Source organism: Hippopotamus amphibius, chromosome 2 (assembly GCF_030028045.1).
Source record: "Hippopotamus amphibius kiboko isolate mHipAmp2 chromosome 2, mHipAmp2.hap2, whole genome shotgun sequence".
NCBI lineage: Eukaryota > Metazoa > Chordata > Mammalia > Artiodactyla > Hippopotamidae > Hippopotamus > Hippopotamus amphibius.
The window spans coordinates 13,881,793-14,139,433 of NC_080187.1; the positions used below are offsets into that span (position 1 = coordinate 13,881,793).

The window sequence follows — 257,641 nt, forward strand, 5'->3', positions numbered from 1 at the left end:
GTGCATTTGGGAATTATGACACTGCACCCTGGAGGAACTCTGTTTCCATCCATTGTGCTGGATGTATTCCATCCTGAACACTTGAGTTCTTCCTTCACTCTGGAAAATATGATTTTATGATTGCTTTGATCATTTTCTCCTTTCCTTTTCTTTTCCCTCCTTTAGGAATTCCTAGTAGTTGGATGTTGGATATTCCAGATTGAGCTTCTCAATTTTTTCCCTGTCACTCCCATTTTTTTTTAATTTATTTTATTGAAGTACAGTTGATTTATAATTTGTGTTAATTTCTACTGTACAGCAAAGTGATCCAGTTATACACACACACACATATTCTTTTTCATATTCTTTTCCATTGTGGGTTTTTTTTTTTTAATGTGGTATTATCTTTAAGTACAAAGACTATTCCAATCAGGTCACCAAGAGATCATTTTATTCACTTCTCTGTTTGGTGGCCAGTCTTTTGTCTTTCTCCTCAGCAATGGTAAGGTGGATACCCTTTCCATGGGGAAGAGAGATCCATGGTTTTTTGCCTTTGCCAATAACAAAAATGTTGGAGAGCTGGGTGGCAAAGCTGTTGCCATTGGCATCTTTCATATGAACAACATCAAAGGAACCAGGATGTCTCTCCCAGTTGGTGATCACACCAATTCTTCCCAGGTTAGCACCTCCAGTCACCATGCACAGGTTACCAGTGTCAACTTTGATGAAATCAGTCATCTTGTCAGTCTCCAAATCAATTTGAATGGTGTCACTCACTTTGATGAGGGGATCAGTGTAGCCAATGGTGCAAGCATCATGGGTTACCAGACCAGGGATTCCTTTTGTCCCCACAAAAATCTTTCTCACTTTGCACAACTTTTACTTGGCCTCCTCAGGTGTAATATGATGAAGAGCAAAGCAACCTTTGGTGTCATAGATCAGATGAAAATTCTCTCTAGTCTTGTCAATGCTGATGACATCCATAAAACCAGCAGGATAGGTTCTATCAGTGTGGACCTTGTCATCAATCTTAATGAAACGCTGCATGCAGATCTTCTTTACTTCATCTCCTTGTTAGGGCATACTTAAGTCTGTTCCTTAGGAAAATGATTAGTGGGAGACATTCCCTCAGCTTGGGGGGACAAGTAGATGGACGAGGAGCAAACACACCAGTTTATCCAGCATGCAATGCTTTGGAGCTGCTACACACTTCAGCTGCTTCTTGGGACCATGAGACATGGCTGCACTGGGCACAAAAAGAGCTCCATTGTGGTTTATCACAGGATATTGAATATAGTTCCCTGTACTATACAGTAGGACCTTGTTTATCCATTCTATATATAATAGTTTGCATCTGCCTATCCCAAACTCCCAATTTATCCCTCTCCCACCCCACCCTCCCCATTGGCAACCACAAGTCTGTTCTTTACATCTGTGAATCTGTTTCTGTTTTGTAGATAAGTTCATTTTGTGTCGTATTTTAGATTCCACATATAAGTGATATATGGTATTTGTCTTTCTCTCTCTGACATCATGTAGTATGAAAATCTCCAGGTCCATCCATGTTGCTGCAGATGGCATTATTTCACTCTTCTTTATGGCTGAGTAGTATTACATTTTATATATGTACCACATCTTTATCCTTTCATGATGGCCATTTTGACCAGTGTGAGGTGGTTCCTCATTTTAGCTTTGATTTGCATTTCTCTAATAATTAATGATGTTGAGAATATTTGCACATGCCTGTTGGCCATCTGTGTGTCTTCTCTGGAGAAATATCTATTCGGGTCTTTTGCCCATTTTCCGATTGGGTTGTTTTTTTGTTATTGAGTTGTATGGGCTGTTTGTGTGTTTTGGAAACTAAGCCCTTCTCAGTTGCATCATTTGCAAATATTTTCTCCCAGTCCACAGGCTGTCTTTTCATTTTGTTTATGGTTTCCTTTGCTACACAAAAGCTTGTAAGTTTGATTAGGTCCTGTTTATTTTTGCTTTTATTTCTATTGCCTTGGGAGACTAAGAAAACATTTGTATGATTTATGTCAGAGAATGTTTTGCCCATATTCTAAGACTTTTATGGTGTCTCGTCTTAAATACTTAAAGCTTTAAGCCATTTTGAGTTTATTTTTGTGTATGGTGTGGGGGTGTGTTCTAACTTTATTGATTTACATGTGGCTGTCCAACTTTACCACCAGTTTGCTGAAGACACTGTCTTTTCTCCATTGTATATTCTTGTCTCCTTTGTCAAAGATTAATTGACCATAGGTATATGGGTTTACTTCTAGGCTCTTTATTATGTTCCATTGATCCCTATGTCTGTTTTTGTGCCGATACCATGCTATTTTGATTACTGTAGCTTTGTAGTATTGTCTGAAGTCTGAGTCTTACTCCTATTTTCTATTTCTAGAAGAATGTCTCAACTTTGTATTCCATAAATCCTATTGGATATTTTATTTTTGTCAGTAGCCCTTTTGTGATCTAGGTTTTTTTTCATAGCATCCTATTCTTGTTTTATTTCCATGGGGATATTATAGTTTGGGGAGGGGTTTGTTTTTTAATGTTCTCTTTCCTGCATTGTCTCTGTTTCCTGTTTCCTTTCTTGGGCTGGTTGATTTGGCCTCTCCTTTGAAACTTTCTTTTCTTCTTCTTTTTTTCTTTTTTTGAGCTGTTATATTTGAAAATGGGCTTTGTTAGCATTAGCAAAGCAAAGGCCCGGAGAAATTCCTATCTAGTTTCTTTTATTTGTTGGACACTTTCCTAACTGTCAGAGGGGTCCTGGCCATCTGTGCTATTTGTGTGTGTGTGTGTGTGTGTGTGTGTGTGTGTGTGTGTGTGTGTGTATGCATGCGCCCACAACACACTGATCAGTGAGTGTTGTTATAGGATGTTGGGACAGTGATGCAGTCTTTGCATTGAGAAGTATCTGGAGGTCTTTTCTCCGAAGCCAGTTTTTCCAAATAAGAATGTTCCAGTCAGCTACCTGGGGGACAGCCTGGCCTTTGGCATTCTGGGAGCCATGAAGATGCTTGGGGGCTGGGCACTTGTGGGCAGACACTCACTTCACCCCTCCCCCCGCTTTCAGACCTGTACCTCACAGAGCCCTCTGCTCTGCCTGGTGTCCCCATGTCCAGAGTCTACCTGGCTCAATTCCTCCAGGGAATAAATGTCCAGTTCCTTACAAGATGAGGCTGTAAAGAGGGGTTTCCTGGCTGTGCAGAACAGAGGGAGGAGGCTGGGGCCTGGTTTTGTTTCCAACCTGGTACCCTTGCTTGGCCTCCCATCATGCTGGGACCCCATAGGGTTGATCAGCTCATTTCCGGCTCATCTCTCCCTCTGCTAATTTAGTCAACACTCTTTCATCAACCTCCATCTGCCAAAGCTTTTCAAATTCTCTTATATACTGCTATCTCCTCCCACATTAATTCTGTCCTTATGAGTGATAATCTTTTCAGCCCTTTCCTGTCAGTATAGTGGTGCTTAGAAAGGAAGAGAGATAAATGCATGTCATCAATATACATTGTTTAATAAGAAGACTATTTCTTTTAAAAACCTAATCCTACTGAGTCAATATTGTTTAAACTTTCTGACAGAAGAAAAACTAAGTAAACATTTTTTAGTGATCTCTAGTTTTACTGCTCCAAGGCACAGGATGTGGCCCAAACTGTTTCTTTGGCCAGCTTTCTGAGGTTTTCATTTCTCGATATATGCAGTCAGCTTTGGGTAATGTTCCAAGCACACTCGAAAGAAGGTATGTTCTCTCTCGGGTGAAAGCTTGATGTATCCCTGCTTATTAAACCATATTAATTATTAAAATCCTCTGGGTTCTTATCATCTCCTTGATCTGTCATAAACTAATACTGGTGGTGTGTTAGTCTCAAATGCAATTGTATTTTTGTCGATTTTTCCTTTTGCATTTCCAGCAGGTTTTGCTTTCTGCTTGATGCGCCTTAGTCTCTACGTGGAGGTTCGTGGCGTTGACACCTTCGTTATAAATGCCTCTGTCAGCATGAAATGACTTTTCTTTGAATTCTATGTTTACAGAGCATCACCCCAGCAGAGGGGCCAGCTTGGGGACCAGGGTCAGTGGTACGGAAGCACGGAGATGGCCCACGGGTTTGGCAATGAGGCAATGGAGGTGTGAAAGGCGAGTCAAGTTACAGAGGACTGGGGAAAAGGCAGGAGGCTGGAGGCAGAGGAGATGGCAGGTCCCTGCAGGCAGTAAGTATACTTTAAAAAATGTTGTCTAAAGGGAAGAAAACCCAGCCTGGAGCAGGTGAGGAGCAGGTGGAGACCTGGTATTTTAAATGTTGTGCAAAACAGTGGTAGGGGCTGAAGAGGGGGCCAGGGGCTGCCTCGGGAAGGAAGGGGGTCCCCTCCTCTCCTGCGGCTGCTGCAGGGAAGGAAGCAAGGGTGAGGGCCGGGGCACCTGGCTGGCAGTGAGTCAGGGCAGGGTCAGAGGGTCACTGCCGGTGTCTTCCCGCAGTGGGCTAGGAGGATGGCTCTAGCAGGGGAAGCGTCTGGCAGGGAGGTCTGAGAAGAGGTACAGGTTTGGCTGAACTGCAGTGAAGAATGAGGCAGGGAGGCCTCGCTGAGAGGTGAGACGGGAACCCATAAGGGCGCGGTCTGAAATGGTGTTTTTTTCTTTCTCCTGCAGTGCTCACCTGTCCCCTGTGCAGGGTGCAGCCGGAAGGGGCTCGGGCACTGGCTTGTTCCCAACAAAGGCCCTGGGTTCAGCTTGGCAGGTGTGTCTGGGCCACGTGTCGGGGCTTCTCAAGTATCAAGAGGCTTGGGTTTAAGTCTAGCTCAGCCACAGTGGGCTGATGACCCTGGGGAAACCTCTCTTCCCTCCTGGAGTCAGACTTCAGGGGCTGGGGAAGCAGAGTCTGGCAGGAGCTGGTGTCTGCTGCAGGGAAACACAGGCGCCGCACTCTGGGAGACTAAAAAGTCAGAGCCAGAGGTAGGGGAGACCCTAGCCTGGAAGAAGACGGGGCAATACCAGGTCACCTGGGGTCTCCTCTGCCCACAGCTGCCAACAGGTGCTGCACCAAGTGCTGGGGTCCCCTGGTCAAGAACAGTATGAGCCCACAGTGCAAGTCCCCCCTGGAAAAGCTCTTGTGGCACAGCTGGATGGAGAGGTGAGGCAGGCTTAAAATAGCTAAATAAATCTTTAATATTTCTAATTGCAAATGTACAGAAATTGCACAGCCACACAGTCTTAACACCAACAACTTTCTCTGTACATTATTACATAGTTAGAGTCACAGCTGGAGGGAGGCACTCCGGCCAAGACTCCAACGTTTGCATTTTTTCTTTTTCACATACTTACAAAAGGGGGGGCAGGGAGGTGGAGTGGGGGCTGGGGGCGGCTTGGGGGAGTGTGTAGAAAAGAGGGGCTGTTTCCCTGGACGGCCTGCCTTCTGCAGACGGACGGGGTGGGAGGAGGAGAGGTGTACCCCGGGGCAGATGCTCTGCAGGGTGGAGGGCACCTGGAGCTCTGGCCCTGGTTCCCCACCCCCCTTCTGGGCGGTTGGAAAGAGTCTTCACTTATAGGAAGTTTGGCAGTTTCCTTCACCCTAAACATAAAAGTTAAGCAAAAAAAGTCAGGCCTCTCTGTGTTGGTAGGAGAGGGGCAGGGAGCACCTTCTCCAGCAGGGCTGGGCCTGGGTCTCCCCGAGCAGGGACTGCCTTCCCTGACCCCTCCCTCCAGGGTGCGGGTTCAGTGTTGACCCAGGAGGGGCGCGTCCCCACCACCCGCCAAGCACGCTGCACAGCCGACAAAGTGCCACAAGCAGGGGAAACCCCAACACCCAAATCCCCGGCCTCTGCCTCCTGCCCAATACTGTTCTCTAGATTACAAATAAAATAAAAACCATCGGAGAGCAGCAGTCCCGGGCAGCCCTCGGCAGCACCAGGACTAAAGGACTATGTACAACCGTTAGGTGAAATAGTTACATTACAGTCAAACACCAAGAACATTTACAAAAATCGTCAGACTTGCAATTCAGATAAAAATCTGTGAAGAGTCTGTACACTTTTACAGTTTTTGCACTAGGTAAATAAGGCTCTCGGCCTGAGAGCTCCCAACCCAGGCCCAGGGCCGCCAGCACCGGCCACCACTGGCCTCCTGAGCCCGGCGGTCCAGGCCCTGGGAACCTCCCCCGTATTGCTAAGAGGCGCTCAGTCCGAGGTCGCCCAACGAGGCATCGGTGAGAGGGGGTGGGGGAGAGGAGGGGAGGGCTCCCTGGGCAGTGGTGGTGGGCTGGGGGGCGGGGGGTGAGACAGAACCAGAGGAAGCCATCCCCAGGGCCAGCAGAGGAGTGGGGCAGGGCCTCAGCCCCCAGGGCCTGCCTTCCTGAGGTCTCCGACCCTTGGGGGTCCCGCCCTCTCCCCACAAGCAGGTCTCTGGGCTGACTGAGCTGGTCTCACCCCAGGACCAGGTGCAGTGTGGTCTGAGCCCCCCGCTGTGCTCCCCTTCCTGGGGGGGCTCTGGGGCAACCCAGGCCCTGGCAGTGTCTCCAGCCCCAGAGGCAGGAAGGCGTCGCCCCAGCCTCCCACGGCTGAGGCAGCGGGGTGGCTCCTGGCTGTGGGGCGAACGCCCCAGCTCTCGCCCGAGATTCCCCAGGGCCAGGGGTGGGAACAGGGAGGGACGAGAGAGACCCACGCTCCTGCCCACCTATGTCCCGCACTGGGGGGCGGGGAGGGCTGATAAGCTACAGGACAGCCTAGAGCTGAGGGAAACCGGCCCCAGCCGTGGGCGAGCCCCTCCCCTGTCTGCAGTGCCCGGGTCCTCGGCTGGGCCCGGGAGGGGTGAGGAGAGGCCGGCTGCACGCACGGGCGGGTGCGGGCTGCTGCTGTCTTGGAGAGGGAGCAAGTCTAACATCCTCCAGGGCCGCTATTTCCCATGCAGTGCGCACGCTCAATTTAAAAGGCCCCTGTGTTCCAGCAAGCGAGCAAGCGGGCTTTTGTTTCTAATGCATACTGTGAAAGGAAAAAAAATCACAGTTATCCACCTTCTCAGGGCCTGGGGGCATTAGAATTTTTTTTTAACCATCCATCAGGAACGCTCAGCCTGTCTCTTAGGGGGAGCACCCCCGGGCCACTCCCGGCAGGGCCACCGTGCCCGGGTGCGCTAGCTCCGGGAGAAGGGCTGGCACCACACCGTGACGCCTGGGCCAGCTCCGCCCAGATCTTTGGCTTCAGGGGCCCCAGAGCATCAGCCTGGGCCCACGCGGCAAGTGAGGGAGGCTCTGGGTCTTCCCACAGGTACGAGGGCCCAGAAGGAAGAGCGGCGGTCCTCACTGGGTCCATCTGACAGAGCAAGGGAGGGAGGGAGGGCGCAGAGTCTGGGGACAGGCGTGGGGGCGCGTCCTCAGGTCCTCACGGGCAGGACGGGTCCCCACATGCGCAGCGGCAGGTGCTCAGGGTGGAGGCGGCTGGGGGACCCAGCACTCTGACAGCTCCATCCTCCCCACCCCCTCCCTGCCTGCGGACCGCCCTGGCAGCTCCTGGAGCTCAGGGGCAGGTCGCACAGGGCAGGGCCCGGCCGTCCTGGGGAGGGGAGGCCACGGGAGCAGCCCCTGGCTCTCCGACCCTCCACCTCTCCGGGCAGCAGCCTCCCTGGGGAGGGTGCAGGGGTACGTGCCCTCGGCCAGGTCAAGGAGGAAAGGTGACGCACACCACATTCCACACCCAACAGAAAACTGCGGCAGGCCCCGCCCGCGCCAGGCTGTGCCCACGCCCCAGCCCGCAGTCTCTCTGGCCTGCACGGAACACGCTTCTCGGGAGCGGGCTGCTGTCCCCGCTCACGCTGCGTCAGTCTCTCGCGGCTCCCTCTGTGGCCGCCTCCTGGACCGCGGGTGGAGGGGGAGGCGAGCCTCGGCCTCGGGCCCCCGGTGCTGGGGCTGCTCCTCCCCAGGCTGAGACCCCGCCCTGGGCCACCACAGTCCTCCCTCCTCGGGCAGGTTAACAATTGCTGCTGTTTCTGAACTCGCCGTTCTCAGTAATCTGCAATTTGGTGGGGTTGGTGGGGGAGATGCCGTTACGGGCTTGCATGCTGTACCTCTCTTTCAGCTGCGTCAGGGCGCTCATGAGGCGGGCGTTGGCAGCGTCCAGGGAGGCGATGCGCTTCTCCTGTGGACAGAGAGGGCGTCAGCTGGGGGCGTGGAATGGGCTCTTGGGCCAAAGACGGTCCGTGTTGGGAAAGGGATCTCCCTGGAGCTGTGTCCACCTACAAGAAGCGCTGGGAGAGGGGAGGTGGCCTGGGGGACACCACGTGTGAAGGATGGGAAAAGCACCGAGGCGGCAGTGGTCCTGCTGGGGAGGAGGCAGCCTCGCCATCGTGGACCAAGACCTCCTAGAGCCTGCCTTCCTCGTGTCTCTACTTCATCACCTGCTTCTCACCCAAACGGAGCAGCCCCAATGGTGTCATGCACCAGCTCGTTCATGTGTGTGTGCATGTGTGTGTGTGTGTGTAACACAGAGGTCACAGCTCCCTGTCAGCCTGTGCAGTTTCCAAACTGAGCAAAGCCTGGCCCTGGAGAGAAAAAGGGCGCAGACCTGGGTGAAGGAGACTGGAAGCCAGAGTCTCTTAACTGTCTCCCCTCTCACTGCAACTGGGAAGCCACAACCCTGAACAAGAGCTCCCCTGCTCCCTTTCCCCAGACTGATGTCACCCCCAACCTTCCCCATTCCCTTCCCAATAGCTTCCACTCTTTGGTCAGAATCCCTGGTGAAAGGCAATACCCACCAAGCTGCCCCTGCAGGGGAGGAGTTGCCCCACCCTTTTCATAGCCTGTCTTAGTGAGCTTGTGGTCCACTGAGACCCTCAAGTCTGACTTCTTGGAGCAGAGATCCTGATTTCCTATCCTCCTTAGCTTTCGCAGTGGGGTATGACTGAGGATGTGAAGAAGCCGGTCACCCCCTCCTTATCCCAGATCCTTTAACACCTGTGGCTGAGCAAAAGGCCAGAGCCCCACACCTGGGCATCAATGATCTTCTGTTTGGAGTCTACAGCTGCTTGCATCTCTGCGTGGTCCTTCTTCAGCTCCTCCTCCACTGACATCAACCTGTTACCAGAGACAAGGACAGTCAGGCTGGCATTTGAGGGTGCAAGTGAGGAGGTGGGTGTGGGGCTGGTGAGAACAAGCCATCATACTGCACAGAGGGGACATAGTGGAGAGCCCCTCCTCGGGCCGCAGACTCACCTCCCGCACTTGCCTGGGACAGAGCCCTTCCAGCTGGCCCCCAACAATGGACACAGGCTGAGCATCCTCCTTCCTTACACTTCACTGACCCCTGATTTGTTCCCAAATCCCCAGAAGTCCCTGGGGCTGCCCCTTTCTTGATGTTTTTCCAGGAGACAAGAGGGTGGGAGTGGGTGTTAGATCCTCATCAGTCACACCCCGGAGCCAGGAAGGTGGTGTAACATCATAAGACCTGTGGTTTGAGTGGGAAACAAAGGCCCTGAAAGGCTCTAGAGCCTTCTCCACCCGCTCTGTATTTGCTGAGCCTACGCTGGGCACTCGACATGCCAAGGTGAAGTCACAGGACAGTAGGGACATGGGCAGGGAGACAGTAGCCACACTCTGCATAGGAAGCTCGGGGCCACGGGAACAGAGAAGAGGAGGTAGCTAACTGTCCTGGAGGGTAGGCTGGGGGTGCACATATTGAACTGGACAGCTGAAGGACAAGCAAGGTCTGCCGGCTGGGTAATGAGCAGGGAGGACATGAGGAACACCATCTACGGGAACTCAGAATTAGGGCCAGTGTGGGCCTGTCACCAGCTGCTCCTTCCCTGAGACCCTTTCTGGCCTCACCCTGCTTGTCTCTCACGCACCTGCCACTCACTGTGGATCACTCCCACTTTCCTTCTCTCTTCCTTCAGCTGTCAGACCCCACACTCCCTGGGTTTGCATCCTAGCTCCCAGGCCACTGCACCGCAGATACCTTGTCCTATCTGCCCCCAGGACGTCAGGGCTCCACAGGGCTCTGCCTCAGCCAGCCATTCTTCTTGCTCTACACTCTTCTCAGATGAGTTCACCTAATGCTTTACTTCTGTCTCTACCCGCACAACTTCTCCAGCCCAACAGAGCATCTAACCCCCAGGCGAGCACTTAGTCCATTTCACAGCAGATGCACAGGGAGGTCAACAGTGCTGGGGCAGGTACCACACAGGGCCGTCATAAAAAGCCAGTGAGATCGGGGTGAGGAGGAAGGGGTGTGGGATCATGCCAAGGGGGGTTCTTTGTCACAGGAAGGTAAGACATTGAACACAGCCTGTAAGAAAGGGGGGTGGGAGGGACGGAGAAAGGGGGAGAGACTTCTGCTCCCAGCTGTGGTGAAATAACACGCACTGGATTTAACCTCCTGCCATAAAAAAAATCAAACTAGAAAACTGGACAAAATATAAGAAACAAAGGTTTCCAGACACTGAAAAACAGGCAGTCCAGTCCAGTCCAGTGACTGCTAAGAGAAGGGAACACAGGAGGTAAGCCCCGCCCACTGCTGGGAGTGTCCAGGCCAGCAAAGGAGGGATGTGATCACATGGAGTCAAGGAGACCCTGGGAGGACAGAGGGGTTGGAGAGGGAGGGGGGGCACCAAAGCTTTTTCGGGGCAATGCCAGAGAGGAGGAAATGCAGAGAGGACTCTGCCTGTCTCCTGAGCGGTCCCCTGGGGCTTTGGCTGAGGACTGGTCTGCAGGCTTGTGAGAAAACAGCCAGGCCAGGGCACGCGCCACTGGAAAGGAGTACACAAAACAACCCCAAGAACAGTTTCTGATCCTTCTAGGCAGTGTGGAAAAACATACTAACACAGGAGGCACCAAGTAAAATCCCCAGAAAGAAACGGCCTCAACAGCGGAGCCAGATTAGGCCTAAAGACTGTCCAGGACCCACCCCAACAAAGCTTAAAAGTAAGCCTCAAAAGAATCGAATTGATTCTTTTAACCTCATTGTGTCCCAGAACAAAGCCCCCAAATATTTAAAGGAACACAAAACATCCAGGAGCTACACAAAAATCACAATGTCTGGCATCCAACCAAAAATCACCAAGCACACAGAGAAGGAGGAAAACCCAAAATCAGAAAGAAGAGCAATGAAAACAGACTCAGGAATGTCAGATGACAGAATTGGTACATGAGGACATTAATACAATGTTATAAACATGTTCTACATGTTCAAGAAAATGGAGAGTGGTGTGAGCATGATGAGAAGTGGATGGAATTTAAACAAAACTGAAAGCTTAGAGGCAAAAATACAACATCTGAAATGAAAAAATACTGGACAGGATTAACAGCGGATGAGACACAGAGGAAGAAATGATTAGTGAACTTGGAAACACTGTAATAACCTAAGATAAAATGCAGAAAAAAATTAAAAAAAAGAAAACAACAGAGCATCAGTGAGATGTGGGACAATATAAAGCAGTCTAACGTATGTGCAAAGTCCCAGAAAACAGACTAAGGAGGCTGAACTCTCCACCCATAGATCCAAGAGCTCAACAAACCCAAGAAACACGAAGAAAACACATCAAGACACTTCATAACTAAATGGCTGGCAATCGATGACAAAGAAAAAAAACTTTAAATTAGCCAGAGGAAAAAAGATACTATCAGAGGCCCTACTAGTATAGCCCAGGTAAGGGCAAAGTCGGGCCCACTGCTAGTTTTGGTAAATAGCCACACCACGTGCATACTTCTGCTAAAACAGCAGAGTTATGTAGTTGTGATAGACACCACATGGCTTGCAAAGCCTAAATATTTATTATTATTTCTGCCCCTTTATGGAACTTTCCAATCCCTGCCCTAAAGCAACAACAAGACACAGCTAAATATGCCAATAAAGGAGATAAAATAGAATCATAAAAAATACTCAGTTGGGACTTCCCTGGTGGTGCAGTGGTTAAGAATCCACCTGCCATTGCAGGGGACGTGGGTTTGATCCCTGGTCCGGGAAGATCCCACATGCTGCAGAGCAACTAAGCCCATGTGCCACAACTACTGAACCCACGTGCCAAAACTACTGAAGCCTGCTCGCCTAGAGCCTGTGCTCTGCAACAAGAGAAGCCACTACAATGAGGAGCCCGTGCACCACCACTAAGAGCAGCCCCCACTCACCACAACTAGAGAAAGCCCCGCGCATTAACGAAGACCCAATGCTGCCAATAAATAAATAAATAATTTTATTTTCAAAAGTACTCAATCTAAAAGAGGGCAGGAAAAGGAACAAAACAGATGGTACAAATAGAAAACAAGCAGCAAGATAACAGGTTTAAATGTAATTATACTGACAATTACATTAAATGTAAATAGTCTAAACATTCTAATTAAAAGGCAGAAACTGTCAGATGAGATAAAAAGCAAGAACAATAAGGTGTCTGTAACAAACTCACTTTATATAGAGGGACATAGTTGGATTAAAAGTATAAGGATGAAAAAGGATATACCAGGCTAATACCAATCAAAAGAAAGGTAGGGCAGCTGTCCTAACATCAAACAAAGTAGATTTCAGAGCAAGGAATTTTACAAGGGATACAGAAGGTGATTTTATAATGATAAAGAGGTCAGCTCATCAACAGCACGTAACAAGCCGTAATGTGTATGCATCTAAGAATAGAGTTTCAGTGAACATAAAGTAAAAACCAACAGAAATGAAAGGAGAAACAGACAAATCCATAATTATGATTAGAAACTTCATTATCCTTTTCTCAATAATTGACAGAAGAACAGTAAGCAAGTACACAGAAAAACCAGTAAGGATACAGGAGACTCGAACAACGCTATCGACCAAATTGACCTGACTGACGTTTGCAGGAGGGAGGAAACACCAGGCTTGGTTAGTAGAAATAAATGTGTTAAGCAAGCCACTGAGTTCAGGAAAGCATGCACCTCTGAGAGAAGAGATAAGATGAGAAGGTGGTTAAGCTGAACAGTGTTTCTTTCTTGGAACCACACACATGAGGTGAGCCAAGAGCAGAGCTGGCAGTTAGGTGAACAGTGAGCTTCTAGTCACCCTGATGATAGGCGCTCTGCTCGTGCTAACCATTTTATAAAGAAGAAACCCACAGGTAAATCCATCAAATAATCAGGAGCAGAGAAACAGGTGGTCTAAATAGGAGGCATTAAGAAAGGATTTTTACAGTGGACAAAGCATGAGGCCAGGTGGGAAACATCCCAGCTACTACACACCTGCTAAATCTATCCTGATGACAGGCTCTTGTACCATGTAAACAAACAAGCTGAAAATCCACACTGTCTCCTCTTACACCTGGTATTACTGTCATAAGAAAGTAAGCTCCACGACTGGGACCCTGTGGGCTGGTCTGAGTGCTACACGTTGCTTGCAGACATGCAAGAGGGTGTATCCATTTTACCCGTGGCCAGAGCAGGAGAGAGAGGCGAATCAACACAGAAATAAAGATAAGCCATCAAGGGACTTCCCTGGTGGTGCAGTGGTTAAGAATCCACTTGCCAAAGCAGGGGACACGGGCTCCATCCCTGGTCTGGGAAGATTCCACATGTCGCGGAACAACTAAGCCCGTGCACAACAACTACTGAGCCTGCGCTCTAGAGCCCATGAGCCACAAACTACTGAAGCCCACGTGCCTAGAGCCTATGGTCTGCAACAAGAGAAGCCACCACAATGAGAAGCCCGAGCACCACAACTAAGAGTAGCCCCTACTAGCAGCAAGTAGAGGAAGCCCACGCTCGAGACAAAGATCTGACGCAGCCAAAAACAAATTAATTAAAAAAAAGATAAGCCATCAATAAAGATGAGAGCACTAAAGTCAATGGTCCACCTGGAAATCTTCCTGCATAACCCTCAGGCGGCTTAAAACTCAACATATCTAAAACTGGCATCACCTTCTCTCCCTCCCCATCCAAACTGCTCTTCTTCCAAAAGTCCCCATCTCAGTAACTGGCACCATGACACAGCCCAAATGCTCTTGGTTAAAAATGTGGGGGTCATTCTGGCTACTTCTTCCCTCTCACCTCCCACCCTCACCCACTGCATGTAACTGACATTCATTCCTCCTTTACCTGCCCCGGATTGGGCCCTCATCTTCTTTCCTGGCAACCCCCATCCAGCTTCTAAACTCCCCTGTGAGGGCTCACCAAGAAAACGTGACTCCCTGCAGGGACCCCCAGCCCTCTGCAGCTGCCTTGGCAGACCTCACCTGGGAGAGGCCAACTTTACATTCCACCATCAGCACACAATGTACCGCGTGGGCCCCACACTGAGGGCTACCTCCTGCCTCCAGGCCTGTGCCTTGCTGACCCCACCACCTCGGCCACTACTTCTCTCTCCACCCAGCTCCTCCTGCAGCTGAGCGGCCACGCCCTTGGATCCAGGGCCTCCCAGAGGGCAGAGGAGGGTTGCCCCACCCCCGTGCATGCGTGCCTGCAGGGCCCGAGCTGGGCCCAAGCTGGGCCGGAGCAGGCGCAGGCTGGTGCACTCACCTGCTGATGATGCCCTTCATCTGGATGTCCTTGTCCTCCTGCTGCCGTCGCAGCCGCTCCTCGCCCTCCTCCAGCCGTGCCTGATATTCCAGCACCAGCTTCTGGGTTGTCTCCTCCTGGCACTTGAACAGGGTCTCGTACTCCTCCAGCTTCTTGGTGGAGATGCGTAACTTGTCCTGCAGCACCGCCAGGTCCTGCCAGGAGGGCAGCGTGCCACGGGCACAGCACCCAGGACAGAAAGCACAGCCTCGTGAGCCCGGGCAGGGGCACAGGGTGGGAGACAGCCCGGCTTGGAAGGCCCTAGGGCCCATCACCACCCCAGCCCACTTCACATAGCGCGGAGACACCCAGGGAGCCCAGCCAGACAGGCCGGGGTGAGGCTTGACACCTGGCCCCTGTGTGAGGCTCTTCCACCCCCCAGCCTGCCCTACAGCTACAGATCAAACCAGATCTCAGAAGAGAGGGTCTTGAGCTTTTCATAATAAGCCTCCTGGGTACATTAAGGAGACCTGACAGTGCTCTGAGAGGTGGAGGCTCTACAGGAGGGAAATTGAGGCCCAAAAGGCCAGTGACCCAATCACATGGGGAGTAGAGTGACTGACTGATGGGGTGAGACGCTAGCTTTCCAGACTCAATTTGACCCTAAAGCTGTGGCAAGTCGCATGGGAAGTTGGGGGAAGAGATTAAAGGCGAAGTGGCCCAGGGTGCCCTGGACCTGACTCAGCCCAGCACTCAGCCTTTGGGAAAGAGGAGGGATGCGCAAAGCAGCAAGAGAAGCAGTGAGCTGGGAGCCTGTGCGAGCTGAACAGAGGGTGAGGTAGGGTCAACACCTGAATCAAGGGGCTGCAGGCTGGGGGCGGGGGGCGTGAGAATACAGGGAATGGGGGAGGCAGTAAGAGCCTCGGGCAATGGGAGCCCAATTCAGTCATCAGCAAAGGACTGCCAAAGGTCAGGAGGCAGCAAATCTAACTCCTGAAGCAAAGCTGGCCCCAGCGGAGAGCCCAGCTCTGGGAGAAACAGCCCCATCCTGGGTCTTCTGCTCGGCTGGTCGGAGCAGGGTTGGGAGGGCCCTCCCTGACAGAGGCAGGACCAGGTATCCAAGGAGCTCGAGGGAACTCCAGGATTTGCCTGCGAGGGTTAATGGCAAAGAAAGTGAGAGAAACAGTAGCTCACTGGGCCAAAGAACAAGGAAAGAGAACACTCCAGCTGCAGCCTGACCCTTGACATCATTCAGGCAATCCTTGTAATTCACAGAGGGAAGGTAGCCTCAGAAAGGCACAGAGCCTGGCCCCAGACTCACACAGGGAGACTGGGGTGAGGCTGGCCCTCCTTGCTCCCGAGCCAAACTCTGGCTCTTGGAGGACGGTGCCTCATGTCCCCTGGCCCCCTTCACGTAATAATGGTGAAAGCGGGTGGATGCAGTGGACCAAGGGGATGGTGGAGGCGGCGGGATGCAGCATGGACATGGACCTGGCCCCAGGCCAGTGAGAGGGAGAACAGACACCCTGCCCTCGCTGCCCTTGCCTGAGAGGCTGCTGCAGACTTTCCTGGGGCCAAGAGGGGCGAGGGCACCCACGGTGAGTCAGGGAAGTGGCTGCTGTTTGAGGGGGGTCTTGCACTGGTCTTGTGTCAACCTGGGCTTTGGCCTCCAGGAGGAGGCGAAAATCAGCCTGGACCCAGGGCAGCTGCCACAGTAACTAAAAGAATTTTGGAGAACTGAAGCTCCTCACTGCCCGCCAAATGCTAGATGTATGTTGGAGGTGGGACTTGGATATTTTAGGACCAATATATTTCCCCTCGGAGGTAAAAACATCTCCGTAGCAATCTGACATCACCCCTCCCTGGCTTTCTCTCCCAGACCCTGGTGGAGATAGGGACTGGGAGAGAGCCAGGCCGCAGGCAGGCACCATCCCGGAGTGGAGGCGCCTGGCTGGGGGGCCTCTACCCGCTGTCTCCAGGACCTGTGCCTCTGCCTCTTCATGCGTGAGGCTCCCCCCAAGGGTCTCCATGCACCTCTTTGGCACCCTGGACCCCCACGTTCTGGATCCTCCTCAAGTCCCAGATGCTCAGAAGCTTGGCTGCCCAGTCACTTAGGGAAGGTGCCTCCTGGAGGCTGGATTCAATACAATTCCTGGGTTTGTCTCACATGCAGCCCATATAGAAAACCTCATGTTTAAGCTAAATTCTCCAAATTCCACTGCCTGCTGTCCTCCCATGGGACAGGGCTGGAGGGGAGAATTCTGCCAGCCGCCGCGGGGAGGCGGGCAGCCCGCGCTGCCAGGGTCCGGCTTTACCTTTTCTGCTTGGCTGAGCTCCTCCTTACTCCTTAGCCTATCCCTGTGGGGGGGGTCTGGGCCCAGGCCCTCGTCTTCTAACAACTGCGCGTTCATGGTCAAGAGCCAGGCGGCCGTGCGGTCCAGGGCATTGGGGCTCACGGGTGAAGGGCCCTGCGATGAAACACAGCTGTGAGGGCTGGAGGGAGGGGGTGGGGTGGCCTGGCGTGAGCCACGGGGACGGAACGGGTGGGCACCTCGGATGCAGCCCCCGGCCCAGGGAACTCCAGGCAGCCTGAGGCAGAGTCAAGACCCCAGGTGGCCTCCCGAGCGTGGCTCTCTGCTGCCCGGGTGAGAGCGAGTGGGCTGGGCCTGGCAGGTCAGTGTCCAGCCCAAAGTATATCTGTTACCCGTACTGCATGCAGAGCCCCAGAGGCCAGCTCAGAGCGGGGGGCCTGAGGGCCACGTCAACTCCTACCCTGGGTCGGGCTTTAACTGGCTTGGAACTAGAGACAGGTGGACCCGTCCCTCTTTCTCCCTGACCCCAGCTGTCTCTCAGGGAACTGGCAGAGGGACCCCCAGGCCGCAGTGTCCCTGGTTCACAGGACTTCGGCAGCGGCCAGTGGGGCCGGGGTGGGGTGTGAGGGGCAGGCTGGTGGAATGGGGCCGAGTGTGACATCATTCAGCATGGGATGGCAGCTGGGTGCGGGCTGAGATGACATGACCCGGAGGAGCAGCATGACATGGGGTCAGACCACCCCCCTGCCCCCCAGCCCCGGGCGCCGGAGCCCGGCCTGCCCGCCCCCCGGCAGCACTGACCTGCTTGTGCACAGCGCGAGGCTTCAGCTCGGGGCTGTCGCCCTTGGAGGAGGAGGACTGTTGCCGCAGCCGGGCTCCGGGGCCAGCCCAGTCGGGCGAGGCGGACGCCAGGGTCCCGCTCGAGGGCCGCGGGTACTGCAGGGTGCTGAGCAGGGAGGGCGGCGTCCGGCCGCGGGGGGCGGGCGGGGGCGGCGGGGGTGGCGGCGGGGGCTGGTCGATCCTGCGCTGGGGGCCGGCGCTGTTCTGCCGCGGCGCCGTGGGCTGCCCGCCCTTCTCAGTCAGCGACACCTGCCGCCGCGCCAGCTCCCCGGGGCGCCGCCCGCCCTCCTCGGCGGCGCTGCTGAAGCTTCCCAGCTTGGCGGCCGCCGCCAGCTCCTCGCTGTTGCTGTGGGAGCTCAGGGAGCTGTGGCCCTCGGAGCCTGAGTCACCGAGGCCGCGGGGAGACAGCGGCAGGCCGGCCGCCATCTGGTACACAGGGTTCTGGAAGGAGAGCGGTGCCAACAGCTGGGGCCGGCCCGGCGCGCCCTCCGAGGTGCCCGGCGTGCTCGGTGTCTGGCCTGCCCGCCGCACCGTGGCCAGCCCTGCCAGGCTCACTGGGGCCGCCCGGGCCGGCCATCCGGCCAACAGCTGAGCGGCGGGCGCCTGGCCTTCGGCGGCGAGGGCGTCGGGACCCGCCGGGGAGCCCGCCTCCCCGTCCAGCGCGCGCGCGTCCTGGAGGTCCACCATGGACAGGCTCTTGCCGCCGTTGGCCATCTGAAGGTCAGGCTCGTTGGCTTCTGAGTAACTCGAGCTGCGGGCAGGTGAGGGCTGGACCCCGGAGGACCTTGTGACAAAAAACAAGTCCTTGTTTTCGGGGGTTGGAGACGGTAACCGGGTGAAATCTATCAGACTGCAGGGAGACAAGCACACACAGGAAAGAAGGGGGAAGAGAAGAGCTGTGAATGCGGCCAAGGCGGGTCCCCACCGACAGCCCCGCCAACCTGCCACCCGGAGGCCTGAGCCAGGGTGGGGTGCGGGGTGGGGAGAAAGGGGAGGACAGGGAAGGCAGGGGAGGGGAGGTGCGGGGACAGTGAGAGTGGGAGAGCCCCGGGGCCCAGCGGCCCAGCTGCACAACCAGACCACAGCCCGAGCAGCCAACCCTGGCAGAAGCCACCACGAGGGTGAGGGGCTGACCACTGCTCCTGCCGAAACCCCTGTGCTAGGGGCCGCCCGTGCTCCCAGTGCCAGGCCAGGCTGCCTGGCAGCCCCTTTCCCTGCTCAGCTGCATCTTGGGACAGTGGGTTCTGGGGCCTGGAGTGTTCTGGAAAATTCCCCTGAGCTAAATCCAAACCCACGATGCAGTGCCTCTCTGCCATCCAAGGGTCCTGCCCCGAGAACTACGACTTCAAAGCTACGGGGGCTCTTCTGCCTCCTCCCTCTTGTTCCTAGTCAGACTGATAACTAAGTGGGGGCCTGCGCTGAGAGAAGCCTCCACCTGCAGCCCCCTGCTGCCACCCGTGTCTGACTGGCAGGCGGGGGCTGGTGCTTCCGGCAAAAAACAAGATATCAGAGGAGGATCTTCAAGGCATGACTCAGGCGGGAGGGTCTGCACCTGCAGTGGCAGGTCGTACCCCCCATCCCCCACTCCAGTCTCCCAGCCTCTCCCTGGCCCTTCCTGGAAGCCAGCCCCTTGGAAGGAGGCTCAAAGCCAGGTGGGCTTTGGAGGGAAGGATCTGGGCGATGGGAACAGGGCTCTGAGTGGGCTGGAGGCAGCAAGAACTTGGGGGTTTGATATGGGCTTAGAAAGGAGCTGGCTTAGCCTGGGATGGGGAGGAAGTGCCAAGTTCCAGGTGATGGACTCGGGCAAGGCAGCCTGTGGCCACTGAGGCCACTCCCCACCTGAACTCTTGCTTTCCCTCACTTGGCAGGTTGTATGAACAGCCCCTCAAGACTCAGAAGGACCCGAGAAGTGGCCTCAAGGTCTCTGCAACTCCGGCCTCCTCCTGGGCCTCCAGTCCCTCGCACCACATCCTCAGGTCCTTGATCTCAACGCCCTTGCCTGCTAAAAGGCTGCCTCCGCTGCTGCCACCATCTCAGAACCAGACCACTCCCAACTCTGCTGCTCCAGCCTCATCCTCACTGGCTGGTCCAAGAAGGCCCAGTAGAGGAGGGGAGTGTACAAACGTGACATAAACAGTTCACTGTAAATGCCAAGGTCCTCGTTTTGACGTCAGCACTCGAGAACATTCTGCCTCCCCCTGCACCATGTGTGTGGTTTATTTATGAGGCACTCGTCCCAGGGCTGGGGGCTCAGAGCGAGGGCTGGGCCTCAGCGTCTTGCTAGTTTCCCGGGCTCCCAGCCTCTGAGCCTTGCAGAGTCACCTGAGCTTCTCCTGAAAACACACACCCTGAACGCCACTTCTGGAGCCTCTGATTCAGGTCCAGGAAATACCAGGAAACACAACCCAGTGATGTGGAGGTGTTTGGGACCAGTCACTGTTCTTCAACAAAAGATGCTGTCTTTCTCCAGGTCTTTGTCTGTGCTAGTCCCTCTACCTAGAATGCCTTTTCCACCGATGGAAATATTACTTTTCCTAAGTTCAAAACTATGGCACTACCTCCCCCAGGAAGCCTTCCCTGGTTTTTCCCAAATAGAAGTTCACCACTTAGGGCCTGCAGAACACAGGGACTCTCGTTCAGCTTGTTTTATAAATACCAGTATAGGTATCCTCCTCCCCACATGAGACTACAGACGGGCTGTGCCTAGTTCACACATGCACCCCACAACACCCGGCACACCTGGCAGTTCTTACCCAGAGAGGTCGTTCTCGATCACCATCTTCTGCAGCCCAGCTGAGATGCTGCTGCTGCCGGAGCCGGGCGTGGAGGCCAAGTCGTTGGTCCCTGCGAGCTGCCCACTGCCTGGGGTGCTCAGTGCTGTGTGGACGTCCCTCAGGATTCGAGGCAGAGGCCCCAGTTTGGATATAATGCTCTGCAAAGACACAGCAAGCAGCAGGTGTGACCCACTGGGGCCACCTGGGGAGGCCAGGTGCACTGCAGCCACTGTGTTCAAAACAGGTAAGGAGGCGGTTAGAAATGCAAGCCTGTCGTCCCCTGCAGTCAAGATCCAGCAGGTCTGGGAGAGGGTAGGGAGCCCAGAAATTGCAAATTACGTTTTTACCAGCTCCCCACATATTTCTGGGACAGGGTGCAAGGCCCACAGGGAGAAATGCTAACCTAGTCCAAGCCTGTCACCCCAGTCTGTCCTACCTTGTTGCCCCCCACAGAGAGGAAAGGCCCCAGGGAATCCTGGACCTTCCCCACCTACACCTCCTCATCTGAGAGGCTTCTCGGACGGCCCCCTCCCACATCACCTACTCCACAGGGTGGGCTGCAGCCTGACCCGCTTCAACACCTGAGCACCAGGGGCAACGGCCCAGGCACAGAGCAGGCTCCACTACACGCCTGTCAGACGAGTATCAAACAGCCGGTCAGGCACCGGGTGGCACCTGGGCTCACTGGACCTCGCTGTCCTGGTTTAGACCGATGGTGCTAAGGGTTCCAGGCCGGGGAAAAGGGACTCTGCCTTCACCTGGCTTATGCCCCAGCTTCCACCGAGGGCTTTGTACAAAAAGAAAGTGTGAAAACTCATGCAGTCAACAGAGAAGAGACAGTGGACATAAAGGAGCAGAGATGACTGCAATGGCATCTGTTTGTAGTGAAAAGCTGGAACTAATCTGAGTGCCCAGTGAACTAAATGGTACAGTCAGTCATATGACGGGACAGTTTGTGCCATTATAAAGGTCACAGCGGGGCAGCACGTACTGTTGTGGAAAGATGCCCACAACAGAGGAGTGAGAAACGCACGTGGCAGTGCACGCTAAGTTCTCACTTCAACAAAAAAGGGAAAGAACTCTGCCTGTGTGTGTACTTAACATAAACACAGATGTACCTAGAAGGCTGCACACCAGAGCGCCCTGAGTGGTCACCCCTAGGGACGGGACAGGACTAGGAAGGCCTTCCAGCCCTGGTTCGGCAGCTGCTACTTTTGTAAGATGATCTCTCAGAGCCCTGGAAAGCAGCAGATGTTCTGGAAGTGGATCCCGGCAGGCCCAGCCCTTGCTGCCAAGAACCTGCCCACTGTATGAGCCACCCAGGCCACGGTGGCTGCAGCAACGTCAGAGATGTCTAGGGAATAACCATTTCAACTAATGGTCAAGGGTAATTCTGGAAAGGTTTGCGACTTCCTGCCTGACACGTGGAGGTGCGGCATCTTCAGTCTGTCTTTTTCATATCAGTGGCCTTAAAACCCAGAGCAAAAACATTTTCAGAGAAGCAGCTAAACCTGATCACACTTCTGACCGGTAGGGAGCACACCTTCACCTGAGGACCCCATCCACTCAATGCCGAGTGTGTGGAGGCACAGCCGAAGCCCCGGAACAGAGCGGGCTCCCCCAGCAGGTGCCGGTGGGTGAACGTGGTGCTCCCCACCGAGGAGACGGGCCCGAGACCCCAGCGCGTGCTGACAGGGCCTGGGCTGGATCCCCGTGCTCTGGCGCCCAGCAGGGCTGCTGACCCGCACCGCACGGGCGAACACTGTGACCTCCGTGGTCACTCTGGGAGCAGGACTGGCCTGGAGCTCTGGCACCTTCGGCCCGCCCTCCGCCCCATCGCGGCCGGAGCGCACAGGCACCTGCTCCAGCTGGCTGACGGCCTCCCAGAGCAGCGAGTGCAGGCTGGAGAGCTCGCGGCCCAGGTCGATGTAGCCCTCGAAGCCGGCCGTGTTGGAAATGGTCTCGGGGTTGGAGATCTCCAGCAGGAAGCGCTGCATGTTGGTCCACTCGTGCTCCAGGAACTGGTTCATGAACGACATGTACTCCTCCTTGCTGCCAAACCTGGAGCCAAGCAGACGGGATGAGCACCCTGGGCCCCACCCAGGGCCCCCGTTCTCTGACACCCCCTCACCCCCTTGGCTCCCATCCCTCCTAGACCACCGTGGCTGCCTTCCACGCCACTTACTCCCCAGCCAACCAATCCGCTCTAGCTCAGGGTCCTTATGGCTAAGTCTAGAGACTCTTTCTAGACCTCCTCTCATAGGACCTGTAATGTCCTGAGGCCCTTGCTCCCCATTCACTACCAGTCACAATCTCCTTCCTCTTTTCCTCCAAACGTCAATGGCCTGGTGTGCAGATGACTCAGTCCACGCCCGGCAAGGTCTCTCTGCTGAGCTCTCAGACACGTTCCTCCATGGGCACCTCCCTTTGTCCCCAGCTTGGCCAGGTCTGTGGTCAGCTCTATCACCCCAAACCCGCACCCTCCTCTGGGGCTCCCTACCCCAAGTGGAGACGCCACCACTCAGCAGAGGGCGGAGCCAGGAGCCTGGCCGTGGTCACCTCCTTCCTCTGCCTCCCCCACAACAGGCAAGGCTGCTGACCTTACCTTCTAATCACCCCATGACCTCGCAGCCACTGCCTCCGGCAGCCCACCTCCCTGACCCACTACTTCCACCACTCTGTCTTTATCAGAACCGTAACTCTGCTCTCCTCCCAGCCTCTCAGCTGCCAGTCCTGCTCCCTCCACCCCTGGCCCCACTACTGCCAGGCTGACCTTGGCAGGACTTGGAACAGATGAGGGCCCCCCCTCCCTTGCTCAAAGCCTTCGGCGGCTCCCACTGCCCTGCCTGGCCTTCGAGTCCCTGCTGTCCTCCTGGGTCTCGTCTCCCACCTCCCCCAGCCTGGCACTTGTTGATGCAGGAACTGCACGGTCCCTCCCTGCCCCTCTGCTCCTGCTGCCCTACGTCGTGAATGCAGCTGGGGGAGCACGTCTTCTAGGAAGCCTCCCTCCCTCCTCTCCCAACAAGCGGAGGGCCCTCCTGCAAGGCCGTGCCCATGTCCAGCACACTCTCTCCCTGGCTGAAGGGCTGGCTCCAGGAGGGCGGAGACCAGGTGTGATTCAGGGCCCGGCAGAGAAGGCCCAGGGCGGGGCTCCATCCACACCACATGAGAGCAGGGCGACGGCCCAGCCCTTCCGTCGCCACCCACTGCTCTAAGCTACAGCCAGAAAACTGAAGTGCTTCACGAGCAGAGACGTCCTTGGCAGCCTTAGACAAGGACAGTCTGAAACAACCTGGGTGCCCGACCACAGGGGACGGATTCAGGAGACATGAGCCCTTCTCCCTGGAAGGTATGTTAGTCACTGATTTCAAAATGAAGCTTATGAATGTTAAGTACATGGGAGAATCCCTATGATAAAATGTTCAATCAAAGAAGCAGAAGGAAAAAATATCTCCTCTTCTCATCTTTGAATATTAAGGAAACATACCACAAAGGCATGTACATTTAGTCGGGGGAGCCTGGGGTGCAGAGAAAGGGAGGGGAAGGACTCAGGATGGCGGGGACTGGCCCATCGCACAGCCCAGCTCTGGGGCAGACCCTGTGCCCTGACTCTCCCATCAGGGGACATGGCACTCACTTGGCGAAGTTGGCCAGGTTCTGGGTAACCTTGGCAATGAGGGTGAGCGTGCGGGCAGTGCGGTCGTCGGGGTACTCCTGCAGCAGGTTGAAGAGCGAGGGCGACATGATGGCCGGGCAGAGGAAGCGCAGGAACAGGGAGGCACTGATGAGCCTCTCGCTGATGTCCGGCCGCCCGCGGCTGCTGCACTCTTGCCGCCACGAGGCGAACACCTCCTTCAGCTCCCGCGGGAAGACGCTGTGTGGAGACAGGGGAGGGCGGGCCAGTCATCAGGCAGGGCGCCGGGACCAGAGGGGGCAGCACAGGGACCTGGTTCTGGGTCCGATGGAACCGGGTTCCAGCCCCGCTCTACCGTGATGGCTGCAGGAGTGCACAGGGCAGGCACAGGAGCAGGGGTGCCCAGGCCGCATCGGGCGGGTCTCTCCCCAAGGGGCTGAGTGGGATGGGACACAGGCACCAGGAGCCGGCAGCCAGGGCCAGCGCCCACAGGGCTTCACCCCCTCCCTGAGTGGCCGGCCTCAGGGTCTAGGGGAGAGGGAGGAAAACAGCAGGAACAGACCACCGCTCCTTGGTTCCCACCCCCAGCTTTTGAGACTTACTCCCTGCACTCAAATAATGTTATAGAATTAGAGGTTTTCAGGAGAGCTCTGGGTGACCAAGAAGACGGAGGGATCCTAACCACAGGGTGAGGACACGGCTCCCCACTTTCTTGATGGCGAGGGAAAGGGAGGCAGTGACCTCCCCAGGCGGACCCAGTGAGTGTGGGCAGGGTTCCCAGCATCCGGCTGGGGGCTCTCTCCTCTGGGTGCCCCCACCCTACCACACAGAGGCCCCACCAGGCCAAGCTTTACGTGGCCTTCCTATCTTTTCACCCTAGAAGACGCGTGCTCCCTGAAGCCAGCCTACGCCTGGCTCTGTCACTTGCTCAGGGTGCTCTGACCCAGGACCTGGCCCTCCCTGGGCTTCAGTTTCCTCACTCTCGCGCTGAGAACAAGGCCTGCCCTGCCGAGCTCACAGAGCCAAATTAAGGCTGGGACCCCTAAGGCCTGAAGAGGCTTTGATCAGCTGGAGCAGCTTTTGCCCAACAAGCCCAGTGCCCACCCCAGTAGTGAATGTGGCTGAACCAACAAGGATGTGGCTAGAGAGAAGTGAGGGCAGGTGACCTCTGGTCCTGCCCTGTAAGTGCCTGGCCCAGCACTGGGCAGGGGGCAGGCACTGAGTGATAACATCTATCAACGGCCTTGTTCAGAACTGAGAGGTGCCTCCACAAGTGCCAGAAAGAGGAAATGGAAAATCTCTGTCCACGGACATGTTTCCCTGTGTCCCACACCCGGCCCGCCCTGGGAACGGGGGCAGAGCGTGAGAACGCAGCCTAGTCCGAGGGTGGGAAGCGTGCTCTCGAGCTCAGGCTCCCTGGCTGCCTTCCGCCCCTGGTTCCAGGCGCCACTTTCAGCTCAGCCCAAGGGGCCAGGCTGGCCCAGGCTGAGCACCTCGTGTAGCCCTGGGCCAGAGGAACCGGGCCAGCCGCGCCCACCCCACTGGCTCCGGCCACGCCCTCTGCTCCAACCCAAGGCTGTCGCTCACCTAGCAGGCCTGCCTCTGCCTGTCCTTCGGAAGCAGCAACACGTTCCTGGGCCCTCCTGTGTGCCCAGCCCTGAGCTGGTGAATGTGCCCGTCCCCAGGGTGCTCATGGTGCGTGCAGGAAACAGACTTGGACGCAAGCACAATCTCACTCTGATGGGAGCAGGGTGTGAGGGAGTCCAGGAAGGGGGAGCTGACTGTATCTGGTGACATGAAGGAAGGCCAGAGAGGGAAGCCAGGTATACAGGCAGGATGGGGAAGGACGTGCCCGAAGAAAGGAGAAGGTATGGCTGCGGGTGGGGGCTGGGCACGGGGTCAGCGGAGCGGCTGGAACGGGGAGGCAGATGCAGGTCCGGAGCTGGAGCAGCGACCGGGGAGAAAACCTGGGCAGCAACTCCAGCGTGAAAATGAACCCAGCTGCTCGGGGCTGGCAGCAGGGTCTCCCGACAGTCATGCAAGCCACCTGTGACAAGGCTATACTTAGCACCAGGTCAGCTGCCACCAGACACACGTGCCTGGGATGCTAGCCCTGGGAGGAGTGGTCCCGGGACTGATTCTGGCCCTGACCATGGTCCTGATGAGCAGCCCGCCCTGCACACCTCTGCTCCTTTCCGCGGCTGCCAGGAGCCCACAGACCTCGGTCTCGCTAAAGCGCAACCTTCCTCTTTTGTTCTCGACGGTCCTAGCAAGAGGCACCCACACAGGCCCCTGCTGGGCCCGATCACAAGCCTGTGACGTGAGCACCAGCTCCTATCGACACAGGAGGAGTCCCAGGTGAAGCCACCCACCCGCCCCAAGTGGATACCCTGAGCAGCCCCAGCACCTGCAACAGTGCCAGCGGGTGCCCACTGTTAAGCACGTGCAATGCACTGCAGGGTCCAAATCCTCGACGCTGCACAAACCATGTCTCCTAATGTCTGAGAGTCCAGAAAGGACCAGGACGGGGGCCTGGCAGCCCAGCAAGACTCAGCGGGGTCAGGCGGGGGGGGTTCCGATCCCAGAGCCCCCACTCTGAAGGCGTGTGAGGTACGGGCGCGCCACCTGCCCTCCCTTTATTAAACCTCAGCTCTCGGGTTTGTGGGTCGGGGATGATGGCGGAGAGCCCCTCGCCGAGCTGTCTGGATGGGACGAAGCACACACGTGCCAGCACAGCGCCTGGCACACTGCAGGCACCCCGCCTACACAGAGGGACGCGGGAGATGCTGGGGTGGGGAGCCCTGGGCAGTGGAGGCTGAGGAGGGCGTGGGGGCAGCACTGACCAGTAGGAATTGATGATCTTGCAGAAGGCCAGCTCGCAGCACATCTTGAGGTTGCCCTGGTGCTCGGGGAGGTCAGCAGCCGAGCACTTGCTGGGGTCTACTTCACAGTTCTCGTCCGACTCATACAGCGCTTTGATGAACTCCCCTGCAGCCGGGAGAGCAGGAGGGGGCGGTGAGGACCTGGAGGGCATGCCCCACCTCTGCCCTCTGCCGCCCGCCAGCCCACACCCCCTACCTAGTGCGTCCTGCAGATACTTCTGGCCCACCAGCTTCAGGTACTCCTCGATGGCCTTGGTGGCCAGTGTGTTCTCCCGGAAGATGAGGTGCTCGTTGTCCCCACAGCGGTCCACCTCTGACATCATCAGGTCGGTCAGGAAGTCCTGCAGGGCCAGGTGAGGACAGTGGACCTGAGCAGACCTGGCAGGCAGGACCCTAGGGTTCCAGACCCGCTCCCTGGCCAGGAGCCCCTGCTGCTAGAGGCTGCTCCATCACCAAGCTGCTGGTACCCACCCGTGGGGGCTGCCGGGGAGCGCGGGCAGGACAGCCTGGTAAGGGGAGACACCTAGCCATGGTAACATCAGAGCTGGGCCCATGCCGCACGGAGCCATGAGCCCCCGCATCACGGCCAGACCCGCAGGACTCACACCCCTGCTCAGCCCTGCCCAGCCCTCCTGGCAGCGTGACCGGAGCTGAACGCCCCCTCCCAGTGCCACCTGGGCCGAAGAGGACAGATGGGCTGCCCTCTCCCCCTTGTACGAGCAGCTGCCCCTGTCCACCTGCTACTCTGATGGGGTCTCCCATACCAGACATGAGCTCGTTCTGTGTAACCTCACAGGGAAGAACGAGAGAGGAAGAGGCGGTCCAGCTGCCCTGGAAGGCAGTGAGCCAGTACTCAGATGGAGAGAGCATGGACCTCGGCTTGGGCAGGAAGGCGGCCCAAGAGCCTCTCAGTTCCAGGCGCAGCTTCACAGGCAGACCCCAGGAGGAAGCCTGAGCCCACGCCTTCCCTCCTGACTGCAGGGAGGCGCCTGCTGTACCGACCCAGGTGGAAACTAACCCCCCCCCCCCTCACCTGCACCTCCTCACGCCCACAGCCAGCCTTGTGACTTGGGGGAGGGGAGGGGACAGGCAGGAGGCAGGAAGTCAGAGACCTGGGGGAGGGTGACAGTCAGAGCAGTGGTCGCCCAGCACAGATGCTGCAGTGGCCAGCGTGGGCCATGGCTTCTGGCGCTCTGGAAATTCCTCACTCCAAGTGTACAACTTTGGGGCCCTCTGAAACCCCAAGTGGACCTTGAAATACAGAACTGAACTCTGAACCCCAGAGACCCAACTGGCCAATGGAGAGACAAGATGGGCTGGGGGGAAGTGGCAGTTGGCCTCTGCAGGGACCACACAGCCTGAGGACCCCTTCCTGACCTCAGGTGACCTCTAGGGCCCCCTTCTCTGAACACAGGGTAGCAGAGGTAAGTACTGCATGCACTGCTGAACTCCTGGGGCAGGTGTGAGGCCCAGTAAGGGATGAAGGGCTCTCCTTACAGCCAGGACCCAAAAAGAGGGAACAGGCACAGAACAGGAAAGCGACCTGTCCAAGGCCACACAGCTACCTGGGCCACATCTAGTCCGAGTCTCTTGCTTCCCAGGCCCTGTTCCTCCTATGGCCCTGAGGGGAGAGGGGGACAGCAGGGAGAAGGTGTCTGATGCCCTCTCACACAGCCCTCTCCCAGGACTGCAGGGCCCTCGTCACGTGCTCTGGCATCTCTCCCATTAGTTCCCAAGTGGTCAGAGCTCAGATGTATGGCACCCCAGCAGCCTAGGGTATGAAGAGTTACTTCCTATCCTTCCATTCAACTGAGGGCCTGCTGGGGGGCTAGAGCCCTGGTTTCCACCTCCTTCCACAATGAGCAGCCTGATTCTCCTGTCTCAGCTGTAAGCCTGAGAGCAAAGTCCCCTCCAGGTCAGTCAGTGTCCCAGGCCGGCCCAGCCCTTGGGGTCCACTTACTGAAAGAACAGACACAGAGGCGGAAAGGGCGGTGCTCCCGCCCCTGCTGCCTTCCTGGCTCCCCGTCTGGGGCCAGGGCCTCCACTCACTCAGTTTCCAGCCCCCCTCTCACTGCTGACCAAGAAATTAACTAGCACAGCCAGCGATGGGCACACATGCAGCCTTGCCCAGGCAGGTCGGAAGGTGGGGGCAGGGGAAGGAGGTGCTCCAGCAACGCAGAGGAACGGAGTGCCCGCCTCCACGGGGCCCACGCGGGGAAACGCCTCTGCCTGGTCCCGCCCTGGTCACACACCATGAGCCCAACAGGCAGCAGCTCTGAAGGGCCCAAAGGAGCCCGGAGCCCTTCGGGAACAGGTACAGGATAGGGGCCCTGATGAGCTGTGCGCCCTGGGCTCTGCCTGGGGATCCAAGGCCCGGCCCCGCCCGCATCTCCTCCAAGCCCAGGCTGAGGGCTCAGGACCCTGACCAGGGCAGTCCCTCACTCCCACCACAGGCCGCAAACCACACCACGTCCGGAGGGCAGAGGCCCAGCTCCAGGGGCCAGCACGCAAGGCCGGTGCAGCGTGGACGTACCCCGCGTCCAGCCCTTCTCCACTGCACCCACTTTGGGCAGCTCTCCCAAGGGAGGGGGCGGGGTGGAGAGGAGGAGGTGTGCCCTTGAGGCCCACAGAACCACGCTCCACTGGGCTGGGCAGCTAGGCATGGGGAGCCTTCCAGAAGGAGCCTAGCTGGTGGGTGGGGCTGAGGCGTGGCCCAGCAGGGAGCAGCAGGTGAAAGGAGGTGAGGAGGAGAGTGGGGCCCCTCCAGGAGTAGGGCCTGCTGGAGGGCTTTCGAGGAGCTCTGTTCCTGGGGGCTCTGGGGTTGGGAGCAGCTGTAGCCGTGGAGGGCTGTCCATCAGACACACGGCTGCGACAGTGACCGTGTGTTCCGTGCGTGTGAACTGCGAGTGAGGGGGAGTCTGGGGCGCGGACAGGGGCTGCACCCTGGAGGCCACCTGCTGGGATGTGTGCCCAACTCAGCACCTCACTGCATGTGTGTCTGGGTCGCTGGGTCCCGTGTGCCGGCAGAGGTGGGCCTTGTGGCCTGCTCCCCTCGAGCCTCGGGGCGGGGTGGGGGGCAGCACTCTGGGGATGTGCGGGAGGCCCCTAAACCCACGTCCTCACTGCAAGACGCACTCCAGCCCATGGGCTCATACCCGCCTCTGCAGTCAGCTCCAACCACAGAGGAGGGGCGTGAAGCCCCCCCTCACCCCCCACCCCGCCATGTACAGCACTTGGGTTTAGGAAGCCTACCTAAACCCAGTATAACCCGTGCCCCCACCAGAGCTGAACTCCAGGACGTGGACATGGGGACTGGCAGGTAATCCGGAGCGTGTCACCCAGCCAGCCACGGGGCCACGTGAGGCAGGGCCCCGCCTGAGGCCCGCACACCTACCTTCACCTTGCCCGTGCTCTGCAGGATGTGCACCAGGGCCGACGCCATCTCCTCCTTGGTCTTGGCACTGAGGATGGGCTCCAGGGCGGCGCAGAGCCCCAGGTAGTGGTTGGTGATGTGCTCGGCAAACTCCTTGTACATCTCCATGGGCAGGATGGTGATGGTCTGGTAGCGCGCCTTGATGCGGATCATGGGCCCGGGGCCCTTGCCGCCCTTGGGGTTGGGCGTGACCACGGGGTACCACTTCTCCACAAACTGCCGCCCGGCCACCGAGGCGGCGGGCAGGCTCACCAGGCCCAGGTAGCTGTTGCGCTCCTTCTTCTTCTTCTTGTCAGTCTCACGGTACAGGTGGACGGTGACGGTGCGCAGGGGCGGCAGGTTGTGGAACTCGAAGTGCTCGCCCCAGAAGACGTTGTCGGTCTTGAGCTTGCCCGTGGTGCGCGCGTACAGCACGTCGTCCAGGCACAGCTCACACAGGTACTTCTTCTTGGCCGGCAGGTCCTTGGCCTCGATCACCCACAGCTTCAGGATGTGCTCCACGCGCCGGCTGTTATCCTGCACGCGCACAGGGGGCTGCAGTGACCGGGGGCCTGGCCACCTGCCCACCGCCCAGCCCGGAGCAGGCAAGAGCTCTCGGAACTAGGGGGGCCCCGGTCCTGGGCCAGGGACAGCTCTGGAGTCTGACAGACGCGGGGCTGCTATCTCTGCGTTGCCTCGCACTAGCTCACTGCCCTTGGGCAAGTGGCCATCTAAGCCTCAACTCCCTTTTCTATTCCCTCAAGAATAAAACCGAGCAGAGAGCAAGGAAGAGACTAGCACAGTGCCTGGCACAGCAGCCATTTACTGGGTCTTCTGCAGTTGGCTGGTCTGCAAAGTCACTTGGAGGTAACCACCGCGAAGGCCCTTAGTGATGTCACGCTAAGTCCTGGGTGATCAGGACTCAGTCCAGGCCAAGTCGGCCAGGGAGACAGACACATGAGCAGGTGATTACAGTCAGGGCCCCAGGAACCTGCTGCGGGAGGCCCAGTGGCAGTGGGAACACAGAGGAGGGTGCCAGCCTGGGCCAGTGGCGCTTGCCTGGAGGAGGGGACAGAGAGCTAAGCTGGACTCAGAGGGATGAGCAGGAATCAGCCAGGGTGGAGAGGGCACGAGAGTTCTCAGGACACCAGCACCCAAAAGCCCGACGCTCAGTTCTGTGGCCCAGCCTCAGTGTGCAGCTTCGAAGACAGAGGCCCCCAGCACGAGACAGCCTCTTTCAGAGCCCAGCACTACGGCCCGCTCGGGCCCTGCCTGCATGCAGGCCTCTGGTGTGGCCCGCACCCCTAGTCCCAGGCCACACCAGAGGCCCCTCCGTCTGCTCCCTCACGTCGGAGTCTGCACTCTGCTCTGGGTCTAGCCTCCACCCCCCACGCTCTGGGGACAGGGGACGCAGGCCCACCTTGTTGGGATGCACCGCTCGCCGCAGATTCTCCATCCACTTATCCCGCTCGGCCGCTGACCGGCAGGAGAAGCACTTGCTTCCCGATGATGTCGTCACCTGGGGGGGGGGGGGGGGGTGGCAGGCCAGCGTCACGGGGTGCTCCGGCTGCCAGGTCTCACTTCCCGGCCTCAGGGAGGAGGCAGAACAAGGCTCACGGCGACCCCTGTATTTCACGTTTGCAGGTGGTGCCCTGAGACCCAGGATCCCAGAGCAAGACAGTGACAGGAGGGTGGCCCAGCCCGGTGCCACCTGGCGCCTGGTCCTGGATCCTCACCCCTGCCTCAGTGCCCCCATCCATAGGACAGCATCTTTCTGACTCCAACCTCATTGTCCCGGAGATGGTGGAAGACAGAAGGCGCAGGCCCGCTGCACGAGCCAGAGCGCAAGGCCCCACCCGAGTCGCCTACTACCGGGGGAGCCACAGGCACCCGCAGACAACCGCGGGTCAGCACGAGGGTCACCTCAGTCCTCAGCTGACACCTGCTGAGGCTGCTTCTCTTGCCAGTGACAGTGACAGCAACGGCGGTCACAGAAGGCTCACCTATTTGGGGCCAGACTAGAGAACTGAGACCTGGGCTGTCTGGGCATGCTGGGCCATGGGGTCCTGCCTGGAACCTTCTCCCTCCCGTCCCTGTCGGGCTTACTCCTCCTCCAGTCTCCTCCAGGCGAGGGAGCCCAGCCCATGCCGCTCCTGCTCTGTTCCTGCCTTCCCCACACCACGCCGAGGGCTCCACAGGGGGGACCAGACTCTATCTAGTCATTCACGGGCCTGCAGAGGCCACAGCACCCCCTGCAATGGACGAGCGGGCAGGCACCATCGTTAGCCGGCCCCAGGCTGAGAAGCTGGAGGCCAGAGGAGCCTGGCTGGGCCAGGAGTCCTGAACCAGAAGCGGCACCCTGTGGGCACAGGGCCGGGGCACACGCCGGGCACCACTGCACCCCCCCTCCTGGAGCTGGCGGCACCAGGAGGCTGCCACATCAGTCCCAGGCTCAGGCCTCTATCAGAAAGCTCTCCTAATTATGCAAGATTCTTGGGGGTGGGAAGCCTCCCAGAGACAGAGGTGGGAAGAGAACATGAATAATGAGAGAAGCAATTAGGAACTCCCGGAACACCCGCGACATCAGTTACCCCGGTCCTGGCTTGGCCTCAGGCTTGTAGGGTGACCTCTGACATCATCTTGCCCTCTCTGGGCCTCAGGCTCCCCATCTACAGGGAGGCACTGGACAGGTGATCCCCAATAACAGCCCTGCCGGGTCAGGTGCCTGGCCCTCTGCTCTCAAACCTTGGGTCACACAATGCCAGGGCAGGAAAGATCCTGGCTTTCATCACGCAGAGGCAGGGACAGGGCAAGAAAAGGCGACATTCCCCCCGGCCCCACACTGCACTGGAGTGGTTTTGCAGGCGGAGTGAGCAGGCTCAAGACAGGCTCTCGGGCTTGAGCCACTCAACGTACGCCTCGACTCCCTTCCACCCACTCGGACCTCCTGGACTTGCCAGCGTGGGGGACGGTGCTGGTCTGTTTCCAAGAAGGCCACAGAGCAGGAATGAAGCCCCCATCTCCCAGCTCCACGTGGTCTCTTAGGAGCCAAAAGCTATGACAGTTTCTGGCCGCTGTCCCGAAGAGCCTGGCCCTGCGACCACTCCAGGAGGGTGTCTGGGAGAGACCTGGCCTCGCTGAGAAAGGAACTCACCTCGAAACAGTAGTCCTGGCCCAGGATGCTGCTGTGCACGGGCTTGATGACCACCTCCTCCTCCATGCTGAGGTCCAGCGCCTCCACCGCGCTGCTGGGGCTGAGCAGGGACTCGTGGGAGCGAGACTCCTTCAGCCTCGGCATCAGATGGGACCTGGGGGAGGGCAGCAGGATGTGTCAGGTCAGGCCTGCCCTGTCCCCTCCCTTCCCCTCTCCTCCAGGAAGCCTGCCCAGACCCCCCAGCTGGAGGCAATCACTCCCCTCAACTCCTACAGTCCTTTCTGTCGTAAGGCAGACAGGGGGGAGGGGCATCGTGGTGCTGGAGTCACAGAGACGAGCCCTTTGCCCCAAGGCAGGACTCTGGGTAAGGGACTCAGCCTCTAAGGAAGCAAGGGGCTAAGGATGAGGCCACCACTCAGGAGCTGAAAGTCAGCACTGGGTGCAGGGTAGGGTCGGGCCTGGCTTCTCAGCAGCCCGAGACCCACAGGGAAGAACAGACCCAACCCAGGCAGCCTTCCGAGGTCTGGTGCCTTCCCCACCCACCCCCTCCCCTCTGCTCCGGTCCCCATCCAAGACAGAAGCAGTTGTCCTGTCCCAACATTTGTCCAGGACATTACTGCCGACAGACGCCTCCCTCATACACCATCCCACTCCACCCGCCGGCCCCAGGCGACGCAGGAGCGCCGCGGGAACTCTGCTGCTCACTGCTCACGGACAAAGGCTTGTGAGGCTCGAAACAGAAGGGATGCAGCCGTCTCTGCACAGTGCCCGAGAGCTGAGACTCAGACAGTGTCCACAGGCTGGGGTCCGGGGTCCCAGCCAGGGTCAGGGGGCCCAGCACAGGCACAAAGAGCACAGGTAGCTGACTCCACCGGATGCCCAAATGGAGCCTGGACCAGGACTGGCTCTGACAGACCTGGCCTTGGACCTGGGCCCAGTGCTCACCTGTGATGTGGCCCTGGCCAAGTCACTTCCCCTCTCTGAGCCTGTCTCTTCTGCACGTCACATGGAAAGCACCTTAGATGGCACTTGCCCAGGTGCTTGGTAGAATCGACCTCAGAGAGGCAAATGTCCCTTTCCAGAGTCAACGGGACGCTGGGGCCCCCTCCCACAGCCAGGCACAGCAAAAGCCAGAGGACCAGCCAGGCCTTCAAAGACCATCTCAGGATGGAGGCTGGGCAGGCCTAGCCCCTACTCGCGTCCCCAGTCCAAACCCTGGGCTTAGCTCACCCAGACCTCTGGCCTCCGAGGGTCCAAGACTCAGGCCATCATCTCTCCCTGCCTCACGAAACAAAGACCCTCCCTCAGGTCAGTGAGGCCTGGCAGGACCACCACACACCTCCCAGCAGGGCACACACCCTGTCACCCATTTCCATAACCACGGGTAAGGAAGCCTAAGGCCCACTACGTGTGGACTCAGGGATCCAGAGGTGAGCCGAACAGACCCTGCCCAGAGGGCTTCACAGGCTGCAGCGGCCGCCCTTCAGCCCCTACACCTGTTCCTGACATGCAGTCCTGTGCTAGGCACTGCATGGGAGCTGGAGCTGGGACCCCAGCTCTTGGGGACCTCACAGCCCAAGACAAGAGACCCAGTCAGGCTCCCCCCAGCGGCTCCCCCGTGCCCAGCATGAAGCTCAGATCACTGGAGCCGAGTCAACGCCCTCAGGCAGGACTTCTGGAAGCTCCCAGGGGGATGGACCAGAGGGAAGCTGTGAGACAGGCTGAAGTCAGGGGAGAACCCACCCAAACCTCCCCAAGACCACTCGAGGCCCAATGCCACTGACGTGCACAGCTGGGGCGCCTCTGCTCCTCCAGCGCCCTCTCTGGGAGACAGCACTGCACACGCACGCACTGCGGCTGCCACACCACGCCAGGTGCTCACAGGCGTCTTCCCGGGACAAGCCTTCCAGGTCCCGCGCGCGTGACCCACCCTCCTTCGCGTCGCGGCGCTGACCAATGCCGTGGGTGGGTCTGCCATCCACTCAGCAGAGATTCCACCCTGGCCTCCCTCCATACCTCAGTGCAAGGGACGCCCTGCTCCGATGCTAGGATAATCACCCACCTCGGAAGGGCAGAGACCCAGAGCCCCCAGGCCCGCTGTCCAGGGCTGAAACCCAGCCCATCAGTCAAGATCAGGCTGCTTGCTGGCCCAGCCCGGAAACCCCTGCCAGGTAAGATGCTGGGAGCCGGGCGGGCAGGGCGGGACCCAGGAAGTACACAGGGAGGAGCTGGTAGGCTGGGCCCGCCTCCCGTCTGGGACACTTGAAGAGCCGGCTCGGGAGAGGAAAGGGAGGCACACTCAGCAGACTGGGCCTGCTCGGGGAGACCCAAGGGGGCCCTGGTTCTATAAGCCCAGGAACCCAGCAGGCCCCGGCCAGACCCCACAGCAGCCAGAGCCCGGAACCTGTGGCTGCAGAGCCCTCCTCTTCCTTCCCCACCTCCTGCCCCACAAACATGTCCCAACCGGCCCAGGCCTCACTGGGAAGGTTCCAGACTGAACAGAGGGCTGTGGGACGCTCACAGCTAAGGCATTCTGGCTGCAGCTGGGCAGCCCTGACCCCACCCACCCCTCATCCTCCCTAGGGATTCTCTCAGTGGGAGGACCTGAAGCAGGGCTGCACCCACCTCTGCAGTCCAAGCTCACTGGGAGGAGGAGGAAGGGGGTGGGGTGGGGTTCAGGGAGGCTCAGTGGCTACTTCTAGATTTCCCAGGTGCTTCTGGGAGAGGAGACGAGGGCCAGACTCTGACCACTGCCCTCTGATGGGCCTGTGCTCTGACTCAAAAGCAACTGCATATCCTTCCCGCTCAGCCTGGAGTCTACCTGCCCCCGAGCTCCCCACAAGGCTCGCAGGGGAGAGAAAGGGGCACCTATTCATCAGGCCCTGATATGCGTCTCTGGGCCCAGAGGGGAGCTGGTCTGCTGTGACCCTGCAGGGTGGGACCTCCTGGCAGAGGAGAGTGTGTCGGTGGCAGTGACTGATAAGATGACTGGGGCTCAGAGAGGGAAAATGGTCACTTGGTCACATCCTGGACCCAGCAGGCCCACCTCACCACCCAAGAACCACCTCTTCCAGGAAGCCAGCCAGCCCAGGCCCACAGCACAGCACCCCCTAACACTCCCCCTCAGGGACTCCTGCCCCATCAGTCACCCACCTCAACCTTGCCTGCCTCTGCTCCAGCCAGCACTGTTAGGCACTTCCTTTCTCACCTCCAGCCCCTGCCTTCCTAGGCTGGGCCAAAAGACCATCCTGGGAGGGAGGGAAGGAGCAGGGCACCACAGACTGCCAGGCTCCAAGGGGGCAGTGAGTGAGCACAGTGTCTCTACCCAGGAAGCTTGGTAAGAAAGTGAGCAGGTGGCAGCCTTTCCCTTGCTCCTGCCTTGGCCAGGGCACCTGGCTGGTTACTTTCAACTACACACAACCCTGCCAGGAACACTCATCTACCCACTTCACAGAAAGGTAAGATGGGCTCAGGGAGCAGCAGTCCTTGCATATGCCCAAGGCCCCATGCTGGAGGGGGGACCCAGGTTGGTCTGGGAGCCCCACCCATGGCTGCCCTGTGTGGTGTGGGGGTCTGAGGTCTGACGCCATCGTATGCAGGGCCTCTGTGTCCCCTACTCCTGGGTCAGGCCCTTCCCTGCTGCCCTGAGGCTGGGGTGGGAGAGAAGTTGGCCCAACATGCCCACTGTGTGGCCTCCCCCAGTGCTTAGCTCAGTCTGTGACATCGTCCCCCAGGGGCCTCCTGTGGTCTCTGGCGACCAGAGCCTCAGTCCTTAGTGAGATGGCACCAAGGAGGGCAAAGGCCTTCGCAGGGGGCCTCCTCCCGTGCAGGTTACAGCCACAGCCCGAGTCTGGGCTACTTCTCACAACAAGCCTGCCAGGGCCGCCACATGACCACACTGGGCCAGAGAGGCTGCAGAACCAGGTCTCACGGCAGGGCTGTGGGCTCCACGCACCCCACCCGCCAGGGGGGCCCTTTCCTTATCTGAAAGAGAAAGAAGGACTCTGCCTCAAATGGAAATAAACAGTAACAAAAGCACACGCTGGAGCCCTGGGTTTGCAGGGAGAGGCATTTCCTAGGCGCTGGAGCCATGAAGAGGGGGTTTCGCATCAAGACGACATGGGCTCAGCTGCAGCCTCGCTGGCCGGGGTCCATCTGCCTGCTCCCCTTCACCCTGGGCGCCTCTTCCCTGGGGGGTCACAGTTCCCTCGGGCAGGCCTCCAGGCACATGCAGTCCCCCTCTGCCCAGACATCCCTTTGTCCTATCCAACCTTCAATACTCAGCATCAGCACCTCTTCTTCCAGGAAGCCTTCCCAGACGACCCTGGCAGAGAGCGACCACAAACCCTAATGTCCATCAGGCTGTGCTGGGAAGGCCTGTCACAGAGCTGTCTCCTTGCCAGGCAGGGGGCTCCATATGGGAAGGGCTGGGTCTGGATCAGCGCTAAGATCCAAAGCCCCGAAGTTCCAGGATCAAAGCCCAGAGCCCCAGCGGCCACGGTCAGCTGAGCCTGGGGGAAGGGGAGGAGGTCAGCTGGGGTGAGGACAATCCTCCCGGAGCCCTCGGGTGCTGGCGAGTGAGAGAAGGCACAGAGCCACCCGAGCACTGGTCCTCAGGGCGGCCGCCTGCTCAAGGCCAGTTCCCAAGAGCAGCGCCCTGGTGCTCGCCCAGGAAACTTCTCAGAAACAGCGCTGCTCTTGCTTTATCCAGGGATGGGGATTGCCCTCCATCTCTCCCAAGGTCAGGGGCTCATCTCACCCCCCGCAGCTGCACCCTCCACCAGAGCCGCATCCCCCTGAGACCGTCCCAGACACAGCTGGTACTCTAGACTCTCGACAGCCCCCCAGCCACTGGAGGCCCCTGTGTCCCCTGCGGTCCCCCCGTCCCAAGCTGGGCCAGCTGCTCAGGAGGCCTTCCCCCGCATCCTCGGTGCCACGGAATCCTCCCACTTCCTGGGAAGGGGGTGGTGCCACGGTTCTTAGGTCACAGACAGGAGAGCCAAGACCACAGGCGAGGGAGGCCTTCCCTGACTGCCTCTGCCTCTGAGAGTTATCTCGGTCAGGGCCTGCGGGGCAGCGGAGGAGGGAGGAAGCCCCCTCCCACCGGATGGGCCCCTCTGTCCTCCCCTCACAGCCTATGGAGAATCACGTCGCGGTGCTTCAACCTGGGGTTGAGCCGTCCCCGAAACTCTACCCCCCACACCACACCCCAGCAAGTGACCTAGACTCTCCTCCCCATCGGGGCCCAGGCCAGCCGGAACTCCCTCCCTCTGGGGGGGCCTCTGCCCACGCTGTTTCCTGGACCTGTCCCACCTTCCCCTCCACTCTCCGCCCGACAACAGCCTTCTTTCTCAACCTTCAAAGCCCAGTCCAAATGCGGCTACCATCACGCGGTCCCCGGTATCTCCAGACAGACGAGAGCTCACACCCAGGTCAGGTGGCTGAGCCCCACTCCACACCTGTTTCCCACCTGTCTCCTTTAGCCAATTCTCACGAGAACCCGTCAGGACTGAGGTACCGCACCTCAGAAAGGCCAAGATCGCGAAGGTGGCAAATGGCCGGGGGGGATCTGAACCCCTTCCGCAGACTCCAAGCCTAATGCCATCTGCCCAAGCCTCGCCTTCCCATCTCCCCACAGGTGGCCACGCAGGGCCACAGGCAGCTGACCTGCTCACCGTGACCCACTCACTCCAGGTTGGGGAGGAAGAGCCGGGGGGCTGGCTGGGGTCAGGCAGCCCTGCCCAGGGCCCAGGAAACGTGGGCACGCCACAGGCGCGGGCGGAGCCGCTGGTGGAGATACAGCCAAGCCCCAGCAGCAGCCCACTGCGAGGGCGGGAGCGGGAACAAGGGGACACTGTCCCGGCTCCTGGGCCACAGCCTTATCTGATAGCCTTCCAGCCAACTCGCGAGCTGTTTTTCAACTCCATCCTTTTTTCTCTTAAAAGGTTAGTGACACAGTTGAGCAAATTCCCTATTATTTCAAGGAGGGAGGAGACCTGAAAATAAAACTTGTGATAATGAAAAGCCCTATGTGACATGGGGAGAACGTTCCTAGCTACTGGTGGGGTCAGTTGCGAGTGGGATTGGATAGCCTGGAAAGTAAGAGGCCCAGAATCTCCTTCCAAATCTCAAAGGGGCAGGGGGAGCTGCCGTGCATGCCCCCAGAGGGCGGGGCTGGGACCAGGAAAGGCCAATTCTAGCTCAGTTACACTGTCCCCAAACGGGCCAGCCTGGCTGGTTTTAGAGGAGTGGGCACCCTGTCTCTGGAGGCGTGCAAGCAGGAGCTGGGAGCCCTCTTTTAGATATGTCAAGGAGGGGTTGCCCGCGCGGCTGGGGGCCTGTTGGCGTACAGGCAGGCAGCGGAGTGAGCCCCACGGCACACATACCTGTGCTAGAACGGGCAGGAGGGCCTCGTGTCAAGGGTGTCTGGCTGTAGGAGCAAATCTAGTCTCCATTCCCTAAAAAACACACAACCTTGAGTACTTCTAACTCGTTCCACTCTCCAGGCCTCAGTTTCCCTGACTCTCAGTGGGGAGAACTCACACACCCTCCTCCCAGGGCTGCTGTGAGCGTCAACTGAGACAAGGCAGGGAGGCACTCGGGGGGCGGGGTCAACACCAGCGACCCCACCAGTCACTCATGCCAGTCCCTATCCTCTTTTGTCTGCTTTAGTCACTGCCTCATGCCAGACATCCCTGGAGGAGCGAGGGCACAGCTGTGAACAAGGCCGATAAAGGATTCCACGCCAGTATCAAGGCTGACGTTTCTAGGATAGATGACACTCCTGATGTTTGGGGTAACGAGACAGGGATTCTGCAGGCCATTCTCTTTTCCTTTCCTCCAACTACTCAAATCCCTTACCTTCTCCAGGCCTCAGTTTCCCCCATCTGCAAACAAATTACATCTACCCAAATGCTCTGGGATGCCTCCAAACAAAACAAAACAAAACAAAACAACAAAAACCAAAAAAACAAAACACTAAAAGCCCTTAATTTCCTAAAGTGAAAGGAAAGAAAGAGGGCGTCTGGGGGTGGGCAGGAGACCCCACTGAAGGCCCGCTTTAGTTCCTCTGCCTGTGACTCCGAGAGCAGAATCCCCCAATCCGACCTCTCACTTGCATGCCTGTGTGGTCTCACGCCACCGCCCACGGCCATGACCAGGCCTGGAAGGGGCAGAAACCCCGGACAAGGTTGGTCTCCACAGAGGAGGTGCCCACTCGAGGGCTGGCAGGACCGGTGGCCTCCGGAGTCAGGTCAGACATGCCAGCCATGTTTCCACCTGCCACAGCCAGGCAGGTCCAGGGAGCCAGGGCCACAGTGGAAGGAGCGGGTCCTGGGGCACAGTCACGGGGAGGGCGCTGACCGCCTGGGAACCAAGCAGCACGACACAAACAGGGCAGCACCCCCTGCAACCTCCCCCCCCCCCCCCCCCCCCCACTCAGAACATCCAGCAGAGCTATCTCTTCCCGAGGCCCGGCCCTGCCCGCCTGGGAACGGGCTGCTGAGGCCTGTGCTTACTCCTGGCCCAGCTGGGGTCCCAGGGGAGGGGAGAAGAATGCAGCCGCCTGGTGGCCCCCAGGGCCCTGGGGAGACGGAGTCTGTCCTTAAAAGGCAGGGAGGTTGGCTGCCCTGCCTGGGAAGGCTTCCTGGGATAACAGGGCCTAGAGGCGTGGGTCAGCCCAGGGTCCTCTCAGTCCAAGGCAAGGGGGCAGATCCCAGCAGTCACTAGAACCAGTGTGACCCCGTCCCCATACCCACACTGAGCCCAGGGCTGGGAGGCGCCCAGTCTCCGGCCTCACCCTACCCCTGGGATCGGATCCTGTGCCTTCCCGACACTGCAGGGCTGAGCTGGAAAGTGACCGTCCACAGCCTGGAGACCATGACAGGAGGACGGGATGGCTCGTCACACGCCTCGGCTACAGTGCAGCCCGAGGCCTGGCTCCAGGGGTGCCCTGTATACGCTGAATGATCGACCCTGTGGCAGCCTAGACTTAACAGCCACTTACGAAGCACCTAGCACGTGCCCAGCTCTGCGACAGGTGTTCTTACCAAGGTACACACAATGTCGCACAGCCTTCTCCCAACAGCCCCGCACAAAAGGAGACATCGCCCCAGCAGAAAGGGGATGCAGAACTCAAACAGGTCCGATGAACCCTGGCGCATGGGGTGAGCTTTCCTGTACATACCCCAGTCAACCCACAGGGTCTGATGAAGGAAGCCTGAGGACGCCAGAGGAACAGAGGCTTGGAGAGAGGAGTGGCCTAGCCGGGCGCAGGGTCCAGACGTGAACGCTGAGAGACGAATGGCCCGATCGCCCTCTGCAGGACAGGCAGGTACCCATCTCACGCAGGGCCAGGCCTGGGGGCCAGGCACCCAGTCAGCTCTGTGCCCTGGCGGGGGCCCAGCCCTCCCACTGGGAGGAGACGGGGGGACCTGGCTGGGGAGCCCTGGGCTCCTTCCTGTCCTTGTCCACCCTCGACCTGCCTGGGACCCGCTGCAGGGCCCTGAACACGTTCCCGCCTCCTTCCCGCTGCTGCCTCCTCACCTGCTGAGCTACTTCAGAGACTATGACCAAACCCCCAGCGTGTCACCTTCTCACTAACATAAGGGACCATATACGGACCACCGCTATTCCTCCTCCCAACCCCCTGGCATCCTGTCAGCCATACCTCCTTGCTGCCAGTTGGTGACCTGGGGAGAGACCGGGGACGTGAGGGATGCTGGTTCTGACCCCTGAGCAGGAGGGACGCCCCTCAGCAACCTGAACATCCCCCATCCCCACCCTTTCCAGTATAATTCTGCAGCCTCATGGGGTTTCCAAAGAACATTAAGGAACACATGTACCTCCCCACCCCCTTACATCTTTTTTTTTGGGGGGGGGGGGGGGGAGGGGGCCAAGGGGCACACAGAGAGAGAAGAAACAAAAAACTTTCCATCTATTCCCCCAAGTTATCCTGCAGCCTGAATAATTTTGGGTTTTTAATCAATAGCTGTCAGACTTGTCAAATTACTTTGGGGACCGCAAAGCAGTTTTTAAACATTCATAAACCTCAGTAGAACAGTGAAGTGCCCTGAATTTTAAGAGAAGAGAATCTGAGGAACACTCATGGAACAGGATGAGATTTGGGCAAATCGAAAGTGAGCTGAGGGCCAAGTGATCCTCCTGCTGCTGAGGGGGGACAGCTCTCCACACCTCCCTGGTCCCCAGAAGAAACGACTATGCCTGGCCCAGCCGCTCAAAAAGAGATTAAGGAGAGTGACACCCCAAACCCTAAGGTCCCCTCAGTTCCCCTGAGTAAAGCACCCCCGACACAGGAGCACGGCATCGGCTCCCTCTGGCGCAACCCTGCCACCGCCAGGCCCAGAGCACCCAGGCTGCGGCTCCTCCACTTGGAGGGCTCTGGGGAATGGTCAAGGCCCGGGCTGTGCCATCCCTCCCTGCAAACTCAGCCTGTGCCCATCTCCTCCTTACATGTGTGAACACGGCCCGTGCATCCCCTTGGTCCCACAGAGTACATCACTGGGTGTGGGACTAGTTTCTGACTGGTTCCCCCACCCCCACCCGGGACCATAAATACCTCCAACAGCTGCCTCAGGCCCTGGGGACCCGTGCCCAAGAGGGGAAGATGATGAAATGAAAAAAAAAAAATGAGCTGAAAACTAAGGGCTTCCACTGCCCAAAGAAGCAACTTCCCCTCTGGCTTATCTACTTCCTCCCAGCTCTCCACCTCCAGGAAGCCCTCCTAGGCTCAGCAGACCCCTCTAAAGAATGTCATCTTCTCCCCTCTCACCCCTCCACCCCAGAACCAGGTGCTGGGCCAGGTGGCCTCCGGGTTTTGTGCAAGTCATTCATGTTAGGGTGACAAGGTGATCTGGGGACTGTCCTTCCCCTCCCCCATCCCTAGGCATTAAGCTTCCTGCCTCAACCAAGGACCAGCCACTTGTCAACACAGCCCCAGCCCCTGGCACCATGCTGGTTGGTGACTGGTCTAATGTGGTGAGGCCTCCTTCCTTAAAACCAAAACATGTAAACATAAAGTTCTGTGACTCTGGTCAAATTAAATAACCTGCATGTCTCAGTTTTCTCATCTATAAGATGGGCACGACACCACCTTGGGGGCTACAGGTGTAACCTAACACGCAGGGAGGCCTGCATTTCCCCGGCATTCTGCCCCTTCCCGCCCTGCAGCACTTCTGCTTTAAGTAGGCGCCTCCAAGTCCCCATTTGAGGCAAGGTGGGCACGCCAGGTTCTAGCAGCATTGCCCATCCTGCCAGCACTTAGGACAGGGGTGCTCTGTGGCTTCAGGCAGATGAGGCAGAGGCACGAAGGGGAATGGGCCAAGGCCAAGGCCATGTAGACCTTGGGTTGGTCTCTCCTGCACCTTGGCTTTCTCACCTGAGGAATGTGCTGCCCTCACCTCCTCCCAGGGCCTGATGGAGGTCTGTTATGCTAACACCGCCCACCCCCATCCCTGGTTTGAGCTAATCCAGCGCCCTAGTATATGCTACTGAGCGCCTCCAGCATGCTGGTGCTGAGCCTGGGAGCCCTGGGACCCCGGCTCCCTGTCCTCCCAAAGCCCGGTGTCTGGGAGTCCCAGCGGGGCATCAGAGCTCCGCTTCCCAGACTGCAACTCCCAGGACACGGCCGGGGTGCTCAACAACAGCAAAACAGCAGGAGTGCGTGGCTGCCCACAAGCCACAGCCTCCAGGCCACCAGCAAAGACAAAACCTCATGTGGAATGCAGGGCGTGGCTGCCACAGTTCCTCCTGCTCCTAGTGACCATGCACCTGAGCCACCTGGGGCTCTCCAGCACCCACCTCACCCACAACACCCCGCACACCTGGGGGGGCGCACCAGGCAGGCCGCAGCTCCGCATTCAGTGGCCTCTGCTGCTCACGTGGGCCAGCCGCCCAAATGCAGTGACAGAAACACGCTCTGAGGCCTTGAGGGGCTGCCCACGGCCAGAGAGTGCGTCAGACTCCAAGAGCCCACAGTCCTTTCTCACCCCACCCTGCTGACCCTAGGATAAGCTAGCCCTGCGACCCGCCGGGTTACAACCAGCAACGCCATACACTTTCAATACAACCTCCAAGGTGTGTCCCAACCCAGCCGCACTGAGCTGTGCACCTACACTTAGAACACGCCCAGCAGCCAGTGCGCCTTATCCAGGATGCCCGACTCAAGGACCACCACCCCACAGAACGACACCTCCCCCCAGGGTTTCCCCTAGGCACTCCGCCCAGAGGAAGTGGAGGCTCGGGGAGGGAAGTCTAGCAGCTTGCCCAAGGTCACAGTTCACAGGTACCATGGCGGGAGGCCTATTATCTGGGCTCCAACTCCAAACTTTTCTCACTGCCTGTCAACGCCTCAGGCTTTCACCAAACCTAGAGAAATCGTGTGATCAAATGCGTAACTTTCAAGTAACTTAGAAAAACTGTGAGTCACCAGAACTCCACTGAGCCCTGCCTTTGTCACCTCCCAGGTCACCTGTCTGGAAAATGATGAGACGGACACCTGGCTAGTAGGAATCTGATTCACTGGCAGCCCCCCAGGGGTGGTAGTGAAGGTGGGTGGGACTAAGGGAAAAGGAGACTTGTATTGTAAGAAGCCAGGCACAGGGCTGGCACTTCACAGCACCGGCTCATCTGCTCCTCACAACCCCTCCACTGGACAGTGTGTGACAAGCCAAACCCCCAACTTCTCTGGAGATGGGGTACTGCCCCAGTAGAGACTGCTGCATCCCAGGGGCCTGGCTCCTGACAACTGATTCAAACATTTAGGCTGGAGCAAAACATACGCCAAGACCCAGACACACCGCCAGCCTTCAGGCCAGCAGATCAGGGAACAGACAGAGGCAGGGAGAAGGAGGGAAACAGAAGAGCCCAGCTGGGGCCCCGGGGCTGGGGTAGAGATGACAAGGCCCCCAAACCCCAGGGCAGCCCCACCCGGTGCAGCCCCGGGCTCGGCCACTCGGAGCAAAGGCCAAGCTCCTCATTTCCCGGTTCTCGGTGCAGCCACAGAGGCCACTGGGCCTGCTCACCGAAAGGACCCACTGACACTGGGTTTCCTCGCTTATAAAAACTAAAAACAGCAACAACACTCCTCGGTTTCTCGCTTTTTGGCGGGCCATCCTAATTGCTTCCACACTGTGGGTCAGCGGTAGATGTCTGCAGGGGGGGCAGAGACACCACCTCCAGGGAACGGTTGAGTCCCTCCCGAGACCGGGCACCCTCTCTGACCGGCCGCTCCCACCCACCGCAGTTAGCCTTCCCTGGGTCTAGGAGGCTGATCAGGGGCCGAGGCTGGCAGCCTCCCTCCTGCCCTCTTTCCCAGCCTCCCTCATCCCAACCTCTGCTCAGGCCATCAGGTCACTCACCAACCCTCAGCGTGGCCACCAGGCTCACCAGGCCCAGGAAACCGAGGGGCCGGGCCAGCCACCCCGCTGCCCGCTGTCCCTGACCGGGCCCAGCCAGTCCAACCCTGCTCCGGTCCTAGACATACCACTCCAACCCTGTCCGCTGGGACTGATCATGGCTAGTTAAACAAAGGCTAAGTTCCAACTCTCTGTAATGTGCTTTTAAAGGGCCAGTGTCCCACTTGGGGCTGCTGGGGACTTAAAGGCACAGCTCCTTTTTTTCTGGACGGGAAACAAAACAGCAAAAACCCAAAAGATCCCTCAAAAGTCATGATCAGATTAGAGGTCTCAGGAAGATTTCAGACAAACTGCACAATAATAAAATCCAAATTTCATCTGAAGAACCCCCCCAAAACCCCCAAACAAGGCGGCTACATCTCAAGAATAACAGTGGGAAGGGCAGAGTTTTAAAGCACTGACAACGGGCCAGCACAGCACTCAGCGCTTCACAGCACTGTCTTGTTACTCCCCACAACCACGCCATGACACAGGCAGCACCTAGACCCGTCTTACTGAGGAGGAAGCTGTGGCGGGCAGAGGCTCCCGCCTCGCCCAGGCTGGCACAGAGTCTGCGGCCCAGCCAGGGCCTGGCCACGTGAGGTCAGCCAAAGCTAGGATTCCTCTCCTACCTGCTCCGTCCGGAGGCCACACCTGTTCCATATTCACTTGCATCTTCCTTTCAGACAAGCGGATGAGGATGAGGAATCCTTTGTCGCATGTGCCCAAACACTGGGCTTTCAGTCTAGGCCTCGAAACCCTGTGAGGTTGGTTCTATTCTTTCCCCCTCCTCACAGATGAGAAGACTGGACATCATGAGGCACAGGAAAGGCAGGGAGAGGGAGGAGAGAAGAGGGGGGTCTGCAGGCCCTGCAGGGGTGGGGCACCTGACAGCCAAGCCCTCATCCCTTCCCAAACAGGCCTTACAGTCAGAGGAGGGGTAGGTAAGGGAGCCGTCCTTCAAAGCTCAGGGCTCGGGCAAGCAAACCAAGGTCCACAGGAATGGAAGAGTCAGGGCTGCAGGGATGGGGGCTCTCCTGGGCCCCCTAGGCTCCAAGGGTGGGCAGGGGAGAAGAAAGGAGAGACTTGACTGCCTGGGCCTCAGTACCTGGGCTAGTAAGCCTTCCAAGAAAGGGGGGACATTTCTGGGCACCAGGAGTGGGTGGGCAGCCTGTAGGTGCTGTACGGCCATGCTGTCAGAAAGGCCAAGACCAGACACTGTCCTCAGGCTTAACTCCGTGGGGCAGGTCATTCAAGGATTTACCACCCTCAGTCTGTTTCTGTGGAGTCTGGCAGTCACGTAAGTCTGAAGCCATATAGCCTGGTGGTTAAGAACACAGGCTCTGAAGCCAGACTGTTCAAATCTGGACTGTGCCACTTGCAACCTTTTATCTGTGGACAAGTCATGTCACCTCTCTAGACCCGTTTCCCCCTCTGCAATAATAACAGTACCCAGTCTCTCGGGCTTGCTGTGAGAAGTCAGTGAGTTACAGAACAAAGCCTGGCTGCCAGTGAGTATTTAATAAAGACCAGTCAGTTTAGCTAGGTTGAAGGACACTGCCCCGGGATACACTGTGAGACACAAAGCAGGAAACTACCTTCCTGGGTAGTGATCCTGGGAAAGTCACATCTTTCTCTGGGCCTCAGTTTATTTCTGTAAAGAGCAGGTCCACCTGGAACCCTCAGTGACTACCAGGCAAGACCACCCTCTAGCACACCCCAGATGCCCGCCCTCCTCCAGAAGCATCCAGGTCATAAGGCCATAAAGGCTGGGCTGTAGCCTGAGTTCTTCGCAACCTGAAAACAGCCTGCCTCTGCTCTACCCCACCCCCAGGCTAACTGGGGTCTGCTGGGCAGGGAGAGGGTACAAGGGCACAGAGCCACACAGCCTGTCAAGAGGCAGACTATGGCATCACCTCTCCAGGTGGAGCCCAATCCCACCCAGGCAGCTCTGGACCTCGTCTCCCCACTCCCTAGTGAGGGGCAGGCCCTCACCGCCTCAGTTTCCCCCAGGGGACTGCTGCAGCTGCGCTGGCTTTCCATTGTGGAGTTAAGCAGCTACGGAAGCCACCCCACACCTGAGGCACAAACAGCCTCCCAGAAGCTGAGGGCTCCCTAGGCCCCAAGAACCCCCAAAGCTTGATCAAGTTCAAGGTCTGCCTCTTTCTATCTTCCTGGAGCCTAAAACAACTGGTGTGTGTGCTTGGGGAGGGAGGAAGGGTAAGAGGAGTGAGAGGGGGAGAGAGAAGCACCAGAGGAAACAGGGCTTAGGAGGCAGGAAGAGTGCCCTGCAGTCCCACAGAGCATATAGCCACTATTCCTGAGGGGCAGTGGGGGACCCAGGTGCCTTACACCCACCATCACCTCCTCATCCACAGCGTTAATCAGTCAGTAAGGGGTGGAGTGATTTGGAGGTCTGCAGGGCTGGGTGGCAATTCTAGTTGTGTTACTTAGCAACTGTGGGACTTTGGGTAAGTTCCTCTACTTTCCTGAGCCTCAGTTTCTTCAGGTACAAAATGAGGAAATACACTATCCTCGGAAGATAACAGATGTAAAAACACTGGTTAACCAGATGCTGAGAAAGCATTTAACAAGATAACTTGGGAACCCAAAGACTCATATATCTGAGTGTCATTCATTCAAAAGGAGCATTAGATCTTAGGGTCTCCCCAAAAAGCCAAACACATTCTAACCACCGCCCCCGCCCACCCCCCGCCCCGCCTCCACCACACAGCCAAGCGTTGCGGGGAGGTCAAAGTCTGGGGCACCAAAATATTCTGAAATAGACCTCAAACTTCGGTGGCCAAACACACCAAGAAACCTTCCAGAGCAAAGCCACCAGTCCAAATGAAGCCCAGCGCAAGGGCCCTCCGAAGAAAGCCAGGTCCACAGTGCTCTTCCTTAGGTGCCTTGGACTCAAAGAGAGATTGGGGAGTGAGGAGGACTGGGCTGGGTGACTCTGCAAGAGCAGAAAATGAGCCACTACAGAGTGGTTAGGGAGCCCTCCAAGGACAGAGGAAGACAGAGCTCAGAGAGCTACTGGAGATCACTGGGGCGGGGGTGCGGCGGCCAGTCCAGCCCTCCTCAATCCGAGAATCTCTAGGGATTCCGCTCAGAGGGTCCTGATGCAGGCCCAAGGTGGGGGCCCACGGCTGGTAAACCAAGACCCGGACCGAAGACACGTGAGCTCCTCACCTGACCCTCCTCGCTTACGGGACCGGCCCGCTCTTCCTGCGCTTCTCAGGCCCTGCTGCCTCCTCTTCTATTCACTTTCTTTCTATTCAACACACCTGGCCTGACCCCAGTGATTCTCCTAAAGGTCCCCACAGCCCTTCATGTGACCAAAGCCAAGCACAGTTGCTGTCCTCTCCTTACTCGACAGGACAGCTAGCTCCCTCCCTGAAACCCAGGCCACCACACTCTCTGACGCGCCTCCTCCCTTCCAGGCCACTGCCCTCCGTTCTCGGTACCACACCACCTTTCCTCCAGGTGTTGGAGTTTCTCAGGCTTTGATGTGAGGGCGCTCTCCTTTGATGATCTCATCCACTCCTTAGCTTTAAACACCTCCAGTGCTCAAGGCTCCAAAGTTTCTATCCTGGCCCTCCCCTCCTCTGCACTCCAGACTCACATATCTAAATGCTGGCCTGACATCTCTTAGACGCCTCACAGAACCTCAAATCTGCAATGTCCAAAGTGGAGCTCAGCAGCTTAAGCCAGGAGTCTGAAAACCCAGCCACTCTCCCTTTCCCTGGACTTCAGAACCCAATCCATCAGCAAACCCTACCGCTAGTGCCTCTAAAACCTCTCACACCTGTCCAGGCCTCTTCACCTGCTGGACCCTGCCCCTCCACCCAGGAGTCAGCGGCACCCTTTAGAAATACAAATCAGATTACTTAACTCCTGGGCTAAAAACCCTCCAATGACTCCCTACAGCAATTTGAATAAATCCAAACTCCTTCCAGGGAAAGAAGTCACCAAGTGACCGGCCTACCCTCTGACCTCATCTGGCAACCCCCATCCCCCACTGGAAGCCACTGCTTTCCCGCCTCAGGGACTTTGTACTCGCTGCTCCCTCAGCGGGAGCTCTAGTTCCACCCCCTTCTCCTAAAGGCCTTCAGGAGTCTGGTGGAACTCAGTCCTTCCCCGAACCGTCCTGGCTGCAACAGGTCCTGCCCCACCCCCATTACTCCCCACGGAAACACTTGGCTGTTTCCTTCATATCATCTTGCTCATTCAGCCAGCAAATATTTATTAAGTGCAAACAACGTGACAGGCACTATTTTAGGCACTGGGAATCCAGGTGCTGAACAAAGCAGACAAAAATCCTGACTTACATCACCCAATCTGGAATTACTTATTTGTTTCTCCTCATGTACAAATACCTGCCTCTCCTGCCAGAAGGGAAGCTCTGCTGTATTTCTGCACCCTAAGGGAGGCTCTGACAAGGTGTTAAGATCTCGGTAAGTATTTATGAAATAAATATGCAAAAACAAAGAAACAAAGAATAGGACAGCAAGAGAACCAAACCCAGAAAGACACAGAAGTCAACAGCCTTGCCTTTGGTGCTTAAAGGCAGATGCCTCTCAATGCCCCGGGGTCTCAGGTGAGCAGGAAGGCTTCCGTAAGCCCCAGCCCTCCTGGGGGACGGACGAGATGCACTGTGGCAGCTGCTTAACTGCTGGAAAAGAGGGATGACTGCAGGCCTGCGCCGTCAGGGAAGGCTCCAAGAGGTGAAATTTGAACGAGGCCAACCCCCACCCCGCCCCCAAATCTAGGGAGAGGGAGGAAAACAAATTTGTGTTTTAGGGTTCTGATGTTCTCTACTTTAGTAGAAAAAAAAGGAAAAAACCTTGCTCCAAAAAACCCGTTACTTTTTATTAGTGTCTGGATCAATAAAAGTTTTAGGAGTAAAGCTGCTCTCCTACAACACTAACCGCCAGAGAGACAGCCTAGGCTTATTAAATCTGTCTCCAAGAGGCAGTGGCTGGGAGCCCCAGCGGCTTCACCCTTCTTACCTGTGCTGGGAGGCTCAGGCCAAGGCAACAGCGGCCTGAGGGCCCTCACTGGCTCCGCAGCCTGGGGTCAAAGCCCCCTCCTCACAGCCCACTTTGGCAATCCCACCAGTTCCCTGGGCCTAGATCTCCTTCCCCACAGCTTTGCCTGCCTGCTTCCACCTCCTGGGTCCTAGCTCAGCGGGCTTCTCTCCACAGCCCCCAGCCCTCCCCCGCCCGTCCCCCCAACGACTGGAAGCTCCTGGGAGGACAGGGCCTTGTTCCCAGCAGGGAGAAGCCAGTCAAGCAACCCCAGCCCCACCTTCACTCTTCCTTCCAAGCCCGAGGGGGTCTCCCATTCATCCCCCACCCCCACCCCCGCCCGCCGCTGAGGTCAGTGTGGCAACCCGGCTGTGCTAGAGGGACTGTGGGAAAACAACGAGGCCCTGGCCAGAGGGTGGGTAGGATCCCAGGGCTGGGCCTCCCTGGAGAAGCAGCTCCACACCCTCCAGCCCCCACCCACAGCCATCGAGGTGGCTGACCCACAGGGCAGGAAGTTTCCTGCACCCCCTTCCCCACGCAGAACCACCCACAGACCTTGGTGGTGGTAGAGGCCCCTGGGCTGACCCTGGTCTGGGCACCAGGGGCCCCGGAGCCAGATCTGGCTTCCGAGGATGGCTGGGTCTCCACAGAGCAGCTCTCCCGACCCGGCCCAGGATCTTGTCAAGGTTGTCACCGAGGAGTCCAAGGCCACAGAGGCCCATTCCTGAGGATGGTGCGCACCCAGATGCCCTCCCGGCCAGATCAGGGGGCCTCTCAGTCCAGGCCAGCATCTAAGAGGTGTGACCAGGCGGGCTACCCTTTCCCGCAAAGTACATGCTGACTCTGTCTTCCAAGTTGATATTTCAAAAATGACTTAAAAAAACACAGCAGTGACAACATCTAGAGATTTCCGGGTCCTCCAGGGAACAAGCAGAAAATTACAGTCTTCCATACAGGTAACCACATGGCACAAACTCCAGGTCCAAGAAGTCTAGAAAGACGCACTTTCAGCCATGAGCACGTCGCCCTCCGAAGGCACCTGGGCGGGGTGCAGGCCCTGGGACCAAGCTCTGGGTCCAGGAAGCTGGTGGAGGCTCAGAGAGGAGCCTCAGGCTCCTCCCCCAAAGTGCTGACTCCGCCCAGGGTCACACAGGGCCAAGAGTCCCGCCTCCGGGCCTTTGCACTTGCCGTTCCCTCTGCTTGGCCCTGGCTCTAGGCCAGTCTGGTTTCTCCTCATTCTGCTCTCAGATCAAATGTCGCGCGCGTCCTATGAAAGGCCGTTCTAGCCAAAAGAGCAACTTCCACCCCCACCCCACGTTATCACCCAGCTTCACTTTCCTCATGGCACTGATCTAAAACAAGCTTGGGCCCCCTCCTCCTCCCACCTGGAGAATGTCCGGGCTTGTTCACCTGGTAGGCCCGGCACAACGCCGGCCAGTGCCTGGCACAAAGTAGGCACTAGCAGATGTCCTGAACGAATACTAGTGTCCTTCTGGCTGGTCTGAGACAGGCCGACCAAAGCTGTGTAAGTGGCAACGTGGGTGACCAGAAGACTCAGGGGCGCGCTGAAACCACCTCTCCCCCACCCGCCTCCCGGAGCGCTCCAAGCTCGGACCCCGCGGCGCCACGCCCCTCGCGCTCCAGGCAGGAAGCGGCCGCCCCCCCCCGCAGCCCCGCCCCCAGCCCTCCCACCCCGAGCCGCTGGCCCTGCCCTCCCAGGCCCGCCGGCAGGGGACATTCCGCGGCCACCTGCCCCCAGCTGCAACCGCTTTCCGCCCCAGCCCGCCGCTGCGCTCCGGACGCGGGTGGAGACGAGGCCCGGCCCATCCCCGCCGCCCGCGGAAGCCCCGCCAGAGTTCGTCGGGCTCACAGCTGCAGCCCCGAGGCCCCCCACCCATGCCCTCGAGGGCCAATACCCTCCCTCTCTGGCACTTCCATTCGAACATTTAAAAAATGCGTTCTCCAGTCCATTCTCTGCATCTGCGTCCTTGTTCTTATCTTGTCAATGAGTACATCAGTACCATTTTTAGATCCCGTATATGTGAGTTAGCATACAATATTTGTCTTTCTCTTTCTGACTTACTTCACTCTGTATGACAGACTCTAGGGGGGTGAAGGGGAAGCTGAGACGAAGTGAGAGAGTAGCATAGACATATATATACTACCAACTGTAAAACAGATAGCCAGTGGGAAGTTGCTGTATAACAAAGGGAGTTCAACTCCAGGATGGATGATGCCTTAGAGGACTGGGACTGGGAGGGTGGGGGGGAGTTGAGGGAGGGAGGGAATACGGGGATATGTGTATAAAAACATATGATTGAACTTGGTGTACCCTCAAAAAAATAATAAATAAATAAATAAAATTAAAAAAAAAAATGCGAACAAAGACGGAGGTGCAGACAAACCCAGGGGTTTGCCTCCCACGGTCACCCAGTCAGACGGGGCTCTGGACTCCCTGCCCCGGCTGACGCCTTGGACCTAGACAGCTAGACCGTTCCCCTAGCTGGGAAGAACTGGGTTTGAGCTCCCTCTCAGGGCGGTGGCTCTCCTACATCCTGGGCTCAGAGGGGCAGGGAGGGAAGAGGCAAGGGGCTGAGCTGCCCAGGTTTGTAAATGCTACTGGACGACAGGGGCAGTCAGACCCAGGAGCCCAAATGCTGCCCCACCTGCTGGCCTGGGGGTTCAATCTTGGGTCACCCTGACAGGGCCCTTACTGAACTGAGAAAGGCACACTCAGCCAATCTGACATTTTTGCCTGGGGTCACCTCCTTTTCCATCCTACTAGAAAAGCCACAGCAATGTTTTCCAAGTACTGAGCCTCCACCACACACAGGGAATCACACTTACTTCCCTTAACAGCCACCATCTGTAGTGGCTGCTGCATAACTTTCTCGAGCAATGGGATTATGGAGTCCAGTCCCTCCATGTAAATATAAACAGGCCGGTGGGAGAACAGAGCCCCTGCCTGGGGTCCTGCCTACTCCATAGCCTCAGCACCAGAGGCTCACGAGCACCAGTGCAGCCCGTGCTGCTTCCAGCCTGCTCCAGACCCTCAGCAACAACTGAGCTCCTACTAAGCACCAGGCTGTCCGGCACCTTCTGTGTGCAGGTAGCCAGGACTCTGGCTTGAGCACCTGCAGGGCCGGTGAACAGGTCTAACTCTACCCCCACAGGAGCCCCCAGTGTGGGGAAGTAACTCACTCCGTCTCCTGCTGTGTCCTTGCTTGGGCTCAGCTCTGTTCTGAGCACAGGTGATCCTGACCACAGGGGATCCAATAAAACCCGCCCCCTCCATCTGCATCTGCTCACACCCCCAAGACCAGAGAACTCTTAGCCAGAGGTGCCCTTATGGTGGTTCCCTTCCTTCTGAGGTAAGGTTTCCCCTTGCAGCTTCATCTGGGTCTATTTCCAATGTCTTAATAAAAGTTCAAAACAGGGGAGGAGTGAGGCTGTATTCACCAAGGGAGTCCCTAGGGCAGAAGAAGCCCCTTTGGCTCCCAGAGCATCCCAGGCAGCAGAGAGGGAGGGGAAGAGCCCATCCCCGAGCACTCCTCCAGGGTGCAGGCCCCAAGCAGGCCTTCCACTTGAACCCAATAATAGCAATAAACAGGTAAGGCAGATACTGTAACCACTTTGCAAATGAAGAAATCAAGTCTAAAGAAGCTCAATCACTTGCACAAGTTGGCCCAGCCACATCTGAAAGTACAATAGATGTGCCTCACCCCAGACAGCTGTTTGTACCTATTTACTGCTCCCCTTTTATCTCCCTAATCTTATCTCTAATTCTAATACCTCCTCCTCCTGGAAGCCTTCCCAGATTTCCCCAGGCAGGACGCCATCCCCACTGGTTGATCCACACAGTTCTAATGTCTTTTTATAGCAAAACAGGCCCGTGACAGGGCCTCTCCCTCTGTATGACAGCTGTCACAGGAGGGGGTCACAAGCTAAAAAGAAACAAGTCTGTATCTGGGGGTCAGAAGATGTACTTGCCAGCTATTTGACCTTGAATAAGGTATGTCATCCTTACCCTTCTAGCCTTAGCTCAGGGGACTGCATAACCTCTTGCAAGCTCCTTTCAGAGCCATCTTGAATAATATGTAAAAGGGAGTCAGAACACATAAGTGTCCTTGGAATTTCAGAAACAGATCAGTTACTCCTGGTTCCAGAGCCCCCAGTGACCAGGTCTCCTGAATTATTAGGCCCCACCCACCCACTGCACACTCCTCACCTTCACACCTACCCCAACCAGCCACAGGCCCTCCTCTTCTCCTCCTCCCCAGGTGTCCTGCCCTTTCTTATGGCTATGCCTCTGCTCCCACTTAGCTCCTTCGTGCCCCAATTTCCAATTCTCATTCTCCTTTCAAGGGCCAGCTTCACTGCCCCACCTGGGGGAAGCCTTTCCCAGTGTCCCCAGGCCCAGGAACTGTATGCTGTCTCCCCCTCTTCCTGAATTCCCAGTCCTCCTCCCTTTCTCCTGGGTCTTGCTGCCTGTCCTGTCAGGCCCTCCTTGGGATCTGTTCATCTCTGCTTCTTCAAGTCCTAGGATTCAATAAATGTGTGATCGACATCTTCTTCCAAAAGCTCAGAGCCCAGATGTCTCATCATCTTTCAGATCTGAGGGCATCTCGCCAACTGGGCCAGGCCCTCTGGAAGACTCTGGGACCTACCTTCCTCAAGGAGCTTCCCATTTCCTGGGGTACAAGAGAGTCAGCCCCAAGATGGTCAAGGAGCACTTCCAGGCTTGTACATCCCTTTGGGGGGAGAGATGCTCACATCCTAGGAGGAAGGACCTTTCTTGTGACCACAGCGCTCTCATTTCTAGAGGCTGCGTAGAGGACGGAGGCCCTCTGCAGCCTGCTGGGAACTGCCTCAGCCAGAGAAGGGCACTGCTGTAACCCACTGCCTCTGGGTGAGTCTATAGGACAGAAGCAGGCACAGGACCGGAGAGGGATACCCTGCAGAGGAGAGTCAAGAGACCACTGCTGTACTTGGCTGAAAGGTGAGAAACCACCTTGGTATCAGATTGAAGGCCAACTCTGGGTAGCAGTTTCAATGTGCCCCAGCTGCTAATTTATGTGAGCACTTCTATGTTTGTGTGGTTTTATCAATACCAATAAGTAACAAATGTATCCTGGCACCTGCTATGCACCAGGCCCAGTGCTGGGTATTTTACATACATCATCTTCTTAATCTTCCAAAGAGCCATAAGCGGTGGTTATCCACAGAGATATTTTACTAAAATAAAGCTGAAGCACAGAGAGGCTGGAAAAGCTGCTCAAGGTCACACAGCTAGTTACTGGTAGGAGCTGCGATTCCAGGCGCAGCCTGTCTTCCTGGCCTGAGCTGCCACTGCCCCCTATTCCAGAGCCTCTGTTCTCCATTTTCCACCCCTCGAATTCCCCACTCCCTTTGTTTTGTGACACTGGCGGGGGGGGGGGGGGGGCGGTTAATGTATAGTGTCAGCCTGCAGCCTCCCAACTCTCTCCCTCCCCTCCACCTGTTCAGCCCCGTTCCTCCCTCCCATCAGGCCAGCCAGGCTCCTGCCCTCTGGCTACCTCCTCCCCCACCACCAGCCTGGCTGCATCTACCCCATCTGCCAAGCCCCCAACCAGTGTCTTGTGGTAATGACTTCAGCTGGCAGAGAATCCTGGAACCCTCCCCCCCCACAGCGATGTTGACACATGTTCACTCAAAAAACGTAATGTTTCCATCAAAGCATTTAGGGGGAGTAAATTCCTGCCCACGTGATGCCTCCTTGGAAAAACACAGAGTAAATTTACTCGAACAAGCAGCGAGACATGGTCAGCACTTCTCTTTCTTGGTTGTCACGGTGCCAAGTCCTGGGCGGCACCCGCATGGTGTTCAGGGCCTGAGCGCTATCAAGGGGCAAGCGGAGGGGATGGTTGCAGTTTGCGAGCCCGTGACTGCCGCCCCAGCTGTACAGCACGCTGGGTCAGTTTGTGGTCCGTCCCCCCTCATCCCTAAGCCCCTCCCCAGAGACTCCAGTGCTACTCACTGTGCTCCCACCAGAGCCCAGCTTCTGTGTCTCTGACTGGGTCACCTATGGCCCAGGCCCCAAGCCCTGTCCTCACCCATCAGAGTGGGGCCCTGCCCTCAGAGCCACCAGCACACCAGGTCTACACCAGGCCAAGGTCACACACGCCCCCTAATTTCACAACCCTGAAAGGTCAGGGAATTCAGACCTCCCCGAACCGTCTCCTTAACCCCTCCCCAAGCCCTGGAACCGGCGATGGGGATGCCGTCGGGAGGCCCTGCTCCACCTTACCGGTTCCAGTGCTGCCAAAAGGGGAGGTACAATGCCAGGCACCGTGACCTGGGGGTCCTAACTCAACCCAGCCCCATCCCTGGGAACTGGAGAGAACTGTGAGGCTAGAGCAGCCAGGCCGCAGGGAAGGGCCAGCCCTCAGCAGCAGAGAAGATGGAGGAAGTGAAGGGAGGCCCACAGGCCACCGCCCTCTCCTCCCTTCCCCATGGAAGCAGACAGCAGTTTTGCAACAAGACGGCACTTACAACCCCTCCCACAATCCCCCAGAGCCCCTGCTCCTAGGGAGTGGAGCGCAACTGTCTGATTTGATTTCTTCCGTGTGTTTTCCCAGAATCGGTTGCAGCACTGCCGTGTCTGAAGCTACTGGCCTCCTCTCCGTGACATGTGTCAGAGGGAGGCATCACCATTCCCATTTTACAGGTGGGAAAACAGGCCCACCAAGGTTAAACATCCAATCCAAGGCCACACAGCTAGAAAGGGAGTGACACCAGGACACAGGCAGGTCAACAAGACACATGGTCTCTGCCCTCAAGAAGCTGGCAGACCAGTGGGGGAGGGGTGCACACAGACATCAGTGCAAACAAAAACACACTTAACAGGCTGTAGGCCCCGAGGAAGCTGCAAAAGTATCCAGAGCAGGGCCTGGCCCAGCAGAAGACATATGATGACTGCAAGAACAGTTCCAGTTTGGGTGTAAGGAACTGGGAAAGGCATCCCAATTCCTTACACCCAAACCAGAACTGTTTGGGTGGGGAGGGCATCCCAGTACAGCCTCCTTCTGAGATCTGGGCCCCCCACCAAACTCTGTGCCTGGCACATTGTGCAAGAGAAGGAGTGTGGATAGATAGGTTCGCCGGGGGCAGGCCCCTGGCACACTGTGTCACGTTTACATCGTGACTGCCTGGCCGCGGGAGGTGTGTCAAGTTCTTGTGCCTCATTTACAAGAGGAGGAGACAGGAGTGCAGAGCAGTCAAGTAAAGTCCCTGTCGTGTCTGGCTCAAGGCCTGCCTTTCCAGCAAGCACTTAATTTCTCTGGGTCTTTGTCTGCTCATCTGTAAGACACTCCACGGTGAGAAACGCCTCCACCACAGACTGCAGTTGGGCAGCCTGGGTTTGGAAGGTGGTGGCCATGTGATTCCAGACCCCCGCTCCTGCAGCCTGTTGGGTAATGAGTAGAGGGGGCTCCTCTCCTTCAGAGTCAAGTCTGCCAAGGAATGGCCACCGATACGGAGTTCTAATTGGTGAGCCTGGCGGCACAGAGCCCAGCAACACAGCCGGTGGGTGATGCTGTTGCAGGGGAAAGAGCTGAGCACAGCAAATACGGCCGCTGACCCAATTCAGTTCCGTTCGGTCTTCGAGAAAATAATTGAGTTTAAATGAATAGGTTTCCCATGTCCCCTCCAGCCTCGGGGAGGGTGGAAAAGGAGAGGGGGAGACAGGAACAGTTCCCTGGGCTCACGGTTGGTTATTTTTGACTCATTAGGCCTGTGAAAGGTTTCTTTCTTGCCTTGGTGGACAGTAGGGTTGGACATGGCTGGGAGGTGGAATGAAAAACCACATAAGGTGGACAGTGAGGATGGAGGTTTAAGGCCTAGCTGATAACAGCCTTGTGGAGTGGCCCACTCGGGTCCCAGACTCATCATCTACAGAATGGGAACCGTATGCCCCCCATACACCCATCCCAGGGTCACTGGGAAGAACTAGTACAGGCTAAGCAAACTCAAAAGCCTTCCAGGGAGTAAAGGAATCTGAGGTGAACTGCAGAGGCCAGTTCTCTGCCCTGAAGGAATATAGGCCTAACATTGCCACATCTGTTTTTTCAAGAAAAGCCAGAAATCCAGATTTTTCTGGTGAATGTTGAAGGTGAATGTTTTAAGAGCGCTTAAACATGGGAAACTGATTTAAAAACAAAAAACACCTTTCCTCCCTCCCAGACCAAATGAAACCTGCCTGTGGGCTACACATGGCCATGAGCCAGCTGTGTGTAACCTCCGACTTAGTGACAACGCGTGTAAAACCATTTAGGATGTGCCGGTGTCCTCCCTCTTGTTTACTGCCTCATAATTTTCTTTGGCTGTGAGGCCGAGCCCAGCCCTGCTTGAGTGGGAGACGTGAGGGACACCATCCTCTCCTCGAGCCCTCAGGGGAGGCCGGAGAGGCTGCTTCCCTCGCCGCCCCGCCCCCAACACTGTGGACAGGTGGGTGGGGATGCGGGGCTGGTTTTACCCTAGAAGTTAGAAATCCTGGGCTCCTCTTTGGCAGAAAGAGGGGTTTCTGAGAGGACCAAATAAGCAAGAGATCGAGTGAGCCCACGTGTCAAGTATCCCCAGAGAAGCAGAGCCACAGAGTGGAAGGAGCACGAGAGTTAGCGAGACCTCGGGTCTTTCCCCCAACTGCCAGCTCTTGGCTGTGTGTGCCCACGGAAGTTACCTAACCTCTCTGTACCTCAGTCTCATCCTCTGCACACGGGCGATGAGAATCTCTGGGACTCGGAGCTGTTGTGAAGATTAAATGAGATGATGACGAGCAAGCGCTTGGGAGGATGCCTGGCACGGAGCAAGGGAGGAAAGGCTGATGGGCATTACTATTACTGTTCTTGTTATCTTTAGTGAAGAGCATGCCAGAGAATTGTGACTGGGTGATTCCAATAATGTAGCACAGCCTGGCAAACTTGTTGCTACCAGATGAGGCCACCTATAATTAGCACGATCATTACGTATGCAGATGGCGTGGCTGAGATGCTGGCGCAGGGTGTCCTTTGAAGTGTGCTAGATCACCCCCTCCCCTGGCTGCCTGCCCTCCCCAAATCTTGTTTACACTATTAATTTCATTAGCAAACACTTTTTTTCCATAAAGACAGAATGCCAAACTAGTCTATATTCAAATCAAGGAGGTTTAAAACCATCTGACCCCTGCTGCCCCCCAGGGGGTGGGGGTGGGGGCTCTCTATGGAGGCCTGCGCCCCACCTGGAATTGTTTGTGGGGGCCCATCCTCAGGCTCCTGGGTCGGCTGCAGGCCTGAGGCTGCAGTTGCTGTCCCCCCAGCTTCTTTTCCCAGTAGGGCAGGCTGAAGACCTCCACTAATTGGCTCCCCTCTGATATGTGGAACGGGGCAGAGGGAGCTTGGGGGTGTGTTTGGCATGGAAAAGGCACTGTATTTGGGGAGAAGAGGGTCACAGCAGCTTTAACATGACTGGTGAGCTCCCTAAGAGCCAGGACATAGCACATCAGGCATATCATCATATCCAGCTTCATCACCATATCACCATACCCCAGTTTTACATCTGAGAAAACCCAGTCCCAAAGACGTTTAGGATGTAATTTGCCCAATGTTACAGAAATATTAAGTTACAAAACTGGACTCAAACTTGGGTCAGGCCAATCTACCACCTCTGCAGTCTGCTCTTCTGGCTCTGCTCTGAAACTGCACTTCGCATCTCCCTGGAGAGGACAGAGTAAGTTAATGATCCAAAAGTGATCCCAGGGCCTTCGCTGTACTGGGAGGGATCATCAGAGACTGACCCAGGTTCTGAGTTGAAAAAACCTGAGGCTCAGAGGTCCTGTACTTAAGTCTCCTACATAAGAACCTTCAAGCTGCAAACTTTCAAAGATGCCAACGTGCATTTGCATGTCCAATCATGTAAGTTGGTTCATGTGTCTGGCGTACATTGTCATGTGCACACATCCTCTGCACGTGGTTGTGCTCTGTGAACTTTACAGTACTGTATAGAGTACAGTAGTACAATATCTTTATCTCAAGCCCAGGATGTCTGGAAGCAAGCGTAAAAGCGGCAGTGAGTAGCTGGTACTACTGTACTATTCAAGGTACTGTACTGTAAGATTAAAAATTTTTTTTATTTTTTGTGTCTGTTTTTTATATATTATTTGTGTGAAAAGTATTATAAACCTATTACAGTACAGTAATATATAGCCGATTGTGCTAGTTGGGTACCCAGGCTAACCTTGGACTTACAAACAAATTGGACTTGCAGATGTGTTCTCGGAACAGAACTCATTCGTATGTAGGGGACTTACTGTCATTTGCCCATAGTTCCACAGGCAGAAAGAAGAGCCTAGAACCCAGAGCCTCCGGCTCCAGGATGGCTGCTTTTACATTTAGATCTTTAAACACAAGACAATTCAACAATCGTCCTCCCCCTTAATAGTTGGGTCAGTATCTTAACCATCCCTGTATCCCCTGGGCCCAACACAGACCCAAGAAGACAAAAGATGCTCAGGAAATGTTTGCTGAGCTGAACTGTTTTCTCACTAAAAAAGACAATGCTGAACAGCTGGGACAGTGAAGGCCTGCGAAGAAAGATGGGTGGTGCTCAGGGGCAAGGGAGAGAGCGGACCATCCTCTGTGGGAGAGCGTGGCCATCCTCAGCTTGGGAAGGGCCCCTTTCAAAGCATTTCCCTGCTGGATGTCCGCTCAAGAGGCAGGCAGTTAGTGGACTCTCAATATTGAAAGAAATGAAACTAGAAGTCTTAACAGATGTGTTAGTCCATCACCGGCCCGTGCCAGCTCAGACCACCATCATGCCTTTTCTTACTCCTTCCCTGGCCCCTGCAGCTGAGGCTGGGAGAGATGAGTGACCTGCCTGAGGTCTGGCAGTGGGGAAGACCAGGACCCACACTTCTTTGCTCCTTTTCAACCAGGCTCTCCCCACCTCCACCTCTGGCTCTCCCATCACCCCTCCCGGTTCCCCACCTCTGGCTCCTGGAAAGCTAAGGGAGCCTTGATGATGGCGGTGAACGTGATCGCCCTCCCCCTGCCCCTGACCCCACAGCCACCTCTGCCACAGCTGAGCAGACTGGGCACCTCCTAGGTGTGGACACTCTGCTAAGCCCTTCCCCCTGTAAGAACAAATAATCCTCACAAATATCCTGGGAGGTAGGTGCCATGCGTGTCCCATTAACAGAGATGGAGAGTGAAATACGGACAGGTCAAGGCTCTGGAGCTGGGCTCAGGCAGGCAGTCTCACTCAGGGGCCTGCTCCACAGTGGGGCCCAGAGAACCCCCAGACGGGGAGGTGGTGGGGGTCCCACTATTTCCACGTCCCGGCCAGAAGAGTGACACAGTGTATTCCCTCTCACAGCACTACATCCTGCCAGGGGTCAGTCAACCCAGCCCCCTGCCTCCAGACAAGGCTATAAATAAGCCTGGAGTAGAGATGTGCTTTCGGGACTGAGGCTCAGGGGCCTTCCAGAGCTGTGCAAGCCCAGGTAACATTTTTCACAGACCACCCTAAATCTCTACCCCCCACCACCTCTGGTCCCTAGTCCTGCAGCCTTTCCAGGGGTGGGGACTAGAGCTCCTGGCAGCATGGGGGAGGGGCAGGGCAGGAAAGCCTCTCCCTTGAGGAGGAAGGGAAAAGAGGGCTGGGCCCTCAATGGCCAGCTTGTTCCTCCTCCTTCCAGACCCCCTCCCCCACCCACCCTCACACAGTCAGGGAGCTACCTTGAAATCACCAATCTGACCAGGCCCTGGCTCCTCTTAAAATCCTTCCTGCTCCCAGTCACCTTCAGGATCAAGTCCTGCCTTCCCACCATCTTCCACTCTATCCCCTGCCATGCCCCAGGCCGACGCACACCACACAGTGCACAGCGACACACAGCCACCGGGCCTGCCAGCAAGCCCTCTCCTCTTCCCACGGGAACCTGCCACCAGCCTTCACTTCCACCCTGTGGCCCAACCACCAACTCTGAGAAGCGTCCCCGAGCCCCAGTGGAGCCCTGACTCCCTTCCCTGTCCGCCTGCGGCCCCTCTGATGTAGGGTCTGTTGACCCATCAGCCTCCTCCACCCAGTAGGCACCTTTGAGGGCAGAGACTGGGTGTGACCGCTCCCCGCTCACAGCACAGTGTGCCCTGGCTGGCTGGAATTTGCTGCACTGGACTTGCCAGGGTCAATGAGCCCTGATCTAAGGGTGACCACTGGAAGGGGAGTCCCTTGGAGGCAGACCTGACCACAAGCCCCCCAGTCGGATCAGGCTAGGGCCCGCCCACCGGCTCTCCCAACCCAGCTCATTAGGGGAAGAGGGATGGTGCCAGGCCCAATCTTTCCATGGACGTCGGACAATGGCTGTGTCGAGAATCACAGGAGATGAAGTCATCACTCCCAGAAATAGGCTGATTAAGAAGACGTGACGACCACGCAAACAGCAAGGCTGGACACACACACACACACACAGACTCCCGCCCCAACCCCCCACCTCGATCGCTCACTCGCTCGTGCTCGCTCTCTCTCTCCCTCTCCTCTCGCTCTGTCTCACCCTGTGTCTCTCCGCCCTGGGAAGCCGGGCCAGGCCTGAGCTCCTCTGGGAAGCAAAGACCACGCCAGGAACCAGAGCCAGCGCAGGGAGCCTGGACTCGGGCCACACAGTGGTCTCGGGAGCCGTGCTGCCCCGGGGCACTCTCCTCAGCGACTCCCTGGCAGAGTCGCCCTGTCCTGACCTGCACTGAAGTCCCTGACCAGCCCCCAGGCCCTCTCAGACCCCTCCAGTTTATTTTCTCACTCCCTCCTCGGCCCCACCCCTCATCTCTTCCCCGGGTCTTCCCACCCCCTGCTTTTCGGCCCCCTCACAATCCTGTCCTCTCCTGCAGGGCAGACCTGCCTAGATTCTGGGGAGGTGGAAGCTTCTACTAAGACAGGGCTCTGGGCTACAGACACCGGGCTCCAAACTCGGCTTTGTCCTGCTGCAGCTGTGTGACCATGAGCTAGTCAGTCCACCTCTCTGAGCTTACCTTCCGCATCTGTAAAAGGCAGACAGTGATGCGCTTATGTCATGAAGTAAGATTAAACGAAATGTGTTGATTTGTTCATTCACCAACCTTGTGTCAGGCCCTATTCTAAGGGCTGGAGACACATTAGGGAACAAGACATCAACTCCTTGCTCCCCTGGGGCCTACAGCCTAGCGTGGGAGAAGTACGCAAACATGTGTATGACAGTATCAGGGGAACCCAAGTGCTAAAAGGGAACTCACAGGAGGGTCCGGGCTAGAGCGGACAAGGCGGCTGGGCTTGACAGCGTGGCTGGATTAAGTGGGGGCAGGTCACAGACATCTGGGCAAAGAGTGATCCAGGGAGAGGGAATGAGGGCAAAGACCCAGGGCTGGGGCACTGCAGGGGTGCGGGGCGGGGACAAGGGGGACATGAAATCAGCAAGGCAGGCAGGAGCTGCCCGTGCAGGGGCCGGGGAAGGGCGACGCGCCCGGGGGGCAGGGTACCGACTGCTGGCTGGGAGGGGAGCAAAGTCTGGCTGGAAGGGGAGCAAAGTCGGAGGTGGAGACCAGCCTAGGGGTCGGCCTCGGGTCCAGGCGGGAGGTGACAGCAGCCTGGGCTTAGTGGCAGTGGTGGTGGTACGTGAGGCACTCGGCACGTGCCTGTCACAAAGTGAACCCGCAGTATTCGTCCCTCTTGTCTGTGTCCTCATCACCAGCATCCCTGTCACCCCTAATGCTGCCCAGGACCCCGCTAGTCCCAGAGCTGAAGGGCTGTCAGGCAGACCCCGGCCGAGCCTGGGGTGTGGGCAGGGCTCCTCACCCCATTTCACAGGTGACCAAGCTCCTCGCTCAGGTCTCCAGAGCAGTGACAGGCGGGGCCAGCACTCTGCCTTCCCCGGCCCCCGCCAGGGCCCATCCTCACAGGCTGTGTCCCAATCCACACAGGCCACCCCTGGGGAAAACTCTAGACTCCAAACAACGACAGTGCCCTTGTTTGCATGTCACAGGTTTCCGAGTTCTTTCCTGTCTAGGTTTTCACTTGCTGAGAGGGAGGTACTAGGGCTGAGAAAAGCGCCCTGGAATCTTGGTTTAGGAGCTTTCCAAGCCCAGGCAAACACTCCCTGAGGCCCGGGCTCCAGGGCCTCTACACGGTGGCCCGCCCGGCCCAAGTGAGCCCCAGGAAAACACATGCACGCACCTCTCCACCCCAGGCTGGGACCGCAGCTGACTCCTGTCCCTGTCCCCAGGGCCGGGCACAGGTAAGCAGAAACAGAAAAGTCAATCCCAAAGGTCTGCTGGGGGAGTCCTGTCTACACAAGAAGCCTCAAGCCAGCCAGCCAGCCCGCCTCCTTCCCTCTCTCACCCGCCACCTCTGAGTTTGGGCGAAGCTGCTAGGAAATGACCATCTGTCTCCCCTCCCCTGTCGTGGAGCTACCAAGAGAGCCACCCTGCCCCCAGAGCTGTGGGGACAGGACAGAGGGCGGGAGCTGGGAGGGAGGGGTCTGCGGGAATCTAGGGAGCAGCCAGTCCTCCCTCCCTCCCTTATCAGCCAAGGAGAGATTAAGCTGGACAGCATGCTCTCAGCACACATAGAGAACTTGTCTCATAAGCCACAGAAAAGGCCCCCCGAGCCACAGTGAGCAGTGGTTTGGGGTGGGGGTGCTGGGGTGGCAGTGGTATAGTAGGAGAAAGTGCACTTTTGCTTCACACTCCTCTGACTGGCTGGAATTTGGTGCCCTGTGCTTGTGTTTTAAGTACCTTTATGTTAAAAAGAAGATTTTAAAGTAAAATGAAGCGAACGAGAAGACATTTGGTGAGGAATGTGGCACGCACTGGCACCTGTTCCTCCGGAAGGCCAAGTGCCTGCCTCACATGTCGTTTCTTCTGCCCGGGCCTCATCCAGTCCAGCTGCCGCCAGCCGCCCTGCACGCCCAGAGAGGACAGAGCAAGAGTGGGAGGAGGCGGGCTGGAAACCAGCCAAGAACACCCCCCCACTTTCAGACACAGATCGCAGAGTCACCTCCCCTCATCCCTGACCACCCGACCCCCTCTGCTGCCTCGCTCCCCTTAGCACAGGCTCTGGGGGTGGACCCCGCCGCTGTCCATGTCTGGCTACGGCCTCAGCCCCTGGCCACGCTGGGCTTCCATCACCCGTGTGTCTCTGGCCCAGGGCCCTGCACACAACAGGTGCTCAATGAGAGTTTGCTGGACAAATCGCTGGTGAGCCGTTAGAAATAAACTCAAAAATGCATACAGAGGGAGCGGCACACAGGCTGGAGAAACAAAGAAAAGTTACGCCTGAACAGGAAGACGCCCAGACAGGCTCTGGCCTGAGCAGCTCAAACTCTCAGAAGAATGCAGGGCCCCTGCAGGGGGAGGCGGGGTGAGTCTCCTCCTGGACATTTAGACCTTCCTGTGCCCGAAGGAGCAATAGAGCCCGCAGGAGAGCGAATGCTAAGGACTGGGGGAGGTCACAGCATCATGGACGCACAGGCAGATGCACAGCCCCCCAAAGCTGTGAAGCTACACCTCTGCTACAGATCAGGATACCCTGTGTTCCGGGGCCTTCTCTAAAATACTTACCACCCTTCCTGCCTGCGCGCTTCCCTGACCAAAGCCTCTCATTCACCGTTACAGCGCCGGGCAGAAGCGCCAGGCCAGGGGCAGGGGACACCGCGAAGCAGGCTCAGGGTAGCCTGGGTCACGCCTGCCGCGTATCTGCTCACGCAGGGCAGCCCGCAGCAAGGCAGACCCGGCTTCTACAAACGGGCGTGGCCCCATCTGTCCTGTCGCTCCAGTCCCCTCCGCTGCAGTCCGGACAGTCCTACAGATCCCCGCTGCCACACCTCTGCCCAGCTGGCTCCCCTACCGGAAGCCTGTGCCTGCTCCCCACTGCCCATCTGGGTTTTATTCAACCTTTAGGATAAAGATCTCTAACCAAAGAATATGGGCTGTATTTGGTCAACACTCATGTTTTGTTTAGCCCACACCGTGTTTGACATTTTTAAGTTTTGAATCAATTGCCAACATTTAAAGATGAGAAATTTCAAAATGTCACCCACAACCCTCTAGATCTCTGACTTCTAAGTCCAAAGACCCAGTGCCGTGGCGCTGGGGCTGCTGCCCCCTCAGCAGGACACACCCCCTCCAGACTGCCAGTGTCCACCATGCCTGCGCCTGCCTCAGCCAGGCGTTCCTGTGTGGCAGCCGGCAGGACAGGGTCAGGTCACACCACACAGCTCCCAGGGACACGCCCAGCACCTGGTGCACAGGAGGGGCTTACTGTGTGTGGAATAATGAACAGAGACAGGCTGCCTCAGCCTCACGGTGCCCAGACCCCCGGATTGCCGTACGCCTCCCTGCAAGACCCCAAGCTGGGACAGGACGATGCTCGCCGGTCCTGGATCCCCTTCCCACAGCTGGGCACACCTGCAGTGGGACCCTGGGGCTGCAAAGAGATCTTCATGTCAATATCTGATATTTGCTTCAGAAGCCGTGTCTTCTAGAGCCCAGCCGAAGGAAGAGAGGAGCTCCTGGCATCTCCCCGCCTTCAATCAAAGTGGCAGGATCCCGAGCCGGCCACAGACACTGATCCCCAGGACTTTTATTAAACTGAAAAGGAGAAATTCGGCAGCAAGAACTAACAAAGCCAGGCTTCCTCGATGCCCGCCTGCAGGAGGCCTGCCCCGCTTTGAAGCCGGTAGCCAGCTCTTCCCTTTTTCTGGGTTTTCAAGGTCAGAGTCACATTGGCAGCAAGGGTTCTCTTTGTTCTCCTGCCTCTGACTTACCCCAAACACAGTCACTGTCCCCGACAGCCAGGTCCTCGGCCGTGGCAGAGGATGGCCCTACTCCTGCTGGGGAGGGGGGTGAGCAGTGAGAGCCAGCCAGGCGCTGGTCGTGCGCCCAAGGGCCCTGCTTCCCGGGAAACGGTGTCTCTGTGGGCCTGGCTTCCCTGCCCGCTTGGGAGCAGCCTCTCTGGTCCGCAGGGCCACGCTCGATAAAGGCTGATGAGAGAGGAACAGCTGACAACCCCCAGAGTGTGCCCTAGCCCGGGGAGCGGGCACCCACCAGGAGAATGAGCTCGGGCAAGAGGCCAAGCTCTGCCCCTCGCTGGCTGATGCTGTGACCTCAGGCTACCTGCTTCCTCTCTCTGAGCTTCAGTTTCCTCATTTGGAAAATGGGGAAATAAACACCTGATCCCAAACAATGGCCCTCCTAATGGGACCCAGAGGAGCTTGTGAATCAAAGTGCCAAGCCAAAGTTAATTATGCCAGCACCTGGCACAGCACCCAGCATGCAGTAGGTGCTCAACGTATCGTTCACGGTGCAAATGTTCATTGGGCCCCTGCGCCAGTCCAGGTTGCATGCAAGGTACCCGGGCTGAGAATGAAGGCCTGCCTGTGCACGGGAAGTCTGCCCTTCGGTGGGGCCCACGGACAAGTGTCACACTATGGAAACTGCCAGGAAGTAAGGATCCGGATGCTGTGAGACCCACGGTGGGGGAGGGGGTCCTGGGCTCCCTGAGGTGGGGTGAGAGACCCAGGTCTTATCCAGCCCCCACCTCTTGGCTGCCGGGCAGCAGAGGGCAAAGCTGGGGGCTGCCCAGCTGCAGGCTGCCTGGCACTCTACACATTTCCCAACAGCCTCGCTTACAGAGAGAGCTGCTCGGTGCGGTGAGCAGCCCCGTGCTCTGAAGGCACCTAGGTACATGCACACACCTGTGCCGGGTGCATCTGGACCTGGGGGCCAGCCCCCGCGCCATGCTCCTACCGCATGCTCTCTTAGTGGCCCCAACACCTGCTAGGGGAGCGGTTAAAATAATACAGACTCACAGGCCCCACCCCACCAGAGAGGTGATGCCACCCCATCCCCAAAAGGCAGTGCTCACCAGAGTCTGGAGAGTCACAGTGCCCGGGGTCCCCATTCTGGCTGTGCCCCTTACCAGCCGGTGAGACCTGGGTCAAGTTCACCAAACCTCTCGGCACATGGCTGCCCATCTCTCAGGTCTCTGTGAGTATTAAGAGACAAAGCACCTGGCGCAGAGGGAGTGCTCACCCTCACGCTCATCCTCCACCTAATCCATCCCCCCAACACACAGAGACACACGCAGACACACACGCACACACGGCCGGGGTCCAGCTCCCATCTAGCTCACCTCTCTGTCTCCTCCTCTCCTTCCCGGCTGTTTCTGCTCCTCTGAACTACTTCCCACTCCCCTAATGCTCCAAGCCCTTTCCCGCCTCCCAGAGCAGCCTCAGGTCCCAAGAGGACATGAAGGTTCCAGGCCTTGAGCATTAGGCTCGCTCAAGGGGTGCCCTCTTCCTAACTCCCCTTCTCCGCTCTTTGCCATCTGATGGGCTCATCCTCTTTGAAGCCTCAGCTCCTGCCACTTCAGTGAAGCCCTCCCTGATTCCTTGAGAACAGACCCAACTCCTGCCCACCCCCCAGCAGAGAAGTACAGAGAGAAGGGGGCAAAGCCTCCAACTCACCGCGTGCCCCTGGGTACACTACTTCCTCACTCTCAGCCTCAGCTTCCCTACCTGCGAAGGCATCTCTGAGACTTCTCCTTCTAAGGCCCCAGAATGAGGCCTTAGAATGGGGGTGAGGAGAGCATCTCTAGGCTCACCCTAAGGTTGTGAAAGGCTGGGAAGGAGCTAGACCCCACCTTGTTCTCCTCGGGAGTGCAGGACAAGTACGGTGCAAGAGACCCCAGGCAGCGCCCTCAAGAGACCCTGTTTGCAACTGGGGGGAGCACACCCAGTAAGGAAGCACAGAAGATGTTCAGCAAAGGCAGGTCCACCTGGGCCTGGGGGAGGGGGATCAGGGCGGCCTTCAGGCAGAAGGAGCTAGGGCTTGGAAGACAGGATCAAAGGGGGAAGAGCAGGGGGAAGAGCAGGGGGAAGAGGAAGATTCCAGACCGAGGGAATTACGTGAGATGGAAACCATGACACAGTGACGGCCAACGTATCTCAGTGCTACTACGCGTGTCTCAAGGCGCTCGGCTACGCATTTAGCTACAAGTCTCATTTATGCCTCTCGACCACCCTCGAGATAGAAACTCTAACATCTCCCTTTCACAGAGTTAAGCAAGTTCCCCAAAGTCACAGCACTGTGGAGGGGTGGAGCTGCGATGGCATCTGCCTGCCATGTCTGAGTAAACAGGGGTGACCAGGGCACACAGGCTCAGGGGAGTGGGGATGCACGGAGGGCGAGAGTCTGGGGACTCCCGAGAGGCTTGTTAAGAGCTCAGTCAGGCTTTGTTTCCCACGCAGCCTGCTCATGAATGGCCAGGGCTGTCGGTGAAATCCCTTGAGGGTGGCCCCCCCACACGTGGGAGCGTGCACCCCACACAGAGTCCGAGGACCCCGGCCACGCGCTTCCTTTGCACCATCTGCCTCAAGGATGCAGGGAGCGGCTGCTAATGAGTGAGTGAGCTGGGAGCGGGGGCGGAGCTGGGAGCGGGGGCGGAACTGGGAGGCGCAGCCAGTCAGGAGCCGCGCCTGTCAGCGGCCACACCGACAGGCTGGCTCCGAGCGAGCTGTTGCCAGGGCAGCCCGGAGATTCTGCCTTCACAGGCAGAGTGATTTAGAACCAGTTGCTCTCTCCTGGGCCACCACCTCGGCCAGCCAGGGGCTCCCCATCCCGGGCCTGGCCCTTCCAAAACCTCAGCGCAAAATGTCAGAAGCCCAACAGGGAGGGCCACCGGCATGAAAAGCCATCAGGACAGAAAGCGTGGGCACGCCTCCCATGCTGGAAACAAGCCCCCGTCACAGCAGTCCCAAACAGGGACCAGGGCTGGGGGCTTGAGGCTCTGGGCCAGGACTTCCAACAACCCCGGCCTGTCTTGGAGGACGCTCACCACTAAGTGGTCCCTGCCCCTCCACTGAGGGCTCTGGAACAGCAGATGACCCACGGGCCTGAAGGGGAGGGAGAGAAGGAAGGTGATGGAGGGGGGTAGCTGAGCGGAGAGCAGTGCAGGGAGGGCAGGACCAGACTGGCCGCTCACCAGGCCTCCTCTCAGCGTTGAGCACGGCGCGGCCACTGGCAGGGTCAGAATAACTCCGCGTGGGGAGGAGGACCGCGCTGGAGAGGCAAGGTGCTGGTCCGTCCTGGGTGCCCAGCAGGCTGCGAAGCAGGACGTCAGCCATGCTAATGTGCGTTCAAGGTGGACGAGTGACAAACACACGAGTGAAACATCAGTGAGTCCACCCAAAGGCAGACTCGCAGGGACCCCTATTCGGGACTCTGATGTGTCGGGGGAGCTACAGCAAGCCCATTAAGTGGTTTTCTGTACCACTGCACCAGATGGATGCAGTATTCCTCTCATTTAGAAAGTGCTTCCACTGGTGTGATGAGTGGCTTCAAACGTGACCACTGATAAGAAGCCCACAGGGCATGGCCATACTGTCTGTACCTGCTCTAAGATTCAGGCAAGCTCAGCAAACCAGCCTTTCACAAGAGGCCTCTTGGGGTCCAGAATCCTGTTTGCCTCCGAGTCTCACCACTCGGTGGAAGACCCTGGCCCCCAAGCCAATGAGAAAGTTGGCAGTTCCTGCCATGGGAACACTGGCATTGCCAGGGAGTGAAACTCAAGTACAAGGTGCTTCTCCAGGGCAGAAGGACAAGGGGTGGGGGCGCTCCTGAGGGGCCGTGGGGCTGTCCTTCTGAGATGAGAGCTGGCTGAAACTGTGTGTGCCCGGGGTGGGGCCCCATATGAGACTCTCCTTCACTGAAATCTCTTCCTGGTAGTCGCTGGGGGCAAAAGAGACAGAGTCCCACCCACTAACAACCATTAGAGGCTACAGAGATTTACCGAAGGAACCCGGCTGGCTACGTGGTCACCTGGGCTTAGGAGGGAGAGACAGCAGGGATGGCCAGTCAGAAATGAGTAGTGACAAATCACCAGGCTGGCTGCTGGTTCCCCGGGTTCCCCAGGTTAGCCAAAGACCACCGTGGAAGCCACAGAAGCAAGTTCAGAGGTCAGACCTCTGTCTCCCTGCAAATAACAGAGCATCGTGAAAACAAGCAGGAGCCCCTGGTGCCCATGCTGGGCAGAAATTGAGGATCTAAGGTCTGGAATCCATCCACGGCCCAGGTGGAAGAAAAAGGGTAGGACAAGCCTCGACCTGGCTTCTGCTTCACATCTGCCTGGGCCCAGGTTGGCCTGAGCCTGCCACATGAAGGGACAGTGACTGCCTACGAGACTGAAGATTTGGTACCCAGGGTCAGAGCCGTCGCGGTGACCCTGAAACACCACCATGAGTGGGTCTGGTTGGCCTGGCTTTGTCTCTGAGGGAGGAGTAGGAGCAAGATCAGAAAGCAGACCTCAAGGCACCGACCCCAGGAAGCCACTGGTGCTCCCCCTGGCAGCACACCGGGCTGCTGGAGTCCCGCTGCACCTTCAGGGCCAGCCCCCGGGCCTGCCTGGAACCCCACAGTAGATGCCCTGCTGTTCAGCTGAAGAACTCAGCAGAGCTCTTTTGGAAGTGGAATCTGAGTAGGACAAAGGGCCCTGGCTGGGACTCTTCAACCAGACCAAATAAACACTCAACCTCTCGACAGGGGGGCTGCAGCTTATATCTGGAGAGGGGCAGGGAAGCGCCAATCCGAGCTGAGTTTGGGCTAAACTGGCTTTCAGCCAACAGCAGTAGGAAAGCACCCCAGGCTGAGTTCCTGCTCTGTCTGGGTCTCAGCCGCCCACCTGGCTCCCCAAGCTGGAACAGGCAGTGGTACATCCGGCCACGAGGTTATTCTGCAGCCTGATAACCCAGCACCCTGGCCACCAACATCCCCCAGAAGCATGGGTCCCTTCAAGAGAGGGGGGAATTCAGAGCTGCTGGCTGGAGGTCTCAATACTTGAGTAGGTCTCAGAATCACCAGGGGGGCTGTCACGACTAGAGATTCTGGGGCCAGTCCTAGATCTGTGAGTCTGCCTCTCCTGGGTAGAGCTCTGCAATCTTTTTGCCTAGTTCCCAGGGCACCATGATGCTCAGCTGTATCCAGGAACCAAGAGAAAGTGAGGTGACCACTGATGCCTCCCAAAGCCCCTTTCCCAATATCCACAAGGCATGCTTGGTCTCTCCCTATCTGCTGCTGCCCCTTCTTAAAACCCTGGAGCGTAACACAGGTCCAGCTTCAAGTTCAGACTTGGCCATTTAAAGGCTCTATGACCTTGTGCGAGTCTCAACCATCTTCAGCTTCAGATTCCTCACTTGTACAATGAGAAAGTGTCCATTCCCTAGGATTGCTGTGAAGCCCTCTTTTAGCCCCTAGCTCCCAGACCCACTGGGTCTGCACAAGCTCTTCTGTCTGCCCAGTAGGTTCTTCCCTGTGAGCTCAGCCCAGCCCTCTCTTCCTCAGGGACGCCGTCCCCACCATCCCCACGGAGCAAACCCTCCAGTTGTGGGCTCTCAGTGCCTTCAGGACACAGGCCTCCACTGCAGTCACACACTGACCTGTTAGGACAGGTTCAGGGCAGGAGGGGCCGGGGCTGGTTCTGCATCCTCCCCCGAGCCTGGCACACGGCAGGCCCTCACAGAACGGTATCCACTCTCCGCAGCACCAGGCCATCAGAGCTCCCTGTCCCGTCACTGGCTTCAGCCTTGATCACTCAGGAGCCCCTGCTTCCAGCCCCTGCACAACTCCGATGAGTGCCCTGCCCCGGACGGGCCCTCAGACTCTGCGGCACCTCTGGAGCCTCACGACACCACCAGCTGCTTCCTGGGACTCGGCCCTGCGTGGCTCTCAGATTTCTCGTAGTAACACCTTCTCGGAGTTTCAGAAGCAAACCAAGTCATTTGCCAACTATTTTCTCCCATTAATCTCACAATGCATTTGCTATTTTCCCTCCATAATGACTCATTTAGCAGCAACAGAGCAATTAGGCAGACCACAGAATATTGATTTTCTAAGTGGGAGAAGTGTCCGCACAACGTCTCCCTATGCCTGTCTCGGGCTGTCTCCTCCTACCTGATGGGGTGAACCTGAGGAGGGCTGGGCTGGATCTGCTGGCAGGATGCTCGGGTCTCCGGGGGAGCGCAAAAGCATGGTGTGTGCACGTATGTGTGATGTGTGTGCACATGAGAGGACATGATGAAATGACCATGTGACATGCATGACCCCATGGAGACCTCAGAACCCCAGGAGGCAGGCACCATGATCACACCCATTTTAAAGATGAGGAAACAGAGGTTCAGAGGTTAGGCGACTTGTTCTAGAGCACACAGGAAGTTAGGGAGCCAGAGCCAAACCTAGGTGTGTGCATCAGCGACGCAGAACTCTGTTCATCAGGGCTCCCCCGTGTGGCTTGCTTTCCATGGGATGTGGGGCATGTGGCACTGGGGGCAGCGCAGTTCCTGCCATGGTGTGACCCAAGGAGACTCCTGAGACATGAAACAGTTGGTCCAGGTCCTGAGGCTGCACACCTCAGCCTCAGCGTGGCCTCCAAGCCTGGCTGCTGTAAACAGGGCCACCCCAGGCTGTGCCCCCAGGCTTTCCACCAGGCCTGGGCAGTGGCTCTCAGCAAGGCCCAGAGAAAAACACAACAGCAGGACCCCCCGCTTTCTTCCTCCTCCACCTGCCCGACCACCACCACCAGCCCAAGACAAGTGCCTACCCAGCTCATAGGGCACTTCAAACACCCCCAGCCTGGAAAAAGAGAGGGCAGAGGAAAGCAGTGAGAGTCCGGAATGGTCTGCTGAGCTGAGCATCTATGATGAGCCATACCTGCGAACAGGGCCCCACAGCTGGGATCCTATCAAAGACAGTTAGCTTTCCTCCCACATCCCCTCTCCCAGAAGCTCACTCCAGGCAAGCTGGGACAGGGGCTGTAGGGGCAACAGGTCCCCAAGGTCCCAGGGACCAACGCCAGCCTACATGATGACCTTTACCCAGGGAGCAAATGGCTTCCTGGTGGCCAAGGGGAAGAGCTGAAGGTCCGGCTAGCACACCTGGATTTAAATACCAGCTCTGCCACTATCTATGTGGCTTTGGGTAGAATAATGACCTTCTCTGGGCCTCTGTTTCCTTATCTGTAAAAGGAGTAACGCCTGCCCTGACACCTCCCTAGCTGGTATGAGGGCCAAGCAGTAAATGATAAACTGCTACATAAATGTTGGCTAGCGAAGCCCAGCAAAAGGGAAGGTTTCCAACAGTTGGCACTGCCCAGCGACGGGATAGCATCTCCCCATCACTAGCGATGTGCAAGCAGACCCTGGACAGTCCATGAACACGGGAAGCAAAGCAGCCTCCATACCCTCCTGTATACCCAGATGCACATTAGCAGAGTAAAGGCCCCCAGGAGTCAAGCACTGAAGAAACGTACTTGCTTTGGTTCACGGGATGCTTCCCTGACCTGTCTGGACGGTGGAATCCTTCATCACAAGTGCCCACTAACATCTGCAAGGATGTGGTGTTCGGTGGAACCCAGTTTGAGAAATGCTCCTATGGGCACTTTGGACAATGACTAGGGAACGTAGGGAAGAAAGCAAGGCCTCTCAAGTACAACCCTGATTGGAGAGACTACAGGATCCTCCCCAGTGTCAACTACAAGTCAGGAGCAGAGCCGGTCCTCAACCCCCCTTTCTAGTGTGACATGGAGACAAATCCATTTGCCCAGAGAGAAAATTGACTTCAACAAAACAACGTAAAGAGGGACTTAGAAACCTCAAATAGGAGCCACTTCCAGGCTATCCCTGAACTTAACAAGCCCAGAAACTTGGAGGGACTGAAGAAGAAGGAAGGCCTCAAGAAGAAATGCCTCCCCTATCCCTGCTCTTGCCTGAAAACTCACCACCACTGCCCTCACCCTCTGGGTCAGCAGGCCCTCCTCCAGGCTACCTGAAAGCGGGACTAAGTCTCCACCACAGCTGACTTCATTTCAGAGTAGAGGAGTCTGTGGGGCCACAGAAAGCGGGAGACTGCAGAATCCCAAATCCCCTGTGTGTCCAAACCCCGCCCGCAGATCCTGGAAGAAGGCAGCAGGCAGGAGCAGCCCTGACCACAGTGCTGCTGCTGCGGCGCCGTGGGGACACACCCCTCCACCCCAGTGCCCTCTCCCCTCTCTGGGGGCTCCGTGCCAGGCAAGATCGACGAGTCCCGGAACCAAGGGCTCCCTGGAAGAGCTCCGGCAAACCCATCCATACTGGTGCAGACTTTGCTCCCAGCAAGGACAGAGCTTTATTAATTATTCAGGGGATGGTGCAATTATGCAAATCAGTGGGCAGCCTCTGACAGACTGCTGTCTTCTGCAGGAGTCCAGAGGGAGGGGGCGCCCAGTGCCCAAGCGGCTGGGTACAAGAAGGGAGCCACCCAGCCGCGAAAGGGGGAAGAAACCCCCCACGTTCTGGGCCCACAGAGGGCTCTAACCAGAGCCAGGCCCCATCCCACACACAGAAGAGCTAGTAGCTGCTTTGAGGAATGATTTTGAAGACCTGGGGATGTCTTTTTCCAAAAAAAAAAAAACCCAAAGCTATTGCTAGGCCAGTGATGCCATCATTCGAGGCTTGCTCCTGTAGGCCCTAAAGGCAGGGAATACTTCCAAAGTTCCCTCTTAAAAAGCACACTTCTAAGGAGAGGTAACACCTCAAATTAGTGTTTACCCAAGAATGTTCTGCAGAATACTACTGCTCCCAGGGTGGGGGGTGTGGACAGGAAACCTGGATTACACAGGTGAAACTGGTTTCTATCCTGCAGGACCTCTCAGGGCCTAGAGTGAGGACGCCCACGCGACCTGCGGAGGAGAACATCTAGTCTCACCTCCAGGAACCAGGAACGGAGTCTGATGGACTCTGGACAGATTGCTCACTAAATCCCCTGCCGGGTCCATCATCCCCTGACTCTGAAATCCCGTAGAGTCGGTTTTCACTACTCTCGTAAACAACCATCACCACAAATGTGAACTTCATGTGCGGAGGCAGCTAGACACGACCACTCAGGTGGGCTGGCGGGGCTCCTGGCAGAACGCCCACCCACAGCCCTGCCACCGCCCAGCCGCCTCTGCCCCCTCTCCACGCCAGGCAGCGGTGCAGGTGCCCAGCACCCTCTCAGGGCCACAGAGGGCTGGTCAGCTGGGAGCCTGGCTGCACCATCAGCAGCCCCCTCAGCCAGTCCAGCCGGAGGCCTCAGTGCCAGACCCGCCCATCTTCCCACAGGTGCGCAACAAAGGCTGACCTGGGGAGGAAGGCCAGTGAGCCCACCCTTGATCTCTGCCACCCACCCCGCCTCACCCAAGATCATAAGTTAGCAGATCCAAAAGCAGCCGTGGCTCATTAGCTCTGCCAAGAGGAAAAGAGACGTGGGAGTTCAGACTCCTGGGGGAGCCCACGGAGAAAGACACTTATAATCACCGAGCAACTGCAAATGCAGGGGCGGTCCCTGGGCCAGCCCTACCCTCACACCCTGGGGACGCCACCCACCGAGACCAGGAGGAAGGCCTGCCTCCACTGCCACACCCCCCCACCCCCTCAGGACTTCAGCACCCACAGGAGCCCCCGGCAGAGCCCGGGGTGGCCCCCAGCCCCTCTGGTGGCTGCCATGTTCTCTCATGTGGGAGACAGCAAAACACTCCGGAAACATCTACGTGCAAATCCCATCTCTGCCACCCACTTGCCAGCTGACTGGGGCAAGTGGCTTTCACCTGTCGGAGCCTCAGTTTCCTCATCTGTAAAATAGGGAGAGGGTAGCACTGTGCAGTAGTTAAGAGCACAGACTTGGGAGCCAGGCTCCCGGGGTTCGAATCCTAGCTCTGCCATTTCAGCTGGGCGAGTCACCTTTCCTGGTTGTAAACCAGGGATAACAACAGTGTGTAGCCCACGGACTGTCGTGAGGATGGAGTGAGTTCCTCTCTGTGAAGTGCTGAGAGCCGGTCTGCCCACAGGATCTGTCCATCATGTTAACTATTACACTGGAGAGGCCCTGGCTTTGAGTCCAAAGAGGCCTAGATTCTAAATCCATCATGAGGGTAATCCCCGATAAGTGACCCTACCCCTCTGAGGCCAGTTTCAGCACCTGTAAAGTGGGGGGAGGATAAAACGAGGGCAGTCAAGAGGATGAGAGATGACGTGCAGATGACACACGGTGCCTGGCACGCTGCAGGCGCTCCATGAATGGCAGGCAGGCTCGTGGTGATATTACTCACCGAGCAGGTCACCTGGAAAACAGAGAGCATGAGAGCAGTGGTTGATGGCGGGGCCTTACATAATAAAGCTAGACCGCCTGGGTTTGGATCCTACCTACAAGCTGTGTGACGTGAGCAGGTGGCCCAGTCTCTCTGTGCTTCAATTTTCTTCTCTGTAAAATGAGGACAGTAGTACCGCTCAGAGTGCTGGTATAAGGATGACGTGAGAAAGGCGGGAAAGGGGCCTCGCCCATCACAGGTGGCCGGGCAGGGTGGTGGGTGGTGGTGATGTCGCAGCACCCAGAGAAGCTGGCCGTGAAGAGTGCAGGGACGAAAGGCATCCTGTCCCACCTGCCACCGTGGCTCCATTCCACGTCCCCTCCAGGGATTCACGACGTGAAGGCGGTGCAGCAAAGCCCGGGAAAGATAAGATGCTACCCTGTGCTAGGCGCCTTCCCTCCAGCAATCCCGGCAGTTCTGGGCACTGCGATATCAGTCTTTGTTTTCACTTTGTGGAGATGGGGAAACTGAGACTTAAAGAGAAGAAGTCAGTGAGGCTGGGCCTTGGACCAGCTCTGAGTGGCTGACTCGGGCATATGTGCTGACCTCCCTGGCAGTTGGCAGAGCAGGGGATGGGGCTGGAAGGCGGTCACGCGTTCAAATTCCAGCTCCATGTCCCGCAGGCCCAGATTCCCCTGCCCCACCCTCCCCCATCTTTCTCTCCCAATCTCAACAGGCATCTGACCTCCTCAGTTAGGGGTACAGCCTATGCCACCTGGCCAGGTCTCTCCCGGGGGCCTCCACCACAGACAGCCACTCTCACCTGAGCTGAGACTCTCTGGGCTGTGCTTAAAGAGTTCCACTCCCAGGTGGGGGCCAAGGGCACCTGCTCCAGACCTGAAACGCTGGCTGCTCCTGTCCTATGGGCTCTGACTCAGTGGACCTGGGCTTAATCACATTACTGCCACCCACTTGATCCTGGTAACTCCAGAGAGGAGTGACTGCACCTCTCTCAACCCCCTGTAACTGGGACATTGGCAAGGGGAGCCATTGACTGGGTCAGTGGCTCAGGTGGGCTGAGCACTGGACCTGGAGTTAGGAGACAAATCCCTCTCCAGCTCTGCCCCTTCACCTCTCGGAACCCCCCTCATCTTGCCTGTAGAACGCAGACTAGAGTCATAAACGCCCTAACCACTCCACACGCCCTTAGGAGATCCAGAGCACCAGTATGGAAGTGCTTTTCACAGCGGGGAGCCCCGGACAAGCACAGGAGGGGCTCCTGGCACTCCTGTAGGAGGGGGAAGGTTATTTCAAAAGGCATCACAGCCTTAACAAGAAAGGGCACAGCATGCTAACGGGGGATTCTAGGCCTCCACCAGGGAATGGATCGCCTGGGCATGGGGTCCCCCAACGTGTGACTTTGGGCCATTCATGTTCCCCTCTTGGAGTTTCAGTTTATACATCTGCGCAATGAGAAACAAAACACCCTCTTACTATGAGGAATCAATAAGAACGTAACAGTGCCTAGGCAAGTTGCTGGCACACATCTGGGACACAGTCCTGCCCTCTGCAAAAGGAACAAACTTTGGGCAATGGGTCTCACACTTTGGGGACACACGATTACTCCACCAGAGTCCAATTCTGAAGGTCGAGGGTGGGGCCCAAGAATCTCCATCTTGTTGGGGGTCCTCCCTGGGCTGGGCTGGTCAGTCCTGCCCAGGGAACAGGCCCCTCAGCTTCCAAGACAAGAATGGGGTTTTACCAGAGCCAATTCTGGAACTAAGTCTCCTGATGAAATCTGGGGAAGGTGGAAAGGGGGAAAGAAGGGAGACAGGAGTAGAGGGGTGGGGCTGTGCACAGTCTATTAATCAATCTCCTCCCCAGCCGGAAACAGTAATTGTGGAGGCACACACATCCTCCACGTGCTGACAGTCTGCAGCTGCAACACGAAGCTTTGATTATGAATGTCAACAAGACAGAGCATGAAGTTAACGTCCCCTTAGTCCGTGGGCACAGGCAGACGCTGCACTCACTCACTGCCCTTGCATGAAAACTCCCCACGACAGTGTCGCATCAAATTAGAGCCTGTGCTACCACTGCGGCATCGGTATCTCTGCCCCAAGCACTCTTTTACAACCCGGCCCTGCAAACAAGGGCCTGAGGATGGGAGAAAGGTCAGGGCTGGAGGCAGGCAACAGTCCAGGGGTGAACGGGGTGGTGGCCAGAGCCAGCCGGGAGCCCTCCGCTCCCCCATGGGACGGCCCACTGGAAAAGGGAGGCAGGGGATCACTGTGCCACGGAGTAACTCACCCCTCAGGGCGCCCCATGTGCGGAAAAGTGCGAACCCAAACTCCTATCCGGGCCAATGCCTGCCCTGCCAGCCCCCTTGGAGAGATGGGTACACAGACTCATAGCTTTTCAGCCAGGTCACACTGAGTTGGCAGGGGAGCAGGCCCAGGAACCAGGTTCCTGCTCTCCAGCCTGGCCTGTGGCAGTCCAGGTACAAGGGGCAGCAGGAAGGGCGGCCAGAGGTGGGGGCGACAAAGCCCTGCTCAGGTGCCTTTGGGAGAACCTTAAGGTGTCCTGGAGGCCGCCCTCTGGCCCCTCCCCTGCGGGCAGACCCCCAGCGCCCCTCAAGGCACAAAGTGCTGTGTCAGAGCCTCCCAGCAGCCCACCCCAGGCCACGGCCTTCAAGGGGACAGCCCCAGGAGTCCGGTACGTGCAGGCTTCCTGAGCGGGTGTGAGTGGGGATATCTGGGGCTGCCCTATTCTTGGCACGCCCTCAGGATCAGGCTTGACCTCCAACACTGGGTCACTTTTTACCCGCCCCCAGGAACGCAGAGTACTCCCAGAGGCTGCCAGGGGCCCCTGCAGGCAGGATCCTGTCTCCCTCTCCTTCCCCTGGGTCCTCATGCCACCACCTGCCTGGCTCAGAGGGGACCTCTGGTGCACAACTGGTGGCTTCCACAGGCACCTGGCTTCCAGTTGCCAAGGAGGTTCTTACATGTGCAGGCCTGGGGGGGGCGTGTGGTGTGGCCTGTGGGCAGGACCTGGGGGGCAGCCAAGGCTGTGCCCCCGGTATGTGTGAGACGCTGTGCGCCCACCCACAGGCTCATACCCACATATGCCCCCAGAGGAGGGTGATCCCCTCTGCCTCAGGAGGGGGCAGTAACACAGGCCACCCTTTCTGGCACCCCCACCCGGGAGGGGCAACTTCTACACCATCCCCATCACAACCATCTCCTCTGGGCTTTCAGCCTGTCCTCTGAGGTGGGCGGGCAGGATCACAGGTGACTCTGCACTGAGCACTGTGACCATGATGGGGAGCACGCCCCTGCCGGAAATATGATCCTTTGAGAAGCGCCTCAGACTCTGAAATTGGGAGGAGGAGGTCTGCAGACAGCAGCCCAAAAACCGCTGGAGGGGTAGGAAAGGGATTCATTTCATTGCAGAGTGGCTGGTGACTGTCCCGTCCATAGCCCAGGCCTCGGGCATGCTGCCCGGCTGCTCTGGGGCCTCGGACAGTGGAGGTGGGTGTGGCACAGCCTCACCCCAATCCGGGCTTGCTCTCCACGGCCACTGGCACACCTCATCCCCAGGCTGGGAATGCGGCCCAAGCCACGCCCTGCAGGCAGATGGACTGGCAGCCAGAAGACCGAGCATCAGAAGTTCTTCCTGCAAGGGGCGCTTTTCCACTCACTCGCAGCCAGTCACCCAGGAGCATGGGTGGGGAGGAGCTAAGTGTGCCCTGCCACCTGGGAAGGAGTCAGCACACCAGCTGGGGGCACTGGATGTTTTCCTTCTTGCCTTTTCGGTCTTCCTATGATCTCTTCTGTGGCCTTCTCCAATAGCCATTAATTAGAGTCTGGTAATTAACTTTCTGGTTCAAGTAATATTTTGCAAAGAAATTCCATTAAAGAGTCGATTTGCATATCCTCAGACATGGGATCTGGAATAGGCGGGTTACTCTAGGAGAATGAGAAAGGCCCCACCCCCAACACCCCTGAGGCCTGGCCCCCAGGCCTGGGCTCTGCTAGCACCTAAAGACACGAGGGAACTCAGAGGGTGGCTGTCCTGATGGCCTGGGGAATATGTGGAGCCCTGGGAGGCTCTCCCCAAGAAGGCAGGCAGTTCGTCCACAAAACTGGCCACCTCGGTGGCTACATGCCCAGACAGCAACATGCACACAGATGCACACGAGAATTCAAACACAGAACACATCACACTCACAGCCAAACAGGATGTATGTAAACACACACACGCCGGTAGACACGTACACATAAGAAAACAGACACAATAAGAACTCATTGAGCACTCAGAATGAACCATATGTCCACATTTGACCTAAAAAATAGCCACTTCATATGGTCTGATCCACCATGAAGCGCCAGGCGCTGTTCCAAACGCTTTACATGCGATTACGATTATTCATTTCAGATGCACAGACATGTACAAGGACATTTACATATAACGTACACACACCTTCACGAGGGCAGGTGTGTACTTGTAAGACATACAAAAACATGCACTCCTGATGTACACATGCCTACAGACGCTTGTACAAAAAAAAGGTCTCTCCAGCTTTTAAAACCCCAGCCTGGGGCTGATCACATTCTCACTAGCTAATTTCCATCGTTCCTAAAAATATTGCCCGGCTCAGATCTCTGGAAGATACACGAGGGAGCTGCAGATCTAAAAGGAGGGCGATAAAAATGAGAAAGCAAAAATAAACTGCTTCTTCTCCACGTCCGGGTCATGTTCCGTGGCTTTCCCCTCCCTCTAGAGATGAGGCTCAGAATCCCGTGCTCATCTGTGGGGCTCCGGCCAGCCCTGCCCCAAAGGTGCCTGTGGGGCTCCCGGTACAACGCTGCAGGTGGGCCGGGACGTGGTCACGAGGCCTGGCTTCTGTGATGGTCCCACCTCCACGCCTTAGACCATGTGTCTCAGTTTCCCTGAATCTAACAGTTCCTTCACTGCCTACCTATTCTGGACGGCCAAAGACCTCTCAAAGTGCTGTATAAATGCCAGGCCTCCTTATGATAATTACTGGATTAAGAAGTAAATCTGATTCCCTTGTGGAGAGGAGAGCAGGGGAGGGAGGAGCTGGGGGAGCCTTCCTTGCAGGTAATTAATGAATTTCTCGCCATACTGCTTGGAAGGCAGAGGCCCATTTAACAAAGATCCACCTACATGAGTCCTCTCAGAGCTGAGGAAGGCCAAACAGGGCAAGCAAGACTCCTGCAAGCAGCCTGTCAGAACGTTCAGAAGGCAAAGGACAGGAACAGACAAGACTCAAAAGCAGCAGAACTACTGGTCATCAAACTCAAGAAAACGATGCTCAATCACTAACCAGCAAGAAATGCAAACAACAAAGAAATACCATTTTTCTGCCTACATAAATGACAAAGATTGGGTTAAAGGTGTAAGGAAACAGGTGAGCGCCCTCAAAAATCACCGGGGGAGTGTAAATTACTACAGGCTCTTGTTGGGAGGCATTTTTAACGAAAACCTGAAACTGTTCATATTCTTTGACCTAGTAATTCTAAGACTTTATCCCATGGAAACAATCATAGCTGTAGATAAGTGATGCATATTCAAGGATTAAATACCAGCACCATTTTTAATAAAGAAAAAACCAGACATAACCTAAATGCCTAAATTATTAAAAAACAAGTCTGGCCCGAACATCAGATGGAACAGTGAACTTCAAAAATCAATTTTTAAAACACATATAGAAGAGCTTTGCTTTCCCAGGTATAGACAAGAACCAGGGTCATCCTACTCGGCTATTTCTTGTGCTCAAAGTAGTAATGATCCTCCAAACAGTCCTTCTCACCTTACGAGGGACAGCAGCGTCTAGTATCATCTCTCAAACTCACAGTAACACCACTTGATTTCATGTTATTATTCCCACACTGCAGATGAGAAAACTGAGGCTTACCAAGGTGAGTGCCTGTTCCCCACCAATATTAACTACCACTTATTGAAAACCCACAACATGCTTGTCCAACCGCCCTCACATGTTACAACTTATTTAATAAAATTTTAGAAATGTTTAAGAAACATGCAAGACCCAGTGTGAGTTGCTAAGGAAACAGCACTGAACAGGACAGACAGTTTCTATTAAATACACGCTGTATATATTAATATTGTTTCCAATGACATTATTATCATCAGGCCCATTTTGCCAACATGCAAACTGAGGCTCAGAAAGGTTAAGTGACTTGCCCCAGGAATGCCTGGCTTCAAATCCAAAGATCACATACTTCCCATTACTCCCAGAGACTAAGATGCACAATCATCTCAACATCACCCGAGGGAAGGCAGAGAAGGACCCGGCACTCCCTGGCTACAGCGGGGGGAGGGAGGGTGTGGAGAAAACCCAGGCCCGGGTGCCCGGCCCTTAGTGCACCTACCATCAACAGAAAACAGATCCCATCTTCCATTTTCTCCTGTTCCTCATCAAGCTTCCTCTCCCCCTCCAAGGAATGCCTCCCGCAAAGGGGCAGAACTGATTCCTGCCTACTCAGGGCCAGGTTGAGGGTCCCTGAAAGCCCCCACACCCACTCCCAAATGACCTCCCTCCCCAGTCTTTCACTGCCTGGAATCCTATCATTAGCAACTTTCAGGTGTGGGAACTCCAGGCAACACACATACTCCCTGGAAGGGGTAATCAATCTCTCACTCTGCACAGAGCAGCCTTTGGTACCTGCACCCGGGTTGCCTGCCTGTGTGGAGGGCCAGAGTCACCCACAAACAGTATTGGGGAGAAAAAAAATGAGGCAAGCACAGTAGTGCCAGCTGACCCTCCTAGCTACTCAGGAACATTAATAAATAAATGAGTGACTTGGAAATTATCTTCTCGGAAGGCAGAAACACCACATCCGAAATCGCTTTTACCAACATTAAAGCAGTCTCGTAAATGAAGCAGGAACACTTCCAGCCTGCAAAACAGAAATGCTTTTGCCAGCACACCTTTCACCTGGAAAGCCTCCGAGCGGCATTCATTTCTGTTACCCACGGAAAATGATTACCTGTCCTTGGTGCTTATTTCCAAAACCTCCAAAGAAGAAATGAATGTTGAGGGGCCCAGTGATCTTGGAGACCGGCTGGGAACCTCCCCAGGCTGTTTTCGGGGGAATGAGTACAAAGGCTCAAACCTGTCCTGTGGCCCTTGGGGGCCCCCAGAGCCCAGCTGTGCCCACCCAGCCCTGGCTGGTTTGACCCCAGCCTCACAACCAGACATCAGCCAACCTCAGCATCTCCACACCTGGGGCAGACTCCTCCCCCAGGGAGCCAAAGGATCCCAGAACAGAACCAACTGGTTTCCCAACCACCAGGTGAGAGAATCCCAGTGCAAAAAATAACCTCCCCAACACAGCAGTTCACAGAGCATGGCAGAGAGCATGCGACAAAGCTGCTTCACCAGCCATAAAGCAGACAGATTCATCCTGAGTCAGAACCCAAGTGGCCGCCCCGGAGCACCCTGCGCTCCTTCTCCATGTGAGGAGACCGTGGCGACCAGCTCACATTTGCCACCCTGGAGGTCCCCACGCCCACCTCCCATGCCATCCCCTCACTGAGGCTGACGTCTCTGCACTTACCCCCTTCCCAGGGAGAGGCATGGCAGCCTGGTGGGGTCTCATGGAGCCAGAATTCATCCCCCTCTCACTGCTGAGCCAAGCCAAAGGCAGCCGTTCTGTCCTTCCAGCCTTCAACAGCACCACCACACCACGTCAGAGTGGGGGGAGGCGCCTCTCCACTCACCCAGGTTTGACCATGAGCCTGGGAGGTGGGGGGGGGGTCGCCATAGTTGTTTTTTTACTCATTCAACTCCAAACAGGGCGGCTCCAGGGACTGCCCCAGAGAAACATCTGCCCACCCACCCCAGCAGCAGCTGATAAATCTATTTCTAAGCTGAGCAGCAAATCAGGAGACCCCAGTCCTAGCAAAGCCTATTTCAGCTCCAAGGCTGAGTAGAAGGATTTCAAACTCAGTCTCTCTGCCTGTCCATGGGAAATCTGGGCTCCCTTCCTGTGCCAGAGAAGCCACCAAACCAGATTTTGTTTACAGAAAATTAAGAAGACAATTCCACACCACTGCCAGTGACATTCTGCTCCGATCGCTACCGTTTACCACCGATTCTAGAAAGACTTGTAGTTTTACTCCCTACCCCCCACCCCGTGCCCCTCCGGCATGTGGCAAAGCTGACCTGAGGCCAAGCTAGGCAGGACCTGCTCCAGGTCATCTCGGCCATGCCCCAACCTGCGGCCGGGGTGGCCAGCCGAGCACTTGCTGGCGTCTCAGTGCAGGCTTCCCGCTGGAGGGAGGTAAACATGGCATGCACGCTGTCTGCTCCCGGGAGGACAGACACACTCAGAGGCCAGACCGCCTGCCATCTCTCCTGTTCCCCAGACGACCAACACATGCACACAAAACAGGGTACGTACACAAGGCCCCGCATGCGGGTGCAGAGGGTCCTGACCCCCACCAAGGAAAGCGCAGAGAAGGGCATGTTCCTGGGAAAGAAAGCCGGAGGAAGGGGCCGGGCGGAGGGAGGAAGGCAGCAAACCGGGTGGCCTGCCGCCCAGACAATAACAAAGATGGGAATCGAGATTTTCAAAGACGCAGTGGCTGCACCCAGCGCTGAGCTCTGGCCTGGCTAAATCTTCCTGCCAGGGCACGCCTGGTCCCCTGGGGCACCACGGCCATCAGAGAAAGGCTGAGGGTCCTGCCTCAGGCTGAGCTTGGCAGCTGGGGCAGGAAACCAGCTGCAGGCAGCAGCGAGGATGCAAGGATGCGTTAGAGAGAGCAGCTCCGGGCTGATGGAAATTAAAGGTCTAGTAATCCTCCAGGAGACTGGAAGGGGAACTCTTCGGGAAGATGCTAGGGATCAGTTAAAGTCACTCAACCTTGGGCAGGAGTTGGGCTATAACTTGAACTCCTCTGCCTGCTGGAACCAAGGGGGAAGGGAGAGACATTATCATTCTACCTGTGCCTCCCCTACAGGGAGTGCCAACTCACCAATCATACACAGGGGCACAGCCCTATGAAGGAAGGCAGATGCCAGGGGCCTGAGCCGCCGGGGCTGAATGCTGAAAAGCCTCCTTGGTGCCTGCCCGTTCTTTCACCTCCACTTAGCTGAGCAGGGACACGTTCTAACTGGCACCAGGATCCATCACCATGCTCGTGCCCAAGAGGAAAGGTGCCAGGGCTGGAACAGCTCAAGGAGGGGGACCTGGGCCCCAAGAGGCTGTGCCCGCCCAGTGCCCCTGCACGCGGACGGGATGGCTTGCCCTTGCGAGCTGAAGGCTGCTCCGTGCCAGGGACTCCTGGTGGACTGAACCACCTCCCCCCTCTCCTTCTCTGCCCCACAAGCCACCTCCCCTTGGAATTTCCACACCTGCTCCTGGCTTGCCCAGGAAAAGGAAACAGGGAATAGGAGACACCCCTGGGAGTGGAGAGGTGAGGGAGGGAAGCAGCTGCCTGGGGCTGGAAAGGATGAGGCCCTTCTTCCTTGGCCTCAGGCAATGCCCCTGAGCTCAGGGCCCCGGCACTGCCCACTCTGCTCGCCCCAGCCCCCATTGGAGCACGCGCCCTACTTAGGGCAGATGTGCCCCCTAAGCGGCCCAGCCCCCTGCTCCTCCCCTCCAGATGTTCACCCTTTTCCTCACCGCTGGGTCTCCGCAAAACCCAGCCGAAATGCCTTTTGTATCGGACACTCAAGGGCTCCAGGGGCAGGGGGATGGATGTCGGGTGGAAGCGCCACTTCTGTCCCCAGCTCTGGGCACTGCACCGCCCGGGAAACAATGCTCACCTCGGCGAGGCGAGGCGGGACTTCTCGGCGAGGGCACTTCCCTCCCGGCCTCGCCCCAGGGAGAGACAGAAGGGTCCTCCCGTCGCGCCCCCCCGCCCCCGTCCGAGGTGGCCCCACAAGTTGCTGGAGGGCGGCGTGGGGTGCCCTCGCGCTTTCGGCGCGCCTCAGCCCGGGCTCTCGCTTTGTCCCCGCGCCCTCCAGGGCGCACCCCGGGGCGGCGGCGCGCGGAGGCCGGGCCGGCGGCGACGGCGGGCTCACCTCTCATTGTCCGCGGCGGAGGCGGCGGCGGCGGCGGCGGCGGCGCTCCGGAACCCCGGCAGGATGTGGCGGAAGCTGTGGTTGCGGTCCAGCTTGGGCTGGCTCTTGGTGCGCTTGATGGAGCCCTTGAGGCGGCGGCTGAGGAAGCCCTGCGCGCGGGGCGACAAGAGGAGGAAGGGGAGGCGGGGTTAGCGCCGCGGCAGCGGCAGGCCCGGGACCCGCGCGGGACCCGCGCCCTGGCTCGGGCGGCCGCGCGGCCGAGGGCGGGCGCGGGCTCGGGCTCGGCCCCTGCAGCTAGCGGCCCGCGCCGCCCGCCCGCCGACCGAGCGCCGACGGCCCGGCCCGCGCAGCGCGGCCCATCCCACCCGCGCCGCCTGCCCGCCCGCCCGCCAGCCAGCCACGTCGCCCCCGCCCCCTAAGCCGCTGTTGCCATGGCGACGCCGAGCCGAGCCGCGCCGGCCGCGACCGAGGACGCCCGAGCCCCCCGCCCGGGAGCGGGGGCGGGGCAAGACCCCGGGGCCGAGGGGGCGGGGCTGCAGGGGGCGGGGCCCCTCGGGGGGCCTCCGCGGCGACAGCCCCCTCACCTCTTACAGTAACGAGGTCACACCCCCCACCCACCTGGAGGAATGCACGCCCCTCTCCCGGTCTCGGATTGCCAGAGCGCCTTCCTCCACCCGCGAGGTCGACGTTCTCAGCCGGGTTGGTACAGATGGGGGAAACTAAGGCTCTGCGAGCAGGCGTCCGGTCCCCTGGGGAACAGCCGGCCAGCGCAGCTCCTGGCCACCTGGACCCTTAACCTGGGCGTCTTTCCTTTCGCAGGCGACTGTCACAGGCCCTCGGGGTGTAGCCCTTTGCCTGGAACCGTTGTACCCCATCAGGAGCAACCACCTTGGCGACAGGGTGACCTAGTATCTAGCTCCGGGAGGGACCGAGGGGCTGATGGCTTTGCTGAGCATCCCCACTGCGTTCTTCAAGATTTGGAGCCAGGTCTGAGGGAAGGCTAGACCTTCTGTAGAGGGACTGCTGCCTGCTGGCCCATTCATGACCCGTGGCGGGTAGGGGTCCACTCCTGGGAGGAGTAGGACAGACCTCAGCTGCCCCCGTCCCCATTCGACCACTCATCCATCTGTCAGGCTGTGCTGCACTCTGAGACCAGAGCCTAAGCTGAGCCCAGCTCCCAGAGCTCCGGGTCTAATGGAAGAGACAGGGAGAGGCAGCGTTCAGTAGAGCAGGTTGAACCAGTCTACCCTGGGGTAGATTTGGGGTCTCAAGGGGCCACAGCCTGGGGTGTTCTGGACTTGGTACCTTCAGGCAGTTGGAGGGAGAGGAAACCTGAGGGAAGAAGGATTCCTGTGGGTGGAGTTGTCTGAGAGGGATTCTGGGGACTCACCCACCCCGCCTCAATTCCAGGTGATATAAGGACAGAAAGGAATGGGATATTAACTCATTTTGAAGTTGACGCTATACACAATCTGAACGCCACATTTCACCCATCACACAATAAAGGGTAGGCTTGGTGGCCCTCTCTGGTCTGGGGAGAGAGTTGGACATTTGCTGTAGGCCACGCCCTTGCTGTGATCTGTCCATCTCTATGGCCCTAGCACCCTAGATGTGATGAGGGCAAATGCTAGTTGCACACGTCATCTCACATCACCCACACAGAAATGACAGAGAAACATCCCCTTCTGCAAATGAAGAAACCTCGCTCAGAGAGGTGAAATAACTCACCCAAGGACACACAGCTTCCAGACCTGCCTAATGTCAGAGCTTTTCTCACAGGACCCCTCTCTTCTGCCCACCCTCTTCAAGCTTTCCCTTTTCCCATCTTTCTGCCGCTACATTTGCCCCCTCCATCTCTCCCGTCCATAGAAGACTTATCCCCGTGGCTGTCTGTCTGAATTCTGCACCTCCTTCAGGGGCCAGCTGAAATGCCACCTTTATTCAGGCCTTCCCAAGCAGTGGAGTCCAAATGCCTCTCACCTCAACAGCCTGGTGTCACCCATCAAGGTACTCAAATCAGCTGCAGTTCAACAACTCTCTCTTAGGGGTTAGGGACTACAGGCGGGACCCTCTTCCAGAGGGGTGACCCACAGACAAGGCCTAATGCAGAGGGACCACAAATGGTAGCAGGCCAGGGGAGCATGAGGCTCTCCAGGAGACACAGCATGAAGGTAGGGACCTACACCTCAGAATTAGCTCTGGTCTCTCCCAACCTTGGCCTCTTGCCAGGTGTGGGGGGAGAGGGGATGCACCTGGCTAACTTGGATGGGTTCTTCTCTCACAGGTGTGGTTGTCAAGGAAGTTCCCCCAATGGGCTTGTACTTTTTATTGGCTTTTATTTTCTACACTGATGAAAATTTCACAAATTTTACACTCTTGTGGTACAAAGAACCACAAAGCATGTGTCACAATTTATGGAGCTTATTATGTAGCAATATGGACAGCTTTATCCTATTCCTGAGGTTAAAAAGAAAAAGTTTCCTTCCTTCTAAGAGGCTGAGTGGCACAGTATCACTTGTCTTCCCCACCCCCACCCATCAAGGCTACCCTTAATGCTCCTCTGATAAGAATTACTTGTCATCCTTGAAGCCTACTCTGAATGTCCTCCCCCACCCAAACTGACCATGACCTTGGGGACTCAAACTCTCTATAATATTCACTCATTCACCATTTGTCAAGGGCCTACTATGTGCTCGTAGGCACAATGACCAAGACCGCCATGAACACTATGAGGGGAGCAGTGTATAGAATAACAAGAGGACAGGGAGCTCAGATTCACTGGGAGAGTGACTTGTCAGGGGAATGGGGAAGACCCCATTAACCCCCACCTCACCCACATGTCCACCCTGGAGGACCTTGTGTCCCCCAGAGGACCCAGCTCAGGACTCCACATATGGCAGGCTTATTAACAAACGCTCATCACCCCAGAAAGCCACAGCTGGCTCGGGACCCCGATCCAAAAGACTGTATTAAAAGGGTGAATAAGGCCCAGAGAGGGAAGGAGTCTTTCCCAAGGTCACACAGCAAGGTTAATCAACATTCTCTGCCCTGCCCAATTTCACAGCTTGCTTATTGACCTCCTTCATGAGGTGAAGGGACAAGTGGGGCTCCTCAATCAGCCCTGGATGAAGAGAGATGAGCCTTTTCTCCTGTCCCTTCATGGGCAGGTCCCAGGATGTGATTTCTGGAGGCAGCTGCAGCCCTGAACTCAGGAAGAGGGACTGACTGGCCTTCAAGTCAGAAAATCTTGTTCTAGACCCAAGTCGACCTTTAGTGAGGGGTAGTGGGCAAATCACATCCCTTCTTTCAGTAAGACAGGGTTCTCGATGCTCACTGCAGTGGAGCCCACTGACAGCCCAGTGGCTGAGAGCTGGGAGCCAGAGGCAGACAAACGGGCTCAAATCCATCAGCGCCATAGACCGCTGGCAGCGAGATGGTAGGCAAGGCTCCTCACCTCTGTGAAATGGGTGGCGGCTGCAGTGAAGATTAAGTAAGACAGACAAAGCCCTGCCCCCACCCCAACTTTCCACACCCCCAGGGCCTGACTTTACCCACCTTCTCCAGGAGGCCATCCCTGACTACATACTCCAGCCCCGCTGATCACACCCCTCAGGCCAGCTCGAGTCCTCTCACACCACTTGTGTTTAAATCTTAGTTCAGATAAGCTGTGGGCAAATTACTGGACCTCTCTGAGTCTCAGTGTCCCTATCTGTAAAATGGGTTAAGGATGATACCTACTCTATTGGGTTGTGGGAAGGATTAAATGAGGTAAGCTATCCCCAGTAAAACGATAAATGCTAACCGACGAAACACAGTGGTTGCCAGCTTTATTAGTATTATTACTGAGGTTGGCTCTGATACAGCCACCAATTTTTGCCCCGAGAAGGTATGTGACCGCTCCAGGTGGGAGTCTGTCTGGGCTCTCTGAGGAGCTTGAAAGCAACATGGCAGTGGGGACAGGGCTGGTGTCCTGCCTAGTGAGTGAATGAACGTGCTTGCAGAAATTATCCTGAAGCCACAGAATATCACTCAGTTTGGTAGTTTTGAACTCTTTTAAACAAGCACTTTCTTCTAAAGCAACCTCACAGAGACTCCGGAGGTTCAAAGTGCTCTGGCAGGCGGGGCTGCACAGGTGGAGGCCTCAGCTTTCATTCACTGGCGCAGGGACTGATGTCTAAAGCTCAGCAAGGTGCCTGCACAGTCTGCAGGGACCAAGCCTGCCCCCTCCCCAGATGGGGCTCTCTGCCTCTGCTCACACAGCCCTGTTGCCCTGCACTTCGCAGGCAGCTATGCCACTGTGCTTAGGTCCACTGAGGCCCCAGGGGCTTTTGCACGAGGCTGCTGCCTGGTGTCACCACCCCCAGCCCTTTGGTGACAGGGTGTGGACAGCCCTAGTAGCCTATGCCCATCTCTGTGACAGCTCCCTGCCCGTGAGGATGGCCTCCCTCCCAGCTGAGCCATGTCAATGATCCAAGCCCCTTCAGCTTCCAGCCATGTCAATGACCAAAGTGCAACAAAGTGCCGAGTGGAGGACCGAGGCCCATGGGGGTCTCTGGCTGGCAGGACCCGAGTCGTTGGCTGCTCCCTCATCCATGTTCCTGGCACTCCAACTTGCTGCCCCCACGCTGACCCTGGCCACGGCACTGCTTCTCCAAGAAGTTCTGGGAGACTTTCTCAAAGCCCTTTCAGAATTCCAGACATGTGATTTCTTCATTCATCATTTCAATCAATTCCATGTGATGATGACTGATGATAAATTACCAGTTATCGGCCTTCTGCTCTGCCACGTCGCTCTGCCCGGGGCACTCACAGAACGCGTCCGGAGCCCGAGGAGGGGATGCCTAGGAGGGCCCAATGCCTCTTATAGGGAATCCTCGTGAAGACATGTGCTTCAGAATTCAGGATGTTTGGGGTTTTCAAGTGGGGAAACAGAGGCTCAGAGAATTTAAGCCACTTGATGAGAGCAGCAGAGCTGTTAGGTGGTACAGCTGGGACCGTAACCAGGAGAGTTCTAGCCCCTGAGTGGGCGAGGCAGGGATCCCTTTACACGTGCATGCACGCCACACATGCACACACATGCACGCACGCACACATGTGTCAAAGACCAGAACGGAAGTGACTGCTCAGCCCCTCCTCCCCACGCCCCAGGCTCCATGGTGGGCCTGGGGAAGGGAGGAAAGAAGGGAAGGTGGGCTTCTCCCTAAGTGCAGGGCTGTCACCTGGGCCTCACAGGTGAGGACCTGGAGGGTTAGGGAGGGGAGCCTTGCCCAGACCTGTCCTCACATGTGCATCACTCCCCACCCAGGAGGCAGCATCTGGGCGCCCGTGGGTTTGCATTCCAGCAACACCACTGGGAAACCCGGGAGTCCTGTGTCACCACCGGTCTCGGAGCCACCTTCTCAGCTGAGTGTAAAGCACTCAGCACCATGCATGGCGCATAGTAGGTGCTCTACCAGCCCCCGACTCCATCATCTATTCGGCCCCGCATCCTCAATACCCCCTTCATCACCTTCTCCCTTTTAACAAACCAACCCTGGGTCACTGCAGACAGGTGGGTGGGCCTGACCTGTCTTTGACTCCCACTGAGCCCTCGGCTACGCACCCTGGGCCCCTGAGACGGTGCTCAGGAGGGAGGCAGAGCCCCATGGCCCTCCCTCAGCCGAGGCCCAGCCAGCCCCTCCTTTGTGGCCATGCCTAGGACCTGCACCCAAACAAAGATCCTTCAAAGAAGGAGGCTGTTTTAACAGGCGTGTCTCTCAATTTCTTTCTGAGGCTCTGTGCACATGCCAAAAGCACACCTAAATAAACAGGAAAGGGAGGGGGAGATCCCATCCAGATATCACCGCCTCTCTCAGCCCCAGGAGAGGAGATCTGCCAGGCCCAGAGGCTGGCAGGCAGACCTGACACCTTGGCAGGCTGGTAGGGACACCACCTCACTGCACCCTGGCACAGGCTCCAGGAAGGGGCTGGGGGTGGCGAGGAGTACTGCTTCTAAGATAACAGGGTGAGAGCTGGGAGGGCCCACAGCCGGCAGCCAGGCCAACGCCCACGTGATACAGGTGAGCCACCTGAGGCCCAGCAGGCAGGGGGACTGTCCCAGAGTCACCGAGCAGGGCAGTGGAGAACCGTGGCAGACCCTAGGTCCCCTTTCTCCTCGCCGCAGGCACGCTTCCAGAACCTCCCAGGCTCCCCATGGTTCCTCTTTCCAGGCCTCAGTCTTCCCATCTGTACGCTGAGGGCCGGGCTGGGTGATCACCAAACTCCTTTCCAGAGCTGATATTTGATGATCCTCTAAAGCTAGAACGGCTGCTTTTCACAGCTGGGCTCTCCCACGCTTGGCACTAACAGTACCAGCAAATTCTGTGGCTTTGCCTGAATCCTTCAGATGCACTATTCCTCCTGCCCTCTGTCCCTTTCCTGGGGCTCTGCCCTCAACAAGCTGCCAGACCTCCCTGGCCTCCTCCCCTGGGAACGATGCACCATCAAAGAGGGTCCCGGGTGGGGAATGACTCAGTAACGTGGAATGTCAGACACTGTGACAGGTGAAAGGGGGGAGGAATTTTAAGCCAGGATCAAGATGGTGCCTTCCCAGTGGCCACCTACTCACAGGCCAGCGTATGCCCATGGAACCCTCCCCAAGCCCATGCCGGGGCTTCTTTGAACATAAGACCGCCACACTCCACCTTACCCAGAGAAGCTAGCCAGACTACTCAGATCACAAAAAGAGAGCCAATTCACTGGCCATGAGAACCAGGAAGGGACTGGAGCCTGACACTCAAGGGTCACTCTTGCCTGGATAACTACACCCAAACATGTCCACATGGAGAACTATCCAGGGCCGGAAACACACCCAAGTTCAGACATGCATGGTGCACATGTTGGGGTGCAGGGGAGGGGAACGTGGCCACAAAGAAGTACAAGTATAAACATGACAGGTCTCCCTCGCACCACCAGATACACACGCCTCAACACACAGATACACACAAACGCATTGCACACTGACCAGCACACACACACACACAGCCATGAAACAAACATACAAATACACTGAGACAGGCTCACAAATGACAGAATGACGCTGACACCCAGGCCAAACACACAGGCCCGCACGCACTCACGTTCACAGCCATGGCAGGAAGCGAGAGCGGTCGGGTAGGCTCAGAGAGCTGCAAGCCCTGATCTCGGGCCCGACAGGAGAAAACGGCTCCACGCTGCCGCCACCACGGTCCTGCCTGCTCTGCCGGCACGGCCTCACTTTGTGCCAATCTCTGAGAACGACCCACTTGCTTCTCTCACACCCTGAAAACTGTCTTCACAGCTCTCTGAACGTGTGGTTTCTGGGCACCTGGGGGCCTGGCAGGTTGTTCTGCGGGGCCCCACCCCTACCCGGAGCTGGAGTCCCCTGCCCCAACATCCCTCCTCTGGCCCATCACCACAGCTGAAATGCCACCATTTGACACACCTCTTTAGGCCCTAGGGTTACCTTGATCGCTAGGAATCCCTAGGTATAATGCAAATACCTCTCCCCATCCCCCAAGGAGGCACGGTAGCACAGGTTCTCACCACTTAATGGCTCTGGGCCTTAGGCCAGTGACCTAACTGTCCGAGCCTGTTTCCTCTTCTATAGAGTGGGAATAATAGCAGCCACCTCATAGGTTGTCGTAACGAGTCAGTGAGATCACTCATGGAAAGAACGCAGCCCATTTCCCGGCACACAGTAAAAATACTAGCTTATATCATCATCCATGACACTGTTATCATTTTTATTGCTCAGACTTTGCTCGGCCACCAGGGGCCAGCCCAGCAATTAGCCAGAAGGAGGCAGAAGGCAGCAGCTTGCAGAAGCAATCTCCAGGACCCGAAACTCCCGTGACGGAGAAGAGAACTGGTCAACGGCTGACGCGGTGTGTGTTTCCTGAACCTCTCCATGTGCTGAGCCCCAAGAAGGCCTGGCTTTCTGCCTTCAAGGGTCCCCCGGTGCAGCTGGAGGGGTGGCCGCGGCCGTTCCTAGGCGCCTGCAGGAGCCTCCTCGCTGCTTTGGCTGCCTCCGACCCCGCCACCCTCCCTTGTCCATTCTCTGAGAGCATCCTGAGGCACCCTTCGGAAAGCAGAGGAGACCCTGCCATGGGCCAGCCCCACCCCCTTCCACAGCTCCCCAGGCCTCCTGGGATGAAGGCCTAGCTCCTTGGTGAGACCCAAGGCCCCTGATGATCTCCCCCAGCGCTCTGGCCCCGGTGGCTTCGGTGGCATTTTTGGAACTGCCAGCTTCTCCTGCCACAGGACTGTGACACAGGCTGTTGCCACTGCCTAGAACAGAGCCCCGCTTTGCCCAGCGGGCCCTGCACACCCTTCAGTCTCTCCTCAGTCTCCTCCTGGGCCTCCCCGATGCCCTCAGACTGAGCCAGGTCAGCCTGCGGACCTATCACAGTTATTGTTTTACACACATTTGCTTCATGCCTCCCCCCACCACAGGATGGTGGGGGCCATCATGGCCTGGGTCCCCAGTGCTGGACACCCGGCAGGTATTCCATAAATCCTTCCTGAATGAATGAACAAGTATTTATGATACAAAAGAAAAAGGTGGAAGGCAGAGAACGTGCTCTGGGAGGCTTTTTAAGGGATTCCACTTGGAGTCAATCTGGGTGGACTTACTGGAGGAGGTAGCTTTTGAGGGCATAATAGAAACGTTGAAGGTGAGGCAGCATGTGGGCCTGCTGAGATCATCTGGGGCAGGGCAGCCGTATAGGGGTATTCCAGGCAGAATCACAGCACAGGCAACAGTGTGGAGGTGGGACAGCAGCGAGTCTGGCTGACTTGGAGGGCCCTTGGAGTGATCACAGGCCCCTCTGACCTCCAAGTTACACCCAAGCCTAGGCTCATGACATGGGGCATACAACCCCCTCCCCAGTGCAGAGGACACCCAGGTCAAGGGGGGCCCTTAGAACCTCTGAGAGTCTACGGGAGGGAGGAGGGGGCATGCAGTTGGGAAGCAGGTGGGGGTGTGAAGGTGGGAGGGGGAAACAGGGACATCAGAGAGACCCTCCTGGTACCCGGCAGTGCCCAGGACTGAGCGGCATCAGTGAACAGAAACCAGACACTCATCCCTAAGGTCTCAAGCAGGGATGTGATAACCTAGAGCAGCCAGGGAGTGACTCACTCCCATCAATCCTCCGGCTGCCAACACTTGCCTTAGCCCACCCCAGAGGTCAGGATGGCCACACACACTTCATCAGCAATTTAAGCCCTCAGCCAGTCCTGACCTTGGGGTGGGGAGTCCAGCACGAGGGCTGCATGGCTGCGGGGAAACCGACTCCATCAGGGAGCCACACCCCTGCCGCAAGCTGTCTACTCTCTCCATCTGCCTCCCTCCAGGCCCTGTTACTGAGGCCCCGGCACCAGGCCAGTCTTCCCGGGGTGACTCACTGCTTCTCCCCCATCAGAACATCCCTTTCCTGTGTTCTGTGCACTCTGCATGAGTGAACGCTCTCAACAGAGGCTGCCTGGCAGAAGTGGCAAGAAAACCATGCACAGACTCAAGAAATCTGGGTTCAAAATCGAGCTCTGCTATTAACAATAATGAGAACTATTCCAGTGTATTAATAAGAGCAAGCCAGATATGTTTCTTAAACTCCGTCTAAGCTTCAGGCACTATATTAGAGCTTTACACGACTTATCTTGTTTAATTCTCATAATCTAATGTGCAGATGAGACAATGGAGGCTCAGAGATGTTAAGCTACTTGCACAAGGTCACACAGCCAGGAAGTGGCAGAGCTGCCTTGATGCCCAGAGCATCAAGGCAGGGAAGGGGAGCTATCCTCTTTCTCCCTGGACCAAGAGCCACCAGGGAGCACCAGGAACCCAGGGTGCTCCAGCCCCAGAGACCAGTGAACACTAGCGGGAGGGAGAGGCGAGGGGCGGGCAGCAGCCCCATAAATCCACCTGAGTGAGCAATGCTTTTAAAAGCCCTTTTCACTACAGGATACAAAATGCCTCATTTGGGGAGAGGATTTTATAGGCTATTTCTCCTCCTGGGTTGATTTACCGTCTGCAGGCCAGGCTCACCTAGGCGTCCTGCCCCTGAGAGATCACGGGAACACAGGTGGTGGAGGCAAGGTCAATTTCAAGGCAAGACTGCGGTGGTCTGGGTGACTCGTCCTGACCTCCTCCCACGCCGGTGGCCACGCGGCCTCAGAGACGCAGTGGGCTCTCAGGAGCAAGGAGGTAGAAGCTCACCCCCCTCTCCTCACCACGCCCTCACTTGCTGGATACATTCACCTCCACATCTCTCATGCACCTTCATCCCACAAGCCCCTCTGGTGCCCGCCACAGGTGAGGTCCTGCCCCAATGCCTGGGGCTCAGAGAAATCAGAAACACTCACTGCCCTTGAGAAAGTCACCACGTCTGGTTGGATGGTTAAGTCACAGCATCTAGGTTCTGGAGCCTGGGGAGGGGATGCCTGCAGGAGCCAATGGGGGAGCAGGCGGGGGGGGGGGGGGGCGGTGTACAAGGGAGCTCTCGAGGACAGGAATGGGGAGGAAGTGTGGACGGAAGGACCAGCCTGTACAAAGGCACGGAGGCTGGGACAGGCCTGGGGAGCTGGATCCCACTCCCTGGCAGCCATCGAAGGCACTGGAGCAGGGCAGTAACCATCATGGCTCATTTTAGATGTTCTTTAAGCAATTCCATGAGAAAAGTTACTCATCCCCATGCAGGGCCTTGTGTCGGAAACAGATGTCATTGCTGCCATTCCAAAGAGGGCCTCCTGGCTTTGGAAACAATTCCCACCCGAAGATTCAGATATAATTATGCCTGCCATCCAACCCAAATGCCACTGGATGTGACAAAGGCAATCACTGCATTTGCATTTGGGAGGAGGGCAAAGGCATCTGAGCCCTGCCCCCCACACCCAGTTTCCTGGGTCCCCTGGGAAAGGGGAAGGCCTGCAGGGGCCACACAGGGTGGGGTAGGAAGAAGGGAGAAGTTCCCTCCCACCCAGGGCATCTGCCCTACACAGGCACTTTCTGACCTGTGGGGGCCAGGCCAGCTGAAGGCAGGGACGGGACAAGATGAGACCAAATGCCAGCTCTGTCCCTGACTGGCTGTGTGACCTGAGACAACACAACTCCCCTCTCTAGACCTCAGTGTTCTCTTCTATAAAATGGAGTGAATAACAACACTGGCTAGCAAAGACCAGGCTGTGTGTTGTGGGTCAGGCTCTGCAAGACCTTCACTCTCCAGGCTTGCAAGCTGAGTGAGCTTCAGCAAGTTCTTCACTCTCTGTTTGCCTCGGTTTTGTCACTTTAAAAAAGTGGGGTTTGCGTTATCTGCCTCTTGGTATGGTAAGATACTCAGGGAGGGCTCAGCAGAGGACCTGACCCAGAGGACTGTGTAAAACAGGTTTTACGACTCCCCCACTCCCCGCCTACTTGTGCAGACAGCAAGGAGCTGGCAGAGCTGGGATTCGAACCCAGGTCAGCTGGACTTGTTCAGAGGACAGCCACGATGGAGTGTCTGTTGGTCCAGCCCAGTGACCGTGGTACAGAGACACTGCCAGCCTGCACACTGGCCCCCTCATCCTGTGCCCCACCTCCTGCTGAAAGGCAGCCTCGGCCCCAGACCTTGCCCTTCTCCATGTCCCTGATGAGGGTCCCCTTTCAGAAGCCCCCAGTTCTCTGGTCAACCCAGCCCAATCAGCTCAGCCAACGGTGCCAGGCCCAGCCGCCACAGGAGCTCCTGTTTTGAGCTGTTCTCTACCTGGCAGTGGGCTCTGCGGCCTGTTTAGCTGGAACCCCATGGCTCCAGGGTGGGAGAGGAGGCCCCCAAACCCCTGGGATTCCCATTCTCCTCTGGGAGTTGCTGCCCAGGCAGCCACTTGCTGCCCTCTGCTGCCCCCAACCGGGCAGAAGCCACCCTGCGCAGACACCTCCAGCCTCCATCTGTACTCACCACCTGGGGAACTTGGTCTCTGGTCTCTTGGGGACCCCTTCACCCCCCTCTCGACCTCCTGGTATCAGAGCTGAGGCCTAGAAGCTCTGTCATGGGCCGTGTCGTTTGGGGACAGCAGGTGAGGGGTGCGGCAGGGAGGACCCCAGGCTCTGGGGAAGGGGTGGGGTGGGATAAGCCCCACCCACCAGAAAGCGGGGCAGGGCGTGAAACTGGCTGAATGCCTCCCGGTGCCAGGCACTGGGCCCTCACAGCTGCCCTGTGAGCGAGGGGCACCAGTGCTTGTTTACAAATGGGGAAAGAGAAGCTCAGAGTTGGGGACCCTGCCTAAGTGATCCCACAGAGGGGAGCCGTGGGGCTAAGATTCAAATCCTGCCCCATCCCAGGTAGACCTATGAGAAGAGCCAGTACTACTATATCCCCAGGACCCAGGGAGGTATGAAGAGAGGGAGAAAGACCCCCAAATAGCATCCCACCTGCCAATCACAGAGCCTGCGGTTCCACTGTGAGTGACTCACACTTCCAATTGATAAGGCTCCTTTTGTGCAAGGAACCTGTAACACAGGGACTGGGGCGTCAGCCACTGACACCTTAGTGGGGACCGGTTTATCCAACTCCTTGCCATCCACAGGCTCAAGTGCAGGGCCTTACAGGGATGTCCTAGAAGTACTGCTGGAGGACCACTGGGCAGAAACGGGTGGGTGGGGGTGCAGAGGCTGTCCTCACTCCCCTCTCCATCCTCCCAACCATGCTGCTGGAGCCAAGCTGGCACCTCCCGCCACGAGGCAGGAGATTCCAGGGCTCCTGAAGTGGGTTCTTCCTTGCAGCCCTGCCCTCGGGGACCTCTAAAAGGGCATTCTAAGCTCAGGCACTGAGGGCAGGGAGGGATGCTGACAACCTGCTTGAGAACAGCAGTTTGCTTGCCCACTCCCTGCCCTCCATCCCTCATCCCCTACCCTGGTGCTGACCTCTGTGCACTGAAGGGGCTGCAGACTCTCCCAGCCTGGTCAGGTGTGCTGCTCTGAAGGACACACTGCACTCCACGTCTGCTCTGGCCAGCTCTGGCCCACCCTCACCTCCCTCTCTGGGGACTCCATACACCTGTTCATACAGCCCCCCATGCCATTGGCTCTATGAGATGCGGTGGGTCTCCTGTCTGTCGTTCTCCAGCCACTTCCCTACACTTCAGCCCCTCAAACTGCTATCACTTGCTCACGCTGTCTTCCATCTCCTGCCTTTGCCGTATTGCTGCAGGTAGAAACTACATTTTAATCCTAGTTGTGTCAGTGCCTCCACACAGGCCCTGAAACATAGCTGGTGCTGATTAAAAATTTATTAAAAGAAAGAAAAAAGGAAGGCAGAGAAGGGAGGAAGGAAAGTAAGTTAGTTCACACCCACAATAGGACTCGCAGACCAGAGCTTGACTCCCGCCTCTGCCACTCACCGGCTGGGAGACCCTGAGCCAGTCCCTTCTCCCTGAGCCTTGCTTTCCTGACCTGTAAAATGGAGCTGATGAAAGCGCCCTCGTGTTTATTAATGGGGCAGGCAGGCTCCCAACCCAACCAAGTACCACAGCCTGCCCTCAGTCCCAGGCCTCGGATGCTGGCCTGGCCTCAATTCAGGAGACTCCAAAGAGCCCGTGGCCGCACGCTCCTGCCCTGCAGACCGTCCTGGCCGGCCCTGGCCACCCTGGGTTGTCCGTGACAACGTTGCCATCTCCTACATTCCCGCTGCAGGAAAGGGGGCCTCTCCCCACGGAAGGCGGACACACACTAAATGGATACAGACCAAAATGAGAGTAATTTGCCTTTTGGGTTTAAACCATTTAATAACCATTAGGCTCCATGAAAGGCAGGGGAGGAGGAGGGCTGAGGCTACGGGGCTTGCTCTCCCCACAACCTTCTCATTTGCGGAACAATGGCCAGGCACTGGGTGGGAGATTCCAGCTCACTGGGCTCAACAGAGCAAAGGACATCGGCCTCACAGGCAAATTCCTGGTACTACGAGGAAGTCCGGGTCCAGCACTCCTGCCTGCCAGCTGGCCACGCTGCATGGCTGACATCCCTCAACCAGCCTGTGGGCCACAGACATAGACATGTCCCATGTAAGTGTGCATCTGGGATGTGCAGAAGCTGCCTGGAGTGGTAGAGGGAGGCCCAGCAGGTATTCCAGGCAAACCTACCTTCTCTGGGCCTCAGTTTCCCCATCTGTGCAGAGACAGAGCTGGCTCGTGTGATCTGGGAGCCTGACCAGCTTTTCTGTCCGCCACCCTTATGCCCCAGTGGAAGTGGCCTTAGCTGACAAGGGGCACTAATGGGGGCAGAGAGGCAGGCTAGGAGTGGCAGTGTGCTGATGGGACATCAGGGGTAGTCAGACCCACAAATGTCCATTCCCTTCCGCCCCCTCCTCCCAGGAAGCATGATGGGGGCGGAGATAAGGGCTCAGCTGCAGGGAAAGGAGGGCAGGAGGGAGCAAGGCATAGAGAGCCCAGGACAGGAATGGAGAGACCTGGGCTCAATTCCAGGCCCTGCTCCAGACATGCTGTGTGACCTTAGGAAAGGACTCTCCCCTCTCTGAGCCTCAGTTCCTCCTCTGGAGAAGGAAGGGTTGGATCAGTTAATTTCCAACAGCATTTCCACAGTGGTGTTGAGGGGGTCACCCACAGTCCTGCATGTTTGTGGTCATGTAGCTGTTTCTGTGGATGTGACAGAGATAGAAAGATAGTTGAAATGTGGGGAGCGTTTGGGAAAGCAACAGGAAAAGGAGGAGGGGTGAGCAGCTGGAGAAACCTAAAGCCCACATCCCAGAGATCTCCTGCCCGCTCCACTCTCACTCATCATCCCCTCTGACTACTGCGTTCTATAGGGGAAAGGCCAAAGGCTTCACCCACTCACTTTTCTCTCCAGGCTCCTCTCCATCATGTCTTCCACTCATTCAACATCATCTAACCACATAGGGCCGTTGGCTTGTTCCTATTTAGTTAGGAATACTAACTGGAATACTCTTCTCCCTTTGTTCCTGACAAACTCCTACACATCCCTCAAAGCCCAGCCCCAAAGATCCTCCTCTGGGAATTCTTCCCTACCCTCTCCAGCCAGAGGTAACTGCCCCATGTTCTGGGCTCTCACAGCACCCCAGGCACACCTCCTCACAGCTTCGGGACCACTTAGGGTGCACACAATTGACCATCCAGTAAAAGTGGGTGGTTGAAAGGAACTGAGACCTGCTTCTAGAAACATCTGCAATCAACTGGTACTGAGTTTATCTGCAGCTTCCGCCAGCCCCCTGGGCCTTCCCTCCCTGACACTTCTCCTTCTCCAACTCGCAAAAAATAGCCCTGAGACCTAATTTCAGCTAAACCTTCAAACACAACTCTTCACTTTCAACTTCCCGAGGAAGAATCAATTGGCTGTCAAGTTTCCCAGAGCCTCTGCCACCTCCCACACCCAGGCCCTGCCAGCTTTCCTCAAGGTCGATGGGAGGGGATGGGGGCAGAGGAAGGAGGAAAGAAGAACCTAGCCCACACCAGAGGAGGTTAGGTCTGGGGAGGGCGGAGGGCTGAGGGGATGCATGAGGAGACCGGTAAGAGTCACCATCTTCTTAACGTCCCAAATCAGACCATGAATTCCTCAAACATGAGGTGGCAGGTGAGAAGGGACAGCGTGCTGCTGTTAGGAGTCCCTGGGCTTCAGGAAGGGGGATGGGTCCATGCAGAGCCCCTGAAACCAGCCCAACAGTCTGTGCAGATCCAGGCCCCCAGCTTGCTGTCTGCCTGCCTCCCCCACCTCTGACCCTCTCTCACTTCCAGGATTCCCTGCTGGCTGCAGAGAAGACAGACCTGGCTTCGAATCTCAGCTTCGCCATCTCTTTAAAGCCCAAAAGCTGAAGGCCAGAGATAGGTGGGAGGTCCCTTTGGTCACCTGCTCCCAGTTCCTTCCCCATCCTGCCCTCATCCAGGACCCCCACGGTTCTCAGGGCACACCTAGCATCCTAGCCTGCTAGCATCCTAGCACCGAGTGACCCCGGGGAAGCACTCCCCCACCCTCCAACTCCACCTGTAGGTAGAAGGAAGTTGTGCCAGGTTGGAAAAAGGTTCCATATCTTACCCAGGTCACAGAGCTGGCGTGAGGCTCAGCCCCAGGTCTGCTGACTTTACAGCTCTTTCCCTTAGTTACTGTATCAAAATGTTTAAGCGGCTACTGTATGCTCAAACCTCAAAGTCCACTCCCCCCATTTTACGGAAGGGTAAACTGAAGCTCTCCCAGGGTCACATGGTCTCCAAGAGGTACAGGTAGGACCAGCACTGAGCCTCTGATGCCCTGTGGGGTGACTGCGGTCCCAGGCTGACTCACAGAAGGGTAAGGGCTGCACGTGGGGGTGCAAACAGCCCAGACACAGAAGCGTTCCCAGCTGGGTGGTGACCTGGTCAAGTCTAGCCCCTCCCGGGCCTCAGTGTGCATGAAGAAGGTGGACAGAGTGAGTCCTACAGACCTCGATGGGATTCTCCATTAAACTACATCATCGCCAAGGGGCACCACTGTGAGAGGTGGTGACATCTCAACACCCTGGTTTGAAATGGCAGCGAAGATGACAGTTACTCAAGTACATCCTGTGGCATCTCCCCTGCCTCCTCCAGGCAAATCCATGTTCCCCGGGTTCCCTCGGTGGGGCTGCACAGCACAGCAGTCAGCGAGCATGTGAGCATGTGGCTTGTGGGAGCACACGAGGGTGAGTGCGAGTTTGGGCTGCAGGGGAGAGTGTGTGCTTCTGGTCCTGCCCAGGGTCTGTGTCAAGTCTGTCCCTAAGGCCCAGGACAGGGGCACTTCTGACCTTCCCCCTCCACCCCGACCCTCCCCGGATCTTTACTGCTCTGGAGCCAAAAGAGGAAACGCAATTCAGATGATAAGGGTGGATTTCCTGGGCTAAGCATCTGCCGTGGGTCAGACCTGGACTGGTGTGTACACATAAGGGTCCACCAAGTCCTTCAAGGAAGGTCAGTCTTTCCATACTTTACTGAGAGCACACGTGGGTCAGGCAGGTTGAGTGACTAACGAGGTCACACAGGTCATGGAAGAGCCGGGATTTAAACCCAGATCCCCCGCTCTGAGCTCCCTAGCTCCCCCAGCTCCGAGCACCAGCCCAGGATAGCAACTCGACTCACACCCCTTTCCTTAACGGCTGTACACAGAAAAGGACCAAGGTGCCAAGCAAAAGGACACGAAAAGTAAATGCCCAGCAGTCCTGGTAACCATGCCTGGCTCTGTCACTCAGGAGCTGTGTGACACCAGGCAAACAACGTCACCTCTCTGAGCCTCTGTTCCCTCATCTGTGACATGTGGACACTAATCGTACCTCCCCCAGGGTTGCTGTGGGAAGTGGGTAAAATGAGGGCTGAACATGCTTTCCATCCTGCAGATACTAATCTCGCAGGACTGTGAGTCCAGGGGCCTGGTGGCTCAGAAGGCTGGCTCTGGTTCTGGCTTTGAGCCACAGGTGGTTTCCACACCAGGAATCAAAATGAAGATGACATGACAGGAAAAAAGCCAAGCCTAGCTGGCAATTAAAGAGCTGCAAAGTATAGCAATCTCAAGGTGTGATGATACACCTATCAGAGCAGCAAAAGAAAGGGAAGAGGGTAAAAAGTGATACTGAGGGGGTCCTGGGAGGGTGTGGGGAACGGTCCCCCTCCTCTAGTTTCAGTCCAGTCAGAGGGTGTAGCATGCTTGCACACTAGGGTGAGGGAAACCTGGGTTCAAATCTTGACGCCACCATGATGAGCACTTGGAGTTCAGGTGAGAGACTTCACCTCTCTGAGCTTCAGTTTTCTCATCTGTAAAATGGGGTGGTAAAAGTATCAGCTTCAGGGTTATCTCAAGGATTAAAAGAGGTTGAATAGGTAAAACTGTGAGCATAGTACAGGGGCTACATTATGATTAGTCATCGTTCCCTAAGACATCCTGAAGGCTCAGCCCTGGCAGCCATGGCCCTGGGGGTCCAGGGAGGGCAGGACTTGGCCTCTGCTCCAGCTGATTCAATCAGGGTCTCCCAGGTGCCAGCCTCCTGGACCTCCCCACAGCTGGAAACCATCTCCCAAGGGCCCTGGTCTCACCCAGGGAGGTGACCGGGAATCCTTCCTCAGCACAGGTGTTCTTCTCCTCCTCACTGCCTGGAGGCTGATCTGACCCAGAGCCTGGGGCTCAGAACTACCTCTTACATGAGCTTGTTAAAAATTCAGATGTCCAGGCTCTGCTCCTGGCCCACTGCGCTGAACTCTTGAGGGGGCCCAAGAATCCATTTTGAGAGCATTTTTATGACACACAGACAAGTGGGAGAATCAGTGGCCCTGGGGAAAGCCCCATCCCCTTAGCTGAGGACTTGAGGCTCCACCTGACCCAGACCTGGCCCATCTTCCCAGCCTCACCTCCTACCCTGACCTCCAGACCCCTCAACTCCAGCCCCACCAAGCATTTCACCATTTCACAAACACATCCATTTCTAGTGTGCTTCCACAGCTGCCCCCATGCCTTTGCAACCACTGGAATGCCCTACCTGGAACTCCCTCTTTCTGTCCCTGCCTGCTCAATTTCTAAGGGCCCTTCAAGACCCAGTTCAAAAGTCAGCTCCCGGGGGACACCTTTCCCAGCCCACTCCCAGCTCACCTGGAACCCCCATATCACGCCATACAGCGACAGCCAGGCCTGTACCTTCTGTGTTCCCTCCATCAAAACCCTCTTTCCCCTGATCCCCAGAGGGCGAGCTCCTCATCCCTTGGACTTCAGCTCAACTATCACTTCCCAACCACACCACCTCAAGGAAACCCTCCTTATTTTCCCTATCACAGCAGTCTACTTTTCTCCTTCACAGCACATAGCTCCAACACAAGAATGTCAGTTCGTAAGGTCAAGGGCTTTATCTACCTGGTATTCCCTTGGCCAGTTCCTCCCACTCAGCACCAAGAATGGTACCTGGCACACAGCAGGCGCCCCATAAAAAATGGCTGAACGAATGAATGAATGGATGAACAAATGATCCAATAGCCACCTCCCCTACAGACTGTGAGCTCCCGGGGGAAGAGAACGTGTCTACTTCTCCAGCGGCTGGCAGAACATGGACAGAGGGGCACAGGGTAATGCGCTGAATGGGGCCGTGAAGGGATGTAAAACTGCAGGTGTGTGGAAGGATGGCGGGGACACAGGGGGACACGAAGAGGCTGCTGTCAAGGGTCACTGGATTCTGTTTCCATTAAGTCGTTTAGGTTTGAAATAAAAGAGTATGTGCCTGGTGGGATTACTATAATCAATAGCTGAGATATATACACTGTCCTTTGTTGATTCCAAGACATCAACGGCTGTAAGATACAGCATTATTTTATGTGCCACCAAGAAAGAAAAAACACAGCAATTAAATTACGCCACGCCATGGGCTGAAACATGAGAGATATTAAAATGTGGAAACAAAAAGTGCACGTTCTAAGGAAGCGTGGTGTGCGCGCGCATGCGTGAGGGTGTGTTTATCCGCCCGAACACTAGCCTCTCTCTTCCCAGGCCAGCTCGGCTCTGGGCCCCATGGCCCGCAGGGCTGTCTGTCCTCCGCCTGCCCCCTCCCTCGAAGGATGGGACCCCCATGTGGCCCCCCGGGGCGGGGCTGAGCCACACAGAGGGGAGCAGCTGAGCGATCGGATACCTAGAACAAGGGAGGCTGGGTGCTCTCCCGGTCCGTGAGGCTCCAGGAAGGGGGGCCGCGGGGTCGCAGAGCAGCACCCCAGGCCAGGTGGCGATGGTGACGCAGAGATAGTTACCGTGACCCGGAACGGCGCTGCCGCTGAGGGCTCCATGCTGGGGCTCTTCTCCGAGAGGCTGCCGGGCAGGCTGCGCCGGGAGCCCGGCCTTTCTTGGGGCGACTCTGTCAAGAGAGGGAGAGAGAGGGTGAGCACAGGCAATCTAGGCCACCCGGTCAGCCCCTCCTGTTACTCTCGCCAAGGCCAGGACAATACACCACTGGTTCCCATAAAATGGTCCAACCACTGTGGAAAACAGTTTAGCGGTTCCCCAAAAAGTTAAAGACAGAATGGCCACATGATCCAGCAATTCCACTCCTATACCCCAAAGCACTGAAAACAGGGACACAGGAAAATACTTGTATGCAAATGTCCATGGCAGCATTACTCACACTAGCCAGAAAGGTAAAAGCACCCCAGTGTCCATCAACAGATGAATGGATAAACACAGTGTGGTAGCTCCATACAATGGAAGGGAATTCCATCATGAAAAGAATGAAAGTTTGGGACTTCTCTGGTGGTGCAGTGGTTAAGAATCCCCGTGCCAACGCAGGGGACACGGGTTCGAGCCCTGGTCCGGGAAGACGCCACATGCCATGGAGCAACTAAGCCCGTGTGCCACAACTACAGAGCCTGCGCTCTAGAGCCCACAAGCCACAACTACTGAGCCCACGTGCTGCAACTACTGAAGCCCATGTGCCTAGAGCCCATGCTCCACAACAAGAGAAGCCACCGCAATGAAGAGTAGCCTTTGCTAGCCACAACTAGAGAAAGCCCATGCGCAGCAAGGAAGACCCAACGCAGCCAAAATAAATAAATAAATATATTTTTTAAAAAAAGAATGAAAAGTTCTGATTAATGCTGCCATCTGGATGAAACTTGAAAACATGCTTGTGTCACTACATAAGCCAGACACAAAAGGACAAATTTGTATAATTCCTCTTGTACAAAATATGCAGAATAGGCAAATTCATAGAGACAGAAAATAGATTAGAGGTCACCAGGAACTGAGGACAGGGGGGCTTGGGAAGTTACTGCTTAATGGTACAGGGTTTCTATTTGGAGTGATGGGAAAGATTTAGAAACGGACAGTGGTGATGGTTGCACAACGTTATAAATGTACCTAATACCACCGAGCTGTACACTTTAAAATGATTTAAATGGTAAATGTCATGTATATATTTCATATATATTTACCACAATCTTTTTTTAAAAAGGTCTCCTAAAACCCGCACTTCAAGACGCACATCTTGTGATGTGTGGTAATGAGCTCCCTGTTACTGGAGGTATACAAGCAGTCCCTTCAAACATGAGACTCTATGATTTCTAGCTTCCAGTTACAACAGTCTCTTCCTGAGGCTTTAAACTTGAGAGGGGTGCAAGGGCCAGGCAGGTAACGGCGTCAAGGGTAGCGGCCAGCTGCTCAGCTCCAGCTGGTTAATTCAGCATAGCAATGGGGGGCCCGGTGCAGCCAAAGCTTCCCACGGTTCAGGAGGACCTGGAAATCTGTTTTTTTTTTAATATGAAATATTCTGACTTTTAAATGGTGACAGCTCATTGAAAACTCTTAGCCACAGCCGGAGCATAGCTACTTAAATAGCCAGGTCAGTCCATCTGGCCACTTCCCCACCAGGCTCCCCCACACCAGGCTTGGCACTGGCCACCTCTTTTCCAGTGCTCGGGCTGTGGTCCCCACAAAAGCCCCCCCTCCCATTCCTGCTCCTCCCAGCCTGGCCCATCCAGCACACCCTGGAGGAAACCCATGGGTAACCTCCTCCACCCCCAGCTCTCAGCCCCCTTACGGCTCCTATAGCAACAGCCACGCCAGGGTAGCCTGTCAACGTTCTCACTTTGCACACACACTGTGTGTACGTGTGTGGGCGTGTGTGTGTGTGTGTCCTCTGCTTGACGGTGGAACTCAATGCCCAGGCCTACGCCGGCTGTATCTCCACATCCCCAGCGCCCTGCACGGAGGCTGGTGCGTGGGGGGTGCTTGGGAAAGACCTGTTGACTCAGAAGGAAGAAAAAGGACTGGATGGAGATTTCCCTGGTACCTGCGAACACAACAGGGTGCAGAGTCAGAGGCGCGTGCCCAGAAAACACACACACATGTTCATGTCCATGCAGACACTCCAACGTGTACCGGCCCGGATCCATCCCCGGATACATGTGCACGAGTGGACGTGTGGACGTGTGCACACACACAGGACAGACCATGAGGAACAGGCTTTCCCAGAAGGCAGACTGGGCTATCGGGGGCCGTGCTACACTTTCCGGTCCGTTTTCTCCATGCACACAGGTCCTCAGGAGTGTGGAGGGACAGAACTGAGCCCCTCACCCACTAGGGCAGGCCAGCGCTGAGCCCTGGCCGGTGGGCAAGCAGGCAGAGCCACTTTGAGACCTCGGGGATGGGTTCAGGCCCAGCTGCCCATCAGGCAGGCCTGGGGCCACCTCTTCTAGAAGAGCTTCCTCTTCGGCCCAGTGACCACCAGGTCTTAGGGCCTCTGCTTCCCTCGTGGTGCTTCCTACTTTGACCTTTCCTCACTGCCCTCCCCCACCACGGTCTCTGCTAGTCACACACTAGGGGAGACCCACTTTTTTCGGAGATTTCCCCGAGCAATCTCTTCCTGTGCCCCCTCGTCTGCCTTCATCTCTCCTCCCACCCCCAGCACCTCCTGTCACCTCTACCTGGGGGCCTTCCAGAACTAACCACTGTGCCCACCCAGGTGTGAGGCACTGCCCTCAGCCTCTGACACACACACACACACACCTGGCCATACCTTCCCTGTCCCTTCCTGGGCAGGTGGGCCCTCACACCTCCAGGCAAGAGACACACAGAGGCACCTGGTAGGACACAGGAGCCAAGCGAGGCTGCCTCTCCTCTAAGATCAAGACTGATGTCCCTACAACCTCTGCAGAACACGGCCATTGCCTGCTGGGTCTGAGCCAGGGGGCACTCAGAGGTTGCACGGTCCAACCACCATCTTGTAGATGAGGAAGCTGAGATGAGAGGAAAGGAACTTATCCACTAGCTCCTAACCCAGTAGATAGATAGCAAAGACCCTCATGGGTGCTCCCACAGTAGCCGTAAACTTCAATTCAGATGCCCTGGGGAGCATTTCTAACCACTTCCAGTTTGGCACTGCACAATTCAAACTGATTTTTGCTCAAATAAACTCAAAATTAAAAAAAAAACAAAGCCCAGGCTCTCTCTCATCTGCGTCAGAAGGCAGAAATCCAGCAAGGGAGCTGCAGGGTAGGGTGGGTAGGAGTCCACTCTCCCTCCTGCGCTCCAGAGGAAGAGGAACCTAGGTACCTTTCTAGACAGCTTCCACTTGGCCCCAGTTCCATTCTCCATCCTTCTCCAACCCGCCTCCTGTTCCAGGGAGCCAACCCGTGTAGACCACACCAACCCAGCTTCTGGGCTCTCTGGCTCCATGGGGTTTGGCCAGTGGGGAGCCCCTGGGGGAGATCAGGGGAGGGAGGAGGGCCGCCTGGACTGGTTGCCTCCCTCCACCGAAGCTCCCCACTACCATCAGGATGACCCCATCCCCTGGGCTCTCACCTCCCAGTCACCATGCTCCCCTCCCCTCCTTCTAGCCTCAGGGGACCAGCCCCAGCTGCCACTAGCTCTGGGGTCCTGCACTCCTCTTCGTTGTTCCCCACACCCAACCACCCCTGACATCATCCTGGTGTAAGTGCCATCTGCTTCCCGCGGGACCCCTACGGATCCACCAGGCGGGATCTCGGCTGCCTGAGAACCAGGCCCCACTCACAGAGCTGGCGGGAACCCCTTTCCACACAGATGGGAAGCTGTGACGTGCCCGGGGGTCACGCTGAACCACAGGCGCAGAGTCTGAGTCAGGCCAGGCTCCCTCCTGACCCAGCACCCCAAACAGCTCCCCACAGGAGCCAGCAGCCGACACCAGCTCCAGACACAAAGTTAGTAATAATGACCACATGGATCGCTGGGGTACGGACCAGTGTTTCTCTACCTTTTGTTCATTCCCCCTAAGGAGTCTTTTTAATTTCCTAGTCTCTCCCTCAACAAAATTCTAATACCACAGAAAGACAGTAAGTGTCTTTTCGCACTGTATGTATATTAGGCTTGATACAGAAAAAGAGTGAGATTTTTTCACCTTCCTAGAATCAATTTTTTTGTCCACGGAGGGGCAATACTGCCCCCATGGAGACACAATGAAATATAATCCCCACCTAACAACTTGGACAGCTATGGGGAGCTCCAGTTTCCAGATGAATAAATTGAGGTCCTGAGAGGCAAAAGTGATTTCCTGTAAAGTTCCCCCAGGTAAGAAGCAAGAGCATATGCTGACACTTTCCCCACCAAACCCGTGCTTAGAGGGGCTCAGAGATGGCCAAGGGTGCCTGAAGCCTGGGGTAGGGGGAGGAGGCTGGGACTAGGAGACTGGACTTAACCCGGACTCTGCTGTGTGACTCCAGGCCAGCTCCTTTCCGTCCCTGAGCTCATGAGTTATCATCTATCCAGTGAGTCAGGGAGTAAGAGCAGGGGCTGTCTCTATTCCCCACCACCTTAAAAAAAAAAAAAAAAAGAAAGAAAGGAAAAAAAAAACCCTCTTTATTTTACAAAGGCAAGGAAGGCAGAAAGCTGATCCCCTGAGTTCTAACTCTGCCTCTAAAAACACAGCTGCCTTTGGCCTTTGACTTAGTAGCAAGGCTTTTCTAATTTGAGGAAGCAGACACTGGGAGGCTTGGGCTCACGTCCCTCGCCCCAGCTCCAAGCAGCACAGCTGGTATGAGCAGGACCCCAGAGACGTTGAATGAGTTCGCTAACATCCTGCAGGATGAAGGGGGCATCCCCGGCGACAGACCCCAGGAAGGGCGAACCAGCCGACCTCCCCGTCTCCTCCAGACCTCAGAGCGCTGGTTCAGGCGTCTTGCTCAGCTCAGACTCACTGTGTGACCTCCGTGTGACCTCCCGCACTTCCAGTCTTCAAAATCAGGTCACAAGACCAGCTGATCCTGCATCCCCTTTCCACTAGGAGGTCAAAAGAGTCTGTTTTACCAGGCAGACCAGGCTGCCTTCCTACTCTTGGAAGCCCTAGTCAGAGAAATACATTTTAACCTTCATGTGTTTGCAAAAATAAATAAATAAATAAAATTGGTTTCATTCAAATGCTGCTGGCTTGGTTGCCATGGATACCTCCTAATCATGAAGGATGACTGTTACTTGTTCCCATGGAAACACGAAGGCCTGAGGAACATCCTGTAATTTCAGACAAGACACCAAATTTCAGTTGTCGGGTTGCACTGCCCCGATCTTAATGCTTAAAAACAGGTCGAGGCAACAACCTCTAATACCGGCAGCGGGAGAAAAGAAGTCAGCACTATAGAAAGAAGAGGTGCAAGGCGGGGGTGTATGTGTGTGCTGGACCTCAACAGCGATCAGGAAGATGCAAATTAAAACTACCAGATGTCATTTCACACCTTTCAGAGAGGCAAAAAATGAAAAAGAACAATGACCCCAAATGCTGTCAGGGATGTGGGGAAGTCTTTCATCACTGCTGGTGGGGGGAGAAGAATTTGAGAACAATTAGAAAAGAGCTAGTTGAAACTGACACACACATATACACTCTAAGACCGGAAATTCCCCTCCTACATGTCCGGTCTAGAAAAAATGCTTCAGACTTGCACATGGAGATCTGCACAGAGATGTCTACTGCAGCACTATTTGTAGTAGCAGAATGTGAAAAGCAGCCTAAATGTCCACCAATAGGGGAATGGATGCCAGTGGATGACTCCTTGGGACAGTCATTCGGTGCAATGGGGTAGGACTCCAGGGGCCCATGTGTACAAGGAACACATCGGACCCCTACAAAGGACCCAGTTCTATAAGATCGGCATGAATCAAACTCGGAAATAAGAGGTTGAGTGAAAAAAGTACGTTGCAAAAGGAAAAAGGAGTGCAATCCACTTATACTTCTTTTTTAACAAGAATGTTCACAACAGCTTTATGTGTAACAGCCAAAAACTGGAAATAACCAAAGTATCCTTCAATAGGTGAATGGTTAAACCATGGTACATCCACAGCATGTGGACATCCACAGGCAGAATAATGTTCCGTGGTACATCCACAGGCAGAATAATGTTCCCTCCAAAGAAGTCTACCCTAATTCCCAGAACCTGTGAAGATATTTTATATGGCAGAAGGAACTCTGCAAATGTGATTAAGGTTAAGGACTTTGAGATGAAAGTGTATCCTGGATTTCCAGATGGGGATAATCTTAAATGTGCAAAAGGAAGGCAGAAGGATGGGTCTGAGGGATTCAATGATGCAAGAAGAGACAAGAGAGATTCTAAGCATGAGAGGAATGATGGAAGAATGGGGTCACGAACCAAGAAACATGGGTGACCTCTATTTAGAAACTGGGAGCATCCCTCAGCTGACAGCCAGCAAGAAAATAGGAACCTCAGTCCTACAACAACAGGGAACTGAATTCTGCCAACAAGGAATGGGCAATGAAATGGAGTTCTCCCTAGAGCCTTCAGAAAGCAATGCAACCTACTAATACCTTGATTTTAGTCCCTCAAGACCTGACTAGACTTCTGACCTATAGAATGGTAAGATGACAAATCTGTGTTACCGAAGCTGCTAAATTTTAACTTGTTATGGCAGCAATAGGAAACTAATATACACGCCCCAGAATACTACTCAGCAAAGAAAAAGGAATGTACTATTGAAATACACAACAATTTGGATGAATTTCCAAGCCATCACGCTTGGTGAAAAAAGACAATGTCAAAAGGTCACATGACACACGATCCCATTTACATGGCATTCTCAAAGTGATAAAGTCATAGAGATACAAAACAGATCTGTGGTTGCCAGAGGTCAGGGGTGGTGGGGAGCAGGTAGGCGGGTGTAACCACAAAGGGCAGCGCAGGAGGGAGATCTTCGTCGTGACAGAATGGTCGTGTGTCTTGACTGCAGTGGTGGTTACACGAACCTACACGTGCTAAAACGGCACAGAGTTAGCCACATACATCGTACCAATGTGCACAAAACATGAGAGAGGAAGGAGGAAAGCAGACACGGACATCTGGAAGCTGACCTGGCATCCACAGCTCTGCCATATTATTCTCCTCTTGGACATAAACAACCTCACAGGATACCAACTTACCATGACAAGGTTACCACAAAACAAGGCCACTTTATTATTTTGTCTAAACCACTGACAAAAGCCAGGTCACCGTGCCACCCACAAAATACCAAACATCCCCCCACCTTGGCAAAAAATGACTGTCTGCTGCTTCTTTACCAATGACAGCTTTGTCCTCGTGTTGCCACCTCTCCTGGAGATAAGATTTGAGACAATCCATCACAGAACTGCCCCTGCTTTCTGAGAGCAGCCAATCAGAGTGAACCCCACTTCCTTAGGTATCCCCCAAATCACCCAATCAAAGCCCAAATCCTAGAGTAGGTTCTCTCTATCACACTCTCACTGAGATGTCCTGCGGTTTCCCCACAATGTGTGCTCTCCATCACTGCAATAAATAATAAACCCAACTTGTTCCGCTGGAGGTATGTTCCTGGTGGGTCTTTGGCTAGAGGGCATTATATTAGTTACATGAGATGTAACCATCAGGAGAAACCGGATGAAGGATGCACGGAAGCCTCTCTGTATATGTTTTGCAACTGCCTACACATCTGTAAAAATTTCAAAATAAAAAGTTAATAAAGAGCCTATTTGAAATACATGGAATCATATCTGTGTGTAAGCAATTGAGATTTTCCATCCCAAGAAACTAACTGCAGAAATGTATTCATAACCAGTGTTACCTGAGTAGAGAGAGTGGCCAGCAGCCTAGAGACAAGAGGCACAGAAATATAAACATCACTGAGAAGGCTTACCATGGGCTCTTTAGACTGAAATACATTTGCTGTCTACGTGATTAAACTCATATGGTGTTTTACTTTCTGTTTGTATGCATCTGCATTTACACAGAAAAATATCATGAACAGCACTCAAAAACTTAGTATCAGAGGTTCTCGTTGGAGAATGAGACAGGCTGTGGGTGGGAGCTGTACCACTTACTGAATGAAAAATAATTCAGGGACTTCTCTGATGGCACAGTGGTTAAGAATCCACCTGCCAATGTGGGGGAGACGGGCTCGATCCCTGGTCCGGGAAGATCCCACGTGCCACCGAGCAACTGTGCACCACAACTACTGAACCTACGCCCTAGAGCCTGTGAGCCACAACTACTGAGCCGGCACGCCACAACTACTGAAGCCCACGCGCCCAGAGCCCGTGCTCCACAAGAGAAGCCACCACACTGAGAAGCCCGGGCACCGCAATGAAGAGCAGCCCCTGCTCGCTGCAACTAGAGAAAGAAAGCCTGTGCACAGCAATGAACACCCAAAGCAGCCTCAATAAATAAATAAATAAATTTATTTTTTAAAAAAGAAAAAGAATTCAGCCTTCCAAAAATTAATAGTAAAATTAAAATAGAAATAAGTGGTGTGATGATTCAGTACAAATTGTACCCTCTGAATACATCTGAAGAGGAAAAAGAAGCAAGAGGAAAACAAAATCAGAAAACCAAACAAATGACTTTGAAATCAACAGCAGCCCAAATGACCAGTTAGAGAAAGTGGATCAGGAAAGTTCAAAAAATAGATTTAGAAACAAACTTGTGGGTGAGGGAATGAAGCCTGGAGCTGCCGATGAACTGGTGTCCTGACCTCTCCACCCCGCCCAAGCCTCCAGCACCCTCAACCTCCCTCCACCGCAGGAGTGGCCGGATGAACTGCAGGAAGAGCCAAAGGTAAGATTACCACGGCAGCAGGTCATGGAGTCTTCAGATTGTTAGGACTTTTCAGATACGGCAGTCCAGCTGATGCCACTGTGTGTGTGTGTGTGTGTGTGTGTGTGTGTGTGTGTGTGTGTGTGTGTGTGTAGCACACCTGTACTGTTCTTATCTGCTCTTCACAGTTAGCCAAATGAAGAGTGAGTTTGCTAAAATATTGCACGGATACATTGGTAGGTCTCCCACACACTTTTTCCAATTCAGCCTTTGGCCATCCATCTTTGGGACAAGGAGGAGAGGGGGTCCTTAGAGGTTACTAAACCTTACCTGCCTGTGGTAGGCGGAATAATGGCCCCCAAAGAGACCACGTCCTGATCCTAGAACCCGTGAATATGTTATCTTCCGTGGCAAAGGCACTTCGAAGACATGATTAAGGATCTCAAGATGGGGAGATTACCTTGGATTACTTGGGAGGAATCAATGTAACCACGAGTCCTTACAAGAGAGAGACAGGAGGGTCAGAGAAGACAGGGAAGGTGACGTGGTGATGCAAGCAGAGGTGGGAGCGAGGTGGAGCCAAGGGTCAAGGAACAGGGGCAGATTCTAGAAGCTGGAAGGGGCAAGGAAACTGATTCTCCCCTAGAGCCTCCACGGAGAATGCAGTCCTGCCGATACTTTGCTTCAAGCCCAGGGAAACTGATCTCAGACTTCTGACCCTGAGAACTGTAAGGTAAGACGTCTGTGTGTTCTAAGACACTAAATTTGCGCTAATTTGTTCCAGTAGCAATAGGAAGCCAATACACCCACTGATCCAGGCTCAACTTATTCTAGAAAAATGGAGGGGTAGTGACATCACACCATTGGCTAATCTAGGACTGTGGACTCTCAAGGTCCTTCAGGGCTCCTTTTTCAAATCTATGACTGCCTTAAAAGAAGCCGCCTTTCGGAAACATAATATTCATCATCCTACATAATGTAAACTTCTTTCTTTCTCCACAACACACTTGTTATCAACGAACATATATAAAAGGGTGTGAAAACTGCAAAAGTATGTGATACCTTTCTTGATGATTTTATAATACAGTTTAGAGATGTTTTCATAGCTCCACATAGAGAATATTTATCTTTTGATAGTCACTCCACACCCTGTGTATTTATCCTTGGTATAGATACTAAATACATTACTAAAACTTCTTTAGAGTATATAAGCTCTAATGATAGCACTCCAGAGGGAACCATGATTATCAAACCCTAAATATTCAGGTATAGAATTAAATTCACTCTATTTTTCATTTCATTCAGAAAATATAAACGATTTCTTTTTACCCCAAAATTCCACCTCAGGACTTAGTGTTTGTTTAAAAATTATGTTATTATATTAGAACAACATGGCTATATAACAGGCGTATAGTTTTCCAATAAATTAAAATGGGCATAAAGTTTTAAGTGTGTACATATTGATTTTTTACATATAACTTTAAAACTCTCTTTACCTTTCTGTATTTGATGACTTGGAATTCAAATTTTAAATTACCTCTAAATAACAAGGTTTTACTGTATAGCACAGGGAACTATATTCAATAACAAACCATAAACGGAAAAGAATATGAAAAACAACAGGTATATATGTATAGCTGAATTACTTTGCTGTACAGCAGAAACTAACACAACATTGTAAATCAACTATATTTCAATAAATAAATAAGTAATCTCCAAGTTTATAATGTAATGATTTAATACTAAAGCAAACTGCATTTCAGCTCTTTGTGTAATTTTTAACGTGAGGAACAGTTGACTCATAGATTGTATATCAGGTCCTATAAGGAACATGAAGTTATAATTTGGAAAAACAAAAGAGCCGATCATTTTACCTTCTACAAAAACAACTGTGACTGCCCTAGGAACTCAGAGGCAAAGAAAATTGATGCAAGCATAAAGGTCATCTACAGGCCATGAGTTGTAGAGCCCTTTGTCTCTGACCCATGAGTCTCATGTCTTCTGCCAGCACCCAAGAAACTCTACCAGGGTAGGTTGCTGGTCGGAAAGTAGGGTAAAATCCCCACCCTTCATAGTAATTAACAGAGTATCAAAAATACTTAGGAATAAATTTAATAAAAACAAGTACAAAACTAATAACTAAAAAAATATTGCTGGGACTTCCCTGGTGGAGCTGTGGTTAAGAATCTCCCTGCCAGTGCAGGAGGCACAGTTTCGATCCTTGGTCCCGGAAGAGCCCACATGCCGTGGAGCAACTAAGCCCATATGCCACAACTACTGAGCCTTCGCTCTAGAGCCATAAGCCACAACTACTGAACCTGAATGCCACAACTACTGAAGCCTGCACACCTAGAGCCTATGCTCTGCAACAAGAGAAGCCACCACAATGAGGAGCCTGTGCACTGCAACGAAGAGTCACCCCCACTTGCTGCAACAGGAGAAAACCTGTGCACAGCAACAAAGACCCAACACAACCAAATAAATAAATTTAAACACTCTTTAAGGAAAGACTCATTTATCATTAAAAAAAATATATTGCTGAGGGACTTCCTAGGTGGTGCAGGGGTTAAGAATCCGCCTGCCAATGCAGGGGATACAGGTTCCATCCCTGCTCCAGGAAGATCCCACATGCCTTGGAGCAACTAAGCCCATGAGCCACAACTATTGAGCCCATGTGCCTCAACTACTGAAGCCCACGTGCCTAGAGCCCGTGCTCCGCAACAAGAGAAGCCACCTCGAGCCTGTGCACCGCAATGAAGAGTAGCCCCCTCTCGTCACAACTAGAGAAAGCCCATGAGCAGCAATGAAGACCCAATGCAGCCAATAAATAAATAAATAAATAAAATTTATTTTAAAAATATTGCTGAGAGATATTAAAGAAAATCTAAATAAATGGAGAAATACACCACGTTCAAGAATTGGGAAGACTTGGTCTTGTTCAGATGGCATTTCTCCCCAAACTGATCTATAGATTCAATGCAATCCTAATCAAAATCCTAGCAGGCATTTTAAAGTCACTGAAAGGCTCAATTTCAAATTTAGATGGCAAAGCAAAGGATCTAGAAGAGCCAAACAATCTGGACAAGGAAGAAACAGATTTGGGGATTTACATTACTTGGTTTCAAGACATACCTTATGGTCTTGAAATATAACTAAAGTAATCAAGACAGTGTGATATTAGCCTAAGGATAGACATATAGATCAATGGAACAGAATAAAGGGTCCAGAGATAGTCCTACACACACATGGTCAATCGATTTTTGGAAAAAAGTACAAACGTACATTGATGGTGGAAAAGACAGTTTTTTCAACAAATTTAGCGCTAGAACAACTGGATATGGATACATAATAAAAATGGCCCACCTGGAAATGCGGAGAAACAGATCTGAGAGAGATAGGGACTGCACCGTATGTGTATTTTTATCCTGAGGTAGGAAACTTCAGCTCCAGATTTAACAGGAAGAAAATGAAGTTCAGAAACATCAACTGAAAGGACCATGACCACACAGCTAGGAAACGCGGAAGGCAGAATTCAAGCCTGGCGATCTCTGAATCGATCTCGGAATCAAAGGGCTGCCCTAGGATGAAAAAGCACCTCCGTGGAGAGATAAGTGAGAGCATAATGGGTCCCAAGTCCCCCAGGAGGCTTTGTCCTCCCTGCCCTTGGCCTCTCTCTACATCTCCAAGGGCCATCCCAGCCCTGCTACACAGCAGAAAGAGATGAGGGATGCCTCGCTTGACCGTATGTTTTGGTCCCATGGTGTTGGGTGTGGGGAAGGGAAGTCGTCTTGAACCTATGGAACTGCGATAACCTGTTATCTCTCAAAAGGAATCGGGATCAGAGTTCATCTTTGAGTTTGGGACGTGGTTCACAGTCAGTGGAGGTTGCCCACTCTTTCAGGAATGGGGTCCGCTGGGAGAGAGGCATAGAAATGACTGTGGAGGCTGGGGTCCCCGCCCTGTGAGTCCTCAACATAGAGCATTTGGTGGGGACACAACAGCACCTCAGAGGGGACGTGGAGGGGAAAGGCTGCTGGTTCTCAGGAGGTGGGTGGGAAGCGCCGAGAAGATGTGCCTCCCAGCTGTGTCCCAAGATCCTGAGTAGCGCCTCTCCAAAAGGACAGCATGATGACTTCCCTGGTGGTCCAGTGGTTAAGAATCTGCCTTGCAATGCAGGGGACACAGATTCGATACCTGGTCTGGGAACTAAGATCCCACATGCCTCGGGGCAACTAAGCCTGCTCGCTACAACTACTGAGCATGAGAGCCACAACTAGAGAGCCTGCATGCTGCAACCAAGACCCGAGGCAGGCAAAAATAAAAAACAAACAAACAAAAAAACAAGAGGACAGCATGAGTGTTCACTGCCTGGCCCCTGACCAGCCTCATAAATAACAATCCAGTGTAACTGATGCATACTTTTCAGCATCTGTAGGCACTGTCACCCGCTCTTCTCTACGCCCCTCTGCTTGATCCCCTTAACAATTGCCTTTGACCGTCCATACTTCCTATTCCTCATCCTGACATGCGCCTCCCTTTCAAAAACCTTCCCCAAACTCTGGGTTTCCTGGTCACTCCAAGGATTAACTACCTGGTCTGAAGCATTGTCTCATCCCTGAGTCTCTTTTCGCTCCTTTGCTTTCTGAGGATTTCTAGGAACTTTAGCCTGAAGTGTCACCTTCTCCATTTTTACTCCTGAGTTTTCTCCTGCGCCTCTGTAGCCGCAGGGCCTATTCCAGGCCCGGCAGAGAGCCGGCATTTACTCTGTGCTGCTAGAATTCAGGATCGTAAGGAGGTCCCAGCGTGCAGACACGCGTTCACTCTTCTTCACTGTGTGCAATTTCTCTCTACCCACTTTTGAAACTCACAAGGCAATACTACACATTTTGAAGCATTTGCAAATGTAGTAAAAGTGTAAAAGCACATGTGGGCAGGACATGCACCGCCTTCAGGAGGCTGGTTACTCCTGAGGAGAGTGTAGGAGGCGTTAGCTATATCTCAGGGGTCAGCACATTTTTTTTTTCATATATTCTATGAAATATTCTAGGTTTGTTTCCACTACTTACCTCTCTCAAGGTAGCATGAAAACAGCCACGGACAATATGAGTAAGTGCGGTGGCTGTGTTCCAACAAACTTTACTTATGGACACGGAAATTTGAATTTCCTGTAATTTTCACATTATAAAACATTACTCCTCTTTTGATTTTTGTTTCAAGCCTTGAAAAATGTAAATGCTATTCTTAGCTCGCAGGTCATACAAAAACAGGTGGTGGGCTATATCAAAACAGTTGGGATTTGGCCTGTGAGCTGTACTTTGCCGACTCCCTGCTGTACCTGAATCATTTTATTTCTAAGAAAAAGAAAAAGAAAAAAAAGAAGAAAAGAGAAGCAATCATGGCAATGTTAACATTTGCTAAATCTGAGAGGTGAATGCATGTCTGTATTTTCTATACTTTTCTATACTTTCAAATATTTTAGAATTTTCAAAAAATTCAAGAAAGGAAAAAGCCTGGAAATAACCTCCCAAATGTTCCCAGAACTGAAATTGGATGCTGAAATTAAAGGCAATTTTTATTGGGTTGGCCAGAAAGTTCGTTCGGGGTTTTTCCATACATAGAAAAAGCCAAACGAACTTTCTGGCCAGCCCAATGTTTTCTTCTCTTCATGTAATATTTATTGCTTTATTACATTTGTAAACCTAGAAGTTGGTGGAGGTGGGGGAAAACATTAACATCAACATTATACTCTTTTAAAAAAAGAGAGACGATGCAATAAAACTCTTTTTAAAAGGGAAAAATAAAGAGGAGATGGAGGGATTTGGCCCATAGTTGGTGGTCTCCCCCGGGGAGCACCAGTGACCCAGGAGCCTCTTCCACAACATCCCCAAGAAGGGCTGCCCTGGCCCCCAGCCCCCATGCGTCCCACTCCTTAAACTGGCCCCTTTCTCTGCAGACGGTGCTGCCTCGGGGGGTGGGGCCAGAGGGCTGCATCTCTGATGCTCTGAAGCCCAGGGTTCCGTCCCCGGAGGGCTCAGAGGCTGCTGCTGCCGGGGGAGGGCGCGCCGCCCCCAACCTGCTTGCTCTTAAACACACAGCTTTGAACAGGTTCCTAGACACCAGTGACTACACAGATAATTAATGGGAAACCCAGGCTTCTCTCAGACCTCCAGATCCACCCAACTTCTCCAGCAATGTCCAGTTCTGCCCACCACCCCCACCATCAACTATTTGACCTCTCGCAGCCTCCAGTACCTTTCCCATCATTTTCCTGAAGCTGCTCCCCAAAGGCCCCCCCTGCCCAGTCTGGTGCCGGCCCCCCCCCCCCCCCCCCGCAGCATCAAGAGCCACAGCAGGCCTGTTAGCCACGCCCACAGCTCTGCTGGCTCTCCTCCACAGCCCAGACTCTCCCCACTTGCCTAGACCTATCCCACCACCAGCTCCCACCTCTCTCCCTGACCTCTCTCTCCCCCATCTCAGACCCATCTTGCACCAGGATGGCTGACACAGTCACCTACAATCACCCACTCTCCCCGCCTCCCTGCTCCCTGGACCCCGTCAGTTGAGCTTGCCAGTTGCTTAAAATCATTTTCCGAAATTGCAGCTCTGATGAGTACAGTGAGAGTGAAACATCCTGGCCTCTGCCACTCAGTGGCTGGGTGATACTGAGCAAGTCCCTTAATAAGTCTGAGCCTCAGTTTTCTCATCTGCAAAATGCAGCTGATAAGATTATCTGTGAGAATGAGGGCTTAATGAAATGATGCACCAAAGTACTTAGAAGGGCACCTACACTGTGATAAGGGCTCAAAATCTGTAAGCCGGTGCTATTATAATGACTGTTATTTTCAAAATTCTCCTTTCAATTCCCTGGGGTCTGCCAGGGGTAGTTCCAACCTCTTGGTTCACCATTCAAGGCCCTGCCTACCCTTCCAGTCACGCCATCTGCTAACCCACTTACAGGACCACCTTCCCCTTAGGCCCAGCCCCCTGAGGGTGGGGGCTGACTGTATCCTCCAAGGCAGCCCCTGGCACAGGGCCTGCAAACAGTAGGTGGCTCACTAAAGCTCTGCTGCTCTGAACAAGTACAAGTGACACTTGTAGCAGCCTCTGGGGGAAGGGAAAGCCAAGGAACCATCTGGATGGTTCTGATTCCCACAGGCATCGCATTTTATTTCTAGATCAGCCCTAATAGAGCTGCAATTAACCCCTCAGGCTTTGGACGAACAGATAATGACAACTCACCCAGCCTATAATGATACCTTATGTTGTTTCACATCTATTTTGTTCAAAGTGCTTCTGAGCCCAGAGATGTTTAGTGACTTGCCTGAGGTCACAGAGCATTTATAGTGCAGTCAGGAGGACTCCTACCCTGGCCACACACTTGAGCCAAACGCAGTCCCCAGGATAGAGGGATACATGGATAGAAAACCACTTTTCCCGAAGACTATCCCAGATTGCCAATTTATTGGTTTCCAATCTCTAAATCCAAGTTCTGCAAACCCCCAAGCCAAGCAGGACACCAACAGGAGCCCCATCCCTGGCTGCCTGGCTCCCTCTGGCCCCACTCTCTTCCTCTCCCCTCTGCTCCCTCATCCACCAGAGGCTTAGGGGAGCGAGCAGAGCCTCACAGCCCCCACATCTTCCTCCCTGCGCTCTGCCTTTTCCATTTCACAGCCATGTCAACCCATCACCTCTAAGGGCCAAGAAAAAAGAAATAACACAGCCCAGATGCTGCCAGTGCTCTTCTGTCTGTCAGGGAGAAGAGAGCAGGGAAATAAAAGCTAACAAGACTTCCAAAAGCAAAATCCCCAAACCTCCTCTCGGGTACCTGGCAGCTGTCAAAGTCAACACAGGAACCTGGTGGGGGGGTGGGGGGGAACCCATCCCCAATAAAACTCAGGCAGCTGTGGAGTCTGGGATTCACAGACCAAGCACGGCTGCATTTCCAAGGGCGTGCTAGGCGTCCTCACGGGCTCATCTTTTCTGCTAATGTACAGGTGGTCTGTCTAGACTGTGGAACCAAGCCTGTCTTTTCTGAGAACCGAGTCTACTCTTTTTATTTTTTTATTAGTATTATTTGGAGGGCTATTGAGATTCCCTTCGCTTCCTTATTTATGCAATCAGAGGAAATCACAGCACAGAGAGCCGCTTCCAAACTCAAGGCCACGTGGGCCAATTTCAGATGGATAATTAAATATTGAACAAACGCTGAAATCCCTCTACTGGCTCCGGATGGCTAAAAATAACCACCCTGCCACTCCACGCGCGGGCATCTCGGCTGCTCCCTCTCCAATCCCTCCTCCCGGCAACTGTCAAACACAACCTTGCAAGGGAACCGATTCCCCAAACACCTACTTAACAGAAAACAAAACTTCAGCTCCCAGCAAGCTCCGAATGTTCCTGACCAGGAAATACTCTCCCTTTCCTGACATTTAACCAAGTGGCCTCGAGAGGAAGGTGCAGGGGAAATATCACAGCCACTGCTTTTCTTTTAAAAATAGTCAAAAGGCTGCATGTCATTTCGAAGCGAAACACGTATGCGGTCCGGGATGTGAGCACGTTTGTGTCAAGTTACTCAGGAATTCAACTCCTATTCCGCCCCTCCAAGAAGACCCAGCATGGAAGCCAGCTGCCTCAATGTCCCAATCTGGGCTAATCTTAGGAAAAGCAACAAACAAAACGACACCGAAACAGGACGCAAAGGGGTGTAGATTTCAGACTTGGATCTCTCCTTCACGTCTTTACATAACCTCGGGCAAGTGGCTTCGGCTCTCTGGGCCTCAGTTTCCCCAACTGTCAAGGGGCGTAGTTAGCTTCCAGGGCTGCAGCTGCAAGAGACCACGCAGGTCTCCAACCTCCAACCACCCCCATCAGCAGCTGAGCAAAGCAGGCCCCCGGCCTGTCCTTGTGCCACCAGGGTTCAGGAAGTACAGAACGCAACGGGGCAGAGAAAGAGCGCCCAGGAATCAGAGCTCCAGGCCTGACCCACGGAAGCGTGCTTCTAAGCGTGAGCTTGGGAGTCCGGTGGCCTCGGGTCGAACCTTGCCTCTTCCTGCACACCCTGAGCTCAGTTTCCTCACCTGGCAAAGGGAAATGATGGTAATGACCCCTACATCCTAGGAGGGATGGAGAGTTAAAAGGAGAGCTGAGATAGGTGAAGCGCTTGGCACAGGGCCTGGCACACGGTCAGCTGGGTAAAAGGAAGCAATTATCTTCCTTACTGTTAAAGGTGATAAGGCTGGGCTAGAAACACGAAGACCAAGGGGCTGACGTTCCGTTCCAGCAGATGAACTGGGGCCTCTGGCCTCCCTCAAGGACCTACACAGCTCTGGGAAGTGGGCCTCAAGCTGTCTGCCCGTCTCCAGCGACCCCACATCACGGGACGCTGAACCCTCAGCACAAAGGAACTTGGTGGAAAAACAGGGCTGAGGCTGTAAGACCCAGGGAGAGGACATGGTTGGCAGGCATGAATGCGAGCAGGATACGGGGGTGGGGGCTGGGGGAGGGCCTGGGCCGGGGGGATCACCTGAGTCATCTCAGGCAGACAGAGGGGCCAGCCAGGAGGATGGAGCCCCGCTCCCCCACTCAGATGCCAGTGGCGTCATTCCCATGCCTCCCTTCTGAATTATAGCCAGGATTGTGGGAGCAGATGGACGTGAACACTCAGCAGAGTCGTTGACTGTGCAAATCAGACAGGAGGAGGAGGTGGCCTTATCAAAGCCAAGGCCTAACCTCAGAGGGATCTGCCTGCCCACAAGACAGCAAGGTGGTGCATTCACAAGCCCAGGATGTGGAGTTGGGCAGAGCTGTGTGATGTTGGACAAGCCTCCCACTCTCTGGGACACGGTTTCCTCACCTTTAAAGTGAGAATAGGGTTTCCTAGGTGGTGCAGTGGTTGGGAATCTGCCTGCCAATGCAGGGGACATGGGTTCTATTCCTGCTCCAGGAAGATCCCACATGCCACGGAGCAACTAAGCCCGTGCGCTGCAACTATTGAGCCTGCGCTTTAGAGCCTGTGAGCCACAACTATTGAGCCCATGTGCTGCAACTACTGGGGCCCACGCGCCTAGAGCCTGTGCTCTGCAACAGGAGAAGCCACGGCAACGAGGAGCCTGCGAACCACAATGAAGAGTGGCCCCCACTCACTGCAGCTAAAGAAAGCCCGCACACAGCAAAAAAAGACCCAACACAGCCAATAAGATAAATAAATTTAAAAAAAAATAAAAATAAAGTGAGAATAACACCAGTATCTATCTCACAGCATTGCTGTGAGCATTAAATAAGGCAAATACAGAGTTAATACAGAGCAGGCACTCAGCAAACAGAAGTCACTTGAACTTTATTACACATCGTGAGAAGGAGTGAAGCTCCCAATACCTGAGGAATGTAAAAGCCTGGAGAAGCTGGAGCCAATCCCCAAAGGAGGGCCTGTGTCTCAGCAGGAACAAAGGAAGAAACAAGGCAGAAATGGGTATATGTGCCATCTCAGAAGTCTCAGCCAAGTTGCAGGCAGAGAACCAGGCCTTGGGCCCTTGGAAGGACATTTAAAGACGGAATGGGGAGGGATTTCCCAGGTGGCGCAGTGGTTAAGAATCCGCCTGCCAATGCAGGGGACATGGGTTTGAGACCTGGTCCAGGAAGAGCCCACGTGCCACAGAGCAAGTAAGCCCATGCGCCCCAACTATTGAGCCCACGTGCAGCCCGTGTGCAGCAACGAAGACCCAACGCGGCCAATAAATAAATTTATTAAAAAAATAAAAATAAAGACTGGGGGGACCACAAAGTACAACCAGCGCCCACCCCCCCCCAGGGCTGTTCTCAGGCTTGTCCAGCCCCCAGGGTCCAAGCTGCTGCCCAGGGGCCTCTCAGCAGGTCTCCTTGAAGCCAGGGTCCCCATGGAGAGGTCCCAGCACCCACCCTTCCCTATGGTGGCACCCAGGCCCCTCCCTAACCATCACTCCCAGTTAGGAAGCAGCTCTGTCAAACCAGCACCCTCCCCAACCATGTTGCGTCTTCCCGGGGGCCAGAAGCTCCGGGTTCCATACCCTGCTCTGTGAAAGTGGCCCCTCTGTGCCTCAGTGTCCCCTTCTGGATGCCAGGGGTTGGGTCACTCAGCTGCCAACTTCTAAGTCCTGGGAGGGGACTACCACCTCAGGAGGTCAGCCCCAGTCCTCCTGGGCACATTTGTGAGGCCCTCCTGCCTGCATTCCTCAGGGGACGCTGGCACGCTCCTGGCAGCCCCCTGTCCTGAGGCCCCTCCTGAGGCCCCGCACACAGACTCTAGCATGCCTCGAAAGGAAAGACACCCAGGTGGAGGGGAGGGGGACCACACAGCAGCCACGACTCAGGGCCAAGCAATGGGGTATGTGTGGGTGTAGAGAAGGAACTGACCATCTAAGGAGAAAACATACACCAAGTCTGCAGTGCCCAGACAGGGCCTGGCATGTGCCTGGACCCCTGGAAAAACTCAGAGGAAGACATGAAGAATCCAGACCTTCGCTGAGTACAGGGATGCGCATTCCAAGAGGTCTCCCGACATGTGAGGCAGCAGGACAGGATTAGCCCCAATTGACAGATGGGGAAACTGAGGCCCTGGGACGTGCCACTGTCACATAACCAGCTCATGACTAAGCTGGGACTAGAGCCAGTTTCCCACTAACCACTGCCCTGTACCCCAAAAAGGGCTCTGTGCCCCAGTGCAGCTCAACAAGCCAGCATCCCCAACCCACTGGGGGCTTGTCAAGGGCTGGGAGCCGGTGCAGTTCATCCCCATGTGTCCCCATGCCCAGCACATAGTAGGTGCTCAAGATGTGTTTGCTAGCTGAACAAATGGGTGAACTGTATCCAGGGCAAGAGGAAAACTTGCATTTCCCCAGCAGCCCTGGGGGTACAAGTAGGTCAGACAGACAGACAAAGCTTTTCTTGACCTTGGTGGGGGTAGGTGGGGAGGCACCCTGGATGGTGACACACTTTTGGGGGGCAGGACCCCCTCAATTCATGGGCCACACCCAGCCTTCAAGCAGACTCAGAGTCGCAAGGCCCAACGTAAAATGGCCAGAAAACCCTTACCCTGGAAAAGTCAGTGTTTCCACCCTGCCTCTGGCCACTGTCAAGCTTTGTGCCCCTTCCATCAACAGATTCACTCCGCCCACCCTTCAGATGGAGAACTCAGGGCCTAGAGAAAGGAAGAACCTGGCTTAGTGCTCGCTTTGGTTATACCTGGGGGGCTGCAGACACTGTCTCTCCCCGGCAGCCCCGCCAGGGACAAAGTCTTACTCTCGAGTCTGCAGCAAGCCTCCTCCCTCCACTCCAGAGGGACAGCGGGGGTGATCGGCAGGGAGCTTCCTCAGAGGTGGCAGTCTGGTCACAACCCTTTCCCTGGCCGGGCCAGCTGTGGGTCCCCACCACCAGCCAGCTCTTCCCTGCACTTTCCTGTTTCTGAACAAACACGCGCCTGAGTTCTCAGTCACTGTCCTTCCTTGCTAATGGCAGAGGCCAGAATGGGTGTGGAACAAGGGCCCAATCAGGGCTGGGATGCTGGGTACCACCGCCTCCTCGGGGGTCTGATGATGTCACCACCATGGGACCAAGCCCGCCTGCAGATGGGGAGATGAGGCCTGAGGTCAGAGAGGATGAGCTCAAGGCCTCGGGGTGGCTCCCCCAGCATGAGCTGCCACCTGGGTGGGGGTGCTGCCCTCAGGAGAAGGGGTGGCCCTGGAGGCAGAGTCAAGCATCTGGGAGTTTGGTGGAGGGAGGTCAGTGATGCTGCAGGTACCCCCAACCCAGGTACCTCTACCTCACCCTGCCAGGCAGCTCCCACCCCCCACCCACAACTCCCCATCACCCAAGGGCTTTTATCAGACCCAAACTACTGTTCCCAGCTATTCCCCTCCGCGAACACATGCCCTCCGCAAACACATGCCCTCTGCCACCCCAGGATGAACTCTGCCCACACACCCAAGATGTTTTCCAACTCCCTGTCTTTGCACAGGCTCCGTGGCTCACACTCAACTGTGACCTGAGTCCCAGGTGGCGCAGGCTTGTAGCTTTCTATGTATTTGCTCTCAGGCCTTAAACAACCCGGCCATCATCACCCCTGTTTACCAGATAAGGCCACTGAGGCTTGGAGAGGTAACTGGCCAAAGGATGGCTTTGTGCAGAGCTGGGGATTGAACTCTGATTTGACTCAACCACTCCCTCTGCCAAAAGAAACTCTATCCATCTGGTGAGACCCAGTCCAAATGTCACCTACTCTGTGAAGCTCTCCCTGATTTTTCCAGATGTAACTTCTGTTCAGGGACAGTCTCCACCCCCCTCCCCGCAGGCTGGGTGCTCCTTTGAGACTGCGACACAAAGCAGGGGCTCCCTGCACAGGCAGGCCGGAGAGCTGGGCAAGGGTGATGGCCAGACATGTATTGACTGTCTCTGGCCCAGTCAGCTGAGCAGGAGGGGGACTTGCTGTCCTCTCGGTGCCCGCGGGGATGGAGCTGGGCCGAGGTGAAGAGTGAAGGAAAGGTCACACAGGGCATCAAGCAGGGGTGGGGTGGGTGCAGGAGGACGCATGATGGCCTGAGCTTGACTGGGCATCTGTACAAGCTCCCGTTTCTCACAATCTGAACACTTTTCCTCACGGAATCTTCCATGTATCAATACCACTAGCTCGCTTTCAGAGCTCAAGAAACTGAAACTCAGCAAAAGGAAAAGCCTTGCCCAAAGTCACAGGGCTTGAGCCCAGATCTCTGGTCGCCCAGGCCAAGCCTAGAGGCGGGGAGTAGCCAGAGGCCTCTTCCAGGAAGGCAAGGGGGAGGAGATCACAGGCCTTGGGAGACCCTGAAAGACTGAACTCCCAGCACACACATGTGTTCATTCCCAGCCTCAGCTTGAACTCTTCCACGCATGGGGAACTCACTACTTCAGGAACTCACCACTTCCTGAGGAAGCCCTGTATATTGTTCAGCCCCAACGGTGGGAAAAGCCTTCCCCGTTGTGGGGGAAGCAAATGAACATTTACTGACGGCCTGCCTCACTCATCCTCACACTGACGAGAAAACTGAGGTTCACGGGCAACTGCAGGGCCCAGGCCACACAACCAGTGCCTGGATGGGTGGGCATCTGATCAGATTCCAAGCACAGATCTGTTCAAACCCTTCTGGGTCAGGCTGGGCACCAGGCCAGCCTTCCAGATTCCCAAGATAACCTGATGTTGTAAACGCAGCCCACGTGCCCACTAGGTGCTCCCAACCCCCCCTCCTCACTCCCCCCACGGGCACCTCAGTCAGCCTGAGCCTTTGCCAGTGACTCCAGCCTCCCCAGGGCCCCTTGGAAGACCTCCTCCTTCCAGGGGGCCTCCCCCCTCCCTCCTTCCAGGCAGGGAAGGAAATCCCGGCCCTCACCCAGCCCCCTGGACCACGCGCCTTTCCAGCTGGGGATCCTGTTACTGGAAAAAGAAAATTCTGTTTGCACCTCCCCCTCTGGGTCCTGCCTCCTGGCCTTGAAAGAGAGAAACTCATTTCAAAGGAGGTGGCTCCCACCCACTCCGAGAGATCCTGGACAGATGTTACACACCACTGCTCCCTGGGAGCCAAGGACCCCTGGGATAGGAACCCCTGAGGTCCACGCACGTGTCCCTCCACCCAAGACGTGGTGGAGCCCCTTAGGTCCCAGAGGAGCAAAGAGGGTGTTGCGGGAGCGAATGCTGAGAGGCCAGGGCAGTGCAGGCAAGGAGAGGAAAGCCAGTTCAGCTCAGGATGACCTGATCCCCTCCACCCCCTCCAAGTAAACTGAGGCACAGTGGTGGAAACTGAGAGGTGGAAGAAAGAAGCTGAACTGCCATCTCCCTTTTCCCTGCCCATGGCAAGAGGAGGCACCGGGAGCCTCAGTTTCCCCACCAGGGTGGAGGAGGAGGAGAAGCTGGGGGAATGGGGAACGAGCAGAGGCAGTAACAGGCAACCAGAAGGGGCGGCTGAGAGGGTCCGGGATAAATCGACAGCAGGAGAACCCAGGGTCCCGGGCATCCCAGGGCATCAGTCGCTGACCCGGCGCTCGGGAGGGCCGGGGGTCAGGGGTCGGGGTGGCGCCTACCCCTGGCGGGCCGGGTCCGGCTGCGGGAGCGGCTCCTCTGTCGCTGCAGCCGGGGTCGCCTCAGCAGCCGGTAGTAGTAGGAGGGCCTCCCGGTGCTCTTCCTGGCGCCGCCGCCCGCGGACATGCTGCCGCCCGCCGGGCACCGGGCCGGGCCTGGGCGCGCTCACAGGGGCCCCATCGCTCGCTCCGGCCGGCCCGGCGGGCGTCCCCGCGTCCTCCCGCGCGCCGCTGCGGCCGCCGCCGAGGCCAAGGCTGCCCCACAAAGTCGCTCAAACTCCTCCTCCCGCTCCCGCCCTCCCCGGAGCAGCCGGCCCCGCCGCGGGGGCCGGGGACCGGGAGGCCGGGCTGGCACCGGCCCGGAAAGTCAGTGCGGGAGAAATCCCGGCCTGGAGTCGGCGGGGCCAGGCGGGCCGGAGTGCCGGGGACCCCAGGCAGGTCCCCAGGAGGGTCACCTTCCTTCCCCCCAGCCGTCCCCGCGCCTGACAGCCCGACCTCTGGGCGCACGCCGCGTCCCACCCCGCCGGCGGGGAGAGACGGCGCACACGCGCGTGTGTGCGCTCCCGGCACCGGGGAGGGCGCAAGCGAGGCGACCAGGCGGGCACCGTGCTTCCGAACCGGTCGCCTTCGACTAGGGTCCGAATGAGGCCGGTGCCGCAGGGCGGGTTTCTGCCCCAAGCTCACTGGGCTGAGCGTAGATCCGCAAACACACAGCCCAGCACGCCCCCTGCCCCGGCCTCATTCACCCAGGATACTCGCTTGTTCTTTAAAAAATCGTCCTGTTTGATACACTTATTACTTTTATATATTTACAATTAGGGTGTATATTTCAAGCATCGACGAAGTAGAGAGAACATAATGAACTCCTATGTATCCCTGGGGGCTTTGCTAAGTCAGAACTTTTTGCCTCTTTGATCTAAACCCTCCCCCAAATGAAACACCTCAGATGCTGTGAGGTCTCCCTCTGGCTGGGCATTTACAGCAGCTCTAGCAGGACCGCGGGCAGGGCAGAACTGGCCCTGTGCCACTGTAGGGACAGGAAACCAAGGCTGGAGAAGGGAGGGTGCCAGCTCTCTCTATTGCATCCTGCTGCAAGCTTTCTCTAAGTCACGCACTCCCCCAGCTCAAGAACCATCCATGGCTCCCCAGGGTCCAAAAGCCACAAGTCCAAAGAAACTTCTTTAGTGTTTTAGACTCCAGCGATCTAGGCCCAATCAAACTACTTCCCAGCCTCACCTCCATTCCTCCCCTACTTCTCACTCCTCTTTACTCCCAGCAGGGACTGGCCTCCCAGGGACATTCTCTGCCTGGTCAAAGTCTGTTGTTCTGGGGCCCACCTCCTCCAGCCTTCCCTGACCACCCTGGCCATTGGCGGCAGTATCCCTCTCTACCCTCCCCCTGCCTTGCCTCTGCAGCAGCGTTTATTTTTAAAATTATTCTGACAACCACCTGCCTCAGCTTCATCCCCTCAAGAAGGGGAAACTGAGGCCCTGGCAGGAAGTCTGACTTGCCTCAGTGGCAGAAGCAAAGGGTCTTAGCCGGGGGGCTCCGACAAGTAGTCCTAAGGATGTGTTGGTGGGAGAGTCACATGTGGGGCCTGAGGGAGTCTGGACATCCAGCACAGCTGAAAAGGTGGGGTCCTGGAGGGGGTAGGGGGCAGTCGGCAGGAATCCAGACCAGGTTTTGCACCTCACAAAGGAGACCCCCTCCCTTGCTCCCTCAGCCAGGGGGGCGGGCCCCCAGGTCAGGAAAAGCCTGGACCACAGCTGGAAGCCAGGCGCCTTCCCAGGACCAGGGGGGAGGGGCAAGAGGGGTATTGCTCCTCCAAACCCAGTCTGGGTTGTCAGAAGCTATCAACTCCCCAAGCCCCTCTCCCCAGAGCTCTGGCCAATCCCTGGGGAAGATGGAAAATCACAGGGTCTGCAAGGACCGCATTAGCCTTCCCTAGGCTAAGCATTGCTGTAGTTCATTTTCAATAGCAGACATTACCAGGAACCTCTTTTACAAATGCAGAGGCCCCTGGGAAGAGCGGTACCCATCCCTCCATCCAGATGCAAGCTGTGAGCCTCCTCCAGGACACCAGAACCCAGTTCGGAGCCTCCCCACTTAGCTGGGGCTCCTGCAGCCACCAACCCATCAGCACTTCCAGAAAGAATAACCTCTGAAGCCAGGCCCACCAGTTTTGGGGAGGGGAGGAATCCCAGGAGGTCCAGGTCAGGATGGGGGCAAGAGTCCTGTTCCAGGGTCTGGACTTTGTCTGGCCCAGTTTCCTCCCCAAAACAGGAAATCCCTGACCAACCAGGCTCTGGTCTTCCCTGAAGGAGAAGAGAAACTGATCAAGTGATCGAGCTGATTAAGGCTAGGACAAGCGGTCTCGGCCTGGGGTCCCCAATTAGGAGATTTAGGTGAGTGTATGTAGCGGGAGGGGAAAGTAGCCAGGACCTTGGGGTCTCATCTGCAAACACAGTTGGGCTCCAAAGGTCTGGAGCTCTGCTTCTGCTTGGGCTTCTCAAGTCGTTCTCTGTGCCTCAGTTTCCTCACCTACAAGGAGAAGTTACAGACTCACAACCTATCTGCCTTGTGGAAGGAGGAGGGTCAGCTAATGAAGAGAAAGAAGCTTTTCCACTTCTGGCCTTTGGGTGGGGTGGGCATCGCCCACCACCCAAGCTGAACACCTCCATGGTACCAGCTGGAGGAGTGAGTAGGAAAGGGGCAGGGTGGGAGGTAGGAGAGGAGGTCCGGGACCCCTGGGGATGGGCAGGCAGACAAAGGCTGCTCCCTGCACACCCAGCAGAGCATCTGGAATCAATCCCACTGTGAAGCAAACCACCCACCCCCTCCCACTACCCCTGTGGCCTCCTCCCTTCAAACAGAAGCAGTCCCACTTCCGGAGACTGCCCAGACTGGAGGAGGGGCACCTGAAAATCCCCTCCCCACACACACCACACCCTCCAAGGGGAAGCCCTGGCCAGCAAGGACTTTCCAGGCCCTGCAGATCTGTGAGCCCTGGGCCCTGCAGGGCTGGTAGTCCCATCAGTGGTCGTGTCCTCCCGCCTCAGTTTTGCCTCCAGAGGGTCTCCTGAATAGGCCCAACTCCCACCTCCCCTACATACTGCTTTGCGTGAGGGTCAAGGCTGTAGCCTCCATGCCCCTGAGCCTCCAAATGGCCGCAGCTCATTAAACATACATAATGCTGGGCTTCCTCCAAGACTCTTGATTCAGTAGGTCTGGATAGGGCCTAGAAATATGCCTGTTTAGCAAATGCCAGGCAGGGGGCTAGCTCAATCAGATCTGACCCAACCCCACCACCACCTTCTGTGTCCCTCAAAAGCCCCCACAGGTAAACTCCCAGAGTACCCAAAAGGACCAAATTCTGTCACAAAGCAGCCAGCCCTCTGCACCCCCACCCACTCCACACACCCTGGTCTATCTGCTCTCAGCCTCCAAAGGCCCCAGCCTCCACACCAATGGCCAGACGGCTGCCATGAAGCTCTTGCTTCTGCACCCACCTGGCAAACTCCTCCTTATGCCTCAGGACCCAGCTCAAACATCGACTCATTAGAGAAGCCTGAGCCCCCAGTGGAGACACTCCCCACCCCCACCACACCCCACCAGTCGGGTTTGAAGAATGAGGACACAGGAGAAGACTAGAGAGGGATGGACCCAAAGAATTTCCCTGCAGGCAGAGGACCATCAGCATCCAGAGGTCTGGAGGAGAATCATACCCTCTGGGCTGGGGGTTCAGATAAAGCAGAGGCCAGGCCAGGGCTGGGTCAGGAGGGGTCAGATGCAGGCAGGGGCCAGCCCAGTGCGGTCTCACATCTGTTAGGTTTACCCCAGTAGGAAGGAGCAAAAAAAAGCATATAGTAAGAATTACCCTCGGAGAGCCTTAAATTGCCTATCAGGGCCAGTGTTTCCTCCAATATACGGTCAGATCACCCATTTCTTCAGCTGAGAGCAAAGCAGAAGGGCACGGCCTTTCCAGAAGGGCCATTTAGTGCAGGAGGAAAACAACAGTGACCATGAACTAGACTCTGCTTAGCGGGGAGAGATGCTCACGCCTGGAGGGGACCACAGAGTCCAAGATCTCTAACGTAAGAAGGTTACAAGTTTAGCCTCGAAAAGTCTGTCTGAGGGTGAAGTTTGGATTTAATAGCAATAAACTGTATTCAGCATTTACCGTCTGCATTATCTACACACATTATCTCATTTAACTTGTGCGGCAGATGGTCACCACCTTCATTTTACAGAAAATATTGGAGGCACAGAGAGGGTAAGTAATTTCCCTAAGGTCACACAGCTTGCACCAGGAGTCAGGATTTGAACTCAGGCAGGCCGAAAAGAGCAAAGGTCTTAAGACGGAGCAGGACTTAATACAGAAATGGAGGCGGGGCAATAGCCTGGAACTTTCCTTAAAAGCCACCTTTGACAAGAAACAGGAGGAGGCGAGAAGGGATGGAGTCCTGACAGGGGAAACACTGGAGCCCACACCAGGCCCCACACAATGGGTGTCTGGAGGGCTCAGACCTGTCAGGTTTCCTGTCGGGACGAGGGTGGGCAGTGGTGAGCAGGGGACGTCCCCAGCCAGGCGGCCCTGCACACATCCGCCTCCCAGGCCAGTCTCAACCTCTGAGTCGCTGGAGCCCTGGGCAGGGTGTGAATGGGGGTGCTGCGGGGCACATTCATGGTTAAGGTCACGGGCCCCTGCCCCGGGAGGCTGCCTGTCTGGCAGGCAGTGACGGCTTCCTGTGTCCGCTGTTCGTCCGGGAACGAGGCTGAACCGTGAGCAGGACCTTCGTTCGGATGGGGGAGGCTGGAATGGGGGATCACTGACACAGCAGAAGGTGCAGACGAGCCCGAGAAGTCCAGCTCAAGTGCTCGAGGCCCAGCCAGGTGTCCACCACCTCCCCCGGCCCCTGGACTCCCTCCCTAAAGCCATCAACAAACTTAATAACATCCTTCACAGAAAATGGCCCCCGTCAGGGCCGCGATGACTCCGGGCTTCGATGGCTCTGCCCCTCTTACACAGGCAGAACTAGGAGAGCACTCAGGCATGGACGTTGGAACACACACAGACAGAGCCTCGGGGAATGTGTTTGAAATCAAATCACCCAAAACTGGGCTGAGGGTGAACCCTTGGGAGACGCAGGGCTCTAATGGGGTGGAAGGCCAGCGGGTGGGGTCGTTGTTTCTTTGGGCGCTGTGTGACTCAGAGAAAGCCCCTTGACATCTCCCGGCCTCAGGTTTCACATGTTAAATAAACACGCGTTATCTCTGCCCAACCCACCTCCATGGGTCCCATCAGGATCTAGAAATTTCCTCCAGTTCCAAACCATCACCTGCTGCCCTCCAGAAGCCCAGAGAAGAGCACATATCTCCCTCATATATGTCAGCAGCCTGTCATAAAATCCTGGAAGGTCAGGGTTAAAAGGAAACTTCAGAGCAGGTGACGGAACCAGGGAAGCTGGGGCCCTACAAGACAGCCGCTCACCCGGAGGAGCCTGCCTCACTCATCGCAAGGCGCGATCTGGCATCAATTCTCCACACATGGAGGGTCTGATTGTCCATCCCACCTCACGGTCAGGGCAGAGCACGGTCACTCGCAGCAGATGGGGCGGTGAGGCCATGGGACGCAGGTGCTCCCCTGAGGTCACACATGAGAGTTGGGGGTGAGTCCACCTTGGGGCTTAGACAGAGATGCCAAGACCCCCTTTCCCTCTCAATTACCCGGACAACCCTTCCCAGATGCCCGATGTGTTCTGCCCACAGCGGCCTGGCCTTTCACTCCCACTGCCCTGCAGCTCGGGGCTCCAATCCTGTGTCTGGGGGAGGCTGGGATCCACTCTCCAGGGCCCAGCCCCAGCCCCTCCTCCTCACCCCCACCCTAGCAGCCGGCATTTCAGCCCAGATGGCCAGGCCTGGAGCGACTCTCTCTGCGTACTTCCTCTCCTGCCCTGACCCAGAAATGCTGCCAAGCTCCAGGTGGGCCCGCAGCACCTCCTTCTCCCATCCCAGCCTGCAGCTGAGGCTCCAGGTCTCGGCCTTCTTCCTCCCCTCCCAGCTGATGGGCCCAGACAGTGCCACACCCACTGTGTGACAGGAGGGGGTGGCATATGGCCCCAGTGTGAAGTCAGAGAGCCCCCTCCCTTCCCAGGCAGGCCTGCCTGGTCATCTGTGAACCACTTCGTGGCTGGCACTGGCCTGGGTTCCGGGGGGAGGGGTCTCGCTCCATCCCTGCAGATCCCACTGAGGAGGACAGATGAACCGGCCCAGTAGCCAGCTCCTAGGTAGATGGGAGTTTGGAGGGAGGAACTGAAAGTGCATGGGATTTGGAGTAAGGAACAAGCACTTCTTGGCTGTGTGACCTCAGCTTAGTAGCTTTACCTCTCTGTGCCTCTGTTTCCTCAACTATGGAATGGGCATGACGATACTTACACTTTGTGAGGTTGTGGAAGGTCAAATAGCACAGTGAATCAAAGTCCCGTGGACAAACTGGCTGACAACTGCTCCTCCAGGATATTTATTTTCTCACCAATCTGTGGTCTCCTTGAGAGCAGGACAACCATAGCTGGTCAGCAGTTACTAGCCCAGAGCAGGCTCTCACTAAGACTAACTGGGAGAGATAGTGGCAGCATTTGGGAAAAGTGGCTGAGTCCATCTGATCTGGAGTCAGCACTGAGGAAATTTGGAAGAGTGAGAAATCCTGGAAGACTGCCTGGAGGAAGAGATATTGGCACTGAGCTAGAAGGCTGAGTAGGAGTCAACGGAGTAGAGAGACAATGAGTATATTCTTGGAGGGGCAGACAGCATGAGAAAAGACCCAAAGACAGAACCAGCAAGGCATATACTGGGGGCAGTGTATAGACCTGTGACCCTGGAACAGAGAATGAGGTGAGAGACTGGGGACCAGGTTATATGGGGTGGGTAAGAGTGAGACCAGGGAGAAGAGATGGAGAGATAGATCCAAGTAGGGGTGAGGCCCAGGCAGCCCCTCCAGAAGGGAAGAAGTAAAGTGGTGAGAAGGGAACCCTGGCTAGGGAGGCACAGGATCAGGTCTTCAGGCCTAGCTCTGCTGCTGTGTGGCTGCAAAACTCTGAATGAGTCACAGCCCTCTCTGATCCTCACTGTGCAACTGAAAGGAGGGACTGGCTCCATGAGGCAGGCCTGCAGGGGTGGGGCTAGGCTAGATGCCCATGAACTACAGTGGGAGTATTCAGAGTTTCCTAGCAGCTTTCTTGGGGAAACACTGGCCAAAATGGTTCTAGACAAGACTGGATATGCTTCCAATTCTTGAATGTGACACACTGGCCCCACCTCAGGGCCTTTGCACGTGCTGTTCTTCTACCTCACACACTAAGCCCAGGAGATGTCGGCTCCTTCCTGCCATTCAGGCCTCATCTCAAATATCACATCCTCAGAGGCCTCCCTGGCCACCTTATCTCAAGTACCTCTGCTCCAATCCCCGCACCCTATCCCACTGCCTTGTTTTATTTTCAACTTATCATTTCCTGAAACTATCTTATCTGTGCATTTCGCTGTTCATTAATTGTCTTCCCCCAAACTTTAATGAGGGCAGCGGCCTTTTTAGTCCTGCCCCCGACATGTCTGCAGTGCACACAGCAGCGCTCAATAAACATTTGATGAATGAGGTGAGTGAAGGGAGCTGGGCTCAAAGCCCCCATTCTTTTTTTTTAAGAAGGGAACCAGGGGAGATGGACTTCACTTCTCTGGGCCTGGGTTTTCTCTATGTGACATGTGGACAACGGGCTGCAGAGTTTACTTTCAAGCAGCAGCCTGGGGCTGCTCGGGAGGCCAAGATGTATTGATAAGTCCTGACTCTGTGCAGGGGCTGGTGCAGAAGAAATGAATGGGTGAATAAATGCCTTTGCTTTGCTGTGTGCCTTTGAGCAAGTCCCCTCCTGTGCACAGGCCCAGCTTCCCCTTCTATAATATGGAGTTGCCTGCGTGGTCTTTCAGGACCCTTGGGCACTGACACTCAGAGCTTCTATGCCCAGTCATAAACGGGAGCCATAGCAAGTGTTAGAGGAAGGGCAGGCTGTGCCGGAGCCATGGCTCTCGCACTTCCTGGCTTTTCCTGGAGATCCCACCCAGCCCATAGCTGGCATCCTGAGGCTGTGTAGGTGAGAACTCAATGTAGCTTCTGCAACCTGTCACCCCCAACTCCCTTTGAGAGTGAGAACAATGCCGGCCCTGCCCTCACCCTAGGAACAGCATTTCGTCTGGAAATTCCACCAGGGGGAAGGAGGAAGGGCTGGGGCCCTAGAATTTCTGTGTCTGTTCAAACAGGAAGCAGCTGAAAGTTTGGGGCCAAGGAAAACAAGTTCAAGGTCATCCTGGATATCAGTGCCCTGTTCCCCCACCACCACCACCCCGTGGTTAGGGACATGCCCCTTTCCCCAGGTGGGACTCTCCTGGTAATATAATGATTAGCATAGTGTGGAGGGGGGATGGTCCTGGACCATAGGCAAAGGCTTAAGAGGAAGCAAAATTCAACCAGCCTCATCTGGCATACCTTGGATGACAGGGAGCTCACTACTGAACTGGCCCCCTGTCCTCAGAAAGCCTGAAAGTGAAGATGCCTTCCCACAACTAGGACTTGCAGAAGACCTTCAGGGATCTAGTGCTCATCCCACTCTCTACTCACGGCTCAGAGGGCTTGGGACTTGCCCAGGGTCACCCAGATGCCCCCAGCTACTCCCTCAGTTTCCAGCAGCAAATGGCAAATGAAGCTGTTACAGCCACAGGTTAAGAGGAGCCAGCAGGAGAGATGGAGCCAGAGTCTGGGCTTCAGTCTCACCCCACATCCCTCCTGGCTAAAATGCCAGGGTTTGGGGGGTGGGCTGCTGACCTCTGGCTGGTCTTTATTAGAAAGCCCAGAGGACATGGGGAGGGGCCCTGGGTTGATCCCCGTCCCACTGAGAGCCCTAGGGAAGCAGCCTGGGTTACAGAGGGCTCCATGCAGCCCCTCTGACACTTCGGCCTTCTCTCTTGCCCTGTAGTCTCTGCCCCAGGAAATTGCAAGGCAGCTTCAGAATTTTCTGGGCCTGCTTTCTCTGACCTCGCGTTTCTTGTGTCCTCCTGGTGCCCCCTCTCTCGTACCCACCCCCTTCACGCAGCCTCCTGTGCGTGTCCAGACCTGCCTTCCAACTCCAGCCCTATGGTGGGCTCCTTCCAGGCCCAGCCAGGCCAGACCCACAGAGCAGCCTGGAGCCCTCGGGAGGTGCTGGCCGGTGCTGCCCCCTGCTGGGCTGCACAGCCCCGGGAAAAAGCCTTCTTGGCCCTGGCAGGACCCACCAAGGGGAAGCCCAGCCCAGGACTCCCAGGGCTCTCCGGATGTGCCCCGCCCCGAGGACCCCAGGGTGGCCTGGCACAGGGTCCCAGTCTGCTGAGTGACTTAGACAAGCCTTCCCCATCCACTCTGTGCCCCCATTCCCACCAGTGCAGAGGCGGTGGAGCAAAACTTCAGTTCTCAGACTTCAAGGCACTTCGGTCCCCTGGGGAACATGTCACAATGCAGATGCCCGGGCCCATCGAGGGGAGTCTGGTTTAGCTGGCCTGGGAAGAGCCCAGGAATCTGCATTTTAACCAGCAGGGGGCGGGCCCACTCTGGCCCACCTATTGCTCTCCCTCAGGGCCCCCGGCTCCATATGGAGGCTTCTGGGACTCTGGCCCCTGACAGGGTTACCAGCCTTTAACAAACTGCAGGCTGTTGCCTTTCTCAGCACCTGTGTGTGGCAGACAGGGATTCCCAGCCCCACAGTATGGACGGCACAGGCAAACTGAGGCTTAGAACAGAGGCTAATGTGTCCCCAGCCCACAATGAAGCTCCCAGCTTCCACCTCCCTCCCCGGGGTCCCCAAACGCGGTCCCAGTTCTGGGGCCCAGCAGGTCAGCTCAGGCCAGGCAGCAGCCCTGACTGGCCCCCTTTGTCTTGGTCTCTGTGCCCTCTGACCTCACCAGGTCCTGGGCTGATTAAAATATCCCCTTACAGCCCCGATTGGCCTGGTGTCTTCTTACAGGCTGGAAGGGACTCGGTCCCATCGGAGGCGTCACTGCCAGCTTGGAGCTGCACTCTGGCCGTCCTCAGGAGCTGGACATGGAAGGCACAACGAGGTCAGAAAGCCTTCACCCAAAGTGTCTGCAAAGACCAGCCCAGAGAAACCGAGGCCCAGAGAGGGGAGAGCCTTGCCTAAGGTCACACAGGACAGTTATTAACCCCGTTACAGTCACTTACTCTGTGCCAGGCAATATTAATTCAGCGAGTCCTTATCCCAATCCTAAGAGGTGAACACTTGCTCTCCCATTTTACAGGCACAGAAAGGTGACTGTGGTAGAGACAGGACTCGATCTCATGCAGCCTGGCTCCTGATGGTGACCCCGTGGTGCCACAAATGTTATCCCCTTACCTGTCCTCAGGTAATTCATCTTCCAGTCCCTTTCTCGATGCCAAGAAGACAGAGCCATTTGTAAAAAGGTATCCTGGGGGACTTCCCTGGTGGCGAAGTGATTAAGAACTGCCTGCCAATGCAGGGGACATGGGTTTGATCCCTGGTCCGGGAAGATCCCACATGCCGCGGAGCAACGAAGCCCCTGCGCCGCAGCTACGCAACTACTAAGCCTACGCTCTAGAGCCCACAAGCCACAACTACTGAGTCCACATGCCACAACTGCTGAAGCCCACGTGCTTAGAACCCATGTTCCGCAACCAAAGAAGCCACCACAATGAGAAGCCTGCGCGCAGCAACGAAGAGTAGCCCCCACTCCCCGCAACTTAGAGAAAGCGCATGTGCAGCAACAAAGACCCAACACAGCCAAAAATAAGTTAATCAATTAATTCATTAATTTTTTTAAAAAGGTGTCCTGTAGCAATATGGCCGGGGCCCTGACTTCTAGTCCCAGCGGGGGTGGCGGTCAGTAGGTGCTGCCCCAGGCCCCTCCCTGACCTCACCTCTCAGCACTCCCTACACGTTCCCCTCCTCAGCCACACTGGTCCCAGCCCCCCACTTCTTCTCTCCTTTGTGGCTTTCCTCCCACCGTTCCCACTCCTAGGACACAGGACATGGGGCAGGCTTCCCAGGCTCCCAGCCCCTCTGTGAAGTGGATTATTGCCAGCGCCAAGTTCTAGCTTAAGTCTGTCCACCTCTCTCCTCTCCACTGTCATTACCTGCATCCAGGTCACCACCATATAGCTCTGGGGACTCCCGCAGCCCCTAACTCGTCCCCCAAATCCTCTGTTGCCCTCCTGAGTCTGTTTTCCACAAAGCAGCCAGAGTGAGCATTTTAAAACCAGCCCTCTCTCCCAGCCACCTTGGCCTTACTGGCCTTTGGACGCACTTTCTGGCTCATTCACCCCTCCCATGGCCGCCACACCCGGGCTCTCCTGAGCCACCTGGTCTACCCCTACTCACTCTTCCTTTCCAGAGAGCCCATCCCCCTTGCCTCTCCAAACTCCCTGCTTCCCAGGTTATTTTCTCCAGGCCCCCGCACCTTTCCTCTCGGGAGCCCGTCCTGGCATTGAGCCATGATATCTATGTTTTCATGATTCCTCTCACATCTGTCTCCCCTGGCACACTGCTCCCTGGAGGGTCGGGTCCCCTCTGCCTGGCGCACCGTCATAACGCCAGTGCCCAGGCCGGCACTGTCACATGGCCGCTGCCAATCAAGGGGAGGATGGGGCCGTCACTGTCCTGTTTTCCAGAAACCAGTGGACACGGAGTGTACTTTGGAGCCCCCAGACCTCTGGGCCTCAGTACATCATGACGCTCCTGGGCTCACAGGACACTCCCGAAATGGGACCACGTGGCCCCCGACCCCGCCTCAAACAAGTCACAGCTCAGGACCTATTAATTCTCCTCCCATAGGTTTCGGTGCTTTTCATTCTGTGATTTAGAGCCCATTCCATAAATATCCCCCATTATCTTTCACACGCAGCGTGCTGCCTTTCCGCCGTTTAACAGTGCATTGGCTGGCCGGGCCTCTCCCTGGAGAAATCTAAGGCTTGGCTCCGACGCGGGAGCAGGCCCACGAGGCCATGTGGGGTTCCGAGGGCTCCTTTTCAGACCCAAACCTTGAGCAGGTCTGAGCCTCACACTCGAGGCTCACTGGGCAGGGGCCCAACTCCTCCCCCCTCCCTCCCTCTGGCGGGGAAGCCTGGCATCGAGAATCAAGGCTCAGATGTTCGGTGCCTACTGGGGCCCTCGTGGCCAGTTTCAGGGCTGAGCTGGCGACTCTGGTGCGTCCCCCAGCCAGCCTCAATGGTTTGCAGAGCTCCACAGCCAGGATCTTAATCTCTCTCTCTCTCTCTGACTCTCCAGGCAAGACAGGAACCCATCAGACCCGTTTCACACAGGAAGAAACTTCTCTGAAATACAGGGAAGCCTTGCCTACCCCACTGGGCATCTGCCAGGTTCGGATGCGGCCAGTGGAGATTTCTGAGGGCAGCCTCTGTGCTGGTGCTGCACCCAGTGCTCAACCTGTACTGTCTCACCCACAACAACTTTCACCAGCAGAAGGTGCTGTTATGCCTATTTTATAGATGGGAAAATCAAGCGTCTGAGAGAAGCAACTTCCCTGAGGTCGTGCAGGAAGACAATGGCAGTGCCCTGGAGGAACAGCTCCTGGAGTGAGGGATGAGAAGAGTCTAGAGGCTCCAGGGAGCACACAGCTCCAGCCAGAGCTACCCGCCAAAAGCACAAAGTGGCAGAGAGGCAGGGAGAGCTCCGGGCTGTAAGGTCTGACAGCTCAGGGGTTGTGATCCCACCCCTGCAGGGCCTCAGCTGTGTGACTGGGGCAAAGTCCCTTAACCTCTCTGGGCCTCATTTCTCTCATCTGTCGGATATGAATACTATCCTCCCAGGACTGTCACGGGACTTGCATGAGGCAACACGCGGGAAGCTGCGTTGTAAACTGTCCGGTCCTGGGCCGCGTCACTTTTACGTGTTAGGACAGTGGCAGGAGACATCATGCAAAGACCTGCAGGAAAGCCTTGGGCTCCTCCAGGCAGAGTGTGACCGGCAGCTCTGAACCATCCAGGGATGTGGCCACAAGACACAGGCTCCTCCTCAGGCCACAAGCTGCTTACCTCACTCTGGCACCAGGCACCTCACACCCAGGCTTGGGAGCAACCGGGCGGCCCTCCTGCTCCTGGGCGCACAGGTCCAGCACTGCCCGGCTGGCTGGGGGTACTGGGCAGAGGGGCCTGGGCTATGCCTCCCCCTCGCCATCCCCTCCCCGGCCCTCAAGTACTAGGTCGGCTTTCCGCCACCCTCCCGCTCCTGAAAGTTTCTGCTGCTACTTTATAGTTTCCATGGCAACCACCTCTCTTCCTTTGATTGTTTTGCTGTCCTCAGTCACTTTACCCTTTTAACAAGCAAGTTTCTCTCTTCTTTATGCTAAAGGGAGAATCATCGTGGGTTGGGCAGGAGGTCTGGCCAGGAGAAAGAGGACAGAGAGGGACAGGGCTGGGAGGGGACAGGTGACCTCTGCCGGGGTGCAGCCAGGGGGCTGGTGCAGGCACAGTTTGCCCCCAAATGACTTCTGGGCCAGAGACTGCCCACAGGATCCTCCAGGGTGGGCTTCTTTAAGGGTGACTCTCCTCCTCAGGGTGCCAGCCTGGCCCTGCAGGGAGGGCCAGGCAGTTGGGGTTTTGCAAGCTGGCTGGGCCTCCGTCTGCTCCCCACTGTCTCGTCTTCACTCACAAATGCCCTGTGCTTGGACGGCCTCCACGCCCAGGCCCCACTCCCTCTGCTCAGTGCAGCCTTCCTTTCCCGGGGCCTGGCTCCAAAGTACACCCCCTCCCCCAGCAAGGCCCCGCCCTCCCAGATCCCTACCCCATCAGAGCTCCTCTCTCCTCCACTGTGTCTGTCCTCCTCGTCCTAACCCCTCTCCTAGGCGGCCTTCTGCCCTGCAGGCAGGGTATCTGGACAGCAAAGCCAACACCACCCCCACTTCTTCTTTAAGTCAGTCCACAGGAGGCCGGGTTGAACCTATAGCCAGAGAGACTAGGGCTCCAGGCCGGGGTCCACCCCCAGCTAGCCACAGGCCCTTCACGAGAGTTTGCTCTAGAACTTGATGTTCCCTGTGGTCAAACATGGATGGAATTCACTTCCTCCCAGGCTGCTGGAGGCCGAAATGAGTTTGTGGGTCTGAAAGAGCTTGGAAAATTCTGAAGAGTTGTGCCGAGTCCAGGATTATTTTTAGACACTGAATTAGTGCCGTCCAATGAACAGCCCAGAGGCCTCCTCGACCCCACGGATCTCACAGCTCTCTCTCTCCACCTGCTGACATCCTGAGGCAGGTACTGCCCATGTCTGGCCAGCTCCACGCCAAGGCCATGCCTCTCTAGCCAGTGCTCCACACCACAGTCAGCAGCCACCAGCTTCCCTGACACACACACACACACACACACACACACACACACACACACACACAAAGCAGCAGCAGGTTGGCTGAGGGGGTTGAGAGGGCTGAGGGGGCCTGTGAGGGCCAAGTCAGCAGGGAGTAGCCACTCATGAGCTGGGGGCAGGGCTGGGGGCTGGGCAGGAGGCAGCTCCAGAAAGGGCTCCCTGGCCGACCGAGCTGTCCACTGCCTTCCCCTCTTCCACCACCACTTCCTTTCCGTGCCGGCCCCTGAGGCTGGACCATCGGGACCCACCCCCCTCCCTCATGGTCTGGGGGGGCTCCCCAGGAGCACCTCCCAGAAGCGCTCTCCCCAGAGAAAGCGCTCCTCCTCCCATGCCCCGGCGGCCCCCCCTCCTCTCTCTGGTGCTGACAGTGAACTTCACCCCCACTGCCCGCCCAGCCTCAGACCTACACGTCACCCCTTCCAGACTGCTCACGGAGGCTGCACCTGCCCAGGCTTGTGCTAGGATGGGGCTGGTTTCCACGTGTAAGGGGACGCCTGGGGCCACGGCGGCTCCGGGAGGGGCTCCTGTGTACACTCGAGGGCCATTTCACCTCCCTCCAAAGACCTGCAGAATCAGAGGGCTTTGAGCAGGCTCAGAGAAAAAGGAATAAAGAATGGGAAATGTCAGAACCAAGTGGGTAAAGACGGGGCCAGCTCTGGCCACCCAGGCACTGTCCTCTGCCTCCTTTTCTGTCCCCAGTCTGCTCCCGGTTCAAGAGTCCAGGATTCCCACAGCGGACGTTGGGAAACCAGGCCATTCGGCTCCCACGCTGGGGTGCACGGGCGACACATCCCAGGAGCTGGCATTTGAAAACCCATGCAAGTGCTGGCACGGTCCTGGGAGGGACACTGTGTGGGCCCAAGAGGGCTCTGACACAGTCCCTGTCCTCAGGGAGCTGACAGTCCGGTGGGACACGTGACCTCCTACAGGGACCCGCCAACAAGGGCCCAAGGCGGAGGAAGCAAGGGGAAGGGAGTAACTAATCCTGACTGAAAGCTCAGGGAGGAATCAAGAAAGGCTTCACAGAGGAGGCAGCATCTGGGCCAGGCCTTTGAGAAGGATTCCGACAGACAGATGGTATTGGGGAAGGAAAGGAACCCACTGAGGTTTAGCGGCAGACGGGGAACCACAGAGAGACGTATCTTGACCTCCCTTTTCCAAATGCCACATGGTTAGACCACGGTGAGGGTTCAAGCTAAGAGGATGCTGGCCCCGTCTGGAACTAATTGGGCCTCTTAGGCCAGGCAGGTGGTAAGCCCCCCAGGGTGGCCCAGAAAGAGGCACTTTCCAGGCTGGTTCCTGAGACCAGACCCTAGAGCAATGTCTATTCTGGTCACTGCTGTCATGGGGCAGTGGCCCAAGAGTGCGGAAGGGGGTGGGGAGGTAGAACCTGCCAGGTCTTAAAAGCCCTAAAGAAAAGAGTCTCCTCGAGTTCCCTGAGCAGCCCATTCCGGGATTTCACACCACCCCATGGTCAGCCAGGAAGTTCTTTCCGCTATCTAACCTACATCTCTCTTGCTGAAATGTACACCCACCTTGCTTTGGAGACTCAGCAATAACAAAGCGCAGAGGCTGAAATGCCTCACCAGGCACTCTGTTTGCAGCCAGGGTGGCAGTGAGGGTGGGTCAGTAGGTACAGACACAACCCCACCCCCACCCCCCGCTCTGACAAGAGAGGACAGGGCCCTGTTTGTGTGCGTAATTAACGTACAGGCCTGGGGAGGGCCAGGCGAGCGGGAATGTCCTCTCTCTGGGCCTCGGAGGCTTCCCTGACCCAATTTGGAAGCTGCATTTATTGTGCTGTTCATGTCAAACCTTCCCGATGAAGTCTCTACTCCCAGCGTGCTCATGAATTTTCTGGGGGTTTAATCATGTACAATCTGAGAACGATTTATTAAGGAGATTACACCCCCCCAAATATGCTTCCGTGTGCTCTACAAACCACGGCAAATTTATCCTCTGGCGGCGTCAGCGGGCTCCCGCCGCCCAGAGCAGCGCAATCACTCAGCGCGGTGAAAGCGGGAACCCCTCCACCCAGGAGGGAGGGAAGCCACTGGGGTGCGCGAGACCCAGGGAGGGTCTGGGGTGCGCGTGAGAAGGTACAGATGGAATTCCAGGAGCCCAAGACCCAGCCACAGAGCGAGCATGGCCCGTGTTCCAAGACCCTGCCTCCCTCCCTCGTCCTCGTTTACCCAGGGCATCCCTGCTGCAGGGCGGCCGGCAGGGTTCTGGGCTCCTGGTCTGGATGCTTCCTGCTCTGGGACCTGAAAACAAAGAGGGGCTCCTCATGTCACTCTCTGAGCACCCCTCTTGTTCACCACATCTTCCCAACACTGGGACCTCCCAGACGGGAAGGACTCAGTCACCACGGGTGTCAGAAACATACAAAATTTGTGCTCGATCCTTCTGGGATGCTACACTTGAGGGGCCAGGGCAGGCCTCGCTGAGGGACAGCTGGGCAGAGGAGGTGACAACAGAGGAGAGGGGAGCTGCCCCAGCTCTGTGGGACGATGGGGAAGATGGCACCAGGGCCAGGCTGGGGGTGGACCTGGTCTCAGATGCCAGAGCACCGGCCCAGGCCTCCGTGGGGGTCTGAAACCTCAGACCTGGCCTCTCCTCCCCCTGCAGCTCCTCCCACTCAGCGCGTCCCCAGGAGGGTGATAAAAACAGTCACAGCAATGGCAAGCCCACCACTCCCTCTGTGCCCAGCACGGTGCTGAGTTTCAAACACATCCTCTCATCTCACAGTCAGAACAACCCGGCCAGGCAGGTGCGATCGTCACCGCAGGTTTCAGAGAATGAAGTGAACCTTCGAGGGTGTAACGGACGTGCCTGAGGCCACCCAGCTAATAACGGACAGAACCAGAATTCAAGCCTTCACACTCCAGCGCCCGAGGTCCCAGGGACCTTCCACCCACCTCATCCCACAGTGGGGACGACTCCCACTCTGTCCCCATGAGACCCTCACTGTGGGCTCCGTTCAGGCCTCCACATCCCCCACCAGAGGACTGCCCCGTCTCCTTGTTGGCCACCCAGCCCCCAGCCCCACCCCCTCCCATCGTCCCTCTGCCAGCAGCCAGAGGGACTCTTCTGGACCACACACCTGGCCACATCGCTCCACTGAAAGCCTCACCGAGGCTCCCTGGGCTGACAGCACGGGTGCAAGCTTTCTTGCCTTGCATTCAGGGCCCCCAAACCATCCCTCTGCGCTCTCTCCCACCACCCAACTCCTCCATGTTCACCACGTGTGCCCAGGCTTCCCGTCTCTATGCCTTGGCTCCTGCTGGTCCCTCTGCCTGATATGCTTTTCCCCATGTCTCTTACTTCAAAATTCTCAAGGCTCAAGTCTGATGCCACCTTCTCCACAAAGCCGTCCCTGGATCAGGTCCCTACAGCAGAAGTGACTTCTCCCTCCTCTGAACCCCGACAGCGAAGGGTCTCCTGGGCCCCAGTTTAGGAGCAGGTCTTGCTCCCCTCACCCCCAAGGAGCCCAGGAGCTCCTGGAGGGCAAGGTGTTCCCTCACCAGGCTCTCCTTCCCCTCTCCACCCCCACCCAGAGCCCAGCACACAGCTGGGTACACGTTGCAGGCTGGTTCAGTGCAGACTAGTCCCCTTGGCAACAGGGCACCCTGACCAGTGAGTGGGGGGAGGCCAGAGCAGCCTGGGTGCCCAGCCTGCGAGTCCTTTACCTTTTCTGGTGCCATGGTCCCCCACGCCCTCTACTAAAGTCTAAGGCCCTCGTCTCAGAAAAATGTGCTTTAATGCATAAAACAAAGGAAACCAATTACACTGAGATATGATTATCAAAATATTATTAAAAATTATAGCAATATGTGTGCTTCTTTATTAATGCTTTAAATAACAAGATCTAGTTCTAAGAACTACTATAATTTTGAAGTAGGAGGAACAAAAGCAGTATTTAAAGATACCCACAAAACTGTACTACGACCTGATAGTTTCTGTGATTTCTATGATTTCTACAAAATCACAGAATGGTTAATGCCACTGTGGTTTATCACCTACGTTTGTAATTGAAAGAATTACAATTTGGAATTGTAATTAAAGGTTAGTGAAAAATGAAGGTGGGACTTTTTTTTCTTTGTCCAAGTTCATGGACACTCCAGATTCCACCCAGAGATTCCTGGGGTCCCTGGTTAAGAACAATGGCTTAGAGGCAGGGGCTGAAGGGAAAAGAGTTCAGATTCTGGCTGTGCACTGTCCTGAGTGTCCTTGGTCTTCTCGAAGCTCCGTCTCCACCCACCTGCATGGTCAGATCACAGAGGAACCAAGCCCCGTGCCCATCGTCTGCTTGTTCCGGCTTACCCTGAAGCCCCTCGGTGGGGCAGGCTTGGCACAGGCCCCTGGAGAATGACCCCATGGAGCCACTGTGCCCCAGCCCGCCCAGCCCAGGGCCTCAGGGCCCCTGGCCACCTCCCAGGGAACTTGTTTTATGTCCCCAAAGAGCAGGGTTGACAGGCGATAAATCTCCAAGGAAGGCTGGAGTGGGCTCAGACGGTCTGCCCGGCGCCCGCTCAGCCACCCTGCTGTACCCATCACCGCCCTCTCCGTAGGGATGAAAGCACCATTAATTACCCGGGAAGAAAGGGCGCCGTGATGACGCGCCCAAAGGCTGCTCGGAGATCCTCTCTGGCCACATTTTCTGAGTGTAGTGCCAAGCCTGGGGGCCCCTATCAACCCCCGCCTCCCTCTGTCACCTCCCCTCCTCCAGGGATCCCCCAGGGCCATCTCTCAGCCTGGGTCCTGCCCTCAAAGACTCCTGACCTATCCACCAAACACTCATGAATGCAGTGCTTTTTGCAGGCAGAGCCCCCAAACAGTGCTCCCCAAGGTGGGGTGGGACCCGAGAAGGCAAAGGGGTCAACTCTGTCACCTCTGTCACCTTCACCAGCATGAGTCTATCACCGAGTCCTATGGACTCCACGAGGGAAGTGTCTGGCCTCACCCAGACCCAGCTGCCAACTCTAGTCATCACCCCACGCCCAGGTGACGGATCCACCTGCATGCGGCCCATACCAGTTACCCTGTGCAGGTCTGTGCCAACCACTGTCCAGGCAAGAGCTCAGACAACCCTACTGCCAGCCCTGTGAGCGAGGCACCAGTATGATCTCATTTTACAGACAAGGTAACTGAGGCTCAGAGAGGTTAAGTGACTGCGTGAGGATTCACAGCTGGAAACTGACAAAACCAGAGTCTGAGCTCTAGTCTGTCTGACTCCAAATCCCCCTTTATCAGCTCTCCAGCCTCCAAGTGGTCCCCTCATTCTCTCTGAAGAGTCTCTCTAAAGGAGGTTTCCCAGGCCCTCCACACACCCCTCCCTCCCTTTCCTGCCCCTGCCCAGGGGCTCGCTCAGAGACCAGAGACTCGTCTACAAGCCCTGCTGGCTCCAAACCATCTCCTCCAAGAAGCCTTCCCTGATTGCAGAGTCAGAAGTCTTCCAGTGCCTCCCAGCCCTTAGCAGAAGCCGCGAGAGATGACCACTAGCACCGCCTGCAGATAGGGGCTGAACGAGTCTTTTCCCTCATCAACTCCACTACCGTACTCTCAGCCAGACCCAAACACACCACAGGGGCACTTCCAAGAGGAAGAATGAGGAAAGTCATGCTGGCAGATGAATGAATGAGCTCCTGGCTCGCTACTCCTGCCAACCTCCCACCAAAGGCATATCTGTTCACTCGCAGGCAGGGGGTGGCTGCCCCAGGATCACCAGAATGGGGGCCCACCTGACCAGTCAACCAGGATGGCTAAGAGGGGATAGGAATTGGCATTGCAGCAACTCTCTGAGCAGAGGGGAGCCCTGGGCCGGAGGAACAAAGTCAGCAGATGCCCTGGCCCTGCACATTGCTTGAGAAGAACCCAGAGAAGGGCCAGACCCAAGTTCAAGGCCAAAGCAGAACCATGACTTCTGCTCTGAGCTCACAGTGGGAAAAACAGCAGTGCCATTCCCAGCAACAACACTTTCCTAATAAATGTGCTTTCTCTAGACAGAAGAACACTGGCACCTGAACCCAATGAAGTCCACAAAGGATGCTCACTGAAACACCCAGGGGGACTCAGACACCTACGGAGGGGCCTAAATCAACCATCTCACCCTAGACTGCAGAATGTTCTATGCAGCACATAGAAATAGTGAGCTAGAGGTCCATGTCCTAATAGGAAAACCTTTCAGAATATCTTAGTGAAAAAAGCAATTTGCAGAATGATAGATGATTTTTGAAATTGTTGAACAGAATCATAGATTTTCCATGGGTAATATTTATAGATGAGAGCTCAAAAGAGCACTGAGAAAAACACACTCCAAAGGCCCCCACTTCCAGCCGGATCCTGCCCCACGAAGCCCACCCAAACTCTACCCCACCCCAGCCCAGGTCCACTCCTGATGCAGGAGAAGCTCATGACCACATCACCTCTCACCCATGATAGGCAGGAGTGTAAATGACCATAACCTTTGCAGAGGGCACCTTGGCAAAGTGCATCAAAAATTAAAATCCAGAACATCTCCACTTTAAATTCGTATAATCTTTCTCCATCCTATCCCTCAGATAAACTCTCACAACCGTGCAAGAACAGATGTACAAGGATGTTTCTGTACCTCTGTTTGCAGCAGAAAAACACCCTGAAAACCACATCCATGTCCATCATCGGGGGTCTGGCTGAATAAATTACGGTCCCCTCTGAAGATGGAATCCTGTGCTGCCCTCCCGCAGCGGAAGGCAGAGATACATGTGCTGACACGGGGCACTGTGGGGTGAAGGTGCAGGATGTGTGGGACGACCCCCCAGGATGGATAGGTCCATGGAAACATGAAAACCGGTTCCTGGATATTCCTCCAAAAATAAACAGTGGTTACTCTGGGGACTGTGTGTGTGTGTGTGGTGTGTGTGTGAGTGTGAGTGTGGTGTGTGTGTGAGTGTGAGTGTGGTGTGTGTGTGAGTGTGAGTGTGGTGTGTGTGTGAGTGTGAGTGTGGGAGTGTGTGTGCATGTTGAGCGGGGGGCAAGCAAGGGAGAGGTTTACACCCTTCTGGAATGATTTTATTTTAAATCATGGAATAGGCTGTTCTTATATATTACAAAACAGATTCTGGTGCAGGATGTTGATACTGCAGGAGGCTGTGCGTGTGGGGAGCAGAGAACACGGAACTCTCTGTACTTTGCGCTCAATTTTGCTGTGAACCTAAAACCGCTCAAAAAATAAAGTCAATCTTAAAAAGAGAATTGGAGATTAAAGCCTTTAGATGTTTGAAAGCCACACAGAACCTTGTCCTCCCAAGTCAGTGCTGCCCCAGGCTCAATCTCCCTGCGCCTTCATCATTCCCGGGCAAGTCCTGAGCTCCAGCCTGACTCCCACGTGGGGAGGGGCGGGAAGGTGGACCCGCCCAACTTAAGCTCAATTTGGGGAGCCCTGTTGAGATCCCAGCTCTGAACTTCCACTCACGCTACTTCCTCTGCCTAGAGCGCCTCTGTACTTTCATTGCGCTGGTTCAGATACCAGCCTCCCTGGAAGCCCATTCCAGGCACCCTCATCCCCTGAGATGCAGACTCTCCCAGCACAGTCTGTGTCCCCACTATCTCCTTGAGCCTCCAGGGTTGGCCAGTGCCTGGCACGGAGCTCATTAAGCATGTGCCTACTGGACACATTTCTAAAAGCCCTAAGCACTGTCTGGACATCTCTCCAGGGCCACTCATTTTACCTTGAATTATGATTCCGCGTGCTCTTAGCAGCAGGGAGCTCCCCAGAGGGCCTCCCCGGCCCACACTCCCGATGCCTGCCCAGCCTGTCGCTCACCCAGCTCAGGCATCTCGAGGGCTAATGCTGGTGGGAGCCAGGAAGGAAAGAGAATGAGGGAAGCAGGCCACCAGGCTCAAAGGCGCTCTCACCCCCCAGCCCACAGCGGGGCTACTGGAAAACGGGCCCAGATGATCTGATTTAGGAGCAGCTACCAGATTTTAATGTAAAAACCTCCTGACTATTACATGTACGCGACTAATTCACATTTTGAAACAAACACCATACAGTTCACATCGAATAGGGCTGCAGGCCAGATTCGGCCCAGTCTCCCTGACTCCAGCAGACTCGGGGAACAACAGCTCAGAATTCAGAGCAGCCACAATTAAAAAAGAAGAAAAAATGCAAAAATAAATAAATTAATAAATAAAACCCCCTTGATCCTGCCATCCAATCAGCCCAAACAGCCCCAGAGCCCACACCCAAACCTCAGCATTAAGGGGACTCAGAGAGCAGCCATTCTGGAGGCAGCCCAGTTGGCTCTGTGGCTACCAGCTGTGTGACCTAGAGCAAGTGACTTCACCTCTCTGAGCCCCTGCTTCCTTCTCTGCAAAATAGTGTGTGGGGGCGTGGGTAATAAAAGCACCTGCTTCCCAGGGTGTTGTTTGGATGCTGAGCTGTCATGAGGGAGAGGACCAGCGACCTGAGAAAGGGCCATAGCCTATAAGGGCTCATCCTTATCGTGACCAATGGGGACAGTTAAGCCTAGAGGAGGTGAAGGATGCAGACACGCCATAGAGCGAATGGGTGACAAAGCAGATGCCCCCTCTCCCTCGGCCCCCAACCATGCCCTTGATGGGGCAGGGGAATGAATAAGCCTCAGAGCTGCCCAGGAAGGCCTATTACAGAGGCATACTCTTCTCCAAACCCTCTGGGTCCCCAAATAACAGAAATTAGCATTCACAGAGCACTTAGTACATCATGTGAAGTGCTTCAAATGAGTTGCTGTCGTTTCACTTTCTCAACAATCCCAGAAGGTAATTATTATTACCACCCCATTTTACAAATGAGTAAACTGAGGCTCAGAGGAGTGACCTGGCTTGTCCAAGGTCACCTAATAAGCAGTTTGGCTGTAGGCAGTCTATTCCACTGCTCTCAGCAGCCAACCCAGCCCACTGCTCAGGTGCCTCCCTTCCTCTTTTCCACAAATCCTGTGGTTCCTACAGTGTGCCAGGTGCTGACCAAGTCCTGGGGCTGCCAGGAACAGGATTCCTGCTCCAGGCAGCCTGGCTGGGGCTGGGGCACTGGGGCAGGGAGCCATGTACTTGGCCTGGAAGAGCTGCTTCAGGGAGGATGGAACCCTGAGATGAGCAGGGGGCTGGTTGTACCAGGAGGGAACCCCCAAGCTTTGAGGCTGGGACTGCAGTTCAGACAAAACCAACCCAGCTTGGCCCCAAGCAGGTGAGAGAACAGTGGATGGTTTCTCTCTCAAGAGAATATGCAAATGTGGAAGGAATGGAAAGAGACAAACGGCACGGAGGTGAAGAAAATTCAGAACCTTAAAGCTTAAAACCTACTCTTGGGGTCCTCCAGCCCCCAAAAAGAGGAGGCCTCTTGCCCTGGATGAAGAAGCTCCACTGGCCTGACACCACTATCCTCAAGGTCATATTTGGGGGCGATCACTCAGGCTTAGAGTGGTCTTATGGGCTAATATGTGTTCCTCTAAAATTCATATGTTGAGGTCTCAACCCCCAGGACCTCAGAATGTAACCGTATTTGGAAATAAGGGCTTTAAAGGGGTGATTAAGTTAAAATGAGGCCATCAAGGTGGAGCCTAGTCCAATCTGACTGGTGTCCTTATAAGAGAGGAAACTGGACACACAAAAGGACGCCAGGGGCCCACGTGCAGAGAGGACAATCAGGTGAAAAGGCAACAAGAGGGCAGCCACCTGCATGCCAAGGAGAGAGCCCTCAGAGGAAACTAACCCTGCCGACACCTTGATCTTGGACTTTTAGCTTCCAGAACTATGAGAAAATAAACTTCTATGGGTTAAGCCACCCTGTCTGTGGTATTTTTTATGGCAGCCTTAGCAAACTAATGCATGTGGGGTCCAGCCATGCTGTTGGAGCAAGGCCCCTGGCTGGCTGGCTGGAGCTGACCTTGGGCATGTCAAGTCAATCTGCTCTGCAAAGACGGGGTGAGAGGAGCTGGCCACAAGCTTAACAGGGATGGTGTGAGGCTCAGGTGAGGCCGGTAGCAGCCAGGTGGGGAGTGGCAGCCCACCTGCCCAGCACCCCCTGTGCACGCCCCCAGGTATCCACACATCGTCCTTACGAATATATCTGCCCTGGACACCTTCTAAAGGCTGTGAACATTAAAAAGCATCTGGACCTCGAAAATCACAGTCCTCCAGGGATGGACACTTGGGCAAGGGCAGGGTGTCAGCTCATCCTGGTTTCCCTGCAACTGTCTTGCTTTTAAAACTGAAACTCCCCAGTCCCAGGAACCCTGCCCCCCACCATTCCTGGGCAAATCGAGACAGCTGGTCACCCAGGCGAAGAGCCTGCCTGTCTCGAGGCCTCCGTTTACCCAGCCATGCGTTCGTCTGACAAATATTTACTGAGGACCTACTATGTACCAGAAACCACCAGATGCTAATGATGAAAAGCCAGACAGAGAGCCTGTCCTCTTGGGCTTTCTGTCCTGTGAGACACACAAAAACAAGCATTAAGAAACTATAAATACACACACACGTGTGTATACACATGTGTAAGTTAAGACTATGATGCATGCTATAGAGGAAAAAACAGGCATCAAGGCAGAGACTAACAGGGCGAGAGGTCACCCTCAGTGAGACACACGGTCCCGGAGGAGGGTCATTTCAGGTGAGCCCTGAAGTGGGACAGTCCCACGGAGAGAGGGGACCAGAGGTGGACAAAACCGAAGGAAAGACCAGGGAACAGCCATGAGGACGAGGAAGCGGAGGTGAACCGGGACAGGCCAGCAGACCTTGGGGCCAAGGGCAGGTTACACGTGGCTCCCAGAGCAGCGGGCGCTGAGAGCAACTTGAACCAATCTACCTTAAATTAAAAAACCACACGCACACTGGTTACTAAGTAAAGAACAGACTGTAGGAGAGCAAACAGAGGAGTGAGTCTGGTTAGAAGCACCCTGCAGTCACCCAGGAGAGAGGATGGCAGCCTGCATCTGGACGAAACCGGGGAGCCAGGACTATGGACAGATTCACGGTTCTCCCCAACTACCCTTCTGATCGTCCCCTTTAATTCAGCAACCCTTGTCTTTATCCCAGGAAAACCCGTGGGAAGCAAAGTAAGTCAAAGCCCAGTGGCCTTGGCAATGGCACTTACCCCGCCCCCCTTGCCCACACACACCTCACAGTACCTGTCACTTTCTCGGCCAAAACCGTCCCAAGCTGGCTGGGACTCAATCTCCTCCAAGGGGCCAAGTGACTGTGTGCTTGCCTCCCCCGCCAGGGGTGGGGGGTGGGGCGCTGGTGGTATTTTTAAGATATTAACAACTGACATCTGTTAATTATTAGTTTGTCCACCTCTGTTTTGCTTTCGCCCACACCATTGCTCAATTCACCGGCAGCCCCGGCCCCGAGAAGTGGAAATATTACCTCCCAACAGAGAGATGGGGAAGCAGAGGCTCCTTGCCCAGAGGAAGTGACTCCATCAGACCAAGGTTTAGAAAGGTGCCCTGGAGGCGGGGTGCAGGGGATGGGGCTGGGAAGCAGGAGGCTTCCTGGGGTATCCCCTAGTGGACAGTGGGGGCGGGGATGAAAGTAGGAACCAAAGGCCAAGGGAACTACTGGTCTGTCACGAGGAAGGAAGGACGGAAAGGAGGGGAAGCACCAGGCAGGCAGGGCTTCCCTGGCCCTGGGGCCCGGTCAGTGCAGCCTTCACCTGAAAGCCGGACATTGGGGGTGGGGAGGGGTGGTTAGGGTGGGAGGAAGCGGTCTTAGTGGAAAGAATAGGACTTCTGTGTTGGACCAGTTGCTGTGCCTTTAGAGCATTCGGTAAAAATCATTTCTCCATCTGGAACTCGGGAGGGAGGATTAGAATAAGAGACTTACCATCAGGATTGGAAGTATTCCAGGTTCAGGGGTGGTTGACACCCTGGGCATGAATGGGGTTCCCAGGGGAGAGCTGGTAGGTGAGAAGAGGAGGGTATCCAGAGTAGGACACCTGAGGGTCAGAAGGCATCTACAAGCAAAGGGCCAGGAGGTGCAGTGCCTGGGACAGCAAGAGTCCTGTGGCTAGAGGCTGGTACCCACCCTGGGAAGGCTGGCTGAGGCCCAGAGCAATGATGATATTATAATCATCAAAGATCTCATGTATCAAGTTTCTTTTACATGCCAGGTTTTGAACTAGGGATGTGATCGTCTATCTCAGTGACACCTCCGTAAATCCTTTGGGGTTAGTACTGTTATCCCATTTTACAGGTGGGAAAGTCAGCAAAGCGTGGTACAGTCATTCAGCCAGTCTTGAACCCAGTCGGACTCCAGATCACACACATACTTTTAACCACTGTATGGGGTAGGGGAATGGTCGGCGTTTGTTGATTGGTCAGTGGTGAATATTGTCATTGGGGAAGGGGGTCCCAGGGGCCAGAAGGTGACCAGGTAGGGGCAGACAGCTGTTCTTCCAGCTGGGAGGAGTGGGAGGCTGGCTCCAGCAACTTCCTCTAGCAGCTAGCTCCGGCGGCCACAGTAGGAGCCGCCCATCTGAGTGGAAGGATCTGGAAGGCTGCAGCAGGGGGCCAGAGGCAGGAAGGACCTTTAGTTCTTGTTCTGCCTTTAGGATCCAAAGTTGGAAAACAATGGCCACTAAAAACGATTTGATGACTAAAAATTTTGACTGTTGCTAAGTTTAGCTCTCAGGGTGGGGTAGTCACAGTGACGTACAGGTGCAAATCTTGACTTCCGCCACCAGCCTGATGTCATGTCCTGGTCCCTGTTTAACTCCTCTGTCTCCACATTTCCAAATAATAACTTCCAACCCAAACAGGGCTGAGAGATCAATGAGATCCACATTCAGTATGCCATTAGTACCTGACACCTAAGCTAGAAAGGGCAATGTTTAAGCCAAAGAAATCAATCACTAATGGTGGAATTTCAGGCACCAGAGGCAGTTTATAGGAGCTCCTGAAATCATACCAGTTCTCAATCTGGTAAACAGTGGTGAACACTAGGCACTCCAACTAACACAGTGCCTGGCATATGGTAGACACTCAAATATATGCCCCTCCAGGCAGAAGCTGCGCAGCTCACTTTTATCATGGTCAAAGGACAAGAAGGCCTCCCTGGAGCCTTGGAGTATCAGGAGCCACACCCTGCAACAATCACTCTTCATCATGTCCCATCACATTATAATCTATCCGTTGGTTCCATAGGATAGTGCTGTATCTGGCCAGAGAGGACTTCCAAGCACATGTATCTGGCCCTTTAAATTTTTGAGGAGTCTTTTAGCATTATTAATTTCAACCCAATTGTTTTCAAGTCTAAAAAGCAGCTGTAACACCAAAACTCAGACCCGACAAGGGACAGCACCCAGGGCCTCAGAGCACATGCAGCCCGTACCTCCCCCAGCAAGGCACAGGCCCCTCTCACTAAACCATTACGCCACTCTTCTCTGCTGAGCCAAGCTGTGGCTTCAGATGCTTCACAACGCCCAGGTTTTGTTACAGGAGATGATGTGTCTCCAATGTAAATTCTTTCTTGGGAGGAAAAAAAAAGTGTCTACAAAACTCCATTGAATTTACCAACCATTCATGACGTGCATCGTGTTTCTGGGCTTTTTTGTTGTTTTTGCCTATGCTTGCTCCCTCTTCTTCTGGGGCCAGTGCCTCAGTTTTCCCTGGGGACCCCCTTCCTCAACTCCCATTGCAGTGGAGAAACAGAGCTTAGAACGGGAGGGAGTGAGAGGAGAGAAACAGATATCACATCCTAACTCATTTATTCAGTTATGGTCCACTGCGCTTCCTTGGGTTCTGCAGATATGCGAAGCCCATAAAATCCCTCTAACCCTCCCAGTTTCAGAGGGTCTTTTGCTTCTTATACCTGAAAGAGCCCTGGCTGACCCCCGTGTAAGCACTGAGCTGGGCACTGAGGGGCGATCCCAGGGTGATAAAGGGTCCCTGTCCTTCAGGAGTCTCCCAGTCTAACAGGTGGTTACACAGACTCAAGGAACCAGTCACAGCACCAACTCCAACCAAGATGCTGATGGAATCAGAGAAACCACTCTCCCCCGCCAAAGGGTCCGGATATCCCCTCCTCCGCTGGGCTGCTGCTGAGCTCCCCAACCCCCTAGAGCCCCCACGGGTCCTGGATCCGGAGTCAGGAGACTAGAAGTGTGGTAGGAACTTGGACAGATCACTCTGGGCCTCAACTTCCACATCTGTAAAATGGGGAGGAAATGCCACGTGACCCCCAGGCAGGGATTTGCCAGCCCAGGCCTCACAGAAGGTGGTGGTTATGACAATGGACTGGCCACCTCTGGGGCTGGACCCCAACCTGTGCTCCAGGGGTCTAGAGATTCCTTCTCCCTGGCTGAGGGAGGGGTTGGGGGTGTGTGTGGAGAGATTCCACTGAAGCCCCTGTACCGTGCTGTGCCCCCCGCGTATAAGCCCCAGGTGAGAAACCTGAGGAACCTTCTAGTCCAGGCTTTTCCTTCCATTTCTAGAGCACTCACTCAGTTGAAATTGGGCCTTTTCTGGGCATTTGCTGGGGGTAATTTCTGGGAGGAAATCCCCACCCTTGCCTTTCAATCCATTGAGCAAATAAACCTCCCAGTTCCACACTGAGGTCCTCCCTTCATGCCCTTCTCAGCATCCCCACTAAGCAGGCGCCCTGACCTGCCTCCCCGCGCAGGGGACAGCAGTGCCCCAGGCTGCCCAGAGGAAAGGTCAGGCCAATTCGCAGCAGCTGCTCTCCTTCAAGGCTCTCCTAGGAGTCACCACTGCCTCCTGGCCCTTCAGGAGGCCAGAGGATGACAGCCAGGGTCAGGGTCAGGCTGAGGCCAATGCCCAGGACTAAATGGCCATGGTGAGGGGTGACCAACCCCATCAGACCTGACACTTGCCTTTCAGCCCTTCATTTTCCTACAGTAAACCTGCCCCAGTTCCACAGTCAAGTGAGTTCCCGTGCAACCCACGCACTTTCAGTAGGAGAGGGGACAAATTCAAAGGCAAGAACCACATTATCTACCATTTCTGCCCCACCCCCACCATAACCACCACCAGCAGCGCCGCCACCTACACCTTTGAAAACACCTTTGTGGACATCCCCCTGCCTCTGCACGGGCACCATCTCCTAAAACAATATTCAGCAGCTCTGAATTACCAAAATCAATTACTCCAAGAAGGAATTTAGGCAGACAGGCACTAGAATAAAGACAGCAGATAATTCCCACTGTCAGGTAATTGCTCCCCTGAGAATTTCTGATAATAAAAGATGAATCAAAAAGAGAGCATTTTTTCTCCAGAAAGGAAGGGGAGTCTGTGCACTGATAAACAGAAGGCTGTTCTCTTCCTTGCTGCCTCCTCGCCCCTTCCTTGGCTGTGCCCCTGCGGGACCGGAGCACACTGGAGTCACAGGAATCCACGGGGATTGGGGTGGGAGGCAGGTGGGACCGAGGGGTCCCAGGTGCTGGCGACAGTGCTAGGCTCCCAGAGGACATTTGACTCTCGTGTCCTTCGTTGGGTAGGGATATGGACAGCGCCAGGGCTCCTGTTACCCGCGGGCTCAGGGTTGTATGATTTGGCAGTTAACCTCTCTCTATTTTATGTCTCCATCTCATTGCCTCAACAAGGCCAAAAGCTCTTTGAGAGTAAGTCACAGCCAGCCCTTCCCTGCCACAGGCCCTGAACACCCACATAAAGGACCTGCCACTTGATCCAGGAGGTGATGGAGAGGCACACAGGTTTACCTGGGGCCAGTTACTTGGTTTCCTTGACTGTAAAATGCGGAGATAGCATCAAACGACTGCACAGATATCTACAACACCCCATCCTCCGAGAAGGTCACAAAGCCTTGTCAGTAGTTATTCCAAGAAGAAAGTGTCCTAAGGTCAGAGGTTTGGAGAGTTCTAGGGCAAATAAAGTTCAGCAGGTTTCTGTATTGCAGAACTTCTCAGAGCCTTTAAAATTGCCAGTGTGGGTTGGTACTGTAAGAACGGGCATCAAGTACGCAGCCCTTTCCAAAACTCCTTTCCTACAAAGTAGCTCCCAGATTGCCATTCCATGGAACAGACCTGGGCCAACCATAGCTGCAGGCATAACAAGGATGTAATAAGGCATTTAAGGGGGACTGGTTGAGGGGCTCTAGGAAAATTTCACGGAGAGCACAGTGCTTGAGATAAGCTCTGAAGGAACAAGAAAGGGCAGAGACAGGGACATTCCAAATAGAGGGGACTGGCCAGCAGGAGCCCAGAGGTGGGAGAGCCCTGGGCATGCTGGCTCTGGTTGTGATCTAGACAGAACGAGCTAAAACAACAGGGAGGGTCTTGGGGTAAAGAACACGGTAAGGATTTTTTTAAGATCCTTGAATAAAAACAATGGCTTACTTGCATGAATATTTACCATGTGCCGGCATTGTGTGTGGAATAATTCTTACAACTCCTATGAAGCAGGCTCTATCAAACCCCTCACTTCAGAGCCAAGGACAAGTTAAATGACTGTGCCAACTGATGCAGCTTCTGAGTGGCAGGGCAGGGACTGGAAACCCCCAGGACATCAAGTTCAGAACCGATGCCCTTGGGTATTCCCTGGCAGTCTAGTAGTTAGAACTCAGCCCTTTCCCTGCTGTGGCCCTGGTTCGATCCCTGATCAGGGAAGTAAGATCCTGCAAGCTGAGAGGTATGGCTAAAAAAAAAAAAAAAAAGAACCAATGTCCTTAACCACTGCACTTCCCCACCCCAGAGCCACAAGGGGCAGGGCAGAAGTCAATGCCACCAGCACCAGCAAAGTGTGAGGAGTCAATCATTCCTTGCCATGTGACACCTTCTCCCTATGCCTTGGGTTTTTTGTTTCTTCTTTAAGAACTTTTATTGAGATACAACTGACGTACAATAAACTGCATATATTTAAAGAGTACAATTTGATATTTTTTTTATTAGTAATGTATGTATAGCAATCCCAGTCTCCCAATTCATCCCACCCCAACACCCCCCACTTTCCACACTTGGTGTCCATATAAAGAGAGTTCTTTTTTTTTTTTTTAAATATTTATTTATTTATTTGGCTGCACTGGTCTTAGTTGCAGCATGCAAGATCTTTTAGTTTCGGCATGCAAACTCTTAGTTGTGGGATGTGGGTCTAGTTCCCTGACCAGGGATCGAACCCAGGCCCCCTGCGTTGGGAACGTGGAGATTTAGCCACTGGACCACGAGGGAAGTCCCCTATGCTTTGGTTTTGATTTATACTCCATTGGCCAGTCTTCCCCAAATACATACATAGATCATTAGCTCTGAATATTTGAAAAAGAAGTCTTATCAACCATCCCTCTGGGAATGGGCAAGAAGGTGCCAAAACGGCATGTTGGTACCAAAAGAAACAGCAGCGAAACCCATCAACATCCTCAACAAGATGTATGTTTCCCAAGCACGTGGCTGCAGCTTGATTTATGGGGCCAGTGAAGCTATTCTCAGAGGGAGCAGACCTCTCAGGGGCAAAGGCGTCGTCACCATCATCATCAAATATTTCAATAATCATCTCAATCACAGAAAAGAAGGCACTGGCCGTTTCCTGCGCTTCCACAGGAAAGGAAGTAAAATTGTTTGCCTTCGTTCAATAATTAGGTAATTAACTAGACAATGCAAACAGAAATTCCAGCAAGGATATAAATACTTAAAATCCCTGCGCTAGTTGCTGAGGAGGATGTCAACAACAGGAACTCGGGTGGAGGGGAGAGGCGAGGGTGGAGAGGTGTGTCCCGAGCTAAAAACAACAGCAGGCAGCCAGCAGCTTCTAATGACAGGCACTTAGCCCACGCCAGCTCCGTGATAAGCACGTCCCCTGAGTTTCCTCACTGACGCTTCAAAACAACTCAGTGACGTGAGGGTCACTATTATCCTCATATGACGCACGGGGAAACTGAGGCACGGGCAGTGACATGACTTGCCTGAGGGCACAGAGTGGAAGTGACAAACTCAGCTCTGATTTCAAACCCAAATCTTCATCCATACCCCTCCACTCTCTAAAGGCATGCCGGAGATGAAGGGGCTCCCAGGTCTAAATGGGGAAACTGAGGCAGGACTGGACATCGCCCCCCTCCCCAAGTGCCCTGACTGCCAGGCCTCGGACCTCCCGGCCGACCTGGCTGCGGGGCTGCCACAGAGAACCAGGCAAGCTTGGGGGAAGTGATTTTGCAATCCTCTTTGCAGAAACAAGGGTAGCCACCTCCAGCGCCACTTCCTCCAGGAAGCCCTCCTGATATCTCACCCTCCCTCCAGCAACCTGAGGCCTCTCCAAAGACTGGGCATGCTTTCTCCCTAGGAGTGGACCTTAGAGGTTCTCAGAAGGAAGTGGGGAGCCGAAACTCACACTGGTTTGAGTCTCCCCACCCACCTCCTTCACCCGGCAGGGCTGCTTCAACAAACACTCACCTCAGTGACTTAATGGGCAAAAACAAGCTCTAGTGTCATGTGAATGCCATGCAAAATATAAACTTCTAGCACTTAAAGAAATCTCTTCCTCTATCACCCCTTTCTCTATTCATCCCTGTAGCTCACTTGAAAACCCACATTTGAAAACCTTTTTGTTTGGCCAATTTGAGTCACTTTGTATCTTTACAAGAAAAAGTAAGTAAGTAATTCATATAGTCTGTTTATATCAGACTTTTCCATACCCAGAACTGCCTTCACCAGAGGCAGTAAGTTCCGGAAAGGGCATTGGCCAGACTATCCCAAGACCAATGCAAAATTGACTGAGAAGGCCCTTAGTAATAATAATGCAAACAGTGATATGTAAGACCAAAAACACGGGCTTCCCTGGTGGCTCAGTGGATAAGAATCTGCCTGCCAATGCAGGGGACAAGGGTTCGAACCCTGGTCTGGGAAGATTCCACATGCTGCGGAGCAACTAAGCCAGTGAGCCACAACTAATGAGCGCTTACTCTGCAACTACTAAAGCCCGCACACTTAGAGCCCGTGCTCCGCAACAAGAGAAGCCACCACCGCAATGAGAAGCCTGTGCACCACAAGGAAGAGTAGACCCCGCTCACCGCAACTACAGAAAGGCCACGCACAGCAATGAAGACCCCATGCAGCCAATAAATAAAAATTAATTAATTAATTATTTTAAAAAGAGAGCACAAACACTAGCATTCATTGAGTGTTTACAACATGCAGACACTGTACTGTGTTCTCTAGCTCCATGTCTAACTTTGCCTAATAACAACCCTAGGAGATAGGGATTATTTTTATTCCCAATTTACAGATGAGAATACCGAGGATCGGAGAAGTGAGGTTACTTTGTCCAAGGCCGCACAGCTGGTAGATGGAGCAGCCAGGACTTCAATCCAGGTCTGTTTAAAGGACCCCAGATGAGCCCCTACCTTTAGCCTCTCCCTCTGGGGTGGAACAAGCTGCTTGGCTCTTTCCCCACCTCCCACCCACAGCCCAGGATTCAGCAGCCAACAGTAGACCCCTGTTTCAAATCTGAATCAACACAGTATTGGTCACTCCAGTCAAAGGGAAATGACCCCAGCAACTATCCTGCCTTAAAGGCACCTTCTAGGGGAGGACAGGAAAGGAATTGACATCAACATCAAAAAGCCAACAGTCACAGGGAGTGGAAAGAGACAGGCCCAGAAATGGCTTCATGTGCCCTTTCCTCCTAGAGCCTGGATACAGCTGTACCTGCTCTCCTCTGTTCCCCATCTCTGACTGCTCATGGCCAGTGCTGGGGGTGGGGAAGATGGGGGATGATGTCATTCTGGGACTCCTCATTCACCCCCTTCCTGCTCCTTATCTGCTAACTCACACCTAATTTCTCTGTATTTATGCTTTCACAACTCCACAGGAGTTAGCCCAGCAGCTGGAGGGCAGAGAAGCACAGTGACCGATACCTCAGGCTGTGGAGTGGGGAAGACTTTCATTTGAACTCTAGCTCTGCTCCGTCCCACCTGGGTGACCTTAGGCAAGTCACTTCTCTCTGGGCCTCAGTTTCCTCACCTGCAAAATGGAGGTGATAACAGGACCTCACGGGTCTGTTGTGAGAATCAAAGGGGCTGAGCCCAGATTCTGGCTCATGGGAAGTACTCAGAAAATGTGAGCTGCCAGGAATGATTATGACAGCCCAGGGAGGTCCTGCACATTGCACAGAGCCAGGATGAGGCAGAACAAACTCTAACACCAGGTTCAAGCTCTCTCGACACAGAGCCACTCTCCTGGAATCTGTGCGATGGCACAACCAGGCGCTGGTCATGGCCAAGCAGCTTCCAGGTCTGCAGCTCACAGGCCAAGTACAAAGTCCCAACCCACAGGTTTGTTTTTCTTACACACACACACAAAATCGACAAGTGGCTCAGAGTGAAAGTTCCCAAACCTTGGCATCCTCCCCCATCCCGAGGTGAGCAGTGATCTCATCTCTGTGACTAAGCAGACGCGGACGCCAAGAGCCCTCGCCAGGAACCCGCAGGTTTGGGGCTGCTGGCTCTCCGCCCCAGGAGGAGCCGAGGCTGCAGAACCAGGATTCATGCAGAGCTGGGAATCCCTGTGTGTGGAGCCCAGAAGCAGAGTGGCTCTGAAAAGTAGGCTGGTGCTGCAGCCAAAGACCAGGACGGGGCTGGAGATCTGGGTTCGAGTCCCAGCACACCCAGGACTCTGTCTGCCCAACTCTAAAATGGGCAGATGATAGGTTTTCAATGGTCTGAGAGATCTGGTTTACCTCCCATCCTGCCCACCAGGGTCTCCCTGCTATTTGGGGAAGGAGCAAAGAGCTAATAAAGGTATGGGTTAGAGGACAAAGGGCACTAAAATGTGTGGAAGGAGAGCCTGGTGATCTGGGCGCTTGCTAGGGGCAAGGAGGCACTAGCGCAGGCTGTAAACGTTTCAATGAATCAAGTCAGGAGAGAAGAGCCTTCCCTTAACTTCAGCCATCGTCTCCTCCCTCTCCCTTAATTCCTCCCAACAGGGCAAGACAGAGAGACAGACAATCAGGAGAACCTAGATTAAAAACAGGAAAAGCCAAGAAATCCAGACATAGACTTTGCCCCAGAACGCAGAGGCAGCAGAAAATAAGGCTCTCCCTCCTCTAAGGCACCAGGTTCCAGAAGGAGAGGTGGGGAGGCACAGGGTGTCTTCTGAGGATTTGAATAAAAATCTGCTCTACCTGGACTTCCCTGGCAGTTTAGTCATTAAGACTCTGTGCTTCCATTGCAGGGGGCATGGGTTCGATCCCTGGTCAGGGGTACTAAGATCCCACATGCTGCACAGCACGGCCGAAAAAAATTCCAAAATGAAAAAATTTGCTCTACCAAACACCATAAAAGGACACCTTTTGGTGTCCGGGGGAGCACACTATCGCATTACCCTTTTGATAAAGCAGTAACTGCTGTGCCCTAGAATCCTCAATGGCTCCCCATTGCCTACAGCATCATATTCACGCACCTTATTATGACATGCAAGGGGTTCGATTCAGGGTCTCGATGGTACTTTTCTGCTTCACCTTCATCGCTACCCCACCTCCCCCCACAGCATCCCACTGCTCCCCAACCCCTGGGGCCTTGGTCCAGCCTGAGTCTTCCTTGCTGCTTTTGCTTAGTAATCTACCCGTATTGTTTCAACCAACCCCCTGCCCTCCTGTCACCTATGGACTTTAGACTTTAACTGGGCTCCTCGCATGGGGACCAGGGAACGGACCTAGGTTCTGCCACAAAATACTGGCTACAGCCTCAAGCAGAAATTGGGCACATGCCTCCACGTGCTCCTTTATAAAGCGGGCAGTGTGACCTCTACCCACATCAGGCCACCCGAGTGAAATAATGGAGCCGAAGGGCCCCGTGCAGCCTCAAGTCTGACACAAACCCAAGGGATTAGGATGCCTATTTTTAACTCCCCACATCCTGGCCAAAAAACAAATCCCTCACACACCCCGCAGATCCCTATCAGGGGGGCCGGCGGAGCCTTTTGGGAATTCTCTCCTCCCGGAAGCAGCGCCAGCTCTGATGGACGGGAAAGGCTCCGAGATCCCAGCTACGGCCAGCGCCAGCTTCCATTATGTCTGGCTGGGTCCTCACTGCCCCCATTAGACAGCCATTTCCTGGTTGACTCAGTTGTCACATATTCTCCAGCCGGTGACAGCCAGACAGGGTCACCAAAGATGCCGCGAAGGGCCATTCACTCATTTACTTATTCATTTACCCCCATGCTCTCTCCCCTCCCCCTCGGAGTAGGTGAGGCCTAGGGTGGCCCAGAGGAGTCATTCCTGAGGCACCTGTGCTAGGATGCTCAGTCCAGGGGCAGAGGCGGGGTGGAGACAGGTAAACTGAAAAAACAAAAGTGAGCAGGACATTCAGTGACAAGGGCATCATGGGAGGTGACAGGACTTCAAGGGCTCCTGCCAGCCTTTTAACGGGGCAAGGGACTTGGACAGCATCTGAACCTAAAGCCAGACCATCATCAATCTCGCTTCTCTCCCTTGGACCTTACTCCAAGATGGGTCTTTAATAGCCACTGTGACCTACAGGGAGATGGGAGCTTTCTACTTGTGGACAGAGAGCTCCTCCCTGGTCACCTGGCCCAGCTGTGTGGGTGTTGACGGAAGCCTGTTCTCCTTGGTCCCACCTCGCCCACCTGCTATGGCCTAAATTCACTCTTACCAGATGATGTTATCAGGGAAAATGACCCCAACATAAGAGTTTCAAAGGAAAAAAGCCTCATTCTGAACGGGGAGCCATCATGATGGAAAGCCACCACCTCCTGGTTCAATGACCCTGGCTGATCGCAGGGGCAGACAATTTCCCTGGAGACACTGACTGCAAAGAACTGTGCACCCCTAGAAAAGTCAAGGGAACCCTGGGTGCCTCTGGGGCCACGCCTCTGGGTCCCCAACATAATCCCCATAACCTCGCAGACCCATTGTAAATACTTGACAATCTCTCTTCTGAATTCTAGAGAAACAGGTGCATCTTGGCTCTACTCCTTTGAGACCTGAAGGTAAGCCTGCAGGCGGGGGAGCTGACAAGGTACCCTTTTCAGACCTGGTTCCAGGCCTCCCTGTCTTTGATGCCACAAAGCCAGAATAGATTTTCTTAAATGGCAAGACAGAGCCAAAGGAGGCAGCAAGTTCTTTCCAAAAATCAAAGGCATCCCTCTGTGCATCCCTTGGCTCGAGCCAGCTCAGCCCAGAGCCCAGACAGACAGGACCCCCACCTGTGTGCGTGAAGCGGGTTGCAGGCAAGAAGCTCTGAGCCAGAAGCACCAACACCAAGCCCAATTACAAGCCAGTCCAACTTTACAAGGCTTTATGAGCATTTACTAGACCAAGGAAGGCCCTTGCTGGGCCCCACCCACTCTGTGGGCACTGAGATAAGATATAAAGCCAGGGCTTGCCCTCAAGAAGTTCAGAACCCATCTCGGGAGACAGACAAGCTGATGACAGTGTGAAGCAAGGCAGTTATAGGAGTTACAAGCCAGGACCGCACAGGGGGACGGCTCCCCCTTAGTGATGAGACCGAGTGGAAGTGACACTTGTGCCAGACCCGGAGGGGCAGAGAGAATTTGGGCAGTGAAGCAGTGGCCGAGAGAGAAGAACATACAGGAGTCACAGGTGGAAACCGGGAAACAGGGAGCTTGAAGAACAGAGGGAGAAGAGGCAGGGAGGGAAGTTGGAGCGGGCATGGGGCCCTGATGGCCAGGCCAGGGAGCATGGGTTTGATCCCGGGGGTGGGTGACAGGGAGCCACCCCCAGGGAGGGAAGAAGAGGCATGATGCAGGGGGAGCTGAGGGCAGGTAGCTGGCAGAGGCCACAGTTGACAAGTGCCTGCTTTAGGAAGCCAGGCCGCTGGGGGCCAGGTTGCCTTCTCATTTCTACTGCAAGACTGTCGTCCCAGGAACCATCATCCGAGAGCTCTAGCAGGAGCCTTCTCACATAACTGCCTGCTTCCACTCTCATCTCCCTGTAGATCACTCTCCACAAAACAGCCATAGGGATATTTTCAAAGGTAAATAAATGCATGTTCTTACTCCATGTAAAACCTTGCATCGCTAATGTTAGAGAAGTACAAATCACAACTACAATGAGGGGGACTTTCTTGGTGGCGCAGTGGTTACAAATCCACCTGCCAATGCAAGGGACACGGGTTCGCGCCCTGGCCCGGGAAGATCCCACGTGCCACGGAGCAACTAAGCCCGTGCGCCACAACTATTGAGCCTGCACTCTAGAGCCTGCGTGCTGCAGCTACTGAGCCCACGTGCCACAACTACTGAAGCCCACACTCCTAGAGCCCATGCTCCACAACAAGAGAAGCCACCGCAATGAGAAGCCTGTGCACTGCAACAAAAAGTAGCCCCCGCTCGCCACAACTAGAGAAAGCCCGCGCGCAGCAACAAGGACCCAATGCAGCCAAATAAACAAATAAATAAAACAAAACTACAAGGAGGTATCACCTCACACACACACACAAAAATCCACAAACATGGAGAATAGGCAACTGGAAGCCCTCGGTCCCAACACAGACTCCAGTTGGAGGGGCTGGACTCAAGGAAGGCTGAGCACACCCCCTGGAGAGACGTGTAGTGGCTCAGGGGGTGGATAAGAGACTGTGACGTTCTCTCAGTCTCTCGGCCAAGGTTGTCCTGGGCTGAGAGAGGGGCTCCGCTGGGTGGGTCTCAGAACCCCACACTCCCCGTCAGCTCCCATCCACAGCCCCCAGTCATTCCCACCATCACCCTCTGCGGTGTTTAGAGTAAGCCACCTCACCCCACCCCGGGCACCCTCCTGCTGCCCCGCCCCCACCCCAGCTCCCTGGGCCCGTGGACACGGAGCCCGCAGAAGCCCTTCCGACTGGTTTCTTAACCAGCCCCAGTGCAGCACTCCACCCTCCCACCCCACCCAGCAACTCCTCCATGCCCCGAACCCATCATGGACCACCCCCTGGCCTTGCCCCAGAAATGCAAAGAAAAAGTATAACCTGTGAATGTCAAGGTTTGGAAGGAATCTCAGAGATCTAACTAAACATCCCCCACCCTTTACAGACAGGGAAACTAAAGTTTTAAGGGATGACCAGCCCTGCCCAGGATCACACAGCCCAGTGGTGGCCCAGTCAGAGCCCAGGTTCTTCCAGCTTCCATGCGAGGACTCTGGCACCAAAGCCATGACCAGGTGGGGCAGAAAACAATGAGGTATGGGATGCAGTGCAAAAAAAAAGGCCTGTGCTTATTGTCAACAGGCCTGGATTCAAGTTCTGACTTTACCACCTCCCCCAGGCACACAGACGTTAGAGCTTGAGACATGTCACTGCAGCTTCCTGGACTCCAAAGACCTTTTCCATAAAATGGGTGTTTACTGATTTGGTGCTTTGAGGAGATCAAACAGAATAAAGGTGGAACAAGTGCTCTGTGTACAGCAGAGCTAGGAGGTTGGGACTGGGAGCTGGCTGAGGCCCGTGCAGGCGATTCCTTTACCCTGCACCCCTCCCGGTGGCAGCCCTGTCCAGCCAGCCGCAGGTCAGCCGTTTCCCTAGAGCTGCCCACAGACCAGCAGAGCAACCGTCCAAGGAAAGGACACACTTCTACTGGATTTAAAACACCAATGCACACATGGTGGACCCACCCTCCTCCCCTCCCCAAGAAGCTGAAGCACAGCACCTCCTGTCTGGGAGATCAGAGGCTATCATGGGGCCACGGAGGAGGAAGGGGTGTGTGTGGAGGGGAGTCCCGCCCACCTGTCCAGGGTCCCCACCACCCGGGCTGAGAAATCTGAGCACCAGGGCTTCATCCAAGATGCACCAATTCTTCTAGAAAGCTGAGGCCTGGGCTTCCTAAGTGGCGCAGTGGTTGAGAATCTGCCTGCCAATGCAGGGGACACGGGTCCAATCCCTGCTCCAGGAAGATCCCATATGCCGCGGAGCAACTAAGCCTGTGCGCCACAACTATTGAGCCTGCGCTTTAGAGCCCATGAGCCACAACTATTGAGCCCATGTGCTGCAACTACTGAAGCCCACGTGCCTAGAGCCTGTGCTCTGAAACAAGAGAAGCCACGGCAAAGAGGAGCCCACGCACCACAACGAAGAGTAGCCCCCACTCACCGCAACCAAAGAAAGCCCGCGCATAGCAAAAAAAAAAAAAGAAAGAAAGAAAGCAGAGGCCAGATGTCTGGAGGGATGGGGTGGGGTGCGGGTAGGGGTGGTGAGCAGGGCCTGCAGGGAGTCACAGGCTTGCGGCCATGCATATCCACCAGGGCACTTCTGTCCTCCGAGGGCCTGCCCCGTATTGTGTGACATCCACCCAGGAGACTTCCACAACCCATCACAGACAGCAGTCACCCACCCCACCAGTGGCTATAACGTCACATCCCCAAAGGGGAAAGTAACCATGTCAAGAGAGTGAAGCCAAGACTTGAATTCAGATTTCCTGGAACCCACATCCCACATTCTCTCCCCAAGCATAACTTAGGGCAGTGGTTCTCAAACTGTGTGCGTGAGAATGTCTGGGGAGTTTTAAAAAGTGCAGATTCCTCAGGCTGGAGTAGAGGTGAAGGACCTGCATTTTAATAGGGGCCCCAGGTGATTGTGAGAAAAGCGTTGCCAGCAAACACCACGGACTGAGACACACACTCGTGGGCACGCAGGCCAGCACAGGGCAGAAGTAGCGATAAAGGCAGATGCTGGTTTTAGGATGCAGCCCAGGTCCTTATGGGTTGTATGCCCTTGGGTAGGTCTCTTAACCTCTCAAAACCTATTCCTTCATATGTAAAATGAGGATAAGAAAACAATCCACCTCAGGAGGCTATCTTAAGGCTGCACAGAAATAGTATGTGTAAAGCTCTCAGCACAGGACCCGGCATATAATAAACACTCAATAAATGGTGCTATGATCATTGCCAGACTCAGTTCCGGGTGTTGAATGCCTCAGCGAAGGAACAGAATGCCAGGCACCAGGGGACCACAGTGAATAATCGAGCCAATAAGAGATGCCTGAAGGGTTGTACTGAAACCAGTGGGTAGAAGTAACAGGGACATAGATTTCTACTCCAAACAGGAAGAATTTTTTAACAGACTGGAGCTGCCCAATCATGAAACCAGCTGCCTAGGAGGCTGCCACTCGAGGACCCCAGCAAAAAAAGACTAGATGTTCATCAGGTGGAGATGCAGCTTCAGGGAAGGAAGAATGGGGATGGGGTGGCTGGGTGATCTTGAAGGTGACTTTGTCCAGGTTCTGCAGGTCAGCCCCTCTCCCTATCATGCTGGGGAAGTGCCATTTGCACTTCTCTGATATTTACAACCTTTACCTCCAATCATCCAAAAGGGATAGGAAGAGAGCAGTGGTAGACAGAAGGTTTCTATCTGCTGAATAATTCATGACAAGGAGGGGGATGGATGGGGCTGTCTTAAATCTGAGGCTTACAAACCCACTGAAATCATATGCCTTGGAGAGCATAAGCATCTATGTACTTTTCTCAGAAGGGCTGGTTAAGAGGGGCTGGTCCACACCAACTTTTGAGAGGAGAGGAAACTGAGTCGCAAAGGGTCTGGGTCCCTCAGGCAGCAAGAAGGCCCAAGCTCCAGGATACAGACTGGCAGTCCAAGGATGTTGGCCTATGAGCCAGATGCCTTCCATGCCTAACCTCACAAAAGCCTCACCACAGCCCCCTGGGATGGGAACTCTGAGCTCAGAGAGGTTAGGAAACCTGCCCAAGGATACACAGCTAATGAACAGTGGTGCAGAAGTTTGAACCCAGGTTCTCTGGGCTTCAAAGCTTGTGTCTGGTATGATTTAATTCTCAGGTGTACCATCTTAGGCCAAGAAACCAGAAAGGCATTTGGCTTTGACATTGAGGGGAAATAATGATGATCATTAAAAAGGATGATCCTCATAGGTGACAAGATACCCACCTATCCAGCCTCAATCAAAATTAAATTCCACTCCAAATTAACTTCCCTGCTAAACAGCAGAAGAGGGCAGGAGAGGAGAGGTGCAGTTTCCATATGACTCAAGCCAGACAGCTCAAAAGAATGCACTGTTCATAAACCAGAAAAGCCCACGGTGTTCCTACCAGGCTGGGGATTGGAACCTAGACGGCTTTGGTCCCTGTTCCCACTCTGCTTGTTCAAGATGTTTTCTGGAGGGTGGGGTTCAAGGCAGCCGAGGAAACAGAAAAGAGATCTCACTTCAATAACCCCGCCCCCCTGAAAACTGAGGAGTGGCTACTGGTGGAACAAAACAACACCCAAAAGTTGGGTGCCCCGAGGTGGCTGGCTCTGGGCAGAGAGGAGTGGCTGCCCAGTCATCAACCCCCAAGGGGAGCGGAGGAAGGTCCGAGGTTTTGGGAGACCACATGGAAGCCTTGGGGTTAGGAGGCTGCCGAAACCCCCCCAGCCAACCCTTGCTGGCTGCAGGCCCCAGCTGGGGGTACCTTCCTTGTAACACCCCTGTAACACCGCGCGGTTCTTTCCCAAGGACCCAGCTGTCTAAGCAGGCGCCCAGGAAAGTTTAAAGGGTCAACGCGCCACGCAAAGATTCTCGGGCACAGCGGGGCTGTAGGGTAGAAAAGGGGTAGGTAAGGCAAAGTCGCAGCCCACTCCTCGGTCAGGCACCACTATACCTCCCATCAGGGGCCCCTGATCCTCGCGAACCCCCGATCCCTCTAGGACCCCCCTAAAGCCCCTGGGGCCCCCTAATGCCGACTCGGGGGGCCTAGCTCTTACCTCTACTCGCCGGCCTGGTCGCTGGGCTCTGCCATCCCAAAGGCACCGGAGCCCGAGCAGCACAGGGCCAGAGTCACGAGGTGGCGAGGTCGCGGGGTCGCGGGGCGCAGGAAAGTTTCCGTAGCGCCAGCCAGGCGGAGCGGAGCGGAGCCGGCCAGGCAGGCGGCGGGCCCCGCAGTAGCGCGCTCCGGCCGGCTCCGCGCCTCCGCCAGCGCCGCGGTGCTCGGGCTCCCGGGCTCCCCCGGCCACTCGGCCAGCCCAGCCCTGCCAATCGCAGGCCCCGCCACCCGCAGCTCCGCCCGCCCGGCCCCGACCGAGAGGAGGCGGGGAGGAGAGGGGCGGGGGCGCACCTGTTTGTCCAATCGACCCCACCGCTACCACCCGCCCCGGCCGGATTGGGCAGGGCTGATCCCCTCCGCTGTCCCCACTTTGGCCCCGGATCTAGGCCGGGTCACACTCCCCCTCCCATCCCACGCCACCCCACACCCCCTTCTGGGCAGGGCCACACCCCCACTCCCCTTCCCGGGCTCGGCTAGCCTGCTGAGGCCCTCTGTGTGGCCGGACTGCGCTCTTCTCCCGGGATTTTAAAGATAAAATTCCAGCTTTAGCCTAGGGACTATGCGGATACCAGACTGAGGTGTAGACTGCGACTCTGCCTTGCTCACCCCTCTTCCACTCCACACCCTCCTCTCCCGCAAGGACGTCCGTGGACCCCTTAAACGTTGCTGTGCGCCTCGATCTCCACCCGTGGGAGCCGTAGGCTGATGCTAGGTCCAGAGCGCCCGGAGAGGACAGCGGGGTTGGCGGGGGGGGGGGGGGGGGGGGGGGGAGGGTGCAGGGGTTTACAGGGAAGACACCTCCAGCCCTCCCATCAACAAATTCTCCATCTCTTCTGGGTTCGGGCAAACATCTCCAGAATGCTTGCGATCAGTTTCAGCAGGTTCCCCAACTTCTCTTGGGGTCACAGTCAAAATTAAAGCGGCACGGTTTTACTGTCCCATTTTCCAGATAGGAAGACTGAGGCCAAAGGGAGGGAAACGCTTCTCAAACGTGGTGGCGAGACTGCGACTCTCTTCAAACCACAGGTGAGTTTGCAGAGAGCGCTTGACTCTTCTCCCCAAGCCCTGCTTGGGTTCCGATGCCTGCGTTCACCTTCCCTCGGAGCCCCCGCCGCGGACCCGGGTGAGGAAGGAGAAAGAGGCGCCAGCCAGTACCTGGGAAGAGCGAGGGGCGCGCCCGCAGCCGGCCGGGACTTACCAAGGCAGCCAAACGTGTCCTCGCAGAGCGCGCCGGCGGGAGGCCCCAGCAGCGGCAGGGAGGCCCAGGCGAGCGCGCGGGAGGCCGCGCCGCCGGCTCCCATCCCGGACGGCCTCGGCCGCTCCTCGGCTCGCGAGCCTTCCACCCTCCGCGGCACCTGTGGGGACAGCGCTGTGCCCGCGGCCTCGACCTCGGCTTAGGCGGTGGGACGTGGGCCAGGCCCGGGGTGGGGACTCCCGGTGCGAGGCTCCCCGGGCTCCTGGGACTGTCGCGGCCCGGCTCTTGCAGAGCGCAGGTCGCGCTGGGCAGGGCGCTATTTTTAGCAAGAGCTGCTCTCCCAGTTGGACAGACAGAACCAGTTAATTCGACAGCTCGGGAAAGGCCTGCACCGGGAGCTCCCCGGAACGGCAGCCGCAGCTCTGCTGAAAGCTGATCCTTCACATTCCTGCCTCGGGAGGCGGGAGGGCGGGAGGAAGCCTCTAATTCCTGGGGGAAGCCGGCGTCCTCTCTGAAGGCAGCTCCAGGGTCCCAAGGGCACACCCAGGATAGGGCTCGCTAGATCGACTCTGAAACCCGCAGGTCTTCCTCCTGCTGACCCCAGGCCTCAGACTTCCCATAAAATGCCCACCCAAGGTCCCACTCTCCCCACTGGTCTCCAGTACTGGGAAGAGGCCCCTAGAAATGGGATCTGATACACGCACATCACTCAGGATCTAATTGCCGAAAGAAGGAAGGAAAACTGAAAATCCTGCACCCGGTGAGCTGGAGGATCAGGTAGAGGTCTTCAGAGGCTTGGCAAAATGGGATGGATGGACACAGTGGCTTTGCAGTCCTACATGAACACCTCTGGCTGTGTGACCTTAGCACATCATCTCACCCTGTGCCGCAGTTTCCTCTTCTGCATAAGGGAGTCTCAGGAGCCCAAGAGATTAAGTGTGAGAAAGACTTTGCCAACAAAAGCATGACATATGTGTTCATGTAATGAGTGGTGAAAGGGACACAAGGATGAATAAGACATGCATCTGCTCTCAGGAAGCCACTAGCTCTTCTAATTCAAGGAAGTGCTAAGAGCCTAAAAAGCTACAACTAGACTGTATGATGTTAGTCCAAGGATAGATAAATAAGCCAGTGGGCTAGAATAGAGGCTGAGAAAATAGACCCACACATGTATGGAAGCTTCATATGTGGCAGAGGTGGTGCTGCAGGCCACTGGGGAAACGGTGGACTTTTCTATAAATGTCCTTTTAAGAAGCAATTGGATGTCCATGTTGGGAAAAAAATGAGATGGAATCCCTACCTCCCACCATGCATAAAACAAAATAAAAAACAAAAGGTGGATTAAAGACTTAAATGCAAAAACTTTTTAATAGAGAAAGTTTTCTTAAAGACTCATAAAGCACAAACTATCAAGAAAAAGATTGATACATTTAATTAAAGAGCATAACTCCTTTTTATGAAAAGAAGACATTTGGAACATGATATCGCAAACATACAAAGATCTACAAATCAATTTTCAAAAGAAATGAAACTGGACCAAAAATATGAACAGGCAATTCCAGGAAGGGGAAATATGAATGTCCAATAAACATATCAAAAGAGATTCAGCCTCACTCTTAGAGTAATGCAAAAACAAAAACAAACAAATAACCCCACAAAAAAGCAGGAAAGTGCCATTTCACACCTGTGAGATTGGCAAAAAGTGAAGCAGAGGACAGCAGAAAGTGTTGATGAAGATGTTGTAGAGCACAGAGAACTCTCATACACCACCAGTGGAGGGGAAATGGTACCTCCACTCTGGAGGACAATTTGAAATGATGCTTTCACCCCAGTGACCCAGAGACTTGGCTTCTGGGATAAATCTAGAGAACTTCTTGCTCATTGCAACCATGTTATCCTAGTAAAGAATTTAGAACAGCCTAGGTGTTCGTCAGTGGACCAAATGCGTAAACAAATTGTGGATAGGGCAGAGAATATCTACACTGCAGTGAGAATGGCTAGAGATTCCTTACGGATCATAGGTGGGGGATGGGGAGCAAGTTGCAGAAGATCAAATTGTATGATATCCTTCATGTAGATTTCTAAAACTTGCAAAACAAAAATGATACCCTATATTGCTAGGAATGCATACATGTGGCAAAAGTATAAAGAAATTTAGAGGGATGATAAATACACCACTCAGGAATTGTTTACCTCTGGGGGAGAGAGGGAGATGTGAAGGATGGTGGGAAAGGGCTTCCCCTAGTTTGGGAAGGTTTTATTTCTTAACCTGGGTGGGAGGTACGTAAGTGTTTGACTTTTCAGAACATTTTTAAAGGTACAGGGCAAGCATGATGGTATAAAATATAAAATCCACATACAGTCCACTCCTGCTCTGAACTTCAGCTGCCTTATTTAAATAACGCAGTCATCATATCTGTGAAGTGTTCAACACAAAGCCTGACTCATGGTGAAGTGCTCAGTAAATCTCAAGAACACGGATGGCCTGCTCCCCAGTCTCCACGGAGGCCCTTCACACCCTAGTCCCAGCCAGCTGAGACGCCCCCACCCAAGCACCACCAGGTCTCTCAAACTCGCAATCTCTAACATGCCTCCATAAACTCTTCACTTGTTCCTGGAATGGCCCGTCCTCCCCATCTCTGCGGGGCCAAGGCCTGTTTCTCCTATTATGATCCAGTCCTGGCATTTCAGCCCACAAGAAGCCCCTGTGAGGTCTTCATCCCCTTTCCCAGTCAGAGGGTTCCCACGGCACCCACCTACCTCACTGTCCTTGTTTATCACATTGAGGATTGTTGCACATGAGTAAGGATCCGTCTCCTCCCTGAGCTGACTGTTACGTCCTCCAGGTCACTAACCCTGTCTGAGCTACCACTGCAGCCCCACTACCTGGCCTCAGGAGCTTTTGTTGAATGAATAAAGGGGTTAAGTGGATCCAAATACTCAGAAACAAAAGAGGTCATGCCAAACTCGCAAAAGGAAAGCATTCCCACTATACGGATTGACTGTTTGGTCTTAATTGAGTGTTCTTGGGAGGTAATGTGACCTTTGGGGTCAGAGAGACCTGGGTTCACATCTAGGCTGAGCCACTTGCCAGCCATGTGACCTAGGGCATGCTATTACATCCCTCTGAACTCCATCTCTGTGTCTGCACAACCAGGATGTGACTAGGGTTTATTGCAAGGGTTTCTTGCAAGGATTCAGTGAGATAACAGAGGCAAAATGAATGGCCCCATATTTGGAACAGGTAGCATTTATGTGAATATTGACAAAGAGGGAAGATGTTTCCAGGGAAGGGTGGAATGAACACAGTTGGTTTACTATGAAAGTGGGGGGCTGGTAAAAGAAATGCCGTGGGAGGTGTTGTCCAGTTCTGAACAAAAGCATGCACCTGGAGGGTGGCCCAGAAGATGGAAGAGTCAGAGGTGTGCTCCGAGTCAGTGCTTCTCGTGGTCCTTCCTCCCATCCTTTGTCCTACCACCGGGTGCGGGGCTGCATTTCAGAACCACAGAGCCTCCTCCCTGTACCCCCACACCCACGCTGGCCCCCTCCAATCTGTTTTCGCACGTAGCCCAGGGATGCCAATCTGTACCCGTCCTTTCCTTGCCAGTTTCCTCCTGTAGGGGCAACAGAGCCTGCAGCACCGTCCCCAGGGACATGTCTGAGGCAATTTACCAAATGTGTCTGCGCTCTGTATGCAAAACCCACGTGTCCACTTGTCGGGAGTGTCCATCAAGGCAAAGTACAGGCTGGCAAATTGCTTACAGTCCAGACTCTGCAACATGAGTTGGCCGGTGTTACGTATTATACAAGCAAAAGGAGACATGAGGTCAACGGGGCTATGTGGTCACTGGGAAAAAAAAATACTGTGCTTTTCATGGGTTCAGATGAGATTTTCTGAACTAATGAGCCAAACGTCTTTGATCCAGATCGCACTGGACAATGCTATGTTATCCTGGTGACATGGACATTAGCCACTGTTGGGCTTTGTCCCATGAAAATGGCCATGCAAGGTAGGAATCCCGTCCAGCTTAAGGTCTGACATCTCAGTGCTTCTCAGGAAGGTCACTGCTGACTTCCTTGCTGGTAACACCAAAGGACACCCGTCTGTCTTGATCTCACCTGACCTCTTGGCCATACTTCACCCCTGGAATCTCTCTGGTCCTTTCCATCTCACCATCCTCCCCCAGGTTTTCTCCTAGTTCTCAGGTCATGTCTTCCTCTCCTTGGCTACCTCATTTTACTCTACTGGGCTACGAAAGCTGGAGTTTGAGATTGTCTGCAGCCCTCTTATGCTTCCAGACTCTTCCATGGGCAACTCCAACTGCATCCAGCCCCATGGCTTCAACTGCTGTCCTTGTTCTGTTGATTCCCAAAGGTTATTTCCAGGCTGGTCCAGGCACTGGCTGTCATCTCTTGTCTGAACTTCAGTAAGAACTGAGCTGGCTCCATCCACCTGAGCACTCTCCCCATCGCCCCCTGTCTACGGGTCCTCCTTGTGAGGTTTTCAAAGCTCAGATCCCATCCTATCCCCCCATCCCTGCTTGAAAGCTCTCAGTGGCTTCTTGTTGCCTTTGTGTGGCCTACCGGGCCCTGGGTAGTCCGGCCCTGCCCACCGCTCCAGCCTCACTCCTTGTCATCTCCCCTCTCCCATCTCTGCCTTCAGCCCCCCAGCCAGCTTCCATGTCCCCAAATATGCAATGCTCCTTCCCATTATACAGCCTTTTCACACGAGGCTCCTCTCCCTGGACCACTCTCCTCTGTCCCCTCCCATTCTTGCCTCAGTTACTTCTTCCCATGGCGGCTTCAGTGCCACGTCCCCAGGGAAGCCTTCTTGGGTTTTGCACACTACACATTCACGGCACAAGTCACCTTCCTCCATGGTGTTTATTGCAGTTGGTGACTGTACCTTCATTGTGTGACCCCTGGATGAAGGCGTCATCCTCCGGGGGCTGGACAGCCCTGAGCACAGGGATCATGCCTGGTTTGTTCACTGCTGTATCTCTCCCCACCCCCAGCAACAGCCTCAGCCCATAGTAGGTGCTCCATGGATGTTTGTTGAATGAATCAGCGAATTCGAGTCTGCTTGCACATCTCCAGCACTGGGCTTTGTTTATCATTGTTGGACACTGTTCATTGCCAGAAATTTCTACATCTCTGCACATTAATATATACACAAGTGGGAGTGCTTTGCCAGGTGCTTCATGTGTTCTCTCCCTTAATTCTCACAGCCACCTCTGAGGATGCTCAGAGAGTTTAAGTGACTGACGGAACATCACACAGCATGAAAATGCAATGCCTGTCCTTGGACCCGTGCCTGTCTGGCTCCAAATCCTGAGCTCCATAGCCTGTAATGCCACACCACTATTTCATAGTCGTACAGACTAACTAATGACTTGATCACTTATTGGGGCGATGGGCCGTCCCTCAGTGATGGAAGATTCAAAACCACAGTGACTGAGGAATCCTAGAATGAACACCCAGGCCCACAGGCACCCCCGGAGCAGGGATGACATGAAAGGAGGGGGAGGGGAGGGAAGGGAGCAGAGCAAAGCTCCGATCCAGTGTGCACAGGGCCCTGAGGGTCACGGAGGATAAACAGTAAGACGTGCAAACCTCACTTCCAGCTCGGAGTTGTTTGAGAATCAAATACACAGAGAGAAGGCAGCTGCCGTCACACACTGTGAACCCACGGAACAGCAGGAGCTCTGGTTCCCAGGACAGGACCGTTTGAGGGGCTGCAGCCCTGCCTGAGTTGCATCAGTCCCCGATGCTTTGATTCTGCCTTTACAGCTTCCCTCACACCACCCACCCCCACTCTGCTGTCCACGGCTTCCCTGAGCGCCAGAGTCCATGTCACTGGGACTCTGGGTGCCAGGCTCTGGGCTTGGTGCTGGGGGCACAGATAATCAGAACAGTGCTCTGCTCACGTGTGCAGGGGAAGAGACAGGCAACAACACTGCCCAGGGCCCACGGAGCAGCCCTGGACGCCGACCCCCTGTGCTCCTGACGGAGGCTTGGTAGGTGGCTGTAGGGGCCCTGATGCCAGCCTGGGCTGGTGCGCCAGAGGGGAGGCTCCGGGAAAGTCTTCCGAGGAGATGCCTTCTGAGTATATCTTGAAGGAGCAGAGAGAGAAGTCAGCCAGGCGGAGAGGAAACAGCCTCTGCCAACCCGTGACAGCGTGAGCCGGCCCAGCCCGCGGTGCTCAGGGGTTCCGATCAAGCAGCTGGGAGGGAGGGGGCAGGGCTGGGCCAGGAGGAGCCCCACATACCATGGCCAGGAGCGGGGACTTGGGGCGAGCTCCTGGGAGGTCTTAGGTAAGGGAGGGACAGCTTGAGTTTTACAAAACTCCCTTCATCTGGAGGAGGAAGGTGGGTTTGTTTATTTATTTATTTATTTTCCTTTTGGCTGCACTACACAGCATGTGAGACCTTAGTTCCCCACCAGAGATCAAACCCCCGCCCCGTGCTTTGGAAACACTGGCGTCTTAACCACTGGACCACCAGGGAAGTTCCTTTTTTTTTTTTTTTGAAGGTGAGTTTAAAGGGCACAGCCTGGAGGCTACGAGGTGCACAGTCGGCGGCGGAGGGGTGACTGGGAGTGAGGAAGGGGGACAGACATCTCTTCGGAAGGACTCGGCCGGAAGGAAGACTGAGAGATTGGGCGGCTGCCGGAGGGGAATGCTTTGGGTTGGGGTGGGGGTGGATGCTGTGATTTGCAACCTACATCCCCCCCTTCCAGAGTAGAGGACTCACTTCCCCAGATGTGGGGAGGCGGCTGCAAGAGGGCCCCCAGCTGTCAGCCCTCTTTGGGGGTGGCCTCTGCTGAAGCGAGCCACCACGCTGGAGGTGACACCCCCTTCCCAGGGTGTCCTTCCCTCCTGTCTAGTGGTCGGTCACCCCAGGAACATAAAGTCCCAGCCCCTTGACACTACTCGGGACAGCTCTGGAGGGCCAGCCCTGCTCTAGCACCTTCCCAGGCCATGCACGGGGGCGCTGAGACCTGCACTTAGACTGCACGGCAGCTCAACTTCTCCTGCTCCCTGCCCTGCCCTTCCACAGCTGCCCAGCCCTCCAGCAGGCCCTGGTGGATCTCCTGCACCCTAATACGTCTCAGAGCCTGCTGCCTGGAGAACCTACCCTGTGCCTGGGAGAACTTGCTGTGTGTGCCGGCTGGTGGGAATGACCCAGGAGAGAGTGTGACCTTGAAGGGTCAGTGAGGGAGGTTAGCCATGCTCTAGGGAGCCGGCAAGGTCTCAGGAGCAGCGGGGAGGCCGGCTCCTTCTGAGACAGAAACAGAAGTTGGAGGCAATTTGGGGTGGGGAGAGCGTCAGGATCTAGAGAGAGTCCTGGCCTTAACTTATGCAGCCAGAAGCAAGGTTGCCTGCTGAGAGGAAAGCTAGATATGAGAACAGTTACATAAGAAAGTAATGATAGTAGTGCCTGATAACTGTTGCCACAGTTGTAGTCAGGCGTGCAGGGCCTCAAAGGGTGGATAGGAGTTCGCCTGGCTATGTGCCCAGTGGGGAAAGTCATACCAGGAAGAGGAAACAGCTGGTGCCCAGATCGCACCTGGAGATAATGTGGGGGGCTGGGGTAGGATTGCCAGATGATATACAAGATAGCCAATTAAATGTGACTTTCAAATAAACAATGAATAAGTTTTTAGTCTAAGTGTCCTATGCTATATTGGGGACATACTTATACTAAAGAATTATCCATTATTTACCTCATTCCCTTCTGACCCCCTCCCTGCCAGCAGCCCACTAGGGGGCCCCCCATGCTGTGGCCCAGGGACTGCTCAGATTCCACTGTATCCTTCCCTTGCTCAAACACCTGCAGTGGCTCCCCATTGTCCAAACCCTCAACTGGTCATTTGAGGCCCTCTGTTATCTGATCTTCAGCCACTCTCTCGACCCCATCTCCCATCCTTGAACCGCCCCCGCCCCCCCCCCCAATCTCCCACCTCCGGGATTTTTGCTCAGCTGTTTCCTCTGCCTACAATTGCCTCCCCCATGTCCACGCTTCCAGGAAGCCTCCCAGACCCCTCTGGGTGGATGGAAGTGCTTGTCTCCTCTGATCCGTAGCAATGGCACCTCGGGTGAGTCATTGCTCATCGCTGAGCTTCCATTTCCTGTCTTTAAAATGGGGATAACACTGCCTCTCTTAGGTGGCTGACGGGACAAGAGACGGTGTTCAGAAAACACCAGACACTCTCAAGTGTTGGCAGCTCCCCCGCCCGGGCCTAGATCTGTGCCAGACAGCCGGTGGGCACCTAAGCATATTTGCTGAATCGAATTGACACAAAAGTCCTGAGCTTTCACGGTTTGACTTGCTTCTTGGAATTATCATGCCCACCAGTGGAACTTAGACAAAGTCAATTTCTTATATGAAGATGATCTGAAAAGAGATAAATAATGGAACCACTGCGATTCTGATGGTATAACGGGTTTCCCTCCCAGTCGACAAGGCATCAAACCAGTTCTCCAGAAAGGACCCCTTTTGGAACCAAGCAAGTCGCCCCACCTCTCCAGCTCGGAGCAGGTAATATCTGCCACACACATTTCTGTCTCAAGCCCTCCCAATCCCAGACCACAGAAGGTGATTTCTTACGGCCATTAGCATAATTAGCCGACTGCGACGCTATAGAGAAGCGATTAGATGAGCCTGTGATTTTTGCACAGTTATTTGTCTCAAGTAAGTCACCTGAAGTTCATCCGCCATCAGGATTCACGGCTGCATTCTGTAATCGTAGGGAATTATTTTGCTAATAACAGAGGTACCTTGATCTAATTTAGTTTTAATGCCAGGAGTGCCCTCCCAGAATAATCAGCTCCAGGGCAATTCCAATTTCCAGGTTTGTTACACGTTCCAGAGAGAAGATTCAATTCAAGGAGGCTGAAGTTACTTCTTTATCACCCAAAGTCATCTAGGGGCGAAATGGAATCCTACCTCTGCATACTTGCAGAAAGATGCAGGGAGAGGCCCAGAGATAGGGAGCCGGGGAGGGGGGCTGGGACTGGGTCTCCCAGCCGAGAGGACCCACCGGAAGACATCCGGGTGAGGACCGGGTTGAATTAGGACCACAAGGCATGCCCTGGGAGAACCTGAATTTTCCTTTCCTTCGTTCATCTCATTCATTCTTTTATGCCATTTCTAGGACCTCTCCTCTGCAAGACCTCTGCTGTTATTTGCGTACAAATATTGATAACAAACCCTGAGGCAGCCCTGTTCTTGGTGCTTTACACATATTAACTCATTACATCCCATGAGGTAGATGAGTGCTACTATTATTCCCATTTTATGGGTGGAAAAGCTGAGGCAGAGAGGTTACGAAACTTGCCTCAAGTCACCCAGCTAGTAGGGGTGTAACTGGGGTTTGAACCTTAGACCGTGAACTTCCTCAAGCTCACATACAAGGAAGTATCTGAGCCCACCAGGAATTGTTCAACCCCTACTCTGCACTCTCATTTTTACCCCTCACAACAACTCTGGCATGGGGGTGCTGTGAGTCCCATTTTGTTGAAGAAGAAACTGTCTCAAGAGGGGGTTGATTTGGCCAAGGTCAACACAGTGAGTAAAGGGAGGAGTTGGGGCTTGAACCTGAGATGCTGAGTCTATACCTGGTGCTACTCTGGCTAAAGTAGACACATTGTGCAGTGTCTTTGAACAGCCTCAGAAGCAGGCTGGGTATGATTACAGTAAGTGCACAGTGACCAGTCACCCTGCTCTGCTCTTTCCTTCCCACTTTGGGGCAGTTCCTCTTCCCCACGCCTCAACCCAGAAACCAAGCGTCCTTTGCTGTCATCCCGTGTTACCAAACAAAGCCCACTTCCAGATTCCTACCCATTCACTCATATGTTTATGCTTTCAGCAGAGGGTCACGTGGTTCAGCGAGAAGGGCCAGAGGTCGACACGGCTCTGCCACCCCATTCCTCTCTAAACCCTGGTCTTCTTATCTGTTCAAGAAGTGGGTGGGTTCTTTCTAAATTGATTGAGCCACAGAACTCTCATTTCAAATGAAAAATTTCAGGCAAACCTCAAGTTCACATCAGGTGAAAGTGAGCTGCTCTGGGCAGAGTTGTGTTAGCGGAAGGGGGGTCTCTCCTAGTTTGCAACCTCTGGGCATCTCCTCTGACATGATTGGAAAACAACTGGCCTGGACAGAGTGTCTTGGCTTTTGGGGTTCTTAGAACCAAGGAATCTGGGATCCCCTGATGGCTGGTGACACCCAAAATGCTGGGTGGGCAGCAACATGCCCTCCCCACCCCCTGAACACCTGTCCTGCCTTGTTGGTGGCAGCAAGGGCCAAATCTGAGAGGGGCCTGACATCAAGGCCAGGCTGTGCCCAAGCCCCTGCCCCTGGGGGAAGCTTTCCAGGAGTCTCAGCACAGAGAAATGTTCCCAGCTTCTCCCCACAGGCTGGGGGGTCAGTCTGTCCCGGAACATCGGCCAGAGGACAGGCTACTCCTCTCACCCCAGCTCTGCCCACTTGTTTTCTCTCTCATCCTTTCCCCCTTCTAAAAACATGGGTGGTGTTGTTTTTATTTAATCCCTCCCCCACTCCCTCCTTTCTTCAACAAATACTCACTAGTCACCAGCTTTCTGTTCCAGGCCTGAGGCTTCAGGGTAAAACACCAACTTCACACACAGAGACAGCTGCATCCTGGAGTGATTGGTGCCACCAGGCACTCACTCACTGGAGCTGGGAAGGCTTCCTGGAGGCAGTGGTGACCAAAGGGGCACCAATGCATGAATAGGAGTTAGCCCACTTTGGGGGCCATTGCCGATGGGGAGGAGAAGGATATTCCAGGACCAAGAAGAGAGGTGGAATTGGGAGCCATGGTAGATGGGGTGAGATAAGTGTCCTTGAAGGGCTGTCCAAGGGCTGTGGACTTGATCCTGAGGGTCACGGGGAGTCACTGGTGGGTTAAAGCAGGCCAGACAGGGAGGCCAAATATGTATTTTAGAAGCTTATCTGCCTGCACACACTTGGGGGTGGGGAGATGGTGAAATGGGGCTTCCCTTCCTTTCCCCTTGTCACCTCCCCACTCCGGCCCTCCCTCAACATGCAGCCCGGGCTTCCCCTGAGACACAGCAAGTGGACAGAAGGAAAGAGAGGCTTTGGGCTGTCCCCACCCTGGCCTGGCTCCCAGCCAGGAGGGCAGCCCTTGACCTCTTTACCCGTAGGACCAAGGGTCAGGATGAGTTCCGATCTCCACCCCCACTGGCTGGGATGCTTTGATTTGGCGGGTGGGGGGTGGGGCCTCTGAAAAGGGCCTGTTTGTGAATGGGAACCAGGGCAGGTTAGCTTCCCCAACCCCTCCCAGCACCTTCCATCCAGATCCTGGCTCTGACAAGCCCCTGCCCCAGCCTAGCAGCCCATCTTGGCCCGGATTACTGCCCCTCCTCCACACCGAGGTGGGGGAGGGGGAGGTTTTACCCCCAAACACAAGCTCTTTTGTTCCACCCCTCAGTGCGGCCCTCAGCCCTGCACGGCGTTGGTGGAGGATTTCCTGGCACTCAGGCAGCCCCAGGTCAGCTGGAGAATGAGGCTTGGAGTGGGCAGTGAGAAGCTGAGGACCGGGGCTGGAGGACAGGAGATTTCTGACTACAGCTTTGGGCCCTATCCCTCCCCTTCCTCGGCTCCTGCTTACTCTGGGACAACAGCGGGGGGCGGGGGGGGTGCAGTGTTATCCTGCAGGGAACGTTTTGCAATATCTGGAGACATGTTTGGTTGTCGCGGTTGGGGGCAGATACGGTACCAGTACCGGCATCTAGACACTGCTAAACATCCTCTGATGCACAGGTCGGTCCTCACGACAAAGAGTTATCCAGCCCCACTTGTCAGTAGTGCCAAGGTTGAGAAACCCTCCCTGAGGGCACAGCCCCTTCGCCCTGTGTCCTCAGCCATGACTCAGCCTTCCGGCTGGTCACCCCCAAGCCTCAGGCTGGGAGACTGGGGACACTCATTCCCACCTCCGCACCTTCGCTCGGGCTGCTTCTCTTGCTGGGCGCCCTCCCTGCTGCCCTCCACTCACCTCAATCTCATTCCCCTCCAGCCCCTCCCACCTGTTGGGGCCCTCCCCTGCTGCCTGCACCAGCCCCTGCTACCCCTCCCAGAAGCCGTCTCTGACTCCCTGATGTGGGTTCCTCCCTTCCCTGATCAGCCACTGCCCTCAGTGTGCACATCTATGCAACGAGCTGGCCAGGTGAACAGAGACCCCAGGGCCCTCCTGCATCTTCCTGGTGCAGGACGAGGCAACTTGGGATGCTCAGCGCAGACTCACAGTGGCACACAGTGGGATGTGCACTGGTTTGGGAGCCGCAGGACCAGGGTTCAAATCCTGCTCCGTCATTTCCTAGCAGTGTGACCGGGGCAAATTGCCAAACGTCTCTGTGCCTCAGTTTCCCCCTCTGTAAGATGGGGATAGGTTTTCCAGTGAAAACTCTATGAGCTGTGTGCTTTCCCTCCCCTCCCCTTGTTCCCTTGTCTGGCTGGCTTACTCATTAAGGTGCTCCCCCATCTCTGGCCAGTCTCAGATCCAGAACCATCTACTCTTGGGGCCCAGAGGAGGAGGATTAGCGTGTCTGTCCTACTTGTCCCTAGAAGCTGAGCTTGCACTGCTTGGGCTGCCGAGGGCCTTGGGGAAGGGAGACCTCTGAAGCTGGAGGTTCAGGATCCCAGAGGCTGGGCAAGCCCGGGTGAGCAGCGGCCCAGCAGTGCTGCTGCCCTCTTGACTCCCGGCCTCCTGTGCCTCTCTCTGTGCACTCTCCCCAGCTTCCCAGCCCCCTCCTGTAGGCTTATCCTACTGGAGCTGTGACCTCCCCAGGTAGGCAGCCACCGAGACTTAGCTGAGATGGTTCAGAGGCGGGGCACTATGTTGGCTAGAGGTGTGGTTGGGGAGTCTTAGGGATTCGGGGGAGACAGCACAACAGCATCCCTCCCCTGCTTGGATCTTTCACGGCTCCCCGGGGTGCAGGATGAAACCCAAGCCCCTCAGCCTGGACCCCCTAACCGCTCCTACCTCCTCCCACCTGGATTTGGGGGTCCAGCCTCACTGAATCACTCAAGGTTTCCAGTAGACCCACCCCCGGCCTGCTCACTACCTCCTTCCACGGGCCAAGCCCTGGTTACCTTTAAGCTCAGTATCTCCCCTGCACCCCCAGGCCTCCCTGCCCTGGGCTGTCATTGCAACTTTGGGCTCCTGTCCTGAGCTTTTCCCTGAGGACAGGGACCCAGCCTTGTGCTTCCCTGGGCCTCCAGTGCCCAGCAGGGAGCTAGCCTGGAAGAAACGCTCAGCAAGAATTAAAAGATGTGAACGTGGGCAGGGAAGACCCCCCCACAGGACTCCCCCATCCCACTCCAGCAACCTCCTCCCCCAATTCCAGCCGCTGTCCCTTAGAATCACCCAGTGGGGGTGGGAGAGGCAGGAAGGGAGGGGAGGAATTTAATATTCCAACGCCTAATCCCCTTCTAGACTAATTGAATCCAAATCTCTAGGGCTGAGGCTGGTGTGAGGGTTAAAACTCTCCGGATGACCTGGATCAGACCATGTTCCCTACCCCCTCCTGCGGGCAGCAAACACCCTTAGCAAGTGAGCTGACTCCCGGGGGTATTCATGCTCTTTAATACCCTCTGTGTGTTGCATTGATCAGAGAAGCTCTTTACCACTTGCGTCGGGTCATTCATTCAACAAACATCAGCAAATAGTGCTGGGGCAGAGACAGGCTGACACCTGGGTGTGACGGGGAGCAGAGGAGGATGAGGGGTGCTGGGAGCACTTGTTAGGGAGTCCCCTGGTCTGGGGTGGGGACTGGAGGCAGAGGATGAGGCAGGAGGCCTGGAGTGGGGCTGGCAACCGGGTTGGGGGATGTGGGGGTGAACTAGACCACACATGGGCAGGGTTGGGAGGAGATGGAGACGCAAATGCGAGGAAGGGGCAGGGGTTGTGGAGGGAGAGGGAGCCGTGGTTGGGCATCTGGGTGGCTTGGCTAGAGAAGGAGGAAGAGGAGCCTGCCCAGAAGGCTGAGAAGGGACAAGAATGGGTGGGGAGGGGCGTGAGGGTCACATGCTTGTGGGTGGTGAGAGTCAAACAATGACAAATGCAATAATAATAACAGTAATAACCACCGGTGTCAGCTGGGGGTTGACTCTGCCTGAACGCTTCTCAGGACTATTTTCTAAGTATAGACTGTTTACTCCTCCCCGTAACCTGTGAGACAGGAGCTGGCGTAATCATCCCATCTCACAGACGGGAAAACTGAGGCTGGCAGAAGTTACATAATTTTCCCAGAGCCACGTACTCCTTGATAAGTGGCAGGGATCTGATGCAGATGGGCTGCCAGTCCAGGGAGCCTACCCTGAGCCACCCCCAGGGCCTCTCAGCCCGGAGAAGCAGTGGGAGAAGCAGTGAGCCAGAGCCTGCTGTCCCGCATTCAGCAGCTAGGGCTCCTCTGGTGGCCTTGGCCGGAGCAGTCTGGGGCAGGGGTTGTGCTGAGGACCACATGGGTGAGGGAGTGGGGCTGCCCGGCTGGAGCTCAGCTGTGAAGGAGCAGGGAGGCTGGGGCTCTGAGGGGTGAGATGTGGAGGGAGGGATGGAGCAGCGGGGTTGTTAAATGAGGAGAAGGGGCTGGTGGAGGGGCTGAGCAGAGGTCCCCAGGCAGGCAGAAGGTGGGGGGAAGCAGACCCTGGAAGCATCTGGCCTCTGCAGGGAGCTGAGGGAAGGAGGCAGAGCTGAAGCACCAACACTAGTGGGCCTGGGGAGGCTTTGGGAGCTGGAGCCTCACTCCTCTCTCTGCCCCCAAGTCTGTGCAACTGAATGGGGTAGGGGGCTCTGCAGGAGGGGAGGGTGCAGCGCTGGGGCAGGCAGGCCCAGTGCGAGGGAAGCAGAGAGACCCAGAGACAGAGACAGAGAGAGACAGAGATTCAGCAATACTTGGACAGGCACGGTCCCTCCCCTCCAAGATGTCAGAGGCCCAGTCTGGGAGAAGAGCCCCAAAAGATGGGGCACAGACACCCCGACTCGGCCCACCACAAAGCCAGCCAAAGGAAAGACTGAAGGGTCTCAGAGCAGGCACCCTCCTAGGTGCCCCAGCTTCCAGGCCATGAAGTTGGCACAGCCACTTGGTCAAGGATAGTCTTACCAGGAGAGAAGGGCCTCTGTTATCCCCTCCCAGGCAGGTGGAGGATGGGGAGTGAATACCAGGTACGAGGAGGGAAACCAGGGACAGACCTGGGACAGCCCCAGAAGGCCCCTGAATCTGACCCTGAACTTGGCAGTGTGGGCTTCAAGAGGCCAGAGCCCACCCTCCCTCCAGACCTGTCTGGCCGCTCCTGGTTCAACCTCACGCTGGCTTCCCAGTCCCCTCCCTCCACTGCCCACGTTCTCCAGCCTAGCACTCCACCATTAGCAAAGGCGGGGGAGGCCATTTATCTGAGATTTGGGTCAAGAGAGAGAGAGTCCTGGGCAAAGGCTGGGGGACAGGCACCCCAGCCATTTCAGGAACTGCGGTCCCCTGAGCGGGCTTCCTGCAGCACAGCCCTCTTTGTTCTGCTGCCAAGTCTGTGACACTCCTGGGTGGGGGTGTGGGGCCCCCGCTCCCCTCAAGCTCACTCACAGCCGAGACGGAGACCCACCTGCATCCTACGGGCGAGGTGCACGTGCCCTCAACATAAGTTCATATGTGTGCGCACGCACGCACACACACGCATGTACACACACACACTCGCACACACGCACACGCACAGAGGCCAGCTGGGATGTAGGTCACCGGCTGGAGTGCCTCGGGCCTGGCGTTGTGAGGACCCAGCCATCCGGACAGACGCTTCCAGATTGGACAGAAATGCACCCCTCCCTTCGCCTGCCTCCCCTCTGCTCGCCTGTGTCATTCTGACCCAAAGCCTCTCTAGGCTTCTGTTTGGTTTTGCCAGAATCCCACTGGCTGAGACTGCAGAAGCTGATTCCATCCGGGGAGGGGGCAGGGTTCCTGGCCCACAGGGCATTTTCTCTCAGTCCCTGTGCTGGGTTACAAGGAGGCTACAGGAGACACAGGGGTGTGGCCTCACCTTGAAGACTTCCAAGCCATAGCCCATGAGATGTCCTAGGACTAGAGGTGGTAATGACCAAGAGGGTACAGTCAAGGAGAGAACAGAGCAGCCTCCGCCTGGCTGGTCAGGGCTGGCTTCCTGGGGGAGGTGGCAGGACCTTGGCTGGGAAGGTGAGTGAAGGTTTCAAAAAGCCTAGGAAAAGGAGTGGTCTTGACACAGCTGGGAAGGCCTCAGACACTCCCATCCTCCACCCTGGAATTGGGGCCTCTCTGGAGGTCACATCTGGAAGGACCATCACAGACTCTTCTACAGAAAATCCCTGGATCACCCTGCAGGCCCTTCAGACACAGCAAGCCCAGAACATCACTCCCCCTCCCTCCCAGAATCTGCTCTTCCACCCACGTCCCCTCTCAGTGTAGACACCAACATTCCTGCCACACAGTCCAGAGACCAGGTCACCCTGACTTCTTTCCTCACCCCACCCCCTCAGCCTCCAACTTTTCAGTCTGACACACAGAGCAGCTCACAGCCCAGAGGTGAAGACAGGCAGGGAAGCAAATGCACTGTACTCATCGGCATGTGGCAGGATAGCAGGAAACCCAGGGTGCCTGGGAGCTCAAACAAGGGAGGCAGGGAAGGCTTCCTGGAGGAGGTGACACCTAAGCTGAGCCCTCAGGCTGAGCAGGAGTGGCCAGGTTGGGGGAGGAGTAGTGGAGAGAGCTGAGATGGGAGGCTGAGATGCGATCCTCCCAGGCAGGGAGGATCAGCAAGTGCAAAGGTTAGGATGGCACGTTCAAGACAGAGATTAATTGATCACGATGGAGTGGAGAGAAAGAAGGGGTGTCCTGGGGACGAGGGTGGAGGTGTCATCCAGGGGTCAGATGGTAGGCTGCCTTGACACCGTGGTAATGAGTTTAGACTCTCTCCTGCCGCAGTGGGGTGCCCTGTGGGACTTTAAGATGTCTGAGAGTGGCCCCTTTAGCTGCACAGGGAGGATGCGTTTGGGGGACGGGTAGAGTTGGGGATCTCCAGGAGGGGGCGAGGTAGCACCTAGGAGTCCAAGGTGGGGCGTGGCCCGAGGTGCAGGCTGGGAGATGGAGAGTCAGGGCAGAGCTCAGGACCACTTAGGAAGTAGAATGGCCCTTGAGTGGTTCTGGTTCCTCCTCTCTCAGGCCCCCATCGTCGCATCCTGTAATGGGGGATGGGCAGGAGGACCCCCAAAGACCCCCTCCCCTGGCCCTTCTCACACTTGGGGCTATTTTCTGTGTGCTCCAGTCTCCCTGGGCTTCTCAGGTGACCTCTTGGGAGGAACGCCCTATGGAAGGGGCAAGGCTTTAGCTTCTGGAGGCCTGGGGTGAGGTCAGCAGCCCAGAGCACGTCCGCCCAGTGGAAGCAACAGGCTGGGCAGTGGGCACAAAGGGCTGGACCTGGAGCACCCAGTCGTCCCAGGGAGGTCGGCCGCTGAGAGGGTGCTGGGACGCACCGGGCCTCGTGCAAAAGGCCCACCGGCCTTCTCGGCATAAGGGGGGACCAGAGCCGTGGTCCAGCCGCCTGGGTGTAAGTCAGGCCCCATCACTCACAGGACTGAGACTTGGGTTAGTGACCGCACGTCCTTGTGCCTCCGTTTCTTCATCTATAAAATGGGGATGAACACATGCTAGGAAATGCCTCAGGCGATAGGAAAGCTTAGGGGAACTGGTCCCTGCTGCTGAGGGATTCAACAAAAATCTGCAACTGGGGACCACAAGGTAACTGCGAGGGAGGGGCCCAGGCAGCCACCGTCCACGACAATATACAGGAAGAAATGATCTGGGAGGCGGCTACTGCTGTCCCCGCCCCTCTGATGAGGCGTGCAGAGAGCCACGTGGCCCAGACCCCCGGGAGGTGCAGCAGGGTGGAAGCCCAGGCCCCTGCAGGAGGACAAGGCTGAAACGTCTGCTTCCTGAGTCAGCTGTTCTCTCCTTCTCCCACCAGGAGCCCTTCTCCTTGGGGGGCAGCAGCTCCTCTCCCCTGAGCTGCCTTCTGCTCTGCCAGGACCCCGGCTCCAGGCACGGGGCCACCCACCCCCCTCCACCTCCCCGGCCCTCACTCCCTGGCTTTCTTGTGCAGCCAGCTGCTCGGGCTTGGAAACATCCATGATTTAAGCCCCTCCCTGTCCGGCCTCATTGTTCTTCTTTATGGACTCTTCTTCCTGCTTTCGCCTCTTCCCAGAGTCCCGTGGGGCAAGAAGGGGGGCTCTCCCCCTCGTCCACCTGCCCAGCTGGAGAAGGTCAGAGGCCCAGGAGAGACCAGACGGCAGGACTGAGGCTCTCCTGGGCACAGGGAAGGGCTGGGGGCCAGGATATCCAAGGGACAGCCCAGGGTGGTAGGCAGAAGCACAGGCATCTGGGAGTCCTTGGTTTGAATCATGGGCGCCCCCACTAGCTTGTGGCCTTGGGCCCTTCTCAGCCTCGACTGTCTCATCTGAGCCATGGGGCTCTTCCTTCCTCTGTGAGGGGCCAATGACCCCAAATGGAACACCTAGCACACAGCTGGGCACGTAGGAAAAGCTCAGTAAGTGGGGTCCTGCTCTGTCTCTTTGGCCTGATTCCTTCACCTGTGAAAGGACCTCAGGTGGGGGTGTGGCCTTTCCTGTTCCTTACGTCCCCAGAGGCCCCGTCAGCTGGTCCACGGCAGGGCCCTAGAGCAAGATGGAGAAAAATCTCGATTTGACATCCCTTCCCCCCTCCCAGGTAGGCCGTGTGGCCATCATCACCTCACTTTCACAGGTGGGGAAACTGAGGCTTGCTGTTGAATTAGCTGAGCGGCAGAGGGAGGAGGAGGCCCCAGGCTCTTCTCCTGAGAGGCAGAGCAGGCCTGACCCATGCACACAGCACAGCCTCAGAGAAGGGCCTAGCGGGCCCTGGTTCAGAGCATGGGCTCCGGGTGGGGCAACCGACATGACTCTCAGCCCTGCCATTCACTTGCTGTGTGACATTGGGTGAGTCACCCAGACTCTCTGAACTTGTTTCCTCATCTCGAACATGAGAATGATAACAGCAGCCTCACCCGGTGGGGGAAAGGGGGAGCAAGATGGTGAATGGGCATCACGTGGCCAGCCACATAGCTGCTGTTTTACAGTTATGTTCTATTTGTTACCAGCTGAGGCAAGCCGCTTATGACATCTTCAACTTCCCCCTCTCATGGAGGAAGGGCCAGGGAGTGATGACATCAGACCCCCTGACAGCTTCCAGCCCAAAATAGCCCTCTCTTTAGACTGACCCTCTCCCATTACAGCGGCTTCTGCACTCACTGTCCCCAGCTGAGCCGACATCGCCTTCGGTCATGACTCCTGCCCTGTCGCACTCATCCCCTGAACCGCTCCAGCAAACGCTCCTGGGGAGACAGGATTTCAGGTGGCAGCTTTGGCACAGGGGCGAGTCTCAGAAAATGCAGCAAAGTGAAGCCCCCAGGCTCTGTCGCAACCTGGGTTAAATCACTGACCTTGCTGTGAGGTCTTGGCGTCACTTACTTTCCCTGAGCCTCAGTTTCCTCACCTGGAAAACGGAGCTGTAACAGCAGCCTACCAGGTTTGTTGAGGATTCAGGCAGGCAATGTGTGGGGCCTGGCCTGGAGTAGGTGCTTAATAAATAGTACTGGTTATTATACCTGCCGCACCTGGAAGTTTAAAAAATCACCTCCATCTGCCTCCCTACAGGGCCCCAGCTGGAGCCGATGTCCTGTGCCGGTATCGTTGGGAAGAAACTGAAGGTTCTGAGCTGCCTGTTCCACCCCCAGGGTTTCCAAAGCAACCAGCCCCTTCCAGAGCTTTTATCCTGGCCGTCTGTCTGAGCCCAACTCCCTCACCCATGAATCATGAACTCCCCCCAACAGGTGTCTGATCTCCCGTGGTTGTATCTCATCACTCCTCTGGAGACCCCACCCAATCCAGGAAGCAGGCAGGGCAGGGCTGAGTCTGCCCATCTGTCAGGCAAAGAAGCTGAGTCTGAACAAGGAACAGGGACTTGGTCCAGGCCACCTGATGGCAGAGGGAGCTGGGATGAGGCTCCGGCCGCAGCGAGGGAAGATGGTGCCAAGTGCTGAGTCGGATCTAGAATCCTAGATGGTCAGAGCTGGAACATTCAGGGGTGTGGAGTACAGTACCCTCATTGGACAGCTAAGGAAACAGAAGCCCTGAGGGGAGGAGGATGCCTGAGGGCATGAGGAAGTTAAGGGCAGGATCCAGCTGGTGCCATTCACCATTCACCCATTCATTTATTCATCCATCCATCCAATGAATGCGTATTGAGCATCTTCTCAGGGCCAGGCACCGGGCAGGACTGTGGAGATACAGCAGCAAACAAGACACAGCCCCTGGGGACTTCCCTGGTGGCGCAGTGGATAAGACTCCAAGCTCCCAATGCAGGGGAGCCGGGTTCCATCCCTGGTCAGGGAACTAGATCTCACGTGCATGCTGCAACTGAGTTCACATGCCACAACTAAGGAGCCCACCTGCCTCAAACTAAGAAGTCCACATGCTGCAACTAAGGAGCCCGCCCGCCACAACTAAGACCCAGCACAACCAAATAAGTAATTTAAAAAAAGAAAAGACACAGCCCCTGCTCACAAGGATCTCAGGGTCTTGAGTGGGAGTCAGGTCAGCGACGAGGTCATCCCCTTGCCCCCTTCCTCGGCAATCACAGGCACATCACAGGCACGTGGGAAGGCAGTCCTTCTCCGGGCTGGACTTTCCATGCAGCTCTGAAGGGCCCATGACAGAGGGGGTCAGTCAGATCTTGTCTGGCCCTCTCGCCAATCTACACATGGGGAAACCGAGGCCTCTCCTCAAAAGGCTCTGCTAGGGTTAGTGCACAGCCTCCAAGCTCCTTCCTCCTTGCTTTCCTGCCTTTGATCGTTGTATAAAAGAAACCTCTGCTCCTGTGTTTGCCACTCCCCCCAGCTGTGGTCTGAGCCCTCGCTGGCCTTGCTCTAAGGGTCCCTCATCTCAGGCCCTGCTATGGGGTTCTACTCAGCCATGTCTGCTTAGATGCCCTGAATGTGCCTGAGGCCTCCAGAACATCAGTGTCAGCGGCTGGGGAAGTGGCCAAACTCCTTTCAGCCCCTAAGCACCTGGTGAGTGGAATCAGAGCTCAGGATATCCAGCTGATGGAAAGGAATCTTGCTCTGCCTGAAGCGGGGAAGGGGGCCCAGAGCCCCTCCCCCAACTATGCCTCTCCCAACCCTGTCCCCATCGAGGCTCCTGGGCCCCCCAAGGAGCTCAGCTTGCCAACCCCTGACCAGAGGCCTCACCCTTAATGGAAGTGTCAGAGAACCCTCCAAAGGTTCTCCAGCCTCCATGACTTTGCCCCTGCTGGTCTTTCTGCCTGGAATGCCTTTCCTCACCTCTTTGGCTGGGCCAACCGAATCGTCCACTCACTCATTCAATACGTATTTGTTGGACACTTACTACAGGCCAGGCAGAGAGCTATGCTCTTGGGGATAACAGCTGTCAAGGAACTTAGAGATCAGTGGGGGATACAGAGGTTAAACACACACACGTGCCATAATGTGTAACACAACTAGGAACAGTCCTATAAAGGAAAAGAGAGAGTAGGAGAGTGGGATTTAATCTGATGGATTGGGGTAACATGATCTAGGGAGCACTTCTCTGAGGAAGTGACTTCCAGTGGAGTTTGGGAGGAGGAAGAGGAATTAGCTCAGTGAAGACAGAGAGGAAGCGTATTCCAGGCAAAGGAAACAGCGTGTGCAAAGCCCCTGGAGTGATACCTAGTTTGGTGAGTGTGAGGAAGCTCAGAGCAGTATGGCTGGAGTCTATAGAGTGAGGGGATGAGGATAGACGTGTCAGATCATGGAGGGAGGCAGAAGACGCCGACCTTGGTGAAAGGACCATGTGGATAATGGGTAGCGGGAGGGGTCCAAGAGAAGGAACCAGAAAAAGAGACTGAGAAATAGATGGGAGAAAATCAGGAGAGTGGCCTATCCCAGAAGCCAGGTGAAAAAATTGTTTCACAAAAGAGAGAGTCACCCATTTCTTCAGTGGAGGAGTCTTCCACTTCCAGGAAGCCTTCCTGGACTCCACGTGTGGGGTTAGGGATTCTACAGGGCCTTGCCCTTGCCTATCAGAGCACTTACCTCTCTCCCAGACTAGCCTGGGAGGGTCACAAAGGCAGAGACAAACTTTGACTTGTCTCTTCAACCCAGAACTTAGTCAAGGACCTGAAAGTAGTATTTGTGAGATGAATAAGATAGGACCTGGGCTCAAAGAGGAAGTGACTCTGAGGCCACAGTTGTCCCTTGCTGCCCTGGCCAGGATGGCCCCTTCAGCCTGGGCCTCTCCCGAGACTTCCTGGGCTCCCCTCCATTCCTGCCCACCCTTTTCCTGAGGAACCGTCCCTTGTCCCTTGGTCTCTTCCTCTCAGATCCCAGGCTTGTCACTGTCTGACCAGCTTCCAGGCCAGCCACAGGCAAAGGCAAGGAGTTGATGGTGCATGGGCCCTTCAGTTAGGGTGCAAGCAGCCTCCGTTTCCAGGGGCCCTGGGCTCACCCGGCCCCAAGCCTGCCGCTAGCAAACCCAGGGGACAGCAGTTTGGGCCTGCGGGTTCCCGAGAGACCACTGGGTTCCAGGTGGGGAGATGGAGCCCCAAGGGATTTGGAGCCTTCCTTGGCTCTGGGTGGGTCCCCCAGACAAGGGTCTGTGCCCTCCTTGGGGTAGCATCCAGGCATCCCTGTGCCAAGCTTCAGGTGGACACCTCTGGAGACAGGCCGGCCTGTCGTGCACCCCAGAATGCCTGTCCCCATTCCCCCCCACCCCGCCGAGGAACTCCTCACTCGGAATCCAGTCTCGTGTCATGTGTCTGCCTCCTATTGGAGGCTGGGAGCTCTTTCAGGACCAGGGCCTCCGTCTCCCTTTTCTCCCCTCCCTTTTTCCTTCCCTCTCTCTCTCTTTCCTCCCTCCATTCACTAAACACAATCTGTTTCTTAGGCTTGAGTTATTTATTCCTGCACCCCTGACCCTGACACAGAGCCTGGCACGTGGGGGTCACTCGGCGTGCGTCCACTGGCCACCCGACCGCCCAAAGATGCCAGGCCTGTGGGCTGGGCAGAGCCAAGCTCCCCTGAGGGGTGCAGCTTCAAACGTGGCAAAGGGCCCCTCTCCCTGGAAAGAGCTGAAGCCGGCAGGAGGGAGGAAATTTGGCCTTGAATCTGTGCCCAGCGGCCAGGCCTGACTGGGGTGGGGGTGGGGGCCCAGAGAGAGAAGAACGCAGTTTTCTTAGCCGCGACCGTGGTCCCAGGACGATCTAGGCCACCAAAAGGCTGATCCAAGCTGGGGTGAGGCCCCCCTTCGACTAGCCCTCCTCTCTGAGGCCAAGAGGGCCCTCTCCCTAATGAGCCCCCAAACCTGCTGCCCCCCAGCTGCCCCCCGCCCCAGTCCCTCAGCCGCCCTCCTGTCCTCTTGCCTCTCTCCTTTGCACATACAGAGATGGCCAGAGTGCCCTGGGCCTCCTAGCCAAAGGTGCACAGCCTGGCCGGGCTGAGCAATCGGGTCTTAGTTCCCTGCACCTCTGGAGCCCCAAGCCTGCAGAAACTGCCCTGGCCAAGCCATTCCAAGCCTTACAAGTCCCTGCCTCGGGGCTCCCGACAAGGGCTCTGTCCCAAGCAACTTTTCCCCAACAATCTGCCAGGGTTTGCAGGGAGGCTGCGGCAGGGGTAGCTCTCCAGTGGCAGCCCCTGGGGCCCTGCAAAGCGGGGAGTGCTTTCAGCCTGGCTTTAATTACAGACTGCGTTCCTGTTGCCTGGTCCATCTATATTTACCTACAGAATCTCACTAATTAAATTCCCCACAGCACCCAGCAGACCTGGGGACAGCGGGTGAGGCAGACAGGCAGGGGGCTGCAAACTTCCTTCCTTTCCTTCCCGTCCAGGAGCAAAACAGAACAGCCAAAACTCCCTCTCCCTCCCCCGACCCTGCCAATGCCTGGTCCCAAGGGCTGTCTGAGACACCCCACCCTCCTGCTCCCGGAACCCTTACAGCTCTGTGCCCTGTAATTCCCCAGCACCTACGACCCACAGGTCCCAAGACCAGGCAGTGCCCATCTTCCTCCCCTCTTTCAACTCGGATTCCTGCAGCAAACAGAGAAAAGTCTGCCTGAGCAGTGGCTGAAACCCCAACTCTGCCACTTTGCCGGCGCTTGTCTTACCGAAGGAGTCGTCTTGGTCCAGGAGGGAGTCGGGCTCCATGGCGTATGGGCCCCCAGCCCCTGGCCCCACCTGATTTATGAACCGAGGCTGTCTCCATGAGCGTCTGGGTTTCTCCTTTTGTATTCCATCTGGCGGCTTTTCCAACTAGATGACTGGGTATTCCTGCAAGCAGGCCCCTTTCCAGCCCTCGCCTTCATACAGTACATTTAAAGTAGCAGTAACCTCTTTTTCCTCCCCCCGCAGCCTGGCTGGAAACATTAGAAGGGACCAAGGCAGCAAGATGTCTAAAATAGGAAGACGCCAGGACGATGGGCCTGGCTGCCCGTGACGCTGGCTGCGGGGATCTGGCCCAGCTGTGCAAATGGAAAAGCTAAGAGGTAAGGCTGAGCCTGGGCTGAGCATCTGGAAGCTGGCTCTGGGGCTCCAGGGTCTGTGAGAAGGGGGGAGGCTGACCCACCCGTGGGAGGGGATGGGGGTGTCCGCTCTGTTCACCGCCCAGCGCCCAAACCCCAGGGGCTTCTCCCAGGCCCTGCTGGAACCTCCCACTCAAATCTGTTCTACAGACATTTCCTGCAGTGTGGGGGATGCAGAAATTGACTCATCCATCCATTCAGCAGACACTCAATTTTTTTTTTGGAGCATCTACTCGGCGCCAGACACCGTGCCAGGTGCTGGGTTTGCAGTGGAGAGCAAGTCGCAGCGTCTGGTCTCTTGGAGCTCACAGGTAAACAGGTCAGGGTAAGGCAGGGTGTGCAGTAAGCACTGAGGGAGCATGAAGAAGGGTCGACTCACTCGAATCGGGGAGGTGGTCAGGGAAGGCCTCCTGGAGGAACGGGCACTTAAACTGGGGCCTTATGGATGAGCAGGAGTTAGCCAGGTGACAAAGGAGGGAGTGAGGGGGAGGGTGTTCGAGGGGGAGGGTGTTCCAGGTGGAGAGGGTGTTCCAGGTGGAGAGAGTGGCCTGTGCAGAAGCCTCGAAATGAGAGAGTACTTGGGGTGTTCAGTGCCCCCTAAATAAGGTCCAGGTGGTTGGAGCAGTGGTCACAGCACAGGTGGTGCAGAGAGACAGAACCGTGGAGAGAAGCGCGGAGGGTCTCATGGGGGGATGGTTCTCAGGTTTGACCCAGGGGATGGCCTGTGGGAGTAATAGATTCCAGGTTGCTCTTTAAAAAGGCCTCTCTGGCTACTGTGTAAGAGGGTGGACACTAGGGCAGAACTGGACTGGGGAGAGGGACGTGTGGCCTCTACAGGAACAGCTATCACAACACTGAGCACCGCTCACTAGGCGGCCACCAGAGCCAGGCCCCATTCCGAGCAGTTCCCACATCACCCCAGTCACTCCGCCGTGACCCCTCGAGCAGAAACCCTGCCCATCCTGTTTGACAGATGAGGGAAAGGCTGATTAGAGAGGGGAAGTGACTTGTTCGAGAACTGTGAGTGGCCTCCAGACAAGGCCTGGACCCCAGAGAGGTCACAGCCTTGGTGCTGGGGATCTGGGGGAGGACAAAGATTGCAGTAATTCAATCCACATCAGACCCAGAATACAGAACAGGGCCCTGAGCTTGCATGAGAGGGAGTGTGTCATTTGGGCCCAATCAGGGAAGGCTGCCTGGGTGAGGAGGCCTCTGAATTGGACAGAGAGAGAAGAGCAGGATGGTGAGCAGCGGAAGGTACCAACATCCCAGGCAGAGGGAATGGCACAGGCAAAGGCACGGAGGCAGGAAGGCGGCACTGGGAACGGGAATGAGAAACGGCTGGGAGGATGCGGATTGGGGCTGGAGCAGGAGGACCAGGAACGACAGTCTGCAAGTGCGGGCTTGGTCCAGGGGGCTCCCAGCAGCCTGGAGGCGCTTTGCTCCAGAGAATGGCCTGCATTCCACTGGATGCCTGGGTATCCCTGCAAAGGCCCCTCCCCAGGATTCTCCTTAATCTTCTACATTTAAGGCAGGAGAAGCTTTCTGCTCCCACAAAATCACTGGAACATTAGAAGCTGAGCCTTGGTGACCAGATTTTTGGAGACACGGCCCTGGGGCTGAGGCAGAGGGGACATCAAGAGGAGGGAGATGGGAGAATTCCCTGGCTGTCCAGTGGTTAGGACTCCATGCTTCTACTGCAAGGGGCATAGTTTTGATCCCTGGTCAGGGAACTAAGATCCTGCATACTGTGCGGTGCAGCCAAAAAAAAAAAAAATTTGAGTATCTGTCTATAAAAAATTTAAAAAATAAAAGAAGAGGGAGATGGGAGACAGATAGACCAGCTGGGAGGCTGGCAGGAGGGCCCAGGCCAGGGGTGGCAGGGAGGGGAATACCCACCTGGGCCCCTCCCAGCCACCTCCTGCTGCCCAGCTGCTCCTGGAGTAGCCAGTGGCTGCTGACGTGGTTGGCCCAGCCTGGGGGAAGTGCCTCTGCCACCCTTCACCACCCTTCTTGGATGACAGAGATCCCAGCTCCCAGGCTCCCTCACACTGCCTTAATTATAGGGAGGTCAGGCCCTACCCAGGCAGCAGCAGGCACCAGGCTCCCTGGATCTCTGACTCAGTGGGTGTGGGGGGCAGGCTGCAGTGTGGGGAGGGAGTCTAGGCGGGGCGGATGGGGCCCCTGGAGCATCAGCCAATAGGTGAGTTCAGGTCCAGTTCTCCTACTTCCCCAGCTCTGGGTTCTGGAAGTTCCAGGGATTCGGGGAGCTTTGCAGGCCCACTTGCATATAGGCACCTGTGGTCTTTTTCTAGCTATAGTGTGATGGGGCTGAAATTGACTACCTGGGTTTCTATCCAGACTCTGCTGCTTAGTAGAAGGGTGGCACTGAGCTAGTTACTCCTCCCTTGGGAGACTCATTGACAGGATGGGGCTACTCCTGGCCCTTCCTCATAGGGTGGTCCTGTGGATTAGATGCGATATGGTGCATCAGGGCCTCAGGGCAGGACCAGGTGAGTGAGTCTTAAGCACTCAATAAAGGGTAATGCTCATCCTTACCCAAACTTTTATCATCTCCACAGCCTATAAGGGAGGTGAGGGGAATATAGGCCCATTTTACAGATGTGGAAACTGAGGTTCTGAAAGAAGGGACTTACCTTAAGGGTCTCAGAGTGAGGCTCAGGATGTACCCCTCACCAGGCTGTGCCCCCAGAACCAGCTGAGAATAGGCGGTGGGGCTTGGTGGGAGAGGGGTCTGGGCCCCCATTCCAACTGTGCCTCCTGGTGGTTTAAGCCTGGGCCAGGTGCTTCCCTCCCTGGACCTCGCTTTCTACAGGTCAGAGTACGACTAGCCTGGCAGCTCCCACCCTTCCAATCCATTCCCCTCATTTTGTGAATTAAACAAGAAAAGGCATGGAGGCAAGAAAGTAGCAGGCAATGAGGAGTGACAAGGGGCTGGGAGAACGTCAGAGCAGATGTTTAAGCACAAACAGAGCTCTGACCCTACAGGGATTCCTTTACAATAAATGTGTCTCCAGCACTGGGCTCTGCTTCCTTCCCTTGGTGAATGCAAGGGAATGGATTGGATGCATTGGATGTTTGCACGATGCAAACAGACCCATCCCCTGTTTAGTGGCTGCACAACCTTCTGCCCTTCGGCTGTGCTGTACCTGATTTGAGCCATTCCCCTACTGATGGACACCTAGGCTGTCGCCAGCTCTTCACAATGACAAACAACACTGCAGTGAACATCTGGAACGTACTCTGTGCACATTTGTCTCATGACCTCCCTAGGGTAAAACACTAGATGTGAGATTTCTGGGTCAGAAAGTGCCAGCATTTGTACATTCCTGGTGTGGCAACAAAGCACATTCAAGCCCCATCTGGTTCTTTGACTCGTTCTGCCAGCAGTTCAGAGCACTGACTTTGTCCCTGACCCTGTGCTAGGGGCTGGGATGGTGACGTCCCTGCTCTCATGCACCACGCCATCAGATGGAGAGGAGTGCTATTCGGAGAATTAAAGCAGGGCCACGTGACAGAGCATGACTGGGCACTGCTTGTATTCAGGGTCACCCCCTCTGAGGGGGTGACATCCAAGCAGGGACCTGACCGGCAGTTTTGGGGAGAGGGGGGAGCTATGAAAAAGGCACTGAGGTGGGAGTGAGCTTGGAGAGCGGGAGGGTCAGAAGGATGGTCAGCGGGGCTGGGGCTGGGTGGACAGGCAGAATGGTCCAAGAGAAGAGCAAAAGGTCGCAGCAGCCATCTCACAGAGGGCCCTGTGGGCCAGGGGAGTGTGGGAGCCACTGCAGATTGAAGCAGGGCAGTGACACGAAAGGCCCCCCAGCTGCTGTGTGCAGAGTCACCCAAAGAGGGGCAGAGTGGACGCGGGGAGGCCAGAGAAGATCCAGCTGCCATCTTTGAGGCTACAGATTCTGGGACTCCACTAGGGTGTTTGGTGGTGAGGATGGAGAAAAGCAGATGGATTCAGGATGCGAGTGGGGCCCTTGGGTCGGGCAGAGCCATCAGCTGTGGAGGAAGGGAAAGGCGACATCCAGATGGCTTGGGCTTTTGGCCTGAGCATCTGGGTTGGTCCACAGAGCTGCAGGAGACCCAGGAAGATGTGGGGATAGTGATTTACAGACCATCGTGGGAATTTTACACAGATACGTGGAGGTGTGAAGGAGGCCCTCCTGGCCGCAGGGTCAGAGGTCAGTGGAGAGGGTCCTGACAGCCCAGTGCACCAGCCCCCTGCACTACCCTGTTCCAGCAGCGGCAGAAATCCCCTGGCTCCAGAGGTGACCCATCGCTCCATGTGACAAACGGGCTAGGTCGTCACTGATGGCATCTGGCCCCAAGTTGGTGCGTGGGCAGGACAGTCAGCAGGAGGGAGTGGGGGAAGGGAGCCTGGCCGTGGGCACGGGGGAGAGACGGTGGGCCCCCGGCGGTCAGCTTGCTCCCTTCTGGGGAGGACAAGGCCAGCAGGCTGGCGGACAGAAGATGCTGCACCCGCCCCACTCACTCTTCCTGCCCCTGCCTGTGTGCCCAGGGCTGGGCCACGCCTGGGAGCCGGACACATAAAGGAAGAATCAAAACCCAAGGATCTAAAAGCTAGAAGCAGGTAAAGTGGGGCTGGAGGAGGGAGATATCTGCTCAGCAGAATCAGAAAAGCCTTGGCAGAGGAGGGGCCAACTGAGCTGGACCGGGAGGGATGAAGAGGAGTTCGCCTGGCAGACGCTAGGAGGAAGGGCAGGCAACACTATTGCATGTACCAAGGCACAGAGACATCCAGCATCCCCGGTCCAGCATCCCCGGCGGTGTGAGCTTTCAAGGTCTCTTCTGTTCCGGGTCCTGATTTTCTAGTTAAGTCCCACTGTCCAGGGCCAGATGGAGCCCACGGGGGGTCCACAGTGTCTTGCTTCTCCTGGGGCTCTGAACCGGGTGGAGCCTGACCCCAGGCTCGGACCCCCTCCTGACCCCGCATGGCTCCTCTCCAGGGTACACTTCAGAGCATCCTGGCTGGCTTCTCAGGTGAGGACAGGTAAGCCTGCCTGCGTCCAAATCCCAGCTCCCCATTTATCAGCTGGGTAACCCTTGGCAAGTTATTTTACTTCTCAGTGGCTGAGTTTCGTCATCTGTAATCAGAAGGTAAGGAGAGTCCCTGGAGGGCTGGTGGGAGAATTAATGAGTTAACACAGGTAGAACTTAGAACAGGGCCAGAGGAAGTGCTAAAATCAAGAGCCCTCAGCACAGCCTTCAAGGCCCTGAGAGGTCTGGCCCCCCTCATCTCATCTCCCTCCCTCTCCCCTCCCCTCCCCTCCCCCCACCCCAATTTACTGGCCTGTTCTTTGAACTGCTCCTCACACTCTTGCCCTAGGGCCTGGCCATTTCCTCTGCTGGAGTGAGTCCCCCAAATCCTCCCCCCACTCTGTTCAGGCCTCAGACCCCCCCGCCCTGAGATAGCCTGCCCCCGCCCCTCCCCTCACCCCACCCCTGGCTTCAGTTTCCTTCCTGGCCCTTTGGATAGATATCACCTGACATAATATTATATATTTATTTGCATATTATCTGCCAGCCCCTGCCTTCATGCAAGCTCCATGCTGTATCCCCAGCACTTTGAACAGTCCCCCCAACCTGAAGTGGACCCCCAATAAACGTGTGCGGAATGAAATATTTGTGGAAGAACTACGTGTTCGCTGTAATTGTTATTTTCCCTGACGGCCGCCTGCCTTGAAACATGGGCACAGCATCCCGCAGCTCTCCCTGAGTTCCAGGGCCTCTCGCATTCTGACAGTACTGCGTTTTCATGCTTATCTGCTTGGACTGGGCCCTCCCTTCTCTTTAAGGGTGGGACCCCCAGGGCCAGCCTGCAGGGGGGAGACCAGAGGGTCTTCTATTTGGGGGTGAGGGTGGGCTGTCCTGTGAGGCTGGTACCCTCTCTGCTTCTCACACCAACTTTCCCAAAAAGTTTTCTGAGTCCCATTTCACAGATGGGAAAACTGAGAGGCTACACTGAGTCCCTGAAAAGTGGCAGAGCAGGGGTTTGAGACCTTGTCTGCCTGATGGGAAGGCCCTACTGGCCCCACTGTAGCACCCGGCAGGGCCTCCCAGCCAAAGAGGAAAGAAGCGTGTCTGGGTGGAGGTGACAGGGAGGCTAGGAGGTAGAACGGGGTCGGAGAGAAGACAGACCAGCCTTGGGTCTGTTCCCTGGTGGCCCCCCACCTTACATCCTGGGCCCCTCCAATCAGCTGTCCTTCACCATCTCCTGTGTTTAAGGAGAGGGTCGCTTTGCTTTTTTGGCTGAAAGGCCATAAAACTGAAGGCTGATTCCTTTTAATAAGTTCTGAGCCAGCTGGCAGGGGACAAGGGGACATTACAGTCCAGCCTTGTCACCAGCTCCACGGGGGCAAGGAGGGTCTCCTGCTGGTGACAGCAGCCTCCCTCCCCACTCCCCACCCCACGTGCCTTCCCATGCCCGCCCCCCCAGGGAATCCTAACCACCTTGTCCTGGGGAAAACAGGACTCAGGGAAAGGAAACCCTCATAACCTCCCAGCCAGGAAGCGGCAGGACCAAGGCCCAAACTGTGGGCCCCCGCACCGCACCGCTGGGCCAGATTAGAAATTCGAGTCCTTCGTGGCGCTGCTGGGAAGGTTAAGTCACTTGCCCCCAGTGGTCACACAGTGGATTCCAAGGCCCAGACTCTCAACCACAATGTGCTGTGGGCTTCTCATCCTGCAAATGCGAAGCCAAATTATCATTAAAGAACCTCAGACCTTTCCAGGAAGGAGCAAGCTCTAAATAAATGCCGGAAGTTACAGGGTTTCCAGGGCCAAAGGGATGGCAGGGATGGTGGCCTGGGGTCCTCAAAGTTCCTGACATCATCAATTTTGTGATGAGCTATGGGGCTCCATGTGGGACATCCTGGCTGCTGGGTCCCAGGGTCCTGCCTCAGATTCCGGGAAATCTTAGAGTCACAGGCACACCCTACCTTCTGGCAGCAGGGATGAGGCAGACTGGCATGATGTGGGCTGGGGGTGGATGTCTTCAGTAGCTGGCAGAGATAATGCTCTCCCTACATCTGTTCCCCAAACCCCCAGAACTTGGCCTTGGTGGTGCCCAAGTGCCTGGTTATTGCCCCAAGAGAATCCCAGGCTTCCCAGAGCCCCAAGTTGGAGGCTCATCTAGCACACCCCCCGACAGAGCAGGAATCTCCTCCATGACATCCTTGTTCCAAACTCTGCTTGCTTACCTCTCAGGATGGGGAACTTCTTCCCTCCCAGGAAGTCAGTTGCCTCTGATTCCAAGTAAGCTCCTTCCTCAGTGGAATCATGCTACACTCTCCCGGTGCTGCTTCACAAAGGTCCTCGCTTTTTCTCTGGCCACAGAGTGACTCTGCCTTGGGGAAAGCCCCTGGGGCCATCAGAACCCCTCACATGAGGTCAGCCCTCTGCACTCCACCTGACCTGCACCCCTCCCCATGCTTCCTGGCTAGTTTTCAGGTTTTGTGGTGAGTCAGGAAAAAAACCAAGAAGCCTGGAAGCATTTTACCGACATGGCAATGACGGCAGTCATGCAATTCAGCAAACTTTAGCCAGAGACTGTGCCAAGCACTGGAGACACAGAAATGAATCAGAGTCCCTGCCCAGGAGGATCTCCACTAGGATGGGGGGAGGGAGGGCGGGGAGGGACGCCCCAGGCGTCAGCCAGGAGGGGGTGGGTCAGTCCCGCTGGACTTAGGGGGGATTGGAAACGATCTTTTAGGATGGCTAGTTTTCCAGCAGGTAGACAAGGGGAGGCACAGAGAGAGAGCATGTAGGGTAGAGGGACCTGAGACAGCAAAGGCCAAGTAGTGGGACCACATAGCCAACTGATTTGCTTTGGATAGGAGGTACTGTGTACCAGGGGCCAGCAAACTCTTCCTGTAAAGGGCCAGATGGTCAATATTTTCAGCTTTGTGGGCCACACAGCCTCTGTTGTAGCTACTCAGCCCTGCTGTTGCAGCTCCGAAGCAGCCCTGGACAATACATCAATGGACGAGTGTGGCCGTGCTCCAACCACAACTTTATGTGTTGACCCTGAAATTTGAATTTCATATGATTTTCTTGTGTCATGAAATAGTATCCCGCTTTTGATTATTTCCCAGTCATTTAAAAATGTAAAAAGCATTCTTAGCCCACAGGCTGCACAAAAACAGATGATGGCCTGGATTTGGCTTGGAGGCCATAGTTTGCCAACCCCTGCTGTATGGGTTTGGGAACGCTGGGAGATTGGGCTTGGAAGTTGGGTGGAAGAGGGCCTTGAATGCCAGGATGAGGCTTTGGGGGTTAATTTGCTTAGAGCCTGGTTACAGATCCCACGCCCACCACCCTGGATGATGAACTCACCACTAACCTGTCAACCCACCCTCTACCCAACCCAACTGCCATCAAACCATCGCCTGCCATCAAGAAGATAGAAAAATGTGTGTTGAGATCAAGTGCTAAAACATACATAGAGACAACTGTCCAGTTACATAGGAATACAAGCTTACTGTGAAAAGTCAATAAAGAAGTACATAGACTAGTGAGGAAATTTCCCCTCCGATCCCACTCTGTACCCCCGGATGACCATGGCGAGAAGATATGTGAGTGTGAATCCAACCCCTTTCCTATGCACGTGGACACACAGACACACACACACAGGGTATGTGCTTATTCACACCACACGGCTCATCCTATGATTGTTCTATGACGTGCTCTTGTCGCTCAGCAATTCAATCCTGAATCTTCCCATTTCGGCACATAGGTCCATTCTCTTTGATTTTTGTATTGGCCTCCACCCAGCGGGCCTCTACTGAGGGACAGCCAGGGCTGGCCCCTGTTTTACATGATTACAAGCACATTACTAATAAGAAAAAAATATCAAATTGTACACTTTAAATATATGCAGTTTATTGTACGTCAATTATATCTCAATAAAATCCAAAAAAAAAAAAAAAAAAAAAACCAACCAAACAAACAAAAAACAGCACACACATTGTTTTCCAGGCACCAATGCTAGTATTTTTGTTGGAGAGATTTTCAAAAGCAGAATTGCTGTGTCAAAGGGCATGAGAACAGAGAAAGACAAATATCATAGGATATCACTTATACATGGAATCTAAAAAAAAATGATACAAATGAACTTATATACAAAACAGAAGCAAACGCACAGGCATAGAAACCAAACTATGGTTACCAAAGGGGGTAGGGTTAGAGGGATAAATTAGGAGTCTGGGATTAACATATACATACTACTATATATAAAACAGATAAACAACAAGGACATACTGTATAGCACAGGGAACTATACTCAATACTTTGTAATAATCTATAAGAGAAAAGAATCTGAAAAAGAAAAAAATATATATATGTATATGTATAACTGAATCATTTTGCTGCACACCTGAAACTAACACAACATTGTAAATCAAATATACGTCAATAAAAAAATAAAATTTAAAAAAAGGCATGAGAACTTAAAATTTGGATTACTGTGGCATACTAGAGCAGTTTCTCCTCACTGCTGGTAGTAAGCACTGCACATTCTCTGAGGCCTGGGGAAGTCCTAAAGGGGCCTGTCAGGATCTGGGACCTCAGCATCTCATGTGCTCTAAAATGACTCTAGAGCTCAGGAGTCTCCAGGTGGACAGAGCTGCCTTTTCCTGCAGAGTCAGACCCAGGACAATACTACAGCAACATCTTGGTCTATCCCTCTGTCCACTCATCCACATAGCCATCTACCCAACCATGCATCCATCCACCCATCCACCCCTTAATCACCCAACTATCTATCCTCCCACCCATCCAGCCAGCCAGCCAGCCACTCACCCATCCACCCATCCATCCATCCATCTACCCCTTAATCACCCACATATCCATCCCCCCATCCATCCACCCACCCCCCCACCCATCCACCCATCCATCCATCCACCCCTTAATCACCCACCTATCCATCCCCCCACCCATCCATCCATCCATCCACCCATCCATCCCCCCATCCATCCACCCACCCACCCACCCATCCACCCATCCATCCATCCACCCCTTAATCACCCACCTATCCATCCCCCCACCCATCCATCCATCCACCCACCCACCCACCCATCCACCCATCCATCCATCCACCCCTTAATCACCCACCTATCCATCCCCCCACCCATCCATCCATCCATCCACCCATCCACCCATCCATCCATCCATCCATCCATCTATCCATCCATCCATCCATTAATCACCCATTCATCCATCTACCTGCCCATCCACCCACCCATCCATCAACCCACCCACTCACCTACTCATCCACCCACTCACTGGTCCATGCATTCAGCATTTGTTGAGCACCGAAGATGGCTTGAGGACTCTGGTGGTGAATACAATCACAGTCCTGCCTTTTTAGTCTTCGCTTTCTGGTGAAGGAGGGTCTACACATGCCAGATACTGAGAATACATCAGGGTACACACGAGGAAAAAAGTCCCTGCTTGCCAAGATTTATGTCCTAGTGGAGGAGACAGAGAACACATAAGCAGACATGATGGGTGGGGTGGCAATCAGGGCTAGTGAGGAAGATAAGGCAGAGCGAGGGGCTAGGAAGTCCTCGGAGTCAGGTTGTGTGGACACTGGTCAGGGGAGGTCTCTTTGAGCAGAGATCCAGAGCAGGGAGGGAGGGGGCTGCGCAGATACGGGGGGTGGGAGTGTCACAGGCAGAGGGAACAGCCAGTGCAAAGGCTCCGAGGTGGGAACAGCGAAGCAGATCAGCACCAGGGAGGTGGGAGAGCAGGTCGGCTCCTGGAGGTCTTGTAGGCAGGGAAAGGGTTGGCTGTTACTCTGAGTGAGGAGCAGGCCTGTGGAAGGTCAAGGGCAGAGGGGCTGGCTGCTGGGTTAGGAGTAGACCAAAGGGGGCCAGGGCTGAAGCAGGGAGAAGGGTGAGGAGGCCATTGAACTTGACCCAACAAAAGATCTTAGACCAGATGGTTGGGTGGAGGTGGTGGTAGGGGGTGGGGGGTGGGGTGGAAAGGGGTGTACTTAGAAGGCAGCCACGGGCTTTCCGGATGGATTGGATGTGGGGTGGTAAAAAGGAGTGAAGGTTGACACCAAGACGTTTGGCCTCATGAACCAGAAAAATGGGGATGATAGAAGGGGAGTAGGTGGAGGAAGCGAGTTTGAGTTGAGAGCTTGATCTGAACGAGGTAAGTTGGAGGTGTGCCTTAGCCGTTGAATGCAGATGTTAGGAGCAGCTTATGGAGTGGAGCCTGGAGTCGGGGACCGGTCCAGGCGAGAGACAGAAACATGGGGCTCTGAGCATGCAGATGGCCCTGAGAGCCTCATGCCAGCCCCAAGGGAGAGAGGAGATGAAGGAAAGGTCTGGGCGCACAGTCCTGGGGCGGCCCAACCCTAGTGGGCAGGGAGATGAGCAAGAACCTGTCAAGAGCACTGAGAGGAGCAGCCGGCTAGCAGGAGGAGGAAGAGCAGGAGGAGGCGGGGGACCCGGGAGCCTAGGGCAGGAGGGCTTTCGCCAACCAGGGCCTGACATGGTGCTGAGCAGCGCGTGAGCTGGGGACACAACACGGACCCCCAGCTGTGGCCCCGGGGCAGAAATGGGAGATGCCCAGGGGACCGTGGGAGCCCCAAGGAAGGGCACTGGACCAGGGAGGGCTTCCTGGAGGAAGGGGTGTCTACGCTGGAGCCTGAGGGACACATACACGTTCACCAGGTAGCAAGGCCAGGAGGAGAGAACAGTCACAGCTTGTTTAGGGAACTGAAAACAAGTCTGGCTGTAATATGGGGTGCAGGAGGGGTGAGGGGCAGATGCGGAGGGGGTATTATCCTCATAGGACCCTAGAGAGGTCAACAGCGCAGATGGTGGGGTCTTGATTAGAGACCAGACTTTGGTGCTTAGAGAGTGGGTGGGAGAGGGAGGAAGAGGGGTGGTGGCCTGGGGAATGGGGAACTAATTTGGGGAAGAGTGATAAGTTCAGATAAGTTGAGGGTGCCGAGGGCATGCAGGGGGAGATGGCCAACATCAGTGGGGCATGTGGGCTGGACTTTGGAGTCTGGAGGTGACCGCATGTGGAGGGAGGATGCTGGGTAGAGCTGGGTGCAACTGAGCCACACACCCACCCCTTTCCTGGTACTGCTTGAGGTCGGCCTGTGTCCAGCTGCCGTCTGTGTGCTGGGGAGGGGCCCTGGCAGCCTCCAGCCATCGAGGCTTATTTCCCCAGGCAGCAGGAGCCCGAGGGGAGCCCAGTGGCTACTCTGGATGGGCTGTTGTAACTGCCTTGTTCCTCCCATCTCCATCCCATCCACAGCCCGCAAAGCGCCTTTGCCACGCCCCCTTGGGTACTTCAAAGTAAGGGGCCCTCACCTTAGATGCAGGCTCCCATTGTTTACGGAACCATACTTTATGAGAACAGATGTTATCCTGGCCCTGGGAAAGCAATGCTGACCCAGGTAGACGGGCCACAAGGGACCCACCATCCAATGGGAGAGGCAAGCAATCAATATGTAATTAGGGTCAAGTGTGGTATTAGGAGAGGGAGGCTTGGGGGGGGGGCATAGGGGTCAGAGGGGCTTCCAGGAGGAGGCAACATTTAAACCATAGGCGTGAAGGATGAGACAGAGTTAGCCAAGAAAAAAAAGAGGGGGGGAAGTGAGCAAATGGGAACAGCATGCAAAAGGCTCAGAGGTGAGAGAACATGATGGGTGGGAGAGAAAAAAAAAGATTCAGTGTGGTGGGGAATGGGGTACCGGGAGGTGGCGGTGGGTTGAGGGGCGTGTGGTGGTGGTGAAGAACCTGGGGAGGCAGGCTCAAGAGCGGGGACCTGTTCCTGAGGGCAGTGGGGAGCTACCGGGTCTTAAGCAGGTAGTGACATGCTCCAGTTTCCACGTGGGAGAATCTGGAGACAGAGACCAGAAACACCCAGCCTCAGCCCAGAGAGACCCAGGATCAATCATCCAAGGCGAGATGCCCCTCCGCCCTCTTGCAGCTCCCTTGATAGGGGAGGTAGGTCAACATGGCTTGCACCCCTGCAGGGACCTAGAACTCACTACCTCCGGAGACAGGTCCGAACGATGATTCAACAAGCCCCGTGAGAGCTCCACAGGCCCTGGGAATCCCGTCAGGTCACCGGGATACCCGAGGGCACTGACTGAACTCTGCGCTGCGAGGTGGCTTGGGCGGCACCGCGGCATGGATAATGGCCCGGCAGCTGGCGCTGAAAGGCTCCGGAGCCACCTGCGGGGGCGATTGGCTTGTGGCGTGCGAGCGCTCCGGATGCCACCTGGTGAGGCTGTCGGCAGGATGCTGAAGAAATAAATCTGTTCCTGAAGATGCGCCGCCTCCTCCCCACCGCGGCAGCAGCCCGCCCCCTCCCCTCGCCACTCCGCCCCTTCCAGGAGCAGCTGAACCTGCCCCGCAGCGCCACCGTGTGGACGTCGCTGGGCAGAACATCAGGAGATCGGTCACTCAGGCTCCAGGTGCTAAGCACTGGGCAGAGGAAAGGAACCCACATCCTAAATGGCCTTTCCAGGCTACAAGGCATACCAAGTCCTATTCTCATTACATTTTAAAAATTTATTTCTTCAGAATGGAAATATTTATATTTGTGGCCTGTTTGTGATGTGCAATTATTTGTGATACACGCTTCCTGAAAAAAATATGCAAACTCCGTAGACTGTGTATAAGGTAGAAATTGACACTTTCCATCCAGCATTCATGCCACCCCTCACTCGCAGACACCCACTGACTGCATTTTGGCAAATTAACTTTTAGATTTTTTCCTACATTAAAAAAAAGTATATATTTATATTTGTCTCATCTGTTTTCTGTTTCCTTTTTTTTTGCACATATATGCAAATGAGATCATATTATATGTACCTAACGTTGTGCCACTTTGTTTTTTAAATTTCTTCTTGTTAATTATAAGAAAGAGATGAAAGAATATTTATCTAATATATGGACAGTATGTGAATCAGGTTGAAATGAACCCTGTGTGCCCACCACTCAATTTAAGAATATTTTTACTACCTTTGAAGTTTGTTTTACTTTTTTTTCAGTTAAAAAATACTTTTCTCTGCTTTCTCACCTTACTCTGGATTGATTTGGCATTTTTTATTAACCCATGTCATCTCTTCATTAGCTTGTTAATTTTCCATTTTTTAGTGCTTACTCTAGAGATTACAACACATATCCTTGACTTAATAAAGTCTAATATAAATTAGTGCTCTTAGCGCTTGTGGGAAAATGCAGGAAACTCAGGCCACTAAAAACTCCATTTACCCCCTCCTGACTTACACGCTATTGTCGTCTAGTACCATCTGGTATTTTAATTCTTTATGTATTTCAAACTCCACAAGAGGATATTGTTATTCTTTTATACAGACAATATTTCTTGAGATTAACCACATATCTTCTCTCTCCATTTTCCTTCATTTCTTCTTGCATTTTCAAGTTTCCATCTGGGATCCATTTTTCTCTTGCCGGAAAATGATCCTTTACTAATTGCTGTGATGGGGTGAGCTGGTGATGAATTATTACAGTTTTTTATTTGTCCCAAATATCTCTGTTTCACCTTCATTTTCAAAGGTTTTTTTTTTTTTTTTTTTGGCTATGTAATTTCAGGTTGGCAAGAGAGGGCAAGAAAGCAGAGAAAAGTAACGGAAGAAAACAGAGTAAGATGGAAGACCTACAGCTGAATAGATCAGCAATTATATTAAATGTAAGCAAATAAAATACTCCAATTGAAAGTCAAACATTAACACACTGGATAAAAAAATAAATAAAACCCAATCATATGCTGCTTACAAGAGAAAGATGTCCAATATAAAGATACAGAAATGAGGAGAGTAAAAGGATGGAAAAAGTTATGCCATGCAAATAGTAACCACAAGTAAACTGGTGTAGCTACATTAGTATCAGCAAAAGTAGAGTTTAAGGGGGAAAAAATGCTAAAGATAAAGAGAGTTATTCACAGCGGAAAAAAACGTTCAATATAGCAGGCAGATACAATTCTAAATTTGCATGTCACCTCAAAAGATACAAAGCAAAACTCAAAAGAACTAAAAGGAGAAATAGATGAATTCACAATCCCTCTTTCAGTAATTGATGGCACGAGCAGATAAAAAATTAGTTAAAACTTTGAATATCTACAGGAACTTCGCAGAAGTGATGAATGAATTCTTTGGCCTTGGGGCGGAGGCCAGGCAAAGGGAGTCTGAGACCATGACCTTTTGTAGACAGTACCTCCCTCCCCATCCCTGTCCCAAGTGGGAAGCTTCAAACTTGGGTAAAAGTCTGCTTCTCTCTGAGCTTCAGTCACCTCCAAAGAAGGCAACCAGAACTGCCTCCCAAAGTGGTTGGGGCAGCACTGGGCCAAGGGTAGGGAAGAGCAGGCAGGCGCTGGAGCAGATAGGGTCAGGGTAGGTGGGGGTCCTGTGTGTGACAGGACACACTGGGTTGGGTTCTCCCGGACCTGGGGGCCCAGAGCCAGGAGTGGGGGAAGTGATGGGGAGCAGACATTGGAGATTGGCAGCTGAGGGAGCCTTGGTCATGGAGTTGAAGGAGCCTTGGAAGCCATCCTTGCTCTGTCTTTGGGAGAAGAAAGCAAAAAGTTACCATGGAAACCATCTCACAACAACCCACTCCAATTGGAGTTCGTGGAGGTTCCCTGAATAAGGATTCTCATCTCTTTAGGATGCTGTTTCTTACCCACGTCTACACCTCCAAGGGGTGTGTGTGTGTGTGTGTGTGTGTGTGTGTGTGTGTGTATGTGTGTTGGTGAGTTTGCTCTGTGCATATGTGCGTAGCCCCTCTCACTGCACAACCAGTTCCCCTTAATAAGCCTGCCTCTCTCTTCTCTGGGCCTTTGCACGTGCATTTCCTCTGCCTGAACACCATTTCCCTTCCCCACCCTCACCTTTGCCTGGCGCTCTCTTGTTCATTCATCAAGAGTGGGTGAAGGAGTCTTCTCCTCCGGGAAGCCTTCCCTGAACACCCCCCACCAGGTCCGTCCAGGGGCCTCTCTGGTCTCACAAGCCCCCCACCCTGCCTTCTCCCCCCCCTGCACTGGCCCTGTGAGGCTGTAATCTCTGGGTCTTGTGTCCCTGAGTTCTGCAAGTGCAGGACTGGGTCTTGTCGTCTTTGCGTCCCCAGCACAGGCAGGGACCTGGTACACAGAGAGGCCCAGAAAATGCTTGTTGAGTGAATGAGAGGGGACAGACACATGAACAGCCACTTCTGCAGAAGGATTTGGGACCCCAGCAAGCCTTTCTTGCTCAACTCAAAAAACCAAACTGTTCTCAGAGATGCCAGGTCTCTCAGAGGTACAGCAAAGAACCAGCAGCATGGGCACCACCGACCAGGGGAGCTTGTTGCAAATGCAGCTTCCCAGGCCCCACTCCAGACCCACTGAGTCAGAATCTGCCTTTTAAAAAGATGCCTAGGTGGGACTTCCTAGGTGGCGCAGTGGTTAAGAATCTGCCTGCCAATGCAGGGGACATGGATTCGATCCCTGGGCTGGGAGGATCCCACATGCCACGGAGCAGCTAAGCCCGTGCTCCACAACTACTGAGCCTGTGCTCTAGAGCCCGCCAGCTGCAACTATTGAGCCCACGTGCCACAACTACTGAAGCCTGTGCACCTAGAGCCCTTGCTCTGAAACAAGAGAAGCCACTGCAATGAGAAGCCCGCGAACCACAATGAAGAGTAGCCCCTGCTCACTGCAGCTAGAGAACGCCCGTGTGCAGCAACGAAGACCCAACACAGCCAATAAATAAATAAATAAATAAACAAAATTAAAAAAAAAAAAAATGGAAAGATGCCCAGGTGATTCACATGCACATTACAGGGGGAGACGCATGCTCTATGGACCCCACCTGCCATTTTATAGACGGGGAAGCAGCCGGCAGAGGGAGGGGCTTTGCAAGGCAGTGGCAGGGTTGGGACTTCAAGCCAGGTGGCCTCCTCCCAAGTGCCAGGCTCCTGCCCCCGCCCCACCTTTAGCCCACCCCCCTGGCATGCACCACGTTTCTGGTTGGCTTGGCCTCAGATGCCAGACACTTCCCTTTTCTCCCCAAGGTCTTTGCAAGGAGCTCAGCCTCCCCCTGGTGGAATGAGGAAGCGATGGGCTGGCCTGAGTGGCCTGGACACTTGTCTCTGGGTTTAACATTAAGGGTCGGAGATGGGGGTTAGAGGGAGGGGGAACATGGGGTGGGGAGTGTGGCACGCAGCAGAGGCTAAGAGTTTGACACTGGCTTTGGAGAAAGTCGAGTATGCTAGGTGTGCAGTCTGGGGCCATCTGATCATCTTCTCTGAGCCTCGCTTTCCTCGTCTGCAAAATGGGGAGAGTAATGATGGCGCCTGCCTCGTGGGCTGTTCTGAGGATGCCAAGGGGGTGATGCTGGGGAAGCTCTTAGAACAGAGCTAGGGGACCAAGGTGACAGGAGAGCCACCCTGATGTAGAGCTCCTGCAAACCTCTCCGTTCCTGCCTTGCTCCCTGCCCAGGACCCAGCTGAGCCCTGCACGTTGGCCCCTCTCACCCTGCCACCCCTGCGAGGAGGCTCTTAGAGGCCACCTAGCCCACCCCTCCCTTCCCAGGGGGAGATGGAGGCTCGGTGAAGGGAGGCTGCAGAAATATTCACCCCCAGTGGTGGCGGGGGTGGGGGTGGGGGTGGTCCAGGCCCTGTCCCTGATGCCTGGGATCTGAAAGGCTGAATTCTGGAGGAGGGGTGACTTTGAGGGACAGGAAGCCAGGAAAAACATGCTCTGGAGTCAGACAGATCAAGTTCAGATCTGGCTCGGCCACAGAGCAGTTGGATGAACTTGAGCAAGTGACCTTGCAGCTCTGGGCTTCAGTTTCCTCACCTGGGAACATCCTTCCAGGACAGTTGTGACGTTTACAGGAGATGGTGTCAAGCACTCAGCACCCATAAGGCCCTGGGGTCACTGTTGAAACTGACGTGGAGCAGCTGGGAGGCCAAAGGAAGGCACCCAGTCACACCACAGCAGCTGCTACCCCCGAGCACAGGGTGGTGGGGTCTCTGGGTCCTTCCTGGGCACGACTGTGGTGAGGGAGTGTGGTGGGCAAAGACCAGTAACCAGGTTGGAGCAAGTCTTGGGCTAAGAAAGAGTGCCCTGGGCTGGGATCTGCTTTTAACAGTGCCACCTTCCAAGGCTGGTTGTCTGATGGTCAGGTTGGCCCAGGTCAGGAGCTGTCAACTGCCCCAGGTGGGTCTTAACTGGGAACCATTCTGACATCTGCCTCACCTCACCTACAGGCCTGGCAAAGGGAGCTTCCCCCAGGTGACCAAGGGTGAGCCCCAGCTCCGAGGACATCCTCTATTAGTGACCTGTCAGCTTGACTTGAAAAGAAGAGCTGGACCAAAACTGACTGTCCCTCTGAGTTCTGGAACTGGCAGACAAAGGGAACGGGGAGTTTGCAGGTAAGGCGACCAATCCTGGCTTGCCCAGGACTTTCCTGATTTTGTCACTGAAAGTCCTGCATCCCAGGAAACGGACACAGCAGTGGGAGCCAACGCTAAAGAAATGTCAGTGGTGCTGTGACTACTGATCATAGCTACTGCTTTTTAAAAAAATTTTTTTCTTTTAATTTATTGGACTATAGTTGACTTACAATGTTGCGTTAGTTTCAGGTGTACAGCCAAGTGAATCAGGTATACATATACACATACCCACTCTTTTTTGGATTTCCTTCCCATTTAGGTCACCACAGTGCATTAAGTAGAGTTCCCTGTGCTGTACAGTAGGCCCTTATTGTCATCTATTTTATATATAGTCCTGTGTATATGTCGATCCCAATCTCCTAATTTACCCCTCCCCTCTGCCTACCCCCGGTAACCATAAGTTTGTTTTCTACATCTGTGACTCTATTTCTCTTTTTTAGATAAGTTCATTTGTACCTTTTTTTAGATTCCACATATAAGCAATATCATATGATATGTGTCTTTCTCTGTCTGACTTACCATAGCTACTGCTTCTTGAGCCTATACTACATACCAGGATCTGGGCTAAGAATGTTTTCTTTTTAAGATTTTTTAAAAACTTTTACAAATGTTATTTTTAGTTTGCCATTTTAACCATGTTTAAGTGTGTATTTCAGGGGCATTAAGTACATTCACAGCGTTGTGCAACCACAACCACTATCCATTTCCAGAATTTTTTCATCATTCCGAGCAGAAACTCTATACCTGTTCAACAGCAACTTCACTTCTTCTGACCCCCGCCCCTGATAACCTCTATGCTACTTTCTGTCTTCATTTGCCTATTCTAGGTACCTCAACATAAGTGGAATCATACAATATTTGTCCTTTTGGGTGTGTCTTATTTCACATAGCATAATATTTCCAAGGTTCGTCTATGTCATGTGGCAGAATTCTATTCCTTTTTAATTAAGGCTGAATAATATCCCTCTGTATGGATATACCACATTTTGTCCATCCGTTCATTTTGCAGTAGACTTGGGTTGTTTTCGCCTTTTGATTATTGTGACTAATGCTATGAACGTTGGTGTACAGATATCTGTCCCTGCTTTCAATTGTTCAGGGTCTGTCCCTAGGAGTGTAATTGCTGGGTCATGTGGTGATTCTATATTTACCTTTTTGAGGGGCCGCCAGCCGGTTTTCCACAGCAGCCTGTGCTAAGTATTCTTAGTGCCTTAGCTCAGGAAGCTCTGGCAGCGCCACGGGGGAGGCTGGCCCTGCTGTTGGCTCAGGTTCCTAGGGCAGGACATTGAGATTCAGACAGACGAAGTAAAGTGTCCCGTGTCCTTCAGCTGATAAGCACAGAGCCAGGATTCAAGCCCACCCTGAGTGACTCCATGAGCCCATGTGGCCCTGGGTTGGCCTGGGTCTCCAGATCATCTACAGAGCGGTGGCCACAGACAGGGGAGGGAAGACGCCAGGAGGTCCGGGGTACCCACAGCCCTGCAGGGCCCGCCTCGGCCCGCCAGCACCCTGGCTCTAGCTCCTGGAAGGGCACTGATATTGGACTTCCTGGACGGAAGACATCTGTCTTGACGCAGCATGCTCTTTTCTGGCCACTAGACACCCACCACCCCCCACTTTCCTTAGGGAACTCCTAAAATTTCAGTCTAAGTGATTAGATTGATGAGCGGTAGGTGTGAGACCTAGACCTAGCCAATCAGTGTAATTCTTTCCTCCTGGCCGTGGTGATTGGTTCAGAGATGGTCATGTGACCTACACGGGCCCAATGAAACTTGAAGCTGCTCAGGACTTTGGTTAGAGCTGATGGGAAGAGAGAAACTTTCTGTTCCCTGGGATGCGAGAGGGTGGTTTTGAGCCAGACATGCTGCAGCCACGTTGTTCCCTCAAGGAGCCTTCCTGAGACTGGAGCCACCACAGAAGGAAGCAGATGGGGGTACAAGACTGAGTTTTAGTGCCAATATTTGAGTCTCTGGATCCAGATATACCTGAAGTCAGTTCTGAGCTAGTTCCTCCTCTTTTTTTTTTTTTTTTTTTTCTGTGTGTGTGTGTGAGGTTGACTTGGGTTTTTTTTTATCATTTGTATCTCAAAGAGCCCTGATTTGGTTGATCTTGGGGTGTCAAGAGATCCTCAGCTCCTTGGCAGCCCAACCTGTGTTTGTGGCATAAACCTCCCTTTCTGTGAGTTGGTCTGAGCAGATCTCTGTTTGTTTCAAGCAGTTCAGCCAGAGAGAAACAGACGAGGCCTCAGCACACCCTGGAAGGAACCGGGACCCAAGAAACTGACTCAGTGGTTATAGGGCTGGGACCTCGGTGGAGCCTGGCACAGCATCCAGAGGGCAAGGGTGCCCAGGCAGAGTCCCCGATGAACCACTCCGGGGAGGAGCCCTGGAGCCAGAGATGCTGAAAGGCAGGAGAGCGGGACTCAGCTTTTCTCACAAGTTCAAGGGCTTAGGAGGGAGACTCAATCACCTGGTGGAGGGACCAGGAGCAAGGCTTCCATAGGGACCCCAAGTTCAAAGTACTCACAGCCTGCCTGTAAGCAAACCCTACTGAGGGGGACCCGTTTGCCTGACAGTCTAAACCCCTCCAGGGGCCAGGGCAGGTCAGCGTGGTCTTGGCACCAGCAGAAGAGCTGTCCTGTCTTCGGATCAGGTGAGATGTCCCATGATGTGGCTCATGGGGAGGCCATCTCTGAGGGCATCACTCATCTTCACTCTGTCTTCTTCCCCTGGTGCCCCTCACCCAGCCTGGGAGCAACTTATTCCTATCGTAGTACCCACGTCGTGCTCCTCCTGAGAGGTTGGTTTGTCTTCATTTCCAGACTGGGGATTGTGTAAGTGGCTACAGTTCCCTTTTTGTGCCACCTGGTAGGAAGCTCAGAGTCAAGGCGTGGCCTCCATAGCAAGACTATAGTGAGGAGGGAAGCCAGCCCCTCGTGTCAAAAGAACTCCCTGCCTCAGATCCCAAAAGTTAAAACTCAACTAACAGAAAAACCCTTATGTTTACACCTTCACAATTACACTCCCTTTGTTTCCTTTGAAAGAATACTGTCTTTTCAAAATGTATATCTGAATCTTTTTTCATGTGAATAAATTATTTTGTTTACAGTGACTGTTTTCAAAATGTATACCTTGAATTACTTCTCAAATCCAAATTTAAGGGTCTCCCTCCCCTGTGCATTCCAACAGGATTTCTGGAAAGATGCAGTGAATGTGTGTGTGTGTGTGTGTGTGTGTGTGTTCTGTGCATGAAATCCTGCATTGTGCCCATGTATAAAGAACCTATAAAGCTGATGGGGTGAGAACTAAGATGATTGATCACTCAGCCGTGGCTAGAGGATGCTCCCCTCATCTCTTTGTGCCTTGAGTAGATGATAAAAGCCATCTTCAAGATTTCCTGTCTGTGGTCTTATTCCACAACAGTAAATCCTTACTTATTTTATTTTGACTTCGTTTCTGCCTCCTTTGTGTTTCCATTCTTGTGTTTCTTTCTTCTTTTTCCACATGCTTATTTTCTGCTCTGGTTGTATATTATGCACCCTTGGAAGCTCCCCGAAATCCTTTCTGCAGCCAGGCAGGGAGCACATCAACCAGCTAGCCACCTACAACCTGGCTGCTGGATTCCTGAACCTGTCCCTTTGTTCTTCCAGCATCAGCCAGCAGGTGGCACCAAGGTGCTCCCAAATGTCATACCAGGGTTGGGACAGGACATCCTCAGGTATCGAGTGGATAGTGGCCACAGATGGAGATCTTAGGGGCTGTAGAGGGAAGGGACTGGGACAGGAGGCAGCTGAGGAACATCAGCATCTACTGCATTACCTCTTTTTTGTTTCGCCATGCTGCACAGCTTTCAGGATCTTAGTTCCCTGACCAGGGATTGAACCCACACCCCCTGCTGTGGAAGTGCAGCGTCCTAACCACTGGACCGCTGGGCAAGTCCCACATCTACTGCATTAATTAGCTCCAGGCTGGGATGACCCTCAGGCCTCCTGGGCTAATTAGTGTCTGGTAAGTATTCTAGGTCAATGTCAGGAGTGAAGGAGAGACTAGATCGAATGTGCTCAGTGCTTGGCACATAGTAGGTGCTCAGGAAATGTTGGGACCCTCCTTCCCCATATTGTCTTGGAGGAGTGGGTAGCTTCACTCCTTCACAAACTAGGGTCTTGGGCCCAAGTCAGGACTGTGCTGCCACCACTGCATTTCTCCCCCCATATCATGAGCCCCTCTCTCTGCAGGACAGACCCCGGGACAGACCTCTGCTGATCGACCCCAGGGCCGATCCTTCTGTTGTAGCTGCTCTTTCCGTGATGAGATGCCAGGGGTGGGAAGAGATGGTAGGAGTAACTGCAGCTTGTCCCACTTCTGCTTGTCCTCTGGTTCTTCTTTTCCCAGAAGAGGAAGCCAGTGGGCAGGGCACTTTGCCAGGAGCCTGCGCTGCCCCCAGCAGCGATCCTCCTCTGTGGAAAGACCAACAGACAGAATCTGAAAACCTGTGTGGGCAACAGTTGCTCTGGTTAAGAGGCTGGACTTTGATATCAGGCAGACTTCAGACCTGGCATCTGAACACTGCTGCTTACTGACTTTCTAACCTTGAGCAAATCACTTAATCTCTCCAAGCCTCAGTTTCCTCATCTGTAAAATGGGGAGGGCAATACCCACCTCATAGAATAGTTATGAGGATCCAATGAATTAATGCACGTAAGGAGCGCAGCCTGGCGCCTGGCTCCAGCCAATGCTCCCCATCACTATTGCTACCTTTTGTGGGGTCACCTGGGGCAAGCAACTTGGTCCCACTAGCCTTGGTTTCCTTATTTGCAAAATGAGGCTATGGATAACCTCTTCCCTGGGTTCTTGGGAGGATTAAGGGAGTATAGCCCCTTAAACAGTGGCCAGCACCCAGATGATGCCCTGTTGTGTGCCGAATTGGATTTCTAGGACTCTGGGGCTGAAAGGAAGCACTCATTTAATCCTTTTACAACATCCCCTCTAGGTAGGTGCCTGATGTCTGCTCATATGCTTCCAGTGATGGGGAACTCACCACCTCTGAGGAAGCCTGCCCCTTCTTTCTCTGTGCAGTTCTGGCTATGACAACGCTCTTCTTTATGTAGGGCTAAGATTCATCTCCCAGTAGTTTTCCAGCCGGGAGTTGAACATATTCCAAAGCTTAATTTCCCATCACTAACCCTGGGGGCCGTCACTAACTCCTCACTTCCCTTCCCCATGACTTCTGCTAAATGCATTAGTCCTCCTGCCTCTGCAAAATTAGATTCTGGATCTAGCAAGCAGGGGAGGGGAGGGATGTGGGGAGGGGGAGGGGTGCAGCTGAAGTTTTCCTGCCTTTTGGGAGGGAAATTAACTGCTTCCATGCCAGGGCTGGAATTGTCCTGCCCAGTTGGTGAGCAGCGTGAGAGGCTGCTTCTGCTGGGATTGGGGAAGTCCACATCCGGTCTGGTGTTCGTGGAGCCACTGCACACGGCATGGCTGCATGCCTGCTGTGGCTGCTCTGTCATGGTTACAGCAGACACTGGCTGCAGATGGAGAAACTGAGGCTCGGAGGATACATGGCCAAATGGGGAGCCCTGCCTGTATATGATTTCATTCATTCATTGAGATGTCCTCTGAGCCCTTACTCGGTGCCAGGTCCTGTGCTGGGTGCTAGGGATACCGCAATGAACGAGACGAAGATACGATTTCCTGCGAGAATAAATTATTTCCTCCTCTGTGTCACCCCCTTTATTTATGTAGGGGGAGACACAGAGGAGAAAATACTTTATTCTCCTTGCAAGCTGGAAGGATGGCTTGTTCATCCATCCATCCATCCATCCGTCCATCCAACCCACCAACATGTACTGAGGGTCCAAAATCAGGGGTCCTCAGGATCCAGAGGTGCCCAGAATCAGGACCCAGTGACAGACCTAGACGTCGGTTACTCTTGCTGTGCAGCACCCTCTCTTTCCTTGGGACAATAATATGCTGATTTCGTTTGGGGGAACCTTGTGCCCCAACCCATGTGTTTTATAGTAGCAAACTCCGCCTCCCATCTTTGGGGTGGAACCCATGACCTAGGCTAAGCCCAGGAGTGCTTTCCATGATGTGATGATCAGTCCAGGGATAGACCCACGACCTATGTCAGTCTCATTGGGACCAACAGGTCTCAATCCCCAGACTTTGATTTGAGATCGTGGAGGAGGAGCACTGTCCCTTTCATTGGATTTGGTGTTGAGATAATGGGAGCTGCTGGGGGTCACCCCAGGGAGCTGGAGAACGGAGCCAACCCTGGCGAGGCAGGCAGGGGCCAGTGACCTTGCTTGAGTCCTGAATCCATTTATACCTGAAGCCAGATCTATCTATGAATGTGAGCCATTTTTTTGTTTAAGGTAGTCTGGGTTTTCTGTAATTTTCAACGAAGAGGCCACCTGATTCCAGCACAATCCTCCTCCCCCCCTGGGTGGACATCACAGTCTTTGGTTTCTGTTGCTGCCTCACTGCCTCCTGCCCACTCCCACCCCGACAGCTCCTGACGCTCCCTCCCCACTCTCCAAGATGAAGGATGCCTCTCTCAGCAAGCCTCAGGGGGTCAGGCTTCTCGACCAACTCAGCTCATGGCAGCCTAGCTTCATCCTCTGTTGTTCTCTTTGCCCCAGAACTTGCAAGAAGCCCCCGTCACTGAAGGTCCCTTCCATGGGCTGTCCCCTGAGGATCCTGCCTGCTAAAGATGCTTCCTGTGTTGGGAAATGGCCCCTCCATCCCCACGAGTCCCTCTCACTGGAAGTCAGCCCACCACCTCCTTCGCTCACAAAGTTTGCCTCCTAAATACCTCCAGAATCCATCTCTCCTCTTCCTGCTGAGGCTACTCTGGCTCAGGTTCCATCCCTTGTCACCTGGACTCTTGCATCAGCCTCCTCCTACTGGTGTCCTGGCCTCCAGTCCCCAACATCAGTGGAGGTCCACCCTTTGGGACTTTGTAGCTCCAGAGAAAATTGCTTGCTTGGGAGTAGGGCGTAAAGAAATACTTCCGGCTGTTGGCATTCTGGGAGCAGGGCAGGGAAAGAGGACTAGAAGTCCCATCACTCAGGATACATATCCCCTAATCCCTGTTTCTGTCTTGTTCTCTGCTGTGACTGATATTTGCAAGCCTTTCAGTTCAGTTCCTCCAAGAAGAAACTAATATTCTTATGTCTGTGGATGAAGTCAACTATGCCTATAAGACCTGAGGAACACCTGCCCTGTGTCCAGGCTTCCCACCAGCCCTGGTCCCTCCATGCCCCGGGGCTCCCGGTTGCTCAAGACAAACTGGCTGGCTCCTCCTCTTCCACCTCTCCTCTGCAGGCCCTTCAGATTGTAGCCACGAATTTACTTGCTATTTCTCTGTTAGCATCCCATCTTCCAAAGGTTTGTTGGAATCTTTTTTTTGCTCATGCCTCCTCTCCCATCTTCTTTGTCATCATGGGTTGGTTTATACCTGCTTGTTCCCTTTACTGTCGGTTTGGTGGGGTCTGAGGAGGGACAGGGGGTCAACGCCTGGGCTGAGACCATGTCCAAGTGGCTCTCAGTCAAAGTCCTACTTCCCTCTCTCTCTTCATCCCTTCCCACCTGGATTCTGCCCCACCCCTCCCTCCCTCATCAGGTCTCTAGGATCAGATCCACAGGACTACTTTCTGTTCTCACATAACTTGATGTCTTAGTAATGTTTGATATTTTCAGACTTGTTCTCCTTCGACTCTGTCCTGCCTTAGCTTCCAGGGGGGACACAGTGTCACGAAGACCCCTCCTGTGTTTCTCCAAACCTCTACTACAGCCTCTGGATCTAATTCGCTGGCTTCTCTTCCTTCTGCTTCCTCTAAACTATTATTATTTCTCTGGGTTCCCTTCTCAGCCTCCCTTCCATCTCACCCTATAGGGTTTCTCTGAGCACCTCTTCCATTTCCATGGTTTCAGTGGTTTCGCTCCAAAAGCTGATCTCTTCCAAATGCCTACTTCCCGCACTGGCCTCTCACCTGGACTCCAGACCCCATCACCAGCTGTCTCTTGGACCTCTCTTCTTGGATGCCCTCATGTTGAAAGCTGGCCTTGGCTTCTCCCTCCTCCCAAACCTGCTTTCTCTTCCTAGGAAAGGCCACTATCATCTGTTTAGCTGCCCAGAAATTTGGGTGTCATCCTTGACCATCCTGTTTTCTCAATTTCCACACTCAACTGCTCACCAAGGCCCACTGACTTTACCTCTTTAATCAATCCCTCTCTGCCCACCCACTTTTCATCCCTGAAACTGCTCTTAACGGGTCTCCTTGCCCCCTGCATTCCCCACTGCTGGCTATCTCCTGTTAAAATGCAAATTTCACCATGTCATCCCCCTCCTGAAAAGCTGTTGATGGCTCCCCATGACTTAGGAATTAAGTCCAAATGGCTGGAGTGGCTAGATTTAGCAAATAAAAATACAGGATGTCCAGTTAACTTTGAATTTCAGATAAACAATCTTTTTCTCTTTTTTTTTTTCAAGTGTAAGTATGTCCCACGCAATATCTGGCATTTGCACCCTTTCCACAATCCAAGCTCATTTCTTGCTATGCTGTATTTCATATCTGACATTCAGCACAGACTGAACTGTTTGAACCTGAACTCCCCAAATGGGTCAGACATTTCCTCAACAAGAGGCTCTTCTTACCTGCTGCTCCCCACACCAGAAAGGCCCTGTTCCCTTCTGGTCCTGACCCACCTCTGATCTTCACCGGGGTTCCCTCCTCCAAGAAGCCCCTCTGCCCCCTCCTAATGGATCAGGCTCCTTTCCCGGGTGACCAGAGGCCCCTGTACCCTGGATGGCAGCCCTTTGTTGGCTGGCTTGTCCCATCAGTTTGCTCTTTTTCTCGCCAGCAACTCTACGACTTTCCCCGGCCCACATCTGGCCCAGCCTGACTGGCCCCATCCAGCTGGAGGCTCCCGTGGGCCTGCAGCCTTGGCCAAAGCCCCAGCTTTTTGCTTTTTTTTTTTTTTTTTGCTCTCTTGGCTTTGGTCCCAGTCTGATGGTTCACACTCCCTCCTTGCTTGAGTGCTTGAGTTCCCACGAAAAGTGACCTCTGCCCGGAGCCCCCTGCCCAGGGCCAGATTACAAAATGCTGAGACAATGGAGGCTCCAAGCCAAATTTCCAGCAGGCCTGCCACGACATCCCCCACAGCATCTGCCTGTGCGTCTGGGGGCAGAGGCCTGTAGCAGCCGAGGCCACAGAGAGCGTGGCTCGCACACTCTGTATGTCCAGCCCTGATGGGGGTAAAAGGGAGACAGCTCACACTTAAAGTTAGGACAATGGATTTGAATCCCAGCAATGCACCTTTCTAGCTGCCTGGAGCTAAATGAGCACCCCCTTGTAGCTCATTTTCTTATCTGTAAAGTGGGGATGCTAATGTTTATCTCACAGGATATGCTATCAAAGACGAGTGCTTAACACAGTCAAGGACTCGCAGCAGCAAACAGGACGCTGCTCTGACCTTGCTCAAGGTTGGTGGTAGCAGAACCCGGGGACCAGAGCTCTCCTGGCAGCTTTCTACTCCCAGTATCACTAACTGGGCATCACTAACCGGTCTCAAGTGGCTTTATTCAGAGAAGAGAGGAAGAGGGTGGTGAGACCCCACTCTCCACCCCCACACTGGCTCCAGACAGCATCTCCACTGTGAATCAACAGCCCAGGTGAGCGCAAGAGAGCTGACAAAGCAAGCTAAAGGTGAGGATGACTAAATAGGGAGGCAGGGGACTTCCCTGGTGATCCAGTGGTTGAGACTCCAAGCTCCCAATGCAGGCGGTGCAGTTTCGATCCCTGGTTAGGGAACTAAGATCCCACGTGCTGAGCAGTGTGGCCAGGAATAAATACATAGAGAGGCAGCAAGGAGAGAGAACAAAGCATTGGGTCAGGAGCTGGAAAAGCCAGGGCTTCCTCCCTCCTCAAGTTTGTCTGCCTCTGTCCTTCCTCTCTGCCCGAGCACCCTTTAGATCCCAGCTGAACTGTCACTGCAGCCGTGCGGGCTAGGCTGACCCAGCCTCCACTTCGGTGGGGCAGGTTCCCCCGTAGACATCTTTGGGGCACGTCTCAGTGCTCCTCACTATTGATATCATTTATTTACTGATGTGATTATTTATGTCTGAAACTGACACGCAAAGAGAAAGAAGAATGGGAAAAAAGGAAGGGAACAGAATATCCAAAAAGTGTGGGACAATTACAAAAGGTATAACACATGTGTAATGGAAATCCCAAAAGAGAGAAAGGAGAAGAGAGTTTGGAAGTAAGAATGGCTGAGAATTTTCCAAAATTGGTGACAGACTTTCTCTGCCACCCCCTTCCAAATTGTGAGTGCCTCAAGGGCAGGAGTCTGTCCGTTTGCAAATAACAATAACCAAAAATGTTTAGGATGACATTTATGAAGTGTTTTGTAAAAATTACATATATACACACAGCCTTTCAGTTCCAACTTCAACATGTGAAGATCTCAGGAGGGGACTTCCCTGCTGGTCCAGTGGCTAAGTCTCTGGGCTCCCAAATGCAGGGGACCTAGGTTCGATCCCTGGTCAGGGAACTAGATCCCACAAGCCATAACTAAGAGACTGCATGCCACAACTAAAGATCCCACATGCCTCACCTAAAAGATCCCACATGCCACAATGAAGACCAGTGCAGCCAAATAAATAAATAAATAAATATTAAAAAAAAAAAAAGAAGAAGACCTCAGGAGGCATCACTTCCATCCTCACAGGAAGGCCAAGCTGAAGAAACTGGAAATCTTAGATCCATTAGAGAATTGAGTTTGCAGGCCAAAGCCTGCCCCAAAAACTGGAGAAAAGGGGGGAAAACACAGAATCACAACCTGATTTGCCTCCTCGGGGAGCCTTTGGAGCCATAAAGGGCAGGAACACTTCTGTTAGTAATTGACGGATTGCTGGACTAGGTTGAGAGTTAAAAACTCCTAGATAAAATGTGTGTGGGTTTTCTCTCCAGGAGCCTACTGGGTTCTCACAGTGAAGACAGGAGAGAAATCCCCTCTTGCTTCTTGCGGGGGTGGGGGGGGGGGGGTGACAGCAGAGGAAGAGTAACCATTTTCAAATATACCCGGATCTTTGTCTGTAACAAAGGTCTGCTCCCAGGAAAACTCCTTTACCAGAGTCTTATCTGATCTGGGTAAAGAGCAGCCTTTCTGTCTCACATGGGGGTTGGGGAGGAGCTAAGAAGGTCACAACCCAGGCACTCAGACCCACTACAAAAATGGGGTTTAATCTTAAACCTAGAGAATGCTTCCCCTCCCCAACATCACAACACACTCAACAGGTATAATACCTACAGTTTAGAGAGCTGTGAGACAAAGAGGCTATTTAAGAAAGAATTCTTAGGGAAACCCAAAGACAGCAGGAGAGAAAACAGCGAGGAACTAGAAGAAACTGAAGCCTCTGGCATCTACAGCTGCAGCAAACATTAAAGCCAGCTCAGCTCTTAGTCAGGTTAATATCAAACCTCACACTAAGCCTGATTACCTTATTTCCTAGTACCAGATACTTCATGCTTTCAACAAAAAATGACAAGCCCTGCTAAAAGACAAGAAAAAACATGGTATGAAGAGACAAAGCCAGACAGAACAAGACAGATATGATGCAGAGTTTGGAATTGTCAGATAAAGAATTTAAAACTACTGTGATTAATATGTTAGGGGAACTAATGGAAAAAGTAGACAACGAGGAAGAACAGATAGATAACGTAAGAGGAGGTAGAAACTCTAAGCACCACAAGGAAATGCTAGAAATCAAAAAACACTGTAACAAAGATGAAGAATGCCTTTGATAGGCTCATTAGTAGACTGGACACAGCCAAAGAAAGAATCAGTGAGCTTAAATATACGTCAATAGAAACATTCCGAATTGAAATGCAAAGAGAAAAATCTCTTTGCCACTTTTATTCAATGTAGTATTGGAAGTCCTAGCCACCACAATCAGTCAAGAAACAGAAATAAAAGGAATTCAGATTGGAAAGAAAGAAATAAAACTGTCACTATTTGCAGTGACATGATACTGTAAAAAGAAAATCCTAAAGATGTCACCAAAAAAACTACTAGAACTCATCAATGAATTCAGTGAAGTTGCAGAATACAAAATTAATGTACAGAAATCTGTTACATTTCTGTATAGCAATTACAAACTATCAGAAAGAGATATTTAAGAAAACAATCCCATTTACAATTACATCAAAAAGAGAAAAATACTTAACTAAGGAGGTAAAAGACATACTTGGAAAACTGTAAGACACTGATGGAAGAAACTGAAGGTGACAAAAATAGATGGAAAGATATATTGTGCTTATGGATTGAAAGAATTAATATTGTTTAAATATTTATTTATTTTATTTATTTGGTTGTGCTGGGTCTTAGTTGCAGCAGGCGGGCTCCTTAGTTGTGGCATCCGAACTCTTAGTTGCAGCATGCATATGGGATCTAATTCCCTGACCAAGAATGCAACCCGGGCCCCCTGCATTGGGAGCATGGAATCTTAACCACTGTACCATCAGGGAAGTCCCTTAATATTGTTTAAATGACCAAACTACCCAAGGCAATCCTCAGATTCAACACAATCCCTATCAGAATGCTGAATGCATTTTTCACAGAACAAGAACAAATAACCTTAAAATTTGTATGGCTATACAAAAGGCTAAATACAAAAATAGCCAAAACTATCTTTAGAAAGAACAAAGTTGGAAGTATCACCTTCCCTGGTTTCAAGCTATACTACAAAGCTACAGTAATCAAGACAGTATAGTACTGCCATAAAAACAGATGTATAGATTAATGGAACTGAATAGAGACCCCAGAAGTGAACCCCAATTAATCTATGACAAAGGAGGCAACAATATACAATGGGGAAAGACAGCCTCTTCAAAACATGGTGTTGGCAAAACTGGACAGCTACATGCAAAAGAATCATCACACACCATGTACAAAACTAAATTCAAAATGTATTAAAGACTTAAATGTTAAGACCTGAGATGATAAAAGTTCTAGAAGAAAACACAGGCAGTACACTTTTTGACATCGGTCTTAGTAGTTTTTTTTTTTAATTAATTAATTTATTTCATTGGCTGTGTTGGGTCTTTTTTGATGTGCGTGGGCTTTCTTTTTAGTTGCAGTGAGTGGGGGCTACTCTTCGCTGTGTTGCGCAGGCTCCTCATTGCCGTGGCTTCTCCAGTTGCGGAGCACAGGCTCTAGGCGTGTGGGCTTCAGTAGTTGCAGCACATGGGCTTCATAGTAGTGGCTCACGGGCTCTAAAGCTCAGGCTCAACAGTTGTGGCGCACGGGCTTAGTTGCTCCGTGGCATGTGGGATCTTCCTGGAGCAGAGATCGAACCCGTGTCCCCTGAGTTGGCAGGCGGATTCTCAACCACTGCACCACCTAGGAAGCCCCCTTAGTAGTTTTTTGTATGTTTGTTTGTTTCTTTTTCATATGTCTCCTCAGGCAAGGGAAACAAAAGCAAAAATAAACAAATGGGACTATATCAAACTAAAAAGCTTTTGTACAAGGAAGGAAACTATCAACAGAACAAAAACAGCCTACTGAATGGGTGAAGATATTTGCAAATGGTATATCTTATAAGGGTTTAATATCTAAAATATACAAAGAACTCATACAACTCAACATCAAAAAACAAACAAACAACCCAATTAAAAAATGGGCAGAGGATCTGAAAAGATATTTTTCTAAAAAAGATATGCAGATGGCCAACAGGCACATAAGAGGATGCTCAACATCACTAATCATCAGGGAAATGAAAATCAAAACCACAATGAGATATCACGTCACATCTGTCAGGATGGCTATTATCAAAAAACAACAAATAACAAGTTTTGGTGAGATTGTAGAGAAAAGGGAACCATTGTGCTCAGTTGGTGGGAATGTAAATGTCTATATCCAGTCTGCTTCCCAAAGTTGCTTAAGTTAGCTTTTTTCTTCCCTATTGCCTTCAATGTGGTGATATTATTCATTTGTCATACTGTTGGGTTCATCTGTTACTGTTTGAATAACTTCGGGCATTCCCCCTGCTTTGGGGTATGTGAAACATTGTCGTGGTTCTACCAGTCAGAGCTACACAAAAAGTCAAAGAAACTCCACCGGTCTTTCTCATCACCACCCTGTCTCAGTTCCCCCTTCTTTCTAGCTTGTTTGCACCTACCTCTATAGATAACCAATCCCACTCACTTCTGTTTTATCCTTACTGTGTTCCTTCTACTCAAATGGGTAGATACATGTATTTTCTTATGTCCCTTTAAAAAATATATTTGTCTTGAAAACATTTTGCAAAAGCTTCTATAAGGTAAACCCCAAGCCTGAGCTTTCTGACGTGTGCTGCATATGTTTCTTGAATTATGCAAATTGCTTCCGCATAGTGGAGTGGGCGCTCAGTGAATAGTTGAGCAATGAGTGAATTCTTGGCTTGAGACTAATGCACTGTGTGATTTGGGGAAAGTCTCTCAGTGCTTCTGGACTTCAGTTATTCCCACTTTTAGGCAAGGGAAGGCTCTTCCAGCTCCGATGTGATCGCACACTATGATGAAGGCAGCAAAATGTACAGGCACACCTCTTTTTAATTGTGCTTCGCAGATTTTACTTTCTTTCTTTTTTTTTTTTTACAAATTGAAGGTTTGTGGTAACCCCGAATTGAGCATGTATATTGGTGCCATTTTTCTAACAGCATTTGCACATTTCATGTCTCTGTGTCAGATTTTGGTGCTTCTCCCGATGTTTCAAACTTTTTCATGATTTTTGTATTTGTTATGGTGACGTGTGATCAGTGATCTCTGATGTTACTACCACGACTTGCTGAAGGCTCAGATGATGGTTAGCATTTTTTAAGCAATAAGGTATTTTTTTAACTAAGGACACATTTTTAAAGACATAATGCCATTGCACATGTAATAGACTACAGTATAGTGTAAATATAATTTTTATATCCATTGGGAAACCAAAAAATTTGTGTGACTCACTTTATTGTGACATTGGCTTTATTTCGCAATAAGCTTTACTCCACTGCTGTGGAACCCAACCCGAAACATCTCCAAGGTCTGCCCGTGTGTTTGGCTTTTTCCCTCCCCCGTCTTTTATGATTTCTCCCACTTCTTGCCACCGTTCTGTCCCATCTCCATGAACAATAACAAAAAACAGTAAGAACCACAGTAACGATGGCTATAACTGTTCACTGAGCACTTGCCTGTGCACTAATCTCCTTTAATCCTCACAAAACCACCTGTGAGAGGAACTGTTAGGATTCCTATTTTAGAAATGAGGGATTCGAAACCAGAGAGGTTCAGTGACTTGCCCAAGGCTGCATTGTTCTAAACTGGGGAGCAAGACTTGAACTCATCCACGTCTGACGTCTGAGTCCACGTGGTTGTGCACGTGGTAGAATTTTCTCCTGTCCCCGTGCTGCATTCCTGTAAGCCTGGTCCTTAACAGGTCATTGACCAAATCTCCCACACCCAGCCCAGCATTTCCCATTCCTGGTGAATATAAATAGCTACTCAAAGCCTTTCTCCATCATGGCTTCTCAGCTCTGGGCTGGGCTCTATGATTTTCCACAGAGGATGCCAAGTTACCTGAACTTACCTTAGCACGCAACTGGTTTTTTCTTGCAACATTCGCCAGTATCCCACGTATTAATTCTCTGAGCCACACCTTAACTAACGTCACCCTTGGATTTTCAGAGACAATGTGACTCAAGAGGGTCTTTCTTCTTGGGGGCAAAGAGGCTCACAGCCTGGTAACCATCCATGGACCAAAAGGGTGAATTTGACTCTGAGAACTTCTGGCCCTGGAAAAGCTGTCGGGGCAGCAGGACCTGCCTGGTCCCCTGTGTGTCAGACTCAGTCAGTGCTGCTTCCAGTGGCTGATTCGAGAGGCAGACGATGCTCCTTCCCCTTTTCACACGGGGTGAGGCAGCTAGGTCTCAGCTGCATTTCCTTTGGCTCAAGAAGCAAGTGCTAAGTATGGTTTCCCTGGTGCCTACTATTAGAAAATGTCCCCAGCAGGCAGTACGGGAAATACACAAAGGCCCCAGAGCTAAGCAGGCTCTCTCAGAACACCTGTTTTTGATAATAAATGCTGCCCAGCGCCGCTACCTCGCACAACTCCTGAGGCTCTGTTCATATAGGAAGTACATGAAAGGGACTTCCCTGGTGGCCCAGTGGTTAAGACTTCGCCTTCCAGTGTAGGGGATGTGGGTTCCATCCCTGGTCAGGGAACTAAGAGCCCACATGCCTCGTGGCCAAAAAATCAAAAAAGTAAAACAGAAGCAATATTTGTAACAAATTCAATGAAGACTTTAAAAATGGTCTACATTAAAAAAAAAAAAAAACTTAAAAAAAAAAGAAAGTACATGAAGTACTAAGAATGCTGCTGAAATCCTGCGTGGTAGCCCTCTGTCCATTTTCTGAGCCAAAAATGAAGGCTTAGTTCCGCTGAAAATGAGGAAAAGGGAAAATTTTAAGAAACGCTGTGGTCTCCAAATTCTTGCAATCCCAGCATTTTTCAAAAGGTCTTAATGAAAGTTAGTACCAAAAAATTTATTTGGAAAAAAAAAAAAACAAGAGATAAATGTCCAGATCAGGTCTTTTCAGGAAATTCCAGGTTAAATAAAATGGAACAGTTCTCTGCTACAGGACTTATCAGAGCCTTTCATATACTGAAGACTCTACAAATCCAAGAGGAAGAGAGGGGCTGTGGCATTTCTCAGACTTATTTCACTATAGAATTTCCTTTTCCCCCTTTTTGAAACTGACATTTCAGGAAACACATTGGGAAACTCTGGTGCAATAATGTGTTTTCTCCCAAAAAGTCAACTTTCCGCAAGGACATGTAGAAAACACCATTGTCCCCCTCCCCGCCCTCTCAGCTTGAATGACTGTTCCAGCCCTGAGAACCAGCCCAGCTCACCAGCCCATGGGCCATGGAATAAACTGTGGTATTTGTTGAATTCTAGTGGTTGCTGAGCTGATCCGGTCTGTGTGGCTGAGATGCCTCCGTTCCCCTACTTAGTGCTGTAACTCCCGGGCTTAATGGGACTATCAGGAAATGCTATAAAGGGTATGACTCCCTAGATTTCAGTTCTGAGTTGGGCTCTGCTTCTCCCCCCTCCCCCCACCCCATCCCCTATGACCTGCCATAGCTTTTTGCTCAAGCTTTGGCATTAAACAGAACTGGTTTCTCATTTGACTATGCCACTCCCCAGACAAGCGAACCTAGGTGTTAGTAGACCCCCTTTGGGGTTAACTATGTCCACATTATCAGACTTGTACTAGATAAAGTATGTAATGAGCTTAGCCCAGTGCTAGGCACATAGTAGGTCTCTGTAAGTGCTCTTTGGTTAAGCCATCCCAGCCATGCTACTTACTGGCTGTGTGCCCTTGTGCAAATGGACTTCTTGACACTGAACTTCAGTTTTCGAATTCCTAAGGTAAGAATAATCATGCCTATTTCAGCATATCATTGGGAAATTGAACAAGATAATGCGTGCAAATGCTCTTTGGAAGCTATGCAGTTCTGTGTAGTTATAGTAACCATGGTAACAACAATGGGTTAGTAAAATGTAAAGTTGCTACACCACCAGGAAGCCATTCTAAATCCCCGAGGAATTCTGTGCGCTTGGCAGTAATTCCTATGGATTGACAGCCATTCATCCCACAGATGTTCTGAACCCCCAAGCTGAGGCCAGATTTCAAGCTCAGGCTGGGAATACCTCTCAAGAACTAGGAAAAGTATGAGATTTTGCCCTCCTTCTGAGCTAACTTGGGTGCCCTCAGATAACACAAGAGTCTTGGGTCAGAGACAAAGGACTTAATTACTCAAGGCATGGCAAGTGGCACAAATAGCAGCATATTTGCCCCATTTCCTCTGGCCCCCGAGTCCCATGGGGGTAGGATGCCTAATTGAGAAAATAAACGCAGAAGGAACCCGGTTAAATTTGAATTTTAGATAAACAACGGACACCTTTCTTTAGTATGTCCCAAATATTGCATTGGACACACCTATACTGAAAAAAACGTAGTGACTGGGAATTCCCTGGTGGTCCAGTGGTTAAGACTCTGCGCTTCCAGCGCAGGCGGCACGGGTTCAACCCCTAGTCCAGGAACAGAGATCCCACATGCCATGCAGTGTGGCCAATAAATAAATAGTCATTGCTTATTTGAAACTCAACTTACATGAGTGTCCTATATTTTAACAGGCAAGTCTACACAAGGATGATGTAGATGGGTCCAGCTGGATGCCTCACATTTAGTGGGTGGCAATACAAGAGATGAGCCCTGAGCTTCAAGAATCCCAAACTTTTATAGTGGGCAGTGAGCATGCCTGCCCTTCAATTCAGAGAGAAAGACTCTCTCCATCTGCCAAGGCTGTTCACTATACAAATGTTCTTGAAAAGATAGTCTAGAACAAACAGCAGTCAGTGTCTCTACTTGCAAGATTTGAGACACCCACGGAGATTCGTTTCCCACAATATCTGGGGTGAACAGGTGTGGGGAAAAGGGGATGACTGTGGTTTCTGTCCCCTGGAGTCAGTATCCTGTGATAAATGCTTGTCACTGGGGCTGGGTTCCACCCATTTCTCTCCCTAACCTCCCTCCCCCACTTCCTGTTACAGTCTGCCTCCTGTTCAGGAGGAAAGGGGGTTATATGATAATTCAGGTGCAGTTCTAACAAAATAAGAGATGGATGAAGGAATTCCCTGGTGGTCCAGTGGTTAGGACTCGGCGCTTTCACTGCCATGGCCCAGGTTCAATTCCTGATTGCGGGACTAAGATCCCTGCAAGCCACGCACCACTGCCAAAAAAAGAGAGAGAGACAGAGAGATGGATGAGAATACACACCCTCCCCCTTTCCGTTCATCTAGCAAAAGTCTGTCTGGTGCCTACGGCACATGGTCCCGGTGCCAGGCTGGGCATCGGGGCGGCACTGGGACAGGAGACTCACCCTCATGCAGCTCACAGTCGGATGCGTTTGTGAAGGGAACCAAGAGAAGAAATGACTGCTCCTTCCTGTAAGGAAACAGCTCCACTGGGAAGCCCCTGCTCAGTTCTCTGCCTGGAGGCCCCAGCCGCAGCCACATGTGCTAACGGTTGCTCTCCAACCCACCTCGTGTGTCTCCACTTCCCCGACTTTGCTTCTACTGTAGCTGCTGCCTGAAAATGCCCTCATTTACCCCTTCCCTCCCACTGATTTCTGCTTTTCTTTGGAAAATTTCAGTTAGAAAAATCCAAGAACCTTCTCAGAATGATGCTTCCTTGCCTCACGCTCCCACTTAGATTTCAGCCTCCCTTTGAGCACCGCTGATACATAACCTGCTCTGAATCAGAAGTGCAGGCAGAGGGGCTTCCCTGGTGACGCAGGGGTTAAGGATCCGCCTGCCAATGAAGGGGACACGGGTCCGAGCCCTAGTCCAGGAAGATCCCACATGCCTCCGAGCAACTAAGCCCGTGCGCCACAGCTACTGAGCCTGCACGCCTGGAGCCCGTGCTCCACAACAAGAGAAGCCACCACAACGGGGAACCGGTGCACCACAGCAGAGAGTGGCCCCCACTCTCCGCAACTAGAGAAAGCCCGTGCACAGCAACAGAAACCCAAAGCAGCCAAAAGTAAATAAAGAAATAAATTTCGTTCAATTTAAAAAAAAAAAAAAAAAAAAAAAGAAGAAGTCAAGGGAGGGCCCCAGAGCCTGGACTCTGAGGTCAGACCGCCTGGGTTCCAGACCAGGCTCAGCCACCTTAAAGCTGAGAAACCCTGAGAAAAATCACTGTGCCTCTCTGGGCTCTGCCTCTCTCATCTGTCAAGAGGGGTCAGAGTGAGGACTGAATGCAAAAGGTCAGGAAAAGGACCCAGCATCAGGCAAATGCTCACTCATTGTCACAGCGAGGATGATCATGACAAACTGCTTTATATTCTATTTCTGTGTATTCCTCCCAGCAGTCCTAGCTGGCAACCATTACAATCTCCATTGTACAGATGGGGAAACTGAGGCTCAGAGACGTGACGTGATTTGCCCAAGCAGTGCCAACAAGTGCTGGAGCTGGGACTCAAATCCTGGCTGGTCTACTCCAGAGCCTCTGTTCTTCCAGCGACAGAAAACCTGTGGGGCCTGGGAGCCAAGGTCACCGAGAATGCTGGCTGTGGCTGCTGGAAGGCAAGGAATCATGAACCCAAGAGGTGACGATTTTCCATTCTAAGCTTCTCCATACAGAACTCTGGTTGGCTCCTCTAACATCTTCTCTTGCCGTTCCACATCTCCAACGTGGGAGAAATGGGCTGTCTGCAAGATGAATAGACCTTGTGGACAGTTGAACCTCTGGTTGTCTTGGCAATGCTGTTCCCAACCTCCCCCCTCCACTCCTGCCAAGATCTTCCCATAATAAGTCATTCTGAGCCTTCACAGAACACAGGCAGCTCATTTCCTTCCACTCTTGCTCTGCCTCCCCATCCCACCCCCTCTACGTCCTTGCTCCTGAGCCCCAGGACACTGGCGTTGGAGCTGAGCCCTGCTCCAAGTCTCCCTGCTTGCCTGGGGCTGGTTTGCTCACTGGAGAGTCAGGACTCTGAGTTTCCTGATGCCAAGGGATGCTGAGAGCCACACGTGGAGCAGACATGGGCATAGAGGAAAGTGCTTGGCTTGGGCCAATGGCTACAGCCTGCCCCTGATCCCACCAGCCATCCCCAAGGACCAGTAGCCTCTCTCCTCCTAAGTTCCGGTGACAAATGTAGACTCTTCCATCATCTCTGGCAGCAAATCCTATCCCATCTCCCTTCTTCAAATTCAGTTAAAACAGCTGCACCCCTTCTCAGCCCCCATTGACAGGAATCCTGTATCACGCTCTTGGATTGCCAGGGAAGTCTGAGGATGCTGTAGGTGGCTTGTCACTGCTGCCAGCACACTGCTGCATGGAGCTGCTTGGGTGCTGGTCTCATGTCTGTCCACACAGGCTGCCCCATGTTGTCTGGGCTCTGATTCAGGCCACCGTGACCCTCCTAAAGTAGGGGTGCTGAGCCGGCAACTTCACCCCCACTGTGGTGAACTCAGCCACTGGTCCAAAGGCCTCTGGACAGCCAAGAGGGGGGCCCAGGCTTCTGCACCTCTTGCTGCCCTGCCCCCACGGCCTCCTCCCCAGCCCCAGGAGCCCACCCACAGGGAGGGTACCTTCCTTTTCACCCTCTAGAAAGATTAATGGCATGTTCTGTCCTTTATCTCCTGAGTTTCAGGAGACTTCTCAGGAGGGCCAGGGATTTAGGAATACACCGAAATTATGTACTCTCCTTGCAAGGGAGGGTGCTCAGGCCTTGCTTGAGGGTGAAGCCTCCTCTCATTCTTTCCTGAGCCAAATAATCTCTCCTTCCATCACACACAGCAACTTATATCAGCTCGGCGAAGGAGACTTCTCTCCCCAGCCTGGAGAAAACAGAGCTCAAGTTAAGCTCTCTCTATGGACCAGATCTTCATGCCAGTGGCGGCACCCACAGCCCGTGACCAGTCCCCACCACCCTCCTGAGAGGTGGGGTTTATGAGATAGACCAGCTCTTCCACCTTCGTCATCATCAGGAAGGCTGTCACTTGTCGAGTGCCTACAAAACACCTCATCTGTGACCCACATCTCAGATGGCGCTGCCTTTCCTGGAAACCTGCCAGAATGTGTCCAACGCCCTCTACCCTGACTCCACCCTGATTGCATAGTGCCTGGAGGTCTAAACCTTCTGCAAGCTTACTGTTTGGTGTAGGCTAAACTTCTTTAACAATCAGACCCAGAATGTAATGACCCAACACAATGGAAGTTTATTTTTCTCTCATGATAAGATCTAGGAGATTGGTTCCAGGTTGGTGGAACTCAAGCTGATGACGGATCTGCCATTGTCAACACAGGGCCCCCAAGGTCATCCCACACACAGGAAGGGGACGCGTGCGGAGGGGCTGGAGTGGGAGGTTTTGGAGTGGGTGGTTTTCGGGGCCAGGCCTGGAAGCGGTACTCCTCACATCTGACCAGCTCCAGCTCCATCATTTGGCCAAACCTAACCTTGAGGAGGCTGGGGAATTAGCGAGCGGCCAGCCCAGGAAGGGAGAGGTGGATGTCCGTGGACCTGGTGGCATCTGCCAAACCAAGCTTGCTCAGATTCTTCACTTTTTCTTCCTTGCATGTGATCTCTGTTTCATATGGCCTTGCCATACGGGAAACTTAGATCTCTCTGAGTTACACACACACGCACTCTGTATCAAGCACTCGCAGACAGGCAGATGTTACTGATGATTTGGAGGTAGAAAGGGGCGGTGTCACTAACAACTTCCAGGGAAGAGTGGCAAAGCCTCATCATTCTAAAACTCTCCGTCGGCCGCCCCTGCTTGCCTGGGAGTCTGGCTGGTCCCCCCTCCCTGGAGCTGCCTTTCTCCATCTCGCTGACTCTCCAGGCTGTCCCTTCCTCTCCCTTCACTCACCCCATCTCTTACTCTCCTTTTCAGGAACTCCCAGCTCCAAACAAAGCCTTCCCCTGTGTCTTATCACACCCAGCTTCCTGAGTCTCTCCAAGAAGTTTATCAGGGTATTTCCCCCAAAGACAGTTCCCAGCTCTTAAGGTAAGCGCCTTGTTCACATTTCCAGTAACTCCTAGAGCAAGAGAGGGAAAGATCTTGCTTAATTAAAGAGCTGATAAGTAATAGGCTCTCCACTTGGCCAAGGGACTTGACTCTAGGACTGCAGGCTGTGGGCTAGGTGTGGCTAAGGAAGGGCCCTGACATTTCTTAGATGTTTTGCACAGTCCAAGGGCTTGACATTTCCTATTTGACGCGGAAGTGCTTCCCATTTCACAGATAAAGAAAGTGAGCATCAGACGCAGAGAAGCCACTTGCCTGAAGACTGCGGCGGGCCAGGCCGCTCTTTCCTGTCCAGGAAGCCTCCCCACCTGGGGGCAGGAACCTGGAAACCTGCATCTTAGCTCCAGCTCTGCTCCTGTTTGCTCTGTGACCTTGGCTACATCCCTTCCCAGAGATGAACCAATGGGGCTGGACTGAGGCGTTCCTCCCAATGCTGCTGTTTAGGAGGTTAGGTTTCTACCTCTACTGACTCTGCTGGTGCTTCTTTAGCCCAGAGACTCCCCAATCTTTGCAGGCTCTGTGACTCTCAGTTTTGACCCCAGGTTGCAGGCTTGTGATGGACTTTGTAGGAAAGGAGACTGTATTCCCTGTGACCCCGGACCCCCCCCCCACCTCCTCCCACCACAGTTCCATGTGCAGCCAGCAACCCCTGAACTCTGCTGGCCCCAAACTGCTTTCCAAACAACCCAGATGGCTGAGTTTCTGAGGAAGGAAGAAATTAGACAAATAAAGCCAATCCAAAAAACTTTCTTCTTATTCTGGTCTTGGGGAGTAGCACAAGTTCAGCGCTTCCAGATGTCCCCTCCCTGGCTTCCCAGTACCTCTCCCACCTTTAAAAGGCCAGAGCACTTTATCAAGGGTGACCAACACATCCCAGTTTGCCTGGGACTTACCCCGGTTTCAAACGGAAAAGCTAGCATTCCAAGAACCCCCGCTCAGTCCTAGGCAAACCAGGAGGTTGGTCGCCCCACTCTCACCTTTAATATTTTCTACCTTAAAAATTGCTTAACGGTTAAGACTTCAGTCTCTGGAGTCAAACGGACCAGGATTGAGTCCTGCCTCTGCCCCTTATGGGCTGTGCATCTCTGGGCAGGTGATCAGTCTTCCTGGGGTCTTAGTTTCCTCAGCTGTAAAATGGAGACAATAAAATCATTTTGCTTCAAAGGGTTGGTGTGAAGACTGACTGAGCTGATGTTTTAGTAGCATCTAGTCCCTTGGATCACAGAGGTGATACAGATCCAGCCTCACACATGAGCATTGAAAAGATGTAAGGCAGCTGATGGAGGCTGGTGCTAAGTGTCCCTGGGGCACGAGGAGGGGCTGGTGAAGTCGGCCCAGGGAGGACAGGAGACACTTGAGGGATAAAGAGCCATTTGGGTGGGGCCTTGATAGATGAGTGGCAGTTACTCAGGAGGAGAAGGGAGAAGAACACATTTGGCAAAGGAAACAGGCTGGGGAAGTGTGTGTCTGGTCAAATTCAGCTGAGCTGGAACTACGTTTCTGGAATTTCCTCTGGGTTGGAGTTGGCCATAAGAGAAATCTGCAAGAGGTTTAGAAAGCGGAAGTGAATGCAGCCGTGTTTATGGTCAGAAGATGAGCAGGGATGCTGTTATAGCTCATGAATGCTGGAATACCCCTACTGGGTCTCTCTCTAACTCTCTCTCTCTTTTTTTTTTTTTTGGTGTGATGTAGCAGCTGGGCCTACACCTGCTCCAGCTCCCATTGGATCTTCTCCTTCAGTTTTTTCTTCCTTTCTAAAATTTTTTTAATTTTTGAGTTCTAATTTATTTTCTTAGGAGGTAATTGAAAGCAGAGTATCTCAGAATCTGTCACTTTTGTGATTTAACTACTACTAGGCCATAGAACAAAAATTTTCTTTTTTTTCTTTCCTTTGTTTAAAAATTGAAGTATAGTTGATTTACAATGTTGTGTTAATTACTGCTGTACAGCAAAGTGATTCAGTTATACATATATATATATATATATATATATACACATTCTTTTTCAAAATATTCTTTCCATTGTGGTTTATCATGAGATATTGAATATCGTTCTCTGTGCTGTACAGTAGAACCTTGTTGTTTTCATTCAGTTTCTTCTTCATCTCCTGGGTCAATTTCTTCAACAAAGTCTCCGCTTCTGCAGGCCAACCACGTGATGGAATCTAGAGGTTCAGACACAAGGAGAGACAGTGTGCGTTCCCGTTTGTTCCCATGAGAACCAGCTTGCCCTTGCTCTCCCCAACTCCTGACCGTTTTCCCTCTCTACCGCCTGCGCTGCTGGCCTCTGACACAGCTGTAGATGCAGGGATCACACCTATGCGAAAACCACTTATGTGCTTTACACTCCCACATCGCATCAGGTCAGCTCTCTCTAAGATCCCAGGTCTGTCTCATACCTGGTGGTTCTGCTTCTTCCAAGGAACCTCGACTAAATACACTGAGTCCTGTGTGACTGGGGACAGGAGAAACGGCAACATGCGACAGGGGGTGGGGGGTGATGGGAAATGAGGATAGAGAGGTGGGCTGGGGCCCCAGGCGCTAAAAGGCATGGACGTCTGGGCAAGAGGCTTGCAGTTTTTCCTGCTATTACTGAGGAGCCACGGGAGGTTTTCCGAGCAGGGGAGTGACGTGGCTAGATTGCAGATGCTCTACCCCTCTCTAACATTCTTTTTTTTTCTTTCCTTTCTTTTCATTCTTTCTTTTTTTTTAAAAATAGAATATAAGCCCAGAGATAAACTATGGTCAACTAATCTATGACAAAGGAGGCAAGGATATACAATGGAGAAAAGGCAGCCTCTTCAACAAGTGGTGCTGGGAAAACTGAACAGCTACATGTAAAAGAGTGAAATTAGAACACTTCCTAGCACCATACACAAAAATAAACTCAAAATGGATTAAAGACCTAAATGTAAGACCAGACGCTATAAAACTCCTAGAGGAAAACATAGGAAGAACACTCTTTGACGTAAATAACAGCAAGATCTTTTCTGATCCACCCTCTAGAATAATGGAAATAAAAACAAAAATAAATAATTGGGACCTAATGAAACTTCAAAGCTTCTGCACAGCAAAGGAAACTATAAGCAAGATGAAAAGACAACCCTCAGAATGGGAGAAAATATTTGCAAATGAATCAACAGACAAAGGATTAATCTCCAAAATATATAAACACTTTATCCAGCTCAATATCAAAAAAACAAACAACCCAATCAAAAAATGGGCAGAAGACCTAAATAGGCGTTTGTGCAAAGAAGACATATGGATGGCCAAGAGGCAGATGAAAAGCTGCTCAGCATCACTAATTATTAGAGAAATGTAAATCAAAACTACAATGAAGTATCACCTCACACCAGTTAGAATGGGCATCATCAGAAAATCTACAAACAGTTAAGTGCTAGAGAGGGTGTGGAGAAAAGGGAGTGCTCTTGCACTGCTGGTGGGAATGTAAATTGATACAGCCACTATGGAGAATAGTATGGAGGTTCCTTGCAAAGCTAAAAATAGAACTACCATATGACCCAGCAATCCCACTACTGGGCATATACCCAGAGAACACCATAATTCAAAAAGACACATGCAATCCAATGTTCATTGCAGCACTATTTACAATAGCCAGGACATGGAAGCAACCTAAATGCCCAACCACAGATGAATGGATAAAGAAGATGTGGTACATATACACAATGGAATATTACTCAGCTGTAAAAAGCAATGAAACTGGGACATTTTTAGAGACATGGATGGACCTAGAGACTGTCATACAGAGTGAAGTGAGTCAGAAAGAAAGAAATCAAATATCGCATATTAGCACACATATGTGGACTATAGAAAAATGGTACAAATCAACCGGTTTGCAAGGCAGAAATAGAGACACAGATGTAGAGAACAAACATATGGACACCAAGTGGGGAAAGCAGGGAGGGTTGGGGGGGAATGAATTGGGAGATTGGGATACCAAAGTGTACACTCTAAATATATGCAGTTTATTGTAAACAATAAACAATAAAAAATTTAAAAAAATAGAATATAAGCCCAAGGATTTTTTTAAATTAATTTATTTATTTATTGGCTGCATCAGGTCTTCATTGCTGCACACGGGCTTTCTCTAGTTGCAGGGAGCGGGGACTACTCTTCATTGTGGTGCGCAGGCTTCTCAGTGTGGTAGCTTCTCTAGTAGTGGAGCATGGGATTTAGGTGCACAGGCTTCAGTAGCTGTGGCACGAGGGCTCAGTAGTTGTGGCTCATGGGCTCTAGAGCACAGGATAATAGTTGTGGCTCATGGGCTTAGTTGCTCCACGGCATGTGGGGTCTTCCTGGACCAGCGATCAAATGCGTGTCCCCTGCATTGGCAGGTGGATTCTTAACAACTGTGCCACCTGGGAAGTCTCTCTAACATTCTTGGTTCCTATGATTATGTGTTTATTATGAGCCAAGACCCGGCTGGGTCCTGGGATATATACAGAGAGGGTCAGACGTGAGTCTCACCGCCAGGAGCTCATAGGAACATAGAAGTTATTACTTTCACGTGAAGAAGGAACTTCAAGGCAAAGAGTGGTCAGAACCACAGAAGGAGAGCTGGTGAGATAGTGTATTTCCTCAGCTAGAATATGACTTTCTTAAACCACATTTCTTCTGTATTTCCCCTTCCAGCAGTTGCTTCTTGGATTGACTTGAAAAATGCTGGTTCTCTCTTTATCAGAAGGAGACAAAAAAAAAAAAAAAAAAATCTTAGGGGCTTATACTAAACAAACAGAGGTTTCAAAAATTGTCTTTTCTCCCCTTGTCTTCATTTACCCAAAAGTATGGGTGAATCTGGTTATTAACAGGGAATGGAATGGGGAGACCATCAACTCTGTGTCCTGGGGGTCCTGACTGGTCAGAGGTGGGATTCAGTACGTGTGCCTAGTCCGTGTGCCTAGTTAGGTGACATCCCCCATCCAGCCTCATGCTACTGTACCCATTGATTTACACAGGGCCGAGGAGCTACCTGGGAGGGACACCTGTGTTCACAATCAGGCTTCAGACATATCCGGGTATGTATGGCAGAATGAGGTGGCGGAGGGAGGGACCAACGGGCAAGGCACTCAAGAGTAAGGGATCTGGTGGAGGCAGACTCAGCCCCAAGGCCAGCGAAGGAGACACAGGGGATTAGTGGCTGCTGTTGGAAACTGCCCCCATCCTAGTGGTCCTCATGGGAGTGCAGGAGATGCCTCTCTAAACTCTGTACCACAGGGGTCCCCAACCACCAGGTCACAGACCAGTACTGGTCGGTGGCCTATTAGAAATGGGGTTGCAGAGCAGGAGGTGAGCGAGCGGCCAGCGAGCGAAGCTTCATCTGTATTTACAGCGGCTCCCCATCACGCGCATCACCGCCTGAGCTCCGCCTCCTGTCAGATCAGCGGCTGCATTAGGTGCTCACAGGAGTGTGAGCCCTACTGTGCACTGTGCATGCGAGGGATCTAGGTTGCGTGCTTCTTATGAGAATCTAATGCCTGATGATCTGAGGCAGAGCTGAGGCAGTGATGCTAGTGCTGGGAGCGGCTGCAAATACAGATTACCATTAGCAGAGAGGTGTGACTTCACAGAGACCATAATAAATCAACTGCTTGCACACTCATATCAAAACCCTATAGAGACTTCCTAGGTGGCGCAGCGGTTAAGAATCTGCCTGCCAATGCAGGGGACGCCGGTTCAATGCATGCTCCAGGAAGATCCCACATGCCAAGGAGCAACTTAGCCCGTGTGCCACAATTATTGAGCCCATGTGCCACAACTACTGAAGCCCACGCGCCTAGAGCCCTTGCTCCACAACAGGAGAAGCCACCACAATGAGGAGCCCATGCACCACAGGGAAAAGTAGCCCCTGCTGGCTACAACTAGAGAAAGCCCGTGTGTAGCAACGAAGACCCAACGCAGCCAATAAATAAATTAATTAATTAATTTTAAAAAACCCTATAGTGAGTGGCAAGTGAAAACAAGCTCAGGACTCCCACTGATTCTGTATTATGGTAATACAATTGTACAATTATTTCATTATATATTACAATGTAATAATAATAGAAATAAAGTGCACGATAAATGTAATGTGCTTCAATCATCCCGAAACCATCCCCCCATCCTCAGTCCATGGAAAAATTTGTCTTCCATGAAACCGGTCCCTGGTGCCAAAAAGGTTGGGGACCACTGTGGTAACACATAAGGGTCCAAGCAGCCTTGCTGTGGGGCTCTAGCCCAGAGAGGAAAGAGCCTTCTCTTTTGCAGCCACATGCCAAGGCGTGGTAGCACTGTGAGGTCTGTGAGTGTGGGTGACAGTGCTACAGGCTCAACTGTGGTGGTGGAGCCTTGGAGAGGACAGGGTTGGCTGTGTCAGATAATATCTCCTGCTCAGGTAGTGGCAATGTCCCCATGAGCATCAGTCAGTTTCTACCTCTGAGAGCCTTAGCCATGGCAGTGACATGGAGTGGCAGCTAGGAGTGACTCCTAAGTGACTATATCACACTCCTTGGGACTGGAGTTCTTATGTGAGCAGGTAGAAGGTTTCTAACTTGCAGAATTGAAAGTTAATTCTTGGTAGGACATTGTTCACACCTGTAGTTGGCAAGACCTGGGAACATCAGGTTATACCAAAATAAGGATGGAGCTGGTGAAAGGAGAGCAATCAGATGGGCAGAGGACTGGAAATCTTGCCTTTGCAGGGAAGGAAGATGTAGGATTTGGTGGAGCCTGGGGAGCAGAAGCAGATAGCTTATGGGTGGGGTGGGGGAGAACCCTTGCTCTTTGTGGTGCCCGGGTGTCGGGGAGGAGTTGGAACACATGGGAGAAAGCCATGCAGGGGCAGATTGTCCTTTAACTCAAGGAAGAACTTTTGAGAGCCAGGTCCCTTCAGGTAATAGTGGGTACCTGGCCCCACAGGATTCTAGCAGAGTTGGGACGACCGAATGATGGGGATGCTGAGAACCCACAGGCTCCAAGCTCTGAGTCTCATGAACCGGTAAGATTAAAATTAAGAAAAAAAAATTCTTGGTAACAACATAAACAAGGAAGGGAGAACATAAACATAGCCCTTCCCAAGAGAGGATTTATTAACCACATATTAAGGGGAAAAAAATGAAGAAAATATAATTTATGTACCCAGTTTCTGTTCCCACAGTGGACTATTTTAAAGCAGTGAATATGAAGGAATTACCTTGGAAACATAATATCAAAGGGCAAAGCAGAATCACAGAAGATATACAGCATAATACCATGTGTATAAAAGTTTCAAAATGAAGCAAAACCAAAGAACATATTGTTTGGGGTAGATACATCTGTGGTAAAACTATTTTTGAAAAGCAAAGGTATCAGAAACACAACCTTAAGTAGTGATCTCAAGGAGGTGGGGAGGAAGCCCGGGGCTGGGATGGGGGAGCACCACACGTGGCACTGACACAGTGTCAGAAACTTCTAGGGTCTAATTCGTGTGGTTGAAGGGCAGATGTTTACTTCATTACAATACTCCGTGGCTTCATAATATGACCTATATTTTCATCTGTATACCGTTTGCAATACAAATTTGAAAAAACAAAACAAAAACAAAAACAAAGGATGTGTGCAGAATTACACAAGAATGTGTATATATATTTTTTAAACTTTTTTTTGGTACTTTCATGTTTGGTAGTTTTGTTTTTTTGGGGGGGGAGCTTTTTTGCTTGTTTTTGTTGTTGTTTCGGTAGTAACCATTTTAAAGAATTGTTTCAGACACAGAATTCTTTCCATTTGGGCATCAACATTGACAGTGACACAGAAACAAAGCTTGAATGTCGGACTTATTCTAGAACTTCCGCTTTTGTCAGGCCTTTTCATCAATTCAGTGTCACGTGGGAATACAGATGCCCTTTTGCTCACTTGTGCAAACGCAGGAAATTGAGGAATTGTGGTAGCTCGGCAGGCAGAGCTTGCGGGAAGGGGGCCCACGGGGCTGGCTGGGCACGCTGTGCGAGGCGAATATGTGAACGTGATTTGCAGTTTGGAAAGTGTGGTGGTGGAAAGGGAGAGAGCGGTGAACAAGGGGGCAAGGGGAAAGATTGCTATAAATGACCACCAGGGAGGTGAGAGTGTGCATCTGTCCTGCTCTTGGACCTGGGGCAGAGTCCCCTGTGCCCTCTCTGCGGGGAGAGGGGTCTCCAGGGCCAAGGGGACACACCCGCTCAGGGTACCCGGAACCCTGGAATCCTCTGCCCAGTGGCCCTGGGCCTGCCTCCTGAGGGCAGACCACGCTGGCCCACGTGGCAGCCTGCACAGGCCTAGGCCTGTGGTGGCTGTGCAGGGAGCAGGTGTGAACACAGCTGAGACCAACTGAGGGTGCACGTGCAGGTAGGCCAAGCCCCTGTTGCGCTGGGGGTGGACCGTGGGTAGGGAGAGGAGGAGGGGCGAGGGCTGGGGACCTTCACTGCTTTTCTTGCCCCAGCTCCACAACTCTTAAGGATGAGCTTGTCCCAAACTGTCTTAATATCTAATATTGTCCCCATGTCTGGGAGCCTGTCCCAATACTGTGAAGGCAGACTCAGGCCAACATGCCCATGTCAGAAGCCTCCAGGGGCGGGGAGGAGGGTGTTCCACGTGCCTGTGTTGTTTCCTGGCCACAGCACAAGATTACTTAGGTGTGAGCTGCTCTGTAGGTCCCAGCCAGGCATGAGTCAAGGGCCCTGAGCTCCAGGCTCTCCCTGACTCTGCCACCAACAAGCTTCGACAAGTCGGTTGCCTTCTCTATACAATGAAGGTGTAAATTGCCAAGAGCCTTGGTGGGTATCAGGGGAGGGAAGCGTCTCAGTGGAGGAACTGCTGTCCACCCAAGTGTCACCCCTCCGGAGCCACCTCCCTCTCACTCGGGTCTGCGCTGTCCCCTTCCTAGATGGCTGCCCCCAGCAAGCTGAGCCCCCTGCCCTCTTCACACCCTGTCTCAGCTCCATCCTAAAAAAACATTTCAGCAGCAACGATTAGATGGCTGTAGCAGACAGCCTCTAAGATGACCCTCGAGGATTCCCACCTCTAGTACCCACTTCTTCATGTAACCCTCCCTCTGAGTGTGAGTTGCACCTGGGAACTCGCGTCTAGGGACCAGAATATGGAAAAAGTGAAGTACGTTCCATCTGAGATTAGATTACAAAAGCCTGTGGCTTCCATCGCTCTCTCATTTCTTACTCTGAAGGAAACCACCTGCCATGTTGTGAGCTGCTCTGTGGAGAGTAAGGAACTGGGGGATGCGTCCAGTCAGCGGGCAGGGAGGAACCAGGACCCTCCGTCCAAAGCCTCATGAGAAACTGAATCCTGCCAACAAGCGCTGGGCTGAGCTTAGAAATGGGTCCTCCCCCAGCAGAGACCGCAGCCCCAGCCAACACCTTGATTCCAGCCTCCGGAGAGATCTGAGCCAGAGGCACCTAGTTAAGCTGCTCCTGGATTTCTAACCCCAGAAACTGTGCGAGAATTAATGTTTGTCATTTTAAGCCACTAAATGTTGGCATAATTTTTAAGCAACAATAGATAACCAATCCAATGGCTTTCCCAATCCCTTCCCAACCCCAGTGGCTCCTGGTCTTCTACTTTGCTTGCTGTCATTAGAGCTGTTTTCCAACCATCTGTTCCTCTATTTTCTGGGCTCTTCTGGGGCAGGGTCAGAACCTGTCTATCCCACAATGTCTCTGTGTGCCATCTTCTGACTCTGGGACGTGCTACTTGGATGGAGGGTGACAGCTCAGCCCAGAGTTGGGTGGTAGAGGGTGCTAAGTCTGAAAACCTCTGCAGGTTTGCTGTGTAACACTGGGTGGCTGTTTGGCCTCCCTCCGGCTCCCTCCCTCGGAGCGGCAGGATTGCCAGGGATGGGGACAGCTGTCTTGTTACCATTGCCACAGACGGACACGTGTGTCCACAGCTTCTCCCTGGTTCACTGGTCTCCTGGGCCAGCTGCTTCCACTGTTGCCGTGGAAAGCAAGGATCCTCAAGGGAAGCTCAGGGAAGCTGCCAGGTTGTGGGGAGCTGGGGGGTGATACAGCCAGAGCCCAACCTCTTTTTGACCTGCAAAGCTAAGTGCCTGTTCCTCATTTCCTTAAAAATGCTCCTCTGAGACCGCCTCCACCTCATTTCTCTACCACCCTCCTCACCCACCATTCTTAGTGCAGGGTCTCCCTCAGAGCAGATGCTCCTGAAGGGCCTTTGGAAAGAACAGAGGGAGGATACTAGGAGAAAAGGACCCTGGGTTTAGCGTCAGACCTGGGTTCAAATCTCAGCTCTGCTATTCTCTAGCTGTGTGATGTTGGGCAAAGTCAATCTCTCTGAGCCTCAGCTTTCTCATCTGTAATATGGGGTGAATCATCTCTGCTTTAGGGCATTTACAGTTTTGTATTGAGGTAAAATATACACAACACAAAATTTACCATTTTAACCATCTTTAAGTGCACAATTCATTGACGTTAGTATATTCATATTGTTGCACAACAGTCTCCATCCTCTCTCTCTGGGACTTTTTCATCTTCCAAACTTTGTACCCATTAAATAATAACTCCCATTCCCTGTTCCTGTCACCCCCTGGTAACCACCATTCTACTTTCTCTCTCTGTGAACTTGACTTCTCTGGGGACCCTATTTAAAGTAGAATCACATGATATTTGTCCTCTGCATCTAGCTTATTTCATTTAACTCTTTTAGGGTGTTTTGAGGGATCATTGAAAACATATGTGTGACAACTCCAGCTGGGGGCCAGCACATGGTAAATGCTTAGAGACATTTGTGGATGAATAACCATCGGGACTGTCCCATCTATCTCCTGTATCTCCAGGCAGGAGGAAGAGGACTGGGAGAGGCAGGAGCCCACCTTACACATGGGGAATCCAAGCCCTGAGAAGGGAAGCACAGCTTCCCAGGGATGGTCCTGTCCCAAGGAGGCCACGTGGTCAATGACGAAACCAAGGAGGTGTCTCACGCATTGAGTGCCACGGCCTGGTATTCTGCGGTTAGGGCTTCATTGTTCTGGGTCTTAATGGGTTTTGATTCCTAACTTGTTCACATCTGTTTCTCCTCCTGCCTAGAAGTTCTTCAAAAGCTGGGCCTCACGCTTCGTCACCATGGTGTCTCTGAAATCTTCAGGGCAACGCCGTGATCAGTACCTAGCAGCATTAACCAGTGTGGACATTGCCCTTATAGGAAACAAGTACTCTTGGGACAGGCCTACGTCCATTCGGGGACCCCAGAGCAGTGCCTTTTCAAAGCCAGAGGCCTCTTTCACCTATCCTTCCTCTGCCTTGGGCTGGAGAGGGGCATTCCTACTGCCAAGCTGAGGTCGGGGCCCTTGTGGGGTTTTTTCCTACTGCTGCTGAAACCATCACCAAATACTTACAGGCTTAAAACACACACACACATCTATTATCCTATGGTTCTGATGTCCAAAGTGTGACACGGGTGTCACTGGGTTAAGATCAAGGTGTCAGCAAGGCTGTGTTGCCTTCCAGAAGCTCTAGGGGACTGTTTCCTTGCCTTCTCCAGCTCCAGAGGCTGCCGGCATCCCTTGGCTTGTGACCTCTTTCCACCTTCAGACCAGAGATGAAGGTTTGAATCCTTGCATCACATCACCCCAACCTCTGCCTCCTTCTCAGACTTCTCCTCTGCCTCCATCTTCCACTTTTAAAGATTCCTGTCTTGGGCTCGCCCAGATAATCCAGAATTTTTACATTTTATTTATTTATTATAATTTTTAAAAAATATTTAAGTAATTGATTTGGTTTTGGTGAGTCTTAGTTGCAGCAGGCTAGCTCCTTAGTTGTGGCATGTGAACTTTTAGTTGAGATCTGCGCCTGGCATCTAGTTCCCTGACCAGGGATTGAACCTGGGCCCCCTGCATTGGGAGCACAGAGTCTTAACCACTGCACCACCAGGGAAGTCCCCTACATTTGATTTTTAAGATCAGTGGAGCTATGTGTAATGAGGTGGATAGAACTACAGTCTGTCATACAGAGTGAAGTAAGTCAGAAAGAGAAGGACAAATATTGTATGCTAACTCACATATACGGAATCTAAAAATGGTACTGATGAACTCAGTGACAAGAACAAGGACGCAGATACAGAGCATGGACTGGAGAACTCGAGGTATGGGAGGGGGCGGGGGGTGAAGGGGAAACTGAGACGAAGCGAGAGAGTAGCACAGACATATATATACTACCAACTGTAAAATAGATAGTCAGTGGGAAGTTGTTGTATAACAAAGGGAGTCCAACTCAAGGATGGAAGATGCCTTAGAGGACTGGGGCGGGGAGGGTGGGGGGGGGGACTTGAGGTGGGGGAGTCAAGGAAGGGAGGGAATACGGGGATATGTGTATAAAAACAGATGATTGAACTTGGTGTACCCCCAAAAAAATAATTAAAAAAAAAAAGATCAGGTGATTAGCAATTTTAATGCCATTCACTACCTCTGTTCTCTCCCTCTCTCTCTCTCTCTTTTTTTTTTTTTTTTGGATAATAGAATTTTATTGAAATTTTGCTTGAGACAAATGGAATTACTCTGCTAGGAACCTAATTACAAATAAACTTTGAGAGAGTCAAAGATTATAAACAGATTTATACTTTTAAAAAGACCAGTCTCCCCAAATAAAATTATCATATTTCCTTACTAAGAAAATATAACCTTTACAAAATCAAAAAAAAACCAAAATAAAAAAATAATAATAAAAAAAGAAAATATAACCTTTGCATAAACCCTTGTGTGACATTTCCCGGAAAACAGAAGGAAGCAGTTGCTAAGCCGCAAGAAGTGCGTTGAGCATTTGCTGTGAAAGTTGAAAATGAGACCATAAGACTATAAAAATACGTGAAAAATCTCTATAAATTTTAAACTAGGTTGTAAAAGATCTTAAAGAATAAACCATGCATATTGGCTTTCCTTTACCTTTATTCTTAGAGTTTTTGTTTGTTTGTTTCTTTGTCAGGTATGTTGCATACATTTTTGGGGGGGGGGGTGTCTGTTTTAGTTTTATAGTGTGTTTATGATTTTCAAATTATTTTTGCTAAGTCACCTTTATTTTTACCACCTCCATTCCTTTTACCATGTAATGTAACACACTCACAGTTTCTGGGATTAGGACGTGGATGTCGTTGGGGCTAGTGTTCTGCTTCTACACCTTGTTGCAATGCAGACTCCTGGGCGCCGCTGCAGACATGGGCAGAATCACAGGCCCAAGATTCTGTGTTTTACTCCCAGGCAGTGGGAAGGCAGGAGGTGGGGTTTAGGAGAAAGCAGAGCAGGTGGAGCTGATGTGGGGGTTTCCTGGTTCCATTGCCTCCTTCCTCTTCAGTCTCAGCAGCTGTGTCCTCCTCCCCCCAGAGCCAGGCTGGGGAGGGCCACACGGCCAGTGAATTAAAACCCAGGCCTGATGTGTGTGTCTATGTTTTTATATGGGAGGTGGGTCGTGGGGAGGCAGACGGGGTGCCCAGGAGGAGAATCCCAGGCTTCTCAGGTGGGTTCTTTTGACTCCCGGAACCTTGTTTCTCTGTTCCCAGGCCCTGTGTCACCCTGGTCTCCTTCAGGCTATTGATGAGACCCTGGTCTTTGATGCAGCTTATGGTGGCAAAAGTCATTTCTATGTGTGTCTCTTTGAGATCTTGGAATGCCTGTGTTCTGAGTCATATAGGGGAGGTGAGGACAGCCTGCAGGGGGCCTGCCAGGAGCGGGTGCAGAGGAATCTCGGTAGGAGAGGGGATGTCGCAATCAGGTGGAAAGGAGTCATTTTGTTATGAGAAGAATTGGAGGACGAGACTGATGGTTGGAATGAGGAGGGCCCTGCCTAAAACTCTCAGGCCACACACCACCCCCATCTTCCCACCCATCTCACTGGCTCCCTTTCAGGCCACATGTGTGCGGTTCCTCCTTTCTGCCCACCACCGGCCTTTGCCTATGCTGTTCCCTCCTTCTTGAACACTCTTCCCTCTCTCATCCTCTTGTTACTGTCTACTCACTTCATCCTGATGCACATCTGGATTTCCCCACTGGAAGCCCTCACACCCTGTACCTCTCTCCCCACACCTTGTAGGATTGCAGTCTTTGTATCTGCAGCTGTTTTTGCTTGCTTTTCTCCCCCACGAGTCCATAAGCTCCATGAGGGCAGGAAATGAGCTGGCTTTGACTCATCACAGCATCCTTAGTGCTTCACGTCTGGCACACAGTAGGTGCTTAAAGAATGTTTGCTGAATGAAGGAAAGGAGATGAATAGTTGCACACTCTGAAGGTAGAAGATGCTTCTTTGGAGAGAATGAGTTTTCCATTGTCAGGAGCATTCAAATACAACTGGACGTTTGCCTGGAGGGAACATTTGTGTAAAGAGGAGTCAAGCATGAGACGCATGTCCCAGATGAGCTTTCAGGTCCCCTTTGATCCCAAGAAGCTTGAGCGCTGGGGAACCCGCCACGGGGCGGCCTGCTGGCTATGGTCTGAGAGGCCTGCGTTGACAACTGGCTCAGCTCACTCTAAGCACTTTTACTCTCCATTATTTCACTTTTTCCTCCACTAACTTTCATTTTCTCATCTTAAAAATGGGATGATACTGGGACTTCTGTGGTGGCACAGTGGTTAAAAATCTGCATGCTAAGGCAGAGGACACAGGTTCTTTTCCTGGTCTGGGAAGTTTCCACATGCCGTGGAGCAACTAAGTCCATGCGCCACAACTACTGAGCCTGAGTGCCACAACTACTGAAGGCCACGTGCCTAGAGCCCATGCTCGACAACAAGAGAAACCACAGCAATGAGAAGCCCGTGCATTGCAACGAAGAGTAGCCCCCACTTGCCACAACTAGAGAAAGCCTGCATGCAGCAGTGAAGACCCAACACAGCCAAAAATAAATAATGTTAAAAAAAAAAAAGGTCACAGTTTAAAAAAAAAATGGGATAATGTTAATCATACCCCAGCCCCCAGCCCGTGGAATGGTTGTGTGTAAAAATGTTCTCATACGTCCTCAGCTAGGTTTCCTAGAAGCAGAGCCTGGGAGGGGCTTCTTGTGAAAGTAATTTATTAGGGGCATGGTCTCAGGAAAAGAGGGTTGAAGGACACAGGTGGTGCAGAGAAAGAAAGCGATGGAAGGGTATGATCTTGGCTGGTGATTACCTTAACCTGTTCCCTTGGGGATCTCTAGAGTGTGAATTGTATCATGGAGTTGGTTCCATCTTGAGACAAGAGGGCTAACTTTCTGTAGCCCACAGGAGTCAGGAGTCAGGAGTTGCTGGATGCTCTGATGGGGACGTGACCTCCCAGGCAAACAACTTCCGTCTGGCCAAGGACAAGAAGAGGGCAGCTGAGACTTCAGAAGGCAGTGCTCACAGAGCCTGGGGACAGGGGCACCAGCCGGTGTGAAGGAGATCTGGGTGGGCTCCGGAAGCCTCCACTCTACATATTCATGGTCACTAGAACCAGAAGGGGTCCACTTTGATATCAGGTGTCCCATCGTGTCATCAAGGAAGTGGAAGCTTGGAATGTTTCAGTGCCTTGTCCGAAGCCTCCCAGTTCCGCGAAGGAGGGAAGCAGATCTTGAACTCAGGTTGTCTGCCTCCAAATCTCTTGCCCTGTCCAGTCCTGCTCCAGATGCTGAGGTGGCCCTGGCCGGGGGAGGGCTTGGTCCGCAGGGGCATCGGGGAGTACCGCGGGACAGGGCAGAACTCCTGTTCTGCTCCCTCCTTGGGGCCAGAGCTGGGGTGTTTCCCCCAGACCCTCAGCTTCAGGGTGTCAACCAGCCTTCACCAGTGGAGCTCTTGCAAGCTCGCCCCTTCTGGTTCCCAGAAAGGAAGTCAACATAGCGAGGTGAGCGAGAGCTGCTAAGAGGCTGCCCTGAGCCCCCACCGAAGTGAAAAGTGAACTGACTGACAGTACAAACCACAGACGTTTCCTGACTGGCAGGG

At 54.2% G+C, this 257,641-nt stretch overlaps 1 protein-coding gene and 1 pseudogene across 8 annotated transcripts; both read right to left on the minus strand.

The window, feature by feature from the left end:
* Positions 1-429: 429 nt before the first annotated feature.
* On the minus strand, positions 430-1,218 carry LOC130844282 (40S ribosomal protein S4, X isoform-like; annotated as a pseudogene).
* A 3,916-nt stretch (positions 1,219-5,134) lies between these two features.
* DAB2IP (DAB2 interacting protein) lies at positions 5,135-176,263 on the minus strand. Of its 8 annotated transcripts, XM_057721015.1 has the most exons (17): positions 175,969-176,263; positions 107,810-107,913; positions 88,067-88,215; positions 33,420-33,573; positions 31,686-31,784; positions 30,248-30,802; positions 27,050-27,194; positions 26,815-26,959; positions 23,975-24,211; positions 22,197-22,398; positions 20,317-20,495; positions 17,525-18,413; positions 16,727-16,879; positions 14,433-14,626; positions 8,954-9,041; positions 8,036-8,106; positions 5,135-6,954 (listed from the first exon to the last, which is right to left on the minus strand). In XM_057721015.1, exons 1-17 carry the CDS (start codon positions 176,069-176,071, stop codon positions 6,945-6,947), a joined length of 3,477 nt encoding a protein of 1,158 aa, XP_057576998.1. In that variant the 5' UTR covers positions 176,072-176,263; the 3' UTR covers positions 5,135-6,944. The 8 variants fall into 8 exon arrangements, with proteins under 8 accessions (XP_057576998.1, XP_057576995.1, XP_057576997.1 ...); XM_057721012.1 differs by having other exon boundaries at positions 5,135-8,106; positions 14,433-14,608; XM_057721014.1 differs by having other exon boundaries at positions 5,135-8,106; positions 17,525-18,347; positions 175,969-176,262.
* Between the last annotated feature and the right edge of the window lie 81,378 nt (positions 176,264-257,641).

Coding starts and splice junctions, on each gene's coding strand:
- DAB2IP (XM_057721011.1), bottom strand. CDS start 176,071: ATGGGAGCCGGCGGCGCGGCCTCCCGCGCGCTCGCCTGGGCCTCCCTG. Junction 107,914..175,968: donor GGACACGTTTGGCTGCCTTG/GTAAGTCCCGGC, acceptor CTCTCTTGACAG/AGTCGCCCCAAGAAAGGCCG. Junction 27,195..30,247: donor AGAGCACGGGCAAGGTGAAG/GTAGGTGTGCGG, acceptor CTGGCCCTGCAG/GACTTCCTGACCGACCTGAT.